The sequence below is a fragment of the Oryzias latipes genome, chromosome 1 (genome assembly GCF_053564925.1).
Source record: "Oryzias latipes strain Hd-rR chromosome 1, Olatipes_Hd-rR_3.1".
In the NCBI taxonomy this organism is placed as follows: domain Eukaryota; kingdom Metazoa; phylum Chordata; class Actinopteri; order Beloniformes; family Adrianichthyidae; genus Oryzias; species Oryzias latipes.
This window is the reverse complement of record NC_136237.1, coordinates 6018483-6306138: the sequence shown is the minus strand read 5'-3', so window position 1 is coordinate 6306138 and position 287656 is coordinate 6018483. Positions and strand designations below refer to the sequence as shown.

Genomic DNA, 287656 nt, shown 5'->3' with positions numbered 1-287656 from the left:
TCGTGAGCCTCCTTCTCTTGGATCGCTTCAGCCGCGGCCCCGGGAGGGCTGAGGCCGTCCGGCGACACCACAAACAGGCGTCCGGCACTACGGGGCGGGGCCGCTTCGACATCTTTCCTGCATCGCTTGCTGGGGCGCGCGTCCGGCCCGCTGGAGCCCGAAACCATGTTGATCACGGCAGCTTTACCAGACAGGCCGAGGCCGAGGGATCGGATTTTCTTCCACGGCAGGAAAAGGCAAGGCACGAAGCCCGCCAGCACGGTCCAGCGGATCATGTTTCTCAGGGTGCTTTTGATGTGCCCGCAGCAGGGGCGGTTGGCCACGTAGTGCCCGACGAGATAGCGGACCAGGCACGCGGCGCTCTCGCTGTTGCTGCCCAGCACGTTGCACAGCAGCAACTCCACTGACAGGGCCGGGCTGAAAGTGTTCACGATCTCCTCTATCACCACGGCCAGCTGCGGATCCTCGCTCACAAAAGCCCAAGACGCAACGTCCCTGTGTAGCGGCAACAGGTCGTAGCACTGCTCGTAGCAGTCCCAGCGCGCCTCTCCGCGGGGGCGATTACGGTTGCGTGCACGATGAGCGCAACGGCCGTTCCTGAAGTCCTCTAGAACCCTCGCGTCCCCTCTGTCCGCCAAGGCGCACTCGGCCAAGGCCGCCTCCCGGACGTCGAACGGTTCTTCGTCCGCCTTCATCGTCACAATTCTGTTCGACTCGACTTTCGGACGGTAACCGGGAGGGGTTAATGAGAATCCGCTCCTCAGCTCCTCACCCGTACTCAGCTGCTCCCGCCGCGTCTTCGACCCCTCTCGTCGGCCATGTTCTGCGTACTGTTCAAGGCGCTCTGCTGCCTTTGCGGCAACGGGCGGACGGCGCGCGGCCCGAGCGGGTACCGTTATGAGGTCCTCGGAGACAGCAGCGACGAGTACGCCGTCGAGGAAGGCGACGAGGCGGACGAAGCCGAACCTCGCCTCAGGGACTTCGCGCTGACGCGCAAGAGAGCTATCGGTCTGACCAGGTTGAAACTGAAAGCTATCAACTCCGCCTCGGACGTGTCCGTGGCGGAGAGGCTCTTGGAACGCCACGGTCAAAATGACCCAAGCTTACTAACTTACGAGGGCAGGTGCCGCGAGGAACTGCTGGCGGCTTTGAGCAAGCTCCCACCTTACGCGCACGGGACCCAGATCGACAGACCTTACAGGATAACGCCAGCCTCGCGCATCGGAAGCGAACGCAACGGAGCGATCGTGTGAGCGCAAGGGTCCCTTTCGCCGAAGAGGGGGGGGGGTGAAAAGGAAAAAAGAAAAAGAAAGAAAAAAGAAATAAATCACCATGAGCGTGGTCAAGACTGACCCCAGCGTTTACTCGCTGAGATCTCTGGAGGCTGCCAAACGACTGGTCAAAGCGCCTGGGTTTCTGGCCGACTCGACCGGGGCGTTCTCCGAGCTCGTGGCGGAGAACGTGATCAGGGCGTCCGCGGCCAACACCTCGGTGTCGGCCGACGCGGTCGTGATGATACTGCAGGCCCACATGGGAGTGTCTCTCTTCAAGCAGCAGAAGGACACGAGCCGTTTGCTGGCGGGCTTCGTGTACAAGATGTTGATCCCGGACAAGTCCGTGCCCACGGGCACGCGGTTCACGAGGCGTTACAAGATCACGGATCAGCGAGAGGCCCAGCGAGGTACCTATGACACGGTGGGAAACGGGGTTCGGACCAGGGAGTACAGCCAGGTCTTTCAGCACACGTCCAAAGTGGTGACCATGCAGTTTGGATTTCTGCTCGGCATCACGGTGCCTTCCGTGGCGGAGGAGCTGATACGCAGGGAGCTGGAGCAGGCCAGGACTTCGTGGGAACTCACCAAGACCATAGAGGTCCTGGAGTACTGCGCGGCTCAGCCCACGCTCACGGACAGGATCTGCCAGAAACTCGCATCCCTCCCCAGAGCGGAGAAGCTGGACTCTGTGCTGACGATGGCCGAGCTCATGTGCGGCACCGTGAACGCGCATCCGGATTCTTTTGTGTGCGTGGTGGAGAACGCTCGCAGGGTCCTCTGCAGCGACAGGCCAGAGGTCCTCGTCATGGGAGACACCCTCTTCAGGGTGGTGTCCCAAGACTCCAGCGCCGTCAGGACGCGCATCGCTTGCGAAAACGTGAAGCTCGCGCCCGAGTTCTGCGTCTACACCGCCGCCGACGAGAAGTCGCGGGGCGACGGGCTCCACGAGTTCACCATGGAGTTGGTCAACAAACGCGAGCTGGGCGACGGGGACCTGGCTTTCGCGGACGACTCCAGCTTCAGGGACCAGGTCACGGAGATGCCGGTGAACCACATTCTGATCGGCGGCGGGCGTTCGGTCGGCATTCCCATCGCGTTGGTGGACGGCGTGCAGATGGAACACGGATGCGGGAGGGAGACGTCCACGGAGCACAAAGCTTTCAGCAACACCCAGGGTTTCAAGTGGGAGTACTTCACGGTGGGCTGCACGGCTCCGGCGCTCGGCCAGATATCGCCGTCCAAAGTGCTCTCTGCCACTGACTCCGAAGAGGTCGGCTACAAGCAGCTGGCCCAGCGATCGCCCTCGGTCTCGTACCTGCACCAGTACGACGGCGCCGTGGTCTGCGTGACGCTGAGGGAGCTGCACCGCCTCGGCAGTCCTCGAGCTCTCTTCGGCAGGGAGCGCAGGGACAAGCTGCAGGGGGACTTGAACGCCTTCATGAGGAACGGACCCAGAGGGATCGCCGTGGGACGCATGGCGCAGTTGGCGCACAGCGATGACTGGTACCAGAAGATCAAGAACCCCGCGTCGCTGCTGGAGTTCGACGTTCGAAACATGGTTGTGCCCGAAGCCCCGGACGACGCCTCTCACGGATCGGCCGCCGTCGAGCCCGTGCGCTGGGTCGTCAGGCCCAGGGTGGCCCTGTTCAACACCTCCGCCATGAACAGCCTCTCCAACGAGATCGCGCAGATCGGAAGCGAGCTCCTCGCCCGCTTCGGAGACAGCGAGCACGCCAAGACCGTGACCCTCAACCTCACCTTTCTCAGCAAAGCCCTGGATTACCGCGGTGGTGCGCAGCGCATGCTGGAGATGAGAGGCAAGATTCTCGCGAACCAGCCCATCCGTGACTTAGAAGTGGATGGGTGGACGAGGGGCCGCCTGTTCTGGTCCTGGATGGCGGACCCCATATGCGCCGTGTACATGCGAAAGGCGCTCGGGGCCAAGGAGATCGGCGCCAATGCGCCTGATTTCACCGTGGAGGAACAGGAGGTCCTGGTGCAGCTCGAGGGGTTGATAACCGGAGTGCTGGCACTGTTTAGAAACGTGGTGGGGGACAGGTCGAACTCTGTCGTGGCCTCCATGCCCTGCTGCTTCAGCCACCGGCGCTACGCGGCCATAGATGGGTCCCAGGCCACGGTCAACGAACGCGGATATCCCGTCTGGTTCACCTTGGACGACATGGACTACTGCAACCTGATGTATTGGATCATCCTACCGAGCCTGGGGGCGAGGGTGTATCGCCGGCAACCCGTCGTCGAAAACGAAGCCCACGCGGTGCGCGACCCGCTGAGGTACAGGGACGGGGAGCCGAACCTCTCTCTCGAGCTGGGCATCGACGGCAACCTAGGATTGACCGTCGCCCGTCTGACCGGGGAATGCGTCTTCTCCAGGGTGGCGCCCGAGGCCTTCGCCGAAGACGCCAGCGAGCAGTTCGAGCCCACGGCCTCTCGCCACGTCTCCTGCACGGACCTGGGATTCCACAGGAACTCTGTGGTCACGTACATGTGGTCGATAAGACTCAGGAAGATCTCCGGCATCGGAAACGACCTGGCCAAAGCGCTCCTCGGCATGCACTACAGCACCCTGCTCACTCACGACGTGGTCAGGGATCACTACGACACCGTCTACTACTCCGGCTTGTCCTACCTGATGTTCAGGGGAGTGAGGTTCACGGGCTGCGGAGTGTCCCTGATGCAGCAAAAGTCGGCTCTGTACGCGCTGGGCACGCAGGTGCTGTGCAACCCGACGGCGAACAACACTCACCAGGTGTGCACCGTGAACCAGTACTGCGAGTCGGTGGTGATACCGGACACCCTGGAGTCGCCCGGGCTTTACATCCCCAACCTGTACATGAAAGACGTGCGAGGGGGAGACGTGCACCTGGAGGGGCGCGGAGGGCCGTACGACATGGTGATCGCGGACGCCTTCAACGGCTTCTGCCCGGAGTCCGACAGCGCTTGCGGCTACCGCAGGCCGTACATCTTCACCACCGGCCGGTCCCAGAGCCTGCAGGGACTCACGGGCGAGGTGCCCTTGGATCCGCTCATGCGCTCGGAGGCCTACACCTGCATGCCCACTCTGCTCAGGCCCTTCAGCTCGGCGCTCAGGTCGCGAGGCAGACGCAGAGGCGACGGCGGAGAGGACAGCAACCACAGCGTCTTCTGCGACGCCCTGCACGCGGCGGAGTTCGAAAAGAGCGTGCTGGATCACGTGGGGGACCTCTTCAAGGACACCACGGAGAGAGCGAATGGGAACAAGCGGGCCACGGACATCATGCAGCCCTCGCTCGGGGTGGCTTTCTGCGGTACTTACAGCATCGGGAAGACCTCGGACAGGAAGCTCATGAGCGCCTGCGCCGCGACGGGCGGCGAGCCCCTCGTCGACAGGCTCGCGCCCAGAATCAGCGGCACGGGCCTGTTCGCTTGCAACCCCATGCAGACCACCGCTCGGTTGATAGCTCCCATATTCAGCAGGATATTCGAGAGCCCCAACCATGGTCGCAGGCTGTTCTTGTGAGGGAGGAAACGGAACGTAAAACGGGCGAAGCGCGCGGGAGAAAGGAGAGAGAAGAGAAAGCAGGGAGGAAGGATGCCTCGGGTCAGGGGGCCCGGCTTAGCGCGCAAGGTGGCCCGCGGACTCTGGGCCTTTGCTGAATTGGTGCTTTTGTGCGGGGTCAATTTCTTCGTGACCCTGTACATGCACCCAGTTGACCGCGAGCGCGCCATCGCCTTGATTAGGAAGAGGGAGGAGGCCGAAGTGGACGCCGCCATCAACACAGTGGCCAGGTCCATCACGGGCCTGGACGCGAACATAGAAATGATCAAGGGGATCATCGGCTCCGAGTCATGTGACAGGGCCGTGACCGCCGAGTACGTGAACGAGCTGCGCTCGGCCGAGACTCAGAGGGACCAGCTCCGCTACATGCTCATGGCGCTCAGGGGCCGGATCGATGCTGTCAGGCTGGTGGGCGCGGTGGACACTCTGTCAGACAGCGTGGGGCTTCAACTCAACGCTTCGGCCAAGATAAACAGGACGGTGCTCGCCTTGAACGTCCACAGGGACCTCGACGACATGAGGGAACCGGTGTCTAAAATGACGGTGGAAGATGCCAGCGGGGCTTACGAAGACGGCCATCTTACTCAGAGGCACCCTCACTGGCTCGTGTGACCGCCCTTAAACTGGGTAGTCCCGCTACGGTTCTCTGATGGGGAACGCATATAAATTCCTACCGGAAGGTCTGGGTTGTTGGGGTTTCAGGGCTTTTCTTTTCTTTTCTTTCTTAGTGTACCTGCCCTTTGTATAAAGTGTGTCTCTTTTGCTGTGCTGCCTTTTTTGTTTTGTTTTCAAATGCAACAGTGTTTGACTGTCTGTGTGTGTTGATCTTGTAACAAATTCTGAATAAAATAATTTCTGAAAACACAACTGCTTGGCTTGTTTCCATATTCTGTTTGCCAAGAAATGTAGAGAGAAGATGTGAGACTACAGTAGGCGTACTTCAATCAACAGCAATATGATTTTATTCAAAGTACAAAAGGAAAATAAGTCTTACATTTCAAGAGGGTACAGTTCATGTGATTGGATTGCATGCTGAGGGTACAGTTCATGTGATTGGATTGCATGCTATGAAAAAGAAATGCACGAGGTAGAAAGACAACTACGCAAGCCTTCGCTGTTTCAATGGCAGTCACAAGGAATAACATCTGCTTGTCGAAAGAAACCTCTGAGATAACTGTGGTAAAGAAAACAAATTGTAAAAGAGTAAAAGCAAAACACTTCGATGACAATTCCTATGCAATCATGTTCCACACACCTGTTTTTTTCAAAAAAAAATATAATATAAAAAAATGATGATGAAATAATGTGAACATTGTGAGCAAAAATGTTCATACGTAGACATTTTTGTCACCTTCGTAGCAAATGGGTCGGGTCAGCGTATTTCCAGTCTCCGAGTTACGGTGGCAGTCGCTGAACTCCTCTGCCACGTTCATGTAAAGCGTCTGGGATTGGCAGCAAGACAGCGGCCTGTAGTCGAACAGAGCGGCCGCAGCTGCGTTTTTAGCCGAAAACACATCTGCGTCCAAGGCGAAGGGTCGTACCCTTTTGTGTACGTAGCTGGGATCCGCTTTCTCCATTCCGCTTCGGGCGGCAAGCTCAGCGATGGCTTGAACGATGGTGGGTCCATCGAGCGGCTTGCAGTCCAAGACCACGTGGATGTCCCTTTCAACGCTCCCGCCGCCTTCCCTTGAGCGGTACTGCACGGTGAACCACGTGCGCAGGAGGAAAATCATCCTCTTGAACTTGACCTCGGACACCGTCTCCCTCAAAGAACTGTCGATCAGTGGGAGGACTCTCATGCTCCCACCCTGGCACACTCTGGTGGTGCACCACGCTGCCAAGACGATCTGTTCCTTGAACACGAAACAGCACCAGTGAAAGTAATGCGTGCCCATGTCCACGTCGAACAGCCGCGGCAGGTGCACGTCGGGCCCGATGGCCGCCTGGGTGCTCTCGGGGCACCATTTCCCCACTAGCACGCGGTCCCAAAACCCCGGGATGTGAGGCATGCAAACGTATCTGTAGGCATCATACTCAGGCAAGAGCTTATTTTCCCAGTAGGTGAAAGACATGTCGTTTGCTGGATTCTTTATCAGGGTCTGGAACGCTGCGTAAAAAAAAAAAAAGAGAGAGAGAAATCAGAGAGAGGAAAGTCAGACTCTTGAAGCTGTGCAAGGTCGAGGTGCTAGAGGGTGTGCCTCTTACCTCGCTGAAGTTCCTCGTCACTTGGCGACCCTTCGGCCAACATCCTTTCAACGCATTCCTCTTTTTCGATCCTCGTCATGAAGCGGTCGCTACCTTCTCGCTCCAGTTCCCAAGCTCCTACAGCCTCCATCTCCGGCATGTCAGCCAGCGCGTTTGCCGTGGCGTTCACCATTCCGTTCTCGGAGACGACCCAGTGCTTTCGGCAGCCTCCCTGCGCTCTGATGCACAGCGTGCACAGGACGCATCCGCAGAGGCACTGCACGGGTCGATTGAGTTGCAGGAGATACCCGCAGCACACCGGCGCACGGTTGAAAACCCGTCTGCATGATGGGCAAGTGATGAGATCTTCGAGCGTGGATAGGGAGACGCCGGGGATGCCGTCCCAAGGGCGCGGCCCCGCGCTGCCCTCTGCGCTCCAGCACGCAAGCTCCTCTTCTGCGGGCGTCCTGGGCTCGCGTCGGTTGGACTCCACGGAGAGACAGAGCCCTGGAGACTCACTCTGCAGCGCTGCGCCGGGCTCGTCTTTCGGCGGCTCGACGTCAGGCTGCGAGCTCGGGCGTCCGTCCCCTCCATGGTCGAGATCTTCGTCACCCGTCTCGGGTGGCGGAAGTAGAGAGCCTGGAAGCTCAATCGTCTCCGCGCAAGTCGAAGCGACCCGAGGAGGAACTTGGTAACCGTTTGGGGGTTCCGCCGCGCGCGGCTCGATGCAATCGGGGTACGTGATCAAGTTGATGTCGTCGTACGCTTTCGTGATGACGCTCTCGCACAGCATGGCGCTGGCTTCTTCCTCCAGCGTACCGTACTCCTCGTCCTCAGTCGAAGTCAAATAATATCTGGAGGGGTTTCTGTAACGCACCCACAGTGACACAAAAGACAACTTGTGAATATCACCTTCAAACCATGCCTCCCAGGATCGACGGGGATACCCACGGCTGGCCGCTGATGCTCCAGATGGCAGTGTGCAGCTCTTCGTCCATTCGCTTCGCGACCTCGACGCCTTCCTCGGACTCCGGGACGTCGATCTCCCCCGGGCGGAGCGAGCGTTCGCTCTCCGCGCCTCGGTCTTGCTCCGTGGCGTCCACTGGGCTAGGCGGAGGCGCCGGAGTGGGCTCGACGTGGTTTGCTTTCCGCAGGGCTTCGAGTCCAACGCAGATTGCGCCTCCCGGTACCGGCTGTCGCCCTCCATCCGCGAGGGCCTCGCGACACCCCGCGCTTTCAGCACCAGGACACAGAGGCTCGCCGCGAGCCTCTTCCGCCTCGTCTTCGGTTTCCTCCGGAGAGGCCGCCTCGTTTTCTACGCGCCCCCGACTCTTGTCGTCTTCGTCCGAGGAGGAGGCGCTGACATCAGATGGACTGCACGCGCGCTCTTTGGCCTCGTACTCGGCCGTGCGAATTTCGCCCTTCTCTTCTTCGCCCTCGCTGTACTCGCCTTCGCTGGAGCTGTCTTCCTTTGTCGAACAACACCCTAGTCTCCAGGGCCTGGTCGCGGTGTCTCGCTCCGTGCGACGGCCTCTCCGCGAGGACGACGATTGGGGGTTCGCGCGGTCAAAATTGCAACCGGCGTGAGGCACAGCCCAGCGAACTGCCTTTCGCCTGCCGTCGTGAGCTTCACCGACATCCACGCCAAAGTGCGACGGTTCTTCACCAGTGGGCCCCTCTGGCTCGGTCCTCCTTTTCACGAGCCGAATCTCGGATTTAGTCCTGCGAGGGCTGAGGCTCGGGTCCCGCTTGCGCTTGATCCTCTCGCTCCGGTGATATTTGCCGTCTCCTTTTCGCACGCAACCGCCCGCAGGGTTTGTCCTTCTGCGACGAGGTGCAAATTCAGGGTCGAGCTCCTTTCCAACCTGCCTCTTGAGTGTCGGGTAGAGGGGAGGCTCGCGGTCGAGACGGACGCATCCGAGGGCCCGCTCGCGTCCGCTTCCTCGGTAACGATCGCGGACTCCATCCCTCTGGTCGCGGCGGGAGATCTCGCCCTCGGCCCACTCGGGCGTCCAGTCGAAGCGCTTTCTTTCTCTCCTTCTCTTCTCCGTTTCTTGCCTTCTCCTTTGCTGCAGGTTGCGCAGGGGAGAAGGCGTAGTGTATCTGCGTTGGCCCCCGCCGATCCTTCTTTGTTCGGGCCTGGCCTTCCTCTGCATCTTTTCGTTCTCGTATCCAGCCGAAATCACCCTCATTGCACCGCGGGCTTCGTTAGAACAGAGAGCCGAGTTCCACCCAGATGCCGAGGGGCGAATCTCTAGTGTTCCTGTACGAACGAACGCTGGGGTGTGAGCTCAGTCCTCTGTGAGCAAACTTGGCAGCACCTATATAGCCCCTCCTCGACAGTCTCGAAATCTCTGCAACAGAAGAAACTCTCACCTTCCTCACTTTCATGCCAAAACAAAACTCATCACTATCAGTGAGTCTGACCTTCCCCCAGAGTGCAAGAACTCCGCTCGCAGCAAGACGTCTCTGGGTTGGACGAGATCCGTCAGAGTCAGGCCGATGTTTACAGCGTCTGACCGATGTGAACAGCGTCCGTCCGACAGCCACTCGCCTCCTCCGACCAGGCTTAAAAACGGCCGAGTGCAGTTCATAGAATACGACCGATGCTCGCAGTCACTGTCCTCCCTCCTCGACCTTCCCGCGAAGCTCAAAAAGTCAGACCGGCATCTCGCACGCCAAGCATCCACGGTGGCATCAATCCGCTGTTAATCGGAGCAGCCCAGACATTCGAAACACAAAAAGTTCTGGGCTCAGAAAAGAAAACTGGTAGGCTCAGGGGAAGGTAGATAATGTTTGGGAGCAATAGGAAAACAGGAGAGGCAGGGAGTAAGACATGAAGGTGGAGACTTGGGAGGAGCAGTGCTCAGGGGAAGGTGGAGAATGTTTGGGACCAATAGGAAAAAAGGAGAGGCAGGGAGTAAAAGATGAAGGTGGAGACTTGGGAGGAGCAGTGGAAGCCCATGCTCTATGAAGGTGGGGGGAGAAAAGAGAGCAGAGTGGTGTTGGTGACCATAAAATTACTTCTGATCAGCGCAACTGCTTGTGCACGCAGATGTTTTTTTTTGTTTTGTTTTTTTTGTTTTGTCAATTCACGCTTGCAGAAGCCAAGCTTACAAACCTCTCTCTTTCCCACTCCGGAGATCGGCAGGAATAAAGCACAGGGTGCACTGCCGTGAACGTGTGAACACATTTTTTGGTTTTTTTTTTTTGACAAAGAAAATGTGTAGTGTATTTTCCCAGAGATGAAGCGCAAGCTGTGTTCGGTGGCAAAACACTTCAAAGCAACGAGAGCATTTTTGAACGAGCTCCTTTATTTCGCACTCAAACGCACAGTGTCCATCTCAGAGCGCACCGAGCTTTTCAAACAGTTTCACGACAAGATACATCTGCTTATATCCAAAGGATGGTGCACATGCAACACAGACAAAATGAAATACACATGAAAACCCACTACGCAAACTACATTTCTCTTTCCCACTCCGGAGATCGGCAGGAATAAAGCACAGGGTGCACTGCCGTGAACGTGTGAACACATTTTTTGGTTTTTTTTTTTGACAAAGAAAATGTGTAGTGTATTTTCCCAGAGATGAAGCGCAAGCTGTGTTCGGTGGCAAAACACTTCAAAGCAACGAGAGCATTTTTGAACGAGCTCCTTTATTTCGCACTCAAACGCACAGTGTCCATCTCAGAGAGCACCGAGCTTTTCAAACAGTTTCACGACAAGATACATCTGCTTATATCCAAAGGATGGTGCACATGCAACACAGACAAAATGAAATACACATGAAAACCCACTACGCAAACTACATTTCTCTTTCCCACTCCGGAGATCGGCAGGAATAAAGCACAGGGTGCACTGCCGTGAACGTGTGAACACATTTTTTTGGGTTTTTTTTTTTTGACAAAGAAAATGTGTAGTGTATTTTCCCAGAGATGAAGCGCAAGCTGTGTTCGGTGGCAAAACACTTCAAAGCAACGAGAGCATTTTTGAACGAGCTCCTTTATTTCGCACTCAAACGCACAGTGTCCATCTCAGAGAGCACCGAGCTTTTCAAACAGTTTCACGACAAGATAGATCTGCTTCTATCCAAAGGATGGTGCACATGCAACACAGACAAAATGAAAAAAAAAATACACATTCGATCCAACTACGCAAACTACAGCATCTTAGTCCTCCTCAGCTTTGCGGATCTGGGGATCGCAGGCCCTGCTCCGCCTCCCCCTCCGCAGTACACCAAGTAGATGATCCCAGCAGAAAGCGCTCCGCACCAGGTCGTGAGAAGGCCCATCGAAATCCACAAAGCCGAGCTGCTGGCGAACCCCGATAGCCAGCCTCCCAAAGAGACTCTCCCTGCCACGATCTCGTTGTACTTTGCGTCAAAATCAGTCAGGTCTCTGGTGATGTTGTTCAGGTTTTGACGCACGGACAACAGGTTCGACGTCGTGTTCACGGCTCGCAGCAGCTCCATTTCAGGAGTCCCGGGCAGACTGTCTTTCAGCAGGTCCGCGAACGACACCGGCCCGTCCGATATGTGCGGCCTGGAGAAAGGCTTCAGCGGGGGGGATTCGATCTCGACCGTGACCGACCCCTCCATCCAAGTTACCTTCTTGTCGCGGTAGCAGATGTTTCTGTGGCACTCTCCGCACACGGTCTTGCATTCCGAGGGGTCCTCGACGCACCTCCTGTACCTTTCGTGAAGCTCGGGCCTCCTGCAGTACTTTCCGTGGCACTCGGAGGGCTCGTAGAACCGTCCGTCTATGAGCCAGACATCGTAGTCTGGCCAACAGGGAACGCCATCGGTGCTGATTTTGGGCATTGGTATGATCCCTCGGACCACGGCGCGCTCCACGGCGTTCGGCAACGAGTGCACGATGAACAGCTTTCGATTTCTGTACAGGGCCGCGCCCACGGTCGGGAACTCGGACAGACCCGGGTGATCGCGCATCACGGTCATGCCACTGGGGCAGCTCCCCGAGCGCTTGGAGGCGATTTGCCTCAGACAGTTTTCCACCCCCCTGGCCATGAACTTGGTGTGCATGGCAGCCTGCGTCATCTGATGGGTCACGCTTTGCATCTGAGCGTACCACATCTGGTAGCTGGCCATCACGGAGAACTTGACGTTGGTGTCTCGCAGGGCTGCCTCGGTGTTGCGCTTCATCGCGTCCCTGAGGAGTCTAAAGTTCTTGTTGGCGATCTCGGTGTTGCGCTTCATCTTCCTCTCCTGTTCGTCTATCCTCCCGTCTATCAGCGCCACGTTGGCGTCGAGCCGGTTGCTCACCTCCACCAGTTGCCCAGCGACATTCGTGAACGCGTTCTTCACGGAGTCCATCTGGACCTCCAAGCGATCCACTCTCTGAGACACGTGCAATGCCAGACCCAGGGCAGCGCCTCCGAGCAACGAGCCCAGGAACCTCTTGTGCCTCGTGCGGCGTCGCTCGGGCCCGTCGAGTGCCGGGAAGGGTGCATTGTCGGGCAGGGCGTACGCAGAGGCCTTGCGCTCCTGCGCGGCCAACTCCTCCAGACCCTCTCTCATCAGGTCTCCGGCCCTGCGGGCATCGTCTGTGATCTCGTGCGCTGAATCGCACAGCTTGCCGTAGTCTCTCCGGCAGCCGTCATCACCTCCGCAGACCGAGATCAGGCAGGGCTTGAGGGCGCTCACGTCGTAGTTCACGCAGCTCACGTTCAGGTTGATGTAGTCCAGGCCCGGGGTGAAGTTGGACACGAAGTGAATGGCTTCCGCCGGTTTCACGATCACCCCGCGATCGTGCTCCACCACCGGCCTGTCCAACGCGTAGCTGTCGTCCACGGAGACTAGATTCAGGCCCTGGCTGCTCTCTCCCGTGTTGTGCGCGGTGCACACCCTGCTCACGGGCGGAGCGTACTCGACGAACCTTTTCGCGTCCAGGATCCCCACAGTGTAGTGATTGGGATCGGTCGTGGGCACCATGGTGTTGATGTTTATCGCTACCTGCGGAGGCCTGCCCGACGACTCGACCCGCTTGTCCGGTTCCCCGGGGGTGCACGACTCCATGGCGTACAAGTTCCCCACGTAGATCCTGTCGTAGCTGGTCGAGTACATCTCCCTGTGGGGCTCCTTGAACACCCCGAGCGCTCCGTGGACGGCCACGAGGCCGGGGCACACCAGAGTGTGGCTCAAACCCACGTTGTACCGAGGATCCAGGGAGCTCTTGGAACCCGACGCCGGATCTTTGTACGCGCTCTCCGGGACGGTGATCACGATGTCGCCCAGCTCGTCGAGCTCGGGCAGTCTTTCGTTCGTAGAGGGCAGCGGCGGCGGCGTGCGGAGCTCGGCGGACCTCGCGAACCTGGAGGGCTTCGCGGCTCCGGCCTTCGCGGTGGATATGCCCGCCGCCATCTGCTGCCTCTTCCAGTCCCTCAGCCTGTGCACGGCCGAGGCGATTCCCAGTATCGCGGGCATGTCGGAACGCACGCCACGCTTGAAGTCAGAGTCCACGGGGGCAATCATGAACTGGTTCACGCCGAAGGCCACGGCCACGAGTTCGGGAAACCGCTTCAGGGTCTCGAAAGACGTCGAAGACACGGTCACGTTCACCATCACTCCCCTGGCCCAGACCGTGGTGCTGGAGCCCGAGCAGCACTTGGTGTTGAGGTCTTCTTCGCACCTGAGCACTGTGTTGGTCTCCAGGTCCGCTAAAGGCAGACCGCCCTCCACCTCCCACCTGCCCGCGCCCTCAGGAGCGCTGAGCTTTAGTCCTCCGGTGAGGGATAAGGTGAAGACGATCTTGTTTGCTCGGACTCCTGTCCTGAGCAGAGTCATGAGGTAGGGGACGACGGCGTAGCGCTCGTCGTCGCCGCCGTCAGTCCTCTGTCCGCTCGGGCTCACCCACGCGTTCTGGCAGTGCCTGGGATCCTTCGCGTCCGCGCGGCCCCGCGGCGTCACGAACGCTTCGAACTCGGCCAGGTCCAAGAAGTCAGTGCTCGCCAGCAGCCCGCGAGAAGGAGGCAGTCCGAGGAACAACTTGCGGACGCCTCGTCTGTGCAGGGCGGACGCGGCAAGCTTCGCAACTCTGCCGAACTGACGCCTTTCCCAGTTCGACTTGGAGCAGTTCGTCAGCCCCCACCGGCTGGCGTCCAAGAGCAAAGCCGTGGACGAGACCGAGGTGCTGACCCTCGCCAGGGTTTCGGCCACGGACTCCAGGACCGCGGGGAACTCTTTTCGGTCCGGGGACACGGGGACCACGCACTCGTCAAACGGGACCTTTGCCACGACGTGGCCGGCTTGCGCCACCGTGGCGAACAGGGCCGCGTCTAGAGCTACGGCTAAGTAGCCTCCGGCCGAGGAGTACAGAGCGCGCTCCACCGAGATGACAGTTGCGTCACACATGGAGGGTGCGACAAAGTCTCTGATATCCTCGGGCGTCGGCGAGTAATCCGGGCCGCGGGCGGCCAAGTCGTCGACGCTGGAGATCTCACACATGGCCAACGGAGCGGAGGCCAGGCCGTCCCAGTTGGTCAGACCTGGCCTCGCGTGCTCCGAGCTGCTCACGCAGAACGTGTTGCCGTTGGATTCGAAACAGTTGTCTCCCAGCTGCTGGTGGCAGGCGCCCATCGCCTCTGCGTCCCCCAGGCCGACGTACACCAGCACGCAGGCGTAGGCCGAGTTGCGGATGGCCAGGACGTCGTCCGAGTCAGGCCACCGCCTGCTGGCCTCGGGCGCGCGCAGCGTTCTCTTCATGAGCTTGTAGGCCGCGCACTGAGCTCCCGGGTCGCATTCGGCCGACGAGTTCGCCCCGAAGTAATAGTCTCTGTTGCGAGGGCTGGCGTGCAGCATCGCCGATATCCTGTTCAGCGGCGCGTGCGGGACCACCCGCTCGGAGCACCCGAACCCCCCCGGGACCGGGACGCACGAGGACCTGTCGAGCTTCTTCACGTAGGCTCCCAGCATCACGCCTTCCGTCTGGTACCTGGTCAAGTCGGGAGAGCGTCCGCGCGTGTCTCTCCACAGGGCGCCGATACTTCCCGGGCAATAATGCGTGCACTGGTCCCGTTCACCCTCCTGAGAGCCGATCCTGCGCAAGGCGAAGCCTCCCTGGCTGGTGCCCATGCACCAGCCGGTGTGAGCGCCACATTTCGTCACGGAGATCCACGCGTAAGGAGCATACCCGTAAGGTTCGTAGTCCGCGGGCGCTTGGGTTCGGGCTCGGCAAAGAAGCCACACGGCAAGCGTGGCGACGAGCGCGAGCATGTCACCACCCTTCCGAGGCGGTCGATCGTTGACCGGCTCGAGAAGGTGCGCGCTAATACTCGACGCCTCCCCCCCACCCCCCCCCCCCGGGAGGAGTCTGGAAGCCCGGCCTCGCTCTTCACAGGAGAGGGTGAGCGGGGTCGCCGTTACCCTTGTCCGCATCTGTCTGCTTGCGCTTCATGAGCGACTGGCACGTGGCGGCCAAGCCTATGAACTGCTTCACCGCGTCGTTGTGAACCTTGGCCACGGCCTGGTCAGGGACCAGGAAAAGTCTACCCATGTGGGTGCGCACGCGGTTCATGACGCGAACGGACGCCTGGCTCGCCAGGGAGTACGAGCCCGAAATCAGGTCCAGGGTCATGCTGCGCAGCACCCCGGCGACGTTCTCGTCGTCTCTCGCGCAGTGGGCCAAGTGAAGGTTGATCTGCTTCCTTGTGAAAGCGTGATGGCACGACTTCAAGTACGGAGCCACCTCCTGCGGTTCGAGCACTCCGATGGAGTCGAGGGTGTTTTTGTCCAACCTCTCGCACAGGAGGCACTTGGAGCGCTCCTTTTCGTAACAGAGACTCCTGATCGAGGGGTGCTCCCCTCCGCTTATGTTCATGTGAAGCATGGGATACTGTTTTCTGAGAAACTGATCCGCTTCGCTGACGCTGCGCAACTCGCCCTCCGTCAAGTCAGAGGCCCCTGCCTCGGGAAACATCTGAAAGATGGCCTCGGAGGCCATGCTCGACAAGTAGCCCGGCGAGTCATGGGACGCTTCGTTCTCGGCGCTCGACGACGACGACGGCGGGCCGTCCGGGTACCGCCCGCGTCTGCCAGCGGCCTCGCGGCCTCGATTACTAACCGCGGAGGCCCTCCGTCCCCCGAGCGGCACCCTGGTCCTTTCCCCCTCGCCTTCCGCTCCGTGACGCGTCGACCGGCATGGACGGCCCGAGGCTTCACCGCGTGAAGACGGGCGGGGCCCGAGCTCAGAGTCCATCGTTCGCGAGCCGTGAGGAGCCCGGTGCTCCATCCAGAGGAGTCTGGGGGGTGATGGAGAGCGACAGGTCGACCGTGCGTGGGGCGCTCTTTTCTTCCACGAACCCGTGGTTCTGGGGTATCCCGGCGCACAGGCGATGCGTGTTCCGCACAAGCTCGGAGCGCTCGATAGCCGTGATAGACCGCGCGAGGTGTAAATGGTGCAAACCGTCCCGCGGGGAGGTGCCGCGTTTCGACCAGGACGAGTTCGAGCGGATCAGGACGAGGTCTTACTTGCGCGGGACGTTCGGCTTGTCGCCAGCCGAAGCCGGTCGTCTTTCGGAGCTGCTGGCGGAGCTTGCACTTTCGGCCGAGGGGAAGGGCGCCTGTCCGTTCGCGGGCACCCCGCCTTACTGCACCGTCGAGAACGTGGTTCACATCTCGGGGCCGGCGCTGGAGAGACTCATGGAGTTCGACGACGAGTTCGTCTGGGGAGACAATCTTATCTTCCACGCGGGAGCCCGTCCACGCTCGTGCCACACTTAGCCACTCGAAGCGTGAGCCCGCCTATATACGGCGGCGGGTTACGTCTCTCGATGAGATGGGCGCCTCGCGATCGGGGAGAGGAGAGATGCCGAGCGGGGACTGCCGAGGATCCCCCTACGTCCCCCGGACGGGACCACTGTTCTGCCTTAAGGGCCAGAGCGTGTACGTGAAGATGACCGAGGCGGACGAGAAGAGGGCCTTGCTGAGCGAGAGCGACATGACGCTGGTGGGCTACGCCGATAGCGGCGAGTGCGAGGGCGAGGAGCTGCGCTCTGACCCGTCCGTCTTCGTGCCGATCTTCTGCAGAGAGTGCTACGGGACAGAGACACGGGATTACGAGGAGGCTCTGCGGGACATTCTCGCTCGCGGGACAAACTCGTTCATCGTGGGCGTCTGCAGCGTGTATGGCGCGGCCCCCGACGAGATTTACCCCGAATCGAGGGCCGAGTTCTCGGTGGAGAACGCGTTGTCATTCTCGGGGGCCTGCCACCCGCAGCCCGGCAAGGCCGTGTTCCTGCACGACGCGGAAAGAGACATCGGCTGCGTAAAGTGCTACTGGCACGTTCACAGCAGGTCAGCGGACAAGACCTTCCTGTTTTGCTGCGTGGCCTGCGACGGCACAGAGTACACCGCCAGGTTGCTCTCGGAGCTGAGGAAAAACGAGACGCTGAGTACGGCCTTCAGCTTGGGAACAGTGGGAGACAACTCCGTCGGGCCCGTCGTCGAGGAGTGCAGCCTGGTCTCGGTGCCCATGCGACCAGCCTGCTTCTGCGTGGCGCTCACGGACAAGGACCTCGTGTCTCGGACCATGACGAGGATGGGCTTTTGCTCGGTGAAGGACAAAGCCCTCGAAGCCGGGCTGCGCCCGGACGAGGGGGGCAGCCCGCGGGAGCCGGAGGGGACCGGACACCCCGGACTCCGGGAGGGCGAGAGCTCGGAAGATGGGATCGAGGCCGTGAGGCGGCTCGCGATCAAGCAGGCGGACGAGTTGCGAGCGCTCGAGGACGTCCTGAAAGCGATCAAGGTACAGAACGGGGTTCTCGCGCAAAGGTTGAAATGGCCCCAGGACCCCGACACTCTGTTCACGATGCGAGGGGCGAAGGACTTCACGGAGCGCACCGGGGTGAGCAACAGACTGTGTGCGGGCGAGGAAGCCCGTACTAACGCCGCGACACCGGACCGAGGGGGTCGGGGGTCCGAAAAGGACATGGAGGCCCGCGAGGATCAATCGCAACAAGCTTTGTCGAGGTACGAACTGGAAGAAGTCAGGCGACTACTCTCCGCTTCGAGACGAGCCGGGGAGGAAGTGGGCCAGCGCCTGCCGCAATACGGAGTCCGTGGGGGAGATGCTCTGGCGGCACTGGGGGGGTCGACCCGGCGAGCCCCGCACTACAGCTACTGCGAGGACGACGACTACGACTGCAACGAAGTCGCGTCAGGTCGTCCCCGGACGCGATCTCAGAGTGGGAAGACAAAGCCCTCACCGGTCGACCGCCTGACGGAGCAACAGAGGAGAGAGGTAGCGCTGGAGTACAACAGACAAGAGTCCGAGAGAGAGGAGGCCTCGCGGAAAAAGAGGGAGACCATGATCGAAATGATCAAAGCGAGCATGGGCGACTTGATCAAGAGCGGCATCAAGGATGCGATGCACCAAGAGCGCGGGTTCCAGGCGACCGCTGAAGAGGTCGGGGCACCCCAGTCAGCTTTGCCCAGCGCCGAGTTGGAGACCCTAGCGAGAGACACTCCGTACAACAGGCAGCCTAGGAACTTGGACGGGCGGCGGCCTTTGCCCGAGAGCCTGTCCGTGGACGTCCCAGCGCTGCTGAAAGAACTGGAAGAGCTGCGACAGCGATCGTTCGCGAGGAGCTCCGGAAAGAGCGGGGACAGCGAAGGATCGCTGCCCATGGACACGGACGACGACGCTCCCACCGGCGGAGGCGCGGAGGCCACTAGCTCCTTGCGCAGCAACGGCACAGACACGACGGCGGCGAAAAACAAGCAGCAGGCGGGCTACACTCTGAGGCCGTCCGGAGAGGTGCCCGGCATTTCTGACTCTCACGGAACGCTGCAAGAGTTCATTTCTGCGGTCTCGGTGCACAGATGATTCCGCTTACCGGGGCCGGGACCCTGCATAACATGTTTTTGTACACATTTTCAGAATGTCTGTAGGCTTGTATGACTTGCTTTTTTATTTTACTTTTTTTTTTCCTACAAGAAATAAAGCAGAAAAACTCTTTGAACGCTCCACACACTGTTGTTCTCTTTCCACTTCCCGCTCGAATAAGATTAAAAAATGAACACACGTTTGCGTATAACAGCACTTGCAATCGCAATGCCTTTCCTGGGCTTCGGTCTCAGGATCTGTACGCTTTCCACTAACGACCAGCTCACGGTTCGAACGTTTTGCCAAAGTGCATCATGGCGAACTCGATCTGCGTTACCCTCAACCTGCCCTCTGTGACGGTGGCTCAGGTTCAGCAACTGCAACATTCGCGTTGCGAAGAGGCTGACGACGACGACGCGGTACACACGGGCGCCTCGTCCTGTTGGAAGAGAAGCTGCGATAACATGGCCATGGGCGCTGTCGATTTCAGTTACGTCGCATCGCAGATGATTCCTTCCACGGTAAAGCAGGCGCCTCAAGTGGGAGACCTTTGCGTGCAGCTGGCTCCCCTCGCAGCTCGCACGGAAGAGTATGCGTCGATAGTGGATCTGTACAACACGTACTGTGCAAAGGGTAGCGCACAGATGGCCGTGAGGTGCATGCGGAGCTTCGCGAGGAGCCAAAGCGAGCTGTGCATCCCCGCGATACCGATACACATCTTCGTGTCAGAATGGAACAGGTCCCTGAAACGGTTCCACGACATGGTCAGGTGCAACAGGGAATGGACGAACGCGCGCACAGGCGCTGCTCCCGCACAGGCTGTGAGAACCTCGCTGCTGAACAACGTGATCACGCTGACTCTGGGGGACGTGCCTGCTCGAAGCGAGCACCTCTGGTACCTGCTACACTGCGTGATTTCCAAACCGTCGTTGGTCAAAGAGGCGCTGCAGCTCGTGGGCTGCGTGTCCTCGTGCTCGGGCACGCTCTATCGCACGGGCGACGTGACCAACTCGACCGTTCCGTGCAAGAACGGCTCGAGCGCATCCAGGCTGTACCTGATCGCCAAGTCGGCGGCCGGCGCGAACGACACTCGGCTGGGCGAGAACGCGGGTGCCTCTCTGGGTCTGATTTGGGCGTCGAGCGAAGACGAGCTCTTCGATCACTTTCGCAACGCGAGATGCTGCCACTACGTCCACCTGGGGACAGAGTCCGGGAACGCGTTCAGGTGCAACGGGTACTGCGCGTGGCGCACCCACGACCGGGAGGTTTTCGAACGGATGAGCGAGCTCGGTGCAGAAGTTGCGTCGATGCCCTGCGTGCAGGATTCGCACCTGGCCGGAAACACGGCCGACGCGGTGAGAGCAGCGTGCCAGCTGTGAGGCGAAGGCTGACGGCCTCCGGTCCCTCGAGCTTGGGGTTTCAGACGGCGCATCTGACCGACTAACGATCGTAACGCTGCGGACGATGGTGGGGGGGGGGGGGACTCGAGAACAGCAGCTGGAGAATGCTGCCGAGGACTTTCGTGCCCGATTGTGACCTGATCGCGTCGGCCGCACTGAACAGAGGAGCGGTCTTGACCTCCGGCGTCCACCCGCTATATCTATCCCCCGTGGTGTGCTGGCTCAATCGCACGCGTGAGCGATTGCGTCGGGCCAAGCGCTCTGCAGTCTGCGCGCTGAAAGGAGCGTCAAACGCGGCGAGCATGCTAGCCATCTTATCCCACTCCGTGAAGCTCTGGGATTACCCGACCTTGGACGCGACCGCGGCAGGTTGGTCCCTGACGGTCTGCGGGGCTCTGATCGCAGGCCTCGCCGTGGCCGCCAACAGTTCCAGAGCATTGGTCTCTCGAGCGGACCCCAAAGTCATCGCTCAACCGCTGCGGGTCATTCCCCTCTGGGTCAAATGCCTTCTGTCCGCACTTTTGTTCTCTGCCTACACGTACACCTGGATGTACTGCGCGGACCCGTCTCGTTCTGGCTGCTGGGAAGAGGGCCGTAGAGCCTGGCCGCCGCTCTGGTCTTGCACGGTCGGCTTGTTCCTGTGGATTAATGCGGTCGGTTTGCTGGGACTGCTCAGGCAGACCCGTTTGTGCTAAGCGAGAATGGGATTGTGCGCAATCGGGGCGAGGTTTGGGCTTTCTTTTTTCATCTTTTGTTCACTGATCATCCGCAACCCTCTGGAACGGGGTTTCCAGTGGATCGTAGGATACGAGACCCTACTTGCGGTGGCGGCCGTAACATCGGTAGCGTCCTGTGTGTGCACGAAGTTCGCCTGCCTGATCGAAACGCACAGACGCATGCAACACCTGGCCCTCTCAAACACGAGCAAAGGGGAAACTGTGGCAGTGTACAGGGAGAAGAAGCTGTCGACGGTCTCCCCTCAGGACGACGACGCGGCTCGCTACGGGAAGCGAGCCTTCGGGCAGCTCCAGGACACACCCTTCCACCCTCGCGACAGATACGACGCGCCAAACTCTTTCTGGTGCGCGCTGACGACTGTCGCGCTCGCCTACAACACGGCTCACATCGCGCTGACCGACGCCTCGGATCCCGAGCCCCTCGCCTGTGGCGCTCCGGCACTGGCGCTTTACTGGTGCGTGACCAGAAGCGCGCAGCTGGCGCTCTCTTGACAGCGTTGGCGCCGCTCGCACTCTGACCGTGATGGTATTTACAAACGGGACGAGGGAGAAGAGGATGATGCACCCGAGGACTCCAGTGCGCTCAGAGAGCTGTCTGGAGGTGCTCCTGGAGGTCTTTCTATCCGCATTGGTGATCGCCAACATCGTGCTGTGGTTGCAGAGGTTGTTCTTCCAGATACACCAAAGACTGGAATAAGGGAGAGGATGGGTACCGCGGGGAGTTCGGGAAGCGCCTGGTGGACGAAACTCGCCTCTCCGAAAGACGACGGGGCTCTGCGGAAGCGCCTCGGGTTCTCGAGCCCCGAGGCTGACCCGGCATCCCTCCGATGGTGGTCCGATCTCGCTCGCGGAGGAGCATCGGAGCAGCAGCGGGACCTCGGCCACCAAAGCGTAGAGGACGGGGTCGACCTGGGTTCGAAGCAGAAGCTCCAGCCCCAGATCTCCTCGAATCTGTCAGCAAGGAAATCTACCAGCAAAACAATGAGCACGGACGACTTTTGGAGATTGAAGGTGGCAAAAGTCCAGGGTGGCCAAACCCTTCACCGCAGTTATGACAGAAAACAGCGAAAGAAGGAAAAGAGTCAGCCAGAGTTGGAGAAACTGTTGTGACCGCGTTTGACAAATGCAACATGTTTGCGAGCTCACACGAGCGTGTGCAGGTGATTGTAATGAAACGAGAATAAACCAATCATTCGCTGAAACCAAAGTCTTTTTGTTGTCTTTTATTCGCATTGGTACACAGTACAATGTCACACAAGAGAGAGCATTCTTTTATTTGTTTTTTTTTTAAAAAAAAAAAAGAAAACACCACCACCAAAGAGACCACCACTCCCAAGGCCACCCTTCACCACACACACCCACACCCCTACACACCATCCACCTCCCGGCAAAGCCGACCCACTCGGAGTTTAAACTAAAAAGACAGAGGGAAACGGAGAAGTTCGACACCGTTGCGACCCGCAGACCGATCAACAAGCAAACGGGCATGCTCCGCAAATATTCGCAGAGAAGTCTTCTGGCCATCTGGGCTCCTCGATCGGCTCCGCCGTCGCCAGCCGTTCGAGAAAGCGAAATGATCGATCGGGCTGCGCTTTCTTCTCGGACGCAGCCGAGCCAGTCTCCAGAATGCTCGCCCTCGTTGCTGCAAGGTGTCGTCCTTCTCCCCTTCTGCAAAAAAGTGGAAGCGGGAATTCAGAAAACTACTACTGAGACAGACCTCGAGCAGGGATCCGATCTGGACATGACCCCAGAGCTGGACCTATCTCAGCACAATCTTCCGAGCACTTACAAAAATACGAGCGAGAGCCACAAAGTGCAGGGGGGTTATCTCCCTCACCTCCAGGAAAAGGCTGAGAAGAAGATAAAGAAAACCACCCGCGAGAGCCAAAACTCGCAGACCTCTTCTACCGAGCCGTGCGGCCTTCGGAGCCGAGAACCGGACGAAGTGGAAGCTCTTATCTCGGGGCCTCTCGTAAAAGCGGTGAAGATAGTCGTGTTCCATCTCCTCACCACCTGTTTGAGCAAGGTCCGTAAAGAAGAGTGCTACGGCTGTCAGGTCGACCACCCCAGTCAGATGCAGCACCCCTGTCTGTTCGTAATCGAAGAGGGCTTTGTTTACTCCAACTTTCCTGCTCTGGTTAAGAAACTGCTGACTCCTGGATATCTTCCAGCCGTCAAAACGTTCCTGTCCATGCGCAACATCGTAGAGAAGGACGAGAGGATCCGAGCAGTGACCGACGCTCTGCTTTACGAACTGAGACACAGCGCTTTGAACTCACACGGTGATCTCGTGTCGACTGTGTACGAAGGACTGACAGAGGCCGAGGAGATTGATTTCGAACAGCTGGAAGTTGTGTCTAAGGTTTGGGAAGGTGATCTTTCCGCCTGTCCCAATTGTTTAATTTGAAGAAGAGATGCGAAAAACACTGTGATGGCTTTCACAGTAAAAGTTTGTGTGTAACCTGTGGGGGGAAAAAAAAAAAAAAACATCTCTCACAAGATGAAATGTGAAAACAAAGAAATAAAATTCTGTCTTGAAAGAAGTGTGTGCTTCATCGTTCATCAAGTCAGACAAACCATTAGCCGTCAGACCTATATCTGGAGCCAGACAATTCTGCGAACCGGCTGCAAGAATTACATCTGAAGCCAGTCCTCGCAACTAAAAAAAAAAAAACATTCCTCGTACTAGCAAGGCCAGAAGCCTTCGCTTGAAAAGGACAGGGTTCAGACTGCGTTCAGAGTTTCATTACCCGGTCCAACCAGGCCGCACGGTGGAATACGGTCAAGACGAATGTGGTGTGATTATCTATGCCAACGTTTAAAACAGTCACGTACCAGAATGCCTATGTTTAAAACAGTCACGTACCAGAATAGGATCGTTGTGGAACGAGAATAAATCAGTGACTCAAACCAAGGTGTGTTGTCTTTTATTCACATCAGCACAATTTCATACACGAGAGAACATCTGTTCCACAAGCAATTTCAACAAGCAAACTGCATGATTGTGCACAAGCAAAGCTGTCTTTCTGGGTCCGAGGTAACAGTCGTCCTCCCCTCTTCGTGCGGGACTCCTTCCGTCTCTGCTGCTACAACAGCCACCTATGCATGTCGAGTTGAGCCACGAACCTATCCCCAGTCCGGATCGAGCTGGCGATGTGCCCTTTCCGAGCTCGTAACACCTGTCCTCCCGCGAAACCCTGCACACTTTCCACGACGGTCATCGCGTGGCCGATCACAGTCTTGAGGAATCGCTTCGCCTCTTGGTCCTGCACTAGCCGAGCTGCCAGGTTCGAGTCGAATCTGTCGTTCACCAAAGACGCGGCCGCGTTTCGTGTGACAATGTCCACTCGATGGTAGTCTGCTCCGTTGGCCAGGAGGGTCATTATGGCCAGCACGCTCTGGGGGTGGTAAGGGGAGACCAGCTGGAACACGTCGAAGTCACCGTCATGCTTGAGCGCCTGCACGACCTCCTCCACGGGATCTCCTCCGCAATCGCAATTTACGCGTCTGGTCGCGAGCAGACCGCCCCAGATGCCCTTGTTCACGTTGAGATCGTAGCCCGGGTCCCCCTCGACTCCGAGCTGCGCCGCCACGTCTTTTCTGTCCGGGAGCTGAACAGAGAACCTGTCGCCCTGTTTCAACGTTTCGTGGCCCGTGTTGATCAGCTCCACTTCGTACAAGTGGGGAGCGTTCAGGAACGGTCTGTCCACGATGGAGCTGCTCGCGCAGCACACGGCCACCTCCTTGAGGCGGCCAACGGATTCGAGGCTGAGGCCGTGTAGAGTGGGAACGTAGCGGTTGCTGTCTTTGACAAAGTGGAACAGGCCCGGAGGGAGGTAGTTTTTCGAGGAGTCGTACTTGTAAGCTCCGTAGGGGACAGACTGGCTGCGAGGCTTGCTCTCGCTCAAGCCGTGTGTGTAAGCGCGGATCGGCTCGTGTATCCTGGTCGACGACATCTGCGTTTGCGGCTGAAAACGAAAAAAAAAAAAAAAAAAACAAGCAACGACAACAACTAGTCCGCGATCGGACGACAGAGAAACTCGAGCGCTCGCAAAGGCTCTCTGCAGGTGGGCGCGTGCGGGGCGTTGGGCGCTTTCAGGACGATCAGAGCCGCGGCGAGCACCTCCAGTAGCACAGGACCCTCTTCTACGTGAACTCTGAGCAGCCTGACCGTAAGCATGTTGAGATTCTCCTCCAAGAGCTCCCCGAATGTCCGCGAGAACCACGGGCACCACTTGGTCACGATGTAAGATCTCAAATCACACCGGGACTCCGCTCGAGGGGGCTCCGGCTTCTCCACCGAGCCGTCCTCTCCTCTCGTTCGGGGGTTCGTCGCGCGAGCCGCGACCCGGCTCGGCCCTCGAGCGGCGGACTTTGGCGAAGCGAGGAGTATCAGCTCTTCCAGCGTGAGTTCGTGCCACATGGTTCGAGCGAAAGGTCGGTCGCGACGACCGTAAAGAAGAGGAGATTTCTGGCTAGGCCGAGGGCTCAGGCCGAGTAGTTCATCTCCACGCGTTTGCGGTAGGCCACTAGCCTCTCGTCGTAGAAACCCACCCGACCGACAGACTCTGCGAAGTTGCAGTTTGTCATCTGCAGCTTTTCTCTCCGAGTGACTCTGCTGAGCGCCACGTACACCGATGGTTTTATAGGGGACATGGAAAAGTTTCGCGGCGGGTGGTACAGCACCTCTCCGCTTATCGTACAGCCCTGACAGTCGTAGGTGTTCATGGCCAGCATGCAGGCCAACGGGTGCGTGGTCACCGTCCAGTTTTCGCAGTGCCACTTGGAAGGTCCCACTTTGTAAAGACGACCGGTCCTGTCTCCTCTCACGTAGAACTCGTAAGCCTGGGTCTCTTTCCGGAACGCCATCCCGCTGATCAGGCCTTCCACTTCGAGCGGCGAAACCGGGTCCCCGGCGAGGTTGGCCGCCGGCGAAAGGGCTTTACGAGGCACCGGTCCGTCCTCTACGGGCTGTATGCCGTTGTGGTCCATGTGCCAAAGCATCCTGACCTTGCAACCGACCCAGAGCTCGGGGTTCCTGAGGTAGTCCCTTTCGCGTGGGCGCTGGCCGCCCTTGAAAAACACCCTGGGCATCGCAAAGAGTTTGGGTAAAGCCTGAGTCGCCTGCTGAAGGACGTTGTACCACTGGGCGGGTCCCTTGCTCGATGATCCGTGCTTGGTCACGCTCAGGAACACCTCCGCCTTTCGTGTTGCCCTGGCGGCGTAAGCCTTTGTGTAGGCAGCGAGCTGTTGGTCCTGGTGGAAGATGCGAGTCTTGTGAGGCTCGTGCTCGGGGTCCATCGCCTGTCTCTCGCTGACGAGCAGCTGACTCCTGAAAATGGTCCGGGACTGCTGCGTCACCGTGTTGAACTGGAGGTAGGAGAGTGTCTCGGCGTAGCCCGGGTCGTCGAACTGCCGCCTGTTGACAAAGAGCGGGGTGGAGCAGCACAGCAGCGTTTCCATGCGACCGGTCTCCCAGAGGAGCGGGCCCGAACCGGCTGGCTGCAACTGGGACACGCTGCCCGCCAGGATTATCAGAGGACCCGCGTCCGGACCGTAGAACAGGGCGAGTATTCTGAGCATCCTCTCCAGAAGCCTGGCCGTCATGAGCCCGTACTCGTCCACGACCAGCACGTTCGTGCCCAAGAACGGAGGCGCGTCCGCCAAGGCGCTGCGGCCTCTCAGCCGAGCGAAGATCCTGCTGCAGGCGGAGCAGCTCTCTGGCCTCGGCAGCTCGCAGGAGTGTTTGTCGACGGCCCGGTCGACCTTCGACCGGCGGAACGCCCGGAAGGCGAGGATCGCACCCAGGTAGCATCTCCTGTAGCGCTCGACAAAGGCGTCCGCTTCGAGCGAATCGTCCAGCAGATCCTTTTTGAGACCCATCATCTTGTGAAACGTTTGCACCTTGTCCAGATGACCGGACTCCATCAGCGTTCCTGCCGCCTTGTTGGTCATGGCGCTCACTGCGACGCTGATCCTGAGGGCTTTCAGCTTTTTCTCCAGCAGACCGATCGCGTACGATTTCCCGCAGCCCGCGTCTCCGCTCAGCAAAGCCACTTTCAGGCGATCGCCTCGAAACATGTGCAACTTCACCATGCGTCGAACCCACTCCTCCTGGCAGTATCCCGAAAGAGAGAGCAAAGCCCGAGCCGCGGGGTCCTCGTCGGCGACGCGCGGTTCCTCTCTGGCGCGCTTGCGGGCACCGGGCGCGCCAAATCCCTCGGCCGGAGAGACGTCGACCCCCGGCTCGTCCATCTGTCTGTGCGGGGGCTGCGCAGTGTGACCGTCAGAGAAACGGCTCGATCTGCACCCGCTTCGCGAGGAGCGAGCTTCGCTCTGGGCGGTGCGGAGCGGCAACCCGAAGCTGCTCGGCTCGATCAAACCTCGAGGTCCTCGAGCCTCCGTTCCCGCCACTTAGTTCTCCTGGGTCTCTCTGTCTGCGTTTGATGAAGGCAGACAGAGAACGGTCAATGTTCAAGGAGTCTCGAGCGCCGAGGGATCCGTCCTCCTCCCGTTGCTTTGGAGAAAAGCTCGCGAAACGGGGGCTTTCTATGCCTTCCAGGACGGACCTGAGTACGCCGTTCCTCGCGCGGTTCGAACCCCTGTGGCGATCGCTGTGTTCCTCAGGCAGCCCCGCGTCGACCGGGACCGTGACGGCGCCCAGAGACTCGCGAGCCTGCGCGGCTCTGCCGCGAACACAGAGAAAAGACTCGGATGCCCTGGCGACCGTTTCTCTGAACAGCGTCACGCTCGAGGAGTACAGGATCTGGCTCAGTTTCACGGCCACGGCGGTGACGCCGCCCTTCCCCGTGCTGTTGAGCACGGTCAACAGCCCGGCCAGCAGCTCGACGAAGGGAGCCTGCGCCCCGTACTCGAACAGGAGCCAGGCGAAGTCTTCCGTGTCCACCTTGTCCGTGCACCTGTAGCCGTTGGCGTAGACGCGGGGCCTCGTGAAGCCAAAGTGTTTCGCGTACCACTCCGGCTCTTTCTGAGAGAGCGCGATGTTGACGTTTTCCAGCAGTATGCTGAACCCCGCCGATCGCCTCTCGCCCATCCTCATCTCGAACAGTTTCTGCAACACCCCGACCGGCGTCACGGACTCCCCGGGTCTGAACATGCGATCTTCGGGCAGAGACACCGCCAAGAAATGCCTGCCGACCCAGTCCAGGTGAGGATGAGAGCGAGGCGATTCGCTTTTACCCGCCTCGCCTTCCGCGCTCCGGGCGGCTTTCTCCCTCAGCTCGATCTCGAGGGCTTTGCGGTCTTCCAAAGCGCGGTGCAGAGCTTGTTTGGCCTCCTCGAGATCCCTCCTGCAAACCTCCAGCTCGTAGGCCATGCGGACGACAGCCTCCTCGCCCGAGCGCCCCGCTCGCGCGAGGTTTCCGCTCGACTCTCGAACGCCTGACCGCAGGTCGACACGTTCATGGAGCGCTCCTCTATCCCGCTCCCTTTCCGTTCTGTCCAGAGCGCCCTTCAGCTCTGCGATCTCGCGTCTCATCGAAGCGATCATGTTCATGTGAGAACACCGGTATTCGCAAGCGTCCTCATCTTCGGATTCTTCTCTACCCTGCTCTCCCTCGCCGCGATCTCTCTTCCGCCTGCGCGAGACCGTTGATCGTGTGAGCATGGCGATTCCTTTTGCGAGTGCGATTTTGGATTCCGAAGGATCGACCGGGGTGAAGTGTCTTGCTGTGTTATGTCAAAAGTCTGTTTGTATACTGTGCTATGACCAAAAACTGCTCTGATGCTAGTGGGGCCCGCGACAGAGACGCTGACCTGCGCAACGTTTTTCATTCCGTTGTGTCCGTTTGATGAAAAATAAAGTCGATCGCGACCGCTGCCGCCCTGTTGGACAGCTTCTCTGTGTGAAACAAACCAGTTTGCTCGAAAGGCCTGGGCGCTGCCAAAGACCCCTCTAACCTTCTCGCGGTCGCACATCTGACTGTAACAAGGCAGGCTCGCACACAAACACGCACACCAGATCGGCTCCCCTCGTGAACACACGGCTCACGTCCAGGGCGCTGACGGGACGGCGATGGCCATGAAGCAGAAGGAACCCCCGGGTCGTGTGATGACAAAAAAAAAATCACAGTGTAAAATCAAGGTGGATTTTCTGTCCCATTTTTTTTTTAACTTTTATTTTACAGCCAGTTAAAACCTCACAGAACATTTGTGATAGCTTCAGGTGTGGTACTGGAAGGCCAACTCTTTCTCAATTCCGCTGCGCTCTGGGCAGTTTCGGTTCCATCTCTGGGTTGGATCCCTAGGACATGTTGTAATAAAAAAGTCATACAAAAAACAATTCCTGTGTTCATTTGGATTTTCTGTCCTGTTTTTATTTTTATTTTATTTTTTATTTTACAGCCAGTGAAAATCTCACAGAACATTCGCAATTGCTTCACGCGAAGAGCTAGATGACCGACTTTCTCTCTCCTTGCTGTTGAGCTGTGGGCCGTTTCAGTTCCCTCTCCGGGCTGGCTCCGCTTTTATGCCTGACAGCTCGATTGAGAAAACCTTTCCAAATGCAACGTTCCAAATGTAAAGCAACCCCAAGAGAGCCCAGCCCAAGAGCGTTCCGATCACCTCCCCTCTGACAGCACATGAAGCTCCGTGGAGAGGCTCAGGTTTGGGTGAAGGGAACTGCACGAGCGGCTCTGCGTGTAGTCACACAACAGAGCTCTGTGTCATGGGGGGCCGACGCAGAGGAAGGCTGGAGCCTTTCGCTGAGACGAGTCACACTCCACGGTGCTCTGCGCCCTGTCGAAAGGGGCAGACTCAGAGGTGGGCTGCAATAGCTTCAGATGTGGGGCTGGAAAGCCAACTCTTTGTTCATTCCGCTGAGCTGTGGACCTTTTCGGTTCCATCCCCGGGTTGGGTCCCTTTACTCCAGTAGCTTTGGACTGGGGGAACTGACAGGCATAAGGCTGATGCGGACCTGTTGAGAGGGTGGAGGTTGAAGGGTGGTCAAGATATTTGGAGGTGACATTACAAGAGGTAAAGTGGTTAAAGATTATCTGAAATGAATGGAGGGTGGGGATAGTGAGAGGGAGCAGCAGAAACATAATCCTGGTAAAAGGGGGGACAGGGGTGGTCATCATTTTGGGACAAACATAGGCGTGTGTGATCCTGAGTAAAGGGACCTGGGTGTGAAAAATCCTGACTGAACCTATGTGGGTGAACCGGATCTGGGGAATAGCTTGAACCTGTGGCCTGGCCTGGGTGAGGTGGCGACTGGTACAAGCTTGAACCTGTGGCCTGGCCTGGGTGAACCGGATCTGGGAAATAGCTTGAACCTGTGGCCTGGCCTGGGTAAGGTGGTGGCTGGTACGAGCTTGAACCTGTGGCCTGGTCTGGGTAAGGTGGTGGCTGGTACAAGCTTGAACCTGTGGCCTGGCCTGGGTGAACCGGATCTGGGAAATAGCTTGAACCTGTGGCCTGGCCTGGGTGAACCGGATCTGGGAAATAGCTTGAACCTGTGGCCTGGCCTGGGTAAGGTGGTGGCTGGTACGAGCTTGAACCTGTGGCCTGGTCTGGGTGAGGTGGTGGCTGGTACGAGCTTGAACCTGTGGCCTGGTCTGGGTGAGGTGGTGGCTGGTACGAGCTTGAACCTGTGGCCTGGTCTGGGTCAGGTGGTGGCTGGTACGAGCTTGAACCTGTGGCCTGGTCTGGGTCAGGTGGTGGCTGGTACGAGCTTGAACCTGTGGCCTGGTCTGGGTCAGGTGGTGGCTGGTACGAGCTTGAACCTGTGGCCTGGTCTGGGTGAGGTGGTGGCTGGTACGAGCTTGAACCTGTGGCCTGGTCTGGGTCAGGTGGTGGCTGATACGATTGTCTTCTTGCAAGAAATTGTGTGACCATTGTCATCATCTTCATTTCGTGGGCGTGCTGGGCCGCTTGCAATTTCAGCTGTAGCTCTGTGTCATCTGCCTGAGACAGGGCTTCTTTGATTGTCCTAGAAAAAACATCCATTGTGGATTCTAGCTTGTTTTTGGGCGTTTGACGGGTGGTAGGTGCACCTGTAAAATGACAAATGTTTTACATAATGAGCTATTTCTTTGTTGAGTGCTTTATCAATTACTACATTATGAGTATTGCCCAATAACATTATAGCTGTATTGCTGTAATATTGATTTTTATGTAAATAAAAAAAAAGTACTTAACACTGTGAATGCAAATGAAATGACCTACTTGTAAAAGACAAAATGAGTATGACTAACTGTGATCACGTTTGTCATGAGTCTATGATAATAAACATAGAAATGCAATATATAAAATGGAAGTAATAGCCTATAGTGTATTATATAATATTGAAGCATTGTTTGAACTATAAATACCTGTTAGCTATCAATCATACTTTGTTATGAATGATGGTAGTTGTAATATTTTAATTGCTTACATATTTTTCTAATCTGTCGAATACTAAGACAACTTTTAAATTGCTATACTATTATAAATACAATAAAATAACATTAACAACATAAACGAAGATTTAAAATAAATTCCGTTTGCCCTTACCTGTACTGTTACTGTTCTCAAACTCCGGCTCTTCACTGTCCACCGATGACGGCACATCATCAACTCTGGTGGTATCCAGTAATTCCGGTGGTCGGAAACTTGGCCTGTCACCCAAAATGCCTTCCATTTTATCATAGAATAGGAATGTTTCACAGCTGTTTCCACTCTTATTATTGTGGTCTTTTACCGATCTGTATTTGTATTTCAAGTTTTTGATCTTTTGCCGGCAATCTAGCCACGAGCGCTTAAAACCTTGCCTCCCCATATTTGTTGAAATGTCTTCAAACAAGAATTTGTTATGATAATGATCCTGCAATTCCGTCTGCATTGTCTCGTCGCCCCACAGACTTAAGAGGCATTTAACCTCATCATCGCTCCACCTTGTGGACTTTCCGACCTCCATCACTCTTGTGGCACACGCAAATGCACACAGTCGATTCGTTCCTGATTTATTTCCACATATGAGAGAGGCCTGTATCCGACCAGCCTGCCTCCTGAGCGTGCCTCTGTCGATTCGTTTCTGATTTATTTCCACATATGAGAGAGGCCTGTATCCGACCAGCCTGCCTCCTGAGCGTGCCTCTCGCGACAGACGTGGAGCTCCGAGGCTGTGTGGCTCTGGTTGCGAAAGGCTCCAGCCTGCCCCCACCGAGAGGAAGTCTCCAGCCTGCCACTGAGTTGGCCTCTCCTGACAGACTCAGCTGTGTGGCTCGCGTTGCGTAAGGCTGCAGCCTGCCTTTGACTTGGTCCCGCCTGACACAACACTCCACGCAGAGCCGCTCGTGCTTTTGACTTTGACAAACCCCGCCTTTCCGTCGAGCTTCTCGTTCCGTCCGACGGGAGCGGATCGGCCTGCGGGCCGCTCTCAGACGATGTAGGATCCAGCCTGCCTCTCGGTCTGCTCCCCCGCAGGCACGGGCCGCGTGTGTGCCTCAGACGCGAAAGGCTCCAGCCTTCCTCTGCTTCGGCCCCCCATGACAGCTCTGTGGTGTGACTCGCCGCAGAGCTGCTTGTGCTTTTCCGCTTAGGCCCGCTCAGGAGGCAGGCTGGAGACTTCCTCTCGGTGGGGGCAGGCTGGAGCCTTTCGCTGGCACGACTCACACTCCACGGAGCACTGCGTCTGTCACGAGAGGCCCGCTCAGGGGCAGGCTGGAGACTTCCTCTCAGACAAGGAACACTCCACGGAGCTCTGCGTCCTGTCAGGAGAGGCAGACTCAGAGGCGGGTTGCAATTGCTTCAGATGTTTATTTTTATTTTTTATTTTTATTTTTGTTTTACAGCTAGAGAAAAACCTTTCCCAAAACGAGACAAAGCTCGGCGGGGTCTCTGAGCCTGCTCTGAAGCATCTCTGTTCCCCGTTGTACGCCCACAAAAACAAAACACAAATCTGGGTTTGATATTGTTTCGCTTATTCGTGTCTTTATTTTGTATATTTTACAGCCTGTGACAACTACAAAGAATAATTGCAAAAGTTTCAGGTGTTCGACCCACTCTTGGTGCTCGTAGACCCAATTCTTCTGACCGACTGGGGGGTCCTCATGGACAGATACAGGGCTGGGGTGGTGATGCATTGCATGTTCCTTGCGGCCAAGCTCACGTTGGTCACCAGGAATAATTTCAGCTGATTGTGTACCAGGGTTTTAGTGAGAGAGTAGTAAATGCTGACAGCGATCCAGGGAGTCCAGCAGCAAACAAAAACTATGACAGTGAGCAATGAAAGGATGTAGGATTTTGCAAGGGGAAGCTGTTCTCTCTTTAAGTGAGCCGACCCCCTTCTAACATGTCTTCGCACAGTGAAGAAGATTGCGCCGTAACAAGCAGCCAGAATGATGCAGGGTGCGATAAAACAGATGGTCATCCTGATCCACGTGATGACGAACCTTTCGCTCGGGGAATAGGTGTCAGCGCACAGCGTAATCAGACCGACTTTGAAGGTTTCGTGATTGGATATGTTCACCAGAGCTGACACGGAGGGAGGAATGGCACACACCAGGGACAGGAAAGCTCTCCTCGCCCACTCTCCTTTCACCCTCTTAAGAGAGGAGAAGGCAGCTTTTCTGAGGACCACCCTGTTGTATCTCTCTACACTGATGCAGACCATCATGAGTACCCCGTATTGCAGGCAGAACTGTGGAGGAAACAAATACGCAAACAAAAAAAAAAACCAAAACAGGTAATGAGGAGGGATTGAAGAAAGCAGAGGTTTTTCATTTGTCCGGATAGAGAAAAGAACAGGAAAAAGCAAAGGCGACTCACAGTTATCACCCCCTTCGTGGCTTTGCAGACGACATATCCGAAGATCCATTCTTTGGCCATGTTCTGCATGACCCACAGCGGCGTCGCGGACAATGTGCCTATGTCGCAGAGCCCGACGACCACGAAAAAGTAATCGCAGCGCGAACGAGCCTTCGGAGGTCTGCACAGCCGTAATCCCAGGTTTATCATGCAAACGTTTACGATCAAGCCCAGCACCATCACCGCAAAGTGAAGCATGGGTACCACACTGAACGCGATCGAAGAGTGAATCTCAGAGGACGCGTTGGTTGGTGACGGGCCAGTAGCATTGTACGTTGTCCTTTTGCCAAACATCGTCGCAGCTGACCTGAGGGACAGTGAACACTAGCACAGACAGAGAGACGTACGCTTGTGGTGCTGAAATAAGCTCCTCTCTCCCTAGCTCCAAGCCCCCGACTTAGACTGCCTTGCTGTATGGACATCCAACGGCGAGCCACACTCCCCCCACCTCACTCAGTCTCCGAACGGAGCAAACGGAGTACGGCCGACTCAGCTCGGAGTCGGACCTCAGCGTGTGGAGCCAACTAGTTGGCTAACTCTAGTTCCATAGCTGCTCAAAGTCTTGCGCTCTTGTCTAGGCGATTTGTGTGCCTCTTGCCTCAGTCGAGACAAGCGAAATCTCGATAACCTATTGTGCGAGCGCTGGCTGTGGCCCTTAGAAACCTGGAACTCGATCTTGAGCACACTTTACACTCATCATGGAAGTTACTCAGCAGACGTACGTGTCGTGTCCCGCATTGGACTTTGGTTTGGCAGCGACAGACACGAAAGACCTCAGAAAAGGCTTGGAGGATCAGCTTCGCCTTCTCGACCTGTTCGACTCAAGCGCAGGACTTGACCGCTTTCTGTTGTCATCTTCCGGCTTGTTTTGGGAGTACCGAAATCGCAGGTCAGAGGCTGCTGGCTGGTTCGCGGACAGTATAAGGCGACTGAACGTCGACACCTCAGACGTTCGTTCACTGTTTTTGGGCTCGTTGAACGTCATGGACAGATACGTCGCCACGCGTGACACTGAGTCCGAGCTCGTGGAGCTTTTGACGAACTCGGAAAATGTCCGAGCGGCCTGCTTCTCGCTCTCTGCGAAGATGCACGCCACGTGCTCTCAAATCGATCTGGACGACATCTGCGTCCGCAATCGCGTCTGGGCCAACTCCACCGTCAAATCCCAGCCGGGGCCGAACCTGACGGTCGCCGACGCATCCTCTACTGGTGAGGGGATACTGAGAGCGGAGAAGGACGTATTGATCGCTCTCGGAGGAGCTGCGTTCCCTGTGAGGGAAGAGGACATTGTGCGTCTCTTGGTGAGGTTTCTTGCGCTGAAGCGTTCTAAGCGCGTTGCATTCCAAGAGCCGCTGAGCGCGCTCCGAGAGCCACTAAGCGAGCTCCGACCAACTGACGTCGAGCCGCTTGCAGCGCCGATCTCTCGAGCCGTAGATTTGCTAACCAGGGCGGCTTTGGACATTGAGCTTAAGACGCGAGTGAGCACCTGGCAGCTCGCGGCCGTGTGCTCTTTAATTGGGTTCCTGGATGTCAGCGGAGCTTCGCCGGACGAGCGAGAGCTCGGCGAGGGTGGGCTGATGGCGCTGTTCGATAGCCTGCGGCCGGGATCATTGACGCAATCCATCATCCGCGAGATCGAGGCTTCATTGAACTCACGCTGTTTGGTGTGTGGATCGGGGGACCTCCATCTGCTCGTGGCTAGGAGCCTGCTGAGCGTCTCGAAAAAGACTTGTTCGAAGTGCCGGAAGGGTAAAGCTCGAGGTAAAACTCCCCATGCCCGTGGACCCAAAGTCCGCGGAGAGACATCTACTACCCATCATTCGACCAACTCCCCTAGGGCTGCGTTGCTCACGTGCCACGAGACGATGATGGGCTCCCAGTGAAAATGCGCTCGTGGACTTTGGTGGAGCTTGGAGTCCTTTTTTTTGCACTGTATTTTTGTGTGTGTGTGTGGGTGTGTGTGAGTGTGTCTGTTGTGTACCCGAGCAACAGATGTAGAAAAAAAAAACGTGTCCCTGCTTCACAGAGACTCTCTTCCAATGCGAAACCTGCCTCTTCACCTTAACCGTCATCGATGCTCCGTCCGACGAGTAGGCAGTATAAAATGAAAGTGACCCAGAGAATGGAATGGATACTGAGGAGGAACCGCGTCGTGTCTCAGTTTCTGTAGAGAAGATGGCAGGAAAGGAGGAAAATTGGGTGGACAGACTTCAATCCTTCGCAGATCAGCGAAATTTAACAGTCGTGTACGACACTATAATTTCAAGAGACGACGACTTCGAGATGTACAAATGTAGTGCGCGGCTTTTCGCTGAGGGCAGCGTCAAGGAAGATTCCCTCGCCCTAGGCATCGGACCTCAAAAGAGGTTGGCAAAATTAGCCGCAGCCAAAGCTTTGCTATTGGGGGTGCTGAAAGAATCCGCTGCAGACAACGCCAAGCTCCCGTCACTGGAGGCTACGAAAGATGAATGGGAATCGAAGCTTGTCGCTAAGTTCGCAAGTTTGCCCACTGCGGAGAACTACGTCGGCCGACTGCAAGTGCGTATCCTATTCACGTGACCCAATGCCGCTGTTTGTGCATGAGAAAAAAAAAAACTCTCTTTGCGTTCACAGGAATTATGCCAGAGGTACAACTGGCCTTTTCCCACCTACAACTTCGAGGAACTCACACAAGACCAGTGGGTTCCGTCCGGCCGATTTCGTTGCTTCTGCTCAGCATTTGCGATCTTTTTAGACGGAGCGACCAAGGTGGATGTGCAAGCGACAGGTAACAGCGATGTGACACTGTGATTTGTTTTCCCTCAAGTTTTTGGGTTTCAACTAGGGCCGTTGTCTTACACAGGGACCGGTGAGACCAAGAAGGCAGCTAAGGCCGCGTCGGCAATGGGTGCGCTGGACGTCGTGAGACTTCTCGTCCCACTGGTTGAGAAAACCTAGAGGGGAGGTTCGCCCCAATGTATTCAGAGTCTTCTCCGCATCACAACTCAACTCTGTCTCAGCCGCCGCTCGTGGACCGGCCTTGCACTCGGAGTCTGGTCTTCATGGCTGCCTGCTCTGCTCATCGTAGTGGCATACCTTTTGTGTGTTTTCTGCCCCTATGGCAAGAAGCGCAGACGATACGGCAAGGTGTCGTCTGTTGCTTTGTAATTGTTGCAGGGATATGGATGAAGTTGCTTGTCCAGAATAAAACATCACTCGAGCATAATTTGGATCTGTGCATTTTTTATTGTGTCGACAGCTTGACATTGTGAACACACTAGTTACAATGAAAAAAAAAAAAGAAAAAAGAAAGAAGAAGAACTGTCTGCAGCAGGATCTCAACAACTTGACATTGTGAACACGCTAGTTACAATTAAAGAAAAACAATGAAGAACTGTCCACAGCAGGATCTCAGCAAATTGGCCTCGTTGTCTTCTGGGCTGCTCCTCCTGCTATCACTGCAGACCTGCGTAAACTAGGAGAGATAAAAGGGTACAAGTTTCAGCTGTGTGCAGCTTTCTTTTTTTTTTATTTAACAAAGCAGACAAACAGAAGAAAGAAGGAAAAAAAAAAAAATTCTCGCACCCCTTTAGCTCTGCCTCACAGAACCGAGGGGTATTTCTCATCGATCGGGACCTCCAGAACTTGGTCTGAGCGACTCAGGGCTGCGGGCTCCGGGCTCTCTGCCACTCTTCGCTCTGCACCCCGGCAGTTGCAGGTCTCGACGGTCTCACGCCAATTCGACAAGGTGGACGGTTGACGTTCGGTCGTGGGCTGGTACACAGCACCGACCCGTTGAGCGTTGGGCTTGTAGATGTTCCCAGCGGGCCTTTTGCAGAACCTGTGCATGATGAGCACCAAGCCCAGCACCATCAAAGGCGCTGCGACCATGGTGTATGCCGCCCACTCGTTCCGTTCGTACCACCACCAGAAACTGTAATTTTCATTCACCATCGTCTCATTGTCCAGCGAGTGGACACGGGGCAATTAGTATACCTCGGCTCAGTCTGGGTTCGCGTCACGGAAACTACGATCGCAACAAAATACCTCTGACGGCTTGCGAGTGAGAGCCGCGAGCCCAGAGCCTAACCCGGTCGCCGATCGAAACGCGTCGTCGTTCCGGCTGCGGCGCTAGGTTGGATCCGACCGCTGCCCCAAGTATCACCCCCTCCGAGTCATGTTTGAAAGCGGCAGTTACCCGGGCTCAACAGAGTTTCGCCTTGTCCTCCAGACCTCATCAGAACCTCGCGCTCAGCCACCCGGATAGAGGGGAGCAACGATGACCGACGACTCAAATCGCGAGCTACCTCCGGAGAAGTCTCCGGTCATCTCCGCAGCCGCGACCGAAGTTGACCGCGAGAGCCTCGAGGCCGTCGGCACCCGAAGCGGGACGGGATCCGGAGTGAACGACCTGACCTGCTCGACTGCCAGAATTTCTGCAGATGAGAATACGACTCCCCTTCGCCCTTTGCGGGGAAGGACGGTGCAACGCTCGCCTGCGCCGACGGAACACGATGGCGAGCGAATGGGCGGCAGTCAGAGGGAACCTTCGCCTCGGAGATTCCCGCCCTCCTCTTTTTGTACCCCTGTGGAGCAGCCCATCCCGAGGCACGGAGTTCCTGCGTTGAAAACGAAGATTCCCCACAGCAGAAGGCGGACGAAATCTTCTGACTGCATCAAGAAAAAACTTTTCAGTCAGCGTAACGCACACCCCGTCCCGTTGTGATCACGGCGCTTGTCTTGCTTTATCCCCTAACACAATTGTTCTCTCTAGCGTTGTACGCTCACTGTTGTGAATTAAACAGCATTGAAAACCTCAGCTTGTCCTGTGTCTGTTATTTGTATCGCATTGGGGTTTTGTGCCTTTGTCATATATGCGAGGGGCGCTTAGGAACACACGTAGGCCAAAGCGGGGAGGAAAAGTCAGAGCCTCTAGTCCCTTAGACCGAGAGAGAAGTGAAAACAGACAAAGACGCACCCAAGTGAGCTGAGAGACCACATGATTTTATTCAAGGGAGCACGTTCAACAACACACGCTCATGTAGCTACATGTTCAGCACACAAGCCCAACAACTTGAGTGCGGATGTGTGTCACGGTGACAAGTGCATTGTTCGCGAGCTGTCAGGTTGACACGTTACACAGAGGGTGAAAGCGAGGCAAGACCACATTTTGGAGTTGACCGGTACTTTATTGATTTTTTTTACATCATCATTTTTCTCTCACTTCATTTCATTGAGAAGAACACATGCCGTGAAAAGTGTGGACCTTTCAAAAATGTATAACAAGCAGTACGTGCACAAGGCCGGGCTCGTAGGGGATGAAGTCGTTAGGTTTGAGGATGAGCGATGCTGCATCAGCAAAATTTTGTTGCCGCTCAAGTCAAAGCAGTATCAGGATACCCAGGGAGGACAATGTCAACAGAGTGAGGGACGAGACAGAGGGCTTCGTCGAGCCCCCCTTGGCCCAAACTGAGGGACTGGGAGGTTTGACGATCAACGTCACGGAGCAGTTTGAAACAGAGAAACTGTACTGCTCGTTGCGATGGCCCACGTTCGCCCAGCGGCTACATTCGTACGAGCCCTCGTATCCTGTTGAAATTGGCGAGATGAGTAGAGTTGAGTTCGAGCCCAGGAACTTGTGAGTGGCGCTGATGCTCTCCTCGAGCTCGTACTCCAAGGCAGTTCCGTTGTCCCGGATGTAAAAGAGTCCGCGCTTGGTCCCACGTACAACCTGGTACCAGGAGAAGGCCATGAACCTTTCGGGATTCTCACGCGGACAAGTCAGTGCGACCGCACACTCTCCCCCATCCGCGCTGACATGGGTGCCGTGAGCCTCGTCCGCTTCTCTCACCTCGTGGCATGAGCGGAACGGGACCAGGGCGGTGCACGCCAACACCGTCAGAAACAGCATCTTCGCGAAAGGCCCGGAGCTTCTCTATCCTCGTGTCTTTAGCAGAGCAGACCGCGTTGGTCGAGAGGAGAAGTGTGGCGCGGATCTTCTGAACGACGGTCTTATACCGTCCGGGCTTGAGCCTTCTAGCGTCGGCCTCCCGCTGCCGACAGTCTCCTCTATGGGGAATTCCGAGATGGGAAAAATGCCTCTCAACCTCATCGGACCCTGTGCCCAAACCTTGAGCCTCTCTCTCTCTCGAGCGTCCACCCGACAGCACGAAGGTGATTGCGTTCGGCTTGGTCGAGGGCAACAGGGCTCCGCTCCTCTGTGCGTTTGTCCTCGTCCTATATGTCTGCACCAAGCACAACTTGATTTTTTTTTTTTACCCTCTGGAATAAACGCAACCGTCTGTGGTATCTGACTTGTGTGAGCGTGTGTGTTTCGGTCCCACATTTACTGTTTGCAAGCTGTTAGGTTGACAAATACACAGAGGTCGAAAGCAAGGCAAACCACATTTCTGAGTTGACAGGTCTTTTATTTCATTTTTTTTTACACCTTCATTTTTTCCTCTCTGACATTTCACAGAAAACGACATAAGCCATGAAACTTTAAACTCTTGGGCTGTTTGCGGCGAGCGGCAGGTGTCTGAAACGTCAGCCGGATCCTCACGGGTCTTCGAAGTACGTGGAGAGGTCTTTTTCCGAGTATCTGTCGCCCTCAAGCGGCCTGTGGTCGCAGCAGCTTGTCATGGACACTCGCGCCCAAGGGCAGGATTCTCCGGTTATGGCGAACACAGAGGCCCTGAAGGCTTCGAGGGCGGTGTAGTCGGCGTCCGTTATGTACTCCTGGAGCGCGTCCAGCACCATCCGAGCCAGGTCTTTGTTTTGCGGGTGAGGAAACCTCTCCTTGCTGAACATCCCCAACCAGGCCTTCACGTGCGGGGGCTTCACTCTTTCGAAGACGCAGGCCAGACCGTCCACCACGGCCTCCACCACATACACGCCTGGCATCCTCTTGTCGCTGTTGGTGTAGTGCTCAGGGTGATGCTGGTTGTTTTCATAGTGGTGCCTGAAGCCGATGTTGGCCATCGGAGCGGTCATGGTGGCGTGGTCCTTGTAGGAGTCGTCTGTCTTGCTCCCCGTCGGGCTGCCGCTCAGTCTGCATCTGCGCTTGAAGCTTTCCTCCAGGAGAGCCCTTGTCATGTTCACGGCCATGATGCCGGAGTACGCCACGTCTTCCACCTCGCTGGTCTTGGAGCAGTCGTGGCAGGCGATGTTTCTCACATAGTGTCGGTCGGCCAAGAGGTCCAGGGTGAGACCCCGCAGTTCGGACTCGTCGGCTCCGTCGCCCAGCCTCTTTGCCGCCCCGCTCCTGGTCGCCTGCTCGAGAGCCCTGGCGACCACAGCTCCGATCATGGTCACGACCATGTTGTGAGTGAGGAAGGCGACGTGGTGTTCTCTCACCGGAAGGTAGTTCGCCAAGGCATTTTCGAACTCCCTGTTCCAGGATTCTTCCGCACGAAGCACCTTCTGCTCCCTCAAAAGGGCTGCGTTGGCCATCACGTGCACCAGTTTGCATACCCCTTCCTGATCTTGAGCGGGCATAGTTTCGCAGATGCTCCGCCTGGCAGCTCTCGGGAGAATTCCTTCGAGCAAGCTGTGAGCTGCCCTACTTGAGGGGCTGGTCTTGTGCGAGTACCGGTTGCGTTTGGGTATCAGGGGCTCGGGTCTTTCCTCGTCATCGTTCTTGCTCGACCTCGAAGAGCGGGGTTTGGGTGTGGAGGGTTTTGAGCTGGCCATGGTTTAGCTTCTTCCCTGGAGTTCAGCGGCTGCAATGAAGGCGGCGGTGATGTCAAATGCGGTGGTGGCAGTAGCAGGGATAAGTGTCAGTGGTTTCAATTCGTGTGGCGAAGACCCAGGGAGGACACTGTCAACAGAGCGAGGGACCTTAAGAGCAGGGATTGCTGAAGATCGAAGTTACGGTGCAGTTTGAAACCAAGAAAGTGTACTGCTCGCTTTGATGGCCCGCGATCGCCCAGCGGAAACAGCCGTAGGAGCTCTCGTATCCTCTCGTAAATGGCATGATGAGCAGATTTGAGCCGAGCAGAAAGTGACTGGCGCCGACGCTGGCCTTGTGGTCGTAGTTCGTGGTAATCCCGTTCTCGATGCGAAAGAGCCCGTGCTTGGTCCCTTGTACATCCACGAACCAGGCGAAGCCCTTGAACTGTCCTGGATTCGGTTGTGGACAAGTCAGTGCCACCTCACACCCTTTCACATACTTCTTGTCACTGATGCCTTTAGCCTTGTCCGCTTCTTTCGCCTCGCTGCATGGGTAGAACGTGACCAGGGCACTGTAGGCTAACACCGTCAGAAACAGCATCTTTCCGAAAGACCAGGAGCTTCTGGGCGCGTGTGTCTCTCGTAAAGCTGACCGCGTTGGTCGAGAGGACGAGTGTGCCGCGGATCTTCTGGACGACGGTCTTATGGCGTCTGGGCTCGAGCCTTCAAGCGCCGGCCTCCCACTGCCGACAGCCTCCTCTTCGGGGTGTTCCGGGATGGGGGGAAGCATCCCATCAGCACTTCATCTTCACGATCACCAATACCAGCACGGGGCAGGTCACGGTCGACAAAAAGAGAGCCACCGAGGCTGCAGCGGTTCCGCGGACAGCCGCCTTCTCGCACTGCCGCTGCCTTAGTGAACGCTCGTCCGCCTTGGACTCCAGTCTCTTGGCGTAACCCTTGAAGGTGGCGTTCAGCGTCTCGACGGCTCGAGTCACGGACACCCCTCGGTTGAGGAGATCGAGGGCTGCGTTGGCTCGGGCTCGCATCTCGAGGACAGTCGCTCTTTCGTCCTCACCTCTCGCGAGGTGTGCTCCTGAGAGGGTCTGGGGTTCGCCTGCCACCAGTATCTCTCTCGACCTACCCCTCCAGCTCTCTGCCTCGACCCCCTTCGTCAGGGTGTACGAGTTGAAATGGCTGTCGTAGCAGAGTGGCCCGAAACACGCAGACCCGCACACCAATGGACAATCTTGGCTTATGTCGCTGCCACGCTTCACTTGGCACGCGGATAGCGTGTCTCCGTCGACCCGTAGCGAGTCGCACAGGCCTCTCCGGTCGCATCTGGGTTCCCTGTAGCTGGAGCGCGAGTCGTTCACCATGCCCCTGTCCAGCCAGCACGTCCGATTTCCCGAGGACGAGTCCACAAAGGCCATGTACCAGCGGGACAGCAGCACGGGTTCCCACTTTTTTCTCTCGACGTCCAGCGCCAGCCCACCGTGGGTCGAACGAGAGAGGATCGGACGAGCGGCTGTGGGAACGTCCGTGTGAAACTCTGAGGGCGATCCGGGCGCGCAGCCCGTCATGTCGGCCCTCATCAGGCCCTGCGCGCAAACCGCCAGTCTCTCTCGAGCCCCGACCAATGCAAAGGTGACGGCGTTCAGCTGCGCCGAGAGCAGCAGGGCTCCGCTCCTCCACGCGTTCATCCTCGCAGCGAAGGCGCTACCGCTCAGCTGAGAATCGTCGTCGTTCTCGTAGTCTCCCTCGCGCTTTTTCTGAAATTTTTCCTCTGTGGCCTTGGCGGCCGCCCGGGCCTCTTCTATCAAAGACCTGTGGTAGCCCATCACGTCCACCGTCGCCGACGGCTGACTTCCCGAGTCGAGGTCCGAGCCCAGGTGCGCGTCGGCCAGAGCCTCGAGGTCCTTGAAGGCCGCCTGCAGCTCCCTCGCTGTCCGATACTGGCTGCGGACGGATGTGGACAAGGCGACGTCCGCGTCCCGCCAGCTACCAGAGCCGCAGAGGACGTCGCAGCCCAGCCGCTCGCCGTCGTCGGGCAGGCCTTGGCAAGAGACTTTGGCGCACTCCGGATAGTCCGAGGGAACGAAGAAAGTCAGATTTGAATTGAGGTAGAACTGGTACGAGAGGAACGTCTGACTGTCTCCCGGTCGCAGTATCTTCCACCTCCCGGGTCTGAGTATGACCCTTGGATCTCGAGGCGCAGAGGGCCCGCTTTCCTCCGAGCGAGTCGCCTCGGGACCCGGAGTCACGCGAAACAGAGTCAGGGCGACCGTAGAGAGAAGGCACGCAGCCCTTGTCGGTCGTTTCATTTCAGTTTCCTGTACCTGGGAGTCCGAGACCGAGAGCAGACTGCGCAAAGGGCCCCCATCGCGGCGGCATTGATTAATACGGAGACAGCCACCGCAGTCAAGCACAACGCGTAGGAGCGCTCCATTGCCAGGGCTCGACGCTCGGACACGACGCTTTCCAGTGCGTCGTTCTTTCGAGCCCGCCTCTCGAGCAGCGAAGCTTCGGAGCCCAGGCTCGCCAGACTTTGGTTGGCTTGTCGAAGGCAGTCCAGGAGCTGGGAGAGAGGGGAGCTCGCCTCGCCGCAGTGGCGCAGCGCGAGCGACTCGTAGGCCAGCAGGGCGAGAGCTCGGGCTTCCTGGGCGTAGTCCCTCGACGCGGAGCGGACCCGCTCTCCGGGCCTCGTGAAAAACCCTGGGAAGCTCTGCGGGCCGTCCCCGGGCCCCTCTGAGCCGAAGGAGAAGGGCCGCAAATTGCAAGGAACTGCGGCACGCACGGCTCCGTGGTCCGCTCGTAACAGGATCCTGAGCAGGATGTCGTCTCCGTAGTCGACCGCGATCCGCGCCGCCACGGGGTACCCCGTCGCTCCCTCTGGCCAGTCTCCTTCCGCAGAGTCGGCCAGTTCCAGGCACGAACCGCTTTGCTCGCCAAAGCACTCGAGTAGCAGACTCAGCTGGTCGCGTGCCCTCCAGGGCCAGGAGACGGCTGGTCGTGTCCTTTCCGAAGCCCCATCGCCCGACAGCCACTCTTCCTCTCGCCTCGTGAGAACCGGTGGAGGTAACCACCGCTTAGAGTCCATCAGTTTTCGGAGACGGGCCTTGGTCACTGGCTTTGTTGCCGAGGGCACGGACAGTTCCAATTTCACTCTCGTTCGAGCCTCGCGTACTCGTCGGGAGCAGCATTCAAGCTCGCCGTGGTCGCCCTGCGGTCTTCGATGGCAAAGCGGGCTCTCCATGCTCCGCGCTCTCGAGACCTGCGTCCGGAGTCTGGCGTGCCCCTGCCGTTTGGCCTCGTGAACGTAGATCCTGTCCGCCTCGACGAACGCCACGAGTTTCCCTCCCGAGGTCAGTTTCACAACCTGCGCCCCGACAGGCACGGACTCTGCGATCTCTGCCTGCTCTCGCAGCAGCTGGGCGCCGCCACCCTTCAGAGGATCACCGATGTTCATGCGAGAGGATAGGCCCAGTCTCAAGCCGGGAACACCCGGGATCGTCACGAAGCCTTTGGCCAGCGGAGCGTTCTCTGCAGCTCGCTGAAAAAATATCCCGCTCTGTAGCTTGTATAGGCCGTCGACCTCGACGTGGGACGAGCCCCCGTCGTCGAACGAGGAGCTCCTCGTGTACCTGTAGTGCAGGGTGCCGGAGCGTCGGGTGGCGGAGTCGATCGCTGTGCTGAGCTCTGCAAACAGCGAACTTCCCTCCGGACGCCCGAACGTGTGGTCCAGGTATCCCAGGGAGTACCGGCTCACCCCCCACCTCGCCATGTCCGAGACGATGTCCCGCAGCTCACCCGCCGAATACATACGATCGGTTGAGCTCTTTTTTCCCATGTGTCTGTTGCGCATCCTCATTGCTGAGCATTTTTCGTCCGGCTCGTAGCGGGCCGTCGGCAGCGTCACAGCGATCCCCGCTCGGTTGTTTGACCTGCGGCTGAGCTCCAGGAAAACGGACGGCCCCGTCAGGCCAAGCGGCGCTTCGCCAGCGATCGACTCGACCGAGTTGTGCTTCTCCGGGGGCCAGCGCCCGGGTTCAGTCCACTTGCAGGGGCCCTCCAGTTTTTCCATCCAGGAATCCAGGTCCAGCAAGGCGCCATGCTGAGCCGCCACCTCCCCGGCTTCCCGCAAGGCCGCTTCGGCCTCCTCGGCCCGACTCGTTTCGAGCCACAGGGCCGGCTTCCCGGGGGTCCGGGATCCTTTCTCTGCGACCTCCGCGGGCCTCAGACCCGTGGGGCACAACGCGTACACGGTGCCTCGCTCTTGACACATGGTGCAGTTCCGCCCGTGGGGCGCCGTGCGCCCACACTCGAGCAGAGGCCGTCTCCCGTGCCTTCGGTGCAGCATCCTCCCGTCCTCCCCGTACAGCGTCCCGATCTCAGAGCACTCGGAGTAAGTTTTGGTGCAAGCGTAGCGCGTCGCGTTATCGTTCTTCGCCGACATGAGGCGCGCGATGGTCTTCCCGGACATTGAGGGCATGACGTCCACGCGTGACCCGTACATGTCGCGCACGACTCCGAAGTAGGCCCCGAACCCGGGTTCACGCGGGTCCGCGTCCAACACGGCGAACTTCAGGTCTGGGCAGCCGCCCAATAACCAATCCAGCACGGCGGCTGTCTCCTCGACTCTCAGGTCTCTGCTCCTGGGCTCGGGTCGAACGAGCCTCACTCCTATCGCGCCTCCCCATCCTTGACGACTCATCTCGCGCAGGGTCTCGTTGGCCCCGGCAGGCACTCTCGGGCCGGTCTCGACCTGCTTCTGTCTCCTTGCGCTCGTTTGTCGTGCGGGGAGACGGAGGTAGGGACCGCCTTGTCGTCCCGCGTCGTTGTGCAGCAGCACGGGTACCTCGAGCAGCATCACGTCACAGCTCTTGACGTCCAGAGGCGCGTTCGGCGAGTCGCGCCTGGGGGCTGGGGCGCCGTCAAACACGGCGCTTGTGGCCTGGCAGAGGCGCTCGGTCTTGCGCGTTGTCGTCCCCCACAGCGTCCTACCCTGTGCTGCGCCGATGGCGAACTGCCGGCCGGACACCTCGAGCGTCCAGTCGTTGCCTCCGAGTCCGTGGTAAGCGTGCCTGAGGCCGATCAGGGCGCACTCGGGCGAGCAGGGGCCCGCGGGGGAGCTGTACCGCAGGAGGTCCTTCGTGCAGTTGCAGCCGGGGCTCTGCTGCTGCTGCGGGTTCGCGACGGTACGCCACTCCAAGAGGGCCACCGCTAAGAGCAGCCGCACTTGCCAACTGGGAAACATGGCCCCCTGTTGTTTTTTTTTTTTTTTTTTTTTAGTTTTCAATGGTTCGCTTTACATGGCCCCCTGTTGTTTTTATTTTATTTTTTTTTAGTTTTCAATTGTTCGCTTTCCGTCGCCGAGGTCGGAGTTCCTCTCGACTAACGGGGGATAAGTTAATTCACCTAACGAGCTCGCAGGCTCGCGGAGCCATGGCGCTGGACCAGGGATTTCCGTCGTCGCGACGCTGTGTGTCGAAACCCAAGACGCTCCTGAGTTTGTTCGACGGGACCGGCAGCATATGCAGGCCTTTCGTTGCCGCCGGGTGGACGGTGCGTAGGCTCGACATGGACGGGAGACACGGGGCTGATATAGTGACGGACGTAAGGCAGTGGGACCCGAGCAGGGACTGGCGGGGCAAGCACTTTCTCAGCTCCTTTGTCGAGTACATGGACGCGAAAAGGGGCGCCAAGAGCTACAAGTACCTGACTTGGGTCAAGCGCAAAAGCTTCACCTCGGGCTGCAGAGACAGTCGCATCGTCAGGCTGGACTACTGCATGTACGGCACCAAGTACCGAAAGAGGACGAGGCTGATGACCAACAGCCCCTTCGAGGCCTCGCTGTGCAAAAAGAACTGCTCGGGTTTCAGAGAGCGCAAGCACGCGGAAGCGGCTCAGCGGGGACCCTACGACAGGGGCGCTAAGGGCGAGGGGCACTCCCTGGACGAGCTTCACGCCTATCCCGCCCGACTGGCGGACGCGATATTCACACACGTCAGCCGGGCCGAGTGGCGCGTACGACAGGGACTGAGCCCGTCGACTGCCGAGCCCGTCTTGAGACCGGTGAAGCGCCAGAAGAATGTGTGATGTGAATGAGTGGATGAGATATGCTGACATGGTGTATCTTGGGGGCCCATACTGACCGTGCGATCGTGGGTCATTTCAAAAGCTCCAACTAAAAACCAACAGGCTCTGTGTCTCCTGTCTTGAGATGTCTGGGCGATTGTACACATACACTCTTTTGCTTGCTGCTTCAGTTTCTGCTGAGCGTTCCAAATAAAGCTCTGACTAGAAAACAGCACCCTCTGTGATTCTTGTCTAACCTCGTCTGTTTTTATTTTTTTTTATTTTTTGTTCACAGGGTCAATGCATTTGCATCCAAAGTGCAAACCTAGGCGAAATAAAATGTTGACACTCGAAAAACAAGCAAAAAAAAAAAAAAAGCAACACATATAAGACTCAAATGGGGTTTGGTGCAAACTTTATTATTTCACACATATGTATTGATCCATTTGTAAGACACTGATTTTCAAAGCAGAGAAACAGAACAGAAAAGAAAAAAAAAAAAACGGAAAAAAAAGCAGCGGATGTCAAACAACCCCAGTTTCCCCCAGTAAGTCCCTTAAGAGCATCAGTTACAAGCAGGTCTGACCCGTCTTCCTTCCTCAAGCCACAAAACATTTGGCTTTGGTGTGTGAGTCAAAGACCAGGGCACAAAGCTTGGTCCTGGAATGTACCCTTCCGTGAATGGGGCACGGGTAGGTCTCAGACTTTTCGTCGGCTTGCACGTACACCAGCCCCGATCCGGTCGTCCTCAGCGTCACCGGCACGCCCCACTGATCTGACAGTCTCCGAGCCTCGCTTTCTGCCACCGCTCGATCCGGGGCCCCTGGTCGCTCCATTTCGGGACCAGGCCAGATTCTCTCCGCCCCGACTGCGCACTCGAAGCGTGCGCCGAGCGACGTCACGTCGGGAGCGATGGGGTTAGAGGAGAGGCCCACGGAGAGAGCGCAGGGGTCCTCGAAGCGAGGATCCTCTAAGTCTTCTCGAGCGTTGAAGGTGTCCACGTACTCGAAAGCGAAGCCGTCCTTGCTGCAGTTTGGAAGTCTCACGCACTTTCTGCAAGAATACGGAGCTTTGTCGATCGCCGAGCGCCTGCGCGAGCCGGCGTTCGGGTCCTCGGTCCTCAGCCATCCCGACCCGGACACCCTCCGCTCACCGACCGCTCTTCTGAGATCGCACAGCCCGCACTGAGACTGGTCGTCCGGGTATGAGAGCACAGAGTAGCGCAGGGACCTTCTCTCCATCTCTCTCAGCAGCCGCCCGTAAACTTCGATCCCATCGAAGCTGCACAGTTCGACGGGCAGGTACCACAGGATCCTCATGCTGAGCTTAGCCTTGGCCGTGGACACCCTCTGGTACGCTGCGAACTTGCCCAGCGATCGGCACAGTTCCCCCGAAAGCTCGGGGTTTCCCTCGACCTCCGCGCGCTTCACTCCGGCCAGCCCGAGCACAGATTCAGCGGCGACGAGGACGAGGCTCGAGACTACGTTCTGACACAGGCGAGCCTTGGTGGCTCGGTCGGTCCTGTTCGAAAACTTCTCGCTGCATCCCCGGCAGCACTTGAGGTCCAGGTCCAAGTTCAGCCTGCTGACGGGTCTGCCCGGCAGGAAGACCTCGTTGTAACAAGGAGGCGGTCGGTCGCAAGGCGACGAGGAGGATGATCTTGCGATCAGGGTGCTTAGGTGGCCTCTGGAGGTTACGGTGTACCTGCGCGAAACCTTCCCCGTGTCGCGATCAACCGGGTCCTCCATGAGGAGCACAGGGTTTATCGATCCCCAGTGACAGCGCGCGGGCAAGGGACCTAGGGGTCCCGAGGCTCGTTTCAGGCAGTAGTCGACCAGGTCGTTGAAGCGTAGCTCCGCGCCCGTGAACACAGTGAACGCGTAAGGAAAGCCCTTCGGGCCGTCCGTCAGCGTTCCGGACAGATTGTTGAAGGCGGCATAGATCTCCCCGACCCCGTGAGCGATTCCCGGATCGACTGCGGCCACGTCTTCGTCCTCGCCGCTCGCGAGGTCCTCGCCATCATTGCCGCCGACCTCCTCTTCGCGGGAGCTCCCGTTTCCTCCGCTAATAGGGGTCTCCCCCTCAGCCTCTGCGCTCCCGGGCTCTTCGACGTCGAGTTTGTCACCTTCTGTCTCGTCGACAGAGCCGTCCCGAGCCTCGCCCTTTCGGTGGTCCTCCGCAGGGTCCTCGTCTTCTTCGTAGTACCTCCATCGAGAAAACGAAAAGCGGTCCGAACCCACCAGTGGTACACCGTGCAGAGTGACGTGCTCCTCCGCACTACGGTCGAGCAGCCCCCCTGGCGCCACCATGTCCTCCACCTCGGGCGGCCCGGACCGGACCTCGGACGTGTAGTGCAGGCTCAAAGCTCGACGGAACAGGGGGTAATGGTGCGTCACGTCGTACTGCCTGCGGAGCATCTCCTTCACGGAGCGCGCAAACAAGACCTGAAGCCGGGCTCCGAGCCTTGAGTCCTCGCCCTTCTCGTCCTCGGGCTTCTGCGCGTAGCAATTCAGGAAGAGAGAACAGTCCACTCCTTTGGACAGGCACAGTCTCGTGAGCTCGTCCTGGCGCGCCGCGCACTGAAGGACGCCGCGTGCGTCTGTGTGAAAGCGCACATCTCGATCGAGGGCGCAGGCTCTGCCAGAGCACCCGAGCAGGACGAGGTCTACGAGTGCTTGCACGACAATGCTCGCGCAGCTCTCAAAGTTTCGATCCAATATCCTCGCCGAGCATTTGTCTCCGGGGCGCAGGTTCACAGCTTCGGACGACGCGTTCCACACGTTCCACTCATTCTCCTCAGATCCTCTTGTCAGGTAGCAGACGGGTTTGTACACGCGGTCAGGCGAGGGCCTCTGAGTTCCTCCCAGAGGACCAGAGCGCTGCTGCTGCTGCTGCTGCTCTGCCGTGTTCACCCTTCTTTTCGCACGCTTCATCGTGTGACTGACGTTCTGCAAGAGGGTGCGATGTTGCTGATATTCTTTTCCTACTTTTTTTTTTTTCCTTCTCTTTCGGTAACAATCCACAAAGTGAAATTCGTCTCAGATTCTCGGGCCCGACGGGGACGAGGCGCAGGGTGAGGCTCGCTCGCGCCTAGAGAACTCGCCTCCGAAGCTCGGTGACCCGTCACAGAACCGAATTTAGGAGGGTGTCTTGTAGAGCGCCCGCCAGCACTCTTATTTTGTGATAACAGCGAGGCCCGTGCTCCCCTGGGCAGCGGCCGCACATGTAGCACCACAGTTTCTCGGACAACGTTACGTATAACCCGTGGGTGAGATGAACTTTCAGAGAAATGTCCGTCCCGGCCGGCACCCACACAGCCTGAGGGTGAGCGATTAGGCCTCTAGTGAACCTGGCTTGGCCCAACTCAATGGCGATGCGCTCAGGTGTGTAGTTTGAAGTCAGGACGGGGCAAGCGCCTCCCGAGACGAAAGCGTGCTGGTTCAGATAGGTCTCGCCTGGCGCCGCAACGACCACGTCCATGCCGCAGGAGAAACATCGACTGTGCCCCGTGGGCTCGGCGGGAGCACGGCCTTGGGCGGCCTGCGAAATACCCGTTTCATCGTTCTCTCTGGGCATTCCCAGCCGTACCATTTCTTGCGCAAAATACGAATTGTCGTCCGGGTGGACGTCTCGGCCTCCATTTGTGCTGTTCAACCACTCGAGCCTGCGCGACATGGAGACGTCAAAGTACGGGTCTAGGCCGATCGGCACGTACACGCCGTCCCTGCGGACGATGTTGCTGTAGACCGTAGGTTCGTCTCCCTGTCGTCGCTCCATCCCCTGGACTAGTTTGACACCTGATGCGAGCCTGGCTGCAAAATGTTTGTGAAACAGAATCCTGGAGCCTTATAAAGAGTCACTTACCTGGCACAGATGTCTGAAGTTGGTGTTACGAAATAAAATGAAAGGAGAGAGAGAGAAAGAAAAAAGCAAAGACAGCAAGAAGTAGGAGCGAGGTGACAGAGAATGAGATAGATAGGGACGGACGAGGAGGACTAGTAAAAGAGTGCCCACTCACGTCGTTGCTGCTGGACAGAAAGTGAGCGAAGGACGAGCCCTTGTACCCGGGATCGAATCTGTACACCCGGTTCTCGGGGCTTCCGTGAACGCTCACGGTCCTCTCGGTCTGAAGGAAGGATGGGAGTCTCTGGAGTTCCTCCATGGCGGCTTCCACCCCTAGCCTCAGTGTGGTGCACATGTGTTTGTTCTGAGCCTGCACCATGACGTTGATGTCCAAGTGCAAGAGCACCGCCGCCAGTATCAGCCTCATCGCCAGGCTCTTGCCGCACTGCCTCGGGGCGAGGCACAGGGTGTACGGGTTGGCGTATCGAGCAAACTCCTTTTCCACTTCGTGCAGGTGGCTGCTCGCCGGGTCCTGGTAATCGTAGCTCTCGGAACCCAGAGGCGCGAGGTTCAGCGTGCTCAGCAGGGCGTGCTTGTGCCTGAAGAGCTCGTCTCCGAACTGTGCCTCGGTGACGCCCAGCACGACTCCTCTCAAGAGCTCCATCTGAAAGGGCTCCATGCGCATGCCGTTCGTTTGGAAATATTCAAACACCCGTTCTACCATGCGCCGAAATCGATACATGAGGCGATCGGAGGCGTCCCCTTCTAGATTTCCAGAGGCCCGTATCTCGCGCACCCTCGCCTTCGCGCCTTCCAAACCCAGCTCGCGAATCAAGACGGCTTGCGCCACTCGGTCTGTCATCAGCCGATTGTATTCCGAGACCCTCTCCCGTTCGGAGCGCCTGCTCTCCTCCTCGACCTGATCCTTGTAGAGCCTGAGCCGTACGCAGTCCACAGCCACAGCCAAAGGCACCGGCGGCCTGGAGCCAGGCACGGGATCGCGCACGATTTCTCTTCGCAACCAAAGGATGTCATCAGGGTCTGGTGACAAAGTTCTCCACGGAGCTCTCGACAGGCCAGGGCGCGCGAGGCGCAATGGCCTAGGTCCACGCGTGAGCTCGCTGCTCGAGGAGAGGGCAGCGGGTGAGGCGCTGTGTCCGGCGGAGCTCATCGCGCACAGTGCCTGGGCTCGCCGAACCCGCGACGCAGAAAGACGTCCCTGCAAGGCCGCCGTGAGCGAGTTCGTGCTGCCGCTCAAAATCCACTTCAGGTACTGCTGGCTCTTCTCCGGGATTCCCGTCAGCGATGCGGCGCGACCGAGAGACGCGTGCCTGCCGGGAGTTTTAACAGATCTCGAAAGAGTTCGCTTCAACCGCGTAATGATGTCGGGAGACGGCGATCCCGAATTCTGCTGCGAGGGAAGGCTCTCGGACGTCTTCGGGATGAAATCTTTCTGGCTCACCACCGACGGAAGGTTGGTCGTCGTCGACTCGCCTTTCGAAGACGCCAAGTTGTCTCTGCTGAGGCACCGCAATCTCACGGACGCCCTGGCTCTCTGGGAAGTGCAGCCCGAGCTGTGCTCCCGGCTCACCGAGGACTCGAGCGCTGCGCACTCAGCCTTGATCGGGCTTTGCGGGGACGCGTGCCGCCTGAGCCGAGGCCGCTTCTACAACCTGTACGCCAGGTACCCTTTGCCCGTGGAGAAGCAAAGAGGCGGCCTCGCTTCCGCACCTCCCCAGAATCGTAAGGCCCCCGTCGAGGAATGCGACGTCTCCGCTCGAGAGATACGTTCTGGTCAGGAGTTGCTCTCGATCCTCGCACCTCTCTACGCCACGTATTTCGCCCTGGTGGAGGGGGACCCGGCTTTGGATGAGCTCTGGCGCAGAGTGGATCTCCTCGGGGCGAGGTGGCTGGTTCGAGAAGAGTTTTCGGAGCTGAGCCTCTCCGTCAGGCTGCGCGACAGTCGGTTCGCGAGATTGGCGTTCGCCTGCGCTTTCTTTCTCTCCGACTGTTGAGCATGGCAGGTCTTTTGGGCGCAGAAACCGCCGCTCATTAACCCTGGACGCTGACCCGCGAAGGCCGCCGTGATCAGCTCTCGCTCCACCGAAGACATGGACCCTCCCAAGTTCGAAGACAAGGAAGAAACGATTAGGTCCATGCTCAGCACCCGCTTTGGCAGCTACCGCGTGGTCTTCAAGCAAGCTGCGTGCGACGTGTGGGTGCGAGGCAGAGATTGCACGGTCCAGTACCAGGTGCGCAAGCGCCCGGACGGGGCCGGGTGGTACGCCTACTCGAAATCCGAGTCCAGAATATTGGGGGAGTCGGCGGAAGACGTGATAAAGCTGTGCGTGAAGGACACGATTTCCGAACAGGACGAACGGGAGGACGAGGTGGTGGGGAAGGAGGACAACGAGGATGAGAACGAGGCGTCGCGGCACGACTACGAAGTGATACGCAAGCTCTTGGAGCGCGAGAAAGACAGCCGGCCCCAGGGAGAGACGATCCCGGACGTCGGGGACTATCGAAGGGCCGGGGGGTGGTTGAACTCGGGGCGGAGATGTGAGGATGGCGACCGATCGACCGAGGACGACGAGAGTGGCGATGAGCGAGACCGCTTGCGGGAAAGCTTTGGCAACCTCAGGCTCGGGGCAACGGATCGTGTGAAAGTCCAGCACCGCCATGCCGCTCGCCCCGTCAGCCCGAGTCTGGCTAACTGGGACCTCGACCCATCCGAAAGACGCTGGCCTGGCTTCCCCCCTCCAGTCCGTCGAGACCTGAAACCCGTGGAGCGCCTCTTCGCCAGGGGAATCCGTTCGATCTATTGTGGTGACGAGGAAGTCACGGATTCGAAAGGTCCATCGGAGTACGACAGCGAAGAGGATGGATACTCGTGGGGCTGCCGAGATAACAAGTCCTGAGCGTCGCAGCAAGCACCCGTACAAGCGCAAGGCAATGGGGCTGAATTTAGAAATTTAGAGTGTGTGTAATAAATTTTTTTTAAATTTTATTTCATTTTCTACCCATTTTCATCGAAACCACTTTACACCTCAGAGCTCCGGTCTATGTTCCGTGGAGATGAACGAGGTCGGACGAGCCTTTCCCGTCTACTTGAGCCCATAAGCAGCATAAGAGCGAAGAGACGAAGCCTCGGTCTTGTCTACTTGTCTGTTTCTGGAGCGTACACTCACACGAAAGCAGTCTGATACAACAAGCCCATCCGCCACTGCAGCAATGTCAACCACTCCAGAACAAGACTTGTACTCCTCGGATGTGACGCGCACCAGGGCATCGTCCTTCACGGTCACAACGGACACTGAATCGTTCACCACGGCCCGCAGTCCCGAAGGAGACGGTGTTGTTCCCGTATTCTCGCCCAGAGAGATGGCCCGCTCGGAGTATGACGGCGATTCGGGCCTTGAGGAGACCGAGGCCGAACCGGACAGCGTCCTTTACCTCCAGCTCTCGTCGAACCCTGGGATCGCAGAGCCGCGGATCGATTTCGAGCCCCCGTCCGATTCATCGGGAAGCGAGATCTACAGCTCCTCCGATGACGATGAGGAAGACAGCAGCATAGAAAATTATGATCGCTACGACCCAGCACTCCGGTGGCACCACCCAGACGTTGTAGACCACATGCGAGGACTGGGCCTGGCCATCGACGAAGAAGGATACTGGTTCGATCCGGGTTCCTTCCCCCTCTTCTCTGAGCCTAAAGGCGTCGTGTTTGAAGACGACGATTGAAGTTCTGCTTGCTGTGTGTGTGTCTGTTCACATTTTCGCTACCATCTTTATCTTATGAGACTCAATAAAGGTTCTGCTATCTGATAACCAGTGTGCTTGGGTTTGTCGAGAGCTCCCGACGCTCGTGCAGTGAAAGGTTTAGGGGGAGCATGGGTTCGAAACCCTAACGCCGGGAGTTTGAAATGGGGGACATAAAATGAAATAAAGAAACGTGACCACCGGCAACAGCAAGCGTTTGAGCCTTTTCCCTTTTCATTTTATTGAGGTGAAACAAAACAAAACACAGCTGCATTTCACGTACAATGAACCTCTCCGCATATTCTCACGGAGCTCTCTCCCCCGTGAATCTCGTCTCTTGTGTGGCAAAGGAGCAGAAACGCGGAGAGCACGTCGTCCCTGGTGTATTCGCCCCCCTTGGACTTTTTGCCTCCGGTGACCACGGTCCCCCCGCCGCCCTTGGCTGACTCCTTGATCGAGACGGCAGCCATTTCCTCCCTCAGTTTGCCCAAGAGCCGCTTCCCGTGCTCTGCGTGCAACCTGTCGGCCAACCTGCTGTCGGGTAGGGAGATGGTGTCTCGGATCTCCAGAGCTCGAGCGGTCGCGTCCGTGGCCAAATTGATACCGCTCCTCGACCTCCTGTACATGTGCACGGCCATGGAGGAGCCGGTTCTCGAGCTGGAGCCGGCGCCCCGAGAGACGCCCAGGGTGGCTTCCACGGCTCTGCCCTTCCCCACAGCCTCGGCCAGCACGGCCCAGCCGAGGGACATGACGCACTCGCAGTAGCCCAGATCGTCCCTCTCTATGGCGGACACGGTGCTGAGCACCATGGCCAGTTTGGTCTTGGCACTGACGTGTTTCCCCAGCATGTACCTGGAGTTGACCTGGGACCACTTGCTGTAAAAGAGAACCCTGAAGCCAGCGCGTGCCAGAGCGTGTTCGAGCAGCTCCTTCAGGTCGGCCAGCGCGTTCACGTAGGTGTTTTGCTCAAACACCACAACCACCGGCACCTCTTTCCAGTGCGCTGAGGGCAAAAGGACTTTGAGCAGCCTGACGTGAGCGCTCAAAAGGGCCGCGTACACCCTGGTGACTTGATCTAGGTCACGTATCTCCAGCTCGTCCAGTGACATGATCTGCAAAGAGACGGGGGAGAAAGCAGGTTTAGGTACTTTGTGGCGAAAAACGAATTGCACATAGGAAACCGCTGGCTGCTCAACACGATCACATTCCGCTTCTTAATCATCATCATCATCGTCATCATTATCATCATCATCATCACTTGTTGCAATATCACCCTTCGAGTAAGACGAAGGTTACGCTTTGTCAACATGTCTTTCTGTCCCGCGTGCCGCAGGGCTCGAAGACAACTCTTGAGCCTCATGCGCATGCCGTGGGAGCTGCTGCTCTCCCGGTACGAGTTCATGGTAGCCCTCGCTTCGTTCCGCCGCAACATGGACCTGTTCGTCGAGATGGACATCGGGCAACTGAGGACGGCGTACAGTCAGGTGGTGTCGTTCTCGCCCGCGAGAATACTGGTGACAGACTCGCTCGTCTCTCATTACGTGCTGAGTTCGAGGAACGAGCACTCGGGGCGAGAAGCTCTGGCTTCGGCCCCGCGCGTCCCTGTGGAGCTTTCGGAGGCAGTGACCCTTGCCCTCGGAAACAGCGTGCCGAGACGTTTTGTGCACGATTGCATGAGCCAGCATGAGTGGCGTGGGCATGAGGAGATGGTTCTCTCTGCCTTCGCCTCTGCAGAGTCTGTGCGCGGCGGGCCCCTTAAGTACCTGGCCCTGGTAAAGGCCAGCTCCCGGAACGTGGCCTCTCTGCACACGGTGGTGGCGCTCGCCATTACGGGCTGGCTGATGGAGCTGTCGGGGCATAGCGCGGGGAGTTGCAAGTGCGGGGTCTGGGAACAGGCCCTGGAGCTCATCTCGTGCTCCGTGCCAGATGCGGAGACCTCCCTCAGCGTGCAGGACGAGAACCGCGTAAGCGCGTACATCTGCACCCTGATGGACGTGAAGCCCGGGCCCGAGGAGCGAGCTCTTCCCGGGCCGGCTCCCGATTACGGGTACGTTTTTAGAGATCTTCTGGTGTCCGGTTTAGGGGGGACAGAGGAGGGAGGCGCCGATCGTGGGCGGGAGACCTACCACTAGCTTGCCTCCAGCGATCTCCACGGCGCAACAAACTCCGGCGCAGGACCTGGAACCTCCCCCGAAGGTTGGGTCCAGACACAAGTAAGCCCTGGTCACGATCGATCGGGCCACATCTTCCAGGGCCCAACAGTTGTTGGACAGGAACCTGTTGATGACGGAAGCCTCGAACGGGACTGTGGTGTCGGTCTTGATGTCTTCGGACGAAGTGCTGCTGCTGCCTGTGACCTCGCTCTCGAAACCCTTGGGTGAGACCATGTTCATGAGCTCCTTGAGCTGCCCGTCCACCGAAATGTGTTGCGGGCAGTAGACGCCGAGGCAGCAGCAGGTGAGCCCCGGATCCCTTTCGTGGTATGCGCATTTGAAACTCTGAGACACCACGTGGTAAGCAGGGCCTCCCCGGTCGTCGCGGATGTCCGCGACCTTGTTCAGCCAAGGCGTGTTGTTGACGTGGCTGGTGATGTGAACCTGTTTCCGTCCTCTGAACGCGATGTTGGGCAGGACGGCCAGAAGCACCTTGGAATTCACGAAGCCTACTTCGTCCACCAGGATGAGGTCGGCGCTCTGTCCCCTGCTCGCCTGTGAAGAGAGGCAATAAAAATTGATAAGGAACAAAGAAAAGGGAAAGGAGAAGAACACAGAGAAAGGAAATACGAAGGGAGAGGAGGAGAATCGAGAGACGCTAAGGGAAATACGAAGGGAGAGGAGGAGAATCGAGAGACGCTAAGGGAAGCGCCGATGGACCGCTGGCCTTCAGAATTAATAGACGATCCGCAGTGGGTGAGCCACTGCGTGGAGGAGGAATGCGCTTTTGACGACCGATACATCCCGGGCTGTTACGTATGCTCAGCGCACCTCAGCAAGCACTCGTGCTCGGGATTCGACTGCGCCCTCGTGCGGGCTATGGCCGCCCGAGTTTCTTACGCCTCGGCGTCGGGGGAATTTTCCTGCCCCGTGGTGGGGCTAGCCGCATTTCGCAGGGAGGACCCTGACTTCAGGGGGCCCTGGTACTCTGGGACGGAGGCGACGGTGGGCTACGGAGCATTGGAAGTTGACCCGCGGACGGGCGGACCTCGCGGAGGTCCGTGGGTCGAAGACCAGTGCGGCGTATCGGCGCGGGTGCTGAAATCCTGCCTGCCGGCCATGATTGCACTTTTCTCCACCATCCTCACGCGGGAATTTGCAGACGAGTACCGGACCGTTGAGCGCGGAGAGGGTCAAGTCCCGTCGCAGCGCTGCCGATGGACCTCTCGAGTGTTCAGGCTCGCGGGCTGTATCGAGTTCCGGACCGTCGGCGAGCGGGTCCGAGCGGACCTAGGAGATCTGGGAACGGTGAGGGACGCCGCTCTCAAAAGCGCAGCCGCCGTGTCCACCCTTTTCTGCTCACCCGAAGCTAGGATCAAGCGCTTCGTGAAGAAAATGGTGAACAAGCAAAGCGACAAGCACTCGAGGAGAGACGGCTTTTACACTCTGGTGATCATGGCCTCTCTTTGCTTCTTCCCTTACTTAAAACTCGCCGTGCTGAGCGAAATGTTCGACAACAGGACCCTGGTGCTCATGTTTTTCGACAAGACCCTCGCCAGGCACAACCAGTGGTCCATGCTCTCTACCAACGTCCACCTGCACGTGAAACGGCCTCAGTTTCAGAGAGCGCTCGCCGACGCCGACCCGGGTAGACTCCTGCCACTGGTCGTGAGGGCCGCCTTGGACGACTACGTTTCTCTATCGGGTCAGAGCAGCGAGCTGAAATGCCTCCCGGCCACAGTAAGGGCCGCGAGCCAGTCCGAGCCTCGCTCGGAGAAAATGGAAACGCGCTCCGATGCCGCTCCCGAGGCAAAAGGGGGATGCCCTCTCCGGCGGGCTTTTACGAGGTCCACAGAGGCAGGGTCGAGGAGAAGAGAATCCGCGTGAGCGACGAGTCGCCCTCGTCGCAGCGATCCAGACAAATCCGCGTGGGATGACGACATGCTACCTTTCGTCCGATGTCTTCGCATCTCACGCTGAACATTGTACCTCGTGGCTGTTGTTTCTCTGCTGTGTTGTACCTACGCTACCTTCAATAAAATCTCCAACGAAAATGTGTCTGATGTGTTGGTTTGCATGCCTTGCCATCTTTTCTACCCCTTCATCCCCCCTTAAGAAAAGAACGGAAAAAAAACAAAACAGCGCTTGTTCAAATTCAGGTTTGGTGTATCGGCTTTATTTTCCCAACCATGTCACCCCAATGATACAAAGAAAGTGCGAAGCCTACGACGCCCACTGCAAGTCCGCTGCTGAGAGCTACAGAAGGACCTTGGGCTGCTACACGAAAACGGTGTCCGAGCTCATGTTGGGCTTCAGGACCGTGCTGGAGAGGTATCCCGAGCTCAGGGTCGACACGGGCGACGAACGCCTGCACTTCATGGTTCAGGCCGCGCTGGGCCGTAACAACCTGGTCCGAGAAATGGTCCGCCTCTCTGCGAGGAGGACTCACGAGCGCGCGCTCGGGGAATCCAGGCGGGGAGAGTCCTGTCGAGAGTCCTGTCGAGAGTCTGCGGCGGCGGCGACCGTGTGCGAAGCGCTGAACTCCTGCTACACGGACGGCGAGGCGCTGCGGATGATCCTGGAGCGCTACACCGACCTGTACGTGAGGTACATGGAGGTGTGGAGGGGGATGTGCGCCAAGATTTCCAGGGATGTCACGCCACTGGAGTTTGTGGAAATCGTGCGGGACAGGCCCGGGGTGAGCCACGGTGAGCCGTGGAGCGAGGCGAGAGCGTATGTGGGTCGCTTGCTCGTCAAGGCATCTTCGCTGGTGCCCAGGCGCGTCGGGGACGAGTGCGCCCGGACGCTCAGGATGCTGGACCTCGAACTGTCCAGAGCCAGACCTCAGAGCTCAGAGGGTCGGGACAGGGTCCTCATAGGGCACGTGGAGAACGTGCGCGAGCGTCTCGACGAGGCGGGCTCCGGCATGTGGAGCTGGGATTTTCACTCGAACGATGCCTACTTTGACATCAGGAGCGACCTGGCGGTTCTCGAGAGCCTAATCGGCATCGGCGACATCTCCGTCAAGAGCCTGCTTTACGAGAGATCCCTGCTGATCTCTCAGTTGAGAAAGGTCGTGAGGAACGAAGGTTCTCTGGAGCTCAGCCTGAGCAGGGCACGCGGCGAGCTCGCGGAGGCCCGAGCGTCGATACGCCAGCTCGAGGCCGCCAGCTCCTACTCCGCGTTCTGAAGGTGCGCGTACGGGGGTGGGACGGGACGCGGTAAGATACTTAACGCGGAGGGCGACGGGCCGAACTCGCCATCCCCCTCACCATGGACGTCGACTGCGATTACTTGACGATCGGCGGTGTCGACGCTGAACCTGACGGTCTGATTGACTCTTGTCCGCATTGCTCCTCCGCGCGCTCCCTGCGCAGGGCATTGGTGTACCAGCCAGCGCACCAGGAATCTGACGGGGTCCCGGCTTCCATTTCGGTCAGGCCGGTCACTTTCGAGGAGGCTTCTTCCGGCAGCATGGTCCCCTACGTGCTTTCGCATGAGACAAGGGACGGTCGCGGCATCGACCCGGAGGACGGGGACGAGACCGCGCATTACTACACGGTGCGGAACTGCCTCGCCTCGATCCGTGGCAGCGTCCACCTGAGAGACGCGGCGGAATACGGAACCTGGCTGTCAGAGGTGGACCAGTGTGCGGCGGCACTCGGCCGGTTGCGAAGCGCAGCTCACGTCTGCTCTCACCTGCCCGACCTGAAACGATTTGTGCTCGAGCAGAAAAATGACGATGGCCTGCTGCACCTCGCCAGCAAGTGGCTCAGGCGGGGCGAACACGCAACCGTCGGGATCGAGATGTTCGGGCCCTTTTTCGTCGATGTGGCTTTCGCGCCGGTTCTTCACAAGATCTTGAGATCTGACTGGCTCGTTATGCGCAAACGGAACTGTGGCACCTGCAACGAACTGAAACCGGGCTGGGCTCAGGAGTTCTACGACGCTCGCGAGGTCCCGCGCTCGCCAGACAGTGAGATGAGGTTCGTGGGCCACCCGACTTGTCCTTGTTGCAAGCCGGGGGAGGCGAAGGACCTTGGCGTCGTGGCTCGGGCCATTGTGAGGGAGATGAGGCTCTGCGGATACACCCCTTGGTCCGCTGTGCAGGCGGTGCGGCGCTGCGAAAGCTCCATGCTGGAGCTGTCGTGCTCCGAGTGCCGTCGGGTGATTTTTACCCATTGCGCATTTCTCATGGAGTGCGCTGCGGTCGAGGCTTCTCGGGAACGCGACTGGCTGGTCCGCAACGAGGCCGTGATTCAACTGTGCTGGGTCGTTCATTCCCTCCTTCCGCTCGAGAAGCAAGCCGCGTTCCCTGCGACGGACCTTTCGGGCGCCTGCTGCGTATCGGAAAACTTTGCAGAATCAGAAGATGGGGGTGGAGGAGAAGGAGAAATCCCCAGACGAGGAGAAGAAGGAGGGAACGGGGAAGGAAAAGAGGATTTGCCGGCTTGCGAGACGCGCCAGCACGGAGGGGCTGCTGCGATGTACGCTTGGGCTTTTTCGGTGGCCGCGCACTGCGTCGCGTTTCAAACCTACGAGCGAAACGGCTCGCTGGATTTGGAAAAGATCGTGGTGCTGTACGCAAACGATCATCTCCCCATGCTCCTCGACGATCAGGACGCCCGGGGACAAGGCATCCTGACGACGAGCGTGTCGCCGGACCCCAGACTGTTTGAGACGGCAGCGCTGAACACTGGCTTCGTCTCTCCTGGGCTCGACCCGAGGGATCGCCTCGAGGAGCGGGACATGCGGGTCCCCCCCGCCGGAGAAGTGCTGTACGAGCTCCCTGCACCGAGGACATTCCGTCGCTCGGGTTCCGGGACCCCGGTCGCCCTGGCGGAGATCCCCAGTCACACCGAGGCCCGGGCTCAGGATCCCGAAGCGATAGCGGCCGCCATAGCGCTTCACTTTCCCAAAGTGTCGCCGTGCGCTCTCGACCGTCTGAGCCTAAAAGTGCCTCGACCCAGCTCGCTCAGGGCTGACGCCAGCTTGTTCTGGCCTGTGTTTGTCAACCCCACAAGGTCCTGCCACAAGCTGTTCAAGGCCCTGGCTCTGCCCGCGTCTCCGAGTCCCGCTTACGCGCTAGAAACGTTGGCGCGAGGATGGCGACGGGTGAAGGACCTCGTGCGACCAGACTCGCCTCTGCCCACCGCCTCCGGAGGGTGGGTCGCTGTGGAGCGCGAGCATTACGAACGTTATTTCGAGGGCCCCCTGGACCTCTTGACGCGCGCAGGGTTGACGAGTGAGAGCGAAAAGGAGGCGATGCAAGAGGCTTTGGCGAGAGGCGTTTTGCCGTGCTTCGCGGCCGAAGGGGAAAGCTTACCCGACGCGCTTGTGAATTCCACCCTGGCGCTATCGTTCGCGGCCAGCGGGTTGAGACTCTCTGCGCCTCGTCACCTTGGAGGAGTAGAGCGGGGTCGGCGAGGAGTAGAGGCGGACGGCCGGTCCGCGGTGAGAGTCACCGTGGCGGGTCTGTTGTACTTTGCGGCGTGGTACGTGCTGGTGTACGGTAACGCTCTGCACTCTCGTCCCAGCGCTCTCGAGGTTCTGGCTCGCAACCCGGGAGGAACGGACGCAGACAGGCACTTGCGTGCGGCCATGGAACTGAAGATCGACCGACGCGCCACGACAGGAGACTGGGGAGAGGACGACGTCGGCCCAGACCCGTCTTGCCGCTACTCTGTCCACGGGTACAACGACCGCAGCATCGTGAGAGCCATGCTGATCGTGTTTGAGGGATTGCTCGATGCTCGAACCGTGCTGCGCGCGGCACAGCTGTACGTGCCCGAGCTCACGGCTCAGCTGCCTTTCTTCATGGCCCTAAACGTCGTTCCCTGTACGGTGAAGAGCGCGATCGAGGCACGCGACTCGTGGTTCGCTGCCCGCCTAGGCAACGCGGAGTCGTCTCCGAACGACCCGCCTTACGCCTACCTGGGCGACATTGCCCACGGGATTCGCAGCAGTATGAGAGGCGCCTTAGATCGCGGCGACGAGCGGCCCGTCGCGGCTCCTCCAGCGAGCCTCGACGCTCGAGCCTCAGACCCCTGGCACGGCTGCCTCCTGTCTCTGAGCGAGAGCGACGACGACTGGGGTTCTATCCTCAGTTGCGCGACGCGCGACCTGGAGAGCATGTCTGTTCAGAGCGACCCAGATTGCTGGGAAAACGAGGTGGAACCAGGGAACCAGTACGTCGATTCGACCGCTCGCCATCCAGGCACTGCAGACGGGACGGAACGAGTAGCGACCTGCTCTGAGAGCGCCCCTCGAGACCCCCCGGTCGCCTCCGGAGATCAAGACGTTCCGAGCGCGGCACTCGCGCAGCGTGACTGCCCTCGGTCGACGCTGGAAACGCTGCTGGTGGTGGACTCTCCAGATAGTCTCGGCTTTGCGCACCAAAAGGTTTTTCCCAGCGAAACCGCGGACGCGAACGAATGGCCGGGCTTTGTTGGGGTGAGCTCGGTTCCGAGTCTGAGAAAGCCTTGCCTGACGAACGTGTGGAATACGACTTTCGCCAAGACGCGCAGGGACGCCGTGCCGAGCTCAGAACCTGCCGTATGCAGCTCGGCGTCGCGCCCGTGCAAAACCCTGGCGGAAGCGCTCTGGCTGATGTTCGTCGGCGCGTACGGACGCCGAGAGTCGGACTCGGCTGCCCTGACGGTGGAAGCCCTCGCGGTTGTTGTACACTTGGCCTCGAAAATCATCGATAGAAATTCTACCTCAGGCCTAGGGCCCTGCAAAGACATAAAGGCCCTGTGCGGCGACTTGTACGCAGCGCCGGAACAGTTTCTGCCCGTCGTCTCCATAGCGGCAGGTTTGTTCGGGCGCAACGTCACGGTCTGCTCGCAGGGGACCTTCTTTCACATTTGCAACAGCCATCACGGGAACTCGTGGGTGCAGGGCTTTCTGGAATGCGACGGATCATCGTGGCAGCTGAGGGGCCTGCCGCCGCACACGACTCCAATCGAACTTCTGTTCGAGAGTGGACCGAATCACAGAGCGGGCTCGCTCCGCGCCTACGCGAGGCTACACGACCTCGATGTGATCGAGGTTCCTTCGGACGGTTACTGCGGATTCCACAGCGTAGCCCAGCTCCTGTTCAATGACACGGCCAGAGGGGAAACCCGCGCGTCCCTGGTGACGAGGACGGCCGAGTTTGTGTTTCTCAACGCGGAAAGGGCAGACGTCAGAGAGACGTACCTGACAGTCAACGGACCCAAAAACGTCTCTGAGCTGAAGCGACTCTTGTCTGAGGAGAAGAGGTGGCTCAGTGTACAGGAGGTAAAATACATGCTAGAAGCTCACGGCAAACGCTTGGGACTCCTCACGGAGACGTCGTACCCGATCTACGATAGGGCTTGCGCTCACATCGTGTGGACCCGAAACCATTACGAGCCCTTGAAACCCAAAGTGTTACGATGCTGAGCTATGCTGTTTTCTGTCAGATGTTTTTTTTTTATTTTTCCTTGTTGTTTCGATGAGGTGATGGAAATAAAAATCAAAGACATACCAAATTCTGTGGTGCACGACTGAATTCTTTATTTTGTGAAAAAGGAATACACTGGAAATACTGTACATGAACACAAGTACATGAACACAACCGCAATGCAGTCAGAGGGTGAGTTTCTTTGCTTCATGCGAGATAAAGTAAACTGCAAAAATGGTACATGGCGACTGCTCTCGGTAGAAGCGACACGGGTCACTACACAGTCAGAAGGAACATTCGGTACACTGCCCCGTTGCCGAGTGAGAGACGGTGCGTGCGCTACAAATTGAAGCAAATTGAAGTGGATGAAACCTAATAGTACATGCTGCTTTGAGTGTCCTCTTCCCGCTGAGGGAGCCCTAGAGAGCTTTCCCCCGCCCCGTCACCGTGCGTGTGCTCAGACCCTCTCGAGGTCCACCCGTCTCCAGCCACTCCTTCCCCGTCGAGTTCTTCGTTCTGATTGGCAAAGGCGGCGGCGAGCGCTCTGGTGACCAGGTCGTACCTCTCCAACGGGTTGAGCTGAGCGAGGGTCACGGGCCCGGCGACAGCGGGCTCGACCACAATCACCCGATTCCACTTGATGACTTGATTTTGTATCCGTACGACAAACGGGCCGTAGGGTTGCACCTCGAAGCCTTGTTCCGTGGGCAGAGAAAGCATTTCGTATCGTCCGTCTCTACCCAGCACGTCCTCCAGCGGGCTTCGCGGTCCCGTGGCTCTTTCGGAAAAGCCGCACAGCCCGTACACTTGGTGGATGAGCTCCTCGTCCTCGGGCAAAGTCCACTCTCTGAAGTAGTTTCTCATATCCCCGGCCTGGAGCCACGACACGCAGCTGCGCTCCTTACTGCGGCCGCCCTTTGAGCACATCGGAGAGCCGTAGGCTGAGTGCGGGCACGCTCCGAAAACGGCGATGTACGCCCGCTTCAGCTTGTCAGCTGCCGCGTCGGGCACGTATTGTCGCAGGTTTAGCTGGGAGAGGGTTTCCCACACGGCGGCCAGACCTTCCAAAGCACCCCATGCGGGCCCGTTCCCGTCCCAGACGTACAGCGTGTCGACAAGGCACGCCAGCAGGTCGACCCTAAATCCCGTCTTGACCCTCCAAATGCGAGCCGGCTGTATGCGCTTCATGGTGAAGCCGAGAACCCTCAGGGAAAGGATCTGAACTCTGAGGAGGCACTGTAGCACGTGGTAGGCCAGCAGTACCTTGTCGTCGTAGAACCACGACACGAGCGACCCCTTGGAGCACCCGAGGTTCACAGACCCGGGGCTCTCGCCCACAAACACCCCGAGCGCCATTTCCTCCGTGTCTTTGGTCACGCAGTGTAGGGCGAAGGTGCGTGCAGCAAAGGAGTGGACTTGCAGGCGCGTGTGCATGTCCAGCAGATTCACCAGAGACTCGTAGGCCATGTGAATCCTGTGTATGATCAAGCCCTGGACGTCCTGGACGGTGCACACGGCACCCAGGTAGTTGGTCTTTTTCCCGAGCACTCGAAGGAGATGTGGCGTGTCCTCCTTGCACAAGCTCGGCAAACTGTCCACGAGAATCTCCGTGAGCCTGAAACCCCGGTCCGGCGGAGCAGAGAGGTCCACGGTGAAGTACCACTGCTCCGAGAGCTCGCAGTTGAGCACGGTGCGCTCCACCGCCGGCACGTAGGCAAACTCTGTGGGCCATGAGAGCTTCGTGCACCGGGCGTGCCCCCGTCTCGTCATATCCCCGTCCCTGTGCGAGTACTCTCTGCCCATCCTCCACAGAAACCTTTGGCAAGTGATTGATCCGTGTACCAGGTCCAATACAGCTGGCCCCCGCTGCATTTGCTTGTCCTTTGCGCCCGGGCCCCACGCATCCCATCGCTCCGGCTTGTTGAGTCCGTGGCACGGCCTGCTGACGCAGTCCTCCTCTGAGTGACGTTTCACGGTGAGGTTGCTGATCAAATCGGTTATGTCCCTCGAAACCAGGTAAGTGACGGGGTGAAAGCGGGCGCAGTCTGACAGTTGCCTCTCCCGCCGCGAGAGCCCTCTGGACCTCCATCTCATGCAATTAGCCTTCTGCACCCGCTCGCGTTTGGCCGAGCTGAGACTGTCCTCCTCGCCGCGACTGTCCTCCATTCGGATGGGGCCCTGAAGCGACTGCCTATCTGCGCTTCCCGAGGGGTTGAGTCCTCCCGAAGCGACGAGCGCCTCTTCTCCGTCGCACCGGGTCGTCTCTGGCAAGGGGTCCTCCGATTTTAGGCGAAGAAGGGTTAGAGTCGTGTCCGCACTCGTGCTCTGCTCGGGGTAAAAGGACTCTTGTAAGACTCTGTACACCATGTCGCTGCTCTGGAAATTGTCGATGTCAGTTCTGGCGAAGAAGAGATTCGTAGTGTTGTCTGTCACAATGCAGTCCAGGGAGCCTGCCGTGTGGAGGGAGCCTGCCGTGTGGAGGGAGCCGGTCGAGCGAAGGGAGCTCGCCTCGTCCTCGTCGCAAAGTCCGAAGTCCTGCAGCTCGGCGAGGGCGTCCCGCTTTTCGACCTTGGCACTGGGCGAACTGTGGCAGCCTCTGTCACAGTCTGTCAATCTCTCCCATTCCGCAGAGAGGAGGCCCTCGTTCACGGGGTTCACGTCCGCGTCTAGGTAGGTCACGGTCCGCGGCTTGCTCGAAGGTTCGCTCGACGACCCGCGAGAGAGAGCCAGTTCCCTTGTCAGATCGCTGCTCATCTTCATAATGTGCTCCAGGCCGCAGCATTCTTCCAGCGTCCGCTGGCTCGCGGACTGGGATGCCTCTGGAAAAAGCGGCTGACAGGGATCCATCGTCATGCTTTTTGTGACGTGCGGATTGCTCAGCGTGTTACTCTTGCGCTTCCTCCTGCCGGTCTTGGTTCGGGCTGGACTGGTGGCACGGGCGCGTCCCGAAGCCTGGCAAGACAGAATTTCCGCCAGGGTCTTACAGCGCTCCAGTGTCCTCCTCGCTGGCCCCAGCGAGGACAACTCGTCCTCCTTCAGGACCTCTATCATGCAGGCGAGCCCGGGCGCCGCTGCGGCCCCGTCGCACCGCGTCAACCAGTCGAACCGCTCTCTCAAAGAGCTGCGATCCCTGGACCCGGGCCCCAGCCACGTGGCCCGCGGCCAGCGCCCCGTCTCTTCGGACCGCGGCGGTCTCCCGAGGCAATCCAGCACCGTGGACCAGAGGTGAGCGTCCGCCATGCCCGTCCTGCAAAACTCAGAGATGGCGGCCTCCGTTGTCGAGCCATCGTCCGGGAGCGCTCCGGCGCGCAGCACGCTCAGCGCCAAGTTGGAGCACGCGGCACGAAAACTGTCTTCGTCGTCGGTCAGCGCAGAGGCCCTGTAAAGCCCGGGCATGGAAACTAAGGGGAGCAGCGACATTGTCTCCCCTGTGTGTCGGTGGATGACGAAGGCGCATGAGAGCTTGGAGGTGCGGCTGTGAGAGTCGTCATCCTTTGCGTTCTGGTACAGAACTCTGCAAGGATGGCGATCGGTGGAGCGGAGGTCTCTCAGGGAGTCCAACACGCAGACCAGCGCTCTGCGGACCACGACGTCGCGGACCTGCTTTCCTCGGGTCTCCCTCAGCCAGCTGTGGAGCGGCAGCCACCCGGCCCCCGACGTTGTCACCACGTGCATGACAGTCGACGGCGCTCCTCCCGCTTGCTCCAGCGCGATGCAATCGAGCTGCGGGTAGTGCTGCCCGACCCCCGGCGAAAAGACCTGTCCTTCGTCTTTCAGCCTGACCATCCGCCTCGCTCTGCATTGGTTCTCGTAAGCCCTCGCGGCTTCGTGCAAGGTTTGCTCCAGGTGTTTGTTGGAAACCAACACACTCAGGACGACGGAGACGTCCCCGTGGAGCGAGGTGCGCACCTCGCGCACCCTCACCAGCGGCTTACTCTGTGTCCTTTGGCTCGTCATTTCGGGTCCGGGCGCGGCCCTCAGCTCGTGAAACAGGCAATGGTTCCTCACAAAGCCGTAGAGGGGTTCGGGCATCCTCAGCTCGAAGCGGTCGGTCGACGGGGTCCACGACCAGCTCTCCAGCTCCGAGCCCAGGTTGAAGTAGTAGGGAATCGAAACGCCTAGCCTGGTGCTCTGCTTGTCCTGATATCTCCACCAGAGCTTGAGGATGCTGGCATGAAGGTGAAGCTCCTCTTCTGGGTCGTGAGGCGAGCGCCGGGATGCGTCGGGACCTAGCGCTAGAAGTAGGTGCCTGGCGACGTCCCTCAACTCGCCGGGGGATCTGTAAAACGTGTAGCGCCTCCTTTTGGCCAGGCTGACGAAGAGCATTACGAAGTACGGAGTGTGGAGGGTGGCCAAGTGTTCCAACCGCCGCAGGTTCAGCCCCACTTCTTGCGGTGCGCGGTTATCGCAGCGATCTTCCACCTCCAGCACGTGGCGACACAACGATGGTTCGAAACGTATTTTCACCCCTCTGCACAGCTGACAATATTTGCACTGGCCTGAGACGAAAAACGAACTTAGTCCGATCGAGCCCCTTAGGTCTTGCGGGTGGTAGAAGTAATCTCTGCGCTCTGCTGCGAGGCGGTCCCGCTCCCCCGGTGGAATCTCCCACGTAGCCCGATTGCAGAGGTAACAGATGGCCTCTTCGACGCAGTCGAAGCAGTCTCGGTCGACGTGGAGTTCCAGAGCACCTGCGTGCAGTGCTGCGGCTGCCACCAGCCACTTGGAGACGCCGTCCTTTGGATCCATGGGCTCAGCTGCGCAACTGACAAAAAAAACATAACACAGAGGAATGGTTGGGCAGGGGTGAGAGACAGAGGAAAGGACTCAGATGATGATGATGATGATGATAATGATTATGATTTGTCACAGACGCGGTTAGTTTTTTTTTTTCACTGCGTTTTTATAACTTTGCCTCGTCCTTTTCACTGGATCGCTTCGCGCTTCGAAGAAAAGTCTGAAAAGTCTGTTAATATCCCTCACGTGACGCCCGCCATGTAAGCATCACGAGCGCCCCCCTGTCATCTTGACTCGGCGTCACAGTTTGTAAATGTTCAGCGAGGTGTCGCCGTCCAACACTGTGTGCGTTACCATCAGTCTGTACTCTCTGTCTCTCGCGTGGTAGTACAGGGTGTGTTGCACGGCTATGGCGAGGCAGCAAGCCCCGTCCGTCTTCCCGAGAGCCCAGGTCCTGAACTGGTCCCGAAAGCCTTGCGGCTCACACACACGGCGAGACCTGGAGCCGCTGCTGAAAGGCGTGGGCTTCAGGGTGCCCAGGGATGCCGGCAGCTCGTACCAGAAAGCGGGAGATCCTGCCCACGGGGAGCCCATCCTGCTCGAGGCCTCTGGGAGCTCACCGATGGCCGCCGCGGCGAGCCCGACATCTCCCTCGAAGTACGTGTGCGCGAAGCAGGAGGCTTCACCCTCGGGTGGCTCGGGCAGAGTCCCCGAAAAACCATCCACGTCTACGATGATGTAGCGCACGCCGAGACTCTCGTTTTTGTAGTCTACGCTGCGGACGGCCGCGGGCAGCGCGGTGACGTACCCGAAGAGCCAGGCCAGCACATCGGACTCGATCTTCACAGGGTCGGGCACGTGGTTGGACCAGACCACCGCCTGCATTCCCCTGATCTTCGGAACCGCCTTCATGCAAGCGCTCATCACGTCGAAGGAGTTCCAGCGGAGGTCTATCACGCAGGCTTGCTCCGTTCTCATGCCGATCAGGTGGTGCTTGCAGGCGACGGCTTTCTCGCATGACTCCGGAGACACCAGGTCGAGCGCCAGGGCTTCTCCGAAAAGCCTGTTTCCGTATTCGGGCGTGGGTGCCGTGATGGCGCGCCCTATCACGTACAGGGCGCTGAAGTTGTCGCGGCCCGGGAAGAGCTCCAGGGTTATCTCCTTGGGCAGCGCACTCTCGAAGCAATGCGGCTCTTCCTCCACCGAAACCGGTCCCCGTCTCTGGACACGAAAATTAAACTGGTCCACCACACAGAGGGGTCTCTCTGCGGTGCATCCGAAGTGGGATGGGCGTGATTTGTACACGTACAGTCCCGGAGGCAGGGTCCTGGAACGGTCTACCTGGTAGACCAACACAGAGTCGCAGCATTTGGGGTATCTCGCGCTCCGGTTGCACATCAGCCACCTGTACGCCGCTGCCACCGGCTCCATTTCGTACGCCCACAGGACTTGGGACTGGGCTCTGGCGATTTCGCGGGAGGAGCCCTGCCCGCCCGGTTTGGTGGCGCACCGTCGGCGGCGTTCGGGGTTCGGAACATCTGCGCCGTCCCCCCCTCTGTAGCGCTGTTCCGCGGACGCGCTAATCCGTTGCGCGCAAGTGCAGGGCCCTTCTTTCGTGCCATGTCGCAGCAACGCGTCCACTGCATGCCTAAAGTTGAACCTGTGGTGGGAGCAGTTGGTCGTGCCCTCTCCGAGAGACCTCAGGCTCACGCCTTCAGTTCCGGGGGCGTACAGCACGCCGCCGATCACTGGCACGGGGTCTAGCGCCAAGGCCCTGTACAGGGAGCAGCACAGCTCCCGCTTCGCTTCCATCGTGGACTGAGCTTCCTCAGACGGCGGAGGGGGCCACGGGTGTTATGTCGACGATGTCGCGAGGAGAGGGGGAAGCTCCTCGAGAGGGCCCTCACGACGCCTTTGCAGGGAGGGTACCCGTCGAACTGTTGATGGAGTGTAAAAGAAAGCGTCAGAAGGCCTCAGTGGAGGCCGCTCTCAAGTCTACGAATCTATACAGGAGAGTTTCCACGATCAGCTACGTCGGCGGAGCGTCCAAGGTCGGCAGAGCGAGGGTCGACAAGCGGTCGGGGTGCGCAAAGTGCCTGTCGTGTCTGGTGACCTTGGTCAAAGGCAGCAAGCAAAGGAGCAGAGCCGGCGTCAAGCTCCGATGTCCTTGCGAAGCCAGGGTGTGCGAGACCTGTTTCGTGAATGACCCACACTGGTACCTGACGGAGCCTCACTTCAGCAGCTGCCCGTCCCTCCGCGGGTTCATCTGTTCCACGTGCGCCTGTTTTGCAGGACTCGTCGAGAAACCATGTTGCCTCTGGATGTGCCCGGGCTGTTCGGACGGGGTCCGAGAGAAGGGCGTCGCCTGCTCGCTGTGCTCAAAACCCGTGCCTCGCGGGAAGCCATCCGCGCGTCGCTCCCTCTGGTGCGAAGCGGCGGATCCGGGTCGACGGGCTGCGGAGCCTCCCTCGGACGCCCCATGTTTGGACGAGGGCAAAGTCTCAGACGGCAGGGAGCTGATCAAGGCTCGCGTCTTGGAGCGTGCGGCAGAGAGAAGACACCTGTCGTCTGCCGACCTCGCCGTCCTCTTCCCGGAGTGCGAGCCTCGGCCGGGCAGATGCTCGTGCGAGGCAAACGGCGACCCCAATCCCATGTGCCCACGCTGCACCCCCGTGCTGGCCGTGTTGGAGCTGCTGGCCAGGAACCCGAAACCGCTCATGGCATCTTTCGCGGAGCGCGCGGTGCCTGGACGAGCCCTGGCCCGTAACACGTACGACAGGGCCCTGCTCACGGAGATGCTGAATGACAGAGGGCTCCCTTGGTGCGCTAATCGCAACTCCTGCAAAGGAATGCTGGTCAACGTGCGGACGGGCCCCTTGACGACTCTGATGTCCCCAGAGGCTTACAAGCAATATGTTCTGGAACGAGATAAGGTGCAGCGCTCGGGCGACGGCGAGCCGAACATCGTGCCGCAGCCTTCCTGCTGCGTCCTGTGCCTGCTGTTTAATCAGTCCGCCGCGGTCTCGCAGATGTGCGGTTCGCAGGGCCTCCGGCTCGAAACCCCCCGCACGGACCCCGTGTACTACTTCAACGTGAAGTTCGCACCAGACGTGGGCCTGCCTGAGGTATCGGTGAGAGACTACCAAGGGTTCCTTGTCAACTTTCAAGGTTCCGTGGGAAGCTACAAGCCCGCGTTCTACTACAACTGGAGACACATGCTGGAAATGTTACACAGAGACGCCTCTGGAGCAGTGACCCTCATTCACCCCGGACAAAGGCAGCTTTAGACTCTTGTCTCTTCGAGGTACGATAAGCTGTGCTCGAAAAGGGCGACTGTTTTGTAAAAGAAAAAAAAAAGAGAAAAGCCAACCGTTGATCAATTAGGATTTAAAGTATGAACTCACTTACGTGGTCCTGAGCTCTAAGCTGTGCGATCCAGGTTCAGCAACACGAAGCCTTGTGAGATTCTGCAAAGTGGAAAAAGAGGGGAGTATGCAAAGGAAAGATTGCCCTCCTCTGTGTTGCTCTTTGCAGCGTGACAACTGGCTTTGCACGGGCCCTTGGTAGAAATCTGCCACGCTGCACTGAGTCTTAATCTCTGTGGTTGGACCTCACTGTCCTCTTTGCCCCTCCCTCTTTCCCTGCAGCGGGTGTGGGGGGGCTTACAATCAGCCTCCTCCTCCTTCAGAATGAAGGCCCCACCTTCTAACGTTTCCTCTTTTTCTTCCAGTGTCCTCCTTCTCCCTCTCTGTCTGACTCTGCCTCGCTGAAGTCTGACGGGAGTGCGGCGGACCGGAAACGGAAACTAGACCAGAAGATTTGGATCACAGGCCCTTTAAAACTTGTTCCGTGCAAACCAAGACAGGTCATAGTAACCTTACGCGAGTTTAACAAAGACTGGAGGGAAGTTGCTCCGTGAAGAGCGCGACAGTTCGAGAGAGAGAAAAATCAATCCTTCTGCCATGGAAAAGTACTGGAAGACCAGCTTTTGCCTGGGCAAGGGGGGCTTCGGCAAAGTGTTTCTGGGAAAGAGGCGAAGCGACGGGATTTCCGTGGCCCTGAAGATTATCCCGCTCTCGCGTACGAGATGCTGCGAGGTTGATGGGACCAGTAAGCCATTCGAAGCTGTCGCCTTGGAAATGGTCTCCAAAGACCCTCCGTTTCCTGGGATCATCCGCATGCTGGACTTTTACAAGACCCCGTATAATTGGGTGATAGTCACGGAGAAGCCAGAGAACACGCAAGATCTGTACGAATACATCACGATCAGTAAGCGTCTGCGCGAGGACACGGCCAGAGAATTTTTAGGTCAGGTCATCCAGGCCTTGCTCCACTGTCACAGCCGCGGTGTTGTGCACATGGACGTAAAAGACGAAAACCTGCTGGTGGACCTGACGACGCTCGAGCTGAAACTCATCGACTTTGGCTCCGCCGAATTTCTTGAACCCGACAAAGTGTACGACATGTTCCACGGGACTGCGGCATATGGGCCCCCCGAACGGCTCACACAAGGATGCTACAAAGCTCTTCCATCTGAGGTTTGGTCGTTGGGGATTCTTTTGTACGACATGGTGCACGGGGACATACCATTTGGAAACGACAGGGAGCTCCTACTGGGCGAGCTTAGATTCGAAAAAGACCTCTCTGAGGACTGCGTGGCCCTGATAAAATGGTGTTTGAGCAGGACGCCCGAAGAGAGACCGATGCTGAAAGACATACTGGCCCACCCTTGGATGCTGAAGCGAGGCTCGGAGGCGCACGAAGGCGACGCCACGGCTGGAGCCCCGAAGCCCACGCGAGGGGATCTCCAGCAATCGGAGCCCGGCTCTGCTCTGGCGGCCCGAGCCCACGATGTCGACACGCCGACCCGTCGAGGGTCCGTCTCGTCCGTGGGAAACGAAAAGCAGCTTCGTCCGGCGATGGCGACGCTCTGCTCCGAGGGCTTCGAATCAATCTGGAGGAGATTGCCGTCCTTCGACCGACTTCCCAGTCGTCAGGGGAGTATCGCCGCAGAGACAGGACTTACCGAGGCTCGTTGCCACTCAGAGGTCTCGCAGAGCGGAGCTCATCGTCCGGGTCAGGGAGAGCTCCCAAAAACGGAGTAGGATGTAGGATGTTGAACAAAATGGCTAACTGCTCATGTTGTATAGATGCCAGTTCCATGATAACTCAATAGAGCTTGTTCCCTGATGCCTACTGTACAGTTTTTTTTTTGCCTTGTTCGAATAAAAGTCAAACTGGAACCTCAACGTTGCATATTCGCTTTCTTTTTTGCTCATGGGTTTTGTCCCAACATGACTATTTGAAGAGATATTTTTCTAATTATTGGATACATCACACAATCTCGGTTTTTAAAGATTGAAAAATTTAAAAAAAAAATACATTGGTGTGTACATTTTTAATCGTATAATGGTCAGTATATACACGTTAGATAAAGTGATTACCACACACAAAGGTTACATGATTTTGGTCAGCATATACACAGGTTAAATGAAGTGAATACCATATACAAGGAATGGCAGCCAGAGCTGTCTGCTGTGACGTTACTTTGATGACCCAGACCTCCCGCTCGCCGTAGCACCAACAGAGTGGGGTGGAAATGAAACGGTCCAAAGAACCTTCATGCAGCTCTACTCAAAAAGAAAAACAAAAACAAAACAAGAGTGTGTTGGAAAAGTCAGCAGAAGTCGATGGTATTTACTTACCAAATACCAAAAGAAACAAAATTAGTTGTAGCGTTAGATACAAGGGGGCTTACAAAGAGGCTCCGACCCAAGTTTAGGGACACTGACCTGAGTTCTGAGACTCAGACCATCAGAGGAAGCTTTGGACCTTAATCTCTCACAAAAAGAGTCTCAGTGAAAATCTGCTAAAAATGTATACTGAAAAAAAAAAAAAAATTGTTCCACACGCTCTCTTGTAGGTCCGTTCGACCCCAACACTAACTAAAACTAAACAGTAGCTCCGCACACTGTCTCGCGGGGTCCGTGAGACCCAACGCCGACTGGAACCAAACAGTGGGTCCGCGCGCTGTCTCGCGGGGTCCGTTAGACCCCGAACAGAATTGGAACGAAACACAGGCTCTGCGCGCTGTCTCGCGGGGTCCGTGAAACCCCGTACAGAATTGGAACGAAACACAGGCTCCGCGCGCTGTTTGCACGGTCCGTTAAACCCCGAACAGAAGTGGAACGAAACACAGGCTCCGCGTGCTGTCTCGCGGGGTCCGTGAGACCCCGTACAGAATTGGAGCGAAACACAGGCACCTCGCGCTGTCTCGCATGGTCCCAGCGACCCCGTCTCGATTTGGAACCAAACAGTGGCACCTCGCGCTGTCTCGCGTGGTCCGTGAGACCCCGTACAGAATTGGAACCAAACAGTGGCACCTCGCGCTGTCTCGCGGGGTCCGTGAGACCCCGTAGAGAGTTGGAACGAAACACAGGCTCTGCGCGCTGTCTCGCGGGGTCCGTGAGACCCCGTACAGAGTTGGAACGAAACACAGGCTCCGAGCGCTGTCTCCCGGGGTCCGTGAGACCCCGTACAGAATTGGAAGGAAACACAGGCTCCGCGCGCTGTCTTGCACGGTCCGTGAGACCCCGAACAGAATTGGAACCAAACTGTGGCTCCGAGCGCTGTCTCGCGGGGTCCGTGAGACCCCGTACAGAGTTGGAACGAAACACAGGCTCCGCGCGCTGTCTCGCGGGGTCCGTGAGACCCCGTACAGAGTTGGAACGAAACACAGGCTCCGAGCGCTGTCTCCCGGGGTCCGTGAGACCCCGTACAGAATTGGAACGAAACACAGGCTCCGCGCGCTGTTTGCACGGTCCGTTAGACCCCGAACAGAAGTGGAACGAAACACAGGCTCCGCGCGCTGTCTCGCGGGGTCCGTGAGACCCCGTACAGAATTGGAACGAAACACAGGCTCCGCGCGCTGTCTTGCACGGTCCGTGAGACCCCGAACAGAATTGGAACCAAACTGTGGCTCCGAGCGCTGTCTCGCGGGGTCCGTGAGACCCCGTACAGAGTTGGAACGAAACACAGGCTCCGCGCGCTGTCTCGCGGGGTCCGTGAGACCCCGTACAGAGTTGGAACGAAACACAGGCTCCGAGCGCTGTCTCCCGGGGTCCGTGAGACCCCGTACAGAATTGGAACGAAACACAGGCTCCGCGCGCTGTTTGCACGGTCCGTTAGACCCCGAACAGAAGTGGAACGAAACACAGGCTCCGCGCGCTGTCTCGCGGGGTCCGTGAGACCCCGTACAGAATTGGAACGAAACACAGGCTCCGCGCGCTGTCTCGCACGGTCCCAGCGACCCCGTCTCGGTTTGGAACCAAACAGTTGCACCTCGGGCTGTCTCGCGTGGTCCGTGAGACCCCGTCTCGATTTGGAACCAAACAGTGGCACCTCGCGCTGTCTCGCGGGGTCCGTGAGACCCCGTACAGAGTTGGAACGAAACACAGGCTCCGCGCGCTGTCTCGCGGGGTCCGTGAGACCCCGTACAGAGTTGGAACGAAACACAGGCTCCGACCGCTGTCTCCCGGGGTCCGTGAGACCCCGTACAGAATTGGAACGAAACACAGGCTCCGCGCGCTGTTTGCACGGTCCGTTAGACCCCGAACAGAAGTGGAACGAAACACAGGCTCCGCGCGCTGTCTCGCGGGGTCCGTGAGACCCCGTACAGAATTGGAACGAAACACAGGCTCCGCGCGCTGTCTCGCACGGTCCCAGCGACCCCGTCTCGGTTTGGAACCAAACAGTTGCACCTCGGGCTGTCTCGCGTGGTCCGTGAGACCCCGTACAGAATTGGAACCAAACAGTGGCACCTCGCGCTGTCTCGCGGGGTCCGTGAGACCCCGTACAGAGTTGGAACGAAACACAGGCTCCGCGCGCTGTCTCGCGGGGTCCGTGAGACCCCGTACAGAGTTGGAACGAAACACAGGCTCCGAGCGCTGTCTCCCGGGGTCCGTGAGACCCCGTACAGAGTTGGAACGAAACACAGGCTCCGAGCGCTGTCTCCCGGGGTCCGTGAGACCCCGTACAGAGTTGGAAGGAAACACAGGCTCCGAGCGCTGTCTCGCGGGGTCCGTGAGACCCCGTACAGAATTGGAACGAAACACAGGCTCCGCGCGCTGTCTAACACGGTCCGTGAGACCCCGAACATAAGTGGAACGAAACACAGGCTCCGAGCGCTGTCTCGCGGGGTCCGTGAGACCCCGTACAGAATTGGAACGAAACACAGGCTCCGCGCGCTGTCTAACACGGTCCGTGAGACCCCGAACAGAATTGGAACGAAACACAGGCTCCGCGCGCTGTTTAGCGGGGTCCGTGAGACCCCGTACAGAATTGTAACCAAACAGTGGCACCTCGCGCTGTCTCGCGGGGTCCGTGAGACCCCGTACAGAATTGGAACGAAACACAGGCTCCGCGCGCTGTCTCGCGGAGTCCGTGAGACCCCGTACAGAATTGGAACGAAACACAGGCTCCGAGCGCTGTCTCCCGGGGTCCGTGAGACCCTGTACAGAATTGGAACGAAACACAGGCTCCGCGCGCTGTCTCGCACGGTCCCAGCGACCCCATCTCGATTTGGACCCAAACCGTGGCACCTCGCGCTGTCTCGCAGGGTCCGTGAGACCCCGTACAGAGTTGGAACGAAACACAGGCTCCGCGCGCTGTCTCGTACGGTCCGTGAGACCCCGAACAGAGTTGGAACCAAACTGTGGCTCCGCGCGCTGTCTCGCGGGGTCCGTGAGACCCCGTACAGAATTGGAACGAAACACAGGCTCCGCGCGCTGTCTCGGGGGTCCGTGAGACCCCGTACAGAATTGGAACGAAACACAGGCTCCGCGCGCTGTCTCGCGGGGTCCCAGCGACCCCGTACAGAGTTGGAACCAAACAGTGGCACCTCGCGATGTCTCGCACGGTCCGTGAGACCCCGAACAGAATTGGAACGAAACACAGGCTCCGAGCGCTGTCTCCCGGGGTCCGTGAGACCCCGTACAGAGTTGGAACGAAACACAGGCTCCGCGCGCTGTCTCGCACGGTCCCAGCGACCCCGTACCGATTTGGAACCAAACAGTGGCACCTCGCGCTGTCTCGCGGGGTCCGTGAGACCCCGTACAGAGTTGGAACCATCAGTTTCTCTTTGAAAGCTCAAACACGAACCTGTTTCTGTAGATCCATGACATGTGGGTTACAGTGGGCCACAGGCTGGTTTACCTTCTCCCTTTGCTGCGGATCAGCAGCACCAGTGTTGCTGGCTTGTGACTGTGGGGCAAGTAAGATTAACTGAATATCAAAAAAAATAAGTTGTTTCAAAGAAGTTGGATTTGACGAACATCCCACGTTGACCAACCTCAGAGTTCTTCATTGTTTTGGTCCTCGCCTCGTAGTTTAGCATGTCAAACGGGTCGAGCCACTCACCGTTGACTGTCTGTCCGGAATTGGACAGAACCAGACTGCAGGACAGCAAAAACAACCAGAGCATCTTCTCTGGAGACCAAATTGGTTTGAACTAACTAGCTAGTAACGGAAGAAGAAAACTATGGAAGCCGAAATTGCTTCCGGTTATTTTTTTTAAAAAAAAAGCAGCAGAAAACCATTTAGGTTTGTTCATTTGTTTCTCTTGACCTTTCTTGATCACATAAAAAAAAAGAAACGTAAACACAAACAGTACACTTCGAAAAGCCTCAAGGGTGATGTAGAAAAGTGAATGCTAAAGAAAAAAAAAATACTTGGGGTCAATCGCACCCCATGAGCCAGCGGGTGGAAGGGAACCGGAAAAGCGAGAGCCCCGGTGGTGGGCCATGAGAGAAGAGTGAATGCTAAAAAAAAAAAAATACTTGGGGTCAATCGCACCCCATGAGCCAGCGGGTGAAAGGGAACCGGAAAAACGAGACCCCCGGTGGTGGGCCATGAGAGAAGAGTGAATGCTAAAGAAAAAAAAAATACTTGGGGTCAATCGCACCCCATGAGCCAGCGGGTGGAAGGGAACCGGAAAAACGAGACCCCCGGTGGTGGGCCATGAGAGAAGAGTGAATGCTACAGAAAAAAAAAAATACTTGGGGTCAATCGCACCCCATGAGCCAGCGGGTGAAAGGGAACCGGTAAAGCGAGACCCCAGGTGGTGGGCCATGAGAGAAGAGTGAATGCTAAAGAAAAAAAAAAAAAAAAACTTGGGGTCAATCGCACCCCATGAGCCAGCGCCAATCCCCTCAGTGGCCACACAAAAAAAAAAAAAAAAACTTGGGGTCAATCGAACCCCACGAACCAGCGGGAGGAAGGTGGTTGCTAAATAAGTGGCGCCCCTGGTGGCTGAGGGCAATAAAAGAGAATGGGGTATTAGTGACCCCTAGAGGCAGGGTATAGAAATGAACGGTGGAAAACAAGACCCCTGGTGGTCGGGGGGTATAACTAAAATGGAGAAATGGCGGCCTCTGCTGGACGGGGACAAAAAGAAAAGGGGGGTTTGGCGCCCTCTACCAGTCGGGGATATAGAGGGTGCCTGAAACGTACAAAAAAATTTTTTCAGGAACTCGACCCTCTTCGATTGCGGGAGGGTGTACGGGGTGTACCTGTCTGGGGTCAATACCAAAGGGGGGTATGCGTTTTTAAAATGACCCCCCCTCCTTATCTTTTTTTTTAATCCATGCTTTTCTTTTCCCCTAAGACAGCACAAGGGATAAAACAGTTACATCTATCAGTCTCATATCATAAGGTCCTCTACAGTTAAAAATGGTTTTAACTTGTATAATTTGATGAAAATGAATTTGACTGGGTTTTTATCTACTGAGTCTTAATATAACCCAAACATTTATGTCGCGCTTAAATCTACTGATAAAAACAACTATAAGTTAGTGGAAGATTTTTCTGCAAAATATTTTCAATGCAAAAGTTTTAAATAGTAAAACTAAAAAGGAGTTAAACATTTTTAATGGTTTTCTTCACCAACTGTCTCATACTTACCAAAGACATTCATCTGATTCTGCAATACTGATCTCTGTCTCACCAACGCAGCATATTGGGAACCTGTGGGGTAAAAACGTTTTTCAAGATGATCAGGAATTTAGTGTGGGTCAGTAAAATAAGTAGACATCCTTTATTTTTGAAATCTATTCACAAAGAAATAAAAAAATGTATAACTACTGTTTAGGTATAAGTGGCAACACTTAGTGTTCAGGTGTCTGTACAGGTTTCCTGACAGACATTATTCTGTACACAGATTAAACTTAATCCAGTACATTTTCTTGTCTAAAGATTTTAATGTTCTCTAAACAATGAACTTTATTAGAGATCAGATTTTGGGTTGCAATTTAACCTTTTGACTTAAAAAAACTCGTTATTGACACAATTTGAATTTGAAGGCATTTGCATTACTTTAATTTATATAACTTTATTGTCTACTCAACACTGCATCCTGACTTTCTCACACTTACGGAGGACATTCAGTTGTTGCTGTAGTGAGGATCTCTGGGCAGTCACTGTTCTCAGCTGTGAATATGTAAGAAAAGAAAATAGATGATCTTATTTACATTAACATAAATAAAGATTTGAGTTAAGAAGTTTTTTTAAAACAATACAGGGTAATGAAGACTTGCACAAAACTGATCTGCAAAAAGCTGCAATAAAGATTTGTTCTTTCTTGGCTGCAACAGTTGGTCCACATTTTTGAACTGCATTTAAGTTGAATCCCCAGTTCAGCTCAACTATGCATTAGTCTGACTTCAATCAAGTTACAATGCTATGTTTTGTTAATTTGTAATACCCAAATGTTGCATCAGAATCAGTGACTTTGGGTCACCAGTCAACTATATTATTGCTACGTTTTTTTGTTTGAACATAAAGTAATTAAAATAAAAATTTTACAAACACGCATTTTTTTATCTATTTGCAGCTTTTCTCTTAAGACTGTTCTCATGTGCTCAGAGATGCAAACCATCAAAATCAATCACTTGTTGACTAAATGAAAGATATGGTTTACATTTCATACTTACTGTATGTATTCAGCCTTCGGCTCAGAAGAATTCTTTGTGAGTTACAGGCTTGGATTGCTGGATCTGACAAAAAAAAAACAGTCAGTTCTTATTTCATTTCTTAATAATACATTTTTTTTCACATTAAATTGTTGTTTCAATAGTACTGGTATACCTTTTCTTAGACTCAGTCACTGTTAATTCAGTTCATGTTCTTTCTTTCTTCTTTTTCCTCAGAAACCAGTTATGATTGATTAACAATCAGAACAAGTTTATGAACCGCAGATCCAAAACTGACCCAAGATTCTTGACCAAAAAACTAAACTTTAAAGGTTCTGATGGCAGAATCAGATGTGGACATCAGTGTGTGAAAATAAAATCTAAATTCCCCAATTAAAAATATGTGAACTATTTTATCCTTGACATATTTTATTTTGAGATGGGTAAACTTAAAGTCAACACAGAAGCAAAAATATCAAAGTAAAATTAGTAATGCAGTGTGAGGAATACAAATCTCTACAAGAATATTTCAGAAATCCTCTATGACCATGAGGTTTTCATAAGCAAGGCAGATAGTTGTTTTTTTGGGCTGGGGACCGGCACAGGGAGACAGAGGTTTAAGCTTCCTTGTGGCTGCATAGTTAAGCAGTCCAGCTTAGGGTAAATCCCGAGGACCCACACTGGATGGAGCTCATTGTTGCTCACCCTGAGAAACAACACGAGCAAGTCCCACACTTAACCAACTGAGCTGTCCAACCGTCAACGCTTCACTAGACGACTAAAATGCTGATCTCAGGTTAGTTCCTGCCCTGCCTACCATCTATCCAAGTGTCCTTGGGTAAGACTTTGAACCCCACATTTCTCGCCGTGGTTGTTGGTTGGCGCCAATGTTAGGCATCAAAGCCGCTATATGTGTGTGAATGTGTGTGCTTATGTAGCTGCAGACCTTTGAGCCTTCCAAGAAGGTAGTAAAGTGCTATATATGTTTGAACACAACTAGATAAAAGTTTATTATTTATACTCACTGCAGTTACATCTTATCCCATTTTGTTGAACCAACAGTTTTCTGTGGCTGGCATTCAGATCTGAAAAAGATGAACATGTTTTATGCAATAATGACGTGTTGATTTTCTTTTCTTGTCAGATTTTCTGCTTTATTCTTTGCTTCAGCTGCAACAATAATCAGGTAACAACTCGATATGGTTCCTGCTAAAGCTGCAATGGGAAAAATTATTTCTTCTGCGGGGGAATAAAAACAAAATTTTTAAATATATAGTTTTTAAATGTTTTAATGATCCCATCATTCACAATTCATGAGAATTAAAATAATCGATTTTAAAAATCCATTTGATTGGATTACAGAAAGAAATTTAAGCAGTTTTTAATGTAAGTGATAATAAAATTGAAGTAACTGAATTTTTGATGACTATGTGTATAGTGACTTAATAAAAAAGCAGTAAAAAATTATCACACAAACAATGATAGAAAACCCAACAAATTAAATTATGATTGACTGAAATTCCTCTGACTTACCAGCGATTGCTTTGCTCATCTGAGCAATTATTGCAGGCAGAGAATTTTGGTCAACAGCTAAAAAATAGAAACATTAATAAGTCCAAATACATTCTTCATCTAAACTACAACTAATATCACAGAAATTATTTGTATGTTGAACATAGCAAATTAGTATTAAAGTTTTAACTAAATCTCAGAAAGCATCAAAACAACATTTAACTCTCCATTTTCATAAGCTACAATTTTACCATTTCAAACATATAAACCATAGAGCCAGACTCTTTGTGTTAACCCTGGTGCTTCAGAAAATTCCTTCAGTTACTGCATTTGCTGGATTTGAACATTCTAGCTAGTTATGTAGAATTTTCAAGAAAACAATTTATGACATCTGTTGATGCAGTGAGGATTGAGACCAGCATGAATTCTGTTACACTCACAGTTCTCTGGAACAATTATTGTCAAACTCTCTCCCGTCCCAAAGACTAAAAAATATAAAAAGAAGTTAGTGAACTTGGATCAAAATAGGGTTTTTGCAGAATAATCATCATTAATAAATATTCAAATAAACTGAACATTTTTACTATAAACATCTATTATAAGCATAGAATTTAACCCACATTCAGGTTTCAGTAGAACATCTTTGCAAAAGTTAAAATACTGCACAAGTAAATGCTGCTCAATTGTAAATGTTGCATTCAATAGTTTCATTATTTTCTTTAACTCAGGAGAAACAATGACTCCATGAACAGCTGTGTGGTACCTGAGGTCAGGGAAAAGCAGACGAGGATCATCCATCGTGGTGAAGTCATGGTCCCAGATGTTCACCTGTTGCTCAGCAAACACCAAGACGAAGTGCAGAAGGAGCTCATCATGGGGCCTTATTTATGCAAAACCTGAACAAACAGGATGGCATCATCAGCATATGCATAAACATGTGTCTAACCCCTTGGTTTAGCTTTGGCTTTCTTCCAAAAGACTGAACCCGGATCCTCAAATGAAGCAAATAAAGCAGAAGAAATTAAGATGACCTCAAGTCATGTTTAAATGACAGTACATCCTGCTTATCATATTACAGTTTTAGAGGTAAAACACACAACCTGAGAACATAAAACAGAAATATCCTCAAGTATTCTGACAGAAAACTCCACAAGGAAGCACACAAATGATTAAATATTAGTCATGACTCTGGATTGTGAAACTAAACAGTCTAAACTAATGTTGCAATTGAGACACGTGTGTTGAAGACACTCTTCTGTCACTTCAGCATTTAGGAAAGAGGATCTGTACATAAGGTTGAAATACTTTTGGAGACATCTGAAGCTGAAACTTTGTCTAATTAAACTAAAAACATTATTTCAGTGTTTGATAAGTTTTGGTAAGCCTTAGCAAAATGTAGTTACAGTTCTCTGTTTCAGGGGAAAAACATTTTCTTATTTCAGAGATTGTAAGAGATTGGTGATGTGATAGCGGTGCAGCAGTAGCACAAATTATTATTTTTTTTTGACTTGTTCTGTCCAACAACTGAGCAAACAGATGAGAGCTGAAGGCCTTTTGTGTTGGACACCTTTTACTATTACAAAAAGGGGTTATGAATCTTTGGATAAGCAGGGTGTAAATTTGTATAAACCCCTTTTTGGTTTTTATTATTTTTTATTTATTTGTTACATTCTGCAGAAAGGCAAATATTACATCCAAACGTGAAATTCTGACACTAAGATAAGCAGAAGATATCTGTCCATTGATACACTGTGGGTTAGGAGGGATAAAGCAGACAGGGAGCAGTGTGCACGTGTGCATGTGCATGTGTGCATGTGCATGTGTGCATGTGCACGTGGGGGTGGAGATGCATGCACGCTGCCAAAGTGAACCATGTGATTATTAGGGGAACCAGATCCTGCCCAACCCGACCAGCCAGACCAGGAGGGAGGGGGAGACCCCTGGACCAGGAGCACACCCAACGAGGGGACCCACGCAGCCCGACCGGGGGGGACCGCTCACCCACCCAGCCAGGTGCAGAGGAGCCACCCAAGCAGCCCAAAAATCACGACGCAACCACAGCTCCACCCCTACCTCCCCCCACACTACACTTCCCTTTACAGCCCCCCTCACCCAACACGTATTGAGGGTCTTGACTGGCACACAATATTTAATCTAAGATCTGTGTGAGTTTCTTATGCTGCAGATTTCATGACCTCAGCTTGATGTTCAGACCATGCCGTGAGTCACAAAATAATCATCTCATGCTGCAAGGAATACCTCTGCATTATTGGCTGCTATGGGCATAAAAAAAGATAAACTGATGGTGTGGCCCCCATTCTACCCTGACCTTAACCCTATTGAGAACATCTAGAGCATCATCAAGCAAAATTATCTATGAGGGTGGGAGGTAGTTCACATCCAAACAGCAGCTCTGGGAGGCTATTCTGACATCCTGCCAAGACATTCAAGCAGAAACTCTCCAAACACTCACAAGTTCAGTGGATGCAAGAATTGTGAAGCTGCTACAAAATAAGGTGTCCTATGTTCAAATGGAACTTTACATATTGAGATGTTTTTGATTGGAATAGCTTTTGATTTCAGAAAATATTATTTCCTAAAGCAGAAATCTATCCAATGTTGTAAGTCAATTGATGACACGAATCTCTCAAAGAGCTTCACTACTTTCTTCAACCTGGAAGCAGTGGATGTGTGTTGGTGCATTATCTCCTAAAGACGAGAAACTCCGCCTTCAGAGGACAGGACCAGACAAACTTAGATTATGGTTACAAATGCCAAAATGCCACCGCGGGGTGACCGGTTTTTCAATAAAATCAGCCAGCATATCCAGGCAATCACCACCTGCTGAAAACGTCTGCTGAACCCGACAACATTCCAGTCAGAGTGCCTAGGAAGAGCAAACATCGATGTCTTCACTGACATCTTCAACATCTCCCTAGGCATGCCTTAAGACAGCTCATCATATTTTTGATGTCAGGCAATGTAACAGAAGACATAACAAACACACACGTGTTCTGCTTTTCTAGCACGGGAAAATATTTAACAGCAAATAAGAAGAAGGTTTTTTATTGACTTTACATGTTGCTTCTTTACTTACTCATGTCTGTTCTTCATTATGACTTGTAGCTCAGATGTTTGAACAAACATGTACAGAATTTGCTCCTGAGCTTGCAGCACAGTCATCAGGAAACAACTGTGAGGAAACTCAGGAATCAGGATGTTTGTGTGGTGAAATGATCTTGTTACTTGTGTGACAAGACAGTTTCATTTTCACATACGTTTTTATTGACTTTAGGGTTATTCTGACCAATAGAATGACGGAGTAACAGCTGTTTTTCCCGCCGTAGAAATCTAAGGGATTTTGGCTTCTCGGAACCAGTGGGTATTTAATGATTCACTGAGTATAATTCTCATATACAATCAAAGGTCTCTGCCAAACATTTTAAATTCAAATTCAAATTAATTTTATTTATATAGCACCTTTCATGACAGCAAAGACAGCTCAAGGTGCTGTACATAAAAACAAAATCAAATGCAATAAAATACAATAAGATACATTAAATTAGCCCCACACAATAAAATACACAAAGACAAACACCAGTGGAAAATAAATAAATAAATAAAGATAAACCAGAGAAACCAGAAGGCGCCGTCTGCCCTGTCCTCCTATTGGCAGGGGTGTCAGTATAAAACCCAAACACCCCAGCCAAGGGTGAGGAAACACTCGTAAACAGTCTAATAAAATAAATATTTGTTAAAATATCATAAAAAGTATACAAGTAAAATTCTAGATTAAACAGATATGTATATGATAAAAAGTCATAAAATACATGAATAAAAATTCTAGGTTAAGCAAATAAAATGATAAAATGATGTGATAAAACATCATAAAACATAAAAAGATTGAAGAATAAATATATATGATAAAATATCATAAAATATAAAAGTAAAATACATATATATATATATATATATATATATATACATATATATATATATATATATATATATATATATATATATATAGATTAAACAAGTAAAATGTTAAAATTATGTAGTAAAACATCATAAAACATAAAAAGACATCTTTTTAAAAACCTCCACATTGGATGAGGCCCACACATCCTCAGGTAGACTATTCCACAGATGAGGCCCGTAGTTTCTAAATGAGGCCTCGCCGTGGTTTTTTGTCCTGACCATGGGGACCTTCAGCAGGCCTGCACCTGAGGACCTAAGGGCTCTAGGAGGTTCGTACGTTAAAAGCAAGTCTGATATTAGAAGAACATAAACACTCACCTGAGCACTGGTGTTAACTCACCTTTGCACTAACAGTTTGCATGACTGAATGACTGAAATATTTCACACTAGTTGGTTTTAAGGCATAAGTATGCGTGTGAACACTATCTGTTTTGTGTACATGTCGACAGGTGGACATTTTTGCAGCTAGCAGGTGTGTATATAACATTTGAGTGTGTGTGTGGACAGGCTCCGCCCCTTTTTTTTTCTTTTCTTTTTTCTACATTTGAACCTTACCATAATGATAAACAACCAGTAAACTTGTTGCTTTATGCTGCTTCATGGTCTTATCCCCTTTCCCCTCCTATTATCACCCCCTACCCCCCCTCTCTCTAACGTCCCTCTCTCTTCTTCCCCTCTTTCCTTTTCCGTCCGGTCCAACACCAAAGATTTTCAGACATGATTGAAATTAATAAAGTTTGGCCTCAATTACAAAAGGGGTTTATTCAGACATACCTTTGGTTTGTCTGAAGATTAATAACCCCTGTTGTTAAAGTAAAATATGTCCAACACAAGAAGCCCTCAGCTCTCATCTGTCTGCCCAGCTGTTGGACAGGACATGTTAAAAAAAAAAAAAAAAAAAAAAAAAAAGCAAGTCTGATATAAAAGAAGGACTAAGACCATGGACACTCTTAAAAACTATTAAAAGAATTTTAAAATCAACCCTGAAGCTGACGGGAAGCCAGTGCAAAGATTTTAAGATTGGTGTAATGTGCTCCCTCTTCCTGGTTCTCGTTAAAAGGCGTGCAGCAGAGTTCTGGACTAGCTGCACGCGGTTGAGAATGGTTTTCTTTACACAAGAAAGTAGGGCGAACCTCTTGTTGGTTACATGTTTTTAGTCTGTGCAAGCCACCTACCTGATCTCAGGGGCCCCTGACCTTCAACGTGAAGAGACTTTACATACACATACCCATCCATGTAAGCCCCATAAAAATTATCAACTTTAGCTCAGTAATGCAATTACAACTATATGAGAGTAGTCGTGTATGTAGTATTGTCTGAGTTGTTTTATAGAACATATTCTTTCAGCATTCACACTGATAAATATCTCAGTAAGTCAATTGCTGTAGTTTTCCATTTCTTTCCCTTCTTTTTATTCATATTTTTCGTTTTTTGTTTTTAGTAGTGTTTTTCATTCACTCATTTATTTATTTACTTTTTGTTGTAGTTGTTGTTGTTTTTAAGTGTTCTTGTTCCTAAACGGTTGTTTGATTGGTGTGTACTTTTTTACGTACTTATTTTTGGATATGTAAAAACAAAAAATACCACCGCGGGGTGACCAGAATGTCATTTTGCACTCATTTTTGATGTCCTTTTTTTGCTGTTGTTTATGAATGTTGTTTTTGCTGCCATAGATACGTGAATTTCCCCATCGTGGGATAAATCAAGTGATCATCTACCATCTATCCATCGATCCTTCTTCTAAGAACAAGAAACTCTGGCTCTCTTACATTGATCACATAAACCCATTCTAACCATTTTTTTTTTGTTTGAGAAGGAAATAAAATTAAAGTTAACTTGAAAAAGAGCCATATAAGAACTTCAGGAAACAGCTCTTTAATTTTATTCATGTACAATTAGAATTGATTTTGTTAAACTAGATCATCACAGCTTTGACAAAATGTGTTTTAAAGCAATTTAAAATGGAACTAAAAGCAAAATACATTTAGTCTTCTTTTATCAGCTTATTTTCTGTGTGAGTTCCCATCGTTTGCAGAAGTCAGGAGATGTAATAGAAGACATAACAAGCACACTATTTATCATTAAATAAGAACTAGCTGAGGGATCAACATTTGTATTGACTTTACATGTTGCTTCTTTACTTACCTGTGTCTATTCTTCGTCATGACCTGTAGCTCAAATGTTTGAACAAACATGTATAGAATTTAGGCTTGCAGCACAATCATCAGAAAACAACTGGGAGGAAACTCAATAATCAGGATGTTTGAGTGTGGAAATGATCTTGTTACTTGTTTGGGGGGAAAAAAACTGTCATGTCACACAAGTTTTTTATTGACTTTGCCGCGTGTTATCCACACATGAAAACTTTCCTGCTCCTACTTGGTTCTCTGTGCGAATGGCTTTTGGTTTGTTATGGAGAACTTTTAAAACTAGCAAACATTAACTGAGTAGTTCTTGTAATAATTTGCATATCAACCAATAAATGTTTGTTTTTGCATATGTGACACACACACACACACTATATATATATATATATATATATATATATATATATATATATATATATATATATATATATATATATATATATATATATATATATATATACAGTGGTGGACAAAATTGTTGGTACCCCTCAGTCAAAAAAAGAAATTCCCCAATGCTCACTGACTAACTTCACTAACTTCTGTTGATTAACAGAATTATCATCAGAATTATTATTAAAAAAAAAAAACTAATGAAATAGGGCTGGACAAAAATGATGGTACCCATAACTTCATATTTTGTTGCACAACCTTTTGAGGCAATCACTGCAATGAAACGGTTTCTGTATTTGTCAATGAGTCTTCTGCACCTGTCCACAGGTATTTTGGCCCCCTCCTCATGAGCAAACTGCTCCAGTTGTCTCAGGTTTGACGGGTGTCTTCTCCAAATGGCGTGTTTCAGCTCCTTCCACAGATGTTCAATGGGATTCAGATCTGGGCTCATAGAAGGCCACTTCAGAATAGTCCAACGCTTTTCTCTTAGCCATTCTTGGGGTTTTTTGGCTGTCTGTTTTGGATCGTTGTCCTGTAGAAGACCCATAACCTGCGACTGAGACCAAGCTTTCTGACACTAGGCAGCACATTTCTATCCAGAATGCCTTGATAATCTTGAGATTTCATTTTACCTTGTACAACTTCAAGACACCCTGTGGCAGATGCAGCAAAGCAGCCCCAAAACAGAACTGAGCCTCCTCCATGTTTCACAGTAGGGACAGTGTTCTTTTGGTTGTATGCTTCATTTTTGAGTCTATGAACACAGAGCTGATGTGCCTTACCAAAAAGCTCCAGTTTTGTCTCATCTGTCCAAAGGACATTTTCCCAGAAGCTTTTTGGCTTATCAACATGCATTTTTGCAAATTCCAGTCTGGCTTTTTTAGGATTTCCTTTCAACAGTGGTGTCCTCCTTGGTCGTCTCCCATGAAGTCCACTCTGGCTCAAACAACAATGAATGGTGGGATCTGACACTGATGTACCTTGATCTAGGAGTTCTCCTTTAATGTCTTTGGTTGTTCTGGGCTCTTTGGATACAGTTCCAACTATCCGTCTCCTCAATTTGTCATCAAACAATGTCCCGTGGGTCTTAAACTTCTGAATAATATGTGCCACTGTCATCACAGGAACTTCAAGCTGCTTGGAGATTGGTTAGTTCTCAGTCCTTTATGGAGGTTTATCATTTTTATCCAACCCTATTTCATTAGTTTGTTTTTTAAAATAATTCTGTTAATCAACAACTCAAAAGTAATGGCTGATTTTGATTATTTAATTTTAAATAAATTTTAATTTATTGTTACTTTTGAACGTTTCAGTGAGCATTGTGGACTTTCTTTCTTTAACTGAGGAGGGGCACCTATTTAAATGTGTGTGTTTGTGTGTCTTGATTGTTTTAAAAATGTCACAAAACTTTCTGTAGTTTAATTTCATCTTTCAGCATGACTGTTTAACAAAGGGTTAAATTATAACTTTCCATTATGTTAAAATAACCTCTTCATGGTGTACCCTGACTTCATCCAACTGTAGCTGGGTTGACTCCAGCAACCGCATGACCCCAAAAGGGACACAGCGGGTTCTGAAAATGGATGGATGGATCGATGAGGTAACTGTATATCCAATAGGGAGAGATAGTGTTAAGCCAGATTGAATGCCCCATTAGTCTAAATTACAAAAGGGGTTTATTTAAATATACACTTAAGATCCAGAGCCCCCTGTTGTAACAAATATGTTCAACACTAGAGGCCTTCAGCTCTCATCTGTATGCTCAGCTGTTGGAAAGGACAGGTTTAAAAAAAATAACACAATTGAATACAATGACTGAGCGATGTTACCCAAGCAAGCCAGGGCTAAAAGCACAAACCAAGTGTGTGTCACCACATAATTTGACAGTCTGCCTTAATTTTGATTTGTCCCACCCTACCCTGATTACTGCCAAATGCATAAAACCAAGAAATTGCTCCAGAAAAAATAACAACAGCACTTATTGCCGTCATGTAAGCAACTTCAAAAACAGCTGAAAAACAAAATACTTCATGTGTTTTTGAGGGAAACAGAATCAGATTTTTTTATTTGATCTGTAGTAGCTGTAAACATTAATTTAAAAACACCTTAATTTAAAAAGACATAAATTCACAAATAAAAAAGTATGAGATCAATAGAAACCATTTTATTGTCAGTCTTAATTTATTTTCCTATTTACATCATATTGTATGGTCTTTTGTACAAATACAACATTAATTAGGGAAATTTTATGCAGTATACACAGAAAATAGACGGAGGGTCTGGGAATACATATAAGACAGACAGAATATCACCAGTGCTGTGAAAGATATTAAAAAGTTATTATATATGTATTGTTTTAAATATACAGATTTAATAGTGCAAAGATGATGCATAAATATGCATTATTGGCATAAATGCAAGTGCAAGATTCTACAGCAAAGTACATAAACATATACAGCCTACAAAGATATTTCTCTTTTTTTTGTCAAAAAATATCATCTGAAAACGTTTAATATTTTTTAAATTTATGTAAACACACTTCTCTATAATTAGCTGCATCTTATATTGTGTTTAACATACATTCTGAAATGAATAAAAGATCAATAGAAAGATATTTCTTACCAACAGTACACCCTTCACAATATCCAAGTTGGAAATATCTTTCTTTAACATATTTACAGTTTTCCATTTTTTTAGAGACAACAGTGTTCCTTCCAGTCAATATTGTATAGTCTGCCATTGCATGGATTTTAAATGGATACAATAATAGGATGTCAAAGGGGTTTTGAGAAGTGTTAGACCTGAGTGTTAGACACAGAGGTTTTTGTACAACAGAAATAAGAAGAAAGTGTAAAGGATGCACACTGTGCTCCTCAGTGTCAGTTCAGCTGGTTTGCAGAAAAGTTAGCGAGACATCATCCGCACAAACTCTGTTGAAAAAAGGAACATGTCATTGCATCGAGTGAGGAAAGGATGCTTTGCAATCACCTTTTTACTTTAATTTGGCCCCAGATTCTCTAGACCTTGTCACGCTGCCACTACGTACATTTTCCACATTTAAAATTTCGGTCTTTCGTCATACATGCATGATCTGTGTAATTTATACGTTTTTTTGCGTTTGTCTTTTGTCGATGTGCCCAGATGTCCGTCAAGGTTTTCAGCCAACGGGTCTTTACGTGAACTCTTGAGCGGTTCAAAATTATTGTTTATTGTAGCTTTTCATGACCTTTCACGCATACACCACAGATGTATAAATGTTCATGTGTAAGGCGCACATATCCTGTTAAAATTATATATACCAAGCAAGGATCAATACATTCTCTGCAGCATAAGATCTAATTGACAATGACCAATCCTGGAAAGATTATTTTTTGAAACCTAAAAAAAGTATATTTTTTTAATTCTATCAAAATATTTTTTTCTATCATGCAGCTCACCTTCAAAGTCCACTTCGCCATCGCCGTTGAGGTCCACATCCCGGAGGATCTCATCAATTTCACAGTGCTTGAGCTGCTGTCCCATAAGCTTCCGCATAGCTTCCCTCAGCTCCCCGAGGCTTATCTGACCATCGCCATCAGAATCAAACTAGAAATGAAAAAAAAAAGTGTTTCAGTCATAAATAAAATTAAAAAACGTAATAAAAAGTCTCCACCTGAAAAAAAAAAAAAACTATCCAAACCTCTCTGAAGGCATCCCTTAATTCTTTGACCCCAATCATGTCTGCAGTCTCAGCCAGCATTTTGGGTCCCATCAGATCCACAAAGTCCTCAAAGTCCACTCTGCCACCACCTGAAACCAGACAAGCAAACAAAGGCATCATAACTGGTCCGTGGTGTCCCTTAACCAGAAAGATTTTAATATATGCAACCATTTTAACCCTAATATACAATTTTCACTACTGTATGTGTTCAAATCAAATCTTTAGACTGAAACATAGTTACTTCATGATTTATAGCCTCTTTAATATTATCTTTGCTCTTTATATCTAACATGTATTGGTATAGTTGTGGAGTTGTGGCTATCCTGCAGCAGATTGTTCAAGCCTCTTTACTCTGGCAGCTTGTGGATAAAGTACTCACAGATCTGCTGGCTGAGCTCTATCAGCTCCATCTCAGTTGGCATGTATCCCATTGTCCTCATGCACTCGCCCAGGTCCTTACAAGTGATGAAGCCATCTTTGTCTTTGTCAAACTCCTTGAAGGCCTCACGCAGCTCTGGAAGTCAGGCAGAATGTTTTATGAGATAATGGAAAGTATTAAGTATTAAGATAGAATGCCCAAAAATGTGTTAGCTGTTTTAAATACTAAATCCATCAAAGCACATAGCTTTACCAGCCTTGTCTTTAGTTATTTTTTCTCTCTTTTCTGTGTGTGTACTATTGTATTTACCGGTAGTTAGCTCTGTATCAGTTCTTGGTTACTGAATTGTGCAGTTTTTATTTTACAAACTGGACATTCTCCATGCAGTACCTGCCAGATTATGGTAAATGGTAAATGGCGTATACTTATATAGCGCTTTCTACCTTCTTTCGAAGGCCCAAAGCGCTTTACAGTCACTGTCCCATTCACCCATGCACGCACACATTCACACACTGGCGCAGCACACACAGATTAGTTTCCTGTCATTGAACTGCTTTCTGTTTATGTTCACTGGAAGAACAACAGAAGTAATGATCACCCAGCTGGATCTTCAGCTCCTTAACACAGCCCTGTGTCCATGCAGGCATGAAACTCCTGCAGAAGTCCTCACACCCTTCACTCATTGACATTTAACCCTTGTGCTATCTTAGATGACCCCACCCTTACATTGACGTGTTCTCCCTACCATGACAAAGGTGGATAAAGGTGGAAAGATTTCATGTAATCCATGGACACCAGTGAAGATCACAAATCATTGAAGAAAAAAGGTTCAGGTCACTGTCTAGTGGGTCTGGATGACCCAACTCCCAACGTTAAAGTGCCTAGGATAGCACAAGGCTTAAAAGTGACAGATACCGTGTGTTAACGGCTGTCAAGCACTGCACATCTTTTTAAATGTTAGAAGAATTTGATCCAAAATATTGTCCTGGTTTCAGGCCTTTTAGGCTACATTATAAGAGTCGGTGCAGACAATCTAAACAATTTCTAAAATGGGAAAAAATTTAAGGAATTTGAAGTGTGTCAAAGTAAAAAATCAACAGATTGAGAAAGCTCCTATTAAAACCTACAGTACAGGCTAAAAATTTGGAGACACCTTTCCATTCATTTGAAAGAGAAGGTGTGTCCAAACTTTTGGTCTGGACTGTAGGTCACATATTCCAAAATGCCACCATGCGGCCACCTAAATGCAAGTTTTTCAACAAATCCAGTTGGCGGCTGGCGCATTTCTATATGCCACGCGGCGGCCTTAGAAGTTTTAAGAAAAGGTTTATACTATATGTTGACCAGACAATTTTTTTGACATCGGTCAGTGGTCGCTCAGACACATGGTGGTCGTGCGGTGGCAGTCCACTGGCAGGCAGGGGGAAGGAAGGCAGCAGAGTGATAATTGACTGATTTCTAAGGTCCCCAAAATTGTCTGATGATCGGCCGATTTCCAAACCTCTGCTGCCGTCCCACTTCCACTGCTGTTGACATGAGCCGGGCACCTGGCGATGAGCAGACGTCAATCTGGCGATCCCGGCCAGCATATGAATCTTGCTGTGGTTGGACCAGCAGGTTTCATGGGAGGTATGTTGTTTCTCTTTCGGCTTTCCCCATCAGGGGTTGCCACAGCGAACGGGTTTCACGGACGGAAGGCGCCGCAAACCAGCACGAGCTAAATGTTGTCTAAAAATAATTGGCTAGTGGCATGTGACGTGGATGGCCACCGTTCAGAAACATTTACACATCGTCCATTCAGAGCTGCTGCCGGCCAGGGATCCAGTTGCCACTGCCCTGTGGCCGCCCGATTTCATAATGACGTCATTATCGCCTAACTGACTGACACCTGACAGCCGCTGTCTACATTCTTGACCACGGCAATGACTTTAAAAAAAAAAAGGGCGCCAGCAGCTAATCTCAAAGATTCTGCCGAGGCCTCCCTATCACGAGGTGGCAGTTGTATATGTGACCACAGCAGCCTCTCCCATCACGGTCTATATTTCGAAAGGTACAGTATTTGTCTATCAAGTCCCAAAACTTTCCAACTTTTCTTTTGAAATACAGTTGCTGCTGGTCAACAATAAACGTACTCAAGCACACCGTTTCCACTTAAACTTCACATGACATCTCAACATCGGCTTAATTAGCTTATAATTATAGGTAGTTTTGACATTTTTATTGTTTATCCATGAATTTTCCACTACTTTTAGGTGGCATGCAGGAGTGTTTATGTCTTGTGCATTTGTTGCTATTAAATATCTGATTTTTTTTTTATCAATTACGGATCTTTCTCTGCATTTTTCTCCTTCTCTGCATATTTTCTTCTAGATGGATCTTTTCTTTCTTTCTGTCTCTCTGGCTATGTTCAATTCAATTTACTTATTTCTATAGCCCAATATTACAATGCAGTTGTCTCAATGGGTTTCATACCGGTAATTGTACAAAACATGAAGCAGTTATAAAATACAATAAACAGACTAAGTTATGCCCATAGACCCTACTTCTCTGTATACATGGTATATGGTATCTTGCTTCTGGAAACCTAATGTATAAACAACGAATAACAGGTGTAAACAGTTTACTACAAATTTCTGATCAAATATTTAATTGTAAAACAGTTTTAATAGAAAGAATTTCAGAAGGAACAGAAAGAGGGAGGTTTTGGGATGTGGACAGGCTATCTGCTTCTCTGTACCTTCCATTTCTTCTGGCCGTAGATCTCTGTCCTGCATTGGTGTGGACGAAAAACAGAAAATTGAAAAAGTCAGTCAGAGTATGATTTCATGCAGTCGCCCTCCATGTCTGCTTCCATTTTAGTCATGACAACAAAAATACTAATACTTCTTCTGACTCCCTTCGAGACGTTTTTTTTTTCCTTGTTTATCCAATAACTCATCATCATTAATATCTTTAAATGGCTTTGGATGCCAGCACTGTTCTAAAAGCACACATTCAATTCCAGACAAGGTGGAATTTAAGGCGATCTAAAACCTAATAATGAAAAACTAAAAGTTATTTTGAAAAACTAGTGAACTTTGACCAAAGTGAGTTTCAGTTCCAACACATTATTGTGATGATTTTCTCGTTTCTCTTGCTGTTCAGGCTGTTAGCATAAAAAGGCGACCCTGGGAAAAGAGTGTTCAGGGTGAGGTGCAGAAATCAACAGCAGGAATGATGCAGACTGGGATAAGAGGATGCAGGGATAACTGCAACAGCAGGGAGATTACAACCCTAAATTGCATTACAAATCATGAGGGTTTATCGCTTTATCATTTCCCTCTCTGCCTCGGAGTTTTGTCTGTATCTGCACCGCTGTGCGTTTAGCCTCCTTTTTCTAACACAAGTTAACACATCAGCACAAAAAAATTAATGCACAGCTGACGTTTTAGAAATGTGCAACTTAGCAGGATACAATATGACTTAGAAGACTTCAGGCATATTCAAAATCATTGCATATTTTATACTTTGTTGTAAACCTTAACAACAAATGTTAGGTCACAAGAATTCTTGGAAAATGTGTATTTTTAATAAAATGGTTTTGAAAAAGCAGGAAGTACAAACTACAACCAGAATAATAAATGATTGGAAAAGAGACTCTTTCAAAAGCCTCCTCATTGAAAATGGATACTGATAGCGAATACAAAATAGATAGGATGGAAATCTGCTGGCAGTTATAAACATGATCCTGCTGAGCTAAGAGCAAAAATCTGTCTTTTAAGCTCAAATGGATTGAATTTGGTTTCAAAGTGATTTGCTTCAAATAAGTCTAAATCGCTCTGTTTTCTGCCTAATGGTAGATCTAACTTCAGGAGGAAAGAAGGTTCAACTCAGGCTTCTGCTTAAATAACTTGCCATGTTCACTTAATGAAAACAAAGTTTGACCAAAACTGACAAAGGACAACATCTTGGTGCAAACAAGCTGATGAAAGCCACTTGCTGCTTGATGAATTCTGATCAGGTTTAAAAATTGTTACTCATTGGTTGTTTGAGTGCAGAGGGTCAGGCTATTGTTCTTTTACAAAACAGCCGAGGTATTAAAAAAGGCAGATTAAAAACTTGCAGCTTTCTTCTTATTTTCAGGACAAAAACAGAACAGGACCATCAATAAGTTACGGGGATGATAGAAATGTCTTAGTTTGAGAATCATTTACATTCTGATCAATGACTTTTAGATGAAAGTATACAATTCAGAAAAAACTCCTTCACACAGAATGTTGACCTTTTTTCAGCAAACTCATTTTTGAAGGTTATTTTTATGTAACCCTGGAGCTTTGGCTTCAGTCTTTGCATTCTTTTCACTACCGTTTGTCTTCAACTGTTCACACAATCAGCGTAAACCAGCCGATTATGTCACAGAGAAAAGCAGCTTTGCACTTTTATGACACACTTTGATGTAAAGCGTTGTATATCAAAGTAAAGCCGATATGCAAAGCCGTTTTTTTCCTTATCAGAATTTGTTGATTCACATTGATCACATAATTGTTCAAAAAGGTATGATAGGTTAAAGAACATGTACTATTTAGGCGTCACTGGCAAAATCCGTGAAGTAGAAACCTCTATTTTTTTTAACAATTATTATACAATTAAATACTCTATTATATATTGAAAAGAAAGAAAAAAACATTTTACAGGCTCAAACATTTTTTTCACAAATAAACAGTACCAATAAAAGTACTTTAGAAACTTTTTTTCAACAAATAACTGTACTGTACTGTCAAATAATTTTAATCATCAATGTGAACAGAAGGCTTCAAATCGCGGAGATTAGCCCCAACCACCGCGACCCGAGTTTTGGATTAAACGGGAGAAAATTTAAAATGATTATGAAAAAAAATACAAAGTACAGTCAGACAAATAGTGACTCAGGTGTATTGCACTCCTCTACAGACTAAGCTGCTGCATCCTGACCCCGCTCTGCATTGTTTTCTTCTTTTGAAGCCCGCGGTGAAGGTGTGTGTGTTCGGGAGAAGAACATAGTGATAGGCAGTTGTTGTCGTTCTTATTTCTATGGGTTTTAGAGAAACTCGATATTGCAAGAGAATTTGCCCGTATGTAATTTAAATTTGGCAAGATGATTTACGTACGTGTTCATATTAAACTGCAACGTTATTGACGCACAGGTAGAGAAGAAGCGGAGTGACTTTTTAGCCAATCAGAATGCAGAACACAATGCACGATGCAAATCCGTAAAGTAGCGAAACCGTGAAAAGTAAACCGTGTTATAGCGAGGGATCACTGTATACCATGGTCCGGGCGAATTCTCGATTCTGATTGGCTGCTGGGTGTGCATTAAAAAGTGATATACCACAGTGATAACCGCATGTCTAATAGAGAAGTTCCGGTCACCTAACTTAAGTGTTCTGTATCACTGAGCTGGCTTCTTTAAAACAAACTTTAGCTTCATCATCTGGACAAAAACAAGCGGTTAGAGGTGAACTTTCACTCTGAACTGATGCTTTATTTACACATCGGGACGTTTAGCATAGATATTACTTGCATTTGGCGCTGCACTCAAGGTCTGCGACAGCTGAGCCGGCAAAGGGCCCGTTGTCACGGTAACCGCACCACATGCCACAACACGTAATAAGCAGTCCGCTTTTTGTAAAAAAAAAAAAAAAAGCGATCCAAACCGGAAAAAAAAAGAATAAAGTCCAAAAAACTGGCCTAATGTTTATATCTTTTGTAAGTGACCGTTGTATAAGCGCGTTAATGGCCTTCAAAGTGTGCATTGTAAGCATTAACGCGCTTCGCGGAAGCAAAAGATTCATGTCGGACGGATCATGCTTCCACGTAGTGCGTTAATAACTGATAATGCGCACTTTGCCGGCCATTAACCCTTACATATATGGATATAGTTTACTCTGGAAGGCTTAAGAAAAGCATGATATAAGCCCTTTGAAAGTTTGGTTTCGTCTCAGATCATTTAACAATTCTCACAACTTTACATTCCCTTTTATTACTTTCTGCTAATTTAAAAAGACTCACAAATGATCAGGAAGGGAGGAAGTCAAAGGACAACAATGAGAGTGATTTGAATGACATGCAGAATGAGGAAGTTGACTTTGCGGTTGTGTTACTCTTTTAACACTGTGTGTGTTTCTGTTCTGCTTTGTGTGGTGGAGTGGTTCCACGTGCACGTGGTGTCATACGTACAAGTTGGCTTTGCGCGAGGCCCTGTCTGAGGAAGATGCAAGCAGGCCCGACTATGTTGTGCAACATGTTGCAGTTCTTAACCAGAGTGCACAAGGGGTCATCAAACGCACGACCGCTCCCTCCTTCCTCCTCCTCCTCCTCCTCGTCGGTGTCCACCTCCCCCGTCCCTCCCAGGGGACCCAGCATGGCTGAAGCCACTGGGACACCACTTCGCTCTGTGGGGGACGCTTCCTTAGACAAGAACAACCAACTGCGTCATAAAAATCTATTTCTCAAGATTGGTCTTATGACAATCATCGAGTTTAGGTTTGCTCCAAGGAAAAATTATTTTTCAAAAATCTATCAAAATGTCTGAATCTGTCTCAACAATCTAATTATCAAGCGTACGTTTCCTTACCTTCTCCCTTTTACTGTTCTTTTTGGAAGTTTTGTTGATGTTTCCCATCACCCTCTTAGCCTCCCTCCCTGTTCTTTCTTGGTCCTCCTCTCAGAGTTTTATTCCCTTTCTGCTCTCAGATGTCTCTTAAAAGCCCAAATTCCATGTTAGGTCCATCGCATCCCACGCCTGCAGCTCCATAGAGTACAAGGAGGTGAAGGCAATCACATGCACCGCTGCTGTGCACAGCGACTCCTCTTAGCGCATTTGCTGCAGTCCCAGATCCTATTGGTCCACTGAGAACTGCGGCAGGTGAATGATGCCACATTAAATCCTACTGGGCCGTCCTGATGAGCTTTGAGACGTTTGGTGTGATGCTATGGTACGGCAGCAGGGTGGTGGAGAGTGACGGGCTGGGGTGGGAGCGCTCGGTCATATCTGGGCTGAAACGACCTTGTGCTGCCGAACTCTGGCTCTGGCTCTGACTCGCTATCATGTTTCTGTCTAACCCTTGTTGCTCGCACACACCAAACCTAAAAGCAGGGCTTCCACGGTTTATCTGTCACACCCCGCCTTGTCATCTGCGATTCCTTGTATTGGGACACACCCTCTTTCTCTTTCAGCCTTTCAAACGTTGTACTTCTCAAAATGACTAGTCTGGCAGGACTGAGGCTTTGTGTGGGAGGGTGTGTGTGTGTGTGTGTGTCTGTGTGTGTGGGACAGCAAGGAACTGGAGGAGGGGAAACAGAATTATGGATAAAGGGTTGGCCGCCCCATTAATCCGAACAATTTCAGATTAGAGTGTAAGAGCTGTGTTGAAAGCTGATGGGAGTAGCATGAAAAAAAAAAAGAACTCAAATGAGTCAGCTGCTTTTAAGGCTCTTAAAAAGAAAAACTAGTAAAAGACAGAATAAAGACAGTTTTATTTCCCCCCCCCCAAAAAAAATTGCTTCAATACAATTTCTTTTCAAGGAGGTTGATTGTCACAAATTCAACAAAATATTTAGACTAAATCACAATAAACATTATTTTTTAGCCTCTACAAAGGAACGTATCCATGGTCCAACATCCAATGTTCCAATTACCAAGTTTGATAAAAATGTTTATCACATAAAAGAACTGATAATATATCTTGTTTTAAATATTTCTCCTCTGAGTCATTGTTTATGGTTAGAGTCTGTTATTCCTGCAAAGAATATTAAACCTTTTATTATTCTTGAATACCAATTTCAGTCAAGACAAAGAAGGAAGATAAATAAAACTATAATGCACAAAAAAAGAAACCATGTGTTTGTGGGCAGGTTTGCAAAGGTTCACTTCCTCCCTTTTTCAAGCAAGTAATTAAAACTCTAGTGGACTATCATTATTTTTGATGGATTTAATATTTTGGGTGTTTGCACTGTAGGTTATGCAGAAGTTCAGTTATGCATCATATGATTAGAAGCAGTTATGATGTTGAGACGATAGCATCAATATGTTCTGTTTAATTTTGAATCACTTTATGAATCAATATAAATTGAACTATCTGTGCATTTTCGTTTTTATTAAATTTTTGGATTGTTTTTATTGTTGAAATTGTTTTCAATCAATCAACCAATCAATCAGCCAATCAATCACTCAAAAGCAAAATTCAACTTTAAAGTATATATTTTCTAAAACAGGTCTCTAGACTGCATTTACCATCAAACTGAAATCAATAAAATAAAATCTATAAAATCAAAACATTCACAAATGATTTTTTTTCTCCAAATATTCACACATGAAGTGCCACTGTACTGATAATAAAAAAAACGGCTGTGCAACAAACAAACAGTAGAACTTTTTTGACTTCTTAGGTTCTGGTGTTATCAGACACGGTTGTAGTTTTTTTTTTTTTTTTCTTCAACATACCTGACATGTTTTGACGGACGTCTTTTGTCTTCAAAACCGCAACGACTCTGACGAAGACGTCAAAACCTGTCAGGTATGTGGAGGGAAAAAAACACAACCGTGTCTGATAATAGAAGAACCTAAGAAGTCTGTTAACAATCCAGACACTATGAACTGAACTGATCTAGTAGAACTTTTTTCTTTGAAAAAGTGAGAATCAGGAAAACCGACGTTTGATTTATTCACAGGATTCACAAAGAACCCTTGTGACAATAGTTGATACTTTATTAGTGGTTGGATTAAAACCCAGCGGTTATGAATGTGGTAAGAGTCCTCACAGTCTGGATTTCAGTGAGTTTGTTGCATGTTTAGAGAGAAGTGGGGCTGTTGTTATACATGCAGTGTGGCTTTGGCAGCAGAGATTAGTACATGAATAAGGCTGAGGCTGCTGCCCTAATCCTGTGTGGTCAGTTTAGGACAACCAGCAATCAGCTTGGCATGTCAATATTTTCCTGTTCTAATCTTCAGACACTTTCATCTTTTCACTTGAATTGTTGCTTTACATTCGTTTGGTTTTTCATACAAATGTTTCCTTTTTGTGAAACTTTTTTAGTTCAGACGTTTTTGTTTTTGTTTTTTTAATTACTGAAGGCAAAGCAACAGTTTTTACAGTTTTTTCTCATTTGGTTTATGTCCCAGAACCAATTCCAATCTGCACATGTACAGTTTCTGAATCCTTTGTATCACCAGTAGAGTGCAGCACAGTGCAGAGTATCTGTTTCCCCTCATCAAGTGTTTTCAAAAGTTCTCATGCTTAACCACTAGATGTCGCAATGCACCTCATCATTCAAACAGAAGCAATTCTTTTGAACACGGAAAGCAAAGCAGCATAGTGTGAACGTGGAAGTAAAACATGACATTTTTTTCACTCTGAATGACTACAAACACAAATTCATCATCTCATCTTGACCTTTCTGTGATCTGTGGTGGATAACAGATTTTATTTTTCTGTCCGAATCCAGAGAGGACAGAGAAGACTGACGTCCCACGCATTAACGGATTTGAATCTACATTTATTTGTTTATGTAACTGCACCGCTGATGACAGATCCAGCTGATGCCGAGACAATAATCAAAAATTTGAAAACAGTTCTGTAATGGGCTTTTCTGGGAACTGTGTTCAATTATGTTTCATTTGAATGCACACGGTTCTACAGATTTTCACTCCTGCTGATGTGGTTTCATGATCTGTTGTGAGAAGTGTTTGTTCAAAAGAGAAACTACAGACCATTCACATCATGTCCTATGACAGAAAGGACAGTTAAATAATATAAATGAACATTTGACCTCCCTGACCTCATGACCATGTGGGTAATGGGAAATGGCCAAATCTCGCCGACTCATGTTGACCGGTCACAGCTGTCTAAACTTAGCTGTGTTTTCCAGTTGTCATTTTATAACTTATTAGAACTCTTCTCTCCTCAGTTAGGGAAGTGCATTTGCTTCCTTTTACAGTACTTATAGGATATATACGTGGTATTTACATGGTACTTAAGTGGTACTATATTTGGTTCAGACTTGTGTGGTACCTACTTGATATTTATGCTGTACACACTAGGTTTTTACATAATATCTACTGGGTATTTATGTGTTGTGTTAATCTGTTTTTTTGTATAAATACCACAAGAGCCACATTAGAAGACACTCTTGGGTCATTTCTTAATCCCAATTCCTGAACATTTCCTGTTGGGGTAAATTACCATTGGGGGTTGTTGGCATTTCATTTTAACCCAATTTATCTTTTTTTCTCAGTTAAAGTAACCCTGACAAAAGTTAGTCCTTTCTAAACTCAAAGGTTGGGTTAAAAACAACCCAACCGGGGTGATTTGTGGTCTTCACTGTCAGTTTGCTGGTGACTCCATGGGCAACTCATAGTCCGGTTGCTTTTTGAAAAAAGCATGAACGACCCCTTCATCAACCCGGTGACAGAAGCATCTTACATATTGTGAAGGACTTTAGTTCAGGCCATTGAAACCCTGAAGAAAGCCTCTGTTGTTATCCAGCATTCACTTATTCACTTAAAATGAGTTCTTGATGCTGACAAGACTAAGTTGATGTTGTTTTCTAACTCCAAAAAAGTTTCTAAAGTACTTTCTGTAGTGCCACTCTTGAAGGAAACAACATACAGCTAGTTCGTGAATATAATATTAATGACTTCCTCACTTTCAAAGAAATACTTGGAAAGAAATTAAAAACAAAAGGTTTTTTCTTTTGCAATAAGCATTCCTTTTCTTTCAGAGTGCGAAAGTGTCATGTCACTGCCACCATTTAGCCTGTGATGGATAATGGTGGCATTCTGTCTATGAATGCTCTGTTGACCTGTCTTCAAATGTTGGACACAGTGTTTCATTCTGCTTTGAGGTTCATAATTAACTTGAAATGTATTACACATCGCTGAGACTTGTACACAATAGTACATTGGCCTTCTCAGGCTACTCTGAGGCACGCTTTTGCTTATAAGTCATCATGTTCCTTACTGAAGAGCTCAAATGTTAAATCTCACTCATTGAGATTGAATGGTCTTCTTGCTGTGATGCAAGAACGCTAACCACTGCACCACCGAGCAGCCCCTAAACTATAACTTCAACTTGGAAAATGAAACATAGTGTCAACATTAAGAAAACACAAACAGAAATAGAAAAGGCTGCCCATTTCCCAAACCCCTAAATGAAATAACCCAAAGAAAACCTTTAAAGCTAAGCCAAAATTTACCAAGCCCTTAAAACAATGCCAGAAAAAATAGTGACATTAGTGCCAAAGTTGCCTTTACTAGAGTCTGACTGGAGCTGGATCTGGTGAAAGTAGCTCAGATTAGGCTCAAATATGGCTGCTATCTGGGAAAGCAGCTGGGTGAGAATTTGTGCTGTGCCCCTTGATAATAGTAAGGACACCAGATGCCTGAACAACATGGATATAGCAAAGGCTAACAGGAAATCTGGTGCCTGGGCAGCACACAGCATGATGGACCTTTTCCAAAAGTCAGGATTTTGACCGTCGCAAAACACTTTGCTGTTGCTCAGGTCACACTTCAGGAGATTTGGTGTGTCTATGTGTGAAAAAAAAAAATCTACAGCACAGTCTGTGATTCATTGTGTTTCACAAAAATGGTTTGCTGTTTAAAACAAAACCGTAACTTCTTTACAACCACATTTGAAATAAAGACAGTTGAAGAAAAAAATGCAGGTACCTGTGGGAGTCCACATAAAACTATTTCTGTCAGTATAACAAAAAGACTGCAGTGAAATCCAGCTGCATTAGAAAATGCACTAGTAATGAATACTTAAACTTTGTGTCAGAAAATGGAAAGATAATCTTTATACTTAGTCCGTCTACATACACTCCAGTCGTGATGCACATCCATCCATGCTCTCCAAGCTTTAAAGTAAAATAATCGCTCTAAGCTTTCCATCTACTAACTGGGCAGCTTGTCACTACATCCCATGAGCCTCAATTGAAATGCAAAATACACCTGTGCTTTAAGGTGTTCTTTGTTGTTTAAACTTGTTATTGTTGCATTTTTCTCATGATGGGGGACATATATAAAATAATCTGAGTTTAAAATTGTGTTTCTGAGTATCTCTTTATTTAAATTGTGGTGAATCAGGAGTAGATTAAAAATACAGTTTGAAAAAGCTCTCAGTTGTGATCCAGCACCTGAAATTGGCGGGCCAAGTTCTCCCTGACTGTTGCACTACACTCCATTCTGATGCATCCACTTACAGACAAATACTTCCATCAACGTCTTCATTTTCCTCATAATAATAATGCCAATATTGGTCACCATTTTTGTTGCACTGCTAATGCTAGCTTGGGGTTGTGAGGGGCTATAGGCTAGCGGGAGAGAGTGTAGACAAAGGGATGACAGTCACGCCTCCAACTCAGAGGTGAATTTCTAATGAACTACTGCCATTCTGGAGAAACTATGTTCTGGAAAGGTATTTTGGTTTTGGCAAAACAAAGCATTGTCTTAACTAAAACACCACTAGAAACATTTTAACAACAGATGAAGGGAAGAATGGGTTCAGACTTTGAGATGCAGCCGCGCTTGTTTATAACCTCAACGGGCACGGAGAAGCCCAAAAACACCGGGTCAACCCCCGTCCAGGTGCATATGACTTAGGCATGATACATGACTCCAATCAAAGTCATAACCTGGTCAAAGATGTTGAATCATTGTTTGGAAATTAGGGGGTCTGTTAACCTGAAAAGTTATAGTATTTTACCCATTTACACCCATTACTAAAATAATGGGTGTAAATGTTATGGAAACAGGTTCGTGGTTGGCCCTTACAACTTCTGGAGAGAGAAAAAACAAAAAGTTGTATTGATTTAAACCACAAGACAATCCTTGAAGACCATTTGTGAAGAATCAACGCCTGTGCTTGTAGTTCAGATGCATTTCCTGTTATTTCAGTTTTGCTTTCATCTCCAGGTTTGCATGTATTTTAAGATAAGAGTCAGTCTTTACCAAACCATGTCAGCAGAATATGGACTATCATTTGATTCAAGCCACACTTCAACGTATAATATTAAAATTAATATTTGTGAAAAAAATATATATATAAACACATTAAAAGTTACTGTACAGTTAAAAAATGTAAAATACAGTGTATTTTTTTAAGTAAAGCAGCATGTAGTTAAAACAACAACAACGTAAAAAGTAGTTGGACAAATATAAAATAATAAGAGAAGGAAAGCCTTAACAAATGTGATTTGTGTTTAGTTTGGAAAAAAGGAAAAGAGGTGGTTATGCTCGGAAGTACATTCCAATGTGGGGAAAGAGCCAACTTTTACTTTCAGTGCTGTGAGTCTTACAGATGGGACAGTGAGAGCGACAGATGAGGATAATCTAACAACGGTGGCTGCTATAGTGACCTGCAGGACTTCAGTGAGGTATGAGGGGCAACTTTGTGAATGACCTTAGATAAAAAGCGATCTCTTGTTCTGACAGTGAAATGTGATTGTGAGCTAGAAGAAGAATGTGATGGTGGATGGGTTTGGTTGGTTGGTTGGGGGGAAGGGTTCTTGTTTATGATGTTTGCTGCTAAGTTAAACTGTAAATAGGGTTCCCACATGGTCTTAAAAAGTCTTAAAGAACTGAATTCGTGAATTTAGAAACAATTCATTAAAAGTCTTCAAAAGCCTTAAATTTTGAAGCCCAAATATGGGCAGTCAAAAAAATTTCACTTGATTTTGTCTCCTATGCACTCGAAACAGAGCAGGGCACCCTGTTACAAATGTGTCACAAAAGCCAGCCAATCACAGACATGGACATGAAGGTTGAAGCTGATTGGTCAAATTTTCTAATTCCCCACAAACCAGGTCTGGTCTATGAGCTCATGGTAAAGACAGGGACATTTTTTTTTTCACCTCAAAAGGATTTTCAACAACTGTATATGTTTCATTGTTTAAAGAAATATAGAACCATTAGCATTTTAATGGTTCACGACTCATCTTAAAGCCTCAGTCAGATGACCTGTATGGGTGCTGCAGGCTTTTGAATTCTCTGGGCCCGTAGAGGGTCGGATTCAGGTACAGCTTCACCTTAAAAGGAGAGAGGGGTGTCTTGCAATTATATTGAAGCTCGTTCAACCACCTTAAGGGACGTAATGAAAAGTGTCTTGTGAAGTATTCGTAAGGATATTGTATATTACACACACTTGGGATGTACAGGTGATGCTACTGAACAGTGTCCATACAATCCCATTAGTGAAGTGCGCATCAGCTTCTTACTGACTGTGCAAATGCTTGCGGCATGGGGTGTGACGGTGATACGTAAGTGCCCTTGAGATCCCCATAGGCTGACTAAACACAATACACTCCATTGTCTAATTTCCTCATTTCCAACAGCCGGGTTGCTCGCCATGGGCGCACACACCTTTCACACTATGCAGTGTGCCGGGTTCGGGGTGTTAGAAAAAACAGAAAAATCCAAAGGACACGCCTGCATCTCACCTACTTCACTCATTTTCACCCTTTTAGTATGACCTATCTGCCATCAAACTGTTTTGTCTAGATTCTATCCAATCAGTTGTCTCTGTCTCATACCAACGGATTGGAGGCAGACAAGGACTTTGGACTTAGTATCGGTTCTGTTCAAACAGAATTCTGCTGTTTTCAACCATTCTGGCCCGTTTCTCTCAGAGTAAAACTCAGAAGGAGCAGCAAAGCCACAAAAATAAAATTAAACAGGGTTTTGTATTTACATATGTCATTGCAGCAACCAGCGTGTTTGAAATGTTCACAGCAGAAAAAATGGATGAGCTCCAACTTCGTCCAGCCAGAAATTACACTTTATTAAGATTAAGATTTGCAATGGAACTATTGTTTTATTTTCATCAATAAAGATAAAATACCTTTTTTTTTTTTTTCTTGAGTGCCTTTTTGTTTTACTTCGGACCCATGAGTTCTTAAAAATAAGTCACCCTGTTAAGTTAAAACTAGTTCCTCTGCTAAAAACATGAAGTCTGCTTTGGTGAGCCCTCATTCTTTTGCTAATTACTGCTGTTAATCTATTCCAAAACACTTGTGCAGAATAAAAAATATTTTTCGTTTGTTTTGTTTTAACAAACAGATCTAAAAGAAAATCAAACTTTTTACAAATGTTTGGCTCTGGATGATTCACAGATCAGGGGTGTCAAACATACGGCCCGCGGGCATTATCCGGCTCGCCAGATGGTTCAATCCAGCCCAGTCATGAAGAGTAAAAATTGTAAGAATGTTTAAAAAAAAGCACATTTCTAGTCCATTCCTGTGGCGAGTTATGATTTTTTACAGGAATAACCGAAATGCGCAATTCCGCCACTAGGGGAAGCAAAGGATAAACAAAACAGGTGAAACAGCCCCACTGCTGTTACGTTGCTATAAGAATGATCAGTAGTGACACCCTAATGACCAAAATGTTGTCAAAAAGAAAAAAAGGGTTGAAGTGAAGTGCTGAGCTTTCCAGGAAAGAATATTCAGCACCACTATGAGACAATGAGAAAAGTTTCTCCATTTGCAGTTAAGAAAAGAGAGGATTTACCAACTAAAAGCTGGACTGAAAAAACAAACGTCTGCATTTACTGCAGCGTGACATCAGTGATGGAGCAGTGACAGACACCTGATTGCAGACAAGTTGGAGCAAACATCCAAACCATTTTCAGATGCTGAACTTATTGAAAAATGCTGAAGGCTGCAGAAAGTCTTGTTCCCAAAAAGCAGTTGACCTTTGCCAACATGAGTCTGTAAAGGATTATGATTACAGATAAAACATCTCTGAGGAGACTTGGGCGCCATATTAAGGAATCCAGTCATTTATTGTATTTTCGGTCACTATTGCTGATAGCACAGATACAGATATTGAACAACTGTGCATATTTCTTAGAGGTGTTGAAGAGACCGTCACAGCGGAGTTTCTTGAGTTGATGGACACAACAACAGCTGATGACATAGTCAGCTCTCTAGTTACAGTGCTGGATGATGTTGGAGTGAACTGGTCACGTGATGTCAGTTTGGCCACTGATGGCGCCCATTAAAGGTCAGGAAGAAGGCAGGTGATGCCACAAAATTCAGGCAGAAAGCAGGAAAAGATTCTTGGACATTTTCATTGTGTTTTGCACACTTGAATGACAGTAAATGTGTTTTTGCACAGAATCTGAATCCTGATATTAATGGCTGGCTGAAGTTTGAGGAGAGAAAGGAGGTTGGCTCCAAATTCTTGTTGTGTTCACAAATGTTTGCAAATTTAATGTAGTTTAATTATTCATTGATTTGCACATTTATATTTTAGGCAGGTGTTTCGTTTTTTGTTTTTTTTTTCTGTAGCCCTTCTTGAGTTTATTATAAGTATTGATTCAGTGTCAGATGTAAAATATTCAGTCTGAATAAAATTAAATAAACCAATTTTTTTTAAGTGAAATGCATTTTATTTTAGATCCCTTGGCCTCTGTGAATGAATGTGTAATAAAAAGTGATTAGGCTATCATGTTGGCTGAGGCATTTTTTCCAACTGAGTAAAAAAAAAATTGAAAAAAAACTGTTCTTTGCTTTTATGTTACTGGTCCGGCCCACTTGGGATCAGACGCCTTTAATGCGGCCCCCGAACCAAAATGAGTTTGACACCCCTGATTTAGCGTAATGTCAGCGAATAAACTTTACAGTTTATTTAACAGTTCCAGGAGATCCTCAGCCATGAATTCACAAATCTGACTAAATAAAAAATAATCAATGCTGAAAAAGAAAGAAAGAAAGTTTGAATTATTTTTTAAACAATTAAAAATGAATTGTTCTTTAGTCTAAAAGACAAAATCAAGGCTTTTAAGCCTCGGTAGGCGTTTAGATTGGTTAGAATTTAGACCAATCAGCACCCTGTTTGATGGCAGATCTGACACGCTGAACTGAAACTACTGAACGCCCAATCAAACATAAAGAGAAAGTGAGATGAGACACAACGCATGTGAAAACATTTCAGTTGCCAAACTTATTTTGAATTTTTTTTATTATTTTCAATTTTTCTACAGAGACAGTTTTGCCTGCAATGTGTTGGCATAAATATCACTTAATAACTACCTGACACCCACAGCATGCCTGCAGAAATACTTGCAGAAAAAATGTGCATGAACATTTTTACTTTCACTGGGTTGTCTAAGATCTTAAAAATAGGCTATATCATCTTTAGTTGTAGAGTCAAAGTCAAGGTTTGTCACATTTCCAGTTTGAAGGGCAGCTTGTTAGTGATGGTACTTTTAAAATATGATTTCTGTTGAATGCAAGCAAAATGAGTGAGTAATGAAAACTTACAGTTCATGTTATTAATAAACTTACATCAACCATTGTGATTAAAATCACAAAATAACTGTGTCAACAGCAAGACACATCAGAATGGAAGCATAATGTTTAAAAGGTAAATTAATAAAAAAAAAGCTTAACCCTTGTGCTATCTTAGATGACCCCACCCTTACATTGACGTGTTCTCCCTACCATGACAAAGGTGGATAAAGGTGGAAAGATTTCTAGTCTAGTGGGTCTAGATGACCCAACTCCCAATGTTAAAGTGCCTAGGATAGCACAAGGGTTACACCTGCATCTCTTTGGTTAATATTTATGTCACGATTCGCCTTTCTCCTTGCCTTTTGTAACTTTCATGTCTTTACTGGAAACTATAGAGACAAATAGAGTTTAAACTTCTTGCTGATAAAAATATTGACTCTAGTTTAGTGCAGTAGAGGCATTTGTGGTTAATATAGCTCAAACTGTTAACTGTTGCTTATAGGGCACATATTATGCTATTTTTAAGTCTTTCAGAGTAAACTACATCCACATATATGATAATATATTACCTTTGGCACACTAAAAAACGATTTTTTATGAGGTCCAGTATCAGTTATTTTCGCAGTTCATTTCTCTACCCTGAAGTAAGACGACTCGATCTTTGAGGCACCGCCTTTCTCTACTTGTGGGTGGCGCCCATTTCATGACGTCAACCTAGAGCCGGCCTCAGCAGCGTGTCTGAGTTACGCCCAAGAAAGCAAACAACATGTGAACTTTTGCAAAGATGGATGTGCATGTTGTTCAAAAAGGTTTTTAGAGGAATGGTCAGAGATGCATGAATGGATCAAAATACAGCTCTGGGCTAGTTTTTTTGTAATGACTGAGCATCATAATGCACTGAAAAGCTCAAAATGTTGATTATTTTATGATATAGATCCTTTAAAATATCCCTGTTTTACTAAAATCAATAAAAAAAAATAAAAAAAACACTTTTTTAAGGCTTGTCACATTTCCAGTTTGAAGGACAGCTTGTTAGTTATGGTTCATTTTAAATACTTTTTAATTTACATGCAATTCTCTAAAATGATTGAGTGATGGAAAATACTCAGTTCCCGTTATTTACAACCTTACATCACCTATCGAGATTAAAATCACAAAATAACTGTGTCAACAGCGAAACACATCAGAGAGAAAGCATAATGGATGTTTATTTAAGCATTTCCTTCGGACCTGACGTCATATTTTAGAGTGTACATATGGCAGTGTGGATTGTCCCAGATTCTCTGCTCTCATTCTCGACCACCGACCCATTGAGGTAAGGGAGGATAATGCCTTTTGCACCTGTCTAGACTTTGTTAATGGATTTTTTTATGCAATGCATAATTTAGATATGAATTTCTCTTGAAGGCCCTGGGGTCCTATGGATTATAGTCTCTGTTGAAACTATAGGATGTAGGATGAGTGGGTCGTGTTACAGAGAAGTCAGAACTGCATGTTCTTTATCTCTGTAGCTGTGAGTATCGAAAACAACTGTTGCTGCCCACAGAGTCCGTCACCACGGTCCCATCAACTAACCCACTTTTAAATCTGTCTGGAAAATCTGCTCTTGTTTTTAAACCAATGTCCTCATTACATTTTGCGCAATTAAAAGCAAACCAACCCGTTTGGATTAGAAATGGTTTTGGAAATGGTTTATTTCAAGCAATCGAAGCAGGAATTATACAAAAAAAAGACACAACTGAAAATTTGGATTCTTTCCCAACAGAGATAGATTTATTAGTCAAAAACATTGATTGCAAAATACACTTCCATTCACATAAACTAGTAAATAGTTCAGTTATTAATAGTAAATATAATTAAAGATATTTGCTCTTTTACATATAGTTAAATATATAGTTAAATATTAACGTTATCAAAAGGAGTTTATTAGATTGCTTGACAGGGAGTGGGATCCCTTCAAACTTGTATATAATTTAAATGTTTTAAATATCTAAATAAACTAAAGTATAAAAGCAGGTGAAACAGCTTGTTAGAGTTGATAATGCACTAAACCTTATCTTGTTCCTGAAAGTTCAGCCCTTTCCTCTGCAGCATAAGCACACATTTATGTAATCTCTAATCTCACTTTACATCGCAATCAATCTCTTCTGTTTCTTTATGACATTTGGTAATCCATCTCTTATTTAAGCCCTCTTTTTCTTTAGTTTCTCATTATTCAGTCCATCTGTTACTGACAGTATGGATTACTAATCTGGAAAATCCATGAATTCTTGATAGTGGTTTTGTGATTTTTGACAAAATGACTGAAAGTTACTTTACAACACAGCAACATGATTTATTCAAACCCCAATTGTTTGTAGTTTTTATATGCATCCATTCTCTAGCCTGTTTGTCAAATGCTCCTGACTTAATACACTTGTATAGCCCTTACCTTCCTCGAAAGCCCTAAGCACTGTACAGGCACATGAGTGCTAATCTATAACTACCAGAGGCAAGGTGGGGTTCAGGGTCTTTCTCAAGGTTACTTTGATACATGAAAGGGCAAGGTGGGAATCAAACCTGCAATTTTCCAATCAAAGGTTGACTCCCCAACCGCTGCTCCACAGCCTTTCTCATTTTGCAGGGAAGTCTCTGGTCTTTTTTTTTTTTTTCTACAGTTTTGTCAGTTGTTTGGATCTGAGACATGTATAAGCCATAGTCTATAAGCAGAGATTTTCGGATCTGATCACGTGATCAGAAATTGGGCCCGATTTCATAGTGCAGACTCGATCGAAATCAGATGTTCTTTCCTAACCCTTGTGCTATCCTATGACCCCACCCTAACGTGTTCTCCCTACCATGACAGAGGTAGATATGGTGGAGAGGATTTCATGTAATCCATGGACACTAGTGAAGATCACAAATCATTGAAGAAAAAAGGTTCAGCGCACTGTCTTGTAGGGTCTAGATGACCCAACTCCCAATGTGCCTAGGATAGCACAAGCGTACTCAGTTGATCGTACATTTAGTCTCTTCTTATTGCGATTAGGGCTTTATATTTCAGGCTTATTATTGAAGATCAATATTCTACTAGAAGTCGGCATATCATGAACGGATCACATTTTCATTGTGGCGCTGGTTTGATCAGGTTGCACACAAAAATAGTTCAGCTAAGCTAGCGAGATAGTCACAGATATTCGGACTTCCAGGACTAATACCTCTTTTAAAAAAAGTTTTAAACTGACAAATGTCTCTCCTAGTTTGTCTTAACGCAAACAAAAACCTCCAAAGGCATTTTAACAGAAAAAGATCGCTGGTACATTTCTTTAATCTCTAATCAAAAATGGTCAATAGTTCTAAAGATAGTAAAGCTACGATCACCAATGAAATTTCTTTTCTCCTAACGAATTATTTTAGTAGGTAATAGTCAACTATCTTTACTAGTTGATAGTTTCAGTATTTTTGTTTGATTGTGCAAGCTGCTTCTCAGATAATGGTTAAATAATAAAATGGGGTTAATACAATAAAAATCAGGGAAAACCTGGATCTGCATAAAACAAGTTTTGGATTGGGACTCGGTGTCGGCAGATACTCAAAATCAAGTGATTCTGAATTGGACATCAGGACATCAATATTGGTTTGGTTTAAAATCACTGCCAGTTTTCAGTTTTTAGTGTATTTGGGGATGTAATGTCTTCGTTATTGTTTCTTACCCCATTGCTTTATTTATAATAATAATAAAAATAATATTAATCAATAATTTCTTAATTTACATTTACCTGCTTAAATTATTTATTTCAAATTATATTTTTTATATAATGTAATGTAACTATTTATTTTTAAATCATTTACATATAATGTTGCTCGTGAAAACAGGTATGGGTTTATGTAATACCGTATTTTCATGACCGTAAGCCCACTTAAGTCTTAAATTTTCTCCAAACTGTAGGGGGCGCCCTATGAGGCAGTGCAACAACAACAACTTCGGCAGAGGACGTAGGAGAAGACAGCATAAGAATGAGGGAGGGAAGTGTAGCTGAGTGAGGTTTACGTGAAGAGACCAGATGGTTTTTTCCACGCATCACCGTCTCTATTAATCTGTGACTCCATGCGCGCACATCTCACAGACGCTGTAAAAAAAACAAGTGAAGCAATTGAACTCGGAGCTTGCTGTCATTCCGGGAGGTTTGATGAAGGAACTCCATCCGCTGGACATTGATGTGAACAGGGCGTTCAAAATAAGGTTGCGAATGGCGTGGGTGCGATGGATGACGGACGGCGAACACACTTTTACGAACACTGGAAGCCAGCGCCGGTCGATTTACGCCACAATCTGTGAACGGATTGTAGATGCTTGGCCTAACGGGTTTGCTTCCACTGTTCCTTGAGCTTTTGCAAAAGCCAGCATCATTAATGAGGAGCCGCACAGCAACAGGACGGACTCTGACAGGGAACCTGGTGTGTTTGACAGAATTTAGCCCAGGTGTTCATTTCAAATTCAGAAGATGAGGTCTTTGATGGATTTCTGGATGCTGATTGATGACTGAAATCATAAAAAATAAATCACAACCAACTGGGTTTTGCTCCTGCTGCCTTTTTTTAAACACACACTAGCATGCATGTTTTACGGTATGTTTTAATGTGCCCGCGCTTTAAAACCCGGTGCACCTTTTGTGTGTGTCAAATATTGAAAAATCACCCACAACTGAAACTGCGCCCTGTAACCCAGTGCGCCCTATGGCCCTGAAAACGCGGTACATTAAACGGACCGTCAGTTGAACTGTGTGCAAACGTTTCAGAGGCCAGGATCAAAAGCCTGGACTTCTACGCAGTAACATGGACTTCTCAAAGATGGGGTGTCAATTTTAAAGTACGTTTTTATTTTGTCTTTGATGGATTCAGTTCATCAGTTAATTACCATTTCTGTATTTTTCTTATTTGGGTTTGTTTCTCTGAATGCTTTGCTGGGATTTGTGCCCCGTGGTTGGGTTCTTTTGAAGAAAACCTGTTTATTGACACAGATTCACAACATTTAATCTCAGAGAACGGATCTAAAAAAAAAAGATTAAGTATTTTTTTGCATACTTGTTTTTTTACTTTTGATATCCCTTATGTAAAGATGCAATTCTGACCCAAAATAATAAGGAAAGTGCAAACAAGCTGTAATTTGTCTGAAGCAACAGAGAACTTTCCAAAACGATTCCCTTTTTTGAGGCAGTAGTGAAACCCTAAATGAGATGTAGGGAGATAACGCACGAATGGAGGAATGTGAGTCACCTTTGTTTTACTCATGACCTTTTCCCAGCTAGAGTATTACAACAGCACATCAAACCACGAGACCAAACCCCATCTTTAGGGTCTTACATAATTTTGAGCTAATCTTGTTCTCCAAATGGTCGTAGATTTTGGCTTCCTAGTCTCTTTTTCCTGTCATTATAGAATGAGAACCTTTGCTGTCATATTATTCCTTAGTCAATCTCCTTCGCTGTAAAGTCAGCTGTTTTATTTTTTTACCTTTACTGCATTGATTGATTACAAATTACTTGTCAATTGGATTTATGTAATCATTTTTAGCTTAGTAATTAATCACAGCATGATTCCATACAAACGACGTTCATCAGCTTGTATATTGAAGCAAACATCAATCAAGCAAGTGCAAACAAGGGATAAACCAAAAAACCAAAATTACTGATACGACTTATAGTCGATATCAGTCCATTTTGAAGGATTTTTTTAATGGTATACACTAGTTTTATTCCATTCAATTATCAACTTGACTAAGACAGATCGATCTGGTTGGATAAATTAATTAATAGATTCATTGTTTACCCTTAGAAATTACTCTTATAAAATCTTGGAATCTCTATCTTCCAAGTTCTCTCCTCTTTTTCACAAATACAAGGTGTGTTAACCCCAAACACACCTTTGATATGCTATTTAAAAACAGACATCTGCAGTGTCCTACCTGTCCAAAGACAGACTTAACGATTGGGCGCAGCTTTCTTCTGTCTCCTTCTTGTAGCCACATGTCTTCAGGGTCTCCAACGGGAGAGGAAAGGCTTAAAGTTTTGGCTTTGGGCTTTGGTGGCCTCTTTATACTAGCTGAGCTCCATCGCCTGAAAGATTCAATCTTCTTCTTGATTGAACCCTGGAAGATGCAAAACAGTGACGTCAAACTGGAAACACCAGGAAGTTGGGTTTTACACATGTGGAGGATTGGAAACTTCTTTGAATCAATGAGGTCTTTAGGTCCACAGTGCTGAAACATTACACTCAGATCATGATGTACAACCTAAAAAACAGACAATACACTGGCAGAAAGGGAAATTCGTCAAACAGGAAACAGGGAAAGTCATGTTGTGTCTGGAAGAATCAAATTATGTAAAATCAAAAAGTTGGAGCCGTTGTCTCGCCAGTGACAGCAGTAATCATGTTTAACCCCTGTTTTGGCATCCTCGTCCACTGACCTTTTTTATTAATTTTCCCTCTGGCGCATCCACAGACTCTGCTCTTTTCATCTCGGTCATGGTGACGGTCCAGCTGGAACGCACAGAGATGTCGTCTGTGTCTCACTCTTGTTCCCGCCTGCTTATTTGTCTGTCGAGCAACTGACATCCGTTCATAATCTGAGGGATATCTCTGAGTGCTGTCGCTCCTCCTTCCCTCATCCCTCTCTCCATCCTTACAGCCCATCTGCACTTGACATTTAAATGCTCATCTGCCCACCTCTTCCCTCATGTGTGGTACTTTCAATGGTGGTGTCGTATATTTAACAAAATTACAACAGCTATGATTTATGAAATGAGATTTTTTTTTCTTTTCCAAGCAGAAGATAAACACTGAAGACACGTTTTATCAAAGTGTGTTGGTAACAGTTCACCAGTCTGTCATGAGCCTGACTCTGTTCCTGTCCATGTATATCCTATTTGCCATAATCCTGCATTATTTATTTATTTATTTTTTCTGTTGCTCTTGGATGTCATCTGCTCTGTTTCTAATGTTGGCTTGTCCCCAATCCTCTGCACTTGATGCTACACTCCATATTTTTTACATTCACATTTAATGTATGCATAAACGTATGGCTTCCAATATGACAGAATACTCACGTGGGACTGAAGCAATGAGTAGTAAAGTGGCAAACTGAAAACACAGAGAGAATTTGATGATTACTGCCACAATAAAAACAATAACTGACAGATAATTTAAATATGGATTTTGCTTACAATGGATTGTTGTCTGCAATCTGAGGCTCCGGAGCCACATGTGGCTTTTTTATCCGTCTGTTGTGGCTGGTTTTGAAGAAAAATGCTAACAAATAACAAAATAAAATTTGTTTGTAGTTTTGGTTAATATATGTTTTTTATTAGATTTTATAAACACGCTCAAAGCACATTCTTACCTTCTGCTGTATAAGAACGTCTTGTTTCCATTCAGAAGCAAAGTTCTCAGAATATGGAAGTACAGGTCTAGATTAAAAAAGAGATTTTTACTATCATCTTTATTTATTTTTTCCATTAACTTTACATTAAATAGTAAAAGGATGAAGGTGCACCATTGTCATATCTATTGTGTATGTGACTTTCTTGTATTTTTACATGAAGTATAGCTGCTGCAGCAGGAGGGTCTCATTTGACAGTGTTTTATATTGAAAGGAACATGTATGTGCTCATGCCAAATTCAAATAAGTTACAATTGTTACAATTGTTACATACTTAACTTTGGTTGCTAAAATATAGTTATCTTCATTGTAAATATTCAAAAGGTAAATTTAAAAACTGAATGGCTTAATGGCCACAAATACATAAAGTGTTGGATTTTTTTTAAATTGGGGGACATTGTGGCTCATGCTGGGTCTAGCCTAGTAAAAAAACTGGTCCAAAAGGATCAGGATTAAGTATTAAGGACCACTTGTATGGGTTCTTGTTTTTTTCTGGAAATCTTTATTGTTTTGGCACAGTTGTAACAAAAGTTTTTCGGGTCTTCTTATCAACCCTAACAGCGTAGAATTCAGAAGAATGTCTGCTGTGGTTGTTGTGTTTTATTCTTGAAAACTTTTTGTCACCATTGTTTAAACATTTAAATAAATTTTCAACAAACAACAAAAGAGATAGAGGATAAAAACAGAAAACAGTTCATCAAACACTTCACATTACTCTGAATTATTGTCACATCATCATCATAATTGGGCTCTCGCATCTCATTTTTCACATAGAACAATTGTACACATTTAACCCTTGTGCTATCCTAGGCACTTTAACGTTGGGAGTTGGGTCATCTAGACCCACTAGACAGTGCTCTGAACCTTTTTTCTTCAATAATTTGTGATCTTCACTGGTGTCCATGGATTACCTGAAATCTTTCCACCTTTATCCACCTTTGTCATGGTAGGAAGAACACGTCAATGTAAGGGTGGGGTCATCTAAGATAGCACAAGGGTTAACTTTGAAGACTCAAAGGAACAAACGCCTGTATTTTCATAATGATATCTGTCCTGGAGGGACAAATGCAAATTGTAGAGGGTTGATTTGGAACCAATGAGTATGTGGTCCCAAGGGACACTTTTTCTTGCAATGGAGGCGCACAAAGCACGAGACGGAGGAATCAAGGTTAAAATATAGTAGAATATAGAAGTGCAAACTGGATCAGATTAGAAATGCAGAAGTGGTGTTATATGCAGATGATGCAACTTTATTCTGTGCATCTGCTACTGTGCCAGAGCTCAATACAGCCCTACAGAATCAACTTAATTTAGTCACCAATTGGGTTAAGTTGAATAAATTGGTTCTTAATACATCTAAAACAAAATGCATCGTTTTCGGTACAAAATATTTATTGAATACACCATGTTACCTGAATTTGAGGATTGACAATAGTTTAGTTGAACAAGTGACTAAAACCAAGCTTCTGGGCATCAAATTAGATGATCAGCTCTCTTGGACAGATCAGATTAATCACATATTATCCAAGATGGGCAGAGGAATCGCCCTGGCTCAGAGGTGTGTGCAATATTGTCCACCTTCAGTCATGAGGACAGTTGTACAGTCTTTGGTTTTGTCACATCTGGAGTATTGCCCAGTCATTTGGTCTAGTGCGACACAGGGGCATCTAAAAAAATTACAACTTGCCCAAAATCGAGCTGCCAGGGTGGCTCTTGGTTGCTCTTTTTGGACCAATGTGAACGAGATGCACACCATTTTAGGTTGGTTGATGGTAAAAGACAAAGTACAACTCAGTCTTCAATGCTTAATGCACAATGTCATTTTTAAAAAATGTCCACAATATTTGGTAAACAAAGTTTTATACAGTGGGTATTGTCACCAATATCAAACTCCTCAGGTCAGCTCTGGTGATTTGATTGTTCCTTTTTCAAGATCTAACTATATGAGAAGAACAGTGCTGTTTAGATCTTCTGTTGCATGGAATCAAGTGTCTGTAAGGACAAGGCTTATTAGTAACAAATATCATTTCAAAAAGATTTTAAAACTAAGATACATGGACCACTTACAATAACTAACAATTTGAATGATATGCTATGTATCATTGTTGAGGTTATGTTGCTATGTGTTTTGATATGCTGGTATAAAAATGAAATTGTTTTAACTTATTTTAACATGTGAAGCTTTTAAGGTAAATTTGATGAATTAGTCACTGTATTTTCTGAAATCAGTTTTGGTTTTTGTGAAATTGGTAAAATGTATGTGTTTTTTGTGTATGGACCCCAGGAAGACTAGCGACCACTTTGTGGAAGCTAATGGGGCTCCAAATAAATAAACAAATAAACAAATAAACTGGATCCTTTCCACGCAGGATCAATAAAAGGTTCTGATAAAATCAGTATAAAAGCCACGTATACAAACAGCATAAAAAAAACAGCAGCTGTTCCACTCTTGGGAGCGTCAGAAAGTCCCAAGGCTCTTTCTGTTCAGCACCTGGTAATCAAAAAGCGCTAAGCCGCGCTATCAGCAGAGCTGCAAGAGCTCACCCTTTGGCCGCGAGTATCCGGCGCTGTGAGGCTAAACCGGATGTATACAATTGGAAGTGGGCGGTCCCAGTGGCCAAATGCTGCACATCCTGCCAGTGACCGCCTAAGGTTTTTTATAGTGCCCCAATAGGCCACCGCCTGTAATTACTCTCCGAGCCACACCTGAGCCAATTGATCCTACCACAAGTAGTTGTTTTCTCACTATAAAGTTTCAGAACTGATTGAGATAAACCAGTTTTGATTTTAGACGTACAGGAGGAGAGGCAGGAAGGTGGAAGAGAGAAGCCAGGTTTAATAGTCATATACAGCTGAGTGTCATCTGCGAAACAATGAAACTTTATAATAAACTTACAAAAAATATTGTCAAGGGTTAGGAGGTAAGAGATGAAAAAACAGGACACAAGACAGAACCGTGGTGTACACCAGAAGAGAAAGATCAGGGCTTAGATGGTTTCAGTCCTATTGAGAAGTAGAACCAACCAATGAAGGAGGGTGGAGTTAATGCCGAGAGAGTGTTTATGTGTTTATGCAGTTTCATGGTCTTTTAAAGTTACTATCTAAATGTTATTTGGTTAAGAAGGGGAAAAAAACCTCTTCCTTTTGGACACAGCAAACATCATTATGCATTTTGTTATTTTTGAGATCAAACAGCTGCCACTCACAAGTTCATTTTCTTTGAGGTCCTCTCCTTTTTTACATGTCATACAATAATAACTCCCTTCCATTTATTGTTAGCTTCTTTGACGTCACATCATTCATCATCAAATTTTATTTGTGTCCTAAATAAGTCCTTGCCGTTACAGTGCAGCCCCTAAAATCAGCCACCGGCAATAGAAGGAATATAAAGCAGAGAGTTGAGTAAAAAATGTTACAACTGTGCTTCAACACTGATCTGATTAATGAAAACCAAAAAGACTAATAAAATGTTCTCGCTTTGGAAGCAATTTTTTCAGTTTTCCTAAAGTGAATTTATTTGAAAGATATACATTTGTTTGCTAAGTATTGCAGGGGAGGTGGTCGATTCATTTTTGTAGTTATTTTGTGTTATTTTGTGCTGTTGCACTTTGTAGACGGTCCCTGGGCACCCACTGCTGCAGGAAAAAGACACTGCTTTCGAAAAACGCTCGCAAAACTATTCGGTTTCACAAAACCTAGCTTGAAGCTTTTACGTTGCATTATTAGAATTAAAGTAAGCTACAGTAAAAGTGGAAAGTAGAAAATCAAACATTAAAACCATAAATGTTTAAATCTACTAATATGTTTATCAATGCATTTGTTTAGTCATGCCTTCCTGAGCAAAAATGTAATTTTAATTTATTACTCATTTAATGCAACATTTATTTATCTTTTTATTTTTACAAATGTTTTGTGTTTTATCCCCTTTATCCTGGAAGCACCAGAAACACGTTTCTAAAGTTGAGGTCAAAAATGTTTCAAAGAAGAAACTGATTTAGAGGGAAGGAGATTGTAAAATGAAGCCAAGTATATTTCAAGTTTTCCTTTTTATGTTTTATTTAATGTTAATAATATTGTCTATCAGCAATAAAATAGAATCTCTTTTTTGTTACAGCTTATCTGTTTACACTGAAAAAATCTAATAACTTAATACATCTCAAGTAGCCACTATATGGTATTTCAAGCAATGAACAAATAAAGAGACTATTGGGAAACTTCCCCATGAAGGAACACTAAATCATCTTTAAATGTTAGACACTTCTCGTCATTTCATGTTTCAGCATGAAGACTTACTGTACTTGTGGTTGGAAGTGTTCGAACACAACTGTGCAGGAAGTTGCAGCCCAAAGTCAGCAACCAAAAGGGCTTTCTGGGCGGAACTGGGAGATCTTAAAATAAAAAAAAAATCAGAGAAGTTTTACTTTTAGACACACCCAGATGAAAACGGGATTAAAAGGAGCAAGGAGGAGTTTTGGCTCAGACCATCTCAGCTTAGATCGTCACAGGATCCGGGGTCCAGTTCAGCAAAAGGGTAAGTGTGCATATATGTGTATATATATGTGTGTGTATACATAAACGCCCCTGTCATCCTCTGCGGGTGGTTTGGGTTGTTTCTTTTCCAAACCCAGGTCCTCTACTGGAGGCATGGGAGTGTCAGGGTCCTGTGCAGTATCTGTTCTTAGCACTCTGTTTTTTCAGACTGAATGTCTGAGTTTTTTTTTTTTTTTTCAGGAATCTGCTGCAGTCACTCCTCCAGTTTGGGGGTTACATCCCTGAGTCCTCTGATTAGTTACCCTCCAAACTTTCTTCAGTCCCTGTTTTTTTTTTTTTTTCAGTTTCTCATTTTCCTTTTTTATCGTGTTGTCATAACTTGCTTTAAAGAACTTTGTTGTTTTTAAATCATGTCAAAATACAAACAATATACAGTGTAAAGACAAAGACAATTTAGAATATTTTAAAACCTTACAGGAACGTGAGCTTCCGCTCTGTACTGAAACGGTTCTTCGTCTATAAAGATCAGTAAATGCCAGAAAGTCACAGTAAATCATCTACTGGTTGAAAATGACTTGATTATGTTTTTCAAATGCATGTCTGTGTTAATTACACACATGAACAATCAGAAAAAATGCCTCTTCGTGTGCAGGACTTTCTCTGAGACCGGTCCATACAGTAACTGACGTGTACATCAAAACCAACAATACTCCTTTTACTTTAGTTCTGTAGCGCTCAGTCAGAAGATGTTCCAGAGTTTCATCTTCATTAAAGGAGGTCGTTGGACACATTTTTGTTCTGACAAAGCAGCTTCATTGAACTGTGGCTCTGATTTGGAGTCTGTGAAACAAGATAAACCAGGTCTGCATCTTTGATGTTTTCTGCCATTCATTTTATTGATTACTTGGATTACTATTTTCTCCATTACAATGTTTGAAGTTTATTTGCCCACTGTTCAAATGTAAACTTTAAGTTTTATGTATTGTTTTTGATGAGGAGCCGGTTCCCAAATAGCAGTTGGTAATCTGGGACTCCATCTCTGGCTCTGCCATGTAGTCTTTTCCAAATATTTCCTTTCTTTTTAACCCATCCAGCATTTCTGCTTACAGCACTTTGTACAAGTTTTTAAAATGGAATGAATTCTCAAAGCTCTTTGTGGTTTTACGAAAAACAGTCTATATATGGTTTAACAAAACACCCTGGATCAGCAGGAAAATGTCATCTATGCTCCAAAACTAAGTTCTTGTAGTGTCAGTGCCCTCAAAATATATCGTCCCTTTAGCGTTTTGTTGGTCCTGCTGATCAAATTATTCAGACATGTGTTGTGGTACTTGATTTATTTGTCTTTACTGTAAAGTAAATGCTGCACAGCGGAAAAAAAAGTCAAATTACCTGAGTAGTCAAAGATGAAACTCAACTGTTTGGGTAAATGGGACATTCCCTCCGCTTTCATGTGTGTCTTTCCACTGCCATCATCTCACCGGATATCCTCCTTTCTGAATGCAACGGGTTAGGAAGTGATGCAGTTGTTGCAACCAAACACTGCACGGCTCTATTGTAACAAGCAGCATCCATTGCTTGGAGGAGCGTTCTTAGATCGTTGTAGACCTCCCACCTCATAGCTGGAAAAACCTCCCCTATAGGGTAGAGGAAGTGTGTGTGCGGCTGCAGGAACATGTTCTGCATTCTTGGATGTCTGAGGTAGCAGTTTCAACTACGTGGGCCACGGAGGACGTTTACATTTTCCCACCTAATGACAAATTGTGGAAATTGAGGAAGCAGCTTTGCTTGGGACGACTAAACATGAGGACGTGTTTCAGAGGGTCATTTCTCAGTCAAACTATCTGACTGAGAAATGACAAGTCATCTTAGAGAAGTGAGTCATTCATTGAAAGAATTGTTTAAAATGTTGTTTTTTGAAGCTAATCATTTGGAGAGAAACACAAATGCATTTTGAAATCTTGTGAATTGTATCATGAACGTTAAATGTTTTGATGAACAAATGCCCACAGGCTTGGAGAAATGTGCAGGTGGTTTTAAGAATGTAATATCTGTTTCAAGAAATGAGCCAAAGCGATGAAATAAAAACGTCTAGGGCAGCTGAAGCAACCGTGGACCTTTAGGGGCCACACTGAGCATTCTGCCTCTAGGTGGCAGTCTTTGGCTCTGAAGACTGAAGATCACTACAGTCAGTTTCACATCATGATCTGAGAGTTTGCCACCCCAAAATTTGATAATCGCAGTGATGAAATCTATTTGTAAGAGGAAACATTTCCACAGAGTTCAACTGATGGTCAGTCTAATGTACCGTATTTTCATGACCATAGGGTCACCGGATGTCCCCATACCTTACATAATTGGTCATCAGATCTGGATGGAACCATTTGTAGGAAAGGGGCCAGCAACATTTGTGACATGAAGTACAACTGGAAATTGTCTTTCAAACAATTGTGCCATTACCAACTATAATGGGAACACTAATACAAAAAAATACACACAAGATTTCCAATGTATCGGAAATTTTTTATATTTGACCTGCTATTTGTGAATTAAATAAAAGTATTTAATTCATAAACAGCATGTCAAATGTCTTTTTTAAACATATGCATAATAAATATTTATATATATTTAATATATATTGCAATTTTTTTCACCACCAGAACAAGAAGTACGTCTGACCTTCATTGGTTATTATTCAACAAACTGGACTTATCAATCAATCCATCCATCCATCCATGCATCCATCCACCCATCCATCCACCCACCCAACCATCCATCCATCCATCCATCCATCCATCCATCCATCCATCCACTCAACCATCCATCCATCCAACCACCCAACCATCCATCCATCCATCCATCCACCCACCCAACCATCCATCCATCCACCCACCCAACCATCCACCCACCCAACATCCATCCATCCATCCATCCACCCACCCAACCATCCACCCAACCATCCATCCACCCACCCAACCATCCATCCATCCACCCAACCATCCACCCACCCAACATCCATCCATCCATCCATCCACCCACCCAACCATCCATCCACTCAACCATCCATCCATCCACCCACCCAACCATCCATCCATCCACCCATCCATCCATCCATCATCCATCATCCATCCAACCATCCATCCATCCATCCATCCATCCATCCATCCATCCATCCATCCATCCCTCCCTCCCTCCCTCCCTCCCTCCCTCCCTCCCTCCATCCACCCACCCACACAACCAACAAAGCTAGCTAGCTCAAGCTTTATTTATAAAAAAGCGCTTTTCATATTTGCAGCTCAAAGTTCTTTACAACAATCAAATACTAAAACTAAAACCAACCCACTGCTGTGCCCCCCCCCCCTCCATTCACATACAACCCCATGACCCCAGACGCACACCAGCGCCCACCCCCACCAGATAGTGACAGGGTCCACTCCACAGGCCACACCGCACCAACAACCACAGACCAAACCAGGAAGCCCCGGTACAAAAAATCCTCACATAGAAATATAACTTAATGTACATAACTGTGCACTCATAAGCGTGTGCAGCAGCTTGAAGATCAGCTTTGCGCTTTTCCCCACTCATGCATGCGCTCACCTTCCATCCACAGACACTCCCTCATATCCCCCCACCTGTCATCTCACGGGCAAGAGTTTAAAACATCGGGACAATGTTACGTCTTCATTTCACCGTGGCAAACTTAGTTTTACATTTCCTACAATTTATTCGATATACAATATAATATTTTAAATTTCTAATGCAGAAAGTAATGTACATTGTGTGAAACTATAACGTTTTAGGAAAAAGAAGTTGGACATTTTCCTTATGATCCCATAGAGGAAAGAAAGCTCATCGTTTTTTTTTCATATCCAAAAAATACAAACAGACGACATCCTGCATGCCACTGTCTTTGCCTCCTTTCCCGCCTCTTTGCAGAAACACAATTTATAGTCTTTTCTGTTTGGCAGAACAATGAAGGCGTAAATATCAGAAAGGCTGCCTGAAGCAGACTGGAACAACAGTTTTTTGCCACATAGTCCTGTGTGGGTGTTTCTCCTTCACCAACATATTTCAGCCTTACCCACTAGTGGTTGAACTTAGAGGAAGATGTGGCTAAAGTGGCGAATACCATTTCTTAAGGAAAAATTTCTTCCTTTGTATCAATTACACGCCTCATCCACTCCCTGTAGAGAAATCACCTGCGATGTTTTCTTCCTTTACTCTAGAAAACCGGCATTTTTGTTTTATTTTATTCCTTTTTATAATTAACTACTTTCTCAGACTGAACAGAAGAGAAAATGGTGTCGCCACATCCACCACAAAGTAAACTGTAGCTGCCCATGGAGCTGGGAGGAAATGAGAAAGTTTGGAAGGTAAAGGTGACAGTGGTGGTAATCTGAGCATTCGGGGCAGTAAATGAGTAAGATAATGTAAAAACATGTATTAATGGGCCTTATATTGGAACAGAAATGGGCTGATGGTGTAGTATAGGAATAGTTTTTGTTCTCTACCTTGTTCCCTTGAGTCCCAGAAAAAAACTAAAATAAAAAACAGACTTCCTTTTTAAATGAAGAGATAAGACTGTCTGCACACAAAAATGTGTCTATCTGAGGCACCAAGATAGAAAAATATTCTATATAAATCCACACAGATGTTGAGGATATTGAACTCCTCTACCAGCAATTTAAGACTTAAGAGTTCAGTTTGATCATTTACATGTTCAATTTAATACAAAGGGATTAAAACTATTTATTTTAAAAGTTTCAGCACTTTTTGTGCAGCAAACTGAAAACGATTTTGAAGATGAAAAAGAAATTTTCCGATAAAGCTTTACCTCTACCTATAAGAGCAGCTTCTATGGGCACAACTGTTCTATTCTGTTGTCAGCTGATTTAGTGACGTTTGGATCATGGAAGTAATTTGGGGAAAGATCCCGTTAAATGAAATCCTGGACTTACAGCTAAACCATGAAAGCATTCCTGTTGCATTTTTGAGAATTTTCCATATAATTTAACAGATGTTGTTTTTGTTTTTTCTCTTTTCTGTCATTTTTTTTTACATGCATGCAAACAATAAAACAACAGATGTGAAAGAAATATTCAGTAAATGCTATTTCAGAATTTTCACAATCCAAAGTCATCTGAATCACAAAATAAAGCAGCTTCAACAATAAAAAAAAATGAATAAAATAGCCACTAAGGTACGTGTTTCACAACATTTCCACAAAAATAAAATAAAAAAAAGGCATACTGTCATGTTTGGGATTGATACGTCCCTCTTCAGGGAACAAATAGGTAACATAAAGAAAAATGAATAACCGGGGAGGTTTAAGTTCTCCACACAGCCGTTTATTTTAGGGCCACAGGAGTCACAACACAAAACCCTAAAGATTTAACAACAAAAAACTACAACAAAGGTTTGACTTACTGTTTGAAATAGTTAACAGAAATTCTCAGGCTTTGTAATACACAAATGAGCAACAGAAAAACAGTCACCAAAACACAACAACAAGTCAAAGTTTAACCAAAGATCGCAGCGTTACGTTTGGAGACCACAAAGCTGGAATGAAACTAAGGAGAGGGAAACCACAGGCTTTCACAAGCTTTTGTCAGGCAGACAGCAATTCCTCTCAGGAATTCAGCCGCTACCGGAGCAGAAGTTCCTGGGAGCTTTGAAGCTTCACTCCTGATTGGTGGAAAGAGGCAGCCTCAATCAGATAGATAGATTGATCTTTATTTGTCATTCTCATGCATACAATTAAATTAAAAGGGCCTTCTGGTCAGTGCAACATGAACTAAAATGATAAATAATATCAAAACTACATAAAAAGTGTTTCAATATGTGTTAAAATAGTTAAAAACAGGAGAAATAATAACAAAACAATTACCATAGGAAAGCTCACAAACTATAATAATTTATAAGGCGAGATCCAGGTTTAACATGTTTATGGCAGTTGGATAAAAACTGTTCTGAAATCTTTTTGTCCTCACTCTGCTTGACCTGTAGCGTTTGCCTGAAGGCAACAGGTCAAGCAGGGAGTCTTTTATGATGTTTTTGAGGCAGTGGGAGGGTTTCCAGAGTGGGGAGAGGGGCAGCCAACAATCTTTTGGGTGGTGTTGATGACCCGCTGGAGAGCATTCCTTTGAGCCGCTGTACAGCTGCTGCACCAAGCGCTGATGCGGTATGTTAGTACACTTTCTATGGTGGCACGGTAAAAGGTCACCAGCAGTCTTTGGGTGATGTTATTTCTCCTGAGGATCCTCAGAAAATACAGGCTCTGCTGGGACTTTTTCAGCAGCTCGCTGGCTCTGCAGAAGACAGGTTCATCAGCAGTGCAGGGACTAGACAATAAATGCACACAACACAAACGCACACACACACCCAACACACACAAAATATGCAGGTCAGACCAGGAACCGTGAAAAAGGCCTATGTTTTGCCAAAAACAGCTAAAATAGGCTTCAGCAACCTCTCTGACTCTAAACAAAATAAACAGGAGATGGACGGAATTTGTCATGATTTGAACTTGTCTTGTTTTTGGTCCTTGTTCTGTCTTGTTTCTGTTTCCTGTTTTATTTTGAAAGTCTCCTGTCTTGTCTGTTTTCTTGAGTTTTGCTTCCTTTGGTCCCCATCAGCCCTGATCGTGTCCACCTGTGTCTTGTCTGCCCTGTCTGTATTTAAGTCTTGTCTCTGCCTTCCTCCTGTGTTGGTCCATTAGTTACCCCTGTTATGGTGTTCATGCCATGTTCCTCGTCCATGTTTCATGCCACGCCAAGTAAGTTTTTGTTTCCTTTGTCATCCTGCTCTGCAGCGCTTTTTGTTTGTTCTTTTTGTGCATTAAAACCCACTAGCCCTGATCCTTGCCTCCTGCCTCTGCATCTGGGTCCAACCGGCTTTCGAGCCACCCCCCCACCGTGACAGAATTGTTTTTACTCAAATCAAATCAAACATTATCTATTTAGCACTTTTCCTATGAAAGAAAAACACAAAGTGCTTTACATTAAAACAAACATAGTAAATATTATAAAAAGAAGAACGAATATTAAGAGAATCCCCTCCCCATACCTACACACAACCCCGCCCCACCCTTTTAACACCTCCTACCTCCTAACTGTTGGGGAAATACAATGAGGAAATAGTCTGAGCACGAAAACAGAATGTTTTTTATTGGTAACGCTAATAATAATTGGTACCTCCCTCTCTGTGAACAGTTGCATAGCCAGCCAAATGCAGGTGGGGACCGCTCCACCACAGCAAAGAGGTGATGGAGGCCCCCATGTAGAGCTGCAGCTGCTGAACAGCAGCCAACCCAGAGGGAGAGGTTCCAGCTGACGAAGCACTGGAGATAAAACTGAGAATTAAAAAGTAAACATACTGATAAAAGCAAGAAACAATAAAATATTGAAATAAGATAAATTAAAATAGATCATTGATAACCTAAAATTCATAAAGCAAGATAAAATAGATAAATAAATGCAAAATTAAAACCGTTTAGACATATAAAAACTGTTAAAAGTATCTTAAAATCAATCCTGAAGCATATGGGGAGCCAATACAGGGATATAAAGAAACTATTCATATGTACCTTTTAAAAGTACGTGTGGCCAGTGCTGAACCTTTTTTTCCCCCACACTTATTTTAAATGCAGAAATAGGTTTGGCTAATCCTGAATTCTGTCCTTGGCCACACTTTCTTTGTTTAGGGTTAGGGTCAGGACACTCCAGACCCAGAGGAAGGGTTAGGGTTAGGGTTTGGGGGCCTATAGGCTAAAACATGTAAAAACATCAACCTTTCAGCTGTGGACACACGTATGTAAAAGAATTGTGGGTAATGGCTTAATAAAACCACACTCAAATAATTGCTGTCCCAGTTCGAAACCATTCCAGTTTTAACTATTACCCCTTGAACTACAGGCAACCAACAACAAATGTTAAGCTGTTGGGGGTGAATTTCCATTCGTTTTTGTGTGTGGTGCTTGGAATAATATCAGCCAAAGACATGACCAGGAGCTGAAGATCACAGAGATGCAGTTCAGGTTGGATTTCTGCTCTTCCATAAAGCGCGATTCACCTAGTTTTGGTTTTCATTGTGTTGTTGGATGCAGCAGCAGAGAGGCTTTGGTTCAAATGTGGGATATGTCCTTCCAGGAGTGAACACCCTCTTCATGTGTTTGCATGAAACCCTCCTGGCTGTTTCCACAGTTCAAAATTACTCAGACTTGTTGATCCGATCCCTAACAGTCTGTGGCAACGAGTGTGTGTTCTTGTTTGTGTGTGTGTGTGTGTGAGCTGGAGACTTGACAGGGAGGAATCCTGCCTTTGTGCACTGACAGTCAGAAAAGAGGGCCGAAGTGGATACAAGAATTATAGAATGTCAACTGTGGAAGAAAAAACTACTTTTTAGCCTCTTTTTGCTGTAAATCTTTTATAAGAAAGTTGTGACCCCCCCCCAAAAAAAAAAAACAAACAACAAAAACAACATACAAATTAAATCCCCAAAAAAAGGAAAAAAAAATTTTAATAAATGTTCTTTTTAGTGTTTTTTTTCCTTGTGTGTTATTTGAGATGGTTTGTGTGTACATCCAGATCTACACAAAGCAACATATGCAGAGAAAAAGAGGAGCAGAGTCTAGTGGCTTTGGAGGATTGACGGGGAACTGAATCTTCGTCAGCCTGACCCTGAGTTTAATCCCGGTTTGCTTCATACGCTGCATCTTTACGGTGTTATATTCTGGCCAAATTACAACTACCTTCCTGATAATCCCATGCTGCTGTGGCCTACATTATATACCAGCCAGATTAGAAGTGTGTCAGTTTGAAAGGCATGAAAATTAAAAAGCCATGATGGTGATAAGACAGTCAATCAAAATGGATAAAGGATATGAAGCAATCCAATCAGTCAGAAAGGTGCCCAGATATGTAGATGTGAAGCTCTCCAGGATGACATGGCCTGAAAAGATTAATTCTGTTTTTGCGTTATAAATATTAATGTATTCAAGCTCACGCTGCCCTCTGGTGGTGCACATGAGAAAAGCCAAACACATTTTTACCCATTTGGATTTTTCTACTTACCAGTTTGAAAATAATAACACATCAAGTAGCAGTGCATTCTTTAAACTCATAACCTTGAGTCTCTGGTTATTTGTTTAGTGTGAGAGGAGAAATCAGCATTTTTATTGTGGTATGCCTTAAATAATACACAAAAACATCTAATAATGAACATTTTTTACTTAAAAAATTTATTGTTTATCAAAATATGAATCAAACCTCCTAAACTATGCTCTCTGCAATGCTGCACTGTTGTATCAAAGCATCAAAAACAAAACACTTTCAGCAAAAATAAACATTTTATTTATAATTTCAGATTGTAGGAGATGTTTGCTCTTCTTAGTTTACCTTTTACCTCCTTTTGGCCTTAAGATCCACATCGACGTGTCGATAATAATAATATTTGATAACTGGACCTTGACTAAACCTTTCTTTAGATATTTCTTCCTTCAAGAAAGCCAGTTGATTGTTTATGAAGAACAGATTTAATTTTCCATGTAATAAGCTGCAGGTTTGGTCCATGAAATGTTTATTCACATCTATGTTTTTGTATTTTGGTTAACTTTGTTGGAACAAAAACATAAACTCCAATAGCAAGACTATTCCTTTTGTCAACACTCCACTTCTTCTTTCTCTTTCGGCTTTTCCCATCAGGGGTCGCCACAGCGAATCATCCTTTTCCACCTCACTCTATCATGGACATCTTCTACCCTAACATTAGCCAACTTCATGTCCTCTGTTAAGACATCCATGTATCTCCTCTTTGGCCGTCCTCTTGCCCTCCTGCCAGGCAGCTCCATCTCCAACATCCTTCTACCAATATATCCACTATCCCTCCTCTGAACATGTCCAAACCATCTCAGTCTGGCTTCTCTGACTTTGTCGCTAACACAGGCAACATGAGCCGTCCCTCTGATGTACTCGTTCCTTATCCTGTCTAACCTGGTCACTCCTAAGGAGAACCTCAACATCTTCATCTCTGCTACCTCCATCTCAGCCTCTTGTCTCTGTCTCACTGCTACCGTCTCTAACCCATAGAGCAGAGCTGGTCTCACCACTGTCTTGTACACCTTTCCTTTGAGTCTTGCTGGCACTCTTCTGTCACACAACACTCCTGACACTTTCCTCCAACCGCTCCAACCTGCCTGCACTCGCCTCTTCACCTCTTTTCCACAATCCCCATCACACTGAACTGTTGACCCCAAGTACTTAAACTCCTGCACCTTCTTCACCTCAGTCCCCTGTAACCTAACGCTTCTACCTTGATCCCTCTCGTTCAGACACATGTATTCTGTCTTACTACGACTGACCTTCATGCCTCTTCTTTCCAGAGCAAACCTCCACCTCTCTAGCTGTTCCTCCACCTGCTCTCTACTCTCACTGCAAATTACAATGTCATCCGCAAACATCATTGTCCAGGGAGATTCCTGTCTTACCTCGTCTGTCAGCCTGTCCATCAGCATAGCAAACAAAAAAGGACTCAAAGCTGATCCTTGGTGTAGTCCCACCTCCACCTTGAACTCCTCTGTCTGACCTACAGCACATCTCACCACCGTCATACTTCTCTCATACATGTCCTGAACTACTCTGACATACTTCTCTGCCACTCCAGACGACCTCATACAGTACCACAGCTCCTCCCTCGGCACCCTGTCATACGCCTTCTCTAAATCCACAAACACACAATGCAGCTCCTTCTGACCTTCTCTGTACTTTTCCATCAACATTCTCAAAGCAAAAATGGCATCAGTGGTGCTCTTACGGGGCATGAAACCATACTGCTGCTCACAAATCTCCACCTTCTTCCTAAGCCTGGCTTCCACTACTCTTTCCCACAGCTTCATTGTGTGGCTCATCAACTTTATTCCTCTATAGTTGCTGCAGTTCTGCGTGTCACCCTTGTTCTTAAAGATCGGAACCAGAACGCTTCTCCTCCATTCCTCAGGCATCTTCTCACTCTCTAAAATCCTATTGAACAACCTCGTTAGAAATTCCACTGCTGTCTCTCCTAAGCACTTCCATACCTCCACAGTTACGTCATCAGGACCAACGGCCTTTCCGCTCTTCATCCTTTTCAGAGCCTTCCTAACCTCCTCCTTTCCAATCTCTGCTACTTCCTGCTCCACAACAACCACATCTTCCTCCCTTCTTTCCCTGTCATTTTCCTCGTTCATCAGCTCCTTAAAATACTCCTTCCATCTTTTCTGTACACTCTCCTGAGTTGTTAGCGCCTTTCCATCTCTGTCCTTTATCACCCTTACCTGTTGCACGTCCTTCCCATCTCTGTCTCTCTGTCTGGCTAGCCTGTACAAGTCCTTCTCTCCTTCCTTTGTGTCTAACCTGTCATATAGCTCATCGTAAGCTTTCTGTTTGGCCTTTGCCACCACTCTCTTCACTCTACGCTGCGCTTCCTTGTACTCCTGTCTACCTTCCTCAGTCCTTTCTACATCCCACTTCCTTTTAGCCAACCTCTTCCTCTGGACGCATTCCTGTACTTCCTCATTCCACCACCAAGTCTCTTTACCGTCTTTCCTCTTTCCAGATGACACACCTAGCACCTTCCTACCTGTTTCCCTGATAATTTCTGCTGTAGTTTCCCAGTCATCTGGAAGCTCATCCTGACCACCCAGGACCTGTCTCAACTTCTGCCTAAATTCCTCACAAGTTTCTTCATTCTGTAGCTTCCACCACTTGGTCTTCTTTTCTGTTTTCCCTCTCTTCTTCTTCCTGACCTCCAGAGTCATCTTACACACCACCATGCGGTGCTGTCTGGCTACACTCTCTCCTACCACCACTTTGCAGTCAATAACCTCTCTCAAATGACCTCGTCTACATAGGATGTAGTCCACCTGAGTACTCCTACCTCCACTTCTGTATGTCACTCTATGTTCCTCTCTCTTCTGGAAGTAAGTGTTGACTACAGCCATTTCCATCCTCTTCGCAAAGTCCACCACCATCTGTCCCTCCAGATTCCTTTCCTTCACACCAAACCTGCCCATCACCTCCTCATCACCTCTGTTGCCCTCACCAACATGCCCATTAAAGTCTGCTCCAATAACAACTCTCTCTCCTCTGGGGAAACTCTCTATGACCTCATCCAACTCACTCCAGAATCTCTCCTTCACTTCTAACTCACAGCCAACCTGTGGCGCATACCCACTGACTACATTCACCATCACCCCTTCAATTTCTAACTTTAGGCTCATCATCCTGTCTGAGACTCTTTTCACCTCTAGAACACTGTTTACAAACTCCCCCTTCAGAATCACTCCTACCCCGTTTCTCTTCCTATCAACACCATGATAGAACAGTTTGTATCCTCCTCCAATACTACGTGCCTTGCTGCCCTTCCACCTTGTCTCCTGCACACACAGTACATCTACCTTCCTTCTCTCCATCATGTCTGCCAGCTCTCTGCCTTTCCCTGTCATTGTGCCAACGTTAAGAGTCCCTATTCTCAAACCTATGTTCCTGCCTTTTCCCTTCTCTCTCTGGCCACGGGCCCTTCTGCCTCCCCTCTTTCTTCGACCAACAGTAGTCAAATTTCCACAGACACCCTGTAGGTTAACAGCATCGGTGGCGGTCGTTGTTAACCCGGGCCTCGACCGATCCGGTATGTCTAAAGTGTTGTGGATGATTCGCATGGTTATTTTGGCAATTTTTACGCCGGATGCCCTTCCTGACGCAACCCTCTCTATTTATCCGGGCTTGGGACCGGCACAGAGGCAACTGGCTTGCAACCCCTGTGGCTAGATTTTTGTCAACACTCCACTAAATCCTGCAAACCCACAAATGGTCTTTAGTCGTGATAGGTGGCTGTTAGAAAACTTAGAAAACTGGACAGATCTTAGTTTGTGCGTGTAGAATTTCCCATGGTCGATAAGGCGCCAATGCCTACTAACGACCAGAATGTGGCGAAAGGGCACTGTGCGACAGCATCACCCATGAGTCACTACCATTAGCCGTACAAATCCTGAATTACAAATCCAATTCCTAACACACTTACTGCATGCACCATGATTGTCTGTTCCATTGTCATGGCGTCTGTAGTGGTCACCATACAGGTTGAGTGCATGTGATGTCTACCCTAACACTTGTTTTTCACTGTGAACACAACATTGTTCTAAACAGAACACAACCAGCCCAGTTTAACAGCCCTACACTCAAATGGATGCCTTATTGTCAATAGTAACCATCAGTATGTTTTTTGTTCAAAATGTACCAAAACTAGGCAAGAAAAATTATTTCTTCCTTTATTTAACATACAGAATTTACATTTTTCACATACAATAATTATCTAAACAAAGATACTAATATACTATAAGAGATGGGCTGTCTGCGGGTAAAAAATGGGCCAATCTGTATGGTCTGTGAGATCGTAGAAAATGTTACTGCATATCTTTTTCTATGTGCATGTTGCAGGCGACAGGCTGTAGTGAATACTTAAGCAACACATAAGGTGGATATGGATGATACACAGGCATGTCTTATGGGTTTTTCCTTTTTTCTACCCCCCATGAATCCTGAGCCCTGCACACAGAGCTTATTGGTGCTGTTAAAGGGAAAGGTGCGAGCTAACCCCGCTGTTTGAAACGAGTAAATTAGACAATCAGAGAGTAGTTTGTATGATTATCCCACGGACTTCATACAGGCACGTACAGTATGTTTCACTTACATAAAGCATTTTCGTGCAGTCAGTGAGGTGCCAGAACACGCACCTTACTAATGGCTGCAGTGCAGCATAAGGACACCGTACAACAGCATCACCTGTATGTCATAAGTGGGTATTGCATTTTTATGACGTCCATTAAGCTTACGGTCACATATCCCGAAATGCCAACACGCAACAACCTAAATGCAAGAATTCAGCAGGTGGCCGCACTGCATCAGTCCCATTTGTTGTATTTTGTTTGTTTTTTTCAGTCCCATTTGTACACGCTGTGCAGCGGCCGCAGAGGCCAGGACACATTTTGAGGGAACATTGTGGCAGTCAAGTTATGGCCACAGTTGGTGGGGGTGGGAAGGGAGACAGCAGAGTGATAATTGACTGATAAAAGGGTTTCTACGGTCCCTAAAATTGTCTGATGATCAACCACCCCCTGGTGACATGAACACAGAGCGGCTGCCAGTCGGCGATCCTGTTTCCACCATCATCCCCGCCTGACTGATGCCGTCTACATTCATTGCCACGCCAACGATTTTCAAAAATATTTGTAACCTAGCATTAGGGTGGTCACTTGAGCCACAACTCCGAGACACACCTGCACTCCCTTTGAGATGGTGCAACACCTGTCTACGACCCGCTACGGACCCGGAAAACCCAAAACATTACAGCACCCATGCCGGGGCTTGCATATAACTAAGGCTTTATTGGCATTTATTTACAGAGTCTCATGAAAATCTTCAAATCGTACATTTCTACATATTCAGTGTATTGCCTTCAACTTACGAAAAGCCCCTGAAATCCCAGCGGGACAGAATAGTTTGTAAAACCTTGAATGTTTTTTTCACAAACTGGTTTATCTGAAGTTCTTGCTATCTTTGCTACGTTGTAGTTAAAATTCTTTATTCTGGCCACAGTTCAAAGTTTTGAATTTAAAGTTTACAAAAAGAAAAAAAAAAGAAAAATGGAACAGATGCTTGTCCTGTGTTGCCATGTCACGTCTGAGAACTAAGAGTGAGATGATTGTCTAAGTGAAGAGGAGAACTTTGGAGATCCTGGTGTTGTGGCTGTGACATCCCGACTGCTCCTCCGCTTCATGCGATCTCTGATGGTGCCCGATGGGGACATTGGAAACCCCCCTCTCTCTTCCACCAGTCCGTCAAACACTGCACCCAGACTTTGTTTAATTCTCACAAATAATTTTGGGCAGCTGAAGGTATACAGGATAGGATTTAGTACTGGGTTTAGGAAAGCCAATGTTGCAGCCAGGGGGAGCCACGTCTCCACCAGTTTGAGAGTTTCTTCATTATGCTGAGCTGTGAGTTCAATCATGCAGAAGATATGATAAGGAGCCCAGCAGAGTACAAACACTAAAACTGCAGCTGTCACCAGTTTTTTGAAACTCTGGGAGAGCATGTCCTGACCATTAGGTCTGAGGGAAGAAGAGGGGTGCAGACTGTTCTTTCTTGGCTTTGTAGAAATTGACCCAAGCAACATATTGTTTGTTTTAGTACTGGCAGTACTAAATTTCCGTTTTGATGGTTCGTTGGTGCTCAAGGTGATCTGTTCGTCAGGTAGGAAAATGGCACTTTGCTTTCTCCTCCTGTCCCTTGCCTTTAGAGACAGAGCAGTTTTAATGTGGCTTCCTGTTATGATCATCAGGGGGATCAGGAAAGCCAACAACATCTTGGAAATTGCCATTGTTCCGTGTCTCACATCACAGTCCCTTTGCAGAGTTCCATTGGAAGGCAAATACAGGGCAAAGTTGTAATAACATAACTTCCTTCCATCCATCTTTTCAACCACTGAACGAAACACAAAGTATGGTGCTGTGTTTATTGCCCCCCACAGCCAGCCCAGTGCGGACACCTTCCACGCTCCAGCCACAGACCGATCATTCCGGCTCCACGCTGGCTTGACTGCAAGAAGTAATCGGTCCAGGGAAATAGCTGCCAACAGAAAGGCCGATACAAACATGTTGAAAAAAAAAATGGAGGCTTGGACTTTGCAGAGAGGGTCACCGAGCTCCCAACTGTGGGAAGAGTGAAGGTAGGCAGTGAAGAGGGGAAGCGTCAGGGTGGCCAGAAAGTCTGTAAGGGCCAGATTGAGCACCCAAACAGAAGTCACTGTGCGACGTGAGAGGCGGAATCCCACAACCCAGATGATCAGAGCGTTTTCCAAAATCCCCAACAAGGAGACCAGACCGTGGACACCAACTACTACCAAGTTAGCCTTGGTGTTGTTGTTGAGTCCATGGACCGTCATCTTTTGCAGCAAAGGGCAAAGGAGCGGTTCACCTTTATCCATTGTGGGTATCAAGTTTCTAAAAACACAAAAAACACAAAGATTAATCACACCTTATCTAATTTATAACTAGAACAAAGTATGTATGTATATCTTGATACTTTGAGTTTAATCCGGTTGGCAGGATACCCATTAGAAGGTTTTCCAATATAATTGTATTTAATTCAAATTCAATTTTCATATATTCTTGGCTCAATTGAAGTATGTATTCCTTATATATGTAAAGGTTAGCGATGATTAAGTAATATGTGAGTTTATGTGGGATAAACAAAGCTAGTATTTAGTAGAAAAAAGTTTTGTATAGAACAGAGGAGAACCAGGAAAAGCTCACTTGTGTGTTTGTGTACTTTAAACAACTACTATTTGGTTATTCTGTGACTGTCTTACTTGTCATTACTTGCCAACAGTAAACTGAGAGTTCTGTACAGACGAAAAAAAGAAGAAAAAAAGGAATTTTAAAAGTTGAAACTCTTCCAAAAAAGAATGTGGCGACAGGACACACAAACACACACACTCCAGCCCGCACACATGAAAACTTTTTGGCAAAAAAGGTTGGTGGTTGAAAAATTCTTAAAAACAACATCACTGCGCCCTTAACTCTACCTCCATTTAACGAGTTAGTAACAGCCTGCCCTGCGGCCCTTAACAGTGACGATGAAAGGGGGTGTGGCTATCCTCAGGAGTCATCTGCTGATTGAAGTTTTCGTTAAAAACTGTGTCACATAGCAGGGCTTTCAAGGACGCTTAAAAATCACATACAGTAAATTCAAGCACTTGATAACACACGGAGGGATTTCTTTTAATCTGTAAGCTTTGAAAAAAAAAATCATGACAGAAAAACACAACAAAAACTGTAAGTATCAAGACAAGTCAAAACCTGTTCCTGCAATGTGGCAACATTCCAGGCCCTGAGCAACGACAATTCTACAGAACACTAGAACCACAATACAAACTCATGCTGCTTGGAATTGCTTTGTTAGATCAAATTAACTGGTTCATGATGTTTGAGCTGAATAATTTATGGTACACCACCTGATTGTAACACCACAAAATGTAAAAGCAGAAATAACCTGAATCGGTAGAAATAATTCACTTTCTAAGAAAATTGTGTAAATTCTCAAACATTTGTATATTAATCACATAAAATCCATTTTTTACTATTTTTAAATGTTTTTTATACGTTTTTGTTAAAAAGCCAAAGACGATCCACAGCTAGCTTTGTCATCCAGTGTAGGTTATTCTTTGAAATAAATGTCAGCAAAAACAAATTTAACAATTTCTACAGTAAGAATGAACTGTAATCTTTATAATGACATGAAAAGGAAAATTCTTCCCTTTGTCCTTTTTGCTTAATCATCTTCCTGTCATTACAAGGGTTTTTGTTTTCTGCATCAGTTCCTACAGTTCGGAAATATTAAGGAATCCAAACAGACCGGAGTGATTATGGAACTCCTTTTCACTCTTAGCAATAATTCTCTTTCCCCCTCTATGGCTGTCAGTTCACTTTTATTTTAAGTACTATTCCCATCATGTTTTTAAGTTTTGACCTGTGACCCCCGACCAGTTGTTTCCTAATTTCCGTTCAGGTGTGTGCTGCTTTCAGTCCTGCTTCAAGTGCCGAGCTCGTCTTCAATGTTTTCTCATTCCGCTCCAGCACCAGATTCCAAGACATTGATGATTCATCACTATTAGAAAACCAAAAAATAAAAAGTCTCTCCACCTGCACTGCTAAACAATCGTTAAAAAAAGTATTACTTTACTGTTTACGGTTTAAAATACTACCTTCCTGCTCCAAGTGCTGCCCCAAATGTGTGATTATAGGTTCCATAAAACAATAAATCTGTTCTATTTGGAAAATCCTACCCTGAGAAGCTGAAAGGTTTGGTTGGCATGGTATTTAGCTTAGAACAGAACATGTTTTATCTGACTAACTTGCTGTGAATTTGACCAGAGGGGGAAAAAAAACATCTTGCAAACAACGAATTGTTAGCTTTAATGATGAGTTGTATTAAAAATTGTTGCGTTGCGTTAGAATGGAAAAGCATACCCAGACACAATGTGTACATTTAATTATTTACTGCAATGCAGAAAAAACGGAGCTGGATAGCTCAGTTGACTGGGTGTAAGACTGACACAAGACACCTGTGTACAATTCCCACTGTTGCCTTAGAAATACAGGGTTTTGTCAGAAAACTCATCTGCCATAAACACTCAACTATCATAAAGAAAATCAACAAGTATTTTTTTGGCCTATAATACACTATCAGTAACTGTCTGTTATAAAAAAAATGGTAGTTTAGTATTACTTGCACATATTTGATTGATTGTGATAAATATTAGAAAAATGAAAGATGGCATATGTAATGTTCCAGATGACTGGAATAACTAAAGCGATCAGAGAGACTAGGAGGAAGACTTGGAGGAATATACTTTGTGTGTCATCCAAATCAAAAAAACAAATGAGGAAATGTGGTGGTTGACTAAAGAAGTTCAGGAGTGTGTCATAAGGAAAGGTATGACTAACAAAAAGTGGGACACCTATTTATTAAATTTGGTTTTATTGTATTTAGCTTTTAATTTACAGTGCTTTGTTTAATTTTACTTGTGTTAAAGTGCTTTATAAATAAAGTTGCTGAAGAGAGGATGGCTGAGGCATAGAGAGAAGGGTACAGATGCCCATAGCCAAAGTTGTGGAAACTACAGAGGGATAAAGCACAAGTCACACAATGAAATTCTGGGAAAGGGTGGGGGATAGCAGTGGAAGCTAGACTGAGCAAATGTGAGCAACAGTATGGTATCATGTCGAGAAATACACCCACAGAAGCCATGTTTGCTTTGAGGGTGGTTCTGAAAAAGAACAGAGAAGGTCAGAAAAAGATGCATTATTTTTTCATGGATCTGGGGAAAGTCTATAGCAGGAGACTGAGAGAGGAACTGTGGTTTGTCTGAGAAAGTCTGGAGTGGCAGAGAAGTACAGTTGGAGTTGTGTAGGTGGCCGTGGGGCTGCACCAAGGGTCAGCATGAAGCTTGTTCTTTTTTTGCTGGGGTGATGGAGACACTAACTGGAATCTTTGTGGATCATGATGTTTGCAGATGACACTGTGATCTATAGTGAAAGCAGTGAGTGACTGGAGGAACATATATGAATTATGTTTTACTGTGGAATATAATTTAAAACATTTTAGGCAATGGTAACCATTGAAAAATTAAACATAATATTTTAAAATTCAAGGAAACATAGGTAGAAAAAAAATGCCATTGTGCTAATATGGTGAGTTTTGTCTTTTTACACTGCAAAACAAACAAGTCAAAAGAATACATTCAGAAACAAAATGTAAAGAATATATTTTAAAAAATGGGTGAGAAATCACAAAACCTCTTCATCACAAATTCTGATAAAATTGTTGGTAAAAATTTGCCATCAGAATCAGCGATCACTGGCTATGATGGCTTGACTGCTTCTCTTTAGGAAATTTGATGTTTTTTTTGGGGGGTGGACAGAACTCCCATCACCCCTGACTGTTCAACGTTCTATCTTCCTAAATACAAGCATGGTAACATTCTTGGTGCCTTTCCTCCACACATCTTAGATTACATCGTGTGGCGCATGTCTATACATGAAGAAGCATTTTCTGTAGTCATATGATACAGTGATACAGTGCTAGGACCATCATTTGTATATACAGTCTTTTTCAAAAATAACTACAGGACTGAAACACATTCGTTGAAGCCCTATAAAGATCTTTCAGTGCTTCTCAACAGAGCTTTTGTGCCGGTTGTGTTGAGTTATTTTAACTAAATGCTTTGTTGTTAGTTGATTTTATGAAAGCTTCCTTTGTAGTCGTCTGTTTGTATCATCAAACTAACACCTCTTACTTTATCTATTGGGAGAGATAACAAGAAAGTCAAATTTATGACAGCTATTTGTAGGTAGTTTACTGCGCGGCAAGCAGTTTACAGCTACTAATGGGTTTGATTGATGTGGTGATAGAAAATGCGGCAACCACAAAGCAGTTTGTAATCTACGAACGTATCTGATTGTGGCAATAACTGCCAACCTGCTCTTTGTTAAAAAAGAATCCAACTAAATATATGACGTGAAAACAAAGAGGAAATTATGTAAAGTCTATAACAATTCTGTAAGAAAACAGTACTAGTTTAGAATTCAGTTCAGTTATTAGTTTAGAGAGCAAACATGAGGCATTTACAACAGTAGATTCAATTAATGTCAGCAGATAAAGAAAATGATTGTAATTCTCTACTGTAGGTAGATTCATATTAATAGTATGATTAACACTCACCCGATACCTGGTTTAACCACAAAGAAAGACGGGAAAATGTTTCATGAATTCCTATCGAGCATGTCTGATGTTCCCTCCAGGTTGCGAGGAACCTTTCCCTGCAGAGCTGCCACCTTCTGCTGCTCGTCAGACCTGCCCTCTGAATCACGTTCACACATACCTGTCTGCTCTCCACCCATGAGCCGGAATTTCTCCGCTGCTACCGCTCTGATGCAAATATCATGCAAAATTTCTAAAGATCAGACAGAAAGAAAGACAAGTTGTCATGGGAAACTTAGATAGATGTAGATTTTCAATATCCTGTTGTTCTCTGAAAACATCAATGTGAGCATGTGTGAACTTGTGACTGTGATGCTATCATTGCAAAGTATTTTTTTCTCCTTGACACTCTGCTCCAACAAAGCCCACCTTTCTAGGCTGAAACTTTACTTTTCTATGGAAACAGCAATTGCTTTATTGCCAGCTTGTAAACAACAAATAAACAGTTTGTTTTTGTTTTTTACCTCTATCAGATAGACAAAAAAGGTAATTTGTTATTCAAATGAATTCTCCCAAATTTTCTAAAAAGAGACAAATTATAGGTCTGCATGCATGTGTGCGCACTAGGAATGCCGGTGCCTAAGATGAACGTAGTCATCACTGTCACGCAGTGAAGTCTTACAGTGCCACTTCATAATTTTATTTTCGTTAAACCTATTAATACATAGAAAAACTCTCAAATATTAGTAGTACTATAAGTAGGTCAAGTAGGTCAAACTACAATTAATAAACTTCAAATGACTTATTCTGAAAAAATGTAGCCAAGGACTCTAAAAATAGAAGACTACCGGCATTTAAAGTACTCTTTGTTTGATTTGATTGAGGATTTGTACATTTATATATATATATATATATATATATATATATATATATATATATATATATATATATATATATATATATATATATATATGTGTGTATATATATATATATATATATATATATATATAAAGCTGGAGTCAATCAGCTGCTGCCTCTGATGTTTGCCTGTTGTCTCATTAGGTCAGCAGAAGGACCATGTTGAGATTTTCCCTTTCCTCTTTTTGATCGATGATGACAGACCTTATTGTAATGAAGGCATCACAACTGAGCTTACAGACAAGAATCTGGCAAAGATACAAGATGGGGAGGGATGTGTTCATGACAAAGTTTAAAAGAAAAACTTTTTTTTTTAATGTTCTGGTTGTTGTGAATGTCCCTGAACTCATCACAGCTGGTTATCAAAATAATTCGTAACTGTTGGTCCCTTAAACAGAGAACCTGGGCCACAGGGGAACCAGGGCATTTGGAGACAAGCCAGTTCAAGTTATCATTCGGTTAACAAAGTGGAGCTAATACATTTATCTATATTAGGCACTTTAAGAAAATGAAAGATAAGATTCAGCTTTCCCAATAGAACGCTCAACTTGTTGCAAAACTGGCGACTTGTGTATTTTACATATTTATGTTACAAATTGACATAAACACTGTTACTTAAATGTACCATGGTCAAAAGTGGTACAACAGTACAGCATAGAGTAACAAGACAGTTGTGAGATCATGCATGTTTTTTTTTCTGATATCCTAAAATGCAAAAATATATCATGTGTGCTTTTTGTTTTGAGTGACTATACAAAACATTTGTGTGTTTTCTCTGCAGTGTCGTCATGTTTTCTTTGCTGGGGGTATTCCTGCTGGCTTTGAATCTGCCATCATCCACAAAGGCTTTTAGTAACTATGGAAGTTCAGCCACCCACAAGAGCATAACAAGAGATGTTATAATGCAAAAAGTGGCGGAAGTATGTCGGGAGGAGTTGGATGGTTTGGAGTTCAACCCCAGGGTAAGCTGTTAAATGAAAATCTTAAATCATGAAGGAATACTCACACCTTTAAATCAAAACTCCAGTGAAAAGGCGGTAAACATTGACACCTACATTAAATAACACTTTCATTATACTTTCATTACACACAGTCTGCATATAGATGAACAGTGGAAGGGGTCAATTTTCTGTTTGCAAAGAACAAAGAAACTATCCATCCATCTTCAGAACCCACTAAATCCTTATTGGGATCATAGGAATGCTGGAGCATGGTAGGGCCCCCCCTCCGCGTCACATATCAACACTGTGGGTGAACCCAGCTCGTCGTTTTTCTATAAATATTAAAACAGAAAAGGAAAAAAAAAGTATTTTTCTTTTTCATCATAGTCCAAAAGCAGCACTTGATGCGTTGTTTACACTCAATATAGCATACATTTTTGTTGGTTTATAAAACAAAAATAAATTTAAAATGAAATTATGGTTGAAAACGTAAATCAACTCACCATGCATTTTGGGATATTTTATTGTCAGCACCTTGAAAAATGACAAGTTGGGCTCTTCCAATGCGTCAACATGTGACCCTTATGTGGGGGCCCTGCCAATGCGGCCATACGTGACAAGTTGGGGTGAAAACATGTTCACGTGAGCTGCCCAGGAAAAACTATACATAATTGTGCAGTTGTATAATTCTGTGAAAGTCACTTCACACTACAGTAAACTTCATTATCTGCTCGCCTTTACCATTTTTGTTAGTTTTTTGTTTTTTTGTTCCTTGATTGGAAAAACAGAATTCTCTCAGATGTTTGTACATTATTGATTACCTGCACCTTTTTGGTCCATTAAGGGCAGACACTGACACAAGTTTAATCCACATTTGACTCCAAGGTGTTGTCTCTGATAGAAATACTGCGTAACTGTGGGATCATTCACAAGACGCAAAATAATCCTGTGAATAAATGTTGGCAAAGAGGCAATACTACAACCCTGGGTAATTGTTATTTATTCCAATCTTTGACCATTAGGATTCCTCACCTGAAGAGCTGGTCCAAGCTTGTTTGGGGCCAAAAGCAAAGGGAGAGGTTTCCAGTGTCATGTTTCACAAAGCCCTTCGGGAAATATACTATCCAAACGGGCTTGTTGATCGAGACTTTGCCAACAGGTAAAGTGGAAGAATCTCTTGATAAAAAATGAGGAGTAATCTGATCACATTGTTGTTTAGTTTTGTTCTTTAGACCAGTGTTTTTCAACCTTTTTTGAGCCACGGCACACTATAACCTTGACAAAAATCCTGCGGCACACCAGCATTCAAAAATGAATAAAAAAACTGAGAAACTCAAACTTTCTCTTTAACCGATGCATCATGGGAGATGTAGTGCGAACAGCCACCGAACGCAAACAGACTTGCTTCTATGAGCTTCATTGTTTTATTCACTTGTTCCACGGTCAGATACCGGATCCCGCGGAAAGCTGCACCACTAAAGACGAGCTTTAGCGGGTATTTTTGTTGGAACTGAGAAACTTTATGACCGACTCGGAACAAGGAAGTGAAGACTTTAACCACTTCTGATTGGTCAGACTGATGACATGTGATTAATCCTCCAAGAATGATTGGTGGAGACAGTTAAAGGGGCGGGACTTTTCCCAAAAACAGCTAAAGCTACAGCAAAATCGCGGTACCATCAGTCTTATCAAAATGTCTTTAATAGAATCAGATAAACACAAAGAAAAAGTGTTTTACCATCTTTTATATTGTTACTACTCAGTGTTTTACCAGCCTGTTTGGATGAACACAGTGCTGATATCCTGGAGATGGAAAATGTTTTTAGATCAGTGAATGGGACATTTCCCACGGCACACCTGACCATCTCCCACGGCACACTAGTGTGCCGCAGCACACTGGTTGAAAAACACTGCTTTTGATTACAATTGTAAGCTACAATATGAGGGAACCTGGGTTAGGTTATTTCCTTTGGTTAAATCCAAAATATCAAACCTAGCATAATGCAAATAGAGAACAAATTTTATAAAGACAAATTCAAAGTAATTACATTTTTTTCAGTTCTAAAGGTCATACATGAAATATTTTCAATTGGAACTGTTGTAACTTTGCTTTTATATTTAAAATAGCAGAGCAAAGAAAGCAGAAACCTCCCATTCTACGGAAGTGAAACTGAAAGAAATTTTGTGAGAATGGAATTTCAGAAGCTCAAATTAGCCTGGAGTCTGAGAGCAGTGTTCTTTGTTAATTAAGACTGTAAATCTGTGGAAAGAAAGTTAAACCATATTAAAAGACAATGTTATAGTTGCTAAACTGGTGTCAACTACAAGATGTTCTGGGGGATTTTATTGCATCTGCAACTGGAAGCTGATGGCCTCTAGAGGGCATCATGAATTCAGAACTGAAAGGAAGAAATGGTTCCTTCAGTGAAGTTAGTTCAATTTTTTCTTTTTAAAATTAATTTGCCAAACACTTAAAATAAGGTCTTGGTTATGTGTTGCTGGTCTGTTAATTAATTAAGTGATTAACTTTTTAGCGCCCCACATCACTTCCACTCTGAAGCCTTTTATGAGGGACGCGGGATAATAACAGAGGGTGTTGGAACCATCAAGGCCAACTTGGAAGAGGGAAATTTGAAAGCTGCCAGAGAGACACTGGGAAGAATCCTTCACACTCTACAGGTGAGATGAGCAAAATGAATTACTGGACATATTAAAAGCTGTAAAAACAAAAGAATGGATCAGCGACAAGGGAAAAATTAAGACTAAGTCATTCTTAAAACCCATTAAAATGGCTTAAAAAATTAAACATAAAAAAAATTTAGGGTTAGCTTATTTAGTAACGGGCTGAAAATGTAGTAGAGGGTGTACTGTGAGAAAAAGGTAGATCTAGGATGTCAAATCCAAAGTCACATCAAACTAAAGCCTTTAAAAGGAGGGGGGATTGGATTACAGAATTACCAATTGTGAATGCAGGTCCCTGCTACTACAAATATAAAAACTTTAACTTTTTTAACAGTCATGTTGACATTTGCAATAATTTTTAATTGTCTTATTGCAGTTATGGAGCAAAACCCATTGTTTGACACACAATTTGCTTTTTGATGTGAAAGCAGAAATATTTTTCATTAAACATCTATTTTTTGATGCATTAACAGGATTTTTACAGTCACAGTAACTGGGTAGAACTGGGTAACACAGAGCCGTACATCAATCTAATCCGCCCCTACCTTCCCTTGGAAGACCTTGCAGGTGCGTGTTGGCCACTCTGGCAGATTCAAAGGCAATATCTGTTTTCATCGGTAGAGAAATAAGTAGAAAGCTGTAGTGAATTAACTTGTGTCATTTTCCACAGATGTAAACACTCCCACATGTCTTGACTGTGCCAGTGGAACATGTTCAAACGCAATCCTTCCCAACATCCTAAAAGAGAAGAAACTCACCTCAGGCTACCTTGGACTCTATTCTTCTGCAAAGCCTGAAGGTAACATGGTTCACGGAGAAACTTATACAGTACCATGTCTCAAGTGGACCATGATAGGGCCTAATTTACATTTGCAGAATATGGAAAGGAATCAAAGAAAATATTAAGCTGGAAGGGAAAGAACAGAAGCAGAAAATGAGAAGGAGCAACATAAAACAGGAAGTACCTGTTAATTCATGTCAACTCAAACATACAGGATCAGATTTATTTCATTCAATAGGACAATTGTCAGAGAGAAGCATGGCATCAACCCACAGTGGTCACCCTGCACCCAGAGTAGATGTTGCCAATATTTTTGGATAAAACCCTGCATGAGTTTATTTAGTTAAAAACAAAAAAAACACACAAACATGTTAATCTGGGCTTTTGGGCTGTGGCAGGTAAATGCAGCCATGGAGGTGAGGCCGACCAGACCAGCAAAACCATTCCACGAGGAGGTATTAGTAAAGATGAGCCTCGAACGGATAACAAAGCCCTCTTTGACGCTGCTGTAAAAGCTGCCACAGAAGCCACCAGTCAGCTACTCGATGACATCATCCTATCTGCAGGAAATGAAGACTTTCTAAGGTATGAAACTCCTTGTCTTCTCCTGTCTTAGTATATCAGAAATGTGTACTTTGCAGTAAAATCTGACACGTATTTTGATGTTTCCTGCAGAATGATGGGGGTGGCCCGTGCGTCTATCCTGTCTTTTGTTATTGACACCACTGGAAGTATGTCAGAAGAAATTGAAGAAGCCAGATCTGTTGCTTTTGAAATCATTAACAGCAAAGAAGGAATGCAGGACGAACCCTCAGAGTACATTCTGGTGCCCTTCAATGACCCAGGTGTGAAACCACAGTGCATGTTTTAATTCTTGCTTCAACAGCAGGTCTTGGTGTTACAATCAGTGGCCTTAATATGGTTATAAGTTTGTGGAAATAATGAACACCAGTTGTTATCAGTTTTCACACATCCTAACTGCTGTATGTGAGTTTTATTTCAGATTACTGTTTTAATCACAAGGCAGGGTTAGGGTCAGTGCGGACTGATCAGACCTGGGTACATAAGCTGAGTTGTCAATGTACAGGGTTTGCTTGGGGGACCAAAGATCTTTTCTTTTACGCCTAAGTCAAACCAGAATCTTCTTTACTCTCCTTCATGTGGACCAAACGCAGTATTCAAATTTCCATTCAAGATTTTTCTATTGGGTTGTGAGCAAGGTTCTAGCATTCCAACCTAACTGTTGTGATTCTCTAGGCAGTGTTGCACTGCTGCTACGTACAACTTTTCGGATATTGCACAGATGAAAAGTGGTCATACATGAGAATACAGAGGGGCAAAAAAACATTTAGTCAGCCAGTTCTCCCACTTAAAAAGATTAGAAAAGTCTGTCATTTTAATCATAAATATGTCTCGACTATGAGACACAAAATAAGGAAACAAAATCCATAAAATCAAATTGTCTGATTTTTTAAGAGTTTATTTGTAAATGATGGTGGAAAAGAAGTATTTGGTCGATAACAAAAGTTCAACTCAATACTTTGTTATAAACCCTTTGTTAGCAATGACAGCAGTCAAACGTTTTCTGTGAGTCTTCGCAAGATTTTCACAAACTGTTGCTGGTATTTTGACCCATTCCCCCATACAGTTCTCTAGAGCAGTGATGTTTTGGGGCTGTCGCTGGGAAACACAGACTTTTAACACCTTCCAAAGATTTTCTATGGGGTCGAGATCTGGAGATTGGATAGTTCTCTCCAGGACCTTGAAATGCTTCTTACAAAGCCCCTCCTTTGTTACCTGGACAGTGTGTTTGGGATTGTTGTCCTGCTGAAAGACCCAGCCAGTTTTCATCTTCAATGCCCTTGTTGTTCGAAGGAGGTTTTCACTCCAAATCTGACGATAAATAGCCCCATTCATTCTTTACTCTTCACTGATAAGTTCTCCTTTTGTTGAAAACTAGCCCCAGCCATGATGTTTCCACCCCCATGCTTTACAGTTGATATGATGTTCTTTGGATGTAACTCAGCATTTTTTCTCCTCCAAACATGATGATTGAAGTTCTACCAAAAAATTCTGTTTTGGTTTTATCTGACCATAGAGCTTTCTCCCAATCCTCTTATGGCTCATCCAACTGCTCTCTAGCAAACTTTAGATGGGCAGACACATGTACAGTACTGGCTTTAGCTTGGTGGAAACCTCTGGCACTGCCGGATTTGAGTCCCTGGTGGCGAAGTCTATTACTGATGGCAGCCTTTGTTACTTTAGTCCCAGCTCTCTGCGGATCATTTACTAGGTTCCCCGTGTGGTTCTGAAATTCTTGCTAACCGTTCTTGTGAACATTTTGACCCCACAGGGTGAGATCTTGCTGGGAGCCACAGATTTAGTGAGATTATTAGTTCTGTTGTATGTTTTCCATTTTTTTAATAATTGCTCCGACCATTTCTTTCTTCACACCAAGCTGCTTACGTTTTGCAGATTCAGTCCTCCCAGTCTGGTGCAGGACAACAGTGTGGTTACTGGTGTCCTCAGACAGCTCTTTGTATCTCGAATGAACCACGTTAAAACCTCTGCAGAAGTACATAGTAACCATGCAAAGAACCAAACCCGTGCTTTCTTAATTCTAACATTCAGAGCACTGAGCACAAATCACATTGCGTCAGCTCCCACCACTGGCCAAAGCGATGGTTTGTTTTAATCAAACAGTCAGATTCCCCTGATCTGCACCAGTTCTAAGTCAGCTGCTAGGCATTAGCAGAGGCAGCCGTCGGGGCAGGACCCCCGCTAAGACAGGGGACTGCCGGCTGGAGCCACAGCTGGGGAGATTTGTGAGAAGGGTTAGAAGTGCGCGTCCAGAGTCGTGCCATACCCGGCCAGGTTTCGTAGATGCCGGGCACTCCCAGCAAGAGACCAGATGAGCTGGACAGGGGGAGACTGCAGGAGGGGTGAAAGGTCAGCCATTTTATATACCCCTCACGGTTTGAGGGCCATATACCATGTGTAATTATTGTGCTGTTTATATGCAGTCCAATAGAGATTCCTGTGTCAGTTTATGTAGTTTTAACGTGATATGTTCACAGTAAACGCAATATAAAAGATATAAATTGGTGGTTCACCTGTGAAAAGTCTGTGGACATACGTGGAACAGTTGTGGACAGCCACAAATAAACATATGCATCTTGCAAGAATCCAGAACAATTGTGTATAATTCAAATAATAATTGCGTACGAACTCTGTAATTTTCAACTGACTACAAATTTTGAACAGTTTATAACCAAATTCACATAAGGAGACATTGGCTGAAACCCACGACTGACATCTGTGCACATCCACAACTTACTTATATCATGCATGTATCATGAAGGACCAAAGTTTTATCAATGGACAACGCCTACATTTTCTAAAAAGAATGTGTCTATCTAAGGACGTTCTTCAATAGTTGCTCGAGGCATCTGTTGTTTTCATCTTCTCCTCACTTAAGTTTCAGACATTTCTACACTTTGTTATACTTTTGTCTTCTTTTATTTTTTTGTTTAGCTATTGCAGGTGACAACAAAATGACACAAGCTCTTTGAACTACCATAGCTCTTTGATGTTGTTTCTCTTTCGGCTTTTCCCATCAGGGGTCGCCACAGCGAACTAGTCGCACGGTAAACTTGGCAATGTTTTACGCCGGATGCCCTTCCTGACGCAACCCTCTCAAAGCAACCGGGCTTGGGACCGGCACAGAGGTAGAGAAGGGAACAGGGAACAGCCCGGATTTGAACCCTGGTTTCATGGACGGAAGGCGCCGCAAACCAGCACGAGCTAAACTGGCTCCCTACCATAGCTCTTTGATCATTTATGCAATTAACACTCGCTGAGTCCCTACCAGTATTTAATTCTCTTTTAAAAACCTACCTCTATAAGTGTGCTTTTAATGATTTTACTGGTTCTTAAATTTAAACATTAGATTTTATTGATTTATTGATTTCGTTGATTTTATTGATTTTACTGATTTATTGATTTTATTGATTCTAACCACTATCACCGTTTCATGTGTGTGCTGGGTTTTATTTCTCCATACTGGAAACTGTTTTTAATACTGATTTTGTCTCATATTAATTGTACAGCATTTTGTAATCTGGATTTCGAAAGTGCTATATAAATAAAGTTTATTATAAAGTTTAGTATAATTCCAATGGATTCTGAAGCAGCAGCTGAATGGTTCAGTTGGCTGTGTGTAGAGACATTTGTATCACTTTGTGCCACTCCATATATGTTCCTTAACATACATGTAGAGCAGTGGTCCCCAACTTATTTAACGCTGCGGACCGGTATGGTATTATACAAGGAACAGAGACATGATAAGACGAGCTTTGAGCTTTTAAATTGGCAGGCATGACATTGTACATCACACAGGTCTCATCATCCTCTGACCTTCCCATACTCGTGGTGCAAAAAATAAGTTCTGTCTATTAAATGTAGCTTTCTTTTTTTGGAGTTGAACGCTCCTCTTCTCTCTCCTAACTGGGCCTTTTCCCCTTGGCAAAGAAAATTTCCAAAGACGTTTGTTTTTTACTCATTTTGGTAGCTCCGGGGTTTTATTTTAGCGTAACCTATCACGTGACCCAGAAGAGCGCCTTGGCCTGCGTCAAGAGTGACATAGACGGATGGAACAGAGAATCGGGCAATTTTTCAAAGTTTCTCTGCAGCCGGGTCCTGGACCCATGGACTGGTACAGGTCCGGGGCCCGGGGCTTGGGGACCGCTGCCGTAAGGAACTGTCGTCGGGTGATTTTCATCCGAGCGAAGCTATTTACATTAATTTCAATATGTCGTGTGTTAAGACGGCTTTCACCTGGGAAGTCTCACGTGTTCCAGGAATGGGTGGACCAAAGAGTATTATAGTATTAGTATTATTTTATTTTTTTAGGAATGTTTTGTTCCAAAATTTCAAAATTTTCAGTAATTTTATAACATTTTTTTTTAAATGTTTTTCTTTTTCATTTTGTTACACATACCACAGTTTAAAATAAAAGAAAACCATTGTATTTTATCATGTGATTTTGATCTTTTTTTTTTGAAAAGTACTTTTTGTGAGGTATATTATGTTGGGTAAAAATCACCCGGCAAATGTGCTGGTGTAACTTTTTACAGTCAAAGTGTTGTAGGGTTAAGAGAGACATTGGTTTGGTCCAGCGTCCTGATGCTACACTACTTCTATGTTTAATCTAAATTGTTAAAATTTGAAACTTCATTAAATATTATAATCTTTTAACTTGTTATTCTCTTTTTTTAGCTCAATCTTCTACAAAATAAAAGACTGGGGCACAACAGTGACGAACGAGTCTATATAATTTTTAAAAGAATCTGCAAAACTAAATTTTTGGATTTTCTTTTCCACGCCTGCATTCCGAATATGTTCATATCATAGTTCATACCATTGTTTGCAGAAGATTCAAATAAAATGCTATCTTTTCCTCCAAAGAAACATGATCACTGACGTGCCCCGTGGGTGGATTTGTCCAGGGTGCCACTCAAGCTAGATCCCCCAATGATCACACAAGCAGTGTTTTCTCAACCTGAAGTCGAGCTGCTGATTAGTCAAGCTTGACAATTAAGTTGATTTTAATACACATTTAAACTTTTGCACTAAGAATTTTTGTGTGTGTGGCAATTTGCAGATTTTGGGCCTTTGTTCAGAACAACAGATCCTGAGAAAATGAAAATAGAACTTTCAAAACTTACAGCAAAAGATGGGGGAGATGAACCAGAAATGTGCCTGTCTGGAATTCAGGTACAAGACTGAACCATCGAAATCTTCAGTGTGACTTAAAAAATGTATCATGTTACATGTAAAAATGTTTGTTTCATTTTACCTTGTCAAAATTACCTTTTCATGCTGTTTTTAAGTTGGCCCTTACGGGAGCATCATCATCATCTGAAATCTATGTCTTCACTGATGCAACAGCCAAAGACATCGCCCTCAAGGACACCATTGATGCCCTCTTAATCAGCACCAAGTCAACGGTAAGCACTGGCAAAGACAGAAAAAATGACAAATGTTTCCAAGTCCAAAGTTAATACAATGAAAACTTTGAACTATTATTTTTTTCATCAGCTATCGTTCTTTAAGACCGGCGCCACTGGGAGGCGCCGTCGCTCTCTCAGAGCTGCTAGCTTTGATGATTACAAAGATTTAGCTTTGGCATCTGGAGGTCAGGCCATCCGGGTTTCAAAGTCAGAGCTGCCTCAGGCGACAGACATTATCCGAGACACCTCAACTTCTGCTCTGGTAAGAATATTGCAAGCACAAGCGGTAAACGGGCTGGACTTGTTAGAAAGAGTGAGAGATAAGCTACTCCTTTTATTGCTTTGTTTTATCTTCAGGTAACAGTTCTGCAGAGAGCAAGAAATGATGGAACTGAGGAGACCTTTTCTTTCATGTTAGATGAATCACTGAAAAATATCACTCTTTACATCACAGGAAGATCGATTTCTTTCACACTCACCAACCCTACTGGTAACTTAGAACCTTCTTTCAATACGTATTATTTGAAAAAGAATGAAAATTGTTTCTACGGTATTTGTACCCTAAATTATTACATCAATTAAAAATTACAGGTGTGAGCCAGACTCACAATGAGGCCAATGGTAAACTTGCTACGTTTCGGACTGTGGGAAACCTGTGGAGAATCCGTCTTAGTGACGACAGACAGACAGGAACTTGGCAGATTAGCATCAAATCCAATGGGCCATACACATTAACCATCAGAGGTGAGATGTTTTATCTATCTATCTATACTTTTGGTCTGACTTTCACAGTAAGGCTTACTCATGAATGAATTAAAGAATGGCTCTCTTTTTTTACACTTGTTTTTGATAGGTTACTCTCTTTCTTGTTAGTCATTGAAAGGCATTTTAGCTTAGCTGGTTCTGGTAGCGAACCCTTAACAGCTATTGAATAGATGGAAGATCACCTCAGGTGGGTAACTGGCAAACAAAAGCAGTGTTGCCTTTGGTCAAAGCCCATTGTTCACCATCAACCTGTTTGAGTCTAAGACATTACCAGTTTCATAGTCTGGAACATGGCATTAGGGTCAACAAGCGAGTGACTTTAAATCACACCTGAGACTGCTGGCCAAGGATAAAAATTCAATACAATAGGTAATTGCAAAACTAAACTAAACAGACTAAGCTGGACTGGGCATCCCTTCTCGTAGACCGTCATTCTTAGGAAAAACACCTAAAAAAATAAAATGAGGGATTCCTGCGGAAAAAAAGAAAAAACTTCAGGGGTGTCCACATAAAGGAGGGATCCTCTCCCAGGATGGACAGGCGATGGACCAGGACTGTTAAAGAACAATTAGCTTATCTAACTCAACAACTACATGTCGGAATAGTGTAGCAGATGGGCTTCATCCAGATGGAACTGGTGGATGGCTGGGGGCGCGAGACGAGCCAGAGGCGAGGTCCACTAGCAAGTACAGAAGCAGGGGTTGTTCAGGAGTTGAATATTAATTCTTATATAAACTTAGTACCGTCCTGAATGCGTAATAACAGTGTGATGGTTGACCCAAAGTGCAAAAGTTTAGGGAGTGAAACATGAATGTAACTCTCTCATGACAAAACAGGAAACAATGGAGAGTTAAAAGGTAATAAAAGACAGATAAACAGTCAGACTCCTAAATATACAGAGAATTACAGAACATAATCATTGACCAAGAGACTTGTCCAGTCTGAATACACCCTCTGTAGAATATTTGTTGAGATAAGTCTTGCTGTTATGTCAGTTTTGTCATAAGTCATTAGAACTTTATATATATTTTATCTCTGGTGACAGTGCTGTCAAAAGGGTTTTGGATTCATGTTTTAAATAAATGCTGTTCTTGTGTTTCCAGGTCAGAGCACAGTTACCTTCATCTATGACTTTGTGGAAAGCTTCTCAGGACCTCATCTGGGGTATGCACCCCTCAGTGGGCGTCCACAAGCAGGTGCAGCGATCTTACTTACTGCAGTTCACCGTTCACGTTAATTTATTTAATTTTGTGAAACACTTGTTGTAAATGATAATATGTGAAAGAATAAAACAAAGAAGGTTCTGATGTTTATTATGAGGAACATATTTAAAAAGACAAAAAAATAAGGAAAAGTTCAATCCTTTTTGTTTTACATACTTTCTTTAATAGTTCTCATATTTGTCTCATGGTCCTAAGATCAATTTTCCGTCACAGTGTCAGAGTAAATCTCGTGGTTTACTTTATTCCATGTCTGTCTCTGTTTGAAAACGTCTCTTTGTCTTGTTACAAAAACAGGTCAACCGGCCACGCTGATGCTCTTAGTGACTGGGAGAAATGGTCCATCCTCAGTGACCGTTAAAAACATTGACCTTGTTATGGCGTCCAGTCCAGAGACCATTACCAGCTGTAAAATACACAACATGGGCAATGGCGACATCCTGGCAACTGTTGATGCTGTTCCTAAGGAGAATTTTGTGATTTCTGTCAAAGGAACAGACAAAGTTTCAAACAGCGACTTTCAAAGACAGTCCACCACTCGAATGTCCGTCTCCAGTGTTCACATCAAGGTCAATATCTCCTTTTTGCTCTTTTGTTTATAAAAGTTATCAACTATGAATGCAATAACCCCCCTCCCAAAAAAAAAAGAATCCACCAATGGAAACAACTAGGATAGCATTTATGAAGCTTTATTCTATAACAAACCATGATTGAATGTTGACTATAAGGTTAAAATCAATCTATTCTCTACTTTCTGTTGCATCATTTCTTCAGGCTGTGGTGGACAAAAGTGTGGAGCCAGGAAAAATCGTAATCCTCCCCTTCAGTGTCGTAACACAGGGGGATGGTGGTTTGTATACCATAAATGCCAGAAATGACCGAGACTTTCCCATGAACTTCCCAAGCAGGTAAACTGAAGCTGGATGGACTGGTTCTGTTCTAAAAGACTTGTGACATTTTGGGATAAAGCCAAACTATTTTTCTGAGACAAGTGAACATTTTAGCTCAGTCCAAGAGTTGATGACAAGTAAGAACTGGGTTACCACCTAATAAAATTGATGATCTTAAATGTACCTAAAAGAAAGTGTCTAAGATTTGATTGACGCCTAACATACTGTATAAAAAATTACTAGCATACGTATGAGGAAAAGTTGAAAATGAGTCATAATGTACTGAAGAATTACTTTAAAACCAAGACTAAGCTACTAAGAAGAATAAAGAAATATTGTGATGTCTTGTAATTTATTTAACATTTGTAATACCTGAATGCGCATTTCTGACTCTTCTGCCCTCACAGCCTCACACTAACATCTGGACTGTACTCTAACGCTACACTGACTGTGACACCGCCTGCCAACACGCAGTCAGGAACAGATGCCACTTTGACTATTGAGGCTAAATCCCCTGATGGTGCTGACTCCAATTTCATCATCCTGAGATTGTCTGTTGTCACCAAGGTAACTGAAAATATCCCTACATAGTCTTAAAACTGATTTATTAAAAGGTAAATACAAAAAAAAAAACTCTCACTGACACAAGATCTAAAGATTATAGAAACCATTCCCAAGTATGATAGGTCTGAATGGAGATGTTTTAGGGATATATTATCTTAAATGTAATAATGTTTATATTAGAATTCATTTTTGTAATAGAGTTAAAAACTAGACCTCTTAAAATTGTCAGGCTCAGGCTCTGGACCAGAGTCAGGCTCAGGCTTTAAGAAGTTGGAGGTTCATTAAGAAGTCCGAGGGTGTAGGATTAGAAAAACAGGTTACTAGTTGATGGAGGTTTATCATTATTATGGTCAAACGTACTGTAGAAGATCGGGGCCTGTTCACAGACACACACATCCACACACTTCAATATTACAAACATATAGATTGGCTCCGAAAAAACCTTCACACATAAACATGTCAACAAATACCCAATACAAATACAGATCACACTTACGCATACAAACACATATCAACCATATATCGTTCCATCATCCTCACTATTTTTGCAAATGTGAGCTGACACCTGTGCTCAGGTGAGTGGTTGTGTGGTGCATGACAAAAGTAAAAAGACGCGGAGTTCCCGGTCACTGCCACACCAAGCTCCCCACCAAAGCAGCAGTGGCCCAGCCAGGAGACCCGTGGAGAGAGGACCGAAAGACCCAGGAAGCCAGGGGACAAGGCCACCGCCGCCTAGACTGACAATTATTTGTCATAAAGATGGTGGAAGCTGAACAGGTGTCAGAGAAGGCGGTTCAGCGACAGAGGAAGAACAGAATGTGTCAATGTCAATGTTGGTTCATATTATTTTTTAATGTCATGTAAGCCGTTTCTACAGTTTAAATCAGACCCTACCACCAGCCTGTTATGTCTGTTACATGGCATTAATGAAGAAAAGCTCCCTGCTCTTTGTAAAACAAGCTCCATCACTTTAATCCCCACAGTAAAACTGCAGTTGAAATAGATTGCAAAGCTGTTTTTTCTACCCTCCCTAATACAAACAAATCCTCAATCTTGTCTTTTCTTTGTCCAGATTACAGATTTGTTTTCCTCCACAGTGTGGAGACGTCACGGTTGTGGAACATCAGCATTATGACATTAAAAAGCATAACAACTGGTTACAAGTTGCTTTAAAAGTTGCTTTCTATTCACTGTATAGGCAAATCTTTTAAAAATATTCTTTTTTTTTTTCCAGATTACAGATTTTTTCCCTCCACAGTGTGGAGACGTCACGGTTGTGGCTGATGATTGCCCGCGGGATGCGTCGATGTGTGGGTCTTTCCGCTGGGAGCTGTCAGCTAACATCACTGATGACAATGGCACAGGAATCAAAAGCATTTCCCTGCGTCAGGGTAATGGAAACCTCTCACACACCCTGCTGACTGACCCCGTTGTCCAAGTAGTCTACAGCGCCTCCTGCTGCTCGCAGACTGTAGAGATTGTGGCTGTAGATAAAGTTGGAAATGCAGGCAGGTGCTACCATTCCATAGCTCGCTCAGGTAGCCCTCCTGCTCTACATCTGTCACTGCTGCTGTGGCTTTGCCTGCTGGTCTCAGTCTTCTCTGTGAAACCTTGACAAGTTTGGTTTAACTGAGACAGTCTTTGAAAAGCTGCAGCTAAGCTTCCAATATTTTTTTGTCATATGAGCAGTTGTCAGCTTTTGCTCAGTTTGTTTTCTGTACTGTTTGGTTATGTTCTTCTTTTCTGGACGTATTGATACACATGTGTTTCTAATTTAAAAGAGAGACTTTTCTCATGAAAAAGTCCTAAAATCATGCCAAAAAAAAACGCTTTAGCAAAAAATGCAGAAAACATAAATTTCTACAGTAAGAATATTACAATAGGAGGCTTGTTGTTTTAATCTGAACGTCTGCAATGACCAGACTACGCTGATGAGTTCCATACAACACAATTTATTAAGAGACACAAAAATCTGTTCACACAATTGTGTACAGTTTTCAAACTCACTGGATATTACTTTTCTTTTTTTGAAAAACTAATAAATCCATACAATTTTGTCTGTCTCTTGTCTTTCTTTAAAAGCTTTCAGAATTTTTTTGAGTTTATTTCAAGCTATTACCTAAAGAAGACAAACGCCTTTTAGACAACCCTGGTGCTGGTCGGAAATCCTGTCGCTCCACATCCAAAAGAAAGGGAGGATAGGTCTCTTCTCCTGACGGATCGATCCACCTCTCACGGCAGCAGCGAGCAGGTCTAGAAACAACAATGATTTCAGTATTCTTTCTGTCACTCAATAAAATCTCAATCACATAGTCTTTGAAGTTTATTTTAAACTTAGTTTCATTCTGCTAATGTCAAAGCCGCACAGCAGGACGCCCTCAGGGGTCATCTGGTTCCAAAGAACACTGTTAGGCTTCCCTGCAAAAATCCTAACAGACCCAGGAGTGAAGGCTTCAGGTTTTTCTCTGCAGCTTCGGGTGCTTTAAGAGTGGACCAGAGACTGAGAGAGTTAAAACCAGCTCCTGTGAGATCTGCTTCTTTATGACGGAGATTTAGGGCCAGTTTACAAACAATTTTGTTTTCTTTAATTACTACTTTTAAGAAGAAGAAGAAGAAAAAAAGTCACCAGTTTTCAATTTATCAGAGCCTTGCTCGAAGATGAAAGATGTGGAGCTCTATCACCGGATAGAAAATAAAAACTAATAAAAATTCGGAACCTTTTGGCGAATCAAAACCAAATTATTATTAGCGTAGCCGGCTTTCCAGTGTTCCGTGTCTGTAATGTGGAGTTTCATATGTAAAACAAGGACCTCAGAGGCATGTTTGGGTGTAGAGGGTTTGCTAATTTATTCTCCTTTTCAGTCACATACCAGACGTCCGTGGTCACCTTCCACCATGAACCTGTCATTTGCACAAGGAACACCAAAGGGAAAGGGAAATAGTGTGACATACGCCCTCTCATCCAGATGAAACGTCTCGTTTCAACACACAACAAATAGGAATAAAAAATTGTTAAATTAGCATAAGAACGTTAAAAATCCTGAAAACTGGGTCTCTTCAGACAGAAGCGTCACACAGACTTAGAGATCTTGTCTTTGGTGGAGGAAGAAAGGATTGAAGTGGACATCTGCAGGGACACCGATGTCTTCATCTTCCGACTGCAGAGATCCTGCAAATCACCCATCAATAAATAAAACATTGGTAAATCGTAAATCAAACAAATGAGCTTCCAAACACTTGGAGCATTATCAATAAACATTCAGCTCAGCTGCTCAACTCTGTTTAGTTTTGTCTGCTCTGCTGCTGCGTGGCGTTCACTATGACTTTAATCTCATAAATTGATGACCTTAAGTCTCAGAAATCTACAAGAAAAAAGTCATACATTTATGCGATTCAAATGTGAAATGTTACTAAATTAAAGTAGTAAATTTCCGACTTTAAATCTCTGAATATTACTTTTTTAATTTTGATGGTGGCCCTAATACTCTAGTACTTCTTGCCTTTTTTTATAAGCACTTTATTGCTGCTCAGGGTCACCGGGATGCTGGAACCTTCCCAACCACTGCTGGACGAAGGTGGGAAACACTCTGGGCAGTTTGTCAGACCATTGCACCAAAAAGGGATTCAGGGAAGCATGTATACAGGTCCAAATACAAACAGGTTAAATGTTTAAAGTTTATTGATTGCTAGAAAACTGACATAAACTTGAAAGAAAACAGAAAATCTGGTTAGAAGCAGATTCCTGACAGAAACATGATACTGAGGGGTGCTGGTTGTCAAAGCTGATGTTCCATTTGTGAATGCAGAGGGAAAAATAGGAGTTCAATTGAGCTGACAAATCCAAACAGGTTCAGTTCAATGTGTGTCCATGAGTTCCACATTTGCAGAGATCAAAGGTGAATGAAGAACATCAGGAAGCTTGAAAGATATGACACCTGAGAACAAGATGACAGCATCAGATCCTTGGTTCACAAAGTTCATTTATCTTCTTAACCCATCCCTTTTTATTGTCATGTGTTTCCTGTGACACAACATTTGCTAACTATGCCAGTGTCTTAACTGGCCTGCTGTTTTGAAATGGAGCACAAATGACGCATGCAGCTTCCAGTGAAACCTCTACTTAACAATCACTGTACTTAATGCCTTTAATGTGTCATGTGTGTGTGTGAGTGTGAGTGTGTGTATGTTTGTGTGCGTGCTGTTTAAGTACATATATGTCTATTTGGTACTGTTCAAATTTAAGCATGTCCTTTATTGGGGTTGCCACTGAAAATCAACTTCCACTTATTCGCACAGTTGGTTTGCCCTTCCTGACACAACCCTACATTGTATCCATCTGGAAAACAACTGGTCCCCAGCCGGTTCACAGCCCGGATAAAAGACAGGTTGGGGACCGAAACAGCAAGACCCAGACTTGGGCCCCCTTGTGGCTATAAAGTTAGTCAGTAGCATTAAGGGTCTTGCCCAAGGACCCACACTGGATGAAGCTAATCGGGGCTCATGGGAAACAAACCCTAATTTCCCATGTGCCAGCCCTCCACACGCATATATAATGACATAAATCCTTGACTGGGATTGGTATATCTATGTTTTTTTTTTTATGCCTTGATATAAATTGTTTGTTCACCGGTGAGAGCTGTCCCCAGAGTTCTAGCCACACTACAGCTCCCACTATGCCAAGCGCACATTTCCTGGATGCTGCACACCTGCCTCATTCATTCAATCAACTACAGCATGCTTAAGCACCGCACTGAGTGAAGCTCAGTGAAAAGTGTTGTTTGTGCAACTCTGCCTTCATTAACAAAATTATATTTGGATCAGATCTTCAGACAGAATACTTTGCCAAACATGGATCCAGCAGCAGGAGTTCCTAGCCCGATGAACCTGGCGGGATTTTCTATTTTCCTATTTAAACTTAATAACAATAACTATTTGTTTTAAAAGGCTGCTAGAAGTTGAAGCTGGGGTAACTATGGTGCTCTGGGGTTCTGTCCTCTTCCACCCTTCCTCTCTTCTCTATTTTTGATCATCATTTATCATTTAGTTCTCCATGCCTCTGTTTGGTGTAGAGCGATTCATGTATTGTCCCTCTTTCCCTCTCCCCTCCCTGGGAGTGGGAGTGCTTCCAGACTCCAGTTGGCTCATCCGTGCTCCAGTTCCTGACCGTGTACCTCGCCTTTGCTCCCGCTCCTACACCTGGCTGTGGTTCCTGCCTCAGGCTCATCTCTGCTCTGTACCTGACCGAGTACCTCGTCTCTGCTCCTGCTCCTACACCTGGATGTGGTTCCTGTCTCCGGCTCATCTCTGGCTCATCCGTGCTCCTGTTCCTGACCGTGTACCTCGCCTTTGCTCCCGCTCCTTCACCTGGCTGTGGATCCTGCCTCTGGCTCATCTCTGGCTCGTCTCTGCTCTGTACCTGACCGAGTACCTCGTCTCTGCTCCTGCTCCTACACCTAACTGTGGTTCCTGTCTCTGGCTCGACTCGCGCCCCTGACTGTCCCCCCAACCACGGCTGGATGAAGCTTGTCTGCTGGACTTTATATATGTAGTTGTACAGTTAGATAAGTTAATTCTTCTCTAAGAGTTCTGGTAAATCGCCTGTCCGTCCTGGGGGAGAATCCCTCCTTCATGTGGGCACCCCTGAGGTTGTTTTACTTCGAAGCCCATCGAGACGACTGGTGTTGTGATTTTGGGCTATACAAATATAATTGAATTTAATTGAATTTGGAACCTGCCGTCTGCCTGTTCTTGTGACATAAACAAATAAACCAATTAATCTCTTTTACTTTGATTTTTTTCTTTAGTCCAATTCTATACTGACAACAGGGAGAACAATTCTCCTATTGTGAAAACACAGATACCCCATGGTTAGACTTGTCATACTTTTGTTAATTGGTGTCAATTATCCCCTTGTCCTAGAGTTACCTGCTTAAGTTCCTTTTTCCTGGAACGAACCAGGAAAAAGGTTTATTCCATAATGCACGTCCCAATCGAGGGGTTTTCAGTGAGAGGGTAGGAGTTTTGGTTGTGCAATCCTGTTGTGGTAAACGATTAGAAATGAAGTCAGACGTAATTGTATAGAACTAAATCCTTATCAGAAAATGGCAGAGACAAACCTCTTTCAGTGAAACAGTCATCTATTAACTTGCTTGTAACAAGTGAACATTTTACTGCTGAGCTGCATGGCACTTTGAACTATAACCCCCTCAGTCATGTCGTATAGTTTTTTACTGCAAAGCTGGGAAGAAATGAGTCATTTCTGAAGCTGACTCCCTGTGTACTTTTTTACTACTGTATGTCCTCAGAGGATATATTAAGGTAGAGATTTTACAGAACAGCACAATTACATTTTTTTTCTAAATGTTCCTCAAGCAGTGACAATTATGTAATGTTGGGAATATCCTGCCTCCTCTAACAAGATACACTTCTGGGTTTATCAAATTTAGGCACCCGTGATTCAGTTCCCACCCTTTAAGTCAACAAGCAGCTGTATTTATTTGGCACGCGAGGTTTGGTGGGACATCACTTTTACTGAAGAGTCATTGAAGCAATCACCTCAAGGAATTCATAGGTAAGATGAATTAATATTAACATATATCACCTTAATATTATCATATTTCACCTACGGTACTGTATAGAAATTTGGGAGAATAATTCTAAGACTTCACTACATCCTCTCTTTTTTCATCTTTTTTTTACTTCAAAAACAAGCCATCAGAGTTGTACATATTTTGATCATACAGACAATTTATTTTATTAATCCAAACTTTTAAAACGTTATGACCTTGTTGATTTTTACACAGCACAACTTCTATAAAGAGTTGACGGGAAATCATTGCCTTTCAATATTCAAATTGAAGGAGACTACAAACTGAGGGGATGTAGGAACTTCAGGATAAAACTGATAAGAACCACAAAGAAAAGTTTCTGTGAACTGAACGGGTTCAGTAATGAGATCAAACAATGTTCAAATATCTAAATATTCAATATAATGTATAAAGAAACTACTTGAAAAATTAGTTAAGGATCAACAGGTGTTTGAATAATTAAAATACATGTGTGAACTTGATAGTGGTGAAATAATCCAAGCTGTTTTAAGTTTTACATTGTTTAATGTGCAATAATGATTACTGAAATGTTTCAACTACAATGAATTAATCATAGTTTTTTTTTAACTTGGTCTGCAATGTGTAGCAATAATTACTGGTTTAATGTGATAATGTGTTCTAATAATAGTCAATGATTGTTACATAATGGTTACCTAAAGTGTGAATCAATAATGTTTACTGAAAATATGTAGGAATTCATTATGAGGATTTTTAAAAAGCACTCGATTTTGTTACTTGATCTGCAAAATCTGGATTTTATAAAAGTTGCATTCTAATTATAATCAATGAGTGTTACATATCTGTTACATTGTGTGTGATTCACATTACTGTTTACTGAAATCATGAATGAATGTTTTCTGAAGATAATCAATTATGACTAGGGACTACATTTTACCGGTAGTCTCATCAGAACCGGATAACAAAAACTATGTCAAAGTATAAAATGAATGAAGGCAGTAGTAAGCAAATGTGATTTAAGTGTTTCTTTGTTTTCGTTTGTCTGTTTTTTATCTCCATATTTCATCATTTCTGTAATGACTTTGACACATCTGTGTGAATTATTTATTGTATTGAATACAATTAATGCTTGAAAAAAAAATCAAATCAAAATCAATATGGATTATTTATTCATCTTCATCTGCATGTGTAAATTTCTTTTTCATTCCAGCCTTGAATATGAGAGTTGAACATTTTCAGTACTTGTTTCATAACGAAACAGATCAAATGTGCGATGAAATGAGACATTTTGAAGAATTTTTCCTCATGTAGGATATTTCAAAAATAACGACATTTTGATTCATCTTTTTGTATACATATTTTTTTTCTGAACAATGTATGTGGAGAATCAAAATGCCATACTGCCGTGGGAGCTGTTATTTAAAGTTAAAGAAGCAACACAATAAAATCCTTTCCTAATAGCTGACTAAATCAGCAAGAAAAGAGGGATATCTTTTTTTGTCATTTTTGCATCAGGGTGTAATAAATATCCTCCAATCCCACTGAAGACGTATTCTGATTAAATTTGTGTTTTTGGTGTATTTAACATGTTCTTGTGGCATTTTTCTCATAATAGAGGACATATAAAAAGAAATTTTAGCTTAAAAAATGGCATTTCAGAGTTTTCCTTGATTCAAACAGTTGTGAATCAGGAGCAGATGAGAAAATGCAGTTTGGAAAAAAGATTGATTGTGACCTAAAAAATAGCCTACACTGGGCTGAGCTCCCTAATCTGCTCCATTCTGATGCATCCGCTTGCAGACAAATAGATCCATGTACATCTTAGTTTTCTTCGTCTGAGCTGGAATCTGGCATCTGGCTCAAAACTGTACGGCTGGACAGCTCTGATATTGCTCGCCATGTTTGTTTTACCGCTAATGTTAGGTTGGGGTTTTGAGGGACTGTAAGCCAGTGGGAGAGCACGGAAACAGATGGATGATGGTAAGTGGGGGCGGGCCTGCTCCGTGCCAACGGTCTGGCCCACAACTCATAGGTGAATTTCTAATGAACTACTGCTGATTTGCAGAAACTATGCTCCAGAAAAGTACACAATGTTTTTAAATTTTGGCTTAACCCTTGTGCTATCCTAGGCACTTGAACGTTGGGAGTGGGGTCATCTAGACCCACTAGACAGTGCTCTGAACCTTTTTTCTTTTATGATTTGTGATCTTCACTGGTGTCCATGGATCATGAAATCTTTCCACCTTTATCCACCTTTGTCATGGTAGGAATAACACGTCAAAGTAAGGGTGGGGTCATCCTAGATAGCACAAGGGTTAAAACAGCATAATCATAATTAAAAGAGCAGTGGGATCAATAGATCAAAAGATGAGCAGAGTGGGACTATGAGAGCCTCAACCAAACTCAGTGAAACCAAAACATGTGAAAAAACTACATTTTGTCTCTACAGAGGAAACATGTCTTCCTTGGTGGGTGTAGTCCTGCTGGTCTTGGCTGGGCTGACCCCCTCGCAGGCCTTTGTTCCCATTGGGGGTGGGACCTCCACCCATGTCAGTATTACAGGAAGTGCTCTGCTGCAGAAAGTGACAGATACATGCCGGGCTGTCGCTGAGGAGGCTGGCCATGAATTCAACCCCACGGTGAGGTGAAAGGTCATGTTTAGAAGCAGCAACAGAAGATGTGGGCTTCTTTTGTAATATTTTTTTTATGTTTTTGATTAATCGTAAGTACAAAATGCTTTATTAATCATTATGTTCCAGCCAAACAATAAACAATATTCAGAGAAAAGTCTTGTACTTCAGAGGTTTGCAACCTTCAACACATAATGATTTTATGTTACTTTTACTATTATGATAAATGATAAATGAAGTGTTGCTTTTTTTTGGCACAAGTAAAAAATGAAAATATAGAGAAAATTGTCTTTTCAAAATAAAAGACTCCTGTGTTACATAGGATCCTCTCAATGTAGAACATGCAGTACAGTAGTTGGTATTGTGATGTCAGCAGTGTTTTTACTGTTTGTGATACATCTCAGCCAGAAATTCAGAACTCTAACTAACTTATAATGCGGTGTGCCTTAAATTCCTGTTGTGCTTATTGACATGATTTTCTGTGGTACAAAAATCTATCAAAGTGTTTTTGACACCTACTGTCCTTCAACTGTTTGTGAACAGGTTGGATACAGTTTGAGTTACTTTATTTTACTAAACTACTTACTTTTTACTTTAAAACAACTTTTTAAAATTATAAAGGTTTATTTTTTTATGACCAAAGAGTCACAAAAGACAGTTAAAAGAGACGCTTGTGGCTCTGGAGCCGCAGGTTGCAGACCCCTGATCTGGTTCTTCATGTTGTAAAGTCATATTTGGTACCGCTAGTTAATGTTATTGATTTTCTAAAACAAGGGATCTGTGCCCATCTTTGCTTCCCAAAAACAGCTTTGTTAGGAATATAGTTTGACGTTCAAGTGATCTGTCAAGTAAAACCCCCACCCCCGACCCCCCACTCCCAGCACATCCTTAAGGGTTAAGCAGGGAGGCTTTAATTTTAAGTCTTTGGTTCGGATTCAAACATGTAGTCTATCAATAGCAAAACAAACTAACTCAGCAAAAAAAAAAACTAAAAAAAACTTGGGTTTAATGCAGCAAATAAAACAAAAGCTCTTTCATTTCAAATAAGATGTTTTATTGTGAACGTTGTCCATCTTTATGGCAGCACATCATTATGCATTCATTATTCTCAGAGAAGGGAAGTCCGACAAGTGCTTTTGTGATAAAACCAATTTATTACTGTGTACGAGAACCATTACTCACACAAACAAACTCAAGTAAACTCAGACTGTTCCAAATATAAGCTTGGCAATGCAGGTTTTATTATAGCACTGCATGTTCAAAGTACCAAAGAATGTGCTGAAAATCTTAAAGGGAGCCCAATCTAGTAAAAGAAAGATAACTTAAATGTACTTAACCCTTGTGCTGTTTTAGATGACCCCACCCTTACATTGACGTGTTCCTCCTACCATGACAAAGGTGGATAAAGGTGGAAAGATTTCATGTAATCCATGGACACCAGTGAAGATCACAAATCATTGAAGAAAAAAGGTTCAGCGCACTGTCTAGTGGGTCTAGATGACCCAACTCCCAACTTTAAAGTGCCTAGGATAGCATGAGGGCTAAAAGAAATGTACTTTTCTTTAACTATTTTTTTTTACTTTTACACAAACCTGGCAGGCTTGTACTTGAATGGAGCAGCTTTGAGCAATCTTTTACCATCCTGTTTTTTTTCCTTCCAGGGTTCCTCTCCAGAGGAACTGGTCAAAGCTTGTCTGGGCCCAACAGCAAAGGGGGAGGTGTCTGGCGCTAAGTTCCACTCAGCTCTTCAAGAAATCTACACTCAGAACGGACTGGTAGATCGGAATTTTGTCAACAGGTTAGTCAGCCAGACCCAACCAGATATGTTTCCATATGTTCACGCTTGTTTGTTTGTTTTTTATTAGTTTATTTGACAATCTGAAGCTAGTTTCCGCCTTTAGTCCCTAAACATGAAAATACAATACAATACAAGGTAAACACCAAAAACCCCACCCATGTCCAGCTTTGGCCTTTGCTGTCTCTAAAAACAAGCAGCATGCTATTAACTTTATCCAAATTGCATGGAATGAGTACAATTATTTCTGGAGAGATGTTTCTCTTAATTGTTTAGCAGTTACTTTCTCTACAACCGTTGAAGCAACAGGAAGTACATTAATTGGCCTATAACTACACAGACTCGTTTGATCCCCTGATTTTAACACTGAGGTAATCACTGCTGTTTTAAAGGCAATGGGAAATGTGCTCTCCTCGATTGTTTGTTTGTTATAAATATGATAGAACACTTCTTTATGTGTTTTCAGGAGTGCATTATCTCTTCCTGAAATATCCGTACATTTACAGTTTGTAAATGCCTGCGAGATATACATATACACATATATGTATATATATATATATATATATATATATATATATATATATATATATATATATATATATATATATATATATATATATATATATATATATATATATTTATTTATTTTTATTATTATTTTTTTTTTTTATTCATTAGTCTGTTTAAGATTTTGCAAATTTGGTCATTTAAAATCTTTGATGTGAATTTCAAGGTCTTTATTTTTGTAAAATGTAATTCTTGAAATGTTTAGTAACCATTAGAGCATCAGCCTCGAGATTTTCGTTCATAAAAATTTCAAATTATTGGCCACCATGATTTTCATCATTTTCTTGATGGTTTGCCAAAACCTTTTACTATTTCCTTTCGCCTGTTCATTTAAATAAAAAGTAATAAAAATAAAGTTTGCTTTATTCCTTCATGAGAGTGATGTAACTTCATTTCAAAGTTCTTTAAACAAACAGCCTGTCTTCAGAAATGTTTTTAGTGCAGCATCTCTTTGTTTCATGAATTCACTGTCTCATTAATCCAGGGTAAAGATAATTAGGTTTGAAATTGTTGCTCTTTTGATTATTTCTGTGCAAGATCACTAAAGGATTTCATAAAGTTGATAGTTGCATCATGGCAATTTTTATAGCTGTTTGATCACATTGGATTTGTTGTATTTATTATAGAATAATTCCAAGTCTCTTTTCGAAATACTGGAGGTCACTGTATCTAAATGAATACGACTTGAATTTTTTTGTCCTGTTTCTGATGACTTCCTGTTTTTTAAAGTGAGGTTGTACTCAGAAAGACCTGTAATCAAGTTATATGATTTTTGGTCATTCGTTCTTCTTTATTAATGAATATGAAAGGGATCATTGTTTCTGAAGATTTGGTTATGCGATTTTCCATTTTCAGCTTTGAAATTTTGTTGGTATTTGCTTCAGTTTTTTTAGTGCTACTTTTATCCAGACAATTAATATTAAAATCTCCTGGCAAGATAGTTTCCTTATAATTACACATTTTAAGTATCTCTGAGAGATGAGTAAAGAAAAAATCCTTTGCTGGAGGTGGTCTATAAATCACAATAACCAGAAATTCTATTTCCAGTTAAAGTCTAACGGTTATACATTCCAACGAATCATTGAGATTTTTAATGATTGCACAATCAAATTTCCTTTTCACATATATCATTACATGTGTGTGTTACATTTGTGTGTGTTCCTAGCGCCCCACATCACTTCAATTCTGAAGCCTTCTCTGAAGGGCGTAGCCTCATCACGCAAGGAATGGTGGCAATCAAGGCAAACATCCGAGAGGAGAACTTTAAAGCTGCCAGGGAAACACTGGGGAGAATCCTTCACACTCTGCAGGTGAGAGGAGTGAAACGAAACAAGCAATAACGCAAAGCTGAGCAAAAAGGAAGCTGTTGAAGACGGGAGAAGAAAGACAAATTTAAAGAAAGGATGCTGATCATGTTCAGTTTGGAACCTGTAAATCATGAGTTTAATTAAGAAACACAAGAACCTCTATACTTTACAGAACAATAGAAACATGTTCCAGATTTAGCTAACCACAATAAAAACGTAGTTCTAAACGGAATTGTTGTTTCACTAGCCTCGACCTCAACATATTGAAAATTGTAAATGTGTTCTGGAAAGGGAATATTGTAATTTCTCTAAAATTTACTACAAACCTGGAGCCAGGTAATCATTTATATGGAGCAACATATGTATGTGATACTGATTGTTTTGAAGTTGTTGACTTTCTTTATGCTTTAAAAAGATTTGCTTCAAGTGAACCAGATGCCACTTTTGAATTTGTTTTTGAGGAAAATCTGCTATTCTCTGCACACTTTCTGCCTAAATACAGTACGAGCTGTCACAAACTCGTCATATTAAAATATCTTTATAAACTCCATCAAATTGTGGGTTATTGGTCAACCGTCAGGACCAAAAGTCATCAGCTGACAAATATTTTGCAAGTTGCAACATTTTTCTTCAAATGACATCAGAACCATTCCAAAGGACCATTTAGGCGGCCAACTGGCTAATTAGCCAGTATTTTAAAATGCTCCAAAAGTTTCATTGTTGTTGTTTTTAGAAACGCGACAAAGTCCAAACTTGTACTTCCTCCCAAGTGTAAAGATGCTGAATTAAATCCCTCCTAGCCTTCAGAAGCCACCACCGTGTTTCACTGAGGACACGCCCTTTCTCTGTGTTTTATTTTCCTCCTTCTCAACCTTTTCTGAAAAGCTATTTCCTCATTTGATCACTTCACAGGTTCTTTGTGTTTGTTCTTTTTTTATGTCAACTTTTGTTATAGGAATTCATTGTTCGCCGCATTGCTCACTACAGTGCACATGCAAAAAATATGTGTTGACAGCAAGTCTTGCTACAGTTTCTGATTACTAGTCTCCTTAGGAATCTAGTTGGGGCCAATCATATGTCCTTATTTCAGCCTCTTCCAGGAAACAAAGTGATTGTTGGCAGGACTTTGAACCTTTTCACAATGCCTCCATCCGTCCCTTTAGGAACATTTACAACCTTTGCTATCATTCTTTGTCCTCTTTCCTGAGAAAGCCAATAACAATTTCCTCAATTTGTCAGGAAAACTTAGATGTTTTTATGATTCATTGAGACAGCAGATTCATGCAATGATGCAAAAATCCATTTAAGGGGATACGTTTAAAATGATTTTAATTATCAAAATTGATATGCTCTTTTGGGTTAAGAATATGCTTTGTCGTTTGAACCGTTGGAAATGTGTGATGACCCAATGAACAGCTGACAGCATCAAAAATCTTTATTTGCAGGAACGACTTTTCTTTAGGATTGCATTTGTGTCAGCTGATATATAGGCTCCAGGTTTATACAAGGTTTTTTGTGTGCATATCTCCATACAAAATTAGGATTTCTACAGCCACAGTAACTGGGTGGAGTTGGGCTACACGGAACCATACATCAATCTCATACATCCAAGTCTTCCCTTGGAAAACCTGGCAGGTGAGTGTGTGTAATATGAATATTCAGGACAAAAGGCAGTAGGGTAGACTATTTTAAAAAATGAAAAAGCAGGATGTTACTGTCATCGAAGATAGATGAGAAAATCGACTTTTAACTTTCTAGCTTTTTGATCTGATCTATGCAGAATGTAAACTTTTTCTACGCGTCAAACAAACTTTCTTTTAAGAGACTAAAATTGTTTTGTTTGGTCTTCACTTGTATGAAAAGATGTGAACACTGCCACCTGCAATGACTGTAGCAGTGGAACATGCCCCAATCCAGTCCTCCCCAACATCCTGAAGGAGAAGAAACTCACGTCGGGGTACATGGGAATCCACTCCTCTGCAAAGCCTAACGGTACCAGCTCACATGTGTGAAAACACAAATGATACACTCATTTGGCTGCAGAAAACATCAATGCAACATTAAGTTAGAAAACTGAAGGTAAAATGAGTGAAAACTGTAGAAATAGCCATGGCCTTTAAATCAAACATGTGTTAAATGCAAAAACCCCAGTTTGATTTATTCAACACCAGCTGTCACTAAGATGTTAACTCTTTGTGAAAACTCTCCTGAAGTTCACCTCCAATCAGGTTTTAAACTAGTGTAAAAGTGTTCCCGGTGGTCTTTTAATGACGAGTATACCGATTTTAGGCTAAAAAAAAACAAAAAAAACAGTTGTTTTCTAGGACAAAGTTTGTTCAGTGTTGCAGTGGTTCATCAGAAATTCCCCTCTGAGTTGTGGGTGGGACAGTTGGCGCGTTAATTTCCCATCATCCCTTTGTTTACACTCTCTCTTTCTGGCTTACAGCCCCTCACAACCACAAGCTAACATTAGCGGTGCTACAAAAATGGTGAGCAATAGTGAAGCAGGTTTGAGCCAGATGTCAGCTCAGACAAGGAAAACAAAGGCGTACACGGATCTATTTGTCTACGAGTGGATGAATCAGAATGGAGCAGAGCAGGGAGACTTTGGCTCATCTATTTCACTTGCTGCGTCCCAAAAGAGACCTTTTCTTTAAAAATAATCATTTGCTCCTAATTCACCATGACTTAAATAAAGAAATACTCAGAAACGCACTTTTAATCTTAAATTCTTTCATTTACTGTATGTCCTACATCATGACAAAATGTTTCAAGAACATGTTAGAAACACCAAAAACACAATTGAAATCTTTAAGAACGTCAAACCATGATATTTTTATTTTTGTGCTGTGGCAGGCAAATGCAGCCATGGAGGTCCGACGGATATGACCAGCAGTGTAATTCCACGGGGCGGCATCAGCAAAGACGAGCGTCGGTCAGACAACAGCAACCTCCATGATGCAGCTGTGAAAGCAGCCACAGCTGCCAGCAGTCAGCTGCTTGAAGACATCCGCCTGGCAGTTGGGGACAGTGACTTTTTGAGGTACAAAAACAAAATATGAAAACTCCGAGCCCTATTCATAAGTGAGTCAAAAGTGTCCAGAAGCACCCATTTTACAGAGGAAATTTGAATCCATTTTTTGTTCTTCACAGAATGATGGGGATTGCTCGTGCGTCTGTCTTGTGTTTTGTTATCGACACCACCGGCAGCATGTCCGACGACATCGATGAAGCCCGATCTGTTGTTTACAAAATCATTGACAGCAAAAAAGGAACACAAGACGAGCCTTCGGAGTACATCCTTGTGCCCTTCAATGACCCAAGTATGAAAGGCTCCACATTACTAACCTTTGAACTGAACCATCTGACTATCACAATTGAACCAAAGAGGAATGTCATACACTCGTGACCAGCAGTGTTGGTACTTCTCTGTCAGTGTAAGAAAAACTTGCAGAGGTGACTTCAATACCCTGAAACTGATATGAGTACAATTAACTAAAAAAAAAACACTGAAATCAGTGAATAAGGAATAGACATTGGATTTAAGTTATTAAATAAAGGCTTTTGAAAACAATAACATTTTTGAATAAAAAATAAGGTACCCAGACTGTATAGAACATCTTGTATATATATCTCTCATGTTGTCACTGTACTCAGGTTTTGGACCTATGATCAGAACCACAGACCCAGAGAAGATGAAAGCTGAAATCTCTAAATTGACAGCAACAGGTGGTGGAGACATCCCAGAGATGTGCCTGTCAGGACTTCAGGTAGAACACTGAATGGCGATAGATATCATAGAGAGGATAAATGCAATTTTTCCAGGAAGAAAAACATAATTTTTCATATAACCTTCATTTTTCCAGTTGGCCCTTACTGGCGCACCTTCATCCTCTCAAATCTATGTCTTCACTGATGCTACAGCCAAAGACATTGCTCTAAAGGACACCATTGTTGCCCTCATCAGAAGCACCAAGTCAACAGTAAATACTAGCTTACTCCAGATGTCCAATGTTCTTCAATAGTAAAGACATGAGAAGTCTCTTATCTTATACTCCTCATTAGGTGTCATTCTTTATGACTGGAACCAGCAGTAGGCGCCGTCGTTCTCTTAGAGCTGCTAGCTTTGAAGATTACAAGGACTTAGCTTTGGCATCTGGAGGTCAGGCCATTCAGGTGTCAAAGGCGCAGCTTCCTCAGGCCACAGACATCATTCTTGACACCTCAACTTCTGCCTTGGTAAGAATATGCCGCCTTACAAATATCCCTGATTGTTAAAATCAGAGATGCATCCTCCATTTTATTCTTCTCCTTTTTTTGTACTTAGGTAACAGTTCTTCAGCGTGCAAGAACTGCAGGAACAGAGGAGACATTCCCTTTTACCCTGGATGAGTCACTGCAGAACGTCACTATTTACATCACAGGAACATCCGTTACTTTTACACTAACCAACCCTGCCGGTAACTCCAAGCTTGATCTATTTTAAAGCAGCACAATGGAATGAACACTGAACACATTGCATATATGCAAACATTCCAGGTCTGAATCAGAATCAAGGTGTGGTCAGTGGGGAACTTGGGACCATACAAACTGTTGGAAATCTGTGGAGAATTCATCTTAATCCTGATAAGCAGGCGGGAAAGTGGATGATCAATATCAAATCCACTCAGGCTTTCACACTGAAAGTCACAGGTGAGGTTCTATATATTTGTGAAATGAATATGCAAAGACATTCGTAGGCACCTTCGTGAATTTCTGTATCACAGAGCACAGCTGTGCAGTTTCAAATGTGAATACACTGTGCCTATAAAAAACATGTTTCTTCCTTTGGCACACCATGGAAAATGAGAAAGGACGTGTCTTTTTCTTTAATTTTTGTTTTCGTGTGTTAAAAAGATACCTTGCTGTTTAAAAGGAATGAGTCTTTTTCATATCCTCCTTTGTTTCTTTTTCTGTGCCACTCATTTTCAGTTCACTTTCACTTCCTTATTTTCCTTAATTGCTTTGCTGCACCAATACTCACCTTTGAATGGTTTTAATTTTAAAGAGAATTAAGTGAAAGTATGAACTGTTGCTGTGTCTACAAGACACAAAGCATTGCAAGGAACCCATAGCAGCCTTGTTAAAATGAACAAAAGCTAAAGCAGACAATGTCCAAACGTTTTAGAGCTTTTTCCCAAGACCACTTTAGAACACCACTGCTTGTTTCAAGCCAAAACCAAAAAGAGAATATTTTGATTTATTGTGTGGTCATTTTGTTGTCCACACTATGCAGATGACAGGACTTTGTTATTTACAAAAACCTGGTGCTTTTGGTAAACCAAAGAAGAGCTCAGGCTCATGGATAAATATTTAAGAGGCTGAACCATCAGCACTCCACCAACCTCCAGAGCTGCGCTTGTTTGCATTTCTGATTTGGTTTGAACACATTAAAATAAATATAACAAATACATTGAAAAAGACTTCAAAATCTTAACAACCATGACATTGCTGAAAGAGATTTTGTTATATGATGAAATATAAAAAAAATTCTAATATAAAAGTTCTTGTGCTTCCAGGTCAGAGCACAGTTACCTTCATCTATGACTTTGTGGAAAGCTTCTCAGGACCTCATCCGGGGTATGCACCTCTCAGCGGGCGTCCACCAGCAGGTGCAGTTGCTACCGTTCAACAGCTTTATGTTTTATGTCATCGGCCATTTTTAATTGATATTAATGTGTTGGCAATATGTCTAACAGTAGGCTCTCTCATTTATGTTAGCTTAGGGATGGGGGTGAAAAAGAAAACTTTTAAAAGTTTGCAATTCCATGCAGAAGTCTGAAATGGATGTTAATTCCGACTTAATCACATTAATCTTCAAACTGTTATCTAACGTCTGAGACAGGCTGAGAGTAAAATTTGATGAATTAAATACTTACAGCTCTGTTTTGTTTTTTCTTTGGAAAAATAGGACAACCTGCCACAATGATGCTGTCAGTAATTGGTAGAAGCGGTCCATCCTCGGTGACTGTGAAAGAAGTTGGCCTTGTATTGGTGTCTGGCCCCGAGTCAACCACCAACAGCATAATTGAGGACATGGGCAGTGGGGAGATCCTGGTGACTGTTGATGCAGTCCCGGAGGGGGAGTTTGTGATTATTCTCAAAGGAACAGACAAAGTTTCAAACAGTGATTTCCAGAGACAGTCCACCACACAAATGTCTGTCTCCAACGTTCTAATCCAGGTTGGTCCATCTATCTCCTACGCAGATCTTCAGACAGAAACCCATAAGAACTGACCCCAAAGAATCCATATGTAATTACACATAATACTCTTGTAAAATGCTTACATTTTACACTTTGATATCTTCTCCATCCTCCTATGCAGGCTGTGGTGGACAGCAGTGTGGAGCCAGGAAAAGATTTCACGCTCCCCTTTAGTGTTACAACTCAAGGTGCTGGTGGTCTGTATACCATAAATGCCAAAAATGACAGAAACTTTCCAATGACCTTCCCAAACAGGTGAGATGTGCTCCCTTAGGGTTGAAACTCATTTATTCCATTTGTTCTATGGCCGAGTTCTATGATTTTATTTGGTGTGACTAGGTCTGACACACAAGAAATTTCTATTATCTCTGCTGATAGAAAAAAATACATGACATTTCAGCACTGTTTTTTTTTTTTTTTTTTTAAATCTATGTACAGAACATTTAACGAGGATATATACTTTTATACCAAAACTTAAGTCTTCTCCTCAGGTTTAACCTCCTAATAATGTTCCATGTAATGTTACATCTAACTTCACAAAATTAAATAACCCGTTCAAATAACAACAGATTAATGTGCAGGCTGTAATAGCAACTTAAAACTATTGGTATATATAACTTTATATAACTATATATAACTTTTGCCTGCAGGCAACTGGGCTGTCATTATGGAAATGCAACCAATGTTGTTCTTTTGTGTATCATTGTCCATCAAATACTAGTTTTTATGAAGCTACTAAAAGTCAATCATAGTGATAGCATGGACTGCATAAGAGAACTGGACTTAGTGACCCCTCCCTCCTTACGGTCCAAACAGGAAGTACCCACCCACTCCAAGAAACCAAAATGCCTTAGACTTCTATAGAGAGAAATAAACTGCTATTACTCATTGTATTTGTCAGAATAACCATACTTGCTCTGATACTTTTTAAAATATATTCTTGATAATCCTCTTTTCTTCATATTATTTCTTTATTGCAAGTTATTCCAGTTATAGACTAACCAATCAGATGTCATAGAAAATTTGAAGCAATTGATTGATAAATTCTTCCAAGCTTGCTTTCAGTGGAATGAGGGGTTGACAACCAACAAGCTCACTCCGTAATGGCGACAGCAGTTACCATAGAAACAGTGATTCAGACCGACTCAGACCATTACCTGCTCACTAACCTCGTCTGACTCCAAATGGCTGCGTCTGTATCGCAGAAAAATGGCGACTGAATTGACTTCCTTTAGTTGGAGCCGGAAGGACGGTGTTTTAAATGGGTGGCGTAACACTCGCTCATTCCAGTTCTCTTGTACATTCAAAGAATGTTGCTAACACGTATATTATTTCCCAGTATATATGGTACTATGGTTGAATTTGTATTGAAGCCAGAAGCAAACCAATCAATCTGACAAAAGTAGAACATCTTTAAAGTGATGACTTTGAATGGTGGAGGTACTGCTGGGATGGTAAGGGATGATGTCCTTAACCATCCGAACCAGGAAGGCCTTATGCGGTCGCAACAATGGGCACCACCAGTTATATGAAAGACCTTTTCATCACTGACCAACAACAGTAATTTAGAAAAAGAGATGATGTCTAATCTACTTTTATTCATCTCAAAGAGGATGTAGCAGCTCAACTGAAAGCCAAACACAAAAACAAAGAGGTGGATTGGTTTATGCCCCCATCAAAGGAGGGAAAAAAGATTAGAGATTAAATTGAAAACTGTTTTTAAAAAATGTTTTCCGATTTTTGTTTAGGTCTTACTTTGACATTTAGGAGTTTAAAGGGCTTTCCTTTTATATGTGCAATATGCACATTTATCTTTGCAAAAGTTCAAATGATGTTTGTGTTCGTGGGCGGGATGCAGATTCGCTGCCAAGGCCGCCTCTAGGTTGACGTCATGAAATGGGCGGCACCCACAAGGAGCGAAAGGCGGTTCCTCAGAGATCGTGTCCTCTTAATTCCGGGTTAGAAAAGAGCTCAGGAAAATATCTCATATTGAATTCTCAAAATTTTAGTATTGTGTGCCAAAGGTAATATATTATCATATAGATGGAAATTGTTGACTATAAATATGGTATAGGCCTTTTAAGTTCAAAATATGTCACTTAATCTAAAGTAAACTATGATAGTCATAGACAGAACTTAATGTATCCCATGTGGGAAAATCATAAAAATAAGCTGGAGAGGGGGTAATTCATCCCAAAATCAAAGTTTGGAAACTGCAGCCCACCCCTTTGAAAAGGTGCAAATTCATTGAAAAGTAAAATACTTTCATTTCTTGTTTCAATAGCCTGACTCTAGCAACTGGACAATATACCAATGCTACGCTGACTGTTCAGCCACCTGCCGACACAGAGTCAGGCACTGATATAACTCTGACTATTGATGCCAAGTCTTCCAGTGGAGCTGACTCCAATTATGTGGTTCTGAGATTGTCTGTCGTCACAAAGGTAACCTTATCCTCAAAACAATTAGTCTTTAAAACCCTTTCTCAAATACCTCGATTCCTATATATATTGATATAAAAAATCTTTTCGAACGTCACCATAATGACTTTTAAAAGCATGGTTAAAAGTTGCTTTCTATTTACTGTATTGCCAGATCTTTAATGTTGTTGTTTTTTTTCCAGATTACAGACTTTTCCCCTCCACAATGTGAAAACATTAAAGTTGCAGCTCATAACTGCCCAGATAATGTGTACATGTGTGGGCCTTTCCGCTGGGAGCTCTCAGCTAACATCACTGATGACAATGGCACAGGAATTGAAAGCATTTCCCTGCGTCAGGGTAATGGAAACTTCTCACACACCGTGCTGCCTGACCCCGTTGTCCAAGTAGTCTACAGCGCCTCCTGCTGCTCGCAGACTGTAGAGATTGTGGCTGTAGATAAAGTTGGAAATGTAGGCAGGTGCTACCATTCTATAGCTCGCTCAGGTAGCCCTCCTGCCCTACATCTGTCACTGCTGCTGTGGCTTGGCCTGCTGGTCTCAGTCTTCTCAGTGAAACCTTGACAGGAACTGGACTAACTGTTTTTTTTTTCTGGTACAGATATTCTGTGGTATTGACTAAATAAAGTTTATTACAAATTTTAGAGGTGGAGTTATGTAAATGTGCTTCCTCCCACTCTGTTTCAAGCAATTAAACTCTATTTGACAAATGTGTGTGTGTCATGTACGGTATATATAAGTGCATGTATTTCTGTTTATGATTAAGAGTAATTAAACTGGCATCATTTACAAGTGTATGTGTAAATGTGGTTATGAATGTGTGTAAAACACATGTATGTATGGACGTGTGGATGTATAAATATATGTGAGTATTTATCTTCTTTTAATCTTCTTTTGCTTTTTTTTTCATTTTCCAACCAATCATGACCAAATATCCCAAGTTTGATGTACATATACATAAACATTTCTTTCTTTGCCTTTAGATTTTTGTGTGTTTGAAGATTGCTTGAAATAAAACAAATCCAAAGAGCAAAATATGAAATACAGTGGAGTGACAACTGATCAAAAATCTGATCTATGACCCGATTATCCCCAAAGGCCAAAGCGGACTGAATGAGTGCAAAAATGGACGTTGGAAAAATAAAAAAAGATAAATCTCAAGGGGAAAAAAATGGTAAAAATTTAATTCAGGTTTAGAAGTGTTTGTTTTATCTCACAGATTTTCTGGATAGGAAGAAATGGTATTAGGGGAATAGGTACACCTCATTTTGTGTTTTCCACGTGATGGTTTCACTGCGTACAGTGAGCCTTACTTATTAGGGCTGGGACCAAAACCCCAAAATTCTATTAAAACAGACTCATTTCAATGTTGCATCAATTTCAACCTTCAGACACAATTCATTCCGAGGTCATCATGTATCCCTTGTGCTATCCTAGGCACTTTAACGTTGGGAGGGGTCATCTAGACCACATGTGTCAAACTCAAGGCCCGTGGGCCAAATGTGGCCCTCCATGTCATTTTATGTGGCCCGCGAGAGCATAAAAGTTTTTAATTTCTTAAAAGAAAAAAGAAAATTGGTGTGTATTTCTTACTATTTAGGGGGAATTGGACTTGAAATATCGAATTGGGCAGCTATACATTAGGACTTTAACACTGTCCATATAACCTAACCTGACAGAATCAAATGTAAAATGATTTATGCTATAGTAACAAGCAAACATATGTTTTCTATGCAACTTTGTCACTTTAAAAGGTTATAATAAATAAATAAATGAGTAATTTAACATTAAGGAGTAGTTGCATTTATTTTTCATTACATTTAGTTGCATGTATAAGTTATATCTGGCCCTTTGAGGACAGCCACTATGCTGATGTGGCCCTCAGTGTAAATGAGTTTGACACCCCTGATCTAGACCCACTAGACATGCTCTGAACCTTTTTTCTTCAATGATTTGTGATCTTCACTGCTGTCCATGGATTACATGTAATATTTGCACCTTTATCCACCTTTGTCATGGTAGGGAGAACACGTCAAAGTAAGGGTGGGGTCATATAAGATAGCACAAGGGTTAAACAGCCATGAACACATGACATTGCTTAAGGGACGGGCAGCACCACCTTTTCATAGCGCCTTCAGGTTGAAAGTGGGCAGTCGGATGGTACATTTATGTGTCATCAGCAGACTTGAATCAAGACACAGAACTGACAGTTTGAGACAGAGTGGAATCCTGCGAGTGACAAATCACAACGATGACCGATACCAAAGGACCTCTGCACCCAGATATGGTTTAGCAAAAGCCACAAAGCTGCAGGCCCGTTTACCAGATGTGAGGGGTACTAGGGGCACTACCTATGCTTTGACTTGAATGCCAGATGATTGTTTTAGGTAGGGATGGGTACCGAGCCCCAGTATTGAACGAGCCCCAGGGCAAAATTTTTCAAGACCGCAGTATTGGTAAGATCTGACCTCAACGGTTCTGCTATCGGTACTGGAGAAATCGCATTTTTTTGTGTCCCACGAGATATAAACGTTTTTTGCCATGTTTAACTTACCAAGTCAGTCAATTTTCCGTTACTTAATGATGATATTAATTTGGCTATTCTCGCTGAAGAGGAGAGGTCTGTCTGGCTATTTGTGTGCACGGGGGGCAGGGCTGTTGTTCAGACAGTACATGACGCGCACACACATGAAAAATGAAAAACTGTTGGCTTTCTGCATTTTTACTGCATTCTCCACCATGTTGTCTTGCAAATGTATTTTAATTTAGAGTGAACAGTTTATTTAACCTTTGTGCTATCCTAGGCACTTTGACATTGAGAGTTGGTTCATCTAGACCTGTGGTCCCCAATCCCCGGGCCGAGGACCGGAACCGGTCGGTGGGTCATTTGGTACCGGGCTGCAGAGAAAGAATAATAACTTACAGTACTTCCGTTTTATTTATTTTGGAATCTGAAAGATGTTTTATTTTGAAAAATTGCCCGTTTCTCTGTTACATCCGTCTATATTACTCTTGACTCAGGCTCTTCTCGGTCACGTTATAGGTTACTGCTAAAATAAAACCCAGGAGTAGGGCAGCACGATATGAGGAAAACTTGCGATATGCGATATTAGAGATTAATATTGCGATAACAATATAACTTGCGGTATATGAAGCAATGAGCAAAACAACCAAAAACATCATTATTACCATTTCAGTGCAACAGTTTAAATGACCCTCGTCAACATAGGAGGCAAACATCTAACATAATAGGGCTCCATCTGATTGGTCAACAACATGAATGGTAAATGGTAAATGGCGTATACTTGTATAGCGCCTTTCTTCCTACAAGGACAAAGCGCTTTACAGTCACACACACATTCACACACTGATGGCGGCTCCGCTGCCAAACACAGGCGCCTGCCTACCACCAGAGGCAAGGTGGGGTTCAGTGTCTTGCCCAAGGACACTTCGACTCATGGGCGTGCAAGGCGGGAATCGAACCTGCAATCTTATGATCATGGGTCGACCGCCCTACCGCTGCACCACGGCCGCCATCCCATTGGTCAAATGCATAAAGGGATTTATATGATTCATTTAATGCCTCAATATGCCATAAGATTGTTTTGGCACATTTAAGGCAACCATTTATTGCAAATTTCACCGTCTTTTGCGATATGCATATTGCACAGCTTGATATTGCGATAACGATAAATATGCGGTATATTGTGCAGGCCTACCCAGGAGCTAGCAAAATGAACAAAAAACAAACGTCTTTGGAAAGTTTCTTTGCCAACGGGAAAAGGCCCAGCCAGGAGACAGAAGAGGAGCCTTCCACTCTACATTCAATAGACAGAACTCTTTTTTTGCACCATGAGTGGGGCATGTCTGGGATCAGCTAAAGCAGAGACTGGATGATTGCACCCCACCCCCAATTGACCTGGTAGAACTGCATTTAGCTAGACCAGTACTAATCAAATAGTGGGGCGCGCCCAAAGCAAGGCCAGGGGGGGCGCATAAGACCCCAGGGAAGAGACTTCGCTTTTTGCCGTCTAAAGTGTAATTGTACATCCACGACAGCAGGTGGCGCAGTTGCGAGCTTACTGCCAAAGTCTGCGTGAGATTTTAAAACATTTCAAATTGCTGTCAGCAAACCCCGCAAAAGACACAATGGAGAAATTTGTCACAATAATAAAGAGAAGGGTGGAGAGAGACTGAGGTAACCAGACAAATAAAATTTTCCTAAAAGCTAAGACAAGGAAGTATGATTAATTTTTCTTTTTAATTGAACACAATACAAAACAACAGAACATTTACATAAAACTTATAAAATATGGCGAATACAAAAGAGAATACTGGAATTTGAAAGGAAGCAAAAAGGAAAAGAAAAATTCTTATCAGTATGTATACATAATCCTATCTATATTCAGAATCATAGAGAAATTAGGGGAAAGTATAGCATAAGAAAATAACAATTTCAGAGTTGTATAGTGTTACAAAATGCAGGGGGATACAACAGAAAAATAAATTGTCTCAGATACCTGGAATATCACTCAGGGTGTCATAAATTGTCATGGCTTTAGGTGAATCGATTAACTTTATGGATTTCAAGTATAAATTGACCTCATTGTTAAATAAGTTAAAGCTGGGGTGACATTTCTGTAACCTATTTTTGTGTATAAAAAACTTGGCTAAACATAACACAGTATTGATACATACATTATTTACATTGTTGTGTAGTGACAAGTATGATGAGTCTTATCTAGCGCTGAGATTCACGGTGACGACGGTGGGAGTTAAGGAAAGACCCGTGTGTGCTGTGTCTGAAACTGTTGGCGGCGGACAACATGAAGCCAAATAAATTAAGACGTCACCTACAGACATTACACCCTCAACCTGTCGACAAGCCGCTTGATTTTTTTCAGCGAAAATGTGCGGAGTATGGCCAACAATCATCCCACCTTGAGAACAATTAAACATTAAACTAGCGAGCACTTTTAGCCTCATTTAAAGTGGCGTACCAGATTGCGCAAAGCAAAAAAAAAAAAACACACAATAGCTGAGGAGTTGATACTGGCTGCAGCAGCAGTAGACATGGTTTCTGTCATGTTTGACAACATGACTGCTGCAAAATTAAAAACCATCCCACTGTCATTGGACGCATGGATGACATTGCAAATGATCTCCAGGAACAGCTGATAGATGAACTCAAAGACAAACAGTTTGCCTTACAATTTGATGAAGCAACTGACAGCAACAAAGACTGTTTATTCATTGCTCATGTGCCTTTTGGCATGACAAACTCCCTGTGTGAGGATTTGCTCTTCTGTATACATGTCAAAAAGTGAGCCACAGCTGAGAAGCTGTTCAAAATGCTCGACTGCTTCCTAACTGAGAATGGGCTGAAGTGGGAGAACTGCATTGGGGTTTGCAGTGATGGTGAACAGACTATGGCAGGAATGAGAAAAGGACTGCAAGCACTCATCAAGAAGGCTTCTCCTAATGCTGAGTGGACATACTGTGTCATACACAGAGAAGAACTGGCATCAAGGCACTTTTCCTCTGAATTAGGCGAGGTTATGACTGACATTATAGGTGTAGTCAATTTTATAAAGACCAGACTACCAAAATCCAGAATCTTCTCTGCTATATGTGATGAGATGGGAGCTGAACACCAGGCTGTCCTCTTTTACAGTGAAGCAAGGTGGCTGTCACGAGGAAAAGTCTTTTTCCATGTTTTTGAGCTCAGAGAGGAGATACAAATGTTTTTGGGGCAGGAAGATGAGTGTGAAGATGCAGCAACATTTAGTTACGAGAACTTCCTGGCGAAACTGGCCTACCTGAGTAACATGTTTAGAAAGTGTGAATGAAATTGTTTTATTATTGTCATTGTTTAAATGTATTTGAAACTTGATTCTTGTTGTGGTCTGTTGTTCCTAATTGTGTTTTTCTTTAATGTCTAGATGCATTTATCTGACAGAAAGCTAAATGAACTAAATTTACAGTTACAAGGGAATATAAAAAACTCCCTCAGGTCACAGACAAGATCAGCTCTTTCACTCGAAAGCTTTCAATGTGGGGCAAGCAACTTGATGAAGGAAAAAGTGAAGAATCTGCATGAATTTGTTGACACCACTGACTATGATGCCACCTCAGTGATTCCAGTTATCAAGCAGCATATTACATCATTGATGGGATTCTTCAAAAAGTACTTTCCTGAAAACAGTTCCCAGTATGACTGGCTGAGAGATCCTTTCAATGCACCAGCTCCAGCTGGTTTCACTTCTGCAGAGGAGGAACCGTTCATTGACATGACGTCTGACTCCACTCTGAGACTGAGCTTCACATCACAGACACTAAGTGAATTCTGGCTGAGTGTAGAGAGGCAGTATCCACTCTTAGATACTCTGTTAGAACTAAATCATACGGCGAGGCCTCATTCAGTTTATACGGACCTCGCCTGTGGAACTGCCTCCCAGAGAACCTCAGGGCTGATGTGGACATGTCCCCAAAATATCGTTTCCCCACTTCAGGGCAAAGCCAGGTCTCTACATTCCATCATTTTATCACTCTTTATATCGTGGTATGTATGTTTGTCTGTGTGTGTGTAGGGGGGGGGTCGGCATTGTTTGTCTAGTCATTTTGCTTTTGACTTTGATTGTGTTTTATGCACAGCACTTTGAGTGACATGTGTTGGAAAAGTGCTATATAAATAAAGGTTGATTTGATTTATGTGCATTCTTCTTGTCTTTGTGAGATCGGCTTCATTGCTATTGCTGCACTAAAGACCAAGTACAAGTCCCAGCTGAACATTGACCGTGTCATACTTCACACCTCGCTTTGAAAAGCCGTGCTCCGCAAAACGTGCTCATAGCCATTAAACATAACTATATTAATGTGTGCAAAACATTTTATTTTTCCTTGGGGGGGACCTCGCAAAAAATAATTGAGAAGCACTGAGCTACACTAACAAGGCTATTAAAGAGCATGGGACGTGGCTATCAAGGTTATTTGGGCCATTTTTTATTATTTTCTTACTTTTTGAGTTAATAAATATCAAAATAATGAAAACGTTTCTTTACAATTCATTATTAGTAATATCAAAGAGATTTTTTTAGTACAGTTGTCCCTCGTTCCTCCTATAGGTGAAATCTGCAAAGGATTACAGATGTTTTAGGCTGTAAAACCTCTAAGGACATACACTTTTTCACAATTGTTTCTCTTGTTTAAACCTTCACAAAAGTATAAGTCCACCAATATAGACTTTAAACAAAGATCTGATCATAATTAAAGATCTATGGAAATTTTGCAAACTGAAACCATTAAGACACGGCACGGAGGAGATTGATCGACAATGTCATTAGCTATTCAAAATGCAGAACCCAGTGTGCTGTGAAAAAAAAAAACATGCAAAACTGCACTGAAAAAAAAATCAGAAAGACCAGGACCGCAAAAGGTGAACCCCACTATTTCAATAAAAATTAAAGCAAAAGCGCTAAATGATATCCCCATTTTTTCAGTAATGTAATTTAATCCCATAATTGTTTTCTTATGTGTTGTGGCCTCAAACTTCCTTTTGGAAGAAAATTGACAACTCAATAACTTTGTTTTTTTATGTATGTTTTGTAAACATTGTCATGGATGTCTACATGATAGATTTACTAGAAAAATTACGGATTAGATAAATCGCTGCGGTGATGCCTGAAGAGAACAGCCAGCAAGAAACACGACTCGATACTTTTTCACATCATTCTTTGGTTTCAGCTAAATTTCTACTGGTTTATAAAATCAACAAACAAATTTAGTAAACATCCTTTTGAAAGTTTTTAGAGACATGAACCTTTGTTACTGTACTGGCGGTTATTTTCTTTTAATGACGTGACAGTGAAAATAAAAGGATGGAAGCAAAACTGAGCAAAGTCTATAATGATTGGCAATTCCTCTCATCAAATCTCTTCAGCATACATTTAATTTTTCACACAAATTCAAGTTCATTTTATTTTACAATCATTTCCTAAAACATCTGCAAGACTGCACAAACTTTGTTGTTTTATGTACATTCAAATAAGCAAGACATTTGCTTCGCATTAGAACATTTCTTCAGTGAAACAATCCTTTATCCCTTCAAAATAAAGCGTGATGCTTGCATGTTGTGCATCTTGGGACAACAACCTATGTTCAATTGCCACTTAAAAAATCATTCATCAGTTTTTCTTTTTACATTAAAACAAAAGTTATTGGCTTTGATGAATGTACTGTTTTTCTTTAATCAAATTAGAAGTAAAAAATATTATATAGGGTACATACATTTTTTTGTATAAGCTGCTTGGCTGTGGTGAACCCTGAGCGCATTTGCCGAAGGTGAACAACAAACTAAAGCTCAATACTTTTAAAAACAGTCTTATTTAACTTAGTAGATGGAACTGCATACTTTCATGAAGTAATGATTTAGGGGGGAAAAAATCTATTTAATAATCCACATTATTTGTTTTGCTTCTGCATTCCATGCCTACTGCAGCTCTATCTTCATTTGTGGCACTAAAACTAAAAACAAACCTAAAAAAGGCGTAGCAATTCCTGTCACAAGTGCAAATGCCGTCCAAATCAGTCAGGTATGAATTTATAGTTCAGATAGTGTGACCATGTTTAAGTACACTGACTAAATGTAACTTTTGCGTAATTTCATGGACTAAAGAAAACACACATTTAAAAACACAATTAAAATTGTTTAAGAAAACAAGTCCACATTTTAAAACATTTATTATTCTCTTGCAATAGCAAAGTATTTATTCAGCAAAACCTACTCAATTAAATCTACCATGTAAACAATAAAACTTTGTTATGAACATGAATGCTCTACTTTTAGAATAAAACGTCTTCCTGTTGGTGAAGTTATGGCTTGAACTGTCACTTTAAACAGTTAAAAAAATTGTACAAATAAAAAAGGATTCAGGTAAAATCAAATCAACGAAAGATAAATAACTTTGCCCCATTCGTCTGACAATTTTTAAATCTTATGCTCAATTTTACAAAAGCAACCACATCACCCCTTAATGGCATTTGTAACATTTCATGATTACCAACATTTGAAACAACTCATTTCATAATTGTTCGTTTAAGTTGCATCACACTTAAAAACATGTTTATTTACACATCAAATAACATACATTCTAGCTATTGACATACAATGATTAAAAATATTATATCCTATTACCTTTCCCATGTCGGTTAAGGAGGACACAATGCAACCCAAGTCAAAGTTAAAGCAAACATCTTCTTACTGCCAACACATAATTCATCTATTACTTTGATTTCTAAAGACTATTAACCATATCGAATTTTATGTAGTGGAAGTGCACAACTTGTTGAGCATTTTAGTAAATCCCTCCAATATTTTACATTTACCACAGAAAAATTCCATCAGTAATAACGTGCTCAAGTATATCAGAAACCCCTATTTTTTTTAGCAATTTTTCTCTTTTAAACTCATATTCTTAGACATCAAACCATTAATACATAAAACTGTCAAATATCTTGTAATAAAACATTTCAAAAAGAGCTACTGGAAGGCCGACTACCCCCCGCCCCTCCCTCCTCAAAAACTTCTACATTGTCTTGGCTTTTTTACTTAAAAAATGACACTACAAATATTTTGTAGATATTTAGCCACAAATACAAACGAAAAAGATGACATTTTAAATGCATTTTTTATGGACATTTCTAACATGTTTCCTGACGTGACCAATCTGTGTGAAATTCTTGGGGCAGTATGGACAGGAACATGGTCTCTCTCCTGTGTGAATATATTTGTGTCTTTTGAGGTTATTGTAGTCTAAAAATCCTTTATCACAGTATGGACACCAGTGTCTCTTCTCACCGTTATGCCAGCGCAGGTGCACATTCAGTTTCACCTGCGATGTGAACTGTCTTTCACAAAGGTTACAATGAAAGGGCGTTTCTCCTGTGTGACTTCGAATGTGAATTTCTACGTCTCGTTTAGTAAAGAACGTTTTATTACATGTCTGGCATATAAAGCGCTTTATCTTGTCGTGGACCATTTCAAGATGTTTGGAGAGACCAAATTTGTAGACAAACCCCTTTCCACATAGATGGCAGACATGGATCCTACCATTGCGGTGTACACGACCGTGCCGTTTCAAACCTGCAGAGTCTAGGAAACTTTTACCACAAAGTGAGCATGAGAAAGGTTTATTTAATTCATGGAGGCTGACGTGAGTCTCTAAAGCAGCACTGCTGCTAAAGACACGACCACAAACCCCACACTGATTCCTCAGCAAAAATTTACCAAATACAGCCAAGGGCTGTAATGGCGATACAATAGGTGCTTTATTGAATGGTTCAAATGGAGTTTTGTCTTTCACCTTTGCAGGGGGTTTCGTCGTCTCTCTTGAAGGCATTTCATTGGGTGGCAAGGTGGGAGGATACCACACTTTCCCAATGCATTTCTTTACAACTGTAGAACCTTGTTGGTCCTTTTTCACCAGTCTTTTTGGACTAATACTGTTTGTAACTTTTGCTTGTTTATCGTTTAAAACTTTAGATTTTGTTTTGTATTTTTTGATAGTCCTCTCTGAACTACTACATTTTTCTGTAGTCTGTTTATCACTGTGACTGCCTTGATTACGACCATCAGAAGTGGAAAAACTTTCATCCATATTAAACCTTTTATCACAAGTCGGAGATTCTGATTTTTTGCTTTTTGGATTGACTTGTTCTCCATCAGACTTTTTGGGACTCTGTCTGGATTTTATATTTTGAATGCTTGACACTTTTTTCACAAATTTAGGATTAGTTTCATTTCTCATTTGGACAGGACTTTTAGAAACAGATTTCCCAAATTCTGAATTTCTATTGTCTTTACTTAATACAGAATGTCTAGTACTCATAGAAACTGATTCCAGATGTTTGTGATTTGATTTTGCTTTAGTGGATTCAACCTTTCTCCAACCAACAGACTTACAATTTACATTGTTTGAAATTGCACCATTTTCATCTAAATTAGACCTGAAATCCCCACTGTCACTTGTTGACCCATATCTATGATGCCATAAATCTGATTGATATTGACCATCTTCAATAGCATCCCCAATCAATACAGATCTGGAGTGAACAGAAAATTGGCAATTGGCTGTTTTCTCTGGGGAAGCAATGCTATCTAATGCATCTGGTTTAGAAGAGCAATCAAGTCCTGAACTAGTGTTTCCATCACAAACACAGTCATTGTCCAACCTGGGTTTCTTGGAGTTTTTGGTGGTGGTCTTTGTGTCAGATGATGGTTGTTTTGTAGCACTTTTTGATTCCATGTGAGCTTTCAGATGACTTTGAAGGCGAGAAAATATGGAGGATTTTTGCTGGGATTTCTCCATGCCACTTCTGCATTTTATGGCACCATCAGCATTCCTTGTGCATGACTGTAAAAAATACAGAACAAATTCCTTAATATTAACTTCTTAAAAATGCATACATAGTGCTAAGACGGATAAAAGATGTTTACCTCTTGAAGGTCTGTCATTGGCGATATTGACAGTTGATCAACTGCCTTCTTGGATGGAATGGAAGTTGACTGTGGGTGACCAGCTGATCTTTTTGATGGTTGTTTTTTCATAGCAGGTTTATGTGAAGAGTCTATCTTGTTGCAGGCAACGGATAATTTTACTGAGCCTTTAATTGACTCTGAGAAAGGTTTGCCCTGCTCCACATTCAAGATGGGTGCTTCTTCTCTTGTGGTGGATGATTTAAATGACACTTTTGACTTGTTTAATTTGTGGGCTTTTTGAGAGGCAGTTGAAGTGGAAATGTCAGAATTGTTCTGCACGATGCTTTGCCCTACCTTGTCCTTCCTGCTTACTATGAATCTGTCTGATGATAATTTTGAGACTAAAAATGTCTCTTTAGGTGAAACAAAAAATGGCAGTCTAGTTAATCGAATCTCTGGTGATAGATTTTGCTTAGTGGGAACAGACAATGTTGAAGACATAGATCCTGGTAGTGCAGCCGACTTATCCGAACTTGAACATACTTCTGTAGAAATGTTAGCTACTTTGGAAGGAGAAACAGTCTGTTTGGAAGACTCACTGCTGTGAATTGCATCCACTTTTTCAACCAATGTCATATCATCTATACAGGACAATTTTACCTCCTGTGATGTGGTCCTAAACTGCATTGATGAAGCTACATCCACATTAGTTGTTTTTTCTGTATCCCGCTTTTCTGTAAAAACCGCTGAATTTGTCTCCTCAGATAACTTTGGTTCATCAACAAATTCTTGTTTCTCGACTTGTTGTGGCTTCTCCGGTGAATTAGGGATCTCCAGTGACTCAGACTGAACCATTGACTCTGGAATCTCCAATGAATCGAGCATATCTGATGTCTCAGGTTGAACAACCGACTCTGGCATCTCCAATGACTCGGGCATATCTGATGTCTCAGACTGAACAACTGGCTCTGGCATCTCAAATGATTCCGATTGAACAACTGATTCTGGCATCTCAAATGATTCCGGTTGAACTGGCTCTGGCATCTCAAACGATTCAGATTGAACTGACTCTGGCATCTCAAACGGTTCAGATTGAACTGACTCTGGCATCTCAAATGGTTCAGATTGAACTGACTCTGGCATCTCAAATGGTTCAGATTGAACTGACTCTGGCATCTCAAATGATTCCGATTGAACAACTAGTTTAGGGCTCTCCAACGACTGCGGTTTGTCTGGTGCTGCTTGGCTTTCAACAGCAAGCTTTTTAAGTTGTGGAGAAATTGCCATGGGCTGATGGGTTGAAAAATTTTTTGTCAGCAAATTCACATCTGGAAAGACTTGTTTGTAACAAACGTCGACTGTTTTCTTGGGAGCTTTGGAGGTGGAAGGGGGTAAAAGAGGTAAATCCACAGAAGTGGAATTTTCAGGCAAGTCACTCTTTTGGTGATCTGTCATAGTAAAGGAAGAAAGTTTTAAAGGACATACTCCAGTTGTCTTTGCAGAGGCCAATCCACGGTCATGCCTTGGCACAAGTATGATTCTCGTTTTTCTGCTATCTTGCAATATTTTTATGGGTTGTGTAGGAGCTTGTGACACTGCATTGGTTTGAATTAGTGCCTTCTCTGGCAATACTGTCACCGGAGAAACGCCATCATGAGCAAATGTTTGATTTCTTCTTGGTACTATAATTATCTTGGGGATAATAGACTCTCTGGAGGTTGTTGCACTTTTATTGATAGAAGCATCAAGCATCAGACTTTTCAAAGGCTGCAGCAATATTTTTGGTGCCATCTGCCCAACAGCATTTGTAGTATGCTTGATGGCAGAACCGGGGGTCTGTGATTGAGCCACGTTCTGAGGTGGGGGTACTGTATTTTCCACAGTTGATTGATTCATGGCTTCAACTAGTAAGATTGCATCTTGAAGACTAGGAGAAGTGTGACACTCTTTTTGGGAAGAAGACTCCAGATCTAAGGACTTAAACGGTGGAGTATTTGAAGTTTCTAAAGTGGATGAAATCCCACAGATTATAGGTGTCGTCTTTTTTACTTCTACTAATGCCTTTTTAGATTCAGTGGGTTTTTGCTTTTTAGGACCCTTCCCGTTACATTCAACAGAAACTGGTAAGTAACAGACTTCAGTGTTTTTCTTGCTTTTGACTAAAGTGTTGGAACTCTCTTGAATTGGCTGAAGCTCGGTTTGAAGCATTTCTGAAGACTGTGATGTGACACTATCTTCTGTATAAATTATAGGAAATCCCTTAGTTGCCTTCTCTTTAACTAATGGGTCGTCCAAGTCTGGTTGGACTGGCAGAACTTTGGATGAGACAGACTTGGCCTGTTTTCTTTGCTTTCTTTTTTTCTTTGGTGGCCGACCTCTTTTACCACGAACAGCTGAAGTTGGTTTACAATTTGTCTCTGTTGCACAATCTTCAGGCCCTTTCTCCTCCACTTCTCTGTTGACTATAGTCTTGGTTGAATGAGCTAACTCGCCCTTTGTGTAACGATGATCATCAACAGCTGACTTGTTTATGGTTGGTTGACTGTCTTGAAGGTTAAAATTAGGAATTTCAGACGTTGATAGTTGTTCCCCTGTTGCCCTTGCCATAGTTTCGTCTGCACTTTCAGTCTCTTCTTTAATGTCACCCCTAAATACATCTTTAAGTGAAATAACGATAGAATTCTGAAGGTCATATGTCTGATTATGAGCTTCCTGTAAATCAATTTCATTTTTTGTTTGGGTTTCCGCGGTTGTAGAACCTATGTGTTCAGCTTCACAGACAGGAGTCTCTTTTGAACCTGGGCAATGTAATAAAGAAAAGAAATAAAGAAATAAGAACATTTGTGTTTGAAACATAAAAGAAAACTCAGACAATTTGTCAAAAAATGATTCAAAACAATCACCTGTATCATTCTTTTGTCCAGTGATCACAGCAAACTCAACATTCTCTAGCTTCAAGAAAGACTGTTCCGGAGAATCGCCATATAATTCCTGCAAGATGGATGACAAACATTTTTATAGGAAGAAAAAAAAATCATATGGTATAAAATGAACTACATGCAAAAAAAATTTAATTGTCTGACCTCCTGTTTGACATCCATATTCATGTCTGATATTGCGTTACTTGGAACAACATAGTTGTGCTCCTGCAAATTGTATATGATCTGTTCACGGGGGCACTGGTACTCTGCACTTTGCAGAGTAGGGTTTTCTAATGGTTGACACTGCTCCACTCCATTTGTGTCATCAGAAACAAAGTCTGCAAAGTTAAACACAAAGAGGAAAAAAGGCAAATCAAAAAACAACTTCTATATGTAAATTATATATAATTAAACTGTACAACTCCTGTCGCCTTTTCCATCAATTCATCTCCATTTTCAGTCTCTTCTTTGATGTGATGCATTTTAAATGAAAAAAAAGGATACCTGAGCATTTGAGAAAAAAATGAAGATGTGCAAAATGTCTTTGATCTGATTACAATTAAATTGTGTACATGGGCCAAGAAAAAAACGTTATCCAATTATAACAAACGTTTACATGTGCTACACTTTTCGACACAGAATAAATCATTTTGACATGCGCAGTACTATCTACAATAATGAAAACAGTCAAAGAAAGAAAGAAAATAAAGAAAGCTGCGGCACATAGCGACTACAGAGCAATTCTAAATGTGCTTTTATTATGGTTATGATTATTATCAAGTGCCCGTTCACTCATAATTTTCTAAATATGTGTGCCCAGAGCTTTTTTCCTGGTCACACTGACCCGGATAAAGGGTTAGTTAGGATTAGGTTAGTTCAAACAACAAAACTTAGCTTTGGGTGAATTTAAAATTGATGCGGTCCTTGCCGCACTGTGCAACTTGGCTGCACGTAAATATGAATAACATGAGCCTTTATTTTGTCTCCACAAGATTGGCGACAAAAATTCACGAATGTTTGCACGGTTTCTCAAGACTGTGCGGAATGGCATTTCTGCATTAGATAGCCGCCTCTGCCAGCTCACACACCACCCCAAAGCTGCCGCTCTACTTAGAGGCATAATTCTCCCAGGAGACTTGCCCTTTATTTCTAAAATCCTAGAAAGAGTTGTAGTTAAGCAGCTTTACTGCCACCTACAGGACAACAGCCACTTTGAAGACTTTCAGTCGGGGTTTAGACCCCACCACAGTACGGAAACTGCACTAGTTAGAGTCTCTAATGAGTTGTTATTGGCCTCAGAAAAGGGACTACTTTCTTTTCTGGTCCTGTTGGACCTCAGTGCAACCATCTGTCCGATAGGTATCAGTTCGTTAATGTAAATGGCCATTCCTCTCAGTGCACTCGAGTCAACTATGGAGTCCCACAGGGCTCAGTCTTGGGACCGATCCTCATTACGCTTTATATGCTACCCCTAGGAAACATAATCAGGAAACACAGCATTAATTTTCATTGTTATGCCGACGATACGCAGTTGTATTTATCCATGAAGCCTGACCAGAATGACCAGATAGAGAAACTGAACGCCTGCATCAGTGACATCAAGACCTGGATTAGGGTTGGGCGATGTCCCCTAATTTGGCCGTTGACGATGTTTGCTGTCAACAAGCAAGATAGAAAAGAAGTGTAGTCGCTCCCGCACTTAATTAGTGAAGTGGACCGGCAGACCGGTCCACGCGGACTTAAAGCTTTGCGTTTGATGGGAGGGGGGGGGGGGGGGGGGTACATGAGCGGTATGTGTGGGAGATTTAAGACTGCGATCCGTCCCGCAGCTCTAGGGGTACAAGCAACCGAACTCAGAACCGGGTCTAAACGTGTGTCTGAGCACAGCTCGGATCGTCAGCACACACAGCGGTTTGAGCTTCAAAGCAGAAATGTCGCTCAGTCCTTAGAAAACATTCAAACAATCACGCGGATTTGTGTTTCCAGTCGTGTCCCGACTATATAAAGGCTGATGTTATTCTTACATGTTTACGTGCAGCCAGCAAGCAGCGCCACCCAAAGCTAATGTTGTTAGCCCGTGTTAGCATACTGCTAATCCTGGCTCCGTTCAGAAAAAGCACTGACCACACGGATTAAAATTCAAATGATGAGCGAACAGGTGTTTGATAATAACCGTAACATTATTAAAAGCACGTTTAGAAGATCATCTCGTATTTTACCGAGCTGACATGTATAGCCGCTCGGTGCTGTTATGGTTTTGTATTGAATTGTTACATTCAATAAAGTTTGGAAAAAAAGCCGCTCGGCGGAAGTTGTATCCCCTTCCGGTTTTCAAACTGCGCATGTGCGAATACTGCGCATGTGCGAATGATTTATTCCGACTGAAATTGTGACATTAGTGAACGTTTTTATATTCTGAAAACATTTTTCTGGGCCCATCTACACGGTTGGATTCTAACCCGACCATTGATCCCATCAGGATATTTTGTACATGTAACCGCGGCTTATGGTGTCGACGCGCAACGTGGCGGGGGCGTGGCATCACGATGGTGGTCTCTCCATCGGGATGTCAGTCACCCATCACGATGGACGATATCATCGTCCATCGGCACAACCCTAACCTGGATGACAATTAATTACCTCCTCTTGAACCCAGAAAAAACTGAGGTCATTATACTTGGTCCTAAAAACCTCAGAGATGCTCTGTCTGCTCAGATAGTCTCCCTGGATGGCATAAGTATAGCCCCCAATTCCACAGTTAGAAACCTTGGGGTTTTATTTGACCAGGAGTTATGATTTAAGGCTCACATATCTCAGGCGTGTAGAACTGCCTTTTTTCACCTGCGGAATATTGCTAAGATCAGAAATATACTTTCTAAGAATGATGCTGAAAAACTCATCCATGCTTTGTTACGTCGAGGCTGGATTACTGTAACTCTTTGTTAGCAGCGTGTCCTAAGAGTTCCTTAAGAAGTCTCCAGCTTGTCCAGAACGCAGCTGCTAGATTGTTAGCTGGAACTAGCAGAAGAGATCACATCACTCCAGTGTTAGTTTCGCTCCATTGGCTCCCAGTTGATTCTAGAATCAAGTTCAAGATCCTCCTGTTAACCTATAAGGCCTTACATGGAATGGCCCCGTCCTATATTAAGGACCTCATAGTCCCTTACCATCCAATGAGAACACTTCGCTCGCAAAATGCAGGACTACTTGTGGTTCCTAGAAATAGTAAAAGTATGGTTGGAGGTAGAGCGTTTAGCCACCAAGCCTCTGTTTAATGGAATAAGCTCCCAGCTCATGTAAAAGAGGCTGACTCAGTTTCTACATTCAAAGTTAGACTGAAAACATTCCTCTTTGGACAGGCTTATTGTCAGACTAGTTAGTATTCAGAGATTATTTAACTTAATGTTAATTTGTTTAAATTAAACTTAATAATAACTATTTCTTTTAAAAGGCTGCTAGAAGTTGAAGCTGGGGTAACTATGGTGCTTCGGGGTTCTGTCCTCTTCTCTCTTCTACTTCTACCCTTCCTCTCCTCTATTCTTGATCATAATTTATCATTTAGTTCTCCATGCCTCTGTTTGCTACAGTGCGATTCATGTATTGTCCCTCTTTCCTTCTCCTCCCTCGGGGAGTGGGAGTGCTTCCAGACTCCAGTTGGCTCATCCGTGCTCCTGTTCCTGACCGTTTACCTCGCCTTTGCTCCCGCTCCTACACCTGCCTCTGGCTCATCTCTGGCTTGTCTCTGCTCTGTACCTGACCAAGTACCTCGTCTCTGCTCCTGCTCCTACACCTGGCTGTAGTTCCTGTCTCCGGCTCAACTCGCACCTTTGACTGTCCCCACAACCACGGCTGGATGAAGCTCGTCTGCTGGACTTTTATATATGTAGTTGTAGATTTAGATAAGTTAATTCTTCTCTAAGAGTTCTGGTAAAATGCCTGTCCGTCCTGGGGGAGGATCCCTCCTTCATGTGGGCACCCCTGAGGTTTCTTCGTTTTTTCCGGAATCCGTTTTTTTGGGAGTTTTTCCTTACTGCGAAGGGGGGTCTAAGGCAGGGATGCCAGTATAGCTTAGTTTGTTAGTTCATTTTAGTATTTTCCTATTGAACTCTTTGTATTCCTGATCCTTTTGAGTTCATATTTTACTTCGAAGCCCATCGAGACGGCTGTTGTTGTGATTTTGGGCTATACAAATAAAATTGAATTGAAAAAATTGAATTGAGACACAGTTCTCCTGAGTCAGGCAGTTGGATGGACTGCACTCCGAATCTTCCTCTGGAGCGCACATTGTAACAAAGAACCCCCCCTTGCCCTCAAACACGATGCTCTGCTCAGAGACATGGTTTTCTCGCGCAGAACAGTCGGTCAGTCCTAGTCGCGCTGCAAAACCTCCTCTGGAATGCCACACCATCAATGCATGACGTAAAAGCCAGAGGGGTAATGACCACAATGGGACTAAATTGTTTACATGCACCACGATCAGATCAACAATCAGCATAACTCACCCATCTCGATTGGAAGAAATTTTGATCTGAATGAGTCTGATCGGGGCAAAGTATTCTGAACAGTGTTACGTAATGCCTTTGTATTCCAATCAGGCGTTTATTCCGATTACTTTTGTCAGCTAATGTACAAAATTATATTCAATTATTCGTGGCTTATATAACTAATAAATACTACTTAACTATTCGGAAATGATGGTAATCGGGTTCAGTCTTTTCTTTTGAAATGCTTCAAAAATAAGACTATGGTTCAGATGCAATAACACGATTTGAAGACACACATGATCTGGATGAATGAGAATCTCCATAGATATATCAGGATAACTTGATTCAGGTTCAGATTATCTTGCAGAGCAAAGAGATTAATGAAAACACAGGTTTTGGTTCGTTAAAGTTCATTCTGATTTTTGAAAATTCAAAGTGACTACAAAGGTAAAATACATTCTCTCCAAAATACTACTTATAATAATACTACTACTACTCAAGATTAATTGAACAGTAGCACTGCCCCCAGGCTAACACACACACCGTGCAGCTAGCGGTGATCAACAAAAAGACTTATTTTATACACATATCCATCTTTGCAAAAGTTTGGACGTTGTTTGTTTTTTATGGAGCAAAAGGCAGTGCCTCAGAGATCGCATCGTCTTACTTCCAGGTAGTAAAATTAGGTTAGAAAATAACATATTTTTCATATAAACTTTGCGTTTAGAGTGCCAATGGTAACATATTATCATATATATATATATATATATATATATATATATATATATATATATATATATATATATATATATATATATATATATATATATATATAGAGTTTACTCTGAAACGCTTAAGAAAAACATTAAATAGGCTCTCTAACCCTTAAACACTTTTGCTATAAAAAGGTACATCACTTTTGCCGGGTGATTTTTACCCAATATAAACGAACAAAAGGTGCTCGTCATTAAAAAAAATGATCAAAACATGACAACATGATATATTAGATTGGTTTCCTATTATTCTCAACTGTAGTATGTGTAACAAAATGAGAAAGACAGAAAGTTCCTAGAAACATGCTCAAAAAAAATCATTGAAAAATTAGGATTTTGTTATTCCTGTAAGGAATTTTTTATTCCTAAAAAATAATAAAATGATACTGGAAACTTTGTCTTTGGTCCACCCATTGTTGGGACATATGGGACTTCTGCTGTGAAGGCACAGACTCCTTGACATAAAACATATTGAAATCCACGTAAATAGTTCGCTCGGGTGAAAAATTGCCAGACAATGGGCCTCTAGGGTAAAAATTGATTGCAATCGTATTCCAGGAAACATGTATTAACTACCCTGACTTTAACCCTGAACTAAAAAACTAGAAAAAAATAGCGCTATACTTCAGTGAGGTTTTAATGACAGCGTATGAAGATTATACACCCATCAAAAAAGTATTACGGCGGCGTCAGCAAAAGCTTCTGCTTGTAGAAAAAGAACAAAGTAAACGCGAACATTGTGATTTTTATATATATATATATATATATATAAAACTTATCCAACTTAATTTAATAGGTAACAAGTAATTGAGTTAATTTCATTGAACCTAATTTCTTACGTCTATCCAACTCAATATTTTTTACAACTCAAATTTACATATTTATCTAACTAAATGTCATATTACTCCAATCTTTTTTCCATCTTAATTTATTGTAATTCTTGAACTCTCATGTCTAAATTGAACCTGCAGATATTCTCATTTTTATAACAATAAAATGAATGAAACAAAATGGATTTGATTCATGTAACCATATATTATATCTCTGAATTTATCATGACACCAATTCACAGTAGGGGTGCGATATAAACTCATCATCCTCTCCCTCCCTCTCACTCATGGTGCAGAAAGAATTAAATATAACAGTACAAATAACTGGGCAAAACACAATAAAACAGCTAAACAACTACACATTTGGTCAAAAAACCCACACTTAAACCCAAATCCGTCCAGACAGGCAAAGGGAATGGTTTCCCACAATTCCTTGCGGTGCCGATCTAACAGCAGCACCAAGTATTATCTGAGCTTCTTCATTCACTAAATCATCTTCAAATGGACACGCCATGCTGCTTCATCTCTCTGAAAACAAACTAACCTTCAACTAAACCTGCTCCAGACCAGGTTATGTTCAAAGCATGAGTTGCCAGGGGAACTAAGCATACCCTGAAGCATACCTCTGTTTTTGGAACCGAAAGCTGTGGTTGTACACTTCTTTAGCCTCGAACTTACCGTGGGAGCTATATATGGGAGCTAGATATCCTGCTTTCTGGAATAACCCCCAGAGCCACTTTCTGTATTTTAACCTTCAAAAGTAAACACAAAGTCTTAAGTGTCTTTTATGTATGGGCTTTTTTTTTCAAATTTGAAAACATAGTGATATTATTGCATATAATTAGAAATGCATTGTACCCTATCAAACCTTTAAGTTTACCAGCACACCATTGCCCCTGAGACTTTAGATATCACTGCGACAAAATGGTAAACAAAGTCAAAACTGCAACTGAACAATCACACAAATGTGAGGCCTTCATTCGGTTTTAAACAGATGCCCTTTGTTCAAGCAGATTTATTTCACCTAAAGATCACATATTTTGAAGAAATAAATGGTTTGAGTGGCCAAATGGGATTAACTGGCGTCATGCAGTTCAAAACAAAAGGAGTCAATCGACAGGAACTATCAATACATTGTGGAATGATCACCACATAGGTTAAAAGCGTGAAAAAAATCCGTATCCGCCGCAATACGGACGTGTTATTCGGTTTCCGGTTCGGGTGTCCCGAATACGTTTGTTACAGGCGAAACTACAGTATGGTTTCCCTCCCTTTTCTGCGGCCTCCGCTGCAAGACCAGTCACGTGCTCGTTACGCAACCGGAAAAGATCGACGACAAAGCGCCAAATCCCTTTACTGCGCCTACAGAATCAAAATCCACTCCGTAATATTATTTTAAATTACCAACGTACCACATTGGACGGCACTGTCGCATTTTGTCGAAACGTCGCCGTCCACCTGAGCGGACAGGCTGTGTCTCGAGTGGCCATCCGCAGTCGCAATCTGGATGCATCTCTTTTTAAGATCCTCGTTCTCCTTCCTCATCTGGGATATTTCTGTTTTCAGTTCATTCACCATGTTTTCAAAAAGTTTCGTGGTCTCAGCCACTGCGCTCTTCAACATGCTCTCCATTACAGAGGCATACGTCTTGTGTAAATCCTCCGCAGACATCGTTGACAGGTTCCCGGGGTCCCACGGGCTGAAGTTAGACTAGAGTACCGTTCTCAACGCGCCCTAATTAAAACAAGAACACAGCGAGCTGTAACCAACATGGCTCCTCCATGAACGGACGCCACGCTCTCTCTTTTGTGACGCAGGCAATCCGACGTCTGGATCAGACTCCAATATGTAAAGAACAACACTTCTAACTTCAGCTCTTTTCAATAATGGATTCTTGTGTCCGTTTTGACTTCCATCGCCAAAGAATCGAAGGACAGTTGACAAAGGAACAAACACACCCAAAGCAGCTTTAGACCACCTTCTTCCTCTAATGGGTTGTTAACGGGTGACATTGGCAACTAAGCGGCGCAGTACTGCCCCTTATGGATGGAGTGTGCATCGTTTTCAGAAACCAGATGAAACTCGTAAAAATATGCCGGTAAAAAAAAGCTTGACTTGTCATTACCATTAGGATTGTTATTAAGGAACTCTTAAGTTTTGAGTTTGTACTTTTAGACTCATCCTGTGACAATCCAAATGTAAAAAAAGATGAGCTTCATCCAAGTATGTGTTTCATTCTGCGGGAAGTGCAAATCACATCAACACATCACTCAAAGCAAAACTCATTTTAAAGATTACAACTACAGCAAAAAAGCAAAACAAGTATTAAAAAATAATAATGATGAATTATATTTTACAAAAACAGAACCAAATTTTTCTCATACATTTCCGAGGTTAGGACTACAGGAAAAAAAAAAAAACGTATATTACGAGAATACAGTCAGAGTGAACATACAGAACAGCCAGTAAACACCATGCAGTAGCAGACCGACTTATTGTATGCTTAATTTGGCCAAACTGTCTCGGATTAGAACAGGAAAGCCGAATGTTTGCTGGTAAAATTACAAAAGTTTGGAAGCTCCTTTGTTTGATTTACGGTTTATTGATGTTTTATTCATTGCCGGGTGGCTTGCTCTCTGCAGCCCGTTGATAAAGCCATGGATGTCCCTGAAGATGTCAACTTCCAATCCTTCCTTCCTCCACGAATGACAGGATTTCTAAGTCTGTGTGATGCTACTGTCTGAGGATGCCTGGTTTTCAGCATATTTCTTTCAATGTTCTTATGCTGGTAAATTTTTTTATTTTGAGTCGGCAAAAGGTTCAGAAGGAAATAAAAAGGAAATAAAGCTTCACGAAAGGCTCCACGTCTTTCATCTTTGAGCACGGCTCAGATAAACAGAAAACTTTGGGGGTTTTTCTCGTTTATATATGAATTTTCACTCATAAATTTATGTCTTATTTTCATGTAGATTGATGTGTTTAAAATTTGTATATTTAAGACATTTATAGTAATAAATTTACAACCTAAAAACATTTAAATTTATGATCAAAAAGGTCATACATTTAGCCTATGACTTTTAGTCGTAAATTTAACAGTTACGATTTTTTTCTCGTACATTTCCGACTCTAAAACTGTAATAAAATGAAAACAAATTTTTGATTGTGAACTGGCCCTAATACTACGTCGTACATCTTTATTGTCTGCACACTAAAACGTTTTATTATTAGTACAGAGGAATGACAGACAAACATCATTGCCCAATCACAGGTGTCCCACATTACCTACATTTTTTGGGGTGGGTTTCTGTAAAAAGTAAAACATTTTAGAAAACAAAAGTACTTTCTAGAAATCAAACAGAAATGTTGAAAAATCAAACCCAAAAAGAAGCCGGAAAAGATAGGGACATTGCTGATTGGATGATGACATTTGTCCATCATTTCAACCGAAAGTTATTCGGCATGAAGCGATACTGCAAATGCCCCACATGATCATAAAACCTTTATTAAAATCCAGAAAAGGAAGACACGTAAAAAAAAAGTCCATTAAAAAAAAAGAAATCAAGCATCATAGTCTATTCAGCAATGTCCCATAGTACACATATCTTTCAGTTTCTAATTATTTAATATTTTAACATTTCGTTTGAATTTCTGGAAATTAAATTTGTTTTCCGAAAGGTGTTTTTTTTTCTTTTCCATTTTTGTAACTTTATTTTTTAGATATTTTTCTTAACACAGAATACAGCTTTTCCTGTAAGAACAATACAACGTCTGACATATTCAGGTATTTCCAATTAAGGCACTTCTACAATACGGAGATTAAAAAACATCTTAGTCAAGACGGAAGTAAGTTAATAGAAATGCTGACGGGGTCTTATAAGAAGCTACACTTAAAGGTTATTTCCAAACTGTACAAATGCTTGTTAAACTGTAATGGATATAATTCTCTGTCTATAAAACAAAAGTGGGAATCAGAATTTCAAATTTCACTGTCAGAAGATGAATGGCATTCAATCTGTGGACTACAGCATAGCTCCACATGTTCTAGAAAATGGAGAGAATTCGGATGGAAAAACTTGACAAGGTTTTTTATTAGTCCTTACATAAAGAGTAAACAGCTGGGAACCTCACAACAATGCTGGAGGCTGTGCGGGGACTTTAACGTTAACCATTCACACATCTTTTGGTCATGTGGAAATATTTCTCCTTTCTGGAAAATTATGGTCAGAACCTTTCGGGATATCCTGGGATGTGAGATAGTCATGGACCCACAGATATTGTACTTTGGCCTATCGATGGACGTCATTCGACCAGAAGACAATTACCTGTTCAAGGTGATGATACTAGCCTGTAAAAAAGCAATAACAAGAAACTGGTTGAGAAGTGAAACGCCGACACTGCAGCAATGGAGACACATTATGGAGGAAATTTTCTCAATGGAGAAGATAACATAGGCTAGAGGCACAAAAACTCGAAGATCGATGGAAGAAATGGACACAATACTCAGCTCCCTCGGTCCGGTCTTGAAACAATGTTTTAGTTGCTCCCCGCTACTAACGTCTGCTTTTGTTTCCCTTTTTTTTTTTTTTTTTTTCCATTTTTGGGGATTGTGTTTTGGGTTTCTGGAATTTTGTTTTTAATTCAAAAATCTTTCTAAACTGGTGTTTAATTATTTATTTTCATTTTTGTTGCTATCTTTAAAATGTTTGTGTCGAGTGATTTGTTGGTTTGATTCAAGGCCACTGTATTTTCCTCCACTGACTTGGACCATCATGAAGTTCTTCAAAGTATTTATGATGGGTGATGATATTACAAGAGGTTCTCCCAGCCTTAACTTCAAGGTGTCTGTACACCTCTCAATATTCCACGTTTATTTCTCTAAAAGCTCTGTTTGAAGTGTGTTTAAATACAGAAACCACTTAAAGTATTTTAGAAGCCTGACATAAATTTAAAAATGTAAACTTTTTAATTCCATTTCTTAAATCTGAGCAAAGTTGTTCTATCAGTTGTGTAATGGTAAGGAATATAAACTTAGTCTGAGCCAAAGTCTTAAATACAAGATTGTTGTGAAGTGTGAAGAAAGCTCCGTCTCTGTTTCCCAAACAAATGGGACTTTTAGACCGACTCCAATGAAAATGTTCTTGTTTTTTAAACATGCTTTTTGAGCATTTTTCTCATGATGGAAGACAAAAGTCAAGATTAAAACTTCATTTTTGAGTATTTCCTTATTGAAATTGGGGTGAATCAGGACCAGAAGATACAGTGATGGACCAAATTGTTGGTACCCCTCGGTTAAAGAAAGAAAGTCCACAATGCTCACTGAAATGACTTGAAAAGTTCAAAAGTAACAATAAATTAAAATTTATTGAAAATTGAATAATTAAAATCAGCCATTACTTTTGAGTTGTTGATTAACAGAAGAATTTACAAAAACAAACTAATGAAATAGGGCTGGACAAAAATGATGGTACCCATAACTTCATATTTTGTTGCACAACCTTTTGAGGCAATCACTGCAATTAAACGGTTTCTGTATTTGTCAATGAGCCTTCTGCACCTGTCCACAGGTATGTTGGCCCACTCCTCATGAGCAAACTGCTCCAGTTCTCTCAGGTTTGACGGCTGTCTTCTCCAAATGGCGTGTTTCAGCTCCTTCCACAGATGTTCAATGAGATTCAGATCTGGGCTCATAGAAGGCCACTTCAGAATAGTCCAACGCTTTTCTCTTAGCCATTCTTGGGGTTTTTTGGCTGTGTGTTTTGGATCGTTGTCCTGTTGGAAGACCCATGACCTGTGACAGAGACCAAGCTTTCTGACACTAGGCAGCACATTTCTATCCAGAATGCCTCAATAATCTTGAGATTTCATTTTACCTTGTACAAATTCAAGACACCCTGTTCCAGATGCAGCAAAGCAGCCCCAAAACAGAACTGAGCCTCCTCCATGTTTCACAGTAGGGACAGTGTTCTTTTGGTTGAATGCTTCATTTTTGAGTCTACCAACATAGATCTGATGTGCCTTACCAAAAAGCTCCAGTTTTGTCTCATCTGTCCAAAGGACATTTTCTCAGAAGCTTTGTGGCTTGTCAAAATGCATTTTTGTAAATTCCAGTCTGGCTTTTTTATGATTTCCTTTGAACATTGGTGTCCTCCTTGGTCGTCTCCCATGAAGTCCACACTGGCTCAAACAACGATGAATGGTGCGATCTGACACTGATGTACCTTGATCTAGGAGTTCACCTTTAATGTCTTTGGAGGTAGTTCTGGGCTCTTTGGATACAGTTCCAACTATCCGTCTCCTCAATTTGTCATCTATGTTCCTCTTCCTCTTCGTCCAGGGAGGTCGGCTACTGTCCCGTGGGTCTTAAACATCAGAATAATATGTGCCACTGTCGTCACAGGAACTTCAAGCTGCTTAGAGATGGTTTTATAGCCTTTACCTTTACGATGTTTGTCTATAATTTTGTTTCTAATGTCCTGGAACAATTCTTTCCTTTGCTTTCTGTTGTCCATGTTCAGTGTGGTACACACCTTTTCACCAAACAGCAACGTGACTATTTGTGTCCCTTTAAATAGGCAGACTGACTGATTATGGGTTTGAAAACAGCTGTGATGTCAATTAAAGGACATACCTGAGTTCATCATGACCCCCTCGGCAATTAGTTCTCAGTCTTTTATGGAGGTACCATTATTTTTGTCCAGCCCTATTTCATTAGTTTGTTTTTTTAAATAATTCTGTTAATCAACAACTCAAAAGTAATGGCTGATGAACTCTTGCAGCTCTACAGAAACTATGTCCTAGAAAACAACACCCGTTTTTAATTATGACTAGAAATGGCGCAATCATAATAAAAAAAACACTGGGGATGTTTTTTACAAAAGATTAAAAGGTGTTTGTAGTGGAACTTTAAACAACTGTTCATATGTTCAAAACTACAATAAGAATGTTTTGAAAGTTGAGTCACAAAGCCCAATTCCTACTTTAGAGTTAAAACATTGCTTTTTTCCCCCTTGTAGTAAGGGGTTGTAGATAAAACTTTGATTCCACAACGAGAAGATTGATTTGTTACCATGGCTCAAAAAATACCAAATAATAACATCAGCTAATAATAAAATCAACAGATAAGAGCGGTCATGGTGCAGAGCGGTGGACCCTGATCAGAAGATTGTTGGTTTGGTAAAAAAGCAAGTGACATTTTGAAACAGGAATGTGATCAAAATGATCAATTGAAGAGATAAAATGGGGAATTAAAATTCTCAAACCCAGCAAACCTCCAGGCAATGATGGTTGGACCTCAGAATATTATCACTCATTCTCAACTGATGTTCCCGAAATTCCCCTGGCTCTTTCTGTCCTAACTACATTTTTAAGTATCTGGGTTAAACCTAATTTTAAAAAATGTGCTGCTAATGGAGTTTGTGGTATTCTTGTGAAAAATGTGTTACATATAAAGATATTAAAATATCAAAATAAAACAAAGATGGATGATGAGTTTACACCTATTACTGAGACTATCAAAGCAAAGTTTAAAGGCTGCTTAACCAGGGACTTATCAATACTTTACAGAGTACTAAGTAAAGCAGAAGGGATGTCTGGAGCTTCTCATGTTTTCCTGTCACTAGATGTCACCAAAACTCAATGTTCCAACTTGGACAAGATTTATTCAATTATCTTCAGAAAAACAAAATTCACAAAGTCAGAAAAAACTGTTCTCTCAAACTCCTTAGTTGATGCAGGTTTAGGTGTTTTGACATTTACAGGCTTAAATCAAATTCTAAAAAAATATTGGATTAAAGTATTTTGCTAAAAATCCAAACAGTTTATGTGATACTTTCCCAAATCCCCCCTATGGTAAAATGAGTGGTATAAATTTCTTCTTGAAATGTCAGCTTTCTGTTGGGAAGCCTTCTGTCAAATTAGCTAATTTTCATCAGAAAGTTCTATTATGTTGGACTCTTTTATTTAAACTTTTCTTCTCACAGTTGTCTTTTGTGGAACAACTCATAGACTTTACATTTACACAGAGGTGGAGCTAGAATAGTTTATATGGGGGCAGATGATTTTGGAAAGGTGGCAAAACACCAGAGTGGTAGACCATTACAAATGAAAGGATCAAAATTACATATTTCTAACAAATTTACTATAGATAGTCTTTTTGTTTCATTTAAAAATATTGCTTTTGTTATTTTTGCTATGCTTAAAGAGCTTGTATTGATAACTTTGTCGAAATTTATACTAAAATCGACTCAAAATTTTTGGGGGCATAGCTTTGCGTCCCCGTAGCTCTGCGCTTGTATTTACATAATTGGTATGTTACAAAAAATATTACTGTTGATCAATTACTTCATGATAAAGGATATTAGTACGCATATAATCATTCCTTAAATAAATACAACATCGCTGTGGCTCAAAAAGATTTCAAATTGGTTATTACAACAATTCCACTTTGTTCACATTTATTAGCTCGAAACATAAAATTTGAAAATTTAAATGTAATTCAGAATAGGATTTCAATTGGGGCCCTCAGCTCTGAACCCCTTCCTGTTTGCAATAGTGATGAGCAGCCTGACAGATGGGATTTAACAGAAATCACCGTGGACTATAATGTTTGCAGACGATATTGTGATTTGTAGTGAGAGCAGGTGGAGGAGAAGCTATGGAGGCGGAGGTTTGCCCTGGAAAGAAGAGGAATGAAGGTTAGCTGCAGCAAGACGGGGAACATGTGTGTGTATGAGATGGATGCAAGTGGAAGAGTGAGGTTACAGGGAGAAGAGATAAAGAATGTGAAGGAATTGAAGTATACACTGTACTGTAGGTCCAACAGTTCAGAATAACAGAGAATGTGGAAAAGAAGTGAAGAAGTGAGTGCAGACAGGTTGGAACGGGTAGAGAAAGTGTCAGGTGCGATGCGTGATGGAAGAGTTTTAGCTCAAATGAAAAGGCATAGAAGACCGTGGTGAGATCAGCCATGTTATTGGGCCTAGAGACAGTGGCACAGAGGAAAAGACAGGAGGCAGAGCTGGAGGTAGCAGAGATGAAGATATTGAGGTTCTCTTTGGGAATGACCTGGATGTACAGGATCAGGAAGGATTACATCAAAGGGGCCACACACGTATTAGAGGTTTAGGAGATAAAGCTAGAGAGGCTAGACTAAGATGGTTCGGACATGTCCAGAGGAGAGACTGAATATATTGGTAGAAGGGTGCGGAGTCCAGAGCTGCCAAGGAGAAGGGCTAGAGGAAGACCAAAGAGGAGGTTTATGGATGCAGTGAATGAAGACATGATGGTAGCTGATGTTAGACAAGAGGATGCAGTAAACAGGGTTAGATGGAGGAAGCTGAGTTGTTGTGGCGACCCCTGAAAGGAAAAGCCCAAAGAAAAAGATAATGGTACAAGCATTAGAACTCATTTAGATAACTGTTTAGTCTCTGTCAACATAGATGGCCTTAACTTGAGAAAGTCAGTGGAATACAATCCTTTTTACCCTAAAAATACATTATCAATAACAGAATCAAAGGATTTACGGTAAAAATTGCACGTAGATGTTATCCAGTAAATATGTAAAGTTCCCCCTGTTGTTTGTAAAAAGTATTCTTAAAAGGATCTGCAGACATATCTCACAGGCATCTTTGCATTATAGGATTTTGTTTTTCTTTGATGACTCAAAGGAAATGGTCAATTGAAGTGCCTTTACTACAAAGTAATTAAAGAAAAATATTTTAAAATATATTTGGCCATAGGAAAAAAATGTTCAATTACAAATTATCTTAAAAATAGTCTATTAAAGGTTTTCTAAATTTGTTATTTTTAATTACCAGTCCACGATTTTAATTTAAATCATTTTTTATTTTTATTATTTCACATTATCGTTTTATGTTGGGTTGTTTATTTTGTTATAAGATATTGTTCAACTTTTATATGTATGTGTACCACGCTTTGCATGTAGTATTTTGAATTTTGTTAGTTAAAAAGGACAGGTTTCATAGTTTATACACAAATCCGCCTGAGAATTGCGAGGATTTATGAAGATTGTCCCAAAGTGCGACCCGTAAATCCGTATCGGAAGTGGCGTTGTTGACGGAATCTGAGGAGGTTCATGTTCCGCGGATTGACTTGCCCAGCAAAAACAAATTGCAGCGGAAGCCTCTGACACGTTCTTGGGTTTTCTTCTATGATGCGTCTGGAATTTTGCATTTTGAGCAAAGTTCATATCACGTCGTAATAATTAACAAAGCAGTAAAGGAGCTGCATTAACATCGTTAGCTATTTATGCTAGAGGAAACAGGTTTTCGTGGTACAAACGCGCTGGTACAGTCAGTGAACGCACCAACCTGTAGACGTTATAGTGTCGCATCTACGACAAATTAACATCCATGTGGCTGATAAAGGCTTGGCTGCGCCGTCTACAGCGTCGTTTTTTATATTTAATCTAACGTTCTCCGTGAACACGTCGAGCGTACCGTCGGGGGGAAATGGCTGAAACCATTGTAACGTTTCAGTCCCAGCTCTCTGGAGTGATGGAGACGGTGTTCAAGGCTGCTATGTTTGAGATCACCCGTCTGGTGGAGGACAGCTTCCTGGAGGAGGTGACCCGCTGCAGGGAGCAGGTCGAGTCCCTGAGAAAGCGGCTGAGGTGGGCGGAGAGTCGCAGCAGAGAAAAGCAAGACGACACGCGGGACACCTGTGCTAAATGCGGGAGAGCAGGCCCGAACAAACCCGCTGCCGCAGGTGGGTCACGTGCTCATTACTGTCTTAAGAGAAGACCCCCCTCCCCCCGGGCTAAAGGGGGCCAACCTGTCGGCCTTTCAATTGTAGACCACAGTCTGACTCTGACTCACAGTGATTTTAACATGTGGTACTAACACGCACGTTTAAAAAAAAAAAAACCCTCAACGCAACCACAAAAATGCAAAGAAGATATTATATAATAAGATATATTCATCAAATATTACTACCCATGAAAACAAAAATTAAATATAACATTTTAATTGATTCAAGAATGATTCGGTCTCAAGCTTTATGATTTCACCATTGACTAGGGGGAGACAGGTTAGTAGTCATAATTTATTTCTGATCATTGCTAATCTTCAAAAAAAAAAAAGTGTATTTAAATTATTGGCTTTTTTTTTTTTTAGAATTCATCGTAACAAGAAGTAATAAACCATCCAAAACATTCTGATACGATGTGACAACCAACTGCTCGTTGGGGTTGGTTGTCCCTAGAGAAGCTCAATAGGATTTCACTAGCAGCTGCGTTTCCATCAGACACATCCAAAACTTTATAGAAATTCATAATTATCCGAATTAACACAAACAAACTCGCGCGATAAGTCCTTCAAAAACATGGCGGCGGATAATGATTTACCACAGATCCATTCAAATTTCGGCCACGGCGCCAGCGCTCATCATCTATCAAAGAAGACGTCGGCGTCTTCTTCATGCCAATTTCGATACAACTCAAAAACCTTTTTTTTCATTTTCTTGTTTCGAAGCCCATCGAGACGACTGTTGTTGTGATTTTGGGCTATACAAATAAAATTGAATTGAAATTGAATTGAATTGTTTCCATTAGGCAAATTTATTATTGCAAATCCAATTTACACACTTTCATCGTCAATGGAAAAGCAACTAGCGATGAATTAAGATTTTAAAAGATAACATGCATTAAAAAGGTTTTTTTAAGATATAAACGGCAAATCCTTTTTACCATGAATACCACTCAATAGTTGTCATCAATGCCCCTTATGTTAAATAATAGGACTAATGGTGGCAAACAGTTACTTGAAATGTTTTGTGTTTTGGTAAAAAAAGAAAAAAAAAAACAATTTTCAGTGCTAAAACTTCCTGCCCAACAACAAGAAAAAAGAAGCTTAAACAGCTGAAAAAGGTCTACATCTGAGATATTCTCAACAATATTGATACTGTTAAAATAAACTGGTATTTTAAAAGATGTCCTATTATGTTTAAACATCTGGGAACATCATCATCTGTAAGGAAGGAAACTGTAAAGCTGGAAACAACAGGCTGTGCGTCATTCAATTCCAGTTGTGATAACTGTATGTGTGATATCAATGCCTGAAGACCCACAGTTCTAAGGGGTTGGTGACATGTGACAACCAACCCCAGCTGACTTCTTGATAAACTTGGTAAGCTAGCTGCTACATGGCTTTAGCTTGATAGCTGACATAAAATAAAGCTATTACTTTTGCCTTTTCAACATTTTTATGGCAGCTCCTGTCACGAATCGGGAGTGAGCTTTTTGAAGTCCACACCCCTTCCACCCAAAGTGAGCTTTGGAAGAATCTGTCAGTCAAATGTTTTGAATGTTTGAGGCGGGGGCTAGTGGGCACAGCATGCTTTTACTGAGGCATCCGAGTAGCCAGTTTATTTAAAAACAAATAGTTGAGCAAGAATAATTATTCTAACAAATATAATAACTAATAGCTGCTTATTCCTCAATAGAAGTCTATGGGATCTTGGAGCCGCCAGTTACTTCCTATTTGGAGTGTGAGGGGGAGGGGTCACTCAGTCCAGTTCTCTTTTACAGTCATTGGTTTTCATTTACTGATGATAGCCAAAGATCCTCAGTGCAGGCTATGCAAACAACCATCGTAAGTGATGAGTATATGTTTGTAAGTTTTTATATTTTTGCTTATCTACCTGCAGAATTTTCTTCACCAGAGAAGAATCTGAAGCAGGAGAGCGTGATTCCAGAAGAGGAAGCTGGATCTCTGGAAAACTCTGCACAAGTTCACAACCAAGATATGGAAGAAGCTCACTGCACAGGAAATGCTATGCATGTAAGATTTAGGATCCTTTATTTTTAACTTTGAACCATGTAACTGCAATTTCATTCAGCTTGCTTTTCTGTCTGAAAAAGAACATCAGATGCTTTAATTGCTGTTTTGGGAGATGGAGAAAACCGGACAACATATAAGGAACTTCTTATCTTATTTCAAGTTTGATTGACTCTCAAAATATGAAGTTCTGAAACGGGATAAATCAGAGGTATTCATTAAATGAAAGCAATTAAATACAAACAAAAATGCTTTAGTCCGGTTCAATACATCTAAAATAGTTAGTTTATCCCCTAGAAGAAAGTTTAATTGTAGTTGTAGTTTTCGAGGGTTCTTCTAAGAGTTATCAAAGGTGGTTACTGATGTCACGGATTGGCCAGTGTGACTGAGAAACTCTGCTGTTGAGGAGAATGTTTAAAGTCTAAAATGGTCATTTGTCTTACAAAACATCTTTTTTTGAACCATCAACTGTAGAGGCTTCAGAGCAGAACCGTGACCAGAACCAGCCGGCAATATCAATATATCAGATGTGTATAGATGGTAACCATTAGTGGGTGATTTTAATATGAACAAGTTTTGCCTTTTAAGCTAAATAACTATCTTAATACAAATAAAGATTTCAACTGGTCAAAAATTCAGTATATCTTGCTTAAAGTTAATTTTTAGGGAATTTACAGATTTTTTTGGTCAGCAAAACAGAAGTACTACTAACTACTAATATGCACTATAGTATTGCCATAATTTATTTAGTGGACAAGGAAACTGACTAAGGTGATATTCCTTGAAAAGTTTGCCTGACTCAAAAAAAAAATTGTTCTTTGGCATTTCGATGAAACACCTTCATGTGAAGTTGGGAAGTCTGTCTATGTACTCTAATCAAAAATTGAGATGAGATATATATATTCAAACAGAAAAATAATATCAGAATAAGACTTTATTCAGTGATAAATTAGCTGGCTTTTAAAAGTGTATCACAAAGTGCCATGATGAGTAAAGGATAAAATCCAGTTAAGAAAGGGACATGTGAAACATTGAAGACCATCAAAATGCTTTTTATTCACACCTGAACAACACTGTAACTCCACCAAACAATGGCCATTTTTCATGGACAGACAGTGTATTTCATCCATCCTTCTGCACTAAAGACTATTGTCTCTTTTGGTTAATAGGAATGTGCTTGTGTACACAATGGACCCGTTTTGACAGGACATGTCTTACGTGCAGTTTTTCCCTTTTTCTGTCAGCCACTCAATGCTCAAGATGATCATTTTGGTGGGCAGTTCAAGGAGGAGCCGCTGCAGACCATGACAGAAATCAATGAGGTGCAAGAATGGGACATGAGATCACAAGGTGAGGCTCCATCCCTTTTACATAACTCATAATCCAAGGCAGGAAGACTGTCCTTGTTGTGCTTCATTATAATCTGGGCTGGTTTTCTATATCTGGAACAGGGTGTTTTGAGTCTGGCAGGTTGATTGAAATCTCTAAGAGAGAAAAATGTTGGATTCTGTCTGAAGTTTTAGTTTTGATCTCAGAAAATAGGACTTCTAGCAGAACAATGATCCAAAATACAAATGACTAAACGCCATCTATAAGCCCTGATTGACATCCTTAGGATCAGCTGTCCAATAAACCTAAACATCCCATCCAGAGAAGGCATCATGTCAAAGACCTGCTCTGTTGAAAATCATGTTTTTAGTGTTTCTAACATATTCTTGTGAAAAATTTCGGATGATGGAAGACATATATACTAAAAAAAGGGGCATAAAATTCAGAATTGTAACGATTTATTTTAACAATGCTTCGATTCATAACATAATTGTGGTTCTGGTTCGATTCATAGTCGATATTGGTTCATTTTGAACAATCCGATTCACTGACCTAAAATGGATCCAGGACATCTTTAGTCAATACTTCAATCAGTGTGACTAAGGGATAAATAGCTGGTCCTGAACAGTGCAAGTGAAGTTTTCCAGATTCAATTCAATTTTATTTGTATAACCCAAAAACAACAGTCATCTCGATGGGCTTTCCAGATTCCCTGTATTTCTTGCAAGATAATTTATGCCTAAATGAAATACGTGTACAAACAAAAAGTAAACAAGAATTCACGGCAAATCCATTCACATTTCAGTTTCCTAAAGTTCAGCCCACTGCCGTTTTTCCCACGTCCTGCTCCCTTATCCGAATGAAAGCAGAGTTGTATCATATATAGAACCAAAGCCAAATCAGAAATAGATGGTTCACTGTAGCAAATTTTAAGGGGAGCAGCCAAATGGCAGAGCAGAAGATGAAACCAGAGAGTCATAGTCTTAAAACTTTTCTTTGCAGAAGCGGATCCTTCTAGCCTGCAAGGTTCAAGTAAACGTTTCAGTGAGCCGAAGATCGCAAAGTGGGAGACTGGTTTTGAGCAGGGAGCAGAACCGAGCCAAGAAGGACACTCTGCTTACTCCTCTGAAGCTCTGTTCCAGAGCAGGTATGGTATGGATCAGCTGGGGGGTGTGGAGGAGGCTGCCAATGAAAACACCAGCATGATGGGCATGGCTAGTTTCAGTCACATGCAAGGGTCTTCATCCCACCTGGGGGGTGACTTGGCTGACTTGAACCAATGCACTGATAAAAACGCAATGGAAATGGCGGAAAGAGCTGATCACCACTGTTACCAGACAGTCATCCCCCAGAAAAGACGACTCGCTCCGTCTCCACCGGCAGCATCACCTGAAAAGGCCAACTTGAATGAAAAGGAAGCGTTCACCTGTTTGCTAATTGATGAAGAGGGTTATTTGCAAGACACGAATGTACCTCATGCATCTTCTGATGCAGGAATATTATTGGGTTTTCGTGGGCAAGGCATTCCATTTAACCAGTCTTCCTCTCAGGGCTTGTATGAATCTTCCAATGCATGCAGTGGTACGTTAAACTTATCGGACACTTTACAGCATCAGACTGCATCCAAAGGAGGGAGGAGAGATGCATCGAACTCATGTTCCGCATCCTTTCCCAATTCTGTTTCCCTAAAGACCCATAAACGGACACAGAAAAGCACCAAACAAGGGGTGCCATTCTCCCGCAACCAGAGCACAAAGAGTTTTTCTCAAGCATGTAATCTCCAGGCCCACCAGAAGACTCACTCAGCTCAGGAACTCCACCTGTGTAGCCACTGTGGCAGAGGATTTTCTTCCTTTGAAGACTTAAGAAGTCACAAATGTGGGCAAATCGGGGATAAACCTTATTGCTGCACTGTTTGTGGGAACAAGTTCAGCCGCCTCTGGAATTTGAAATTGCACCAGAGAATTCATACTCAAGAAAAACCCCACCGGTGCAATATGTGCGACAAAAGCTTCACGCGGGCAGACATACTAAAGATTCACCAGCGCACCCACACAGGAGAAAGGCCATACTGCTGTTCTGTTTGTAACCTCAGTTTCAAACGCCTGGATCACCTGAAGTCCCATCAGCGCAAACACATCAACCTGTGAGGCTCGACAGCAACAGCTGCTTTGATCGTTTATTTGTCTAGTGAAGACACAAAGACCATTGTTTGTAAAATGTTGATATTTTCTGATAAAAGGCACATTGACTGAAGACAAAAATCACCACAACCCTATTTAAATCATGAGTTTTGCCATATAAGAGCGTGAGACCATGATAAATCTTCAAAAAATGTTTTCCCACTTGCAATGGGACATGAATACTGTTGAGATTCGTTAAAATGTCAAATGTCTCAGCAGGTTGGCTATAGTAGCAAAAATAGACACCTGTGGGTGTGGCTGTCGTCACAGCAACCACATCAAACCCGGTCAGTAAAAATGGCAATTCCAAACAAAGGACAGCTGTTTTAGTTGACTTTTGAGTTGCATTTAACAGAAAAATGTATGGTTTACAGAGATCTTTGGCATTGTCAGATGGATGGTCAAACGATGGACAATAAATTCTGCAACATTTGATAAATCACAGAGCGCAGACTTTATCAATTAATGTTACAACATTACCAGAATGAAGATGTGCCTCCTAGGATAAGAACATGAACAGAAAACTGCTTAATGATTGCAGGAAGTTGGCAGACCAACAGTAACATTAAAAGAAGTGCAACTGCTTCTGGAAAGTCCTAATTCTGAAGTCTGTGACGTCGTATTTTTTACAGACCTGTTCTGTGGAGCGAGGTTGCAAGGCGGATGTCTCGTCTTTCAAAAGAAAAACATCCGAGCCCTGGCAAACACTCAAAGCGTCTCACAACAGCACATAAGGCAAACTTGTGACGGTGTGATAAAACGTAACATTTCATTTTTTATGGTCATTGATTTCAAAAGTTCTTTTTAGTGCAACGTTGCACGTCATTGAAAGCACGTCAGTGAATAATGGTGGTGGTAGCAGCATCTTGCTACCTGTTATTTCAGTCAAGGTGGAGGGAATTCTAAATCATTTCAAATGGCAGTCATTGTAAGCACAAAGGACGACAATTGGAGATAAGTTTATTTTTCAATACAACAGTTCAAATAGTACACATCCGTAAACAACAGTGGGACTTTACCAGAAAAACATTTAGGTCTGAAAGGAACAGGAAGGTCCAGACGTGAATCTAATTTCAAATCTGAGCGAGATATGAAGAGCACTGTCCAAATATGCTTACCGGTAATTCCACCCCCCAAAATGAGTGATACTACAAAATAAGGATTCTACTAAGTATTGTTTTTAGAATAATGCTTATTTACCAATCAATATTTTATTTAAAGCTGTATTGGGTGATATTTAAAGTTCGAAAGGTTCTCGTTTAAGTCTGTTTTAGGCTTCAATATGAATGTATGGACTTAATATTCTCTCTATATTGTTTAGTTTTAGTGGACATAAAAAGGCTGAAGATAAGTATTATATTTCTCATGTTTTTATAAAACACTCTGGTGGTGGGTAACAAAAAAACAAACAAACCTGATTTTTGTGAATGTGATTTCAAATAAAACATGATTAAGATCTTTGTAATTTTTATGTCTTCTTGGCAGCATCTCAACGTAGAAGGTTCTATGAATAAATGGTAACTTCCCAAAACGCTGGCACCCCAAAACTGTTGCTGTCCCTGTGAGGATTTCCATCAAAGGCAGTCTATTACAGATTCACAAGATAACCACAAACAGCTTTTCAGCTATTTTTTTTATTTGCTCTTTATATTTTTAGAAAGCTGCCTGAGGTCTTATATATTGATGGGGATTTTTGCAAACGAGATTCATTTTCTTTGCCCAAAACAACAAAATAATTTGAAGCACCACTCTTGAAACCTATTGAATTAACAGCAGAGGTTTGGGAACACGAGGAACATGAGGATCTGTAATTGTGTGTGACTTGCATTTAAAACAAGTTTTACAAAAACTAAACAAAGGGATAAACATGTTAGATTTTTTGCATTTTTTTTATGAATAAACCCTAAAAGGGAAGATTTTGGATTCGGTGTGTGGCTATTTTTATTTCTACTAAAGACTGGGTGAATACTCGATACTGATTATCTGCCGGTTGTGGATATAGTAAGGGATAATGTCCAACGAAGTGTGCTTTATGAGAACTTACCGCACCCTGCGAAAGACTGAACTGATACATGTATTATCACTTTGGATTCTCGATTTTATACCATGGTCTGGTTGAATACTCAATTCTGATTGGTTGCTGGGTGTGGATTAAAAAGGGATAATGCACACTAAAAAAGAAGTTATGGTCACATAGCCTAAATGCTCTATATCACTGCGCTGGCTTCTCTGAAACTTTAGCTTCATCATCTCAACAAAAAAAGAAGCAGTAAGAGGTTAACTTTCTCTGAACTGATGCCTGCTGATGTGGTGATCAGCATATATTACGATTTCCTTTGGCGCCATCTCATGTTTACTGTGACAACGCGCAGCGCCACGTTTGAAAAATTCTACTTTTTGTTAAAAAAGTGATCTAAACGGAAAAAATAACACAAATAAAATACTAAAATTTGAATATTTAAATCTTTTGTAAGTGACCATGGTAGAAGCGGGTTAATGGCCTTCTAAGTGTGCATTAACACACTTCACGAAAGCAATCGTCCTTCGCTTTGTGTCGGACGGTTCAGGCTTCCACAGCGTGCATTAATTTTTGATAATGCACAGTTTGTCGCCCATTACCCCTTACGTAACATGATCATTTCAACATAGTACTTGAACAGAGAAATCAGAGTTTTCCCTTAAGACTTCAGGACATTTATAGGACAGTGATGAAAACCATTTTTCCCAGGGCAACATTCACTGTTTTTAGTGGTAAACTTAAACAATTTTGTGTTCTCAAAAAATTGTTTTACACTCGAAACTTAAATAGCGCACTATAAAGTGCGTTCGCCATTTTGTAGTGCTGTCCATATCTAAAATTCCAAAATCGAGTGCCCTGGAAAATTCCCTGAAGTTTCTGCGATCAGTGACCAGTGTGCAATGATGCTCACTAGATTGGAGAATATAGACAACAATGCATTTCGTCAGAACAATTTTTGCAGAAAAAAAGTATTAAATTTTTTTAAATAAATTGATGCTTTTATCTTCAGAAGACAGTGGACTCATAAATAATCGTTGCAAAACGGTCATATTAATTAGATTTTAACTTTGTAATATCCATGACGTTATATCCGCCGTTTAAAAAAAGTAGTGAGCAATGTGTCCAAATTGCTTTTAAAATCCAGGGCACTAGATAGTGCTACACTGTATAGTTTTTTAGTAGTTAGGGAGTAGGATGGGAATTGGGACATAGCCAATGTTCCCTTGTGAGAAAGTCAATGCTGACTGGTCAGAAAGTTTTCCAATCAGCTCGTAGACGGGATCAGGTTTGGGCACAATTGGAAGAATTTCTGACCAATCATCATCTCCATGTCTGTAATTGGGTGGCTTTTTGTGGCACATTGAGAGAACATTTTAGTCAAAATTGTTTTGATTGCACATATTTTTGAGTTTCAAGTGCATTTTTCTGTTTCAGTTGCAAGCTAATTTTTGAGCACACAAAATGTTTAACATTCTAAAGTCTAAACGATGTGTGTTACACTTGGATTAATGGCACAAAAATCACTCCATACCAGAGCCGCGAGACTGAAGTACTAAAAGCTTAGAAGGAGTAGTGGACACTGATTTAGGGTGAGGACTATAATGAATCAAAATATTGCAACAGATTGTTGTGGCTGAAACATCACGTGCGTTTTGCCGTGCCATCCCTCCGGGCCACCGTACTGCGTAACACGTGACGGCGTGAGTCAAAACAACGGCTACAAGTGGGTGTTGATCTCTGTTCATAGCATTTGAGTGTTTCGCTGTTGCTTTAGCCTAAAACTAAAGAGTAACTTTAAAGAAGATAAACGTATAGTGTCTATCGGTTACGGAATGGAGGGTTTGCGGAAGGTCGCGCGACGCCGGAAGAGAGATTAGCATCAGCATGCGGGTGCTAACGCTAGGTTAGCTATTTTAGCCAATATATCAGTCAATGAGCATCACATCTGTGAGATTTTGAGTTTCATAAAAGTCTGAATTTTGGTCACAGCCAAAAATATTGGGACCGACGCATGCGCACGTCACTAAACAAACCCCGTTTTCTGTGAAGCGGATAACATCAAAGAGGATGTACAACGACAATCCCTAGGAGACGTTTTACATCAAAGCAAAGGCACCGCTTCCCTGAGAGGAAAGCAGACTAAACAATCGCAGTGTAACAGACACGATAGTCAAGACCGAGAGGTGAGAGTCGACCATGCCGGATCTGGACGCCCTCGTTGTGGCCTTCCAGACCCAGCTGTCTGATGTGATGGAGACTGTGGTGAAGACGGCGATGTTTGAGGTCACGCGCTTGGTGGAGGACGTCTTCCTGGTGGAGGTGAGGCGGAGGAGGCGGGAGCTGGAGTCTCTGAGGATGCAGCTGCAGCGGAATGAGGAGCAATTCAGGGGAGACAAAGCAAGATCCAAGACTCTCCTTGAAAGCTCGGGGAACGGTGTGGACCAAGCGGGCGACTGTGAGGAAACTGGAGACTGCGAGGAGGGTAAGAGCTCAGACCTGGAGAGGAGGAAGGGGAAGTGTGTGTGGAACAGACCAACAGTCCAGACCAATGTCCTTCGTTTCCAGACACGACCTCTGGCTGTGATGTGAAAACCCCGCGGGATTCTGTTGGATGCTGGATGTCCAGCCTCAGACGAGACGACAGAACGGGTGCAGAGGATGAAGCTGCGGCCGCACAGAATCCTGACCCCGACCAGCAGGCGAGTCCGCTGTTAACAACAGATCAGACTGATCTACCTGTTCATCATCAATTCAATTTAAAGCTTTTGGCGCTTTTCATTAAACTTGAAGCACAAAGATAAAAAAAAACAAAGTTAAAGGGCCGGTTTCATGCAAAATGAACTTTTCAAGCTTTTAAATGTATTATAATGTTTATTCCTCACTATAAACCCCAAAGTGTTATTTTGATCCATTCACACATTTCTGAGCATTCTTCTAAAAACCAGCTCTCTTTGAGTACCAGCCCCTCCCAATCAGAGACGTGCACAGCAATTCAGAGGGGCAGGGGCTCAAAGTCAGAAAAGGCCACCAAAAACACACGTTTTTTGTTCTTTTACCAACATGGAAATTGAGTAACATTTTAGAATAATAGTAATAGTAGTGCACGGTGGCACAGTGGTTAGCGCACTTGCCCCACTGCAAAAAGGCCTTGGGACCTGAAACACCAATGGGGGACCTTTCTGTGTGGAGTTTGCGTGTTCTCCCCGTTCATGCGTTGGCTTTGTCCCTCAGTCCAAAAACGTGCTTCATAGCTTAAATAGTTAGTCTAAATTGTCCATAGGTGTGAGTGATTGACAGACTGGGTCCAGGGTGTCCCCTGCCTTCGGCCACAAGTGGTCGGGATAGGCTCCGGCAGCCCCATGACCCTGGGAAAAATTGGATTAGAAGATGAATTAATAATAGCATTAGTAATAGTACTAATAGATAGGTAGGTGAAAGTGATACAATTGTCATTTTTTATGTAATCAAATATTGTCAACACGAGTTTGTTCACTTTATCATAATCTTGGAAGACATTCAAAGCAATAAAACACTGGAGGGTATTTTTTGGCAATGTGCCGCAGACATTATCAGCATTAATCAAGTCTAAAGGCCTGTTCACACCGGGACGAATTTCGCCGGCGATTTTCGCAGACGTTTAACGCCTCGTGACTAAACAAAGGGCACCAATGTGAGTGTGCACACCGAGGCGAAAAAACGCCAAGCGCCAAAGCGTCAAAAAAAAAAACCGCCTCGGGTTCGGTTTTTTTTAAAAAAAATTTTTTAATCGACCAATGAGAATGGCGCTTTTGCACACGTGTCTGGAGCCTCTGAAGTTACAGTAAAACACAACTTGGGGGCGCTCAAACACAAAACTGTCTTGCTGAGCACACATACCAGCGAAGAAGTTAGACGCCAAGTAGCGTCTACACAGCCGCGAAGAAATAATGACGGACATTCTAAAATATCCCCGAACCAAGCACCAGTTGGAGCTACTGATGCTTGAAATATTCATATTTTCTTTGTATGATTCTGACAAGCGCGTAAATACTTGCTCTCTTCTTCTGAGTGAAAAGCGATTTTAAGAAGCGTAAAGTTGCGCAGCGCCACCTTGTGTACAGGAGTATTTCTGTTTACATTAAGCGCCATCTAATGTCAGGGAAGGAAATTGCATGTTCGCTCGGCTCATCGTCAGCGAAAATCGCCTGGGTGTGAACACAAAAGACGTGGCGAAAAACGCTGGCGAATAACGCCTGGCGAATATTCGTCCCGGTGTGTACGGGCCTTAATAAAGATGGTAATATATTAAACACAGACATCCTACTACATCTTTCCCCAGAATGCTGAAATGATTCATAATATTTAATGATATCATACTGTTGTTGTCTTAATTCACCAAGATCTGTGGTTTAAATCTCCATCATCTAATGGCTACGACTTTCTTACTAAGAATATGTTATGATTAGTATCTAATGTGCTGTTGTACCCGAAGGCTGCAAAACCAGAGGATCAGATGTCTACTTTGGATGTGAAAGAGGAAGAAGTGAACGCCCCGTGCTGTTCCTCTCATCATCTGAGCAGTTGGGGAAGTACATTTGATGGTGAGGAATCCTCATTCTTGTTACGTTGGCTTGATATTTAGCCTTAAACACGTCCAAATCAGTAGTTCCCTCAGTGTCCGTGTTTTCTCTCAGTTTCAGTTGTCTCCTTTCACTTGAATAGTTCTAGTTCAGGGGTGGGCAGTCTACAACCCAGGGGCCAAATCAGCCCGTTAATCTGGCCGCCAAACTGGAAAAAATAATATTGATAGTCCTTCTAAAGGTTTTATTTTCTCTGTAATTCTGGATTCCACTCATAAATGCTGCTCTGCAAATAAAGGCACCTTTGCTTGGATGTAGAAAGACATTCAGGATTCATGTGGTTTTTCTGATGTTTCTGATCATTCCAACCGCACATGAATGCAGCATTTTGAGTTAGAATCTATCGGTGCACGTGGCTCTGAAATCAGAACAAAATCATCCGAAATGTTCAGTTTTAAAATACAGACATACATTTTTGATCAGTTCAAGCCTGTTTTCATCCAGATTCCATGTTATTTCTTTCTCTGATGAGGTGGACTACCAAAACACTCCACTCATCTGCTCCTGGTCCAGCCCCTCTGTCAAATTGTAGAACCCTCTGTGGCCCACCAGTCAAAAAGTTTGCCCACTCCTGTTCTAGTTGGTATTTTTACTGTTTAGTCCACAAATACTTTACGCATAAAATGAAAGTGTGTATATTTTGAAAGACATAAAGTTTAAAAAATATATAATTTAGACACTGTTTGTGGCTGATCTTTTTTCTGCACTCATTTTCTAGACAGAACAGGACCCGAGTCCAGCAACGCATGTGAAGCAGCCGAAGTCAGACCCAAGAAGGCTGAGGAAAACGGTGACGATTTTTTGAAGAGCTCTAATAGGCAAGACTCTCACATATCAGCTGCATACCAGTATCCCGAGGACCAGCCAGAGGCGCGCTCGGCCGCTGATCAGCCTCATTTTTCCTCTTTGGAACTGGACACAGGTTGGATTGGTCTTCCCGGTCTGCTGCAGAGCCACAGACCCGACAAGGAATGCGATCCGGTCAAAAGCAAAGGTTCTGCAGCTCGAGAAGAGCCTGAGGTGTGTGACTCTGTGAGAGCAGATGTTCAGCTCTCTTTGGGTGCAGATCCCGTTTCATCCTCGGGTTCCCCTGAAGCCAGGATGCAGCACAGCAGCATGCTGGGTGTGGCTGTCAAGAAGGAGGCCCTGATCAGTTCAGGAGGGTCTGAGCCAAGCGAACGAGCAGAAAAAAAGTTTAAAAAACCCGGAAGGGCATCTGCATCTGATTCAGGGAAACCGCACCGGGTGATTTTGGAAACGCACAAATTCAACAGCTCTTACAATAAGGGCTCTGTGCTGGAAGGTATGAAGCCTCAGTCTAAAGTAGATTCAGGTTTGAGCTTACATGAAGCTATAGAGCACATCCATCGACCGCTGAAAAAGCCCCCAAGTGTTCGGACCTCTGCATCCCCGTCTGTAGCTCTCTCATTGGTTGGAAACCTCAGTAACTCCAACAGGATTCCCTCCACATCCAAAGCTGCCCCTTCTGCCGCCCTCTCCGTGCAGCGGCTCCACCTGAACCGGACCAACGCCTCATGGGTGGGCCTTAAATCCCAGCTTCAGCCTGCAACCTGTCAGCACTCCAACCCCGCCCCCCACGCCGAATCCCACCCTCACATTGGCTCCAGACACCTCCTGCGCTGCGGCCAGTGTGGCAAGTGTTTTCCTCACCCCAGCAACTTAAAGGCCCACCTGCAGACGCACACGGGCGAGCGGCCATTCTGCTGCTCGCTCTGCGGACGCAGCTTCACCAAGCTGAGCAACCTGAAGGCCCATCGGCGGGTTCACACCGGGGAGAGGCCATACTGCTGCCTAGCCTGCGGTAAAAGGTTCACGCAAAAATGTAACCTAAAACGACACCAGAGGATCCATCTGGATGTATGATGGTGGAGAGCAGAGATGTCTAGAAATACTCTGGTGTTTGTATCTACTGCGTTGTGAATCATAAATGTTTAAGTTATAACGTATGTGCGTAACATTTGTGTCTGTTGAAGTGGTAAACTCCTCATTCAAGTATGTTTTGAATGCTCAGATTGAATTCTTGTTATTTTTTTAAGAAAGAGTCCCCTTTTGTCAGCTCAGATGTTTACACAGAAATATTTGGATAGAATTGCATCGCAGCATCAGGAACATTTACTAAAACGTTGGGTCAAACTACTTCATCAATTTGGTTTTTCTTCAGACGATACTCATTCATTTCGATGACTGATTGAACAAATATCGACTTACTTGTCAGATTTCCTTTCTGAAAACAATGTGGTTTGCTAATAGATATGTTTTTGCATACGTAGCTCTCTAGAGTGAACACAAGTGGAACAATCTGTTCTTAAAAGTGTCAATTCCTATGTAAAAAAAACACAAGGAACTTGTTTACTGCCTAAAAATAAAAGAAACTGTTTAAAACAATTCATAGATTTGATGAATATTACAGCTAAAATTCATTGGATTCCAATTACGATTGCTATTCATTTTAGTGAACTCTCATCTCACAGTAAAAATGCTTTGATCAGAAGAATCGATGGAAGAATATTTTTTACGCCCAGCCTCATCCTATTCTGTTTTAAACAACTTTTGGAAGTTTAATTTCTTTGAAATCCTGTTAGGGAGGATCTTTCTAACAAAACAAGTCAACAGTTTTGACAGTAAAGGCCGTTTCACACAGCGCTATGTTCATTTTGCGCTTATTGCAGGAATGAAGTTGGTCATACGTGAAAATACGCGGAAAAAGTGAGAAAAGTTGTCGTGTTCATGTGATATTTTTACAGATGTATCATGACTGTACCACGTTCAATCCACGGAAGAAGTACGAATAAATCATGCAAAGAACACATAAATCCACATACAACATGAACCGTGTGTGATTATTGCCCTGTTATTATGAAATTCATTAGTGATTCGTGCGTCAATTACGTCATTTAAACGTGATATGTGTGCCGTATATCTGATATAAAAGTTGTACATTTGCGATAAAAAAAAGTTCATTAAACATACGTGGAACAATCGTGGAAAGCCTCAAAATTTGCAAATGCATCTCGCATAAATTACACAATATTGCATACGATTTATGTAAAAACTGCGTATAAGTATAAACTGTAATTCTCAACTGACCAGAAATTTTGAACAGTTTAGAATCGAATTCACGTAAAAACTTGTCAGCTAAAGCCCTCGACGGACATCTTCGCACATCAACGACTGATGAACACTTTAGAATTATGTGCATCACGCATGGATCACAAAAATCCGATATTCTATACGTAGAAAATGTACGTCGTGGCTGTGTGACAGCTGTAAGAGACAGATTTCTCTAGGATCATAATTACACCTGAACCTTCATAAAACGTCTTCTTTCTCTTTCGGCTTTTCCCATCAGGGGTCGGCACAGTGAAATAATCTCTCTTTCGAGGACGAGTCGCACGGTTAACTTGGCGATGTTTTACGCCGGATGCCCTTCCTGACGCAATCTTCTCAATTTTACCGGGCTTGGGACTGGGAACAGGGAGTAGCCCGGATTTGAACCCAGGTTTCACGGATGGAAGGCACCGCAAACCAGCACGAGCTATACTGGCTCCTTATTAAATGTCTTAAACTGCTGATCAAATAATTAGCCTCTTCAGTGAAATCACAGTTTTTTTCACAGTGAGTGTTCTTTTGACATAAGCCCATTAGGCAATATCTGTTTATCGATTGTATTTGTATTTACCGTCATAAAGACAATTCCTTTAACAGTTATCTCATGGAGATGGGAAAAAAAATGCTGAGCTCTTTTTGGTGAAAGCGTCCTTTCTTTAGAAAAGTGTAATCTTAAGATCAGATCAAGTGCGTAAAAAGTCGTGTTCATTTTTTTAGCTACAGCGCTGCTGTGTTTGCTCTTTTGATTTATGGGTGTAATCGTCAATATTCTTTAACCAATCAGGTTTAGGGTCTGCATAAAGGAGATGATGGATCATCTTTTAGGGACGGAACGCTGTCATGGGCTCTAATTCCACCATAACTGCCGACTGAGATGGAGAGTTGGATTATTGGAGTACCTCATGAATCCCTCTGACATTACTGTCTTCGGCCTTTGTCATCAGGTTGATTGGTGTTTTTTTCATAGACGAGGGAACTCTTTACTATCTTGCACAATCATTGTCACCATCCGGAAAAATGACTTGATCAGCAGCAAACCTACCATCGATGCAATGAACAATCTGTCCAACATTAGTGTCGCCGTAATGACTCCCCAGCTTCTGTACTGCCGATTCAGCATGTTTGGATTCTCGACATTTAATAGCCAAATAAAGGTTTTTACGGGAGATCTTTTTGCTCTGGTTTAAATAAATGTATACAGTACAGTATATGCACGGATTAGCCACTTTTTTTGGGTACACCAACTGCTTGTTAATGCAAATTTCTAATCAGCCAATCACATGGCAGCAACTTGATGCCTTTAGCCCTTGTGCTATCCTGAAATGGCCTGATATGTGATCTTCACTGGTGTCCATGGATTACATGAAATCCTCCTCACCTTAATCCACCTTTGTCATGGTAGGGATAACACGTCAATTTAAGGATCGGGTCATCTGAACCCCATAGGATAGCACAAGGGTTAAGCATGTAGACATGGTAAAGACGATCGCTGCAGTTCAAACCGAGCATCAGAATGAGGAAAAAAGGGGATTGAAGTGACTTTGAATGGGATTGTTGGCACCAGACAAGCTGGCCTGAATATTTCAGAAACTGCTCATTTACTGGGATTTTCACCCCGCAACCCTGCCTAGGTTCTCCAGAGAATGGTCAGAAAAAGAGAAAATATCCAGTGAGCAGTGGGTGAGGTGTGGGTGGAAATGCCTTGTTGCTGTCAAAGGTCAGACGAGAATGGTCAGACTGGTCCCGTTGATGGAAAGACAGCAGGAACTCAAAGAACCACTGGTTCCAGTCGAGGTATGCAGAAGATCATCTCTGAACGCACAACACACCCAACCTTGATGCAGATGGACTCAAGCAGCAGAAGACCACACCGGGTACCACTCCTGTCTGCTAAGAACAGGAAACTGAGGCTACAATTCACACACTCACCAAAACTGGACAATAGAAGATTGGAAAAACATTGTGTGGTCTGATGAGTCTATTTCTGCTGATATTTCTGAACTACTCAGACCAGACCAGGTTGCTGCCGAACACCGGCAGCAACCTTCCACCAGAGGCAAGGTGGGGTTCAGTGTCACTTCGACACGGGAATTGAACCTGCAATCTTACAATCAGGCGTCGACCGCCCCACCGCTGCACCACGGCTGCCCCATTGCAAACAAAAAAAATACAAAACAGGAGAGGTGCACCTGAGCAGGTCACCACTAATTTATGGGCTGAAAACAGGGGGGTCCCCCTTACACAATACTATATATGGCACCCACCAGCTACCATAAGGATAAAAGGAGGAGGCAGCCACCTTCAGCCAGGTCCAGACACCAAGATACTAAAAATGAGCACAGAACAGTTTAAAAAAATGGATAAAAGCAAGGGTGTCAAGCTTGATTAAAAGAAAATTAAAAACAATGACTAAAAACACTACAAGCAAAACAGCAGTGGCAACTCTGCTGGAAAAAGAAAAATAAGTTAGTTCTCCCCTGGGACAAACACATGTTTTACAAACCCTTATATTACCTCTCATGCCCCAGGGTCAGAACTCATGCCACCACCTGTTAATATAAATAGAATTTAAAATGTTGCAAACTCAAATGCTTAAAAACTTTAGTAAAAGGACTCAAATGATTAAAAGCTTTAGTAAAAACGGTCCACATGTCAAGCTCACCCACCAAGGCCAAACCAGGAAACCAGCATCTAGATGGAACTCCCACTGCTGCTATTTATCAGCCTTGTGAGCCAATCACAGCTCAACAGACAGGTGCTGGCCATGAATGTTAAACTATGGAACACCATGAGGGACAAACCACCACCCACAGCTCTGTCTGTCACATATGCATTTCTAGACACTCCTTCCTGTAATGTGTCGGCCAATTGTAGTGTGGGTTACACAAGTTAATTTTTGAGCTTGATGTTGTAAAGCGAGTCATAGCAGCTCTGTGCAGGTGTTACAACCGATAACATTCTTAGCTCATTTCAAAGGGAGAAAAAAACTAGCAGATGCTAATCTTTGAGTGTGTTTGTGTGTTTAAAGAAAAGATTTAAGGCAGCGCCTGTGTTCTTGATGATATCTCTCCTGTGTTGTGTGCGAATTCAAAAGAGAATATGTCTACACAGAGCGCTTGACGCATACCAACCTGACTGTAGAGAAAACATCTAGTTTCATTGCTGAGTCTATCAATAGATTAAAACAAAATATTTTTGATCTTTGCCACAACAAAGTTTAAAAGTTTACACTCTATATGCTAGATTACTTCACATTATTGCTGCATTTAGTTTGTCACATTGTGATGATATATTCAGACAGGACACGTTTGGTTCTCATAAGCCTTGTTTCCACTGAGCGGTACAGTCCAGTGCGGTAAGGAGTGGTACGGTATGGTCCAGTTAATTCTGGCGATCATTTACACTTAGTTTAGCCTGGCTTCCACTGAGCGGTTTGTTATCCCGGCGCATGCATGGTGTAGACCTCTGGTGTGTCATTGCGTCATTGTAGTGCTACGACTAGAAAAGCAACAACAATCCCTTAGGCTCACCCTGCATCACACCGTTGCCAAGGGTTGCAAGGAACATTTGCATTCCACTACAGACTAGGCCTTGCTGCTGTTTGCCGGCATTTTCATTATAGACTTAGGGCCAAAAGAGTACACATGAAACCATAAAAACGTGAATGCTTACAAACGTCAGGAACATTAGCTTAAAAGAGGACTAAATTGACGCTTTCTAATGTCGTTATCATTGTCTGCAAATCAACGGGTGGCTACAGCGGCTCTGCCACAACCGTTCCACTTTTCAATGGAGCTATAACTGATGGGGGCCCGCAAGAGGTATGGTTCGGTACTGTTTAATACAGGGGTCTCAAACTCGCGGCCCACGGGCTATTTGCGGCCCCCAAGATGGAATTTTGCGGCCCCCGCCTTAATATGAAAGTCTGTATTAATGACACCTTTTCAGTGTTGTGCGTGGAGCTGACCAACCAACCAATCACAGTGGGGTAAATGACTCTTGGGGGCGTGACATTGACCGGGCTTGAACGCAGGGAAACATTTAAGGCAGGACACCTGACAGCCCCCTCCCCGGACCACATTAAGGAGTTCCTTACTATCCTTTTTAGAACGTATTTATTCGCTCGTAATTCTCTAATTACATGCAGTCCGTGCTGAACTTTTCTCTGGGTCGCACGGAGCCGGAGGAGGGTTACGGTTATGGTTACGGTTAGGCGAACGGCGGCGTATCAACCCCGACCAAACGGTTCTCTCCGCTCCCGCAGGAGATGGGTCGCTGCTGAGAATAAATGTGACACACCTACATGCGTGACAGCTAACGGGGCTCTGACATTAAACACGTGCGAGCAACAACATGTAGTCTTAGACACACTAAAATACGTGGGGAAAATGCCACGATAGACGTGTTTGAGATGAAACCGAAGCTACAGCGAGACTGAAGGAGAACAGAAAGTTCGAGTTGTTCTTAACATTCAATTTAGTTTTAATATGCCTCTCCCCCTTAGTATGATCTGTGTTATTATATTTTTTATATTTATTTTTAATGTTTTGTAATGTATGTATCCTTTTTTAAATCAATAGGTATTTTAAATTGTTTTAATTGATCGCTCACCTACAAAAAACGTCAGAACACATTTCCCACAATGCATTGTTTTGTAGTCTATTGGCGGCTTGCAGTCAGTGGAGTATTACATTTCCAGCTGCGTTCGCTCAGGTTGGGGCCTTGCTCCCGCCCCTTTCTCCTGATATTTTTGTGATGATTGACAGGTGATGTTGGAGCAAAAACATACGTTTCACACCAGGTGATCTGCGCAGCGTTTCGGCCACATGGGTGATCTCAAACACGTTTATTGTGCATCTTGGCTGCACCTAGTATTTGGTGTCGCCAAGATGAATTTCCATCCGTTTTTTATAAAAAAAATAGGAGTGGCTGACCGGCTGCTCTACAATAACTATAACACTAACAATAACACAGACTCAAAATTGGGAGCACATACTCTCTGACTTCTCCACCTTCAATATCAAAAAGTACAGTCCAGATTTACAGACAATCATCTTTATACCACATTGAGGGTCTCAGCTGTTGGAGAGGAAGTGCTGCCAAGTGTCCATCAGTAAGAAGAAGACAAGAGAAGCCGTGTTCAGAAGAACCCATTGATAGAGGTTACAGAACTGTAGAATTGGAGTCTTCTTTTGTGTTTAATAGTTATAATTCAACAGTGTTAACTGAACTGTGTTAATAAGGACGTTAAGTCAGAAAACAACAGATATAGAAGACTAAATAAACAGAAATGTATTACTGATTTATTTACTTATTGATTTTTTTATTTACTTATTTTATTTGAATGAGAGTTTATGAGTATATTTTGTACAGAAAACAGTTAATAATAGAGTATAGTTAATAGTATAGTACATGTTCCATACAAATTTATTGGCTCTCAGACACTCAAAAGTTGCGTGTGTGTGTGTTAAAGTTGCGGCCCTCCCTCAGCTAGACCCTGCCTTCAGTGGCCCCCAGGTAAATTGAGTTTGAGACCTCTGGTTTAATAAGTCCATTTCACAATGGAAGTGTTCAAAATACTGGACGTTACCCTACCGGACCGCTCAGTGGAAACGAGCCTTTAAAGTGACATAGAGTTTTTTTGAGCTTTTAAGTGTAATTTAATGTTAGCTCCTCACTACAAACAACCACAAAGTGGTATTTTTGATCCGTTAACACATTTCTGAGCATTCCTCTAAAAATTTGCACTCTTAGCACCAGCCCCTCTCAATCCATGAAAACGAGTGGGTTCTCACATTGTGATGTGGATAAGTGAGAAACAGCCCCTTGCAGGAAGAGTCTGAGCTAACAGCCCCGCCCTTAGGCTAACAAACACACCCACTTCCTCCTTGGAGCTAGCAGTGATCGGCTAAACCCTTTTATTCTATATGAACAATGTGAACATCCTTCTGTGCAAATGTTTGGATTTTTTTATTTTATTTTTGTGGTTGAAATGCAGACACACTGCAGAGCCTGGCTCTAGGTTGATGTCATGAAATGGGCGTCGCTCACAAGGAGCGAAAGGTGGTGCCTCAGAGATCGAGTCCTCTTACTTCCAGGTAGGAAACGAGCTTGCAAATATAACTCATATTTCATTAAAAATGTATTCTTAAGTGCGCCAAAGGTAACATATTGTCATTAATATGGATATAGTTTACTCTGAAAGGCTTAAAAACAGCATGATATAGGCCCCTAGTGGTTTAAGAGCATCTCGTAACACAATTTGCTATCCTAACCAGCTCTCAAAAATGAAACTAGAACCCTCTCTTTGTCTTTGTCCTGTAGTCCTCCATCTTTGCATTTCAGGAGTTGCACCAGTAAACTTGTTTTGCACTGATACTCTGTCTGGATCATGGCATTTCAGTGGACCTGATATTTGCAGTACCATCACAGCCTGCGATTGGCAGCCTGAAAAGAATGTCTCTCCTCTGATTTCTCTCTGGGTGACCAAGCTTTTCACCCAATCTCTAGGGAGGAAGGTTATTCATTTTTGCTTTGTTTGTGGGTGATCAATTACTTGTGTTATTGAGGAATTGACAAATTATTTCATTTAAAAAAAATCTTTCAATGTCATTTCCTGTATTCTTTTTACCATTTCTATCGCTCACAGTTGAAGTGTACCTATGATGAATATTACCGGCTCCCTTTTTAACACTTATGCTATCCTAGGCACTTTAATGTTGGGAGTTGGGTCATTTAGACCCACTAGACAGTGCTCTGAACCTTTATTCTTCAATGATTTGTGATCTTCACTGGTGTCCATGGATTACATGAAATCTTTCCACCTTTATCCACCTTTGTCATGGTAGGGAGAACACGTCAATGTAAGGGTGGGGTCATTTAAGATAGCACAAGGGTTAATGAAATGTGATAAATATGTTTGTTGTGTAAGATTTTGTGATAGATTTTAACTATAACATAGCTGCTTAAAGGAAAGTTGCAATTACAAAAGTGGCAGTTAAAATTATAAGTGTGTCTGAGTGTACAGATAAACAACTAAAAGAACATTTAAACTATCACGATCCTTAGTCCTCACGTAATGCATTGTGCAAGTAGTCTTAAATTATATCTAAATGTCAAAAATCTTCAAGAGTTCCTTTGTTTTATGTTAAAAACGTTTCCATATTAAAACACATTTTCAGTTTCCCATTTAAAAATGATTCTGTAAGCTTTTTTAATTTGTTGGCAGAGAAGATTCAATAAATATTTTAGGTTTATTTTTTTGTTAAAAATGTTCTTTTTTTTGGTACTTTGTTGAGTGTAGGAGACACCCACAGCAAGACTGTTTATACGATTGTAAAAGGTTCTGTCAGACTCGAAGGACAAACATGCGTCAAACTGTGAGACTGATATGGGAGCAGGTCCAGAGCAGCTATTATTCCACACACACAGTGATAAAAGTCAGTGACAGTGTAAACCCCACTGGCATGCATCACTCTTTCTTCTCTGATAGAAAATTCTTTTTCATAAATAAATAACTCCCTGTGTCAAGTGTTTGCTGGAAGTCCTGCTCATTGAGTGCAGCAGAGCAGAGCGCGGTGGTGTCCAGGAACAGTGCTGACAACTCACAAGGAGTTCTCCTGAACAAAACGAAAAGTTTCACAGCCTTTGATGTTTCAAACTAAGAAAAGGAGGACGCTGACAACTTCATTTAACAATCATCAGCATGTGGAATTCACATGGACACCACAGAGCATTTTGTTCCTAAAATGTACAAATCAGTTCACAGCTGATGCTCATCACAACTTGACAAACAGACTGACAGACTTCACAGCAAATGCGATTCCATGGTTAAATTCACATCTTCCGCTTGTCTCGACGCTTGTCCAAAAAATGGGTTCATAAACTTAAGCCTCACACTGGTGGCAACCAAACTACTGAACACTGGTGCCAACCTTCCAAGGTAAGATGGGATTCAATGTCGGCTTCCTTGTGCTTTGACGCATGCGCCGGCAAGGTGGGAATCGAACCTACAATATTTCGATTGGGGGATCGACTGTCCTACCGATGCATCACGGCTGCCCCGGGGTAAATAGCGTATACTTGCTTGTCTACCTTCCTTGAAGGCTCAAAGTGCTGTACAGTCACAGTCCCATTCACCCATTCACACACGGATGGCGAGTCACGGGGGCAGCAATCTAAGCAAAGATGCTCACACTTTCATCTCCCCGGCCACTTCTTCTAGTTCCTCTAGGGGGGAACCCGAGGCGTTCCCAGGCCAACCGAAAGACACAGTCTCTCCAGCGTGTCCTGTGTCTTCCCTGGGACCAGACCATACCAGATGCTCGAGCCAACTCAACCAGTTCCAGTCGATGGGGAGGAGCAGCGGCTCTACTCTGAGCTCTCTCTGGGTGACCGAGCTTTTCACCCTATCTCTACGGCGGAAGCTCAATTCAGGCGTATACGGGACCTTGTTCTTCCGGTCATGATCCAGAGGTCATGACCAGAACGAAGATCGACCGGTAGATTAAGAGCTTCGCTTTCTGGTTCAGCTCTATCTTCAACACAACAAACCTTTTATGGTCAATGAGGCTGGACCCATAAGCAAGACTGAAACTGAAGGTGGATGAAATAATAATCTTTATTGAGTCCCAGTAGTGGTGGAGGGTCCTAGCTTGAAAGATTCGTGGTTTGGATGGATGACAGAAAGGATGAGCTGCTGGTCTGGTGGAAGCTGTGAAGACTGTATAGAGTGGAGCCTTGATTGGTGTCCCGTTGGATGACAGTGGTGGAGATGAAGCTGGTAGTCATTCCTGAAGGAGCAAAACATAGAGTGGGTCAGTGTGCAGGTAAACACAAGGCACACGGCATAAAACTTGGCATAAGGCTTGGCTTGAAAGCTTAGCATGAGTCAGTACTCTACCGCAGGAAGCAGACGGACTGACATCGGCTGAAGGTTGAGGAATCCAGACGAAGGCTGCAGGCTGATGAGTTGATGGGTAGCAGGTGTGGAGATCATCCCCCGGTAGGTGTGGGAGGAGACCAGGGTCCTAACAGGACCAGTACAGCTACCACCTAACAACAAACACTGCTCCAAACCGCCTGGTCAATCTCACACTCCGATCTTCCCTCACACATGATATTTAACCCTTGTGCTATCTTAGATGACCCCCACCCTTACATTGACGTGTTCTCCCTACCATGATAAAGGTGGATAAAGGTGGAAAGATTTCATGTAATCCATGGACACCAGTGAAGATCACAAATCATTGAAGAAAAAAGGTTCAGCGCACTGTCTAGTGGGTCTAGATGACCCAACTCCCAACGGTAAAGTGCCTAGGATAGTACAAGGGTTAAACTCTTCCACCTGGGGCAGGCTGCAAGCAACCCCAATGCACACTGCAGGTCCTGGCTTGATGAAACCAACAGGACAACATCATCTGCAAAGAGCAGAGAGGAAATTCTGTGGTCCCCAAACCAGACCCCCTCCGGGCCCTGGCTATGCCTAGAAATTCTGCTCATAAGGACAATGAACAGAGCCGGTGATAAAGGGCTACCTTGTCGGAGTCCAATATTCACAGGAAACACCAAAGGACACCACAAGGGACTCGGTCAAACGCCTTCTTCAAATCCACAAAACACATATGGTTTGGATTAAAAAAAAGGGTGAATTTTTTTTTAGAAATATATATATTAGGAATATATATATTAAGAATATATATATATATATATATTTCCACTTTTTTTAAAAGAATTTGTACATTAGCTGTAGCCACTCTAGCTGCTTTTTTGACCCATTCTTCCATTACAGCTCTTGTTGTCTAAAGCTGTAATGTTTTCGGGCTGTTGCTAGGCAATAAAGACTTTCAACTCCTCCTACAGATTGCCCCATCCATTCTGTCCTAGATACAGATGTACCTTAAAAAAAACCTGAAGAGCCTTAGTATGAAGATTTACTGATAAAAGAAAACATTTAAGCAAGCTCGCCCCAATCGCTCCTTCTGGTATTTTAGCAAAGCTGTCTTCCTGTCTAACTCAAAGCCCACGCTCACTTCCCACCACAAATCAAAAGCAGACTGACATTAGAGGTTCAATCAGCCCAGAGACCAATGCTGATCCTCAAACTGCCATTTGAAAATGTCGTCAGTATGCTTTGAAGTAATGCAAGGAATATATTGGCTCACCCTCCAAAACAATCATTGCTTTTGAAGAAAGCTGGACTGGAGGTGAATAAACTTTCTTAGCTCTGAAGCCAAAAAGGCTAAATGGGAATTTTATTAATAAAAATAAAAAAGAACTGTTCTCCAAGAAAGTCCCTCACATTTATAGCTTCTCATCAAAACTCGTGATTACAGATTAAAACTGATGAACAGAGCATCCTATGGTTGTTTTTGGTATATTAAGGAAGGATAGACCCTTAAAAAACACTTCAAGGGAAACTTCTGATTCCACCCTCAACTTTCAGGAGCCCAGTCGTCTTTTGAATCTCATAACCCCTTTGTATCTGGCAGCACTTTGTTCCTTAAAACCCTTCAGTTCTTCAGGAACAGATCTACACGCCGATCAATGCACTGCCAGCTATGGGCTGCTGTGATCAGCAGGGGTCAGTGTTGCTCCATGAAACCATTGCTAGACCACTGGTCCTGTCTGTTGCCAGTTCATTGAGGTGATAAGTAAACCTTTTTACCGCAAGCTCACATGGAACCCGATGAACAAAAACACACACACCTCGAAGTTCTTCCACCATCAAGAAGATGACACATTTACTTTACACCTCCACCTAATTGCTGCCCTCTTTGCAGGTTTCCTGGTCTTTACCACACATTTAAATACATCATTCTGGTCGCAAAGTAAAATGACGTAAGACAGACTCATACTAAGAGTGGAAGTGGAGAAGAATGATAGCAACGTTTTGTTATTTCTTTTTCTGGAGCCATAATACTAGCTAACACACAGACCCAGACACTTAGTTCCTTATTTCCCTCTTCTCGTACAGCAAAAGATACCAAAAGTAGTGATTCCTTTCAGTGCACTGAGAAACAAAGAGGACATCTGTGAAAGCACGTTGTGAGGGTCAGCCAGAATTATTTGACAGCTTCAGCAGTTTAAAGTTTCCTAACTGACGGATCAAACTCTTATTTTCACTTTGCTTTAGACAAATAAATTCAGACAGAAGACAACAAAATATCTGTGAAGGGAGTCCTGTCTTTGTATAAGTTTGGTAATACGTGACGTTCCAGACAGATGGTATCCCATTCCACCTTTAAGGATCCAGTGTTTTGGTCAAAAAAAACAACAGGAGCTTGATGCAGAGAAGGAGAAACAAGCTGGGTCATTAACATTCTATTTGAAGGCCTTTATGCATGCTTTAATGCTTATTTTTCCCACTTTAGTTTGAAAATGTAATTGTTTGTTAATTTAAAAAAGATATATATATCGAAAAAGAGCTGCTTTTTTTTTTTACTGCACACTGGTCTGGAAGCCTGGAATTTTGTAAGTGCTGGGATTAAAATGATTCCTGGGATTCCTCTGAGGATTCGGCCTTTAGAGCAGCTTTGCAGACTAATATTTAATAACCCCTGAGTAAATCCTGAAATGAATTGCTCGATAAATAATTGAAGGGAAATTTATAAATAATTTTCCTTCCTAATCTCTTTCAGTGCGCTGCAGTCCAAGTCTCTGAAGTGATGCTCATCCTTGTCGACAGCCCGCAGGTAAAGCCTATCGCCTGTTGGAGGTGCTCTTGTCATGTCGAATCAACTGCCTCCTCCGGTGTGCCAAATGGTAAAAATAAATTAAATAAATGTTTTTTTTTTTTAAAAAGACCGAACGAAAAAAAGTACATGGTTGTAAAAAAGCAGGATCTATTAAAATCTTGTTTTTGTGAAGACTACTTTTGTTATCAGGGCTATTTTAGATTTCTGGGCATTTTCAGGAAATGAGAGAGGTTTTGTGCCCCCCGAGCAGATGAGACTGTACAGCCGGCTTCCGCCTTCAGACCAAATAGTAGGAAGTGTGCATAGCCTGACCACCTTCACATTAGATTGAACTGGTAGTCTGGCATGTTCATCCAAAAATCCCAATTAGGTAGCATCAGCTCTATATGATGGTTCTTTTTTATTTATTTTTGCTCCCGCTTTCAGCTGGTAGTGGCTTTGCTTACAGTCTGCTAATGGGAATAGGTACAAGCCCATTATTCATTATTAATTATGTCGTTAACATTGAATCGCTCTGTGCTAATCCTACAAACCATCTAAAAGAGTTTTATTGGTTGTCACTTTCCTCAAGGATTGCACTGTACGAGTTTTTCGTGAGGTGCCCCATCTGACCGAAATGAGATCTGTTTCGTATGAATCATTTAAATATACTTCGCATTTATGGATTTCAATATATCAGCTTGAAATTCTTCACTGGACTTTATATGTAAAACTCCTGGAAGATTAATTCATTCATCTTCTTCCATTTGTCCCTTTCAGGGTCACGGGGCTGCCGGAGTCTATCCCTGCCACTTATGGGCAAAGGGGACACTCTGGACAGGTCACCAGTCTGTTGCAGGGTCACACAGGTAGAATTGCAACAGTCTGATTTGGAAGTAAATCCATGACTTTCTCTGCATCATTTTGAGACTGGAGGTTTCTTTGAAATGTTGGGGTTATAAAAGACGGCAGTTGTAGAAATTTGACTTATGTGAAAACTAAAAGTCAAGTCCTCATCAAAAATAACTCCAAAGTTTCTCACAGGAGGAACTGGATTTTGGATAACTGGATGTCAGGAACTAGAACTGAAGGAGCCAAAATCGCAGAAGACCAGCTTTGATGTGACTAAACTATGACAAAAAAGGGTGATGATGCATTTGACCTGACCAGCATGAACTGCAAAGCAGACGGTTAAGTACACCGATGATGATTAACTGAAATAAATACAGCTATGGAAAATTACCGAGTGAAACCGTGAGAGAGGGGAAACATTACAGCAGGCAAGAAAACATCACTGAAAACAAACCAAAACACTGGACACAATCCTCACAAAGTGAGGATGTACCGTGTAAATCCTGCTACCCTTTAGGTTTTTAACCGCTTTCTATAGGCTGTACACCGTAATAATATAGTTATAAAATGAGGCAGATAACCTAAAGCCCACTTTAAGATTACACTGACAATTTTTTGCTATTTCAACGGCCTTATTTTAGATATAATTATTTTAATCCTTCTTTATTTTTGTTTTTTGCGATAAGGATGCTTCTTGATTGTTTCAATGACGATCTAGAAAAAGCCCACGAAGAGGAGTGGAAAGCAGCAAAGTAGCAGTGTGGAGTTTTACATGGCACGTATCAGAGCAGCTAGACAGCGGTGAGCTGTGTTGTAGGTGTGACCGATCGAGGAGTTTAAGTGGAGGTGGGACTGCACCAAGAATCAGCTTTGAGCTCCTTCTTGTGTCTGTGGTGAGGGCCAAACTGACAGACGAGGCTAGACAGGGGCCTCTGTGGACCATGATGTTTGCAGATGACACTAAGCTGTAGAGAGCCGAGAGCAAGCGGATGAATATCTAGAGACGTGGAGGTTTGCTCTGAAAAGAAGAGGAATGAAGGTCAGCTGCAACAAGACAGAGTATATGTGTGAAGGAGATGTACTAAAGTGGATCAGAGAGGTTACAGGGAGCACAATAGAAACAGAAAGTCTGGGAAAGAGGTGGAGAGGCGTGTGCAGTCAGGTTGGAATGGGCGGAGAAAAGTGTCCGGTGTGATGAGTGATAGCTCAAATGAAAGGAAAGGTGTAGAACAGTGTTTTTCAACCTTTATCCTTGACAGAAATCCCGCGGCACACCAGCATCCAAAAATTAAAAAAAGGAGAAACTCTATAGTCTGTATTGATGTACAGTCCCTCCATGATCTCACGTGCATTTTGTGATGATTATGGCAGAAAAAGCTGGAAGTTGCAGCTATTTTTTTCTAAAAGTTGTAATAAAAGTTAAGTTAGTTTTCAGTAATAATTTTCAACTAAATTATTTGACATTTTACTCTGGCGGTTGCTTTTCCCTTCAGTTTATTAACATGCAATTTTATGTAACCTCACAAAAACACAAATACATTCTTTCTAAATAATGATAAATGTTTTTTTTTTTTTTTTAATGTTGGTACAAAGGCAACTGTAATTTTTGAACAATTATCTGATCACAATATATTTGATACATTTTGCACAAAAAAACTATCATTATATTTATGTTTTCTGTAGCTACACAAAAAGTGAACAAGTTCAAGTTTTATTAGTTTTTCTTTCGTCTTAATCAAAGATAAAGTCTTTGAAAACTTTAACAAAAATGTTTCATTTCTTTTTAGATGATTAAATTGTTGGAATTTAGTTTAATTGTGTCTGTTGGTCACTTCACCTTAATCCTGTGTCTTTAATGTCGTTGTTACTTCTATTTAAGCCTAACTTTTCATTTTTTAAAAGTAACTAAAGTCTGAAAGCGAATTTGTCCTTCAATCTAGACATTCTTAGAAAAGTGTTTCAGTTAGTAAGATGACTTGGACCAAACTCTGGGATGTTTGGCTGTTAATAAACACAAACCTTGAAGGAGAACTAAACTGTTGACCTCTGATTTCATCAAGAAGGCTCTAAAAACTGTTTTATGTGTGTTTGTTTGTTGAGGTTTCAAGACGTTTAACAGGGAAGACTCATTGTAGCGCAGAGACGCTGTCACATTAACACAATGCATCATGGGAGATGTAGTGATGTCAGACAGACTCACGTCTCTCAGCTTTATAATATTGTTCACTTTTTCCACGGTCTGATACCGGATCCCACGGAGAGCTACACCGCTAGAGACGAGCTTTCGCTGATATTTTTGTTGAAACTGAGAGACTTTACGAGCTAAATCGGAACAAGGAAGTGAGGACTTTAACCAATTCTGATTGGTCAGACTGATGATGTATGATTAGGGGTCCAAGAATAAATTTTAATTTATTGTTACTTTTGAACGTTTCAAGTCATTTCAGTGAGCATTGTGGACTTTCTTTCTTTAACTGAAGGGTACCAACAGTTTTGTCCACCACTGTACATTTATGATATATATGGCTAAGGCCATCATGTTTTCAAACATATTGTCTTGGAAAAAACTGAAACATGTCAATAATGCTGCGTTCACACTGAACGCGGTTTGCGTATCAACTTCACGTCAGCGGAATTTGCTGGTCGACACCTGTCCAAAAATGTGTACATAAGCTTGACGCCCCAGACGCGTGTGGGAAGAGCTACCACCAAATATTTTTAGACTGATCTCTACATAGAGCAGTGTCTGTGTGTATCTCATTTACAAAGTATGGAAGGCACGGATGATGTAGAGAGATGAGCTTCATTCATTCAAAAAGTAATCACGTCTCCATGTCTGGGTTCATGAGATCATTCAGACTCTACCAGTACGATGAGCCTCACCTTAACAACAGGAGCTGACGACCGCTCTCTGCGGCGTTTCCATCACTCTGTGACCCAGTCTGAAGACTTGCTGTCCCGCATAGGTCTGACAAGGGGAAAAATCTAAAAAAAAAGAATGAAATCAGAAGAACATTTAAACGTTGCCTCATTGAAAATAGGAAGAATATCATAAAGTTCAGGGGGAGACTATTCAGATTATCCCCATACTGGATTTGGACTCCATCCACTGATTGCATCACTGAACACGTCTCAGTTTATAACAAAGCTGAATCCTGATTGGTTGATGCAACTCATCGTCATTGCTAAAGTTCACATTTTTTAACTTAAATTGTGCCACAACTTCCAAATCGCACCCGACAATCAAATTGCGCTGCTTCTAGACGCACCCCTATGTTCAAATCACGCCGCAGAACCTTCAACCACGTCTGTATATTGACTTTAAATTGAAACTAAATGCCCTTGCAGCGTGTATCGCGTTTGGTATGAATGTAGTTCAAGGATTAGATATTTATATTTAGATACAAACAACAAATCTGTTCAAATGTTTATCCAGTTGAAACATGATTTATGAAGCTAATCTGACCTATGCAGAGTTTGATTTTGAAATGCAAAGCATGACATCAGGGATTGCTCTCGCTAACTTGTCCCTTAAGGCACATGACCCATGGTAAGGACAGTATGTGCATATAAAAAGGAATATTAGTAAAAGTTTCATTGCCCAACTTTTCTTCTCTTCCTTTGCAAATGATTTAAGATGTCTAAAAGCAGCTAAACAGGAGTGCTGTCCATCAGGGACCTTTAAAAATAACGCTTGTTGTTGTAAAGCACATTGTTGCACTCACATCAGAGCTCCGTCATGCTGTATTTACAAGTTGAAGATACTCTGTCATATCATTTTATGAGGAGATTTCCAAAGAATACCTCGTTTATCTGGAAAGAAGCATCTTTTTTCCAGGTTAACAAACACACACATGCGCTGTTCTCTACTTTACACTGAGCCCACAAATCCACAAACAGAATGTGAACACCAAGTTGAGCTAGAGGACCGCAAAATGTAGTTAAGAGAAACAGTTTTTCAAATTTGAAAAGACAACAAAGAAGACTTGGAACCAGACAGAGGAATAACAAACAGCCACAGTAGGAAGACTGATGCCAAGTTGTATGAGTTTTTAAATTACCATGTAAAACAAGAATTGAGTGTCGAATTTGACACACATCAAAAGAGGCAACGGACACAAATTTGACATGTGAATGAGATTCGGTGTAAAAGCAGCATTACCCCAGGCTTGGCGGAATTGATCTAAGCCTCGCACTTTTCTCCTAAAAGTGCAGCTTATACTCTGGAGAAAATATGTTTTTTCTTCCTTATTTGACATTTTTTTGCTCTTGTGACTTATACTGTAAAAAAATATGGTAGGTAATTTCAAATGTCCCCAAAATGTTTGCAATTTGTAAAGATCTTACAGAGCCCATATTTTAGGGCCTAAGACACCAACTGATCTTAACTATCTTAAAAAATTAAAATAATAATAATAATTTTGCATTCCCAAATTGTGCCTGACTTTGTTTGTTTTATTGTTATGTTTGTCAAATGTTAGAAAAAAATTGATTTTAGCTGGAACTTTACATTTTTAAAGAAAGAAGTCTTGATCTTTATCCTGGTTGTTAAAAATCGTTGGGAGTTGGACCCAAATGCAAAAGAATTGGAAACTGGTGACAACTTTTTTTTTTTTTTATCATCGTAATTTTCAGACTATGGGTTGCTCCAGAATATAAGTCGCAGCAGCTCAAGACGTCTCGCGTTAGGGACGTCTGCAATGAGCCAAGTTTGAAAATTGCCTGTTTTAAAAGGATTGTTATGCAAATTAAACTTTTTGAGCATTTTGGCGTATTATAATGTTCATTCCTCACAAAAAACTACAATTAGCTCAAAGCGGATTCTTGGTGCAGTCCCACCTCCCCTTAAACTCCTCGGTCGGTCACACCTACAGCACTGCTCACTGCTGTCTAGCTGCTCTGTTACGTGCCATGTAAAACTCCACACTGCTACTTTGCTGCTTTCCTCATACAAACCAAAACTCCTCTTCGTTGGCTTTCTCTAGATCGTCATAGAAACAATCAAAAAGCATCATTATCACATATTTTCCTTCTGTAATTACAAACAATCCTTTTTAAATTACGACTTTACGTCTCGTAATTTTGCTTTTTTTTACATTTTTTTGGTGGCCCTAAAACTCTGTTGTAAAAACAATCCTAAAGTGGAATTTTTAACCAGTCATGCATTTCTGTATTTCCTCTAAAAACCAGCTCTATGAGCATCAGCCCCTCCCCATCCATTAAAAACGAGCGGTTTCTGAACACATTGTGACGTAGATAAGTGAGAACAGTCAGCGGGTTCAGCACCGCCCCCAGGCTAACACACACACTACTACTATCTATGTGAAGCTAGCGGTGATCGGCTCAGTGCTTTCATTTTACGCACAATCTGCACATCCATCTTTACAAAAATTGGGATGTTTATTTTCGTGGGTAAAATGCAGACATGCTGCAGAGGTTTTTCTTTAGGTTGATGTCATGAAATGGGCGGGACCCACAAGGTGCGAAAGGCGGAGCCTCAGAGATCGAGTCGTCTTACTTCCAGGTAGAAAATGAACAGCGAAAATAACTCATATTTCATAAAAAAGACGTTCTGTAGTGTGGCAAAGGTAATAAGTTATCATATATATAGATACAGTTTATTCTGAAAGGCAAAGAAAAGCATGATATAGGAAAAATAATTATGTACAAGAAAAAACAAGATTTATAACCTTCTCACCGTTCAAGCAGAAAGCAAATTTCTAAACATTTCACTGTGACACTAAGTTAGCAATGCCACCCACGTGAAATGACCAAAGATATTCAGAAACAAGAATTAAACCTATTTAGATTTGTTAAAATTGTCAGCTTTGTGCAATAACTTCTTAATAGATGAAGTGTTTTAACAAGACAAAACCTGCCAGTTTCCCCTTAGTTGTGGTGTCATCTTTTTGATACTTTTGATCAAAACTGAAGAAAGTCAGGTGTGTTGCTAAACAACAGCAGAGTGAGAAGCAAAAAAGCCTCTGTGAGTTGTCAACAAGGAAATGCTTTGGTCCATCTCTCAGCAGTTTTTATCACATGCCTGCAACTGGTACTGGACCTCAGAAGATGATGTCTGCTGACATCCATTGGCACCACAGATCTCCTAACTGCACTTCTGACTGTCAGGCTTGTTTGGGAAGGAGTGTGCGTTTTTAGTGACAACTCTTAGATGGATCACTGTCACATTTTGATGCGAAGATTTTGCAAATGTTCAACTTTTCTACAACACCAACAAGGAGCAAGCTAGCGGCACTCCTCCTTCCCCTCTGGGGACACGTCTGTCAGCGGCTGAGCCGTCAGCCCTGCCGCCGTCTTTAACACGAGAAAGAGTTGATTGTCATGGTAAATGGCCGCCGCCGTCGGATTGCTATAATTTTTAACAAGATCCCAAGACATGAGAGTCATTTGTGGAAACACATTAGTGGGGAAATGAACTGCTTTTAGTGAGCCTGTTTTGCAGCAACGGTGAAAAATACCTGTCCAGCCGGAGATAAGTATGTAAATTATGCGCTCAATTAAACATCCCCTCATGCTTCAGAGGAAAAGGCTGGGGGAGGGGGGAGGGGGTGCTGTGCTCATGAATCAGCAGCAAGCTTTTCAAGTAAAGAAGGAAAACGTACAAGTGGTGCACACTCTTATTTAGGCACTTACCTCAAAGTCTCTTTAGAATACAGTCTGAATCTCATGCTGGGCGTTCCATTGAGTGTCATGTACTGCACAGAAACAAAAGGGGGAACTTCTGTTTTGATGTTAAAAGTGAAACGCTGACAAACCCTTTTCTCTCTGGATTTGTTTAATTTTTACATTAATTTATCTAAAAAAAAAAAAGTTGGACAGAACCTAAATGCATTTAAAATGCTGCTGAAAAAGAGTGAAGCGTGAAGTCGCGATGAGGTTTGGAGAAGGGTAAGAAAGAGAGGAGAAGAAGGAGAAGAAGCAGTGTGTGAACAGGGGGATTCTCAGTTGCAGGTGTATTTTTAGCAGGAAGATGAGAATCTCTCACACACACACACACTGACACAAACTGCAGGCTATCCTAGCTGTACTGTTAAATAATGCAAGTGCAATGAGATCTGAGGGACTCCTGTAACATGAAGCTTGTGTGTCAGAGAGAGGAAATCTGTGTGTGCGGGGAAGCTTACACATGTACACGTGTCACTGAAGGGTAAAAATCCTCCATCTCCTAACTTTGAATTGGTTTCTTGCTAATGTGTATATGTGTTTTGTTGTCACATTGAATATTAACATCCAAGTTCAAGACTCCAGCATGTCAATATTTCCACATGGCATTTGCTAGTCAGCATGTGTTTTTGTTTTTCCAGCTATGTGTAATTATCTGTACCAATTTCCTTGATGTGTAGTAATTAGAAAAGTGCTTTTGAAGTGTTCAGCCACCAAACACATGAGGCCTCTTGTGCCCAATTAGGCAGCTTGTTTAAACCACCCGCCGTCACATGGTTCCCTCTCTTGGCCTTCTTCTCCTCCTTCATCACTGTATCCCACCATCTCTTCTTCATCCGTTCAGCCTGCAGTATGAGTCACAACAAGAAATAAATGGCTGCCGGTCGCCGATTTTAAGAGAATTACATGTTTTTTGAAGATGCACCTCAGAGTGTGGGCATTCACACGCAGGCATAAATGAAAAACCGAGGAGTTGTTTTGCGCACACACACACACACACACTCACTTTCCACTAGTCCTTATCTGCCCAAATGAGAGAAAATGATGAAACGAGTTAGCAATGAAGAGGCAACAGTCTAAATAAAAGAGAGTGGGAGGAGTCTGGATCTGGATTTCTGTCCAGCAAAGGGGCACAGCAATGCTAGGTTGGGATGGATCCATACTCATGTCCACATGGAGGCCCTCTGCTTCTTTTATTGTACTCTAGACATACCATGTCTTTGACTGAGACGGAGTATCAGCCCTGGTGGTGCATGCATAACTGAACTACCTGTGTTCATGTAAACGCTATTCACGGTTTCACTGGTTCAAAGTTGAACACTTTAAATTCTTTTACGACTTGCAGTGAGTTCATTAATCATACAGATGTCTTTGTTCCTGTCTAAATGAGAACCCTAGCGCTTTTCTGCTTTGATAATGCGATGGGATACGTCTCATGTGGAAATGTGCTCTTGTGGGAAATTAGAAAACACTATGGGCCATCTGCTAGTCGCATGAGACTTTTCTAAGCCGCTGAGCTTCTTCTTGCTCTTTACTAGCATCAAACAATAGCTTTCTTTTTTTAAAGGATGAAGTTTGTCAGACCACAGAACTGTCATCTGAAGAACTTCACCCATTTGAAGGGATAACATTGGCCTAATTTTTGTGAGACGTTTATAACACTCATTAAACAAAACGTGAAGATATTATGACTTTTTGTTAGACTTGAGTGTAGTTAAGTTTATTTTTTCAAACTAGCTACAGTTTATGTGCAGTTTGAATGGTCAAGCACATCTAGTCTGGACTGTAGATTATTTGTATCTTTTCAGATACAAAACACTCCTATGAAAATAGTGTTTTGGGCATTTTGAACATGTTCTTATGGAGTTTTTGAGATAATAGATATATAATAAGAAAATTAGGCTCAAAATTGCATTTCTAAGTATTTTTTTATTCAAATCATTCTGAATCAAGAGCAGACAAAAAATAAATAAACATAAAATAGTAAGAATTTTATAGTTTTGATGTAGAAAATGTGCTCAGCTCCCTTCTGATGCATCCACTTGCAGACAAATAGATTCAGGTACGTCTTCATTTTCCTTGTCTGAGCTGGAATCTGGCTCAAAACGGTACGGCTGGATAGCTCCAATAACGCTCACATTTTTTGTTGGATCATTCATTTTAGGTTGGGGGAATGAGGGGCTGCAGCATAACAGAAGAGAACATAAACAAATGGATGATGAGACGTGGGCGGGCTTACGCCGTGCCCACAACTTAGCGGTAATTTTCTAACAAACTGCTGATGCTCTGCAGAAACTATGCCCTAGAAAATGACACAGATTAAAAAAATTAATAATCAATAATGATTTTACTAACACATTTGATTACTTACATTTTCATTGTTTAAATCATGAAAGTTTAGTGACCACACATTTAGGCATTATTGACCAGTCGATTAATTCAACTCACTCCCACTGACATTGTACAATGCTAGCCCACATTGAGGACCTGAAGTAATTAAAGTAATGCTTCCCTTTTTTAACAATGTGACTTATTCTTATCTCTTTTTTTAAAGTTGCACAAAGATAATCGTCTATTATGGGACTTTATGTTATCAGTTTTTCTTTTCCTTCAAAACATGGACACAAAACATGATAGCTTTCTTCTGTAAATCAAGAGCTAAAGAAAAGCTAAACTGCAATTAAAGCCTCGAGCGCTGTTGTATGGCCAGCAGGCGCTATTACACCGGCGTCGCCCCCCACCTCTACCCACTCTCAGCCTTGCTACCCGCCTCTACGCACCACCACTGCCCTTGCTGCCCAGGTCTAGCCACTACCGCCGCTTTCACCACCCACCTTTGACCAGACCCATTTGCTAAGCAGCCACTATGCACATCTGAATCCCTCTTCTCTTTCTGTAAGGCTAACTGAGCTGTATGTGACTAAAATTGCTAGCATTGCGATCAGCATCATCAACTAACTCAGAAAAACACATTGCTTAAGATGCTGATTATGCTAACCAAGCTAGTCAATTCAAGATTGCGGGCGCTTCCCAAGATCAAAGGTCAACAAAACTTCTGTGGTGTTTGTAGACTCGATCTGGTGGTATGTGTGTGCAATTTCATGAAAATCGCACGAATAAAAATGTCATTTTCCAATTTAGTGCAAAAACACAAGAACTGCCAATTTGTCCAGACCAAATGTTTGGCCCCCGAACACGGCTTGCGACTAATGATGACTTCACATAATTTGATTGGCTGTACGTTGGTTCGATGAAGTGTAAGATATTGGTCTGGCTCATGCAGAGCAGCCTGCGGTCCGAAGCCTCATCTGTTGCGCACACAGTAACAAAGCCCCCTTTCCTGCCTGCAAACACAAAGCTACGAGTCCGGCTGCTCTGCTCAGACACATGCAACGTGTTGCACAACAGTACTAGCAAAATTGATTAATCTGTGGACACGGTTTAACAATCCATGGGCACGGTTTATGGTGAGGCTTCGTTCTGCCATTACGGTCCTCGCCTGTGGAACAGCCTGCCGGAGAACCTCAGGGCCGCAGAGACTGTAGAGGTTTTTAAGAAGAGGCTCAAGACCCCCCTTTTTAGTTTAGCCTTTAGTTGATTTAATGTCATGATCTCGCGGGATTTCGGACAGACCCAAACGCTGGAACCCAGAAGGACACAAGGAGTCGGGAAGTAAGATTAAGATGGTTTAATTCACAGTAGTTAGGAGTCTTGACGTGGCGTGGCGGCTGACTGGAGGTAAGCGGCAGGAAGGTCCAGAGAGCGAGACTTCGGCAGAATCCAAGGAGGAGAGCGAGAGCGGTGGACAGCGACCTGAGGTTCACCCGTGAAGCGGACAGTTCCTGAGGGTGGAGAAGAGATGACACGTTAACGAAGCTTGGACTAGAACAAGGGCACACAACGTGAGCTGGCCAGACGTAAGCACCGTGGAAGGAACAACGGACTGGCGTTGAAAACAGGTCCTGGACCTCCTTAAGTAGGCGGGGATGATGATGAGGTAAGTGAACTCAGCTGGTCGCGTGCAGGGCAGAGCAGGAACGGGGGAGGGGGAAGGTAATTGACAGAGGCACCATGTCAGTACCCCCCCCTCAACGACCGCCTCCAGGCGGTCCAGGGCGACGATCCGGATGGGCGCGGAAGAAGTCATCAATCAGGGAATGGTCCAAAATAAGGGAGCGGGAGATCCATGACCGCTCCTCAGGACCGTACCCCTCCCAGTCCACCAAAAACTGGAACCCGCGACCACGGCGGCGAACGTCCAATATCCGACTGACGGTAAAGGCAGGCGCGCCGTCAATGGTCCGGGCGGGTGGCGGGGAAGTGGACGGCGGGCACAAAGGGCTTTCGCTGACAGGCTTAATCTGGGAGACGTGAAACGAGGGGTGCACCCTCAGAGCAGCAGGCAGACGTAGGCGGACACAGGAGGGGTTAATGATGCGATCAATCACGTAAGGGCCGATGTATCTGGGGGCCAGCTTACGTGATGACGCCTGAACGGGGATGTTGCGTGATGATAACCACACCTTCTGCCCAGGACGGTAGGCGGGACTCACCACCCTGTGACGGTTAGCGATCTGACAGTTGCTCTCCCTGGTGCGCAGGAGAGCAGCCCTGGCCTGACGCCAAATGTCCTGGCAACGTTGTAGATGAAGCTGGACCGAGGGCACTGCCAGATCGAGTTCCTGAGAAGGAAACAGAGGTGGTGAGTACCCCAAAGAGGCTTCGAAGGGGGATATGCCTGTAGCAGAGGAGGGATGAGTGTTATGAGCATATTCCACCCAGATGAGATACTTGGACCAGTCAGATTCATTTTGAGCCGCCAGACATCTGAGAGCCGCCTCCAACTCCTGGTTTGCTCTTTCGGCTTGTCCGTTGGACTGGGGGTGGTATCCTGAGCTTAGACTGACCGTGGCACCGAGGGCGGAGCAGAACGACTTCCACACCTGAGACGTGAATTGAGGTCCGCGGTCAGACACGATGTCGCATGGTATGCCATGGTAGCGAAACACATGATTGACAAGAAGGTCAGCAGTGTCAGAAGCAGAGGGGAGTTGAGCCAAAGGGATGAAGTGAACGCCTTTGGAGAAACGATCAATGACTGTCAGTATTACTGTGTGCCCCTGGGAGGGAGGCAGCCCTGTAACGAAATCCATTGCGATGTGTGACCATGGGCGACTAGGTATAGTCAGAGGCAGCAGATGACCAGAGGGAGGTGAATTTGAGTTCTTGGAGCGGGCACAGATGGTACAAGCAGCCACATACTCACGGACGTCCTTCTCAAGAGAGGGCCAGTAAAACCGACGACGTAGTAGGTTGATAGTTCTGCGTACCCCTCCATGACAGGCTATCCGTGAGGCATGCCCCCAAGTGAGTACTTCGGACCTGAGAGAATCGGGAACATACAGAGTACCAGGTGGAACGGAAACATGATCAGGTATCTCACCCTGGGCCTGTTGGACCTTGCTCTCGATTTCCCAGGTGAGAGTACCTACAAAACAGGAGGTGGGAATGATGGTAGAGTCAGTGGTGGGTTCGACAATAGAATATTTCCTGGATAAGGCGTCCGGCTTGATGTTGCGACTGCCTGGACGGTAGGTGATATTGAAGTTGAAACGATCGAAAAACAAACACCAGCGAGCTTGACGGGAATTAAGGCGTTTTGCACTGCGTAAGTATGCTAGATTTTTGTGATCAGTCCAAACTATAAAAGGTAGCTCTGCCCCCTCCAGCCAGTGACGCCACTCTTCTAAGGCTAATTTGATAGCCAAAAGTTCGCGGTTGCCCACGTCATAGTTCCTTTCAGCAGGGCTCAACTTGCGTGAAAAATAAGCACAGGGCTTTAACTTGTTGGTCGACTCCTCACGCTGGGAAAGGACAGCGCCGACTCCAGAATCCGAAGCATCCACCTCAACGATGAATTGCTTAGTGACATCAGGTTGAATGAGAATAGGTGCGGTTACAAACAGTTCCTTGAGTTTCTTGAAGGCTGTGTCGGCAGCCGGGGTCCAGATGTAGGGTTTATTGATCGATGTAAGTTGAGTGAGGGGAGCAGCAATACTACTGTAATTTCGAATGAACCTCCTGTAGAAGTTCGCGAAGCCCAGAAATTGTTGCAATTTCTTGCGAGTCTGCGGGATCTCCCAATGGGCGACAGCTTCAATCTTGGCCGGATCAGGTCTGATGTTACCGGCTTCGATAATATAGCCCAGAAACGGAATCGTGGAGGTATGGAATTCGCACTTTTCTGCCTTAACGAATAATTGATTTTCGAGTAACCTTTCGAGAACAAGGCGGACGTGGTGTTCATGTTCAGTTAGGCTGGATGAGTAAATTAAGATGTCGTCAAGGTAAACAAAAACGAATCTATTGAGGAAGTCGCGAAGAACATCGTTAATAAGCCGTTGAAATACTGCGGGTGCGTTAGTGAGGCCGAAAGGCATGACCAGATATTCAAAATGGCCTAAGGGAGTGGAGAAGGCCGTCTTCCATTCATCTCCCTCTCGAATGCGAACCAGATGATAAGCGTTCCTTAAATCTAGTTTAGAGAAGATGCATGCCTGTTGGACTGCGTCAAAAACAGAATCTATTAATGGGAGTGAATATTTATCTTTGACCGTAATTTGGTTCAACTCGCGGTAATCGATGCAGGGCCTCAGGGTTTTGTCTTTCTTCTCAACGAAGAAGAAGCCTGCACCAACCGGAGAAGTAGAGGGGCGGATGTGACCAAGCGAAAGAGCCTCCTGGATGTATTTTTCCATAGCATTTTTTTCTGGACCAGATAAATTGAATAATTTTCCCTTTGGGAGCGGTGCGCCGTTTAGAAGTTCTATGGCGCAGTCATAGGGCCTATGGGGTGGAAGCGCGCTAGCTTTGAATTTACAAAAAACTGCCTTGAGATCATGATAGCAAATGGGTACCTTGGAAAGATCCATTTCCTTTTCAGCCTCCGATGTAGTGACGATGGCGGAGGGAATCGCGGAATGAAGACAGTTAGCCAAGCAGTAAGTACTCCAATTAGTGATTCGAGGAACGGCCCAGTCAATGTGTGGATTATGTTTTTGGAGCCAGGAAAATCCCATAATAATGGGGGTCTGGGGGCAATGGGTGACAAAAAAGCGATGATATTCTCTATGATTGCCTGATGTAAGTATAAGTACCGGTTTAGTGCGAGCGGTTATACGGGAAAGTTGTTTCCCACCTAATCCGGCTGCATTAATGGGGGAGTCGAGAGATTCAATAGGCAGTGAGAGGTGATTGACAAGATGCAGATCAATGAGGCTATGTTCGGCGCCAGAATCAATGAGCGCTTTGGATTCATGAACTTGGCTTTGATGCGCAATTTTGACAGGAACAAACAAGAACTTGGTTTCTTTGGCGTGAGAAACATTGCCCCCCCGTGGCCTGTCATCTAACGGGGGGTTCGGGAGTTTAAACGCCGTCCGCATTGAGCTACTTGGTGACCGGGGTGCCCACAATAAAAACATAACCCTTCTTCACGCCTTTTTTGACGTTCCTCTGCTGTTAATTTAGAATGACCTACTTGCATAGGTTCATCCGATGAGGGAGCTGGTGGCTCATGGACTGGCAACGGGAACACGTAGTTAGGGGAAGCCTGATCTTGGGAGTGGCCCGGAGGCCTACGAGTGCGTTCGGCGTGACGTTCACGTAATCTGGCATCTGAACGGAGGGCTGCAGAGACAAGATCCTCGAAGGTGTTAGCTTCAGGCTGTGAGCATAAATGGTCTTTAATTCTTTCACTCAAAGATTGGTAGAATATCCCCTTGAGAGCGGGGTCAGGCCAGCCAGCCTCCACAGCTAGGATGCGGAAGTCGATCAAATGTTCACTTACCGAACGGTTGCCTTGTTTTAGATTCAACAACCGCCGGGTGGCTTCCTCCTGCTTACGAGGCTGGTCAAACACTAGCCGGAATTCCTCGATGAACCGGTCGAACGTGAGATGTGAGATGGGATGAGAAGCTAAGAACGCCTGGGCCCACTGGAGAGCTTTGTTTCTGAGGCCGTTCACTATAAGTGAAATTCTGCTGTGGTCCGTTTGGTAATGTCTGGGTGCCTGCTGGAAAATGAGCTGGCATTGAAGGAGAAATCCTCCACAGGCCTCGACCTCACCGCAAAATGGTTCCGGTTGAAGGCGGAAGTTTTCGGGGATCATGGCGGAAGCGGAAGCCAGGCTGTTGCCGGAAGAAGGAGCTTGAGCTGCGGCTGCAACATTGGGAGATTGTCCAGTTAATTCTGCAAGGGTGTGTGTAATACTGTCGAGACGCCGAAAAAGATCTTGCTGAGCCGCCGACATTTGAGCGAGCGCATCTGCTTGACGGCTCAAAAGGTTACCTTGCAGTGAAATAGCGTGGCGGAGCCCTTCCGGGTCAGCTGGGTCTGGAGTTTGGCCAGTCCGTTCTGTCATGATCTCGCGGGATTTCGGACAGACCCAAACGCTGGAACCCAGAAGGACACAAGGAGTCGGGAAGTAAGATTAAGATGGTTTAATTCACAGTAGTTAGGAGTCTTGACGTGGCGTGGCGGCTGACTGGAGGTAAGCGGCAGGAAGGTCCAGAGAGCGAGACTTCGGCAGAATCCAAGGAGGAGAGCGAGAGCGGTGGACAGCGACCTGAGGTTCACCCGTGAAGCGGACAGTTCCTGAGGGTGGAGAAGAGATGACACGTTAACGAAGCTTGGACTAGAACAAGGGCACACAACGTGAGCTGGCCAGACGTAAGCACCGTGGAAGGAACAACGGACTGGCGTTGAAAACAGGTCCTGGACCTCCTTAAGTAGGCGGGGATGATGATGAGGTAAGTGAACTCAGCTGGTCGCGTGCAGGGCAGAGCAGGAACGGGGGAGGGGGAAGGTAATTGACAGAGGCACCATGTCATTTAAACTGCTAATTTATTCTATTAGTTATAGTATAGGCTATTTTATGTATTTGTTTTCATTTTATGCATCTTATTCTCAATTTTATGTTTTTATATACATCTTATGTCTTTAATTGTAGTATCTTATCATGATTTTAGCCCTGGTGTTTCTTGTGGGGATCTTTTCTGCCAGGGCTTGCCGGCTTGGTCGGTGGTTGTTGCCGCGGTTGTCGCCCTTGTTGGGGAAGCTGGAGTCTAACTTTGCAGCTTCACGGCTGTGAAGTGGACCCCGTTGTTGTCCCAGTCTGGGTTGGCGCCGTGGCGATGCTCCCATGGCCAGGCTGGCTCCTGGCATGAAAGGATTCCCAAATACTGTTTCCTCACAGCAGAGCCAAGCCATACTAGTAGTTTTTTAAATGTTTTTTATTTATTTATTTAAATTTACATACTCATTATTCTTTGTACGTGGGGGCCATGGGTCATATGTTTTAACGGAGGGGAGTGGGAAGGGTGAAGGGTGGGAAGGGTTTTTACTGTAATATTGTGTGTTTTCTGTTTTTAATGTTACAGCGCTTCAAGCTGCACAAAATGCATGAGAAGCGCTATTTTATAAATAAAGTTTCATTTGATTTGATCAGATTGTTTTTTTTTTAACCACTGGCACCTGGAGAGCTCCGTAGAATACTCCAGGCTCTTCTAAACCTTCAATGTGGGGCATATTAATTACTAAAAAGTCACCCAGCCACTGTCGTCAATCATCAACATCACAATTCTGAATACGGAAGTCCATGCCACCTGAAAAGGCGCATGTGGAGCAGAGAGCCAACACATGCCAATTCACAAATTCCAATAAACACCAATACTTTCACTATCACTAATGCCACTTCAGGAACTATTTTCTGTGTTGAATCGTAAAATAAGTTTAAAAAAAAGAAAAAGCATGCAAAAAAAACTAGAATATTATTAATAAGCATGCAAAAGAGATGCACATATATGAAAAAGGAAATACCCAATTTAAACCCACAATTTTTTTATGAACTCTGCCTCAATTTCCATAAGTTGTTTATTGGCTAGGTCCCTTTAATATGTATACACCTCCTCACAAGCCAGGATGCCAATGCTGTTCTGGATGACCTGTTGATATTACCTTCTTCAACATTATCATATATGGGCACTTCTCATTTTATTCTGTCTTTAATATTATTGAAGCAGTTGAAACAGGCTCTGTGTGGTCGGGAGTTACTCCCAGATGACTGGGGAACTACAAATAAGGTGATCAGAGTGTACTTGATGTGTCGTCAGGAAAGACTGTTGATAAGGAGACTTGATGGTGGAAAGAGGAGGTGCAGGAGTGTATGCTAGGTTGGTAGTAAAGAGGGAGACTGACCTATACAGGTTAGCTAGGCAAAGAGACTGAGATGGGAAGGACATCCAGCAGGTTAGGGTGAATAAGGACTGGGATGGTAATGTGTTGGTAGCTGTCAGTAGTGTAATGGAAAGATGGAAAAAATACTTTAAAGGATTGATGAATGAACAATAGGATCATAGGATAGCACAAGGGTTAAAAATAAGGGAGTTGTCCAGAGTTGTGGCAACTACAGAGGAATAAAGAGCAGAAGTGAAAATTTGTGATTTGCAGTATGCTTTCATGCCAAGATAGAACACTACAGATGCAATATTTGCTTTGCGGATGTTGTTAGAGAAGTACAGAGAAGGTCAAAAAGAGCTACTTTGTGTCTTTGTAGATCTGGAGAAAGATTATGACAGGGTGCCCAGAAAGGAACTGTAGAATTGTATGAGGAAGTCTGGAGTGATAGAGAAGTATGTTAGAGCAGTGCAGGAAATGTATTAGGGCTGTAAGAAAGTGGTGAGATGGGCTGGAGGGGTGTCACAGGAGTTCAACCTGGAAGGTTGGATTACATCAGGGATCAGCTCTAAACCCCTTCCTGTTTGCAATAGTGATTGGCAGCCTGACAAATGAAGTTTCACCATGGACTATGATGTTTGCAGACAATATTGTGATTTGTAGCATGAGCAGGTGGAGAAGAAGCTAGAGAGGTGGAGGTTTGCCCTGGAAAAGAGAGGAATGAAGGTTAGCCGCTGCAAGACGGAGAACATTTGTGTAAATGAGATGGATGCAAGTGGAAGAGTGAGATTACAGGGAGAAGAGATAAAGAATGTGAAGGATTTGAAGTATACACTGTACTGTAGGTCCAACAGTTCAGAATAACGGAGAATGTGGAAAAGAAGTGAAGAAGCGAATGCAGGCAGGTTGGAATGGGTGGAGAATAGTGTCAGGTGTGATAGAAAAGTTTCAACTCAAATGTAAGGAAAAGTGTAGAAAACTGTGCGAAGACCAGCCATATTGTTTGGCTCAGAGACAGTGGCATTGAGGAAAAGACAGGAAGCAGAGCTGGAGGTAGCAGAGATGAAGATGCTGAGGTTCACTTTAGGAGTAACCAGGATGGATAGGATCACGAATGATTGCATCAGAGGGACAGCACATGTTAGAGGTTAAGGAGATAAAGTCAGAGAGGCCAGACTGAGATGGTTTGGACATGTCCAGAGGAGAGACAGTGAATATATTGGTAGAAGGATGCTGAGTCTCGAGCTGCCAGGCAAGAGGTTTAGAGGATATGTCGTCAGTGACAGGTTATGTTTCTCAGGACTTCAAGGTTGCTGTAATAAAAAGAAACCACCCATCATCTACTAGTTTTAGCATTTTAGATTAAGGTCCGGTGTCCGGCGCAGATGCGACTCTGGGTCCATATTATGGATCTCTCTGGCTGCGTCTCCCACTAGGAGGGTCTACTTCTTCTGTGATTTCAAAGTGGGTCATTCATGATACATCTGTGAATAATTTACTTGAAGAACCACAAATTTTCTTACTTTTTGCACGTATATTCACGTATAACCGGTTTTCATCTCTGCAATACACGCAAAATGCAGCAGCAGTTTGACATGGCCTTAAGGACTGCAACCTGACTGTTAGAAATTAGGCAATCAGAGCATAGTTTATGTGGGCATCCTACAGCACATCCGGTCAGTGAGGAGCCAGTAGTTGCACCTTACTAATGACTACTAAGGGTCAGTCGTTATGGTTCAACACCCTGTACAAGGGAAAGTGACTAAGGTTTGAAAATTAAAACCTGTCTCATTGTTAAACCTTAAAGTTAGCTATGGCGTGAATGACCTTGAGCCATGCCTTTTCAGTCTTAGATTAAGACCGTTACGGCACTTTGATTCATACAGACAAACTGTTTATAGAGTCTACTCTCCCTCGAGTTTACAGTCAAGGGTGATGAGGTATGTTAAACAGGTTTTAATGGGTTTGTGGTTGAACATCTTCCATTTCGTCTTAATTCCTCCCTCCTGACGTTATCAAAATAACCAAAAATTGAAAAGTCCTTTTTTTACAAAACTCATTTTTAATATTGGCAAGAGTGACCCTGATGTGATTTGCTTTAAGAGCCACAGCAGTATTTTGAGACATTCCAGATTTTGGAGGGGTAGTAGAGAGTAGTATTAGAATTAGGAGGTAAACAGCATTGGTAATTGAAGATCTACATAAAGGAATATATACTGAATTTCTTATCATTTATTTAAAGTACATCTGTAAGGAAATGTGGGGCTAACAGAGTCCAGTTAGACAGAGTAGCCTGTTCTGACAACTGTCCCTGATGGGCTTTGCCCTTTGAGTCCTGGCTTGTCTCATTTTCTCTCTGTGATTCCAAGCCATGATGTAAGTCGTGCTCCTACAGGCTGGGTGTCGTTTTAGGAGACACTGGACATATTTTTACATGCCTATACATTTTCTCTGTCTATTCTTTTTCTTACCAATAAAAAGAAAAACATTTAAAAACCTCAAAAACCACCAAAGCAAAACAACACTGACCACAAATAACAAACTCTGACACTGAGGACCGACAAAGAGACGCGTAAATATAGTTCAGTCAAATTGTAAAATGGGGGCACCTGTGCGCCACTCAATGGAGAACCACAGGTGAGTGGGTGGGGTCCTCCAGGAGAAGCCTCAGCCCACCTGCACAGAAACTAAAAGAGTGAGAGCAAAACAAACTGACAATAACCTAATCATATAAACAGATCATAACCTCAATACAAGTCATGACTTAAATCTTAGTCACATGGGGGCTGACCCGTATGGGTGCTGCAGGTTATTTTTTTAATTAATTAATTAATTAATTAATTTATTTATTTATTTATTTATTTATTTATTTATTTATTTATTTATTTATTTATGCTGCAGGTTTTTGAGGTTGTAAACAGAAAGCAGCTGCTCCGGTCGTGCGTGGCGCATTCAAGAACACGAGACACTGATGGTGAATGTGGTTTTAGTATGTGGTGTTCACACAGGTCTGTCACAACCCGATACTTATGGCTGTAACTACAGCTGGAAGAGGCTTGGTGCAAAACTCTGAAGCGGTGCAAATCTTCCTATGTTTCACCTACCACACCCTTTCTTACCCTTATGTATAATTTTGCCGTTTTTTTGTGGTTTAAGCATTAATCGTATATTCTTTCATTTTTAAACTTACGTTTTCATGCATTCTCTTTTGCATTCAAACAACATAAAGGCTTTATAGTTTAAGCATTAGTCATAATGGAATATGAAGCAAAAATAAGAGGGGGAGGTCTGTTTTTATTGACCACAGACCAAGGTGAGTCTTATTTACTTTGAGTCAGTGTCTTTAAAAACAGGCCTCAAGAAGAGTGTTAAAGAATCACTCTTAAATAAGTACTTTTTAAACTTAATGCTGTAGAAACTATTCAAACAAGAAAGGAATCTTTTGAATAACTGTATATTTGTCCAAAATAATTCTGATCAGAATAAAAAGACAGTGGCTCTGAGAAGTAGACAGGAGGCAGAGCGGAAGATGTTGAGGTGTTCTTTAGGTCTGATGAGGGTAGGGGTTGCACAGTGGTGCAGTGGTTTTTCATCCCAACTGGGATGTTTCTGTGTGGTGTGCATGTTCAAAAAGATGCACCATAGGTCAACAGGTGACGCAAAATTGTCCTTAGGTGTGAATGTGACTATGTGGCTGTACGTCTATGTGGAGCCCTGTGACAGATTGGCCCCACGTTGGCCCAATGACTGGGATAGGCTTTAGCATCCCAGGTGACCCCAAAAGGGTTTAAGAAGGTTTTGAAATTGATGAAAGATGGAAAAGTTTGTGAATGAAAACATCATAGACTAGTTCATAATAGATGCTTTGGAGACAAATGTTGGGAAACAGGTTTAGATAGGTTGAACAGGTTGGATGGAGACAAATGATTTGTATGATCGCCCCTAGAGTGACTAGCCAAAAGGCAAAGAAGAAATACAATACTTTATTTTATATATTCATTCATTCTTACCCCACATAAAACTTTAGTACACAACAACGGCACGTGTGAACAAGGAAAGCTCCAAAAATGGCATCAGTCGGTATGATTCTACCTAATGAGAACTTAATTTTATTCTCACCGCGCTGCGGTTTAGATTCTTTGTGTAATCTTAATTGTTTTGGGATTCCCTGTTGAAATCTTTAACCCAAAAGATAAAAATAAAACAGTCAATGTTTTCTTTGTGTCCGACAGACTGGTGCCTTGTTTGGGGTGAACCCCGCTTTCGCTCATCCGTGGCTGGGTTGGACCCAGCAGCCCCATGAACCCAAAAGCAGGTTTAGAAAAGGGATTGTGTTTTCTCTGCTGAGGCTTTAATTTTTTCCGGAACTGTTAAATATCATGCACTGAAAATGTCTATTTACAAAGTCGGTGATCAGAAAATAGTGATCACAAAAAAACAAAATTTTCTAGTACAGTACACCTGCTGGCTAAAAATATCAAATTAATAAAGTTGAACGTTATTTTCTACAGTCCCTCTGACTGCTGCAATTGGAGCATTTAGGGACAGCTCTCCCCCAGGGGTGCAATTGAGGGCATCCTCTCCAGAAACCTACCAGACTTGTACAGAAGCTGTTTGGCAGCTGACAAGGGGGCCCTCAAGAGAGTGGTGAGGACTGGAGAAAAAAAAAATCAACGGATCACCTCAACCATCAAGAGCCATCAGTATCATCAAGTACATCACCCACCCGGCACTCAGACTTCATTCTACCATCCGGCAGACACTACCGCAGCATGTAGGGCTGTACAACCACACAGAGGAACAGCTTCACAAGCCATCCAGCTCTATGCCCTGTAACTGGCTAGGATAGCACAGCAGCATACACAGCACTTTAACATTGGGAGTTGGGTCATCTAGACCCCGCAAGATAGTGCCACCTTTATCCACCTTTGTCATGGTAGGGAGAACACATCAATGTAAGGGTGGGGTCATAGGATAGCACAAGGGTTAAATGTTTTACCAAAACATTCCTTTTTTTGTTGTTGACATTGGACTATGTTTAATTACCACTACAGAAGTTGCACATTTTGGTTTTGGTTGCACATCTAACTTTGAATGGTGCTGGGATATACAAACACAAAGTAGGAATACAGATTTGACATAACGATCAACCAAATGCAGGGTGTGACACAACAGTCTTTTGCTTTTTTTCTATGATAGGGTTTTTCTGTTTTCTTATTCATGGTTTTTACAGGTAAGTTCATCTGCTTTGTATAGCTCAGTCACACATTGCCTGTTGTTTCTGTCTGTGGCTGCATATGTAGTGATTCTGAAGAGCAAAAGCATCTTTGAACTTTTGAACTACACATAGTAGTTCATGTAGAACATTAGCTTGCTTTGAGGTTAATCCTGTGCGGGACTTTTACAAATAAATCTATGTTCACCACAAATGAGCTTTATCATTGCAGATACATGATCTAAACAGCATTTAATTCTTTACAGCTGCTTTGCAGAGAGTTAAATGTTGTTTAGATATTGTTCAAAAGGATAAAAAGAAGAAAAATAAAAAAATTCACAAAACAAAGAAGAGAATCAACAGCAAGGACAGCTGGGTTTCTCTGAAGCAGTTTTATTCATTTTGCTGTTATATTGAAGTATGAGTCATGTTTCCGGGGTATTATGCTACAGCGTCATCTTGAAGTGTTTTTTTTTTTTTTTAATTAACAAAGGCCATTTATTATGAGGAAGAAGCAGAGACTGGTAGATGTGAACCAAACTTTAAAGATCGGATTCAAGGATATTTGCTAGGATTAAAAGCATTCAACATTGAGTTAGAAGTGTGTTTATGCAAAGTTAGTCTAAGAAAGATTTAAGCTCTGACTTATAGAAAAAAGGGAAAAAACAGATGAGTTGAGTTTTCTCTAGAAAACATGTTTAATCATGGCGGTATTACCAAAACCGCCTCAGCAGCTGAAAAAAACGTTCATCAGCTTGTATATACTGAATATATTATCTTGAATATAAATGTTATGCTTAAGTTAATAAAAAACATTTAAGACAACATAAATACTTAAATAATGTTTATTGCTAAAAAAATGCAAATTTTGGTCATTAAATAGTGGAAAAAAATCCAAAACAAGAATATAGCATAAAGGGGCGGCACGGTGGTGTAGTGGTTAGCATTCTCACCTAAAAGTTAGAAGGCCTGCCAAACATCTAGGGGTACACCCTGGATGTTTGCCAGTTCAACCCATCCAGAGTGTACCCCTCCTTTACCTGACAGTAGGGGGTGATAGGCTCCAGCAACCTCAAAGGAATTGAACAGGCTTAGAATATGGATGGATGGTAACATAAAAGCTTGATGCTCGAACTAGTTGAACACAGTATTCCATAGAAGATAAAAATGGCATTATGTGCCAATTTTTATCTTGATGTCATGCATTATTTTTTGCTTTGTACTAATCTCTGTTTTATTGATAAAGCCATTTTTTATATATATATTTTTTGGCATCCGTCTGATGTTAGATGTAAAATTGGCGACAAGGATTGTGTAATGGTAAAAACTTTTTCATTTATTTTCAAGAGCTTTGCCAGAACTTCAAACCAGCTCCAATTAAATCATTATTATATTTTCTGAGAGTAAAACAGGGAAACCAAATCTAGAAAGCAGATCGGCTCTCTGTATAACAAGCTGTTGGTGGTAGACTGATCCACAGTTATGGTCTGCAACAAAAACTGAATCACATGCCTCCAAAGTAGTCTATAGAGGCAAGGTTTGAGTGATGAAGGAAGCATGCAAAGGTCCGCCTCCCTCCTGTGTAACTGCCTATTCAGAATCAGAGACAGGTGTGAACTTTTTCTTTTCCTTCCTTCACCATTTTTTGCTTTAGCCTACTTTTCGTGCCTCTGTCCCTGCTTTTTTCTTTTACTTGTCTCTCAAACTTTTCTACCTTTTTTCCATCTTTCCTTCCTTCTGGTACTTCACATAATGTACTATAATTTTCTTCTTTGCTGTTTTCCTTGCCTCTCAGCTAGTATCTGTCTAACTGGGTGATTTGCCTGTGGTTAGCAGCAGCGTGGTTTTTATGATCCCCCTCTGAGCACACTGTGACCTTGGACATTATTCACTCACAATGGATGGAGCTGTCCTCACTGGGGAGCGCAGCAGCGCTGTGGGCTGTGGCAAGCGTGTCTGAGTGAGGATGTGTGTGGGTGGCAACCCCAGTGGCAGATGGGTAGAGTGAGTGTAAAATTTAAAGTAGGGACAAAACCAAATAAAAAAAAACGTCTTGTTGGAATAATGAATAGCAAAGTGCTTATCTGTGTTCTTAAACACATGAATAAAAAGTGCAATTAAATACAAAAAAACCCCAGAGCACTTGATGAACAAATGAAAAAAAAAGTTAATTACATCAACAGCAGAGCACAAAAACAGTGCAAAACAGCAAACAGAGCCTATGCTCAGCAAGGGATGAACCTTTCAATTCACAAACCCTTAACCCAACTGCGAGACTGAAAACCTGCAAGTTCTAAGCTGTTTGGAACTGGACAGGTCTGACTTTACAGCCTGTTGAAGAAAGCAAAAGTGATTTAAACTAAAAAGAAAAGCTGCAAAGGAAATTAAAAAAAGGCATCATAATAGAATCAGCAAAAGGACAATGCATTAAAAAAAAGAGTTGGAATGGAACACTTCCACCTGAAAAGAAAATTGTTTGCATTAATCCTCGTTTTGTTTCTCCCATATAATGAATGAATAATTGAAACTTAATTTTTCTGGCAATTTCCAACTCCTACCTTTCCAAGGTGCTTCACAGTATAAGAAAGACAACAGAAAGATTAAAAAGAGACAAATCAAGATCAATGGCTGAAAACAGCATAAAAATACAACAGGCAAATAGCAAAGAAATGCATAAAAGGCAAATAATAAAATAAAACAAAAGAAAATCAAAATGCCACCAACTACTGAGTATTAAAAGATACGTTTTTAGTTGACATTTCTATCTGCTAAGGTCTGTTAGTGTTTAAAAAAAACAACATTAAAGAAATTTCCTGGTCAGAATGCTATATTTTATTTCTAAGACTAAAGTAAAAATGTTAAGTCACCACACGCATGTCGGGGTTAAGAATGTAAAATCCGATGTGCTCGCACAGAAAAATGCTGTCTTCTTTTTTTTTTTGGATGATTGACATTTTGAAATCAGTTCATGCATGAGTCAAATACAACTTCTGAAGCATGAGTTTACAGGGAGAGGAACTGCTTGACACAGAGTTTACAACAGTGTTTGGTATAGTCAAAGAGGATGCTGGTCCCAACTCACCATGGTAACTAGATGCAATCGTCTTCTATAGAAAACAATTTAGAAAGGTTCCCTGCTTCTCAAAATCTTTGATTGGCCTCAGCTACACATCAGAAAAACAACCCAAGCTTCACCTGGAAGCATGGGGTTTAGCCTGCAACAACCCAATCAGAGGACGACTGCTGCACTTCAGCAACAAGGCCACTCATGTCACATTTAAGTTTTATAAATATACCAAACCATGCTCCTATGAGTTCATATTTGTTGTTTCTTTCTGAAGCATTAGTACATCTACAAAGACAATTTGTTTTTCTCAAAATACATAATGAGTGATGTACTGCTGCAGCCTCTTGAACATTTTTTAAACGACACATGAGCTGTTATCCAGGGTCAGGCATTTTGAAATGAAAGTACTCCATCCATCTCAACATTTCAGAGTAAAATAGAAGGTTTGTTAGATCCTCTCACCGGTCTGTTACAGGAAATAGCATCTAATTTAAAAAAAAGTGTCAGTTTTTGAAAACAGCAAACTGTAAATTAATAAAAGTCACTTTCCGCATATTTATCATGAATAGAAAATAAAGAAACAAACATTGAAGAAAGGTTTTTCATGAGCACACTGTTCATGCATTTATTTTTGGTCTAAAGTTGAACTTTTTAAAATCTACAGTTGCGGAGAAAATCCTCCTTTTCATCCTTTGAATGTGCCATTTTGTCATTTGCACATAAATTTGGCAGGCCTTTTGGGATTTTACTGGATTACAAAGGTCTTATTTAAATTAATTAGCCTAATTGTGTACAAAAGAGGGCCTCAAACAATCTTGCATGGGTGTTACGCAATCTTACATCCCTACTTTGTTGTAGACAAGTCTGATTTCTTTTATCTTGGAAGTAATATTCCATATATGTTGGACTTTTCTTGGAGGCTTTTCTGTGGTTGTTTTTTTTTTTTTTCACTCCGTCACAGCTTTGCCAAATTGTGATTAAAAATACACATGAATTCTTTATTGTTCATGTCATTTCACAAGGAAATATACAACATTAGCCCTTCTTTAGGCTTGAACAATTGGAACAGAATGAAGAAAATGAGATAAAAATAGATTAGATAAAAGGAAAGATAATTGTCAGTAAACTTTTTTCTGAAAACCTGTGAACAAAAAAAAAAGCTTTAAGGTTGGAGGTTGGTGGGTGGGGTGCAGGGTGGGGGCTAAGGGGATGCTACAGTTTTATCTCATTTTTTTAAATTTTTGTTAAATTATGAATTAAAAACAGCAAATCAATATAAAATACCATATATTTTAAGTTACTTTAAAATAAAAACAACATGGACAAAGTATTGAAATGTTTTTTTTTTCAATATGCAGCTGAAAAGTAGATTTTCCCCTAATCTATGGTACCAAACAAAACAAAACTAAAAAAAAAAAGTAAATGCCATAGATTTATCTATTGTCTAAAAATGTACTAACACGAATTAAGACAGAATTTTTTCTGAATTCTAAATTGCAAAATGCTCTTTTAAATCAGACTCAAACTTAACAAAAAGGATTTTTCCAAATGTTTGATCGAATTGTAAATGTAATTGTCTATTCAGAATTTATTATCATTTTGAACTACGGGTCAAAATAAACGTCCATACCTGGCCCCATACAACATCATGGGATAAATCAGAATACTGACTGTAAGACAGACTTTAGTGTCAGACGTTACTGCTTGACCTTGGAGCGAATCTCTGCATGGAGCAGAGTAAATTCTTTGTGAAGGAGGGAAAAAGTCCTCTTTTGTTTTCATTTTTAGTAAAACATCTCCATGAGAAGGTAACATTTAAATTCTTTAGACATATGCACCTCATCATTGAGCTAAGACATTGTTCTCACATCAAATCAATGAAATGTTTGCCCTTTTTATTATCTACTACAATATTCTGTAAGAGCCAAATCGTTCACATCAGTGCATGAACTCACACATAAGTCACCACATTCACACACATACCTGCTTGTTATAACACCAATCAGTCAGCTGTCAGAGGCAGAGAGGGTTTATGGCAGCTTTATGGGAGGTGAAGCAGCACTCGGCAGTCCATTTGGCTGCCAATACAAATGACTCCTATGGGTGTGTGTGTATGTGTGCGGCACACCAAGTGACTGCCTCGCTCACCAGTGGGCATTAGTGCGAACAAAATACTTTTCACACAGCTCTGCACAGCTGAGTGTGCATCCATGTGTGTGTGTGTCAGTCACGCATAGGTGCGTGTCCATAACTGCACATTGTGAGGGCAGATTGCTCCTTGTTCTATCAGGAAACTGAGTAGATGGAGTAAACGCTCAGTCTGTTGCTGCACCATTTAAGGTGCAACATATCAAAAGAGTTAGAGCCAGACAGGGTAGAGAGGTGGAGGCAGGCGTGTTAGATGGATAAAGTTAGGATAGCATGAGAAAAGAATTTCTTATATTTATTCATTCTACTGACTAGCATTATGGAGAGTTTTGATTTATTTATGTTTTTTCAAATGACTGGAGCTGAGAAGATAAGTTGCTGTCAAACCAAGAAATTAATTGTAATTAGTTAATTATAATAATATTGCTCCTGTCATGGTGCAATCTCCATTTTATATTTTTACTGACCCACATATCAGCTAGATTTGAAATCTCTGTGTGCCTTTGGATTGATGAGAAGAATCACATTTTTTAGTTGGGCTTGGTTATTCTCAGCTTACCTGTGAATTTAAAGAGTCAGAACATTCTTGAAAAAGCCAAAGAAGCCAAATGGAAATGGTATACTGCATTTCAAGCATTGCTTTGAAAGGGAGGGGGAAGAAGCAAACGTGGGGTGAATTCAGACTGGACACATTTGGTCAGTTTAAAATGAACCAGAGTTCATTTCCCTGAAAAAACCTGGAACACATTTTTGGTCTGAAAACACCCAAGCAGACCTTGGGCCGGTACCAGGGTCCCAAGCGGACTTCTCTGACCCATGTTTTGGGATGGTCTCAGTTTGTTTCCGATTGGACTGAGTTTTGGATCGCTTTGAGTTTTTTTAAGAGTGTATTAAGACTGGGAGAACTGTTTGTTCTGGACCCAGTCCGCTTAATTTGGTCCGGATCGAGTCCTGAACCTTGCTTCTGTATTCAGACTGCCTTCAAGCTGCCTTTCCTGATTCAAGCCAAAGCTAGTAAACAAAACCACGTGAATAAAAATCTCTTCACTCATTGGTCAAGAATTATGAGGGCGGAGCAAAGAGACTAGAGACAGAAGCTATGGAAGTCCTGCGCTTTGCAGTTTTTCTCAGGGTAATTCATTCAAACTTTACAGTTTACTGACCAACTTTGAACGCCTGTATCAACGTCAGATAAAACACTTTGTACCTGTTTTTTGGTCTGGTAAAGGCGTGCTGCAGGGCAGTTACTGGGAAGAAGACAATGTCAAAATAGAGAGCACCATTGGTGCAGAGGTAGAACGGCTGACCTCTGGTTGGAGTATTGCAGATTTGGTTCCCACCTTGACTGTCCATGTGTCACATGTGCCCATGTGTCTGAGTCTATGGGCAAGACAATGAACCCCGCATTAGTGGTTGAGGTTGGAGGCACATAAGGCAGAGAAGCCACCATCAGTGTGTGGATGTGTATGGTTGAAGGGGACTGTCACTGTAAAGCACTTTGGGCCTTCTAAGAAGGTAGTACAGCCCTATGTCAAAATGCGCCCTTTTGACAAATACTGGATGATTAATCAGGTTGGCTGATTTATTAGTTGACCCTCAACACATGAATGAGTAGGCACGTGTGCACAGATGACTGTGTGTTTACCAGCATGTACAATGACATAACTGATGATGGGAACCGGCACCCAAAAAAACAACAAACAACAAAAAAACGTACAACGCCCCCCAGATTCTCCCTCCCCCGCAGAAGGAGACTGAGGGATATTACCTGGAACAACCCAAAATTAGTCACTCAGGGCAAGGCTGAAGGGTTCACCACAAAAGCCCCTGCTGCCACAGTGCAAGATTGCATGGGAGCACAGAGAGCTCCAGCCTGGGCAGAGACCACTTCCTCCATATTCCCTAGGTACAAGGGAGTGTAAGGCCCCACCAGCCCCAGACTTGGGGTCTGTCAGTGCGAGTCCAGAGCCTCATCCCCAACTCTCTTATTGGTAGTTCCTCTTGTGCCTGTCTGTTCCAAGAAAATTGCTGCAATGCCTTTCATTCTGCTGCAACTAATTCTACCCCCTGTGTATGCATTCACTCGGAGTGGTTGTTTTTTTTTTCTTCTGTTTTTGCTATACTTCAGCCTTTCCCTTCGAACCCAGTTTGATGTTCATGAAGTAAGTTATCCCGACTAAAACGAACAGGTTTACAGAGTTGGGGCCTTTTGACTTCTTGGGTTGGGTTAAAAGTGATGTTTAGCTTGAAGTACATTGTGTTACAACCGTTTTCCTGTCGTTTTGTACTACTTCCCTCAGTCAGTCGGTCGGTCAGTCAGGTAGGTTAATTTTTAGATGTTTACAGCTGTTTCTGTTATACTTGAATAATTCCCTCAGTTAACGGAAGGTCACACTTTCAGTCAATTGTCGTTTCATAGTGTTAGAAACCACCTTTTTACTTTGTCTTTTTGATCAAGTTTAGTATGGGATATTCTGGTGTTATGAAATGGTTTTTTTTGCTTTAAATCATCATAGCCGGTCTCCTGCATAAACGTAAATGATAGATTTCTTGAATGTTGCAGGAGTGATTGCATCACATCACTCCTGTGTTGGTTTCGCTCCATTGGCTCCCAGTTGATTATAGAATCAAGTTCAAGATCCTCCTGTTAACCTATAAGGCCTTACATGGAATGGCCCCGTCCTATATTAAGGACCTCATAGTCCCTTACCATCCAATAAGAACACTTCATTCGCAAAATGCAGGACTGCTTGTGGTTCCTAGAATTAGTAAAAGTACGGTTGGTCTGTTAGACCCAATTCCCACTAGACTTTTTAAAGAAACTTTTCCCCTAATTAATGATCCCATATTAACAATGATAAATGCCTCTCTGGAAACGGGTTACGTGCCAAAGTCTTTTAAATATGCAGTTGTAAAACCTCTTCTGAAAAAGCCCAGTTTGGATCCTAGCATCTTGGCCAACTATAGACCGATATCAAACCTCCCCTTTATTTCTAAAATCCTAGAAAGAGTTGTAGTTAAGCAGCTTTACTGCCACCTACAGGACAACAGCCACTTTGAAGACTTTCAGTCGGGGTTTAGACCTCACCACAGTACGGAAACTGCACTAGTTAGAGTCTCTAATGACTTGTTATTGGCCTCAGAAAAGGGACTACTTTCTATTCTGGTCCTGTTGGACCTCAGTGCAGCCTTTGACACTATCGACCACGGTATTTTACTCCATAGATTAGAGCAGGACATAGGGATCAGAGGATCTGCTCTCCAGTGGTTTAAATCCTATCTGTCCGATAGGTATCAGTTTGTTAATGTAAATGGCCATTCCTCTCAGTGCACTCGAGTCAACTATGGAGTCCCACAGGGCTCAGTCTTGGGACCGATCCTGTTTACGCTTTATATGCTACCCCTAGGAAACATAATCAGGAAACACAGCATTAATTTTCATTGTTATGCCGACGATACGCAGTTGTATTTATCCATGAAGCCTGACCAGAATGACCAGATAGAGAAACTGAACGCCTGCATCAGTGACATCAAGACCTGGATGACAATTAATTACCTCCTCTTGAACCCAGAAAAAACTGAGGACATTATACTTGGTCCTAAAAACCTCAGAGATGCTCTGTCTGCTCAGATAGTCTCCCTGGATGGCATAAGTATAGCCCCCAATTCCACAGTTAGAAACCTTGGGGTTTTACTTGACCAGGATTTATCATTTAAGGCTCACATATCTCAGGCGTGCAGAACTGCCTTTTTTCACCTGCGGAATATTGCTAAGATCAGAAATATACTTTCTAAGAGTGATGCTGAAAAACTCATCCATGCATTTGTTACGTCGAGGCTGGATTACTGTAACTCCTTGTTAGCAGCGTGTCCTAAGAGTTCCTTAAGAAGTCTCCAGCTTGTTCAGAACGCAGCAGCTAGATTGTTAGCTGGAACTAGCAGAAGAGATCACATCACTCCTGTGTTAGTTTCGCTCCATTGGCTCCCAGTTGATTCTAGAATCAAGTTCAAGATCCTCCTGTTAACCTATAAGGCCTTACATGGAATGGCCCCATCCTATATTAAGGACCTCATAGTCCCTTACCATCCAATAAGAACACTTCGTTCGCAAAATGCAGGACTGCTTGTGGTTCCTAGAATTAGTAAAAGTACGGTTGGAGGTAGAGCGTTTAGTCACCAAGCCCCTGTCTTATGGAATAAGCTCCCAGCTCATGTAAGAGAGGCCGACTCAGTTTCTACATTCAAAGTTAGACTGAAAACATTCCTCTTTGGACAGGCTTATTGTGAGACTACTTAGTATTCAGAGATTATTTAACTTAATGTTAATTTGTTTAAATTAAACTTAATAACTATTTGTTTTAAAAGGCTGCTAGAAGTTGAAGCTGGGGTAACTATGGTGCACTGGGGTTCTGTCCTCTCTTCTCTTCTACTTCTACCCTTCCTCTCCTCTATTCTTGACCATAATTTATCATTTAGTTCTCCATGCCTCTGTTTGGTGCAGTGCGATTCATGTATTGTCCCTCTTTTCCTCTCCCCTCCTGGGGAGTGGGAGTGCTTCCAGACTCCAGTTGGTTCATCCGTGCTCCAGTTCCTGACCGTTTACCTCGCCTTTGCTCCCGCTCCTACACCTGGCTGTGGTTCCTGTCTCTGGCTCGACTCGCGCCTTTGACTGTCCCCCCAACCACGGCTGGATGAAGCTCATCTGCTGGAATTTAAATGTATAGTTGTAGATTTAGATAAGTAAATTCTTCTCTTTGAGTTCTGGTAAATCGCCTGTCCGTCCTGGGGGAGGATCCCTCCTTCATGTTGGCACCCCTGAGGTTTCTTCGTTTTTCCGGAATCCAGTTTTTTAGGAGTTTTTCCTTACCGAGAAGGGGGGTCTAAGGGCAGGGATGCCAGTATAGCTTAGTCAGTTTGTTAGTTCATTTTAGTATTTTACTATTGCACTCTTTGTATTCACGATCCTTTTGAGTTCATGTTTCACTTCGAAGCCCATCGAGACGACTGTTGTTGTGATTTTGGGCTATACAAATAAAATTGAATTGAATTGAATTGAATTGAATGTTAGTCGTTGGTATCAACCTGAAGTGGTGAGATGCAAAGCTGTCAGGTTTTTCCACACTATATTTTCCCCTTGAGACCCAGGATGCATTCCTTTACGTACCCAATTGAAGCAAATCATTTTAATGTGTTGAAATGTAAATACTTTCTTTTGTCGGATATGTTCGTTTGACTGCACTGCAAAGAGCACCAGCTGTTCCTCTGAGATTACACGGACCCACAAAAACAAATCTCTCCCTGATGTACACAATACTCTCATCCAACCCAGCAATGGCAAATGCTCTTTTGGAATACAAAGTGCTTGTACAGTGCTGCTCATCATTTTCTCACACAAATGCACACACCAATGAAGAAGCAGCTTAACAGGAATCACAGGAGGCAACTAAGTAAAGATGTCATGATCAAGTTTTTTTGGCCCAATCCGATTCAGAGTCATTTGATTCCGAGTCATTTGATTCCGAGTCTTGATCTGATACTTTGTAATACATTTTTAAAAAATGAACAAATTTAATGAACAGATTGAGGTTGTCCCACCAATTTAGTTCATTAACCTTCTTTTCATCTAACAAACACTTAAACAGAGCACTTCTGTGAAGTAACTTGAACAATCAAGTAAAAATAGTGCGACTATTACCAAGGAAAAAAAATAGTATCTAGTAAATAGAAATGATAATTAGTCACGTGAGAAAGTTTGGTGACTTTAGCTTTAATATCTTCAGAATTTTTGAACATTTTCAACCAAATGTGATTCAAATTTTCATTGAAAATTCTTAAAGATTAATGATGACCCACTGATCTCCTTGACTTCCTTCATCAGAAAAATCTTAGTGGGATCATGAAACAGCCGTAGAGATTTGTGAGTTTGGCGCTGACCATCCCCGTGTCCACTGCATCTGTCGAGCACACATATTCAGCTCTAAGGGGAATTAAAACCTACGCAGAAACACAATTGGACAGACTCTGCTCTCAGCACTGGTCTTGATGGAATAGAAAAATACTTCTTGACGGAACTGAAGCGCCATAATCTACGTGACGGGGTGATCGAACTGTTTTTGAGGAAAGAGAGGAGGATGGATTTTGTCTTCAAATAATCCACTTTTTAGCTGAGTGAAATGATAAATATTATAATTAATAATATTTCAAATGCATTTGGTTGTTTTCAATGTTTTGTGCTGGCTGTAGTTGCATAATGAGATTTGTTTACTGTTTTATCTATTCAGTTTATTTAGAGGCATAAAAAGGGTTAATGAGGGGTTGAGTGATTCAGACGTATCACTACTGAAGGCCCAGGTGTGTAATGTACCGTCCGTCACTGATATCTATCTATCTATCTATCTATCTATCTATCTATCTATCTATCTATCTATCTATCTATCTATCTATCTATCTATCTATCTATCTATCTATCTATCTATCTATCTATCTATCTATCTATCTATCTATCTATCTATCTATCTATCTATCTATCTATCTATCTGTTCATGTGTGGTTTGACTGAAACATTTTTTAGCAGTTTTCTAAAGATATTCAGATTAAGACATCTAGGCTTGTTAAAAATATATTTTTCATCCAGAAGAGACCAATTATTACAGAAACATAATATAAGCGTAGAATGAGAAATTTCATTTCCACTCCACTGCAGTGTAGATAGTCTTTTTTCATGTGTCACAATAAGTAATGCAGAAGCAAACAGGATAGACTCTGTTTGAAGATGATCCCCACAGAACTGTATTTGCATATGATAAGACAGTTGGTGTACAAGGGGCCAATGTAAATGCAAGGATCAAAAAGAAATCTTTGCTAAAATATGAGACATGGGACTCTCAGCTTCACAATCTTTAGGACAAAACAGTAAGAAATCTAAAAACTTTTGCAATAATAATTTCATAAGATTACATTTTCAAGTATTTGATGCTACATAATTGCATAGTATATACTTACTTTCATTTTGCAGCCACGAATTCATATAGCAAACCTCTTTCAAGCACAACAGTCAAAAAAAATCCAGACACTTGTTTACTGTATTTCTCTCTTTTTGTAGATGACATTTGGAACGTAAGAGTTAATAGACAGACATGTTATTAAAGGCCATGTCACTCCTCGACTACGTGCATATTAAGAATTTTGCAAGTATGAAATTTCAGTCTTTCATGATACATACGTGATGCATGCAGTTCATAGTTGTTTCTTCTGTTTGTCGATGTGCGCTGATGTACGTCGAGGGTTTTGGCTGACGGTCTTCACTTGAATTCTGTTTGAGTTGTTGAAAAGAAAATTTTGGGTTGAGAATTGCACAGTTTACTCGTTTTTTATTGAGTTTTCTTCGCATTTATTCTGTTAAATAAATCAATATTCAAACATTTTTCAGTATTTTTTTCTTGTTATTTTTTTTGGCTTGGATGGCTTTTTTCACAAAAAGCGGACTATTTGTTGCGTGGCACAGCAGACCGCGTTGTCACGTTACACCTGACGTGCTCCGCCACTCTGATCTCGACTGCAGCAGCAAAGGAAAGTGATATGTTTGCTGGTCATCACGATAGGTTAAACAAAGCATCAGTTCAGAGAGAAAGTTTACCTCTTACCGCTTGTTTTTGTCCTGAAGATGAAGCAAAAGTTTGTTTTAAAGAAGCCAGCACAGTGATATGGAACATTTCAGCTTTGTGACGAGAACTTCTTTTTCAGGTGTGCATTATCCCTGTGCATTATCGCTCTTTAGCCAAGCAGCCAATCAGAATTGAGAATTCAACCGGACCATGGCATAATCTTACTTTTCCTGTGGTTTTAACATCGTTAATTTGTGATACATTTGTGAACGTGTAGACCACGGCTTTTCTCACTTTTTCCACATTCACATACCACCGATTTTCCTCAGTGTAATATGCGCAAAATGTATGTAGGGGCTGTGTGACACGGCCTTAAGGACCGCATGAGGGTCAATGGTTTTACTGCCCAATTAGAAGTTCAGGACAGAAGACCATGAGATCCGCCTACCTTGATACAAGTTTGACCCCTGAGGGAAAAAAAAAAACAGAGACAGAACCACAAGAAGAAACAAGACTTGTTGATTGGTCAAAGGGAATCATCAGGATGACCAGGTACCATAACGTCATTCTGTAATGACTAAAGCTCCTACAATGCTTCACAGAAGCTTTGTGGGGGAAGTAATGAAAGGAACAGAAAGCAGCCTTTGACAAGGTAGAAGTGTAGGTATTTTCTTTGTCTTCTTGGCTTAAATTGTTCCCAGAGTGGCCACCAGAGTGTCAAAACAACAGCTAAAGGCAAAAGAAGAAATGTTCTCACCTATACACACTTATCCAGATTGAGGTGTAGTGTACGTGTTTGGGGTGGGGGCAGCGATGGGGGGTTGGGGGTGTTGAAGCTAGCACTTTACAATCAAGAAAAGAAACGCTGTTGAGAGAAATGCAATCGCATTTATTCCTCTCCTGAATTCTCAGGTGTAAGTATTTTTAGCAGCATGTTCTTGTTTACTATGAACCGCCCTCCAGTCTCCAATCCGGGCATGCCACACAAACTTTGATTGCTCACAAAGCATATAATAGCTCAGGCTCTGCAAAAAGGGGGCCTAAATTGGACTGCATGAATTCTGATCCACTCTTTCTCATCGTAGCCATGAAGATTAAAATCCACAAAAGATGGAAAATGAACAAAAAGTCAATTTGGGACAATTTAAGGTAGTTTATATCTGGAACATTTTACCACCTGCGGCCTACAGCTGCTCATTCCTTTAGTTTTTTATGGAGTGATACTTCTGCCACCACGTTGCACACAAAACTTATAGTTGCACACAAAACTTTCTAAGTTGCACACAAAGCTTTTTAAGTTGCAGGTGAAAATATTAAATATTTGGTTTTCAATAATTTATTATTCTGCTTTGATATATATTTTTTTGCTTTCAATTTTTTTTAGCTTTCAAAAACTTTTTTTTTGCTTTCAAAAACTTTTTTGTTTGCAAAACACATGTTTTTGCGTGCTTTGTGTCAAATCTCGCTTTTGTCCTATCTTTGATTTTGCCGACCACTTTGAGCGCGACTTAGCATGATATGACTGCCACTGGCGTCGCCAAAAAGAAATTCGCATGCGTTGTGAGTCATCTCACTTTTTTCCTATCTTTGATTTTGCTGAGATAAGTTTCAGTTTTTACGTGACCAAGCTGCCATCAAACAGCTGCTGATTGGTCCAGATTCTAACCAATAAAATTGCCATATGAATCTAACATGGTGCCTGCTCCCGAGGCTCACAGGCTCAACCAGCTCTTTTTACCCTCATTTTTGTCTTTTTGGATGAAGACATTTTCATTATTTTTTATAATACATAAGAATTCATACTTTCTTTTTTTTTAACATTGGTTAATTTTTATTAAATCAGATTTGTGAATTTATGGCTGAGAACTGTAAAGTTTATCTGCTGACATTAAATCAACAGGCCTGTGTGTGATCTGTGAATCCTGCAGAGCAAATTATTAGTAAAAGGTTTGATTTTCTTTAAGGTCTGTTCGTTAAAACAAAACAATAAAAGATGTACAGCACATATTATTTTATGCTGCACACGAGTTTGGGATCAGATGAACAGCAATAATAAGCAAAAGAATGATGGCTCACTACAGTAGACTTAATGTATATAACAGAAGAAGCATTTTTAACTTTTATTATCATTTTCACAGTGTCTCATGTTTCAGAAATTGTGAGCGTTTGTCCAAAGTTAAAAAATATTAGTCATAAAAAATGCTATTTTCTCTTAATATTTCAACATTTATTGATTAAAATAAAACAATAGTTCAGATACAAATCTAAAAAAGTCTAACTTCTTCCGGCTGGATGGAGTCGGAGCTCGGATGTTTTTTTCCGCTGCAGACATTTTAAACACGTTGGTGTCGGGTACCGGGGGCCAGGGCGGTTAGGTTCACCTTCACTTCCGGGTTGGGGCTTTTATTTTGTTAGGTTCCGGTTCGGTGTTCTGTTGTGCTTCTGTTGACTTGACTTCTTCATCGCCAGCACCTGTTTACTCACCTGTTGTCAATCACTGTTGTGTGTGTGTGTATATATACCTTGTGTTCCTCCTCACTTATCACCGGATCGTTCTCTTATGACTGTTACTAGTGTACGAGTCTCAGAGCCTTCCTCAGGATTAAAATCCTTGTGTTTCACAACTTCTGTCGTCCTGCATCTTGTGTCCACGTCTTCGTTCCTTGACAGTTGGTCTCTACACTGACATGAAAAAATACAAAATCGTTTTGATATTAGCTGCTTTACTGCTCCTTCTGGGTTTAACTATGAGAGAAACGGGCCAGAATGGTTGAAAACGGCAGAACCCCGTACGAACAGAACCGACACAAAGTCCATGTCTGCTTCAGAGTACCGTCAATATCCGACAGAGACACCTGATTGGTCAGAATCTGGACCAATCAGCAGCTGTTTGATGGCAGCTTGGTCACGTCAAACTGAAACTTATCTCAGCAGAATCAAAGATAGGAAAAAAGTGAGATGACTCACAACGCATGCAAACTTCTTTTTGGCGACGCCAGTGGCAGTCATATCACGCTAAGTCGCGCTCAAAGTGGTCGGCAAAATCAAAGATAGGACAAAAGCGAGATTTGACACAACGCACGCAAAAACATGTTTTGCAAACGCAAAAACGTTTTAGAAAGCAAAACAAATATATGAAAGAAGAATAATAAATGATTTAAAAGTAAATATTTAATATTTCCACCTGCAACTTAGAAAGTTTTGTGTGCAACGTGGCGGCAGAAATATCACTCCATAGTTTTTTGCCTTCGAAAAAAAAACAAAAAAAACAAAACAAACTTCCGTCAGTCGCATTCTCTGAGACAGATTATTTGCAGAAACTATTTAAATATAAAATGTATTCACTGTAACTTGTAAATATATAAACATTACTATTTTAGTCAAATTATGACTCAAGAACAGCAGCCTCTCCTTGTCCTTGTGTCTTAAAATCTTTTTTAAGAACTGGCCACTTCACATAAATCATAGAGCCATGGCAACGTTCCTTGATTAGCTGACACAGGGCAAACTTAGGCGACATTCAGGTTCCAAATCCTTTGTCCCTTCAACACACAAGTGTTTGCCTTGACAGTCTTTGAATTTGGATCAGTTTGGTTTGGATCCTTTTACTGTTCTCATTTGATGGACATGTTGGAAAATTTGAAAAGCACCTTTAAAATATTAAAAGGTCTTCATGGGTTCTGATTTCAGTCAAGCATACAGTATATAGGATCTCTTTTCTGTTTTCAATACCACTGTAAGTGGTATTGAAAACAGAATGCACATAATAAAATTATGCACATAATAAAAACAGGCTCCTTTAGATAAAATGTATTAAAATGAACATTGTATTTCACTATGAAAATACATAAATTGTGTTCACAAAGGAACAGTGTCACTTTAGCTGCAAATTTAAATTAGTTTGGTTGCCAGAGTGATGGTAGCGATCAGGAGACCTATAACCTCTATTTATCCTAAATTACAAATTTCATAAGCAACTCTTTTTAATGGTGTAGTTTTTGGGTATCTCAAAAGTTTTACTGTGCCACCCATGAGTTTTAGTTGAATGGAAGGAAGGATGTATACACTTGTCAGTGAGTTTAGTTTCCCTCCCTGTCTGCCTTGCTTTCTCCAGTCTTTCAGTCTGTAGCTCTTTATTCTTCAGCTGCAGAAGCTCCTCAGTTTAAATGTTCAACTCGGGTGAGGAATCAAAGCTCTAGAGGATGAACAACAATCTCTGTGCCTCTTGGTGCTGCACTTTGCAAAAGCACTGGCATTCCGGTCTGAGAGCTTCTGCTGACTACAGTAGGTTACCTGCCTTACACTCCCGTCTCTGAGCTGCTTAGCTCAGCTTCTCAGCTGTGTAACTTTACAGATTCTTTACTTCCTAAACCTCCGGGTTTTACTGACTAATCTCTCACTGGATGTCTCTAGATCACCCAGTGTTTTCTGTTCCACTGTCGATCTCTGTCCAAAATGCTGTTGAGTGTTTCAAGACTAGCTTTTTGTCTTAGTCCAAACGTGTGCAGCTATCCTGTTGCTTCAAAGCTGGAGGTATTTAGCTGTGACTTGAGAATGCAAATTCAAAATGTAGAACTATTTATTTCAAATTCAAATACATTTATAAAGCACTTTTCCTGTGCTTCTAATGTAGAGTAAATCAATAAATATTAAGGTGCGCTTAAAAGCCTATATATGTATATTTTCTAAATGACCATGGTTTTCTTTACTAATGTCAGAGGGATTCTGAGAGGTACACAGCGCTGTGTCAAAATGTTTGGTTGGCTGTTATTGGGAATAAGCTAACGTGGCTAACGTGTAGCATTGTTGGACTGTGGTTATTTTTTTTTTTGTGTTACTAACAAGGTTGAGAGATAGCATAATCGCAGAAATATATTTTTTAATGTGTTGCAAACAAAGTTCCATGTATTGTAAATAAGCTAACGAGGCTAAAGTGTAGCATGTTATAAACAAGTTCTAGAGTTAGTGTGTAGCTAGAACAGTTAAAGTCTGACTGACTGACAGACTTTTCTCTGACTCCTTTGTCTTGCTTAATTGGTCTTATAGTTTGGTACACCTTAAATAAACTCTTTGACCACTTTATGAGGCACACCTGTTCAACTGCTCGTTAACACAAATTTCTAATCAGTCAATCACATGGCAGCAAGTCAATGCATTTAGGCATATAGACATAGCCAAGACAAACTGCTGCAGTTCAAACTGAGCATCAGAATGAGGAAGAAAGGGGACTTTTACCGTGGCATGGTTGTTGGTGCTAGATGGGCTGGTCTAAGTATTTTAGAGACTGCTGATCTACTGGGTTTGTGGTCACCCACAACCATCGCTAGGGTTTACAGAGAACGGTCTGAAAAGAGAAAATATCCAGTGAGCGGCAGTTCTGTGGGTGGAAATGGCTTGTTGATGTCAAAGGTCAGAGAAGAATGGTTAGACTGGTTCCATACAGGACCTCAAAGAACCACTGGTTCCAACTGAGGTCTGCAGAAGATCATCTCTGAACGCACAAAACGTGTAACCTTGATGCAGATGGCACTTTGGGCTGCTTAGTACCAACTGAGCATGGTTCCAACACCACAGCCTACCTGAGTATTGTTTTTGACCATGCAAATCCCTTTATGACCACAGTGTACCATCTCCTGATGCTACTTCCAGCAGGATAAGGCGCCGTGTCATAAAGCTGGAATCTTCTCAGACTAGATTCATCAACATGACAATGAGTTCACTGGACTCTAATGTTACCAGTTACCAGATCTCAACCCAATAGAGTAACTTTGGGATGTGGAGGAAATTGGCATCATGGATGTGCTGCTGACAAATCTGCATCAACTGTGTGATGCCATCATGTTTATATGGACCAAACTCTGAGGAATGTTTCAAGGACCTTGTTGAAAATATGCCACCAAGGATTAAGGCAGTTCTGAAGGCAAAAGGAGGACCAACCCAGTACTACCAAGGTGTACCTAACAAAGGGACCGGTGAGTGTATATGACATAATAGACTACTGATTGTTTCCACAAAGCAGTGAGGGAGACTAACAAAAAGGAGAAGACAGAGGACAAGGCTGGGGCGTTGAGTTTTCCTCATTGGTTGCAGAAATACGAGATAAATGAAACTGAACAAATGTATTCTTACTGTAAAATGCTTTCAAAAATTTACAGCTGGTTAAAAAGCATCATGAGAGTTTAGAGAAAAACCAAAAAGTAAAATCTTCAGTTAAGCAAATTTTTTGGGCACTTTTAAGCAGATAAAATTTACAGCTGCTTTTCTGGTAATTTATTTATTTATTCGTCATGGGATCACCTTGTTTTCTCCTCATCTGCCTGTTCATTTTGTCTTGTTCTCACTAAACCACTTTACATCTTTCTCATTTACTCTTGGGCTTTTTTTTTATTTTATCATATTCATTTATTCACGCAGATCCATCATTCCTGGCAGGTTCACAGGAGCTCAGCTGGGGAGGAGCAGCAACCATTTTCTTCAACGAACCATCGCCACTCCAGCAGAGAGGTAATTTATCTTTTCTTCGTGAATAGAGGTGCTACAGTTTCATCCTGGTCATCTCTGCTTTGTTTTATTAAATATTACTTTTGGCCTGGAAAAAAGGTAAATAGACTTTAATAATATTTATTAAATACAGGTCACACTTCACATCTCTGATGGAGATTTAATATTTCTGATAATGATTTCTCAGTGTGCAGATTTTTACTTGAGTGTATTGCAGAGAACTCAGCAGCTAAAATATGTGTGATTTTAGGAATGGTAATGCTGCTTGTCAAGCCTCCACTGCTGATCTTGATAATTGTTTCTTTTCTTTCAGAAGTAATTTTATTTTTCCACCATCCCCATGTAACTTTAAACTTTTTAAAAACTGCCTTTTAGTTTGACCTTCTTAAGACATCTAGGTTACTCTGGATGGTTTGGCTGAATATTTAATAGAAATAATCAGAACTGCATATTTTAAGCCAGAAGTCTAGAGCTGTGACAATCAGTAGTTTATGTTTACAGTAGTGCTCAAGGGAACAAAGTATTTTCAAAGATAGATCAATAGATAAAAACTTTAATAATCTCCCAAGGGAGAAATTCGGGTGTCCGGCAGCAAAACACACTCAACAACACACAATAAATAACAACAAAATAACAGTTTATAAAATAAAATTGCAGTTCATATCAGGCAGATTCGTTATACAGCCTGATAGCTGAAGGGACAAATGAGTTCTTGAAGCGCTCTGTCCTGCAGCGCAGTGAAAGGAGCCTGTTAGTCCGTGTGCTCCTTTGTGCAGACATTGTGTTGTGCAAAGGATGTCTGGGATTGTCCAGGATGCTTTGTGTTAAGGCCCTCTTCCTCTTCTGCAGCACAGATCCCAGAGAGTCAACCCTCCTCCCGATCACAGATGCACACCTCTTTATCAGTTTGTCCAATCGGTTGCAATCCCTTGTGGTCATACTGCCACCCCAGCATACAACCCCATAGAAAACAGCACTCGCCACAACTGACTGATAAAAGAGGAGCAACATGCCGGTACACACATCAAAGGTCCTTAGCTTTCTCAGGAAGAACAGCCTGCTCTGACCTTTCTTATACAGAGCCTGAGCCTGCTCTGTCCAGTCCAGTTTGTGGTCAAGGTGCAAACCCAAGTACTTATAGGAGTCAACCACCTCGATTCTTCCTCCATCGATGATCACCGGTTAGTGGGAGGGCTTCATACCAAAAGCAATGATCATCTCCTTGGTCTTTGAAGTGTTCAGCACAGATTGTAAAATAGAAAAATTTAAGCTTTAAATTTTTATTAGTGGTGCAAATATAATGATGATCAATATTGGAGCAATCCAGCTGTACATTTTAAGTCAGATGCCAGCTTAGAAGAGGAAAACAAAGACTTACATGGATCTGTTTGTCTGCAAGTGAATGCATCACAATGGAGCGGAGCAGGTTGACTTTGGCTCGTCTATTTCAGTTGCTGCATCGCAACTGGGAGGTGTATTAAACAGTATGTCTTGATGAAAATAAGAAAAATATAATAGAGTTCAGGAGGCCTAAGCCAGGGTGCCTCCCCAGCGGGTCTCTGTTTGGCCGTCAGCTCACCTCCTGGGAGCAAGCATAGTGATCGCGAGCACTTCAGCCCCATGGGATGAGGATGGGTAAACTGTCCAGGGTGTACCCGCATTCGCCCAACAGTAGCCGGGACGGGATCTAGAACCCCTTCTGTCCCAAAAAGAAAACAGCGGGTTAAGAAAATAGATGGAAATTCAGGAGAACTATTGGATCGATCCACCATATTGGATGTCATTGAAAAAATCCCCTGTCCTAAGATGAGTCCAGAGAGTTTGTGCCGCTCACATAGCGCTGCCAGACCTTCTCACTCATCACTTAATTCATCCCACAGGACCTCAGATCCCGTCTGTACCATTGACTTAACATTGAAACTGGTGTGAACGCAGCTTAAAGAAGTAAAGAAAAAGCTCAATGTAACTGAAAAAGACCAATTGCCGAACATTTTAACGGTCGAATGGTTTCACTTGCTAAACGTATGTAGACGTTTAAAGCTTTGAAAGAGCACAACATTTTTTGAAGGAGTTGTAAACTTTCTCTTTGGGCCTTAAAATGTCATATTTTGCTTAATTTTTGAAAACTAATGAATTAGTAGAACTTTTTGACACCAAAATTACTGAAATAGCTGAAAGTATGACATGCCAATACACTTAGGGAAAATGATAGGAGAATCATTATTGTGTAAATGCTTAAAGCATTCACACAATTATGCCTTCCATGATGGGTAGATTGGTAGGCAGTCTGTAGAGTAAATGTGAGTATCTGGAATTCACAGGGCATTTGTGTGGGTACATGTTCATGCATGTGGGTCTATCTTATTTTGCAGCTGGTCTTACACAGGCAGAATACCTGTTTTTGATCCTGTCATCCTTTTCCAAAACCTCCCACAAGCCTTTCCAAAGGGTGGTGGGTTAAACACGCAGTCAGCAACATGTTCTCACAGAGGTGGGTAAGCAAACATGCTGAAGACATTTTGGAAAAGGCAAACAGTTTAGCCTCTTTTGATCTTAAATCCCTTCATCTTTGCATGTGTGTGTGGGTGTGTGTGTGTGGGTGTGTGTGTGTGAAGTGGGAAAAGAAGGAAACAAACAGATGTTAAATTCATGTTAAAAAACGTATATATACTTTTTCATTTAGTGAAAAAAACGTTATTTACGAAGAGTTTTTTTCATTCAGAGGATTTTACTAGATCAGGTAGAGAAAATTTAGTATAAGGAAAACGTTTTGTATTTCAAAAAAGAGCTGCAACCTATCTGTGAGATATGAACGTCACAAAGATGAAACATATTTAAAAAATGTAACAATGTTTTTGTTCTCAATCTTGCTTAAAGCAGGACTTTAAAATCTTAAGCGCAATGGTGTCAAAATGTTATAACACATTTGTTTCATCTGTCTTCTGAGCATATGTTGTTTGTTGAGGTGTGACACTTAATGACTGGTGAGATGGCATGATTACACCGGTTGGTGCTGTAAAGGGCAGCTCTAAGCTGCACCTTTATATCACATGGCTCAATCTCACAAAAGTTGCAAGGGGGCATGCGTTTGGCACGTTGACTGCAGAAATGCCAACTAGATTTGTTGTCCAGGATATAATGCTTAGTTCTTTACAAGACATCTTCAAAGGCTTTTCAGAGAATTTAGTCGTGCTTTCAACCAGCCTCATGTCTGCAGACCATATGGAATCATAGCAGCCCAAAAATTCCACATCAGAAAATCTTGACCTTCAAAATCCTCAGATGTGGCATGGAAACAGTTGCACACTCGTTCTTATTGACTGAGGTTTGTTGTAGTTGCAAATGGTTACATTTAATGGGGTCAGGCACTTTGAAAAGTTGTTCTCTTGAGAGATGAACCTTTATTTTATTGTTAGAGTAGACAGCAGACGGTAAATGTGGTGGTGTTTGAGTGAGTGTTTGCTGGCATGTGACCATGTTGGTGAGGCTAAGGTATCAAAAGACATAGTATGACCATTAAACAAAGTCGATGATGACAATTTTACACACACATATACTGTGACAAGGTCTTAAAGCTCAGGCTGTGTTCAACTTCCTGCTTCAATAAACTTCAAGCAGCTTTTGAATAGAAGTGAACTAGCATCCTCTGAGTTACAACCACTGATTATGCCTTCTAGTCCATTGCCAGGCTTGACGTCTGCCCCCCAAGCTCCCCCAACATAAGAAAACAAAATTTCTGTCATACTCATATTCCACTTTTTTGGTAGAGGAAATTTTACCTTAACATAAGGCTGTGTCACACAGCCTATACGTACATTTTGCGCTTATTGCACAGATGAAAATTGTTCCGACATGACTATATGCGGAAAAAGAAAAGTTGTCAAGTGGTGTTGATGTGAAATTTTCACAGATATGTATCAGGAATGAACCACATTAAAACCACGGAAGAAGCACAAATAAACCACACAAAGAACACGTAAATCATCATAGAAAATGAACTGTGTGGGATTATTCTGCTGTTCATTTACAATTAATTAGTTATTTGCGCGTCAATTACGTAATTTGAACGTGATCTGTGTACCGTATACGCGATATAAAAGTTGTACATCGGTGGTACATGGATGAAAAGTCTGATAGACATGCTTAGAACTCTCGCGGATAGTCACACATTTGCATATGCATCTTGAAAAAATCCTGCACAATAGTGTAAGACTTACATAATAAATGCTTATAAACTATGTAAAATACACATAATTCTCAAATGACCAAAAATTTTCAACAGCTCAGAACAGAATTCACGTACAGACCCATTGGCCAAAACCCTCAATGGACATCTGCGCACATCGAGGAATGATGGACACAATAAACACTTATGAATTACGTAGGTCACACATATATCACGAAAGACTGAAAATTCAGACGTGGAAAATGTTCAACATGTAAATAGTGGCTGCTTGATATGGCCTTTAATCAAAAATTAAAAGACTGGCCAAAAGTTGGTGGCCTTTATGTTGCTGTTCCTTTAACATTTTCTTCTACATAATAATTGTAGATATTAGATGCACTATTTTTGGATGTTGCAACCAACACATGTTGTCCATTGGTAGTTTTGGTAAAACAACATTTAATAAGAAATTGATAGAAAAAAAGACCATTGGTGGATCTCCATTTAGTGAACAGAAACTATTTATTTGGGTAAAAATTCTGAAATTTATTTCACTTGTTATCCTTTTTGGTATCAACTTCTATCTTCATTAACTGAGAAACATTATTATTTTAGAATGGTAATAATGTCATGTCCCCCTACCATTTCAGTGCAGTGGAGGAGATGCTGGTTCTTTTAGTTTCACAGTTCAATTGGCAGTTTAGTTAATTTCAGTCCAGTTGAATGTTCAAAGCATGTTAGAACTACAACATACAGTACAGCGCGTTCCAAGACATTCACGCTTTTTAGCAGCAAAGACATTATTTTTCTTTCCCATATAGCTTGAAAATGTTGGTTAATAATAATGTAAAAGGTCCTTCTTTAGTAGTTTTGCCTTTAATTAAACTCACCTGGCAAACTTATTGTCACACACATTCTGAGATTGATTTGAGTGATCCAAAGAGCCCTGAGACACAACATTATCTATTGACACTTAAATACAATTTGCACAATAATTTGGACTGCACTTTAGTCACCCGATTTTCTGTTGATTTTCTTGGTTCACAAAGCATTTTTCTGTTAACTGGGTGTCCTTTGGGCGTTTAATCAATCAACATAACTACTCACACCCTGCATGCCTCACGGCTAAGAAGGGGTCCAAGGACAGATCAGCGCTGAGAATGTGGACACCTACAGTCACATCAGCTTTGTATAAAAAGCTTATCATGTTGACCTGGTTAAATGCAGTTTTTGATCTGTTTGATACCTATGAGGAGATGAGAGTATATTTAATGCCAATAGCTTCAACTCTGCCATTTGACAGCATTTCAGGCTCACTCATTGAAGAGCAGGTTGACTATGAGACAGGTGAATATCAGCCACACAAGCTCTGTCACTCCCTTTGACGTTATCCGACACAAACATTCACACATGCAAGATCTGGTTCCTCTTTCAAGAGAAAGTCTGTTGTGATATGTCAATGCAAAAAGATGACAAGAAAAAGTTATGTAATGAAAAATGTCCACACAGTTTTGGTTTAAAGACACTCCTCAAAAAGAACCTCAGCATTGTAGTCAAAGCAATAAAAAATTTACAGATATTTATCAAACTCATTACAGAAATGTTAAAATTCATAGATTAAAAAGACAGAAATAAAACAAAACAAGAAAGTCACTTAAATCACATTTGCTTAATTAAATACAGTGATCATTAACTAAAGTCAAGTAGAGCTTGATTTATTGCTTGAAAAGGAGTGGGAAGAAGTGAATTTTTATAATCTCACCCCTACTGAGTTAATTTATTTTATAGTTTTACAGTTTTTGTAATCCAGTTCTGATCCGATAGATTCTTTTCAAGTAACAAAATCAAGTGCCTAGTAATGATTGATTATTTTCAGAAAACAATAATTCCTGATTTTAGTAACGGTAACAGTTATGTAATAATCATTGATTATTATTTGAACACATTGTCACATTAAACCAGTAATTATTGCTACACATTGCAGATCAAGTAAAGAAAATCAATAGCTTATTGATTACAATTCGAACATTTTAGTAATCATTATTGCACATTACACAATGTAAAACTCCTTGGTTGTTATTAAAAGATCTTTGTTTATTTCACCACAATCAAATTCAGACATGTATTTGGAATTATTAAGGAGCAGTGCAATAAATATCTAATGTTGTATTCTAATATATGTTTAGATTTGTTTATGATTGAAATACTTTTTGAGACTTTATTTTGTATGTGTCTGATGTGTTGCTTCCAATTTACTTTGTCATAGATAACAACCCCTAAGAATTTGATTTCTGTCACACTTTCAATTAAGACATTATTTATTTCAATTGAGAGCTCTGTATTGGCGTTGTAGTTACCAGAAAACATCACTTTGGTTTTATCTAGGTAATATGTTGTAATCCATCCATGATTCTATATTGGTTAACTCTGTGTTTACCACATTGATGAGTTCCCTATGATTGTCGGTAGAATAGAATATGTTTGTGTCATCAGCAAATAATTTGAGTTTCATTAGCTTTGAAACATTGAATATATCATTTATGTATATATTGAGAGTTCAGAGTGTCAAATGCTTTTTATAAGTCAATGAAAATTCCAGCTGGATATTTCTTTTCGTCCAGAGCGTTTGTGATTTCCTCCACAGCATCAATGATAGCCAATGAGGTTGATCTGTTTTCTCTAAAACCATATGGGTTTTCATTTATAACGTTGTGTTTATCAAATAAATTGAACTAATTTACCATTGAATATTTATTAAAGTTTTTTGAGAATTGTGGAAGAAAAGAAAACAGGTCTATAGTTTGTGAATTGGTGTTTGTCTCCGCTCTTATAGATGGGAATCACTTTTGCAATTTTCATTTGGTTTAGGTGATGCAATGATAAATTGCATATTGTCATGACGTCAATGACGTGGCAGACCCAGTCGCTGCGGAAGTAAACTCAGACCAGGAAAATCTTGGAACAGATTTATTTTTGAATTTCCAAGAAAAGGAATGAAGTTAGTTTGCGAGATGAAGGTAAGTATGAAGCGTGGATCGCTGTAGGCGTCTGAACAGGCGTCTTGAGGACAGTCGAGGATGGTAATGAGCGTGAAGGAAGCATGAAGGAAGCTTGAGGCAGCCGCTGCGAGCCCAAACAGAGCGTGGCGAGGAGGACTTCGTGGCTAGAGCTGCAGGAGGCGAGGACACTCAACTTAACTTGGTGGCCAGGCATAAGCACTGGAGAGTGTAACGAACTGGCGTTGAATGCTGGGGTGGATCTCCTTATGAAGATCTGCAGGTGATGAGATGATGAAGGGGCAGCTGGTTCCAATCAGCAGAGCAGGGAGGGGGGAGGTAGGCTAACAGAGGCACCGTGACACATATGTACGTTAGAGGCTTCATCATGGCGAGGCTTCGTAAAACGAAGATTACGAAGAGGGCTGTCCACGTCTTCTACAAGCTCGCTCGTGGCTGAGCAATCCAATATGGGAAAGGCAGACCCTGCAGCAGAGGCTGCAGGTGAAAGTCTGTTCTAGATTCGGTGCAGTCGTGAGGCCGGCTATTCTCCTTTGTCGTTTGTCTTTTAGACTAGTCCGTCGCTTGTCTTCAAAAGACGAGACAGCGTCTTTGATGTACTGGAGCCAGGTGTCACGATCTTTTGCCAGAGTAGACCACTG

At 44.6% G+C, this 287656-nt stretch overlaps 9 protein-coding genes, 4 long non-coding RNA genes and 1 pseudogene across 20 annotated transcripts; 5 read left to right on the top strand and 9 right to left on the bottom strand.

The window, feature by feature from the left end:
* Nucleotides 1–5769: 5769 nt before the first annotated feature.
* LOC144993840 (uncharacterized) lies at nt 5770–9536 on the bottom strand. The gene is made up of 2 exons (XM_078949611.1): nt 7036–9536; nt 5770–6937 (listed from the first exon to the last, which is right to left on the bottom strand). Exons 1-2 carry the CDS (start codon nt 8219–8221, stop codon nt 6159–6161), a joined length of 1965 nt encoding a protein of 654 aa, XP_078805737.1. The 5' UTR covers nt 8222–9536; the 3' UTR covers nt 5770–6158.
* A 45808-nt stretch (nt 9537–55344) lies between these two features.
* Nucleotides 55345–79605, bottom strand: LOC144993835 (uncharacterized). Its single transcript, XM_078949602.1, has 4 exons — nt 78795–79605; nt 78605–78706; nt 57256–57837; nt 55345–56241 (listed from the first exon to the last, which is right to left on the bottom strand). The coding sequence occupies exons 1-4, from the start codon at nt 78924–78926 to the stop codon at nt 55405–55407; spliced, it is 1653 nt and encodes a 550-aa protein (XP_078805728.1). The 5' UTR covers nt 78927–79605; the 3' UTR covers nt 55345–55404.
* Nucleotides 64797–75077, bottom strand: LOC144993834 (uncharacterized). The gene is made up of 2 exons (XM_078949599.1): nt 74949–75077; nt 64797–69473 (listed from the first exon to the last, which is right to left on the bottom strand). The coding sequence occupies exon 2, from the start codon at nt 69455–69457 to the stop codon at nt 65081–65083; it is 4377 nt and encodes a 1458-aa protein (XP_078805725.1). The 5' UTR covers nt 69458–69473; nt 74949–75077; the 3' UTR covers nt 64797–65080.
* LOC144993839 (serine/threonine-protein kinase pim-3 pseudogene) lies at nt 73204–74690 on the top strand (annotated as a pseudogene). Its single transcript, XR_013657101.1, has one exon. The product of XR_013657101.1 is annotated as a serine/threonine-protein kinase pim-3 pseudogene (transcript).
* A 3341-nt stretch (nt 79606–82946) lies between the features above and the next one.
* LOC144993024 (uncharacterized) lies at nt 82947–84056 on the bottom strand. Its single transcript, XR_013657039.1, has 3 exons — nt 83687–84056; nt 83364–83408; nt 82947–83001 (listed from the first exon to the last, which is right to left on the bottom strand). It is a non-coding gene; the product is annotated as an uncharacterized LOC144993024 (long non-coding RNA).
* A 7526-nt stretch (nt 84057–91582) lies between these two features.
* cabp2a (calcium binding protein 2a) lies at nt 91583–124140 on the bottom strand. 3 transcript variants are annotated; one of them, XM_078955068.1, is made up of 11 exons: nt 124068–124140; nt 118146–118212; nt 117970–118054; nt 117853–117886; nt 117214–117286; nt 116712–116894; nt 96255–96285; nt 93518–93652; nt 93118–93227; nt 92876–93023; nt 91583–92368 (listed from the first exon to the last, which is right to left on the bottom strand). In XM_078955068.1, the coding sequence occupies exons 3-11, from the start codon at nt 118007–118009 to the stop codon at nt 92343–92345; spliced, it is 780 nt and encodes a 259-aa protein (XP_078811194.1). In that variant the 5' UTR covers nt 118010–118054; nt 118146–118212; nt 124068–124140; the 3' UTR covers nt 91583–92342. The 3 variants fall into 3 exon arrangements, with proteins under 3 accessions (XP_078811194.1, XP_078811219.1, XP_078811250.1); XM_078955093.1 differs by lacking the exon at nt 124068–124140 and adding an exon at nt 122478–122571; XM_078955124.1 differs by lacking the exons at nt 116712–116894; nt 117214–117286; nt 117853–117886; ... (1 more) ...; nt 118146–118212; nt 124068–124140 and adding exons at nt 99713–99943; nt 100110–100593.
* LOC101165952 (von Willebrand factor A domain-containing protein 7) lies at nt 122516–159800 on the top strand. Of its 4 annotated transcripts, none has more exons than XM_078954716.1 (18): nt 122516–122715; nt 144672–144852; nt 145854–145990; nt 147366–147510; nt 147987–148080; nt 148184–148312; nt 148693–148879; nt 148970–149139; nt 153957–154069; nt 154186–154302; nt 154394–154567; nt 154663–154795; nt 154897–155049; nt 156174–156266; nt 156588–156859; nt 157065–157198; nt 157588–157747; nt 158979–159800. In XM_078954716.1, the coding sequence occupies exons 2-18, from the start codon at nt 144679–144681 to the stop codon at nt 159357–159359; spliced, it is 2766 nt and encodes a 921-aa protein (XP_078810842.1). In that variant the 5' UTR covers nt 122516–122715; nt 144672–144678; the 3' UTR covers nt 159360–159800. The 4 variants fall into 4 exon arrangements, with proteins under 4 accessions (XP_078810842.1, XP_078810889.1, XP_078810808.1 ...); XM_078954763.1 differs by lacking the exon at nt 122516–122715 and adding an exon at nt 124294–124551; XM_078954682.1 differs by lacking the exon at nt 122516–122715 and adding an exon at nt 129270–129453.
* Nucleotides 137246–143123, bottom strand: LOC144995349 (prostaglandin D2 receptor 2-like). Its single transcript, XM_078955015.1, has 2 exons — nt 142994–143123; nt 137246–138711 (listed from the first exon to the last, which is right to left on the bottom strand). Exon 2 carries the CDS (start codon nt 138693–138695, stop codon nt 137397–137399), a length of 1299 nt encoding a protein of 432 aa, XP_078811141.1. The 5' UTR covers nt 138696–138711; nt 142994–143123; the 3' UTR covers nt 137246–137396.
* Nucleotides 159801–163971: 4171 nt separating the features above from the next.
* On the top strand, nt 163972–180085 carry vwa11 (von Willebrand factor A domain containing 11). Its single transcript, XM_020706039.3, has 19 exons — nt 163972–164062; nt 164191–164315; nt 166760–166949; nt 168602–168738; nt 170468–170612; nt 172151–172244; nt 172473–172601; nt 173466–173652; nt 173763–173932; nt 174267–174379; nt 174476–174592; nt 174675–174848; nt 174937–175069; nt 175149–175301; nt 176168–176260; nt 176560–176831; nt 176975–177108; nt 179138–179297; nt 179477–180085. The coding sequence occupies exons 3-19, from the start codon at nt 166767–166769 to the stop codon at nt 179855–179857; spliced, it is 2775 nt and encodes a 924-aa protein (XP_020561698.1). The 5' UTR covers nt 163972–164062; nt 164191–164315; nt 166760–166766; the 3' UTR covers nt 179858–180085.
* A 7930-nt stretch (nt 180086–188015) lies between these two features.
* LOC105354939 (uncharacterized) lies at nt 188016–201791 on the bottom strand. The gene is made up of 5 exons (XR_013658981.1): nt 201190–201791; nt 193853–194028; nt 193673–193760; nt 190788–193567; nt 188016–190704 (listed from the first exon to the last, which is right to left on the bottom strand). It is a non-coding gene; the product is annotated as an uncharacterized LOC105354939 (long non-coding RNA).
* An 8026-nt stretch (nt 201792–209817) lies between these two features.
* On the top strand, nt 209818–217548 carry si:ch73-109d9.2 (uncharacterized). 2 transcript variants are annotated; one of them, XM_023960745.2, is made up of 4 exons: nt 209818–210502; nt 212441–212574; nt 213816–213921; nt 214903–217548. In XM_023960745.2, the coding sequence occupies exons 1-4, from the start codon at nt 210247–210249 to the stop codon at nt 216048–216050; spliced, it is 1644 nt and encodes a 547-aa protein (XP_023816513.1). In that variant the 5' UTR covers nt 209818–210246; the 3' UTR covers nt 216051–217548. The 2 variants fall into 2 exon arrangements, with proteins under 2 accessions (XP_023816513.1, XP_023816517.1); XM_023960749.2 differs by having other exon boundaries at nt 209866–210502; nt 212456–212574.
* A 2198-nt stretch (nt 217549–219746) lies between these two features.
* si:ch73-109d9.3 (uncharacterized) lies at nt 219747–225128 on the top strand. Its single transcript, XM_023960754.2, has 4 exons — nt 219747–220585; nt 220669–220802; nt 222575–222683; nt 223441–225128. Exons 1-4 carry the CDS (start codon nt 220300–220302, stop codon nt 224604–224606), a joined length of 1695 nt encoding a protein of 564 aa, XP_023816522.1. The 5' UTR covers nt 219747–220299; the 3' UTR covers nt 224607–225128.
* LOC144995479 (uncharacterized) lies at nt 221288–245166 on the bottom strand. Its single transcript, XR_013659011.1, has 3 exons — nt 245033–245166; nt 241262–241363; nt 221288–221468 (listed from the first exon to the last, which is right to left on the bottom strand). It is a non-coding gene; the product is annotated as an uncharacterized LOC144995479 (long non-coding RNA).
* LOC105354947 (uncharacterized) lies at nt 228106–228591 on the bottom strand. The gene is made up of 3 exons (XR_909459.4): nt 228518–228591; nt 228366–228400; nt 228106–228177 (listed from the first exon to the last, which is right to left on the bottom strand). It is a non-coding gene; the product is annotated as an uncharacterized LOC105354947 (long non-coding RNA).
* Nucleotides 245167–287656: the final 42490 nt, after the last annotated feature.

Coding starts and splice junctions, on each gene's coding strand:
- LOC144993840 (XM_078949611.1), bottom strand. CDS start 8,221: ATGGAGGGCGACAGCCGGTACCGGGAGGCGCAATCTGCGTTGGACTCG. Junction 6,938..7,035: donor TGACGAGGAACTTCAGCGAG/GTAAGAGGCACA, acceptor TTTTTTACGCAG/CGTTCCAGACCCTGATAAAG.
- LOC144993834 (XM_078949599.1), bottom strand. CDS start 69,457: ATGGATCCAAAGGACGGCGTCTCCAAGTGGCTGGTGGCAGCCGCAGCA.
- LOC144993835 (XM_078949602.1), bottom strand. CDS start 78,926: ATGCTCTGGTTGTTTTTGCTGTCCTGCAGTCTGGTTCTGTCCAATTCC. Junction 57,838..78,604: donor TCATGGATCTACAGAAACAG/GTTCGTGTTTGA, acceptor CTCTCTTCACAG/GCGAGCAGGGGACAGAGCGC. Junction 56,242..57,255: donor TCGCTGGAGGCAAGCTAGTG/GTAGGTCTCCCG, acceptor GTCTCTTTGCAG/ATCATGTCACTGGACGAGCT.
- cabp2a (XM_078955068.1), bottom strand. CDS start 118,009: ATGTGGCTCCGGAGCCTCAGATTGCAGACAACAATCCATT. Junction 116,895..117,213: donor AGGGAAAATTAATAAAAAAG/GTCAGTGGACGA, acceptor TGCATCTTCCAG/GGTTCAATCAAGAAGAAGAT. Junction 93,653..96,254: donor ACGGCCAGAAGAAATGGAAG/GTACAGAGAAGC, acceptor CCTGACTTCCAG/AGCTGCGTGAGGCCTTCAAG.
- LOC101165952 (XM_078954682.1), top strand. CDS start 129,422: ATGTTCCTCGTCCATGTTTCATGCCACGCCAA. Junction 148,081..148,183: donor TCCCTTGGAAGACCTTGCAG/GTGCGTGTTGGC, acceptor CATTTTCCACAG/ATGTAAACACTCCCACATGT. Junction 156,860..157,064: donor TCTCCAGTGTTCACATCAAG/GTCAATATCTCC, acceptor TCATTTCTTCAG/GCTGTGGTGGACAAAAGTGT.
- LOC144995349 (XM_078955015.1), bottom strand. CDS start 138,695: ATGGATAAAGGTGAACCGCTCCTTTGCCCTTTGCTGCAAAAGATGACG.
- vwa11 (XM_020706039.3), top strand. CDS start 166,767: ATGTCTTCCTTGGTGGGTGTAGTCCTGCTGGTCTTGGCTGGGCTGACC. Junction 168,739..170,467: donor GATCGGAATTTTGTCAACAG/GTTAGTCAGCCA, acceptor GTGTGTTCCTAG/CGCCCCACATCACTTCAATT. Junction 174,593..174,674: donor TCAGAAGCACCAAGTCAACA/GTAAATACTAGC, acceptor ACTCCTCATTAG/GTGTCATTCTTTATGACTGG.
- si:ch73-109d9.2 (XM_023960745.2), top strand. CDS start 210,247: ATGGCTGAAACCATTGTAACGTTTCAGTCCCAGCTCTCTGGAGTGATG. Junction 212,575..213,815: donor GCACAGGAAATGCTATGCAT/GTAAGATTTAGG, acceptor TTTTTCTGTCAG/CCACTCAATGCTCAAGATGA. Junction 213,922..214,902: donor ATGGGACATGAGATCACAAG/GTGAGGCTCCAT, acceptor TTTTCTTTGCAG/AAGCGGATCCTTCTAGCCTG.
- si:ch73-109d9.3 (XM_023960754.2), top strand. CDS start 220,300: ATGCCGGATCTGGACGCCCTCGTTGTGGCCTTCCAGACCCAGCTGTCT. Junction 220,586..220,668: donor AACTGGAGACTGCGAGGAGG/GTAAGAGCTCAG, acceptor CTTCGTTTCCAG/ACACGACCTCTGGCTGTGAT. Junction 220,803..222,574: donor ATCCTGACCCCGACCAGCAG/GCGAGTCCGCTG, acceptor TTGTACCCGAAG/GCTGCAAAACCAGAGGATCA.